Here is a 288,358-nt window from a genome sequence, read left to right as displayed (position 1 = left end):
GGCCACCAAATTTGCCTTTTTTTGAAATTTGGTGGCCCGACTTTCATTTTTGGTGGCCCCGGGCCGCCGGGCCACCGTTGGTGTCGAGCCCTGTATATACACACGTCATCAGAGAACAGAGGACTTCGGCAAGATGGTGGAGACTTGTGGTAGAGATTGATGATGTTCGCACCGGCCAGCAGACCAAAACTCTTTTCTACATGTTATCATGACTTAGCATAACCCTCAAATGTCCATCAGAGTAATACAAGAAAGTGTAGATGAGACAATATCATAGTTTTCTGTCAAGGGTTTAGCAATACCGCCATTCTCTCCTCGCGAAATCGTCATTGCCTAGTCCGTACAACTCTAGAACAATCAGGTGTTAAGGTCATAAGGATATGATTTCTTCTACTTGATAACATGTCACATATTAAGGAAAGTGAGTCACGCCTTGTGCGTGAGTAAATGCGAGATCGGGCCATGACATTATTTTCCCTTCTAATTTGCATGATCGACATTAATATGAGACTATGATTTCTGAACTCTCGAACTTTCTTTACCGTGTACAAATCTAGTGAGACTTTCCTCTTCTGTTTGTATGATTTTACAGTTATAATTGTTACCATGGTTACGTCGACCTGAACAATGAGTGTATTTTCACTCGAATATCACGAGGCATCTTTTCCAAGCTGAAGCGACCTACATTCTAGCAGCGAGCACTCACCTAAAATACTAGTCTTAGTTCAGCATGTTAAATGAAATGCTTTACCTGTTGAACCTACAGCCGGCCTGCAGGTTTTGGTTGACTATGGAACAAAGGCGGAGGTTTATAGAGTTCAACTGACCATAAATAAAGTTTAATAAAGTAGTCATGCTTCACGTCAGTCGTCAAAACGAAATGATTTCATCTCGAATGTTCTCGATATCTATTACCAAGGCATTGTGTAGGCTCAGAGAGATTGAGGAATAATGTGCCTGTCTGCAACAATTGCTATACCGATGCAGGTAAACATGATGGATTTGTGGGTGTTTTTTTTCCCTCTCTGTCACTCGCTCTGTCCCTACTCATTTCTACAGGTGTTCTATTTCACGCACATGTTGTACGTTGTGTTCTGGACGCTACTCCTCATGCACGGACCGCGCTTCTATTACTGGTTCGTCGTACCGGGCGTCGTGTTCATCGTGGAGAAACTCAGCCAGACCAAGTGCGTGAAGCAGGCGAGATACGGCAATACATACGTCCAGGAAGTCAACCTTCTCCCGTCAGGTGTACGTTTCCATGGTTACAGTCTGGACGCAGGATGATGGGAGATGGAGCGAAAGTGGGGGAAGAGATGTGCAGAGTAGGGAATGGAAGTGGTTTGCTGGTGGGGAATGAGCAGGGAAGAGGGAAGGGTGATGGATGGGAAAGGGACAGTGAAAGAGAATGGACAATGAAAATGAACAAAGAAACAAGCAAAAACTAAAAGGATGGAATGCCAATAAAATGAGGAGAGGCAGAAAGAGTTTCTGTATAAAAAAACAGAACAGAAAGGAATATATGAACAAATAGTAACTCAAAAAGGGAAACTAAACGATTACTTCTTGACGGGGAGTGCGTGAGGAAGAGTTCAGAGAGGAGACAGAAGATGAGAAAATCTTTACGTGTAGGTTTACAACATAAATAGGTAGATAGATAGATTGGTAGATAGATAGATGGATAGATAGATAGATAGATGGATGGATAGATAGATAGATAGATAGGTAGGTAGATAGATAGATAGATAGGTAGATAGATAGATTGATAGATAGATAGGTAGATAGATAGATAGATAGATGGATAGATAGATAGATGGATGGATAGATAGATAGATAGATAGATAGGTAGATAGATAGGTAGATAGATAGATAGATAGATAGATAGATAAGAGTGGGAGGGAAAGAGAGGATGAGATGAATTGGGGGAGGAGGCAAAATGACAAATTTGCGTTGTCCCAAAGTGTTACATAATAATTCATCAAATTTTCATCCAATATGGATGTTCAGAAATGCCTCGAAACAGCAAAATCAAAGTTCCTCTCCAGCATATACGTTATTCACTCCCAGTAGTACTTTCATTGGGCAGAAATATCCGCACGTAAGTTGTTAAAGGGGAATGATAGCCAAATACATACATGGACTGAGTGAGTGCAGCATTATCAATGGAACACATTAGTGAAGTTTGACGAAAATTGAAAATGTAAAAGGTATGAATTGTTCAAGTTTTGTTGCCATCATTGCTGGATAAGGAAGAAAACAACAGCTTGTGACGTCACTGCGGGACAATGTTGTAAAAAAAATATAAAAACGAATCGGTGTAGTCTTCCTAGGCAGCGATGGCGGCACCAAAACTTTATAAATTCATAACTTTTGAACGGATTGTCCGATTTTCCTTAAAGTCTACTGATATGTTTTACTTATAGTGCTACATCTAACTGACCCAATTCACATGTACATTTGAGTATCATTCCCCTGCAACAAATTGTCCAGTTTTCCTCAAACTTCACTGATTTGTTCAACTAATATTGCTGCATTCGCTAAATCCACTTATGATGCGAGTATCATTCCCCTTCAACAACAGACTTATTTTTTACTCGGTCTGAAGAACACGATTCATAACTTTCCGTATATGCTTCCTTCCTTCAGAAGGTCACATCTTGTGTTCGTGTCTTTTGACAAATTCTTTGCTGATCGTACTCTTCTACTGCCGTCCATCTGTGATACATGTACTTTACTATTTAATAATGGGGCGAGTACTTTCCTCGGGACCGTGGTCAATACTTGCACGAACTCCTAAACCATTAAGGGTCATCTCTGGATGACGAGGCACGCTTTTGGAATATGAGATGGCATCTTTTCGTTCTTCCTCCTCCTACTCTCTCGGTCGAACCACAGGTGACACACCTTGTTCTCACAAGACCGAATCGATTCCACTACAAGGCGGGTGACTACATCTTCATCCAGATTCCGCAGATCGCTACATACGAGTGGCATCCATTCACGATAAGCAGCGCGCCGGAGCAGCAAGGTAGGAAGGAACATCCACTCTCCATGTATACATGGGATGGGGTCAGGCACTGCCGAGGGGCACGGGTGTAAAATGTCAAAGGTCGTAGTGTCAGTTATCCCTTTGGGGGAGAGGGTTAGACGCAAAAGCAAAGTAAAACAAAACAGATGAAGAATTGGCTATAAGTCACTTACATGATAAACTGTGCTAGATAATTCCAAAATATCTGGAATAAAGTAAGAAGACAATGATTTTTGCCAACACACCGCAGGCTGTCCAATTGCTGTATCGTTATGTAAGACATTTTCACCATTTATTTATTAACCTTTTTTGCTCCATCTCGTAGGTGTTATTTCTTTCCAATAGCAATACTACCAAGATCCTAACACGAAGGACCAATCAATATGCCTCCAGCAGAAGTTTTCCCCATTTCAAAGTCTCCATAAAGTCGACCACAAACAAACAAATATGTCACTAATAATGTCAAACAACCGAACCATTCTAACATCTTCATCACACGATATGAAAGCAAGTATTCAATTCAATTTTCATTTCCGATTCAATACATAATATACAAAAATACATGTGGATATGAGCAAATTGTACAAGAGTGAGTTTAAAAACAATGGAAACGACAACAAAACAAGGCGAGATTATGATAAAGACAAAAGAATAGAAAACCACATCGGGAAAACAGATATCACAGGTACATAAAGAACAGAAACTCATTAACATTGTGTGTTTGGTTGATCGGAAAATGGTATGCGCGTAGAAATCCAGAATAGGCTTGTTATGTTGCACATACCCCGCGTTATAATCATTTAAAAATTACTTTAAAAAAAAGGAACGGAGAAACAAAAAATCAAGTTAATCATAACCAAAAAAAGAGAAAGCATTAAACAACATAATACAAATAGAAGAAAGACCAATACATCCATACATATAATCCAATCAATACTTACTAATCAATAATTTCTTGTACTGCCTTTTGAACATATTATTAAACTGTGTATTGAATTTGCTCAATTCTAACGTATTCCATAAAACGGGACCAGTATGACGCAACGAATATTTAGATTTGTCGGTTAAAAAACGCCATCGATGAAAATGATTTGACGATCTTGTATAATAATTAGGTACATCAGAGTTCACAGAAAACAAATTTTGTAAATAAGGTGAAAGAGTTTTAGCATGGAAACGTTGCATAAAAGAACATATTTGCATTTTATTCACATCTTGCAATTTAAGAGTGTGTAATGCCCTTTAATCATTAATCTTTAATGTGGGAGGGAATCGAGAATGATTACCAAAACTACATCGGGAATACGGGTTATCGTTTACTCATTTCGCCCTCTCCTTTGGGAAAACTTACCTTAGAGCAACGGGAGAATCCCCCTTCTCAGATTCGACAAATAATAGCCATACAATAGACGGTTTTACTGTTTAGGAACAACACCTGTCTGCATTCAGTAGAAGAGTATTTGTATGGGATTCTTGCACTTTAATCTATAGTTGAGAAACTTGATAGAAATCAGGCTTTGTTGTGGAGAAAACCATGCGCTTCCTCCTTCTCTTCATACCATTTTTAATTTACCTGATTGGGAAATTCTAACTTGTTCTTGAAAAAAAAAAGCAGAACTGGCAGACCACATACTCCGAATGTTGTCACAACTAACTCATTTCTTTATATGGAAGGAGGGCAGTGGAGTGATGTTGTACCAAACAATGAAATAGTTAGTTAAAATTTACATCGTGTATTGAGTATACAATACTGGAATATACTACACCTCGTAACAAAATAAAACCAGCGGAACTTTCTACTTTCTCATCATGAATGATACATGATATATTCCCCTTAACAAAATGTGTAAATCATCAAATATCACTTATTTACTTCAGCTATCTGTTTATATTGTATAATATACTCATTAGCATGTCATGCCAAATATATATACTTTAAACTTCATAAGTTTGTGCATGCTTATGGTTCATACTGAAACATCAAATTACTCTATGGCATGTAAAGCGTGGTAGATAATGCTTTGAAAACACCATCCCTCATTTTGGCACATGGGTGGTAAGAGACGCAAAGAAACGTTAGTCTTACTTAAGATTGTCCGTCACATTGCTCGTTGGTTATCATGCCAAGAGTAAAAAATAAAGAATGAAAAATAAAAGAATTGAAAAAAAGGTTACGCAAAATACTACTGACCCCGATTGCTCCCTAGGTATTTGCTCATAATAAATGGCAGCATAGTAAGTCCATGCGAGGCAGGATGCCAGTATGCTAACCTCGGCTCTGTACAAACATGACAAATGCGCCGAACCTTGGCGCGGGAGATAAATTCCGTTGGTATGCGTTTCAAACGTCATTATCATTCAGACGGCATGAAGTAACAAAGTCAAGGGTGTCGTGGATAACGTTCCCGCCATCGAAGCCAAGCAGGAGAGAATTATGCGAGAGGTAAAAGTCGCTAAGTACACCCTCTTGCTCCTTGCATTTCACAATGAGAATTCGTAGACGTGACCGAGGCGAAATCCGCACTAATCCCGTCGTCATTTTCGTCTCATCACATTCCGCTTTTTTTTTCTTAAAGAAGCATTTCTAGGTATATGATGCTATCACCCTCACTCATCTAACGACGATCCATTATCTTGTGTGTCCTTCCTTCATACTGTTTCTTCTACATAAAGTCACAATGTTCAATCCATCAAGGGAATTTTTTTTTTCAGCTGGCGGACGACGGAAAGATACCACGATACCGGCACATTAAGTTTATGCTACCAGCACGCGGCGTGACATGAATACATTAATGATTATTTTCAATGCTTCTCTGGGCTATGTATGGGATTATAGCAAAAAAAAAAAAATTGTTTCACCCTTTTTGTCGAACCAAGCTCAAGCATCAGAAGAATTCATGGACTTGGGATTAGTTGAGAGTTTAGAGCTAAAGGGTCAAAGAGGGGTTGGTGAGAGCATTGTAAAGGACCATGGTGTATCAATCGACGAGATCTTTTCCCGTTACGCACTCACATGCCTGTTATGTCTGCGTGCAATGATCTGTGGTATTGTCTAGGCTTGAAATCTGCGAGAGTACCCTTAAAGCTTTTGTTTCGTTTTGTTTTGTGCCTTTTTTTGCTTTTGCTAGTTGTTTTTGGTGTTGTTTTTAATCAGCTGTTTGGGAGGCAGAGTCGACTATATTACAGACTCCCCGGTACTTGTAACAGTATGCTGAAAGAGGGAATAATCAGTAATGAGTCGTGAAGTTCCTTCGTTTGGCTTTATCCTTACTCTTGATAGAAATGTGTAGAAGTAAGTGTCTCTATGTGTGTGTGTGTTCTTTTTTCTATTTCGTTTCTGACAATATCAGATTGCTTAGTTTTCCGACTCGTCCTGAAGATCTACACAATAAGACTTTCTGCCTTTTTGCTGATGAGCTCTATTCATTTTTGTTAAAAAGAAAAAGAAATGAAACGGAAATGTACATGTTTCGAATTAAGTTGGCATCGGAGTCATCTTTAACGTCTTTCATTATTGATCATGAACGTATTCATAACTTAACATCCACCTGTCTTCGATTAATGACTTCGTTGGAAACATATTGGGAGAGATTGAGCAGGAATTACATTTTACAACTTGCCAGGACTACTGCCAGGTAAGCTTGCCAAGGAGAAATTAAGAAGGGATTAAGTTTTACAACTTGCCGGCAGGCTTGTCTTCACAAGAACGCCAAATATTTTACGAGCCTCATCTTGCATGTGTCTAGGAGAAAACTTCGAAGGGAACCACCTTTACCATCTCCCGAGGGACAGTGTTTAATTGCACTGACCTTTGTTAACCTTTCTGTTTTAGGAAGGAAATTTTCTACATCACATGAACCGGTTAATAAAATGTAACTTTCAACATGTAAAGAGAAGCTTTGCGCCAAAATCCCGTAATCAGCTCAATGTACGGCAAATTGTTTCCGATTTAGGAAGTACAGTTGCTCCGTTTACCCACGGCGATATCGCGATAGTCCTCGTAAATCCATGAAAAGGTCATTTGTATTTTGTGATATAAATTTCGGCGACAGAGCCGTCGCTAGTTTGCACCCAGATGACGTCTGAGCCTTTTAATGACGCTAATGCAATTGAATGTGTCGATGCATCGATTCGGTCCTTGGTAAGATGTGTCATGTCACGTCACTTTACATGTGGTCGCATGATCGCACTTGGAGAGCCAATAGATATCGAAATTAGAGACCCAAATGACGCGTGGAGGGGGGGGGGGGGAGGGGGAGAAGAGAAGGAGTTTGACCAATCAGAAGAAATTTCCTCGGAAGTAATATCACTGTTTACTACATTACTCGCGATCTGCTGAACCAATGAAGCGAAATCGTCATTCAGTAGATCTCATGTCAAGGGGGTGGAGACATAATTTGAATATTTCATGAGCTACCCTGAAGGAAAGTGTAACCACTCTAGAGAACACGGACTGGATTACAATCGTTGCAATTAAACGCCGCCCTGAGGCCAGAAACACAGTAGCTTACCCTTTGACTTCTTGCGCTGATTTGCACTCACCTCTGATTTCACTGATGCTCTCAGTACAGAGTGTCAAGGAAGCGTGTGCAGAAGAATGGGTAAAGGGAATGGGACTTCTAGAATATAGCGTTTGAAGTGTGGGGGGAAAGTGGTGTGGGAGGGATGGGTGGAAGTCGGGGATGATTTAGGCAGGACAGGGACTTGCTGTGGACGGGCAGAGCGGTAGAGGGGGGGGGGGGTGAGGTGGTGATGGGGATAACGAGAATAGAAAGACGACGTGGTGGAAAGGGTGGGTGGGCAAATGTAACGATGAAAGGGGTAACAGGTGGGTCGTGGAATGTTGGATGAGGGGGGTCATTTCTAGGGAGAGGATCGCTGAGATTTGGAGGAGGCGTCAGGTTGAACTTCAAAGTGAACTTTAACAGATGAAACCAGGCTGTTCTTTTTTTTTGGGGGGGGGGGGGAGGGGGGAGGGGGGAGGGGGAAGGGGGGGGAGGATGGGGTCTAGCTTTCATCGTTAGCTTCATTTTCGAATTAAAAAAGAAAAATCAAATTTAAGCCCAAACGTGCATTGAACGTCTGAAATCAATACTTTACATTTGAGGAGAGTTATGGTACATTTCCACGGTCTTAACTAGAAATGTAATACCGCTGTTTCCCTATAATCTTACACAGGACCATCGAAATCATGACCGAATGTACTACGTATCGAAGTTTTTAAAATGTCGATAGCGTATTAAGGCATTCATTCAATATTGTACTTTATGTTCTCTTACATGAGGTCATTGCCTCCGAATACATTCCAGTTCGTTTAAGTTCTATAGAGGATTTGTCACTCCGCTGTTATGTCGTCACTGACAACACGCATATCATAGTTATAAAGCACTGCTATCAGGGTTAGATGTGAAGCTCGTGACATACTTGCACGGAGACTCACACAACCAAGCACTCATGTTCTCAGTACAATTATTCGCATCAAGCGCACTTCCCTTTAACCCTACTTTCTGTAACAACAACAACAAATAAAAGTGGACATTGATCAAAGTGTGTATGTCTGTCTGTCTCTTTGTGTGTGTGTGTGTGACGGAGACAGAGGGAGAGAGATTAAAAAAGAAACTAACTGAATGCTATCGATTACAAATTGAGTAAACTAGAAAGGGAAATCACGAAAACTGGCCTAGCTAGGCGATGATACAACACATTCGAGCGAAATTATCGATAGATGGATTTTCTGTTGTGTGTCAGTGAGACCACACTTAAGCCCGTCGCACATTATACAACTCACGGCTCTACGACTGACAACTTCGGATCTGAAATAAACAAGCGCATTTATTCTGAGGCTATTGTGATTTTATTTCGGGTCCAAAGTGTGTCGGTCGTATACTAATAGTCGTGAGTCGTATAGTGTTCAGCGGGCTTTAGATATACTGGTTTTCAGACAGTCATGCATGCTTGCATAGACTCTACATACTTCCACAGACGCACACATAAATGCCATTTAAGATCATCGTGCGTAGACTGAAATAACTGAGAGATAGATAGATAGACAGACGATGAAAGGTAGAGGAAGAGAGAAGGAAACGCGAGAGAGGGAAAGGGACGAAAATAAGGAAAAATGGGTGCAAGCTATTTTCAAACATTGCCAGAAATATGAAATGATGTCAAAACGGCACAGTTTTGTAATCCACACGGCGAGGTCCTCGCGGGCATACGAAGCCCGCGCTGCGGGTAATCGAGCGGTGCGAGGGATGCCGAACTTGCGGCCGCTGTTCAAGTCCTTTAATTACTCCGCCCTAATAGCGCGTATCAGGTGGAGATCAATTGGAGCAAATGGGGTGAAAATGGATCTCTCCAGAAGGATTGGTCCTGCCTGCAGCTGTTGAATCTGTAATTCTACGAGGGATGACATTCGTAATGTCACCATCATTTTTACCTCCGTCATCTGTGTGCGCCAAAACAGAAACTTGGCAGAAAAAAAAATGAAGAAGCCTCGACCAGATAGAAGGACAAAAATACGCGTTACCAACGTAAACTCACTTCAATTCGACCTCTGGCAATGTATTATCTTTCCCTCTGCCAAAAGAAAATAGATATGAAATGCAGCTTTAATCAAACCTGTTTGCATAAAAACCGTCCAAAAATATAAGAGTGGGTCTCTTGATGTGAGCCGTCTTTGCCAATGTGCATTTTGAGGCAATGACAAAAAAAAGTGGTAGGTATTGTTAGGGAGAGGAAAAGAAAACGAAAGTGGTGCTTGATGAAACGAATACACAAAAAAGGAGAACCGACTGTTCTCATTAGCGTCTTGATCGATTACCTCGGATTGCCATGTTGATCATACCACCAATTAATCAACCTTCGCAGAGTGCACCGAGTAAGGCCCTCATCAGCTACCCCCGCCAGCATACACAGCTTTCACACCCTCTTTCCCAAACCACCTGCTCTCCCCCTTTCGAATAATGGAATACACACTGTATCCGAGTCTGTTCCACGCGTATAAACGTGAGGGGTGTTTCCCCCCTTCTCAACCAATCTGTAATGATTATCATTCTCTTTTAAAAAGAAAAAGAAAAAAAATGCCTGCATCAGTTGCATGAGGCATTTATTTGAACAGCTTAAAGCTAGTGTCGAAGTGCAGGTCCGCAGAATTCGCTGATCTCTTTCACGACCAGTAGCAAAAACAAGCTGTGCAGTTGCAACTGAATTTCAAGAGAGACGCCCTCGGAGGGTTTAACTGTTAAAAATGACGTCAACCGTAAGTGGTCCCTCGAGAAAGCTGGCGAGACGAGAAACAAAACATGGTCCCCCTTTAATCTAACATTCTTAACGTTTAACAGCTAACTCAGTACAGTCATGTAAAACTTCTTTAATATCGGGATGTCACAACACATTCCGCAAAGACTAATGTTGTCTATCTATCGGACCACTGAACCTCTGTTGCTTAACTCACCTTTTCCACAATATTATAGAAACCTCTATAAATGATTTGAGCTAAGATGAACGATATTTGACGCAATATGGCTCCTAAATGCGTAACTAAACTCTGAGATGGGACATCAGCTGGCAACCTTTAGAGGAGAGTAGTCCACTTTTACAAGCATCTTCCTGTCTCCCACTGTCCACCCCACCCCCTCAATCCGTCGTCAAACAAAGAATATAGTACTCCTGAAATCTTAACTCCAACTAAATTAAAGTATAGGGAATAGTTAGTTTATTTCTTTATACTTGTTATTTTTATCTTTGTTTGGATGCCAATTTAGGTAGAATGTCAGTAAGTAGATTATATTGCGGCAGGATGAGACAATGACTTATGTTTCGTGGTGGAACTCAGCCAAGCCATACTGTACAAACCTATTTCACTTTATTGGCCTGCACTAAATCTTGCTGGTGCGAGTATTACCTCTTGCACGGTACCGAATTATCATTATCTTTTTTTTTTTTTTTTTTTTGCATCTCATAAAGAGTAACAGTAGTAGCCTGATTTCTTCAAGTAAGAACTTTTTGCCGTCATCTTAAACATCGTGCACAAGCTACAACTGCCAAATTGCGGCTCAAATGGCTGAAGATCCGAGTACAGATTTTAAGGTTGAGATGCCCCACAGTAACCAATAATTTTTGTAAAGGGAAGAGCGTTGAAAGTTGACGATCTTCGACGTGTAGTGTATAGCGCACCAACGTGTGAAGCTGGGTTCATATCCGCTCGCATCTTCGTAGCTACGTGCAAGAGCACCCTTGAATGTGTCCATGTGTTTGTACACCTCATAGCATATATTGTTTTGTGATAACCGGCAAATAATATTTGTCTTCCTCCTTTCCTTCCATCCTAGCAACAGAGGAGTGTTAATGAAAAATATTCTTAATCTTCTTTATTTTTCTTTCGCCCTTGACTGACAGTTATACATTACAGTACTGCTCGTAAACACTTCATTGTTAATGATTCCCAGCACGACGCATCATCTTCGCTACCACAGGTCAAGTCTGTCATATTATTATATTCTGTCACACACATACACACAAAAATCTCCCTCTCCTTCTCTATCTTTATTTATCTCTCTCTATCTCCCTCTCTCTATCTTTCTATCTGTCTATCTCTCTACCTATGTATATCATAAAATCGTTCTCTCTCTCTCTCTCTCTATCTCTTTCTCTAACTATCTATATCTATATATCCTTCTCTCTCTCTCTCTCTCTCTCTTTTTGTCCCCTGAGGGTTCATGACGGGGGAAACAAACAACCGTGCAAATTTACCATTCACTGCCTTTAGACGGCGCTCCTGACTCGTCAAACTTATGCTACTGCTGACTTTCCATCTCATAATAGTGACGTATATAATGTGGTGTAATGAGCTCGTTTGGCAGTGTTGGAAAGAGGTGAGAACGTTATGTGTGTTTGATCACTAATGTCAGTTTTGAAACCCGTGGAGTATTTTCTGACAGGCTCCGATCTAATATCATCCGTGTATTTTTCTGACAATCGTACGAAAGTGGAAACTGTGAAAAGCAGGTTCTGTTCTTTTATTTCTACGGTCATCTCATAAAAATTTCTAAGGGATTGACGTTTTACGACGGTTCTATACCTACAACCTACATATTATTATGCTCGTTCACGTCTCAATTCTGGATATGGAGACAAATAAACGAAATTACACAGTCAGAATTCTTATCCAGTGTTTACCTGACAGAGAATGGTGTTATGTTATATGCCTCGTGAGACGAATCCCAGTAATGCCAACAAAAGGACTGATATTTGTTGCGTTTAGTTTAGAGGTGCTTAGGAAACGAGCTCTAGTAGAAGTTGAAACAAAATGCAATATTATGCAGATAGAGCAATGTAAACAGCACGACGTGCACAAAACAGGGTGGAGAGAGAAACCTCTCTGCAGAAAAGCACTAAGCGTGCGCGCATGCACACGCACACACACACACGCGCACACGCACACACACACACACACATACACACGCACACACACACACACACACACACACACATACACAAAGTATGTATTGTATAAGGAGTTCCCCTCTGTTTCATTGTACCTCGCCTTCGTATCTGTGCCATAATCCGACAATGATGGCACAGGAACGGGCCGTTTATTACAGGTCAGAGGTAACCAACCGAGTTCAATACGTAGGTTTCCAAGAAACGGTCGTCAAATTGTCGTAGAAAAGTTCCACAGACTGCCGATTGAAAAAGTCAATCATGTTTGATAACGATGTCAAGTGGTAATAACAGCAAGGGAATAAGAGGCAATTATCAAGGGTCGTGTTGTCTCCTTCACTGTCACTACACCTTTAAAAGATAAAAAATAGAATATATATAATATATATTTCTTTTTTTTTTACCAACCACCAAGAACAATGTCAAAGTGAGAGAGAAGTGAAAAAAAGGAGATACAAAAGTGAATGGTACAATGCCGTAACCTCCCAGTAAGTGAAAGCCACTTATACTTTCGCTTGGATATGTTTGTGCCCTTTCAAAATATATAATACCACGTGGGAGGAGAACAAAACCAATAACAGATGAATCGCAATCATGCAAATAATGCCTTATTTCTAGGGTCGATATTGCAGAGGTCGAATATGCTCCGGTAGAGCGTCACGTTGATACGCTCAAATTGAGGCAGAGACGGGAAGCCTCGGAGGCTCAACAGGGTTCGTGTTCCCCATGATGCGGCCCCGGGTGTATAACCCTCCCTGGTTACAAGCTTCATAAAAACAATGCCGCTTTCATGAGCACTGTCTCGTTTCAAACGGGAAGTATCACATGGAGACACCACACGTACAACTGTAAAGTAAAGAATGAATAGATAAATACATAAAATATTGAACAATACTGAGGAGAAAAGGGGAGTTTCTACACTTGTGCAGAATTATGATTATGAGTATCAGATTCTGCATTTCCCAATTCAATTTGTGGGCAATTCGTAAAAGTCCCCCTAGCGACTGAAGCACTTTCGAGCACGAGGAATACCCCTGAAATGACAGGCAAGTAATACTATTTCACATTGGCTTTTACCGCTTGGAAGGATTTGCTCATTAAGAGACCCCCAAAAGATGAAGTGACTCCAAAGACCCTCTGGTAGCAACTTCCATGGGCCGTTAAATCCAGATAATTTCTTGCTTTTATGGTACAACTTAAAAGTTATCCAAAGTGAATCGCAGAAAAGTCGCACCGTTCTTCATCTTTTTTTTCTGTGAATACGTGAAAATACTCGCACACATCCTGCAAGCACTCATGAAATGTGAGTTACGACTTTTCAGTACACTTTTTCCATACGCATAATACAAACTAAACAATTCACACTTATCTCACTGTGTCCAGCACCGGGCCAGACGTTGAATATCACCACTGTTAGCATCTAAAAACCAACAACAGCAACAACAGCAACAACAACCAAAAATAGTAACAACAACTACAACCATTGAAAACAGCAGCAACAACTACTACTACTATTACATCTGTACAGCATACTTTAATCCTTCTCAATGATTTCCTTTCAAGGCATAATCTCCATGCACATTCGATCCGTGGGTAACTGGACCAACCGTCTCTATGCGTTCTTCGAGGAGAGGCAGAAGCGAAACCGGGAGGAGACCGAGTTACTCCTCGGCAGCGCCTCCGACATCCGCGTCGCAATGGAGACGGAGGAAGCGGAGGAGAGCCAGTACGGCGGCGAGTTCATCCGACTGAAGGAGATGGAGTTCGATGCGGCCGAGGCCGACGTGAAGCCGTCGATGAACCACCGGGGAGCGAACGGGACCATGCCTCACGGGATGCCGCGGGGTTACTCGGTCGACCGGGAGGAAACCGAAGACAACGTGAGAACCCAAGTAGCGGTGTGCTACTCAACCTCATCCCCATTCCCTCCTCTTCAACCCATCACCCCCATTACCCCACCCCCATCAGCCCCCATCACCCCCCCCCCCCCACTGCTGCACTCTTGATTGTGCTAGGACTCACTGATGCGACTTGTTATATGCCTTGTCACACACTCCTAAACAGGGAACGATTAAATAAAGCATTATCATTTTACCCAGATACCACGTGACCAGTTGTAGGAACTATTTCCTCAGTGGTCGTGCGGAATTGCTTCACAACCACACGACAATGAAACTTGCACTCTATCAGCGAATACTTTATTGGCGTGATCATTGCTGGATACTTGACTTTTAATGATTACGTCACCATTGCTATCATGAGGCATCTAAAGGGTGCGCTATGACACATTCAAATACGATGAGATCAAATCTGAGAAATAATTGATTCTTGTGCTCTCTCTATCAAACAAGGAGGCAATACACTACAAGAATGTTTAGAATATTCTAACGCTAGTTGCCCAATTTGTCAGCTGCTTGTTGCAAAATATAAAGTTAAAGTAGTCTACGCCTTGACATATAAATGGAGAAACAAAGAATGCCCAAGTCCATTCGAGGAAGAGTATAGAAATTCCCCTTTGTGATACCCCTCCCCCCCCCCAAAAAAAAGGAAGGAAAGATGGCTCATTTTGTCTTCTTCGAACTTGATTTGATATTAACAGAAATCTTGAGTGCATACACGTACACACTTCGTAGAGAATAGTGATTTCTACTTTCATATTCAGACATTGACAACTAGAGGAAATCAAATCCGGGGACTTTCTGGGTCCGGAGTCAGAGTAAAATGTAATGGGAGCGTGAGTACAACTATCAATTGAAGGCTGTGCAGAAAATGGCAGCTTTCAGTTTAACCGCACAGTTATTTCCTCACGCCCCCTTTGCATACATTATACGCAGCCGAGTCGAAAGATGTCAAAGTAGATCACGTGATTTCTCCACCATTACTGACTGTAGGTAAATGATACTATCAACACCACGAGTACAACAAACGTTACCTGGCATTGCCTGGGCCCTCTTGCATAAAGGCTTAAATCAATCATAAGTTAGAAAATCAAACATAAGTCTCTGAATACTTAATTCTGATTGGCCGATACCTGACTTATGTTTGATTTTCTGACTTATGTTTAATTATTGCATTTTTTCATGCAACAGGGCCCAGGCGTCATACCAGCGGTGGTCATCACCTGCCATATAGATCCCCATGGTTCTTTTCAAATTAATAGATGAAACAATGCGCTTTGTTTGAAGAAAAAGCACATGGCATAATATTACCACAGTAATTGTCAACTCACCCAATAATCCTGCTATTCAAAGCTCCCTTAGAGGCTTAAATGCATGAAGGCTTGAGTGTCTCAGTACAGTTGGCATATCCTCAACGTCCATTGCTCTATTGACGGATACTAAACGAATCGATATCTAGCTGAGAAACAATTACTCTCTTTCTCTTTTGAGTTCAAGTAGTTAAATATCTACTGTTTGCTTTTTGATAGTTGATTCTACCATGCACAATAGCAAATGTTAAACTTAATCCTTAAGTTTTCTTTTCTCTTCTAGTGGCATTCATAACTGGCAAGCATGTATATCTTTAAGCAGACGCATTGAAAAATGTAGATGGTAAAGTCAAAGTTATACTCCATGACAGATTAAAAATCAGTTTGAAAATACACATATAAAATTAGGTTGGCAAAGAGCAATCATATTTTTGCTTTAATTTGAATGTCTTTATAGTCAATCTATGTCATTGATATGATTAGAACGCTGCGAGATGAGAATGGGACGCCAAGGATACCGGAGCTGCTTCATCCAGTAACTGATGATGATCTTAATCTTTCTTAACCCACAGGACCCCGAACACCTTCAGCAGCACCACTTTTCGTGTGCAAATGCAGTGCTGACAAAAAACAAAAACAAAAAAGAGTTGAGAATGCTTCTCTCGTGCTGTGTTTAAAGCTTCTGACATGTCTGAAGGGGGAGGGGGTATAAAAAGGAATTGTATTGATCATCATAGTGTGTTAGCCAAAAGGAGTAGTTAATTTCCCCACAGCGGTAGGTCATTGTTGTTTACTTTGGAACAAAGCATCTTGTTATTTTCAACCTGGAGCTCATGAACCATCACAATGCCAAAAACATTACAACGACGTAGGTACTTCTTGCATTAACTGTACTTGCATTGGCAGCTTTTTAAGCTCATCCGTCGTGATCTCGCAAGAAACAGAATTGGATTGAAATGTAACAAGCAAAGATAGAAAGAAACTAACATATACAAAAATGCGTCATGATTGAATTACAGAAGAGTATTGGGGGTCCGGGGTCACGATCCATCCACCAAAAGGGGGCAAATACTACTTCGGTGAGGTACACGCACCAAACGAACTGTGAAGTTGATCTACAGTGTCTTCCATTAATGGTATAGAAGCATATAATTTAGCCAAAGCTTTCCCTCGTGCTTTGCTTTCTCTCTCTGTACACGTTAATTCTTTTGATATATCTGTAGGTCTATACATTCCCTTTCCATCCCCTTCCTCCCCCTCCATCTCCTGTCAAACTGTTTCTTATCTTTATTATTAGGGGTAAACAGCGCGTTCATACTTGTGTTCCTTGAAGGGCTAGTACGATAGAGATTTTAATCGATGACCTGTGGTACGCATGTGCTAATAATTCAGCAGACGATCAGTTTTGAAAACCATTTTTCCTTAATATCATAATATCCATCTCTTCACTTTTATTCCAGTATGTCACCCAGGTACTGTTTGTTCATATAGCAGCAGACCTTGGTTTTCGAATTCAGATGCAAAGTCAAAGTACGCGAAAAAAAATACATTTTTTGGAAAAACCCCAGAAATACATTAAACAGATGAGCATCTCATTTTAGAAACTGAGGCTCATCCCAGAGACAATCTGAAGTTTTTCTATACAAATGACAAACCCCAATTAGGACGAGAAGAAGTGGATTGTTCGTTCATTTAAGCGGAATGCACTGTCGACCGTAACGCTTGATATATTAAAGCGCTCAAGTCGCCCAAACGAACGCAGATACAACCCGCGCACCATTATACGCCTCACCACCTTCTCTGATTGGATGAAATCAGTGATCGCAGCATGAATACAATTACGAAGTTTGCGATTGTGCGCCGTAAAATCCTGTTTAAAACGAAGATATCTGATACCCACGCGCGCTCAAGTTGATGGAAAATTGCTGCTTTCTGACTCGCAGCTCTCTCGGCGCCGTCATAATCAATTCACCAGACTCACTAGTCTGTGTATACAATATACTCATATAAGGGATAGCGAATCTCTGATTTGTTCCCACCGTGGTGGCGATGTTACGTACGCCAATATGACCACCAGGGATTATTAATCTTTCGATCCATCTTCTGTCCTTGTCTTTTTCACTTGTGTCATTCAGCTTTAATAAGAAACAAAGTGTTTGGGACAGAAAGGGAAAACTCATTCAAATATGGATGCACTTCTAAAAGTGGCTATTCACCGGCGAATGATGATGAAATAGAGCTGCCCTGGGGGCCCGCAGACATCGCTGTCCTGATGACGCGGGTGTGATAAATGATCCAAAATGGCACTTACCCCCCTAGCTCCTCTGTTGTGAAGGTGTTCACATCATGTCAAAGACAGTCGGTAGCCGGAGGAAGAGGCAATGACGTAATTTGGAAACCGTTGTTACGTCATTTTTCCCCCTCATTCACAGATAATGTATAATGGTATCATTCTGTCATTAGTCCTGATATATCCTGTTATTTCCCTACTCTTTCTATTGTCCGTCCCCTTTCGTTCTCTTCTGTCCCATTCAATGCCTGCTTTTTTCATTTTTCCCCCATGTCCTGCATTCTTAACAATGCCATGCCTAATCAAGCTGATGGAGTGAAATGACGTCATACTTTGTATTTTGGGTAAAAGCAACACCGTCTTAGGCATTAGACACATTCAAAAAAAAAGTCATCCTCATAGTTGTTTGCGCCACTTTCAGCTGTGATGTGACACTCGACCGATGTGCAGTAAACAGGTGAAAATTTGTTTTGTTTGTTTGCTTTTCTACCGCGATGAAATCCCCCATTTGTCATTCTAAACGGGTAGTGAGTTCTTTTATATGATGGGGAGAAAATTGGGAGTGAGAAATTTGTAGTGACATACTATAACTAGTAACAAAACACCCCGGTCTTTGATTAGACGCCCATCGATACTCCCTGGCGTGATGTACTAAATGATACTTGTTGATATTCAACGTATAGTTCGTGTTTGTGCGTATAACATAGAAAGCTTTCTTTCTACTTAATATGAGTTTGTTTATAGCTTTATCTGTTGTAAAGTTATAATCATAATTAAATGAATCCAACAGAGGTGTCGGAGATAAGTAAAGGTGTCCTCCTTTATTGTTCTTACTCTCTTTCCTCTCTATCTTTCTCTCTCTCTCCTTTTCATCTATCTATCTATCTATCTATCAGTTTATCTCTATATCTATTTATCTATGTATTCATCTATCTATCTATCTTTCTATTTATCTATTTATCTATTCATCTATCTGTCTATCTATTTATCTGTTTATCTATTTATCTGTCAAGCTATCTATCTATTTATCTTGCTATCTATTCATTTATCTATCTAATTATCTATTTAGCTAAATGTCTATTTGTCTCTCTATCTATTTATCTTTTTATATGTATTTCTATCCATCTATCTTGATCTATTTAATTATATATTTATCTCCCTCTCTCTTATCTAATTATTCATGGTTCTCTTCGTTTTCCCCCATCTCATTCTCTTTTTTATCTCTTCTTGTTTTCGTCTATTTTCAACTCTCCCTCGTTTGGCTCACTAACGTATTTTTCTCTCACAGCTCTCACTAGCCCATAATATTCTCCTCTCTACCTCCCGCCCATTTTCTCTGTCTTATTCACGTTCACTTTCATTTTTGTCTCATAATCAGCTCCCCCCCCCTCCCGTGTGTGGCAATTTTCCCGATCTTCTAATCACTCACAGCGAGGCTACCACAATAACTGTTGTTTCTGCATTATCCATGTGACTTCCTGCGCACTGTTCCCCTTCCCATGGGCGATCCAGCTGCCTTCATGCTTCACACACTGCGGCCTGTCACGGGCGCGTTTAGCTCAAGCAGCTGTACAGACGCACATCATATCTGTGTCATAATATGCAGTGCATACACCTCTTGGTAGCCCGGAGATCTGTCGACTGTGAAATAATCGCAGATATTGCAACCGTGTCTTTTTTTTTTTTTTTCGTTTGATATTTTTTCGTTTGACATCACGTGAAATATTAATACATAACACTTCTCGTCCATGACTGATCAAGTCAGAAATATTTATGTCACACTGTCATCTTTAGCATATATTTACATATACACCGATTTTGATGGGGTAAATATGATGAGCAATATAGAAATTGTTGTACGTTCTCTCCTCTCTCTTCCTTCCTTTTATTTCTCTTTCTCTGTACATTTCTTCTATTCCTCCCCCTTTTTTGTTTCATGCGTAATATGATTCGTTACAGAAGAAAGTGACCGCTACTGGTAATAACACACATACATACACTAACACACTTACACAAAGCCGGAAACTCAGACACAACCATATTATTGGTATTGTCCTAAGCATACTGAATATAGATACTAAACACTTTTTGGGTGGGATGTGTTTGTGTCTGTCTGCCTTTTCCGAATTATAAGGAATGATGAGATAAAAACCCCATCATTACATCAAAATAGCGCAATAAATAATGCTCTCTGTAGGAGTGATATTTATCGTCACCTAGTAAAATGCACTTTCCATGATGTACTTTTTATCTCGAAGGTGTTCATTGACGGACCCTACGGGACGGCCACGAGGGGAATCTTCCAGGCCGAGCACGCCGTGCTGGTCGGCGCTGGTATTGGTGTCACTCCGTTCGCTTCGATCCTCCAGTCAGTAATGCACCGCTACCGGATGAGCAGGCAAACCTGTCCCGCATGTCAACACACGTGGCTTGCCACGCCCCCTACCGACATGATGAGACTGAAAAAGGTACGTCACGCTTTTTTTCAGCGAGCGGGCGCGACAAATGGACGGTGAGAGCTCTTGTATGCACACTGAATCCCCGCCGCGCCCCGCCAATTTGCTTTTTGCCACCCGCCATCCACACTCCTTTTATCCTTTCCGACATTATCAAAGTTGATTTCATTATCATTCTGTTGGGCATTTTTTTTTCTTCCCGTCGCACTTTAATGAATCAAATTGTGCAAGATGAAATGATTTATCGTTTGACATTTACTGCGGCATTAACCAATTTTCAACAGCACCGTCATTACTGGCACTACGCAATTAATTGATTTTTTTTCCACACCCGAAGTATCGAAGGACACGTTGGAGTTATTAGATTTGGCATTTGTGAAAGTACGGGAGTTGGAACCATTAATTTGTAACGAACCATGAGTGACAGATTTTATATTGTCTCTCCAGCTCTTTTGAAAAGATAAGAACTCAGATCGGTGACGATGTTATACTATTTTTTTTTTTCATATACGTTTCAGAGTGGTTATAGCTAATATTATTACACACGTTATTACTATCGCCTTTTTATTTTGTCATTATTTGAGTGATTTGTTTTTCTATTACTTTACCATGAACAAGTAATCTTTATATTTATTGAAATTCATTATCATTTTCAGACTGGTTATTTGTTTAAATTTGATTAAAAAAGAAAAGGTCTTCCGTGAGCAAGGTATTTTCATGACGCAATAGATATACAGTGCTTTACGACTTAATACCGGTAAATCTCTCTAACGCACAATGCCAGGTTTATAAAAAAACAAACAACAACAACACTTTTCTTTTATTGTGAGCGCGAGATATTGGACATTGATAATCCGACATTATCTTAAAATGGTTTAAGAAAAGATGAGGAGCATTCATTTATTCGTCATCATTATTTGTTTGGCTTCTCATGAAGTTCTTTTACTCCCAAATTGGAAGAGGTGCCCAAAGTGACTTATGATTTTTTTTTTTGCACCCAGACGGCGCGCACATAAATCACACGTTACCCACCACTTTCATCTTCTTTCTTATATCCTTTCAACATCCCCATTTTCTTTCCAGTCATAGCCATAACTGTTCTCAAGTGATGAGAACTTGTTTGTTTATTTTGCCCCAATCTTTATAAATACTTAAAAAAAGACGCAAGGTTCTTTTGCACCTGTACCAATTTTATCTATTACTATTTCAATAGCATGTATTTGGTCTAAGCGCCGTAAGACCCAATTTGTCTCCCCAAAGATGCCTTCATCTGTAATATTAGAAGGTTGTTTTCAGACCTTCTCGCGTTACAAGCTTAACAAGAGTTGAAGAATTACTCGCTTGATATTGAAATGACCAAAGAAAAAGTAACAAAGATCGCAGCTTGAAAGAGCTCTGTATCCGCGAGATTGTTAGTTTTTTCATGTCCTGCCGATCATTATCTCAAAACTCTCTCCCTATTTTATTCATCACAATTTGCACTCTTATGTTACAAGGTGTTATATACACATAGTTAGCACAAGAATGGTCTCCCGAATAACTATCGAGCAGATTAACTACTTGGGATTAAGACAAGGACGTTTCATTCTCCTTTTCATCTTATAGTTTTAATATCCATCTACTGACCTTTACGATGAAGAACGCTTTCATCACGTTGATTGTCACATTGCGATACTTAGTATGACATGTCACGTTGTGTGCCATGAGTCATTCTTACATAAGGTCCCGTGAACCCTACTTCTTTTTGAGTCCCCGGCAATGCTTCCCAAACAAAACAAAAAAAGGTCACAGTATTCGGGACTGTTTGGGGGAAAGTTGACATGACACAGCGACACTGCCCAATCCAGATAAACGAATGGGATTCTTGAAATCAAAGAAACACCGTCATTTGGGGTCATCCCACTAGACCGACACCCACGAGTCATAGCGCCCACGAGTTCGACATTCAGCTCACAAGTCATATAAGGCCCACGAGACCGACACATTGCTACCTAGTGTTGAACTCATGGGCTTTATTTGCCTAGTGTCGAACTCATGGGCTGTATGACTCGTAAGCTGTGTGACTCATGGACCTGTTTCGTGGGCCATATTAGCTTAGTGTCGAACAAATGGGCTGTATGACTCATGGGCTTTATAACTCAAGGGCTGGATGTAATTTCGTCTAATACCCACAGAGTACTAGACAAAATGAGAAAAAAGAAATCCAAGGTGTCAAAATTGCAATTAGACCATCTGGTCATAAGACAATATGATAATTAGCCAAACTGGACATTAGACCAAGTGCAAAGTAGATCAAACGGGCATTAGACGAAATTGATAGCAGACCAAATGAGTTTAGCCGTAGTGGGGTGGTAGACGAACTTGGAAGTAGACCATCTGATATTAGACCAAGTGGCAATAAACCCTACAAACTGTATTTGGTATTGTGTCCATACAAAACTGTCGAAGAAGCTTTGTCTTAGCAGCAGCATAACCAATATCGGAAAGGAGTAAAGCAATCTATATGATACAATAATTTATAATACTATATATGGGTGATTTTTTTTTCTTATTTACTCTGCTACTTTGAGAGAAGAAGAAGAAGTGGGGTCACACCTCACCCCCTGGGGCTGGCACACTCTTTGGTCACTTTGAGTCAACCTCTATATTCATTATTCAGTCCTCCACCTTTATTGACATTTTCAGCAAGAAACTCGAAACCGATTTATTTCAGGAGCAGTGCTGAAGATAATGTATTGTTGATTATTTGTATTCGTAGTTAATTCACATGTTTGTTTTCTTTTGTTAATTGTAAAGCGCATCAAAACATGTTTGTCTTAAACGCTATATAAATTTTTCATATTGTAATCATTTTGACTCAGAAGAACAATAATATTGAGACAGGTCAAAAAAGTTTAATCATCAAGTTTTTGTTGGGTAAACAATATCGATTTGAATAAGATAAATAGTTTATGGCATAGGCATAATATGCATTTATTCCTTTCCTGTGAATAATGTTATATAATGTGGATCGTACTATGACGGTGTGATGAACCCTGCCTTTATAGCTGATAAAATAAACTAAGACAGCGTGGTTATAATACAAATGTGTTTAAACGATTCAATATTAGTTAGTTTCTATATACTCAGTGACAGATTACGAATTTCGTCCATGGCGTTGTAAATGGCTCCAATCTTAACACAGATTGGACCGCAATTCGATTTCGATTTTCTTTGCGATGAATTATTTTCACTGGACGGCTGAGATTGTAAGGAAAGATCGTATCGGAATTGATCGATATTGAGTGTACCATGGCCTCATACCTTTCAGGCAATGTTACCCACTTTGTCAATCCATCATCATCAAGGTCATTTCAATCTCATCATTATTAGGCATCTGACTGGCGTTATGCTGGACCATTTTAGAGTTGTGAAGTCTGAGAAATAAATTTGATATTCTTCTCCTTCATCCTACTACCAGGGGCCCGTTTCACAAAACTTGTTATCAGTGACAACCGCCACATTTCTATGACAAATTTGCTCTCAGCCAATCGGATGCAAGGATTTTAGTAGCTTGTCACATCTATGACAACTTGTCACTGATGACAAGTTTTATGAAACGTGCTAGACGTCATGAAGAAACACACGTGACTAATCATGCCAATGTCGAGTCTATTAAGAGTCTAATTAGGATCTTTGTAACTCCGGGTTTGTCTTTTTTTGTAACCAGCAGTCACTGTCTTCCTTTATTTTCCTTCAGTTTATTTTTGCTGAACATGAATTGAGTCATACGAAGAGGATTACAGACAGTTATAAGTCTTTTCAATGCGAGGTCATTATTGGCGAGTTCGTGAAAGTGCCCTCGATCAGAGGCGGTATTATTTTGCCATACATAAGGCACAATGCCTCCAATCTGCAAATTGAGTTACCGGTGATAACAATAGGGTCTGATTATCCCCGGCCAGCGTCGGCCTAAAACTGATTTATGGGATACAGATAAATCGCTCGATGATCTCTCTGGCTTTAATGGAGAGCCAAAAAAGAATCTGACGATTGATAGCTCTCAATATGAGGTCAGCATTTTAGAAAAATGAGAATGATTGACAAGTTTCCCTCTAATCCACAACTTATTGAGTGAGGGATCAGGTGAAAATTGATGTACGGTCATGCTGCAAATGCTGCACTAGTTGATAATCGACATTGTGGATCATTGTCAGTGGTTGTGTTAACGATAATGGAAGTAATAATAGCTGTATTTATGACGCTCTACCTGTGAGTTTTATCAGCTTCATCATGTTTTATCGTTAAAAATAATCATCATTATCTAACACCTATTGAGCAAAATATTTCATTACATAATCTTCCATTTGCTCCTGGTCATATAATGCGGATCGTTATACCTGTCTTATGGACACTGCGTCGAAGCAGAGCGCATAGTTGGCTGCTAAATTGCGAATTTGTTCACGACAGGATTTCCAATATCTCATCATGTGTAGAGTGTCCTTGTTTATAATTCATCACTTTTTGGATGAGAAGTAAAGGGTTTTCAATCGTCGAATGATTGATCGCGATTTGAGCATCGTTAACAAGAGTGGATACTTCCCATTTCAGGTCAAACTAAAGTAAAACATAATACGAAAATGTACATTTATCAATTCATATTGCTTAGCAACTTGAAAGTGCAGGTTAAAAAAAAATGCAAGTCATAAAATGTTATATAAGATATTCCCCCAATAATTACATAATGAGAAAACATGCACACTTTGCAATGGTGACAAATGTAATTATAGCGATGGATAAGAGGTATCAAAAGCGGAGCTTGTAAGATCTGTATCACCAGAAAACAACAGCAACGACAATTATACCAACATATTTTACGCAATATTGATGTATAGCATTTGATAGTTGATATATATGTTGCTGGTGATATAAGAGCATACTGTAAACAATATATTTGCTTTAACGTACGGAGAATATACAAACTGAAGATAAAACATCGATGTTACGACACAGACACTATCATATTCATCTCGTATTCCCAGGTGGACTTCATCTGGATAAACCGGAACCAGAATGCGTTCGAGTGGTTCGTCAGCCTTCTCACCCAGCTGGAGATGGAGCAAGCCCAGGAACCGTTCGACCGGTTCCTGGAACTCCACATGTACATGACCTCGGCCATGGCCAAGAACGACATGAAGGGGATCGGGCTGCAGATGGCCCTGGATATCATGCACAAAAAGGGCCACCGGGACCTCATCACGGGGCTCAAGACCAGGACGCAGCCGGGCAGACCGGAGTGGAACAAGGTGATGAGACTCTGTAGATGGAGCGGAGAATGAGAATGACTGTCACAGTATTTCCTATCTATCTATGTATGTATCCATCTATCTATCTATCTATCTATCTATCTATCTATCTATCTGTCTGTCTTTATGTTTTATTTGATTATTTATCTATCTATTTATCTTCCTTTCTTTCCATCAATCTATCCATCCATCTATCTACCCATCTATATACGTATCTATCTATTATTTATTTATCTATCTATCTATCTATCTATCCATCTATCCATCTATCTATTTATCTATCTTTATATCTATCTATCTACTATCTATCTATCTATCTGTCTATCTATTTATTTATCTCTCTCTCTCTCTCTCTCTCTCTCTCTCTCTCTCTATATATATATATATATATATATATATATATATATCCATCTATCTATCCATCTATCTATCTTTCTATCTATCTATCTATCTATCCATCTATATATGATGAAGATGAAGAATATTATGGCGGTAATAACAATGTTTGGGGAAGTCAATGAAACCGATGATGAGAATTACTCTATCAATTTTCACATGATTAATATTTGTATGCATATATTTCAATTGATACCATGTATGCCTATCTGTAATTCTGTGCTTCAGAATAAAATGACGTTACTCTTGACTTCAAATAATTATGCATTGGTTGATATGAATGGAAATGGGTATTAACGATGGACAGATATATATATATATATAGAGAGAGAGATATGTTGATTGTAGGGCCTATGAGTATATAGCGATAAATGACGATAATGTAACGGTAGTCATGAAGATAATTATTAATGATAAGTTGGGTGTGAACGATGATGAATTTTATGATTTGAAGATGTTGGTATTGATGATTTGATTTGATTTGATTTGATTTATTTATTCTCCGTATGGCATCATTTACATTTTTTTTCAACATAATCAAACATAATATATACAAATATGATGGAGATGATGAAGAAAATGTATGTGTAGGCAGACTTTAGGAAGAGGAAACGAAGAAAATCGTAGTGATAATGATAATGTTATTAGTGATGATAAAATAGGTGCTGAGACAAATAAGATGCATCGATTGTACTGGCAATAGATACGCCGGTCAAGGATATCAGTTCATGAGTGGTCGTTTTATGAGCACAGCTTAGATAACAGCTTGTATCACGGTACATCTTTACATACGATTTTCAAGGGTCATATTTGACTTGTTGCTGTGAAGAAATGCACAATTGAAGTAATCATTTTTTTCTTTTCCGATTCAATCCAATTTTGATAGATCTTCACACAAATCTCCCGTGAGAAGAAAGGAAAAGTACAAGTCTTTTTCTGCGGATCGCCGAGCCTGGGTAAAGTCATCAAGAAGTCGTGCGAAAAGTTCAACTTTGGATTCCATAAGGAAAACTTTTAAGCTGATCGAGACCCGCATAACCCCCGCCCTGGGAAATTTGGACCAGAATCGGTTCAGACATTCAACGTAGAGAAATCCATTACTTCGGATTGATTTTCACTGAAGGACAGATGTAGGGACAAAGAGCAGATGAGTAGTACTTTTTTGTTTAAGACGTTGAGGGCGTAGTGCCAAGAGAGAAAGAAATAGATTGTAAGAGAGAGGGGGAGATAGAAAAAAAAAAAGAATGAGGCCAATAACATCGAAGAGATAGAGAGAGGCATATTGACAGATGTATAGATAGAAAGAAAGAGAGATAGATGGATAGAGAGAGAGAGAGAGAGAGTCCGATATTTTTTTTTTATAATGCTATCAGTTTCTCTTGCAAGCTGGCGGAGAAGCACCTCTGACGTACCATTGTTTATTATGGTGCGAAAACAATGACGTTGACGCAAGCACAGCTTTGGAATTGAAGCAGTCATAGTTGAGAAGGTGTCTGATTTGCATAATATCAGAGCATGTCAGAAAAAGGGCAGTGTCGTCCGAACAAATGAATTTGAAAATGAACATGAAAATTAATGTTATTTTTCGTGAGTAAAAAAAAAGAGAGGAAAAAAGCAGACGCCAGAAATGAATATTCCATCGTTTCATGCGTTGTTGGGCTGGATATGAACTTTATTATTTCCTTTGAAAGGAGAAGGGAATTATATAAAAGATGTATTGTTATTGAACAAATCAGATTTATATACCAAGGTCTGTATCTGATACATATAACGATAATTGACCCGTGTGTTCTCTAAAATGACACACTCATGCACACAAACTAAATATATTATTCTAGCCTCAAAGTGTTATCAATTATCTCTCAACTTAGCCTTCATCAGACCACGACGTACACGCGAGACCAAATGTAATATAGTCAGATGTTGGATCTAAAAAAGTATGTTAAATATGTATCAGAAATGACATATATTGAGAAAAAGCTTTATGAGAACCGTGGTATATATATACTTTGAATTATTCATTTCGGATATTGCGTCGTTGGGTTTACTAACGTTAAACATTTTCATGTCTGTACAAAGCTACTTTTGCTATTCTGCCGGCTTTTTTTTTTTAGTTTTTTTTTTCTTTTTTGTGTGTGTCAGTGAATGAGTCTATTATACGTGTATCTGAGTGACATATTATATAGAATCTATGATCATCATGTGCCACTTTGTACATTAAAATCGTCGCTTATCGCGACTGACAATGCGTTATTGAATCTTATTTCATGAAACGAGATTTTTGTTTGTCATTTTCCTTTTGCGAACAAAACTGTATCAAATTGTTCCATTGTTATTTGCCTGTCTGAAAAACACCCGTGTTTGACTCTCCTATAATACATTATGCAAGTGTCGCGTACGCTGTACATTCAAAATGTCATGTATCCTAAGCTTCCGTATCATCATCATGTCAACATTACAGAAGATGTAGCCTGGTCGACATCGTGTGCTTGGCTTTGTTTTTTTAGTTATGTATATTTTGTTACAGGACAAGATACTTTGTAACAGGGCAAATTAACTATCTGAATCGTGTCGAATCACTTGTTCGAGACGTTTGGGAAATGATGGAAAGATTTCACCGCCGAGTTTCAATTCAATCTTGTAATCTCTCGTCTGGTATTCATGCAGTTGTAGGTGCTATTATTGCCTTCTTAATTCACAAAGGTGATTCGCTCTTCATACAATGTACTTGCATAGCCTGTTCTCTCTCTCACTCGCTCTCCTTTTCTACCTACCCGTTCTCTACACATCCGTCTAGCTGTCTGTATCTCTCTTATATCTCTAATTCATCATAGGGTTTTTTTTTTCTCTTTTTTTTCTTTGGACGTTCGTATATCTCTTCCTCCCACCCTCTCAACTATCTCGCTTTTATTTTCATGTTATATATATATATATATATATATCATATATTTTATTGAAATTTTCTCAGTTCTCGAAGAATATAATCCTGCCTGTGTTCTTTAGACCTAGGTTTCTTTCTTTCTTTCTTTCATTTGAAAATATCATAGCAACAAAATGCTCCAGTGCGATATGTCGACTTTACGAACTTACACATGTACAATCGAGTGATTGAATGTTGCGTTGTGTGAAAGGACAAAAGAAACCAAACGACCACAACAATATTGCCACCGTACTACACATGGCAACCGCCGATAAGTCTACTGCTGCTGCGACTGTGACTACCACTACTTCGTTGAATGACTACTGCTACTACTAATACTACTATTACAATTACTACTACTATTACTACTACTACTACTACTACTACTACTACTACTACTACTACTACTACTATTACTACTACGTGTGTACTACTACAGTGTACTACTACTATACTGCTTCTACTACTATTACTACTACTACTACTACTACTGCTACTACTATTACTGTTACTATTACTACTACTACTATTACTACTACTACTACTACTACTACTACTACTACTACTACTACTACTACTATTACTACTACTACTACTACTACTACTACTACTACTACTGCTTCTACAATACCGCTACTTTTTTTTTTACTACTATCGGGACAATTTCTACGAATTGATCTCTGCATCTAAATTTTCATAAGCTTACCAAGAAAAAAAGAAAAGGTTTTTACTGTAGTTTTTGAGACAGTAATAATAGGCCACTAATGATAGGAATAAACATTGTAACAAGAAGCGACATGAAATCACGGAAATGAATTTTGGGGACTTGACGGTTTCAAACAGTACTATGTAGTACATCTAGCAAAAGTACTTCTTGAATTATTATTATTCAACTCCCTCTTATAACACCGCTGATGACATTGGATTACCGATACATCTCAGATTGCGAGAAGAATTAACATCTGTGATTTGTCAGTGCTTGTGGTTTTTCCTGCTCATAGTTTTCAATAAGTTACTAGATTTGTTACTTATATCATCGTTATTTTGCTATTCTTCCTGTCCCCCCCCCCCTCCCCATTCGCCTTCTTTCTTTTCAATCATTACACCAGTACTTTTTTTTTTTCATGTCGGACAATGTGAAAACCTTGGAACGTCCAATTTTCGCAAGGATATTAATTTTACCCTGGATATCAACAATAATTTCTTGGGGTAGTAGATTTACCCAAGTAATCTTTTTGAATAGTATTGACGTAATTCACGTACCCTAGATATTAATGTTTATAATTATCAAATTTTTTTTTGAAGGTGTACAGTAAATTGTGGGCTGATTGTAGTTCAGAATTGAAACTGCTTCACAAGTCATGAAAAAGTATTATAAGAAAAACACTGAGGGCGCCATCATACGGCACTAATGTAGTGCTTATAATTATAGCGATGAGAGAAATGTACCAGTTTCATGACAGATAAATCCTTTCTCCTTCAATCTAGCACCGCTACGAGTAGATCGTGACTAACACCTAGCGATGTCATACACTGTAACAACATTGTCAGTGATAATATTTGCTCTGCAGTTTCACTTGGCAACCCTTTATCTGAATGTACAGATACGCGCTAATCTTTGACAGAGTAAGGAGAGGGTTGAAATTTATGCTTATGATCACGCCAAAATCGCTTCCGCAGACTTATACGTTTGTTTCAGCACATTCATATCAAGCCGTTTTACAATTAGTCTACTGCGCGACGCCTGATAATAAGAGAAATTTCTTTTTAAACACAAAGTTCTTGGTGGGTCATGCTTTTAGTTTTTTCTGGGTTTTTTTCTTCAGAAAAATAACAGTTTATTTTTCAGGCGTCATAATGAAATTATAAATGAGATTCATGTTTTGTGGTTGTTGTTTTTTTTCGTGGAGATTAGAGATACCGAAAGATTTGCAAAATTATGCTTTTGATTAGAGTCAGAACTATTCATGGACAGGGGAAGGGGGTGTTTCACAATTTTAAGATCAACTTAAAGTTATGGTATGCTGTGTGTCATTTCAATAATATTCTATTTTTCATATAAATTTATATAAGAATTAAAATCTTGGAGACTTTAACATGCAGGATCGAAACCAAATATAATTAGGGACAAAGGATTTTTTGGGGGTAAATTTTTATGATAATATAAAGTGGATTCTGAAACATTAGTTATAATTGAAAAGAGAATCCAACGACATACCATAATTTCAAGTCAATAGTAGCTTTTAAGTTCGATTTATAGCGTTCATGAAGCGCCCCCAGGAGTCTACCTTCCATCCCGCATTTCCTCTAAAGTAAAAAAATATTGATAAAGAATGGTGCCTCGCTTTGCAATACATTTTACAGTATGGCGGCGGTATATCTAGATCAGTATCTTGTAGAATCATACATAGTGTACACCGATTGCGTTGAAAGCAATCAGTATATATGGATATAACACTTTTGGTGTTCAATCTGCCTGATTAGCCCATATGTACGTGAGATGTAAACCGGCAATATATTTGCTTTAGAATATTTTAGCGTTACGTTTACAAGTTTTCATATTAGATTGATTAATTGGAATGTGAAGTCGTACATGATTACTTTGAGTTGCTAACTTTAAACATGGCAAGTGTATGTGTGTGTTTGTGTGTGGAATAGCCGCAAAGTTTTGATTCTTTAATCAGGTCGATATAATCCATCGGAGACCATGATGTACATATCTTTAATCTTCCTTCACGTTCAGCTTTAGTAGAAAGATTGAATGTACAAAATGATACAAACAAATAAAAGTGTACATACTGCATGTATATACTACTTCACGACTTTGGGGCAAGTTCTATATGCATTCCGTGAAGGTAGAAGGAATTGATTTTTTTTTTCTGATTTAAATAATTAAGCAAACTATCCTCTTCATTATGCAAATTTTTCCGTCGCGTTTTTGTGATTTATTTTGTGTGCATCAGAGTATTTATCCCATCAAAATAGAGTATACAAGTGTGTAAAACGAGGTAATACTACAAATACTATGCTTCATAATATATATATATATATATATATATATATATATATATATATATATATATATATATATATACATATATATATGTATAGTCATGAAGATGATGTAAGAACTGTAACGAATGAGTATATTTATGGAATCATAGTAGCGTAAGTACGCAAGCTAACAACATATCGTCTATCAGCCTAAAGAAAAATAAAACTTTTACCAAGTTTGTCAACATCTTTGTATGATACTATTTCGAGTAATAAATACTTTCTATACGACGCAACACAAAATCTGTGTTCACTGGTTTTTATTGCAACCTGATTTATATTCTATGATATACAATTCCTCGTCGAAGCAATCAAGGTTCTATTAAACTTTTTTCTTCTTTTTTTTTCTCAATGCGCTCATTCAAACATCCTACATTTGTTGGATATCAGGACAATATTGGCAATAGCACCTGATGCACGTGATCATGTTTAAATTCAAGATTGCCAGATAAATGCTGACAAACACAGGCACAAAACACACGCACAAAACACACGCACACATATACATACATACATACATACATACATGCATTTTGTACATGTGTAATCATTACATTGTATATATATATATGTATATATTATATATATATATATATACATATATATATAGTATGATAGATGTTATTACGTAAGGTACATATTACAATGTAATGTTTGTGTTACGTCTTATGACTCATAGAATTGAATTGACATTCATTTCCACTTAAACTTGTAAACATGACAAAGTGAACACATTTGAATTTGGAACATGATGGTTGGTAATGATCTACAAAATGATAGCGTCGGTTGGCTGAATTGTCTTGTTTTTTGTCGTTGCGAGCAGATTACTTCATTCACCGCATTTTCAATTTCTGTATTTGCTGTCATATTCTATAATTCAACAACTTCATCAGATAAATAAGTTGGGTAGCACAGCACTGCGCAAGAGGCATTATGTCCAAGGAATACAAGTCGACAAACAACCACCTAATGTCTCGTGTTTGTTCACGGAGGTTAAGTCCCTCTTAACACTATGCTGTTCCGAACAATAGCACTTGTTTCTAATCGTGCATTTAATGTAGTGAGGAAGGACACCAGTTATTGTCGAAACGGTGCGGGGATTTTCTGGCCATGATGGAAGATAAGCCCCAAGGTTTTTTGGCAGGGTACACTAATGTGTCTTTTAAGTCATGAGACCTTCTTCCTCCCACATTGACAGGTATGGATACTGTCTTAGTATGTCTCCGTGATGCTATGAAGGTTACAAGTGAAAGTTGTTTTGAGCGTTTATGATGCAATTTCACCTCTCATGGCGTGCATTCACTTTTCGAGATAGAGAGCAGCTCCTAAAGTGGACTAATAAACCCTCATCTTTACGATCTCATTATTCCATCAATACTGAAAGCGCCCATCCCAATGATGTATTTACCATGAGCATTTGAGCATATGTATATATATATATATATATATATATATATATATATATATATATATACATATAACAATTTGGATTTGTTTCTATAAAAAGTATTTGAATTTATTCTTTACTTGGACCAAACTTGATAACGCTAAAATGGCTGCAGCAATCACAGTAAGTTGATTTTTGAATATAATCAAACACTAACGAACGTCGTGTATTTGTCTGACTCAGAACTGTTAAACGCGCTTTAGTCTGAACTGTAGTTGGGAAACACTTTTTATTTTCAAATTTTGTAGGAATGAGAGAATGGCGTTCACCACAAGATTGGCCCACACACACGCCTCCTCTTTGTTGCAACTGATTGACATATTTCCCTTCATCGACGAAAATAAGCATCGATTTCTCAGTGTTTTGGTAGTAGCCATGATAAAATCATAGGCATACATACTTGGGTTGGACTCGAACTATCGATCACCTGGTAACTTAGGCAGGCGACCCACACACTATAGATTACACCCGAAATTTCACCCGACAACCAATGTTGGTTCTCATCCTTTATAGCAGAGGGTACTTGCGTATTTATTCAAATGAATGATTGTCAATCAGTTGCAATAAAGAAACAACTCGATGCAAGAATCCATTTATTTGAATCAACCTTTCCTGTACTCTTTTTTGTTTATTTCTGCTTTATTTCTTCTTCACCCTCAATATGCTCCAGTGATATTCACACCAAATGAACGAGAAGTGTTGGAATAAAATATTGAGTGTTTCTTTCTGGTTTGCACCGCCGGGCGTCACTATGAAATGTATCTATAGATATAGTAAATGACAATACTGTACCTAGAAATAAATTTTTATATGGATTTTCAGGTCAATATCCTGGTGAATCAGAAATGATTCAAAGTGTCTAGTGAGTCAATGAGCTGCATCATCAACGAAGATCCTTTGGAGCGTGCAAACAATGAGAAAGTCGGAGTGGACAATGTTGATTTTCGGACGGGGCTGGACAATGGTCATGTCAAGGACACGTTCGTATTGCTTTCGTCCTTTCATGGGACAACAATTCATGGAAACGCTTTTAATTTGAAAAAAAAAAGAAAAGCTGGTTGAAGTATTATGGTAGATAGTCAGTGCATGGAAAGAGTCAATAGCCAGTAAGAAAAGGACGAAAGTTCGACGTACGCACATGTTCTGCCCAGATGAACAAGATAGATGATGGGAACACCTCTTGTGATGAAAAACTGAATTGATTTATTTCTCTTCGTGTCAAGAGTTTCCCAGGCACTACAAGCAAAATCCGTAGAAATAGAATAAAATAAAAATAGAATTAAATAAAGTATACATATACCTATATAATTGCGAAACTAGACAATGCTAACGTATGAGTCGATGTGGAAAATGTTTTCAGGTTGATTCATTCTGTGCGTGCGATGGAGGAGCTTGTTTATATCCTTACCTTGGAGGTAAAATGTTGGTACATTCGAGTCCACTTGTAAACTAGCCTATTGTTTTTATATCAAGGTTCAAGTAATCGTCTTCATTATGGTAGAGAGGAACGTCCTGTGTAGCTTGATCAAAGAACCATCCAGACCTGTGCCTACTCCCGGCTTAATTGAAAGTCAAACTTTACCTTAAATATAAGCTATTCTTATTTGATTGCCGGAACTCGTAGGCCTACTTATCAGGAAGTCATGACTCTAGCAATATATAGTTTTCAATATAGTCTTGATGAGATTTTAGGTTGAAATAATGCATATAAATACCGAGATGCATTATGTGTTAAGACAGTTACTACCCCCACCCCCTTCCGAGTTTACTGTATCAGCGAGGGCCCAGAAATGTCAATGTACAGATAATGATTGTATTACATTGATTGGTATGTCCACTAAATGTCCAGCACAATTACATCGATTGATGAGGGCTATTAACAATTATAGATGTTCCCTCATTAACTTTCCGGTGATACTAATCCCCATGTTACAGCTTTGCTTGTATCTATTAATGTGTTTACCTGTTTCTTGTTTCCTTCCCAGAACAGTTTCAGGGGAAAGATAATGCTCAAAAATTCTCCACTATTAGTTCATGGCGTCTACGCTGTCAAAGTATAAAATGTGGTTAAAAAAGTTCCATGAAATCATCTGCTTACCCCATCCTCACAAGTTGGTGAAACGGCAACCTGATACTGTACATTTGGAAGAGAAGGGAAGAAGGATGCGGTGTACTGTGGGTACTGCCTTCTTCCTCTTTTACTGTACCAGTTATAGGTCAGCACACAAACACTTAATAATAGTAGTCCGTGTATGCTATCTTCCACGAGGACTGTTCTAGTCTGCATGGTAGTCAATGTAATGGTAAAGGGTCGGAGTCCCTTGCCAAGTCCACTTCATTGATGCTTTGCAAAGGTGTATAAATGGTTTCTCTGCTCCTTCAAAGCTTTATTGTGTCCAGAGTCGTCAGATTTTTTTTTTTTCAGATTTAAGACTTGAGGTTTGCACTCACCTGAATGTGTTTGTCTTTGTTTTTAAAGTGATGACACAATTGTACTAGAGAAGAAGTTTTTGGAACTTTGGATGGACTGGAGATTGATATGAATTTCATCCTGACACTGCCGATATGGAAACCAGCGAATGGGGATGGTCAGGGCATGTTTATTTGTTGACGGTGATTATTATGGCGTCCTTCTCTCTTTGGTCGCCAACTAATTGAATTGATTACTGGGGGGAGGGGGGGGGGGGATAATAACTGGCCTTGGTAATCCAAGTCCCAAGGGATGGTTTAAATGTTTCTGTTGAGTTGTTGTTGTTGTTGTTGTTGCTGCTGCTGCTGTTTATTTTTGTTTGTTTGTCTGCCAGGGACGGATGATCGATTAACCAATTATGGCCCCTAACGACGCAAAGATAATCTTGTCCATACAGAATTCTATTAAGATCTGTCTGAGAAGTTATCGCTGATGGCGTTGATTTAGAATTTAAAAATGCTGAAACTCCTCCCGCCACAGACGCATTTATTCACACACACACACACACACACACACACACACACACACACACACATCTGTATGATATAGGCGTGTATAATATATATATATATATACATGTATATATATATATATATATATGTATATATATATATATATATATATATATATACATGATATATATATATATATATATATATATATATGATACTCATATATACATATGTATTTATATATAAGCATAGTGTTACATACGAAGGAGTAGTGGTCAATGATTGCTTAGATTTCAGACAAGTTTTCAGACATACTTTTTGTAATTCAATGTATGATTGTAAAATGCAAATACTATATATATATATATATATATATATATATGATCATATATTTATATATTGTTACATTTTACATATTATTGTTTACATATTGTTACATGTTACACATGTTCATAAATCTCGTAAAGCTCTTACATGCGTGATGCAAAGAAATCTATGTACTTTTTGTAATGGTTTGTGCGTTATGTCTTTTTCGTTAGTATTTATATTGTTCTTTTTATCAAAGTTACAACCGTTAAGGCCGCTTTTTCAAAGACGTTTACATTCTACATGGTTGCCATTTTCTTTGTTAGCGACTCACGCACACGCACAAAAGCACAAAATCCTTTATACCACACGCTCCGAGAAATATCAGGTCAAAAGATACGCTTATAAATTCCCTTACCCACAATCAATCATTCTCTGGCGTAACCCAATTAGATTTACAGTCCAGCGCTTTCTTCAATTTGCAATAACAAGAAACCTCGTCAAGTTTTGATTAGGGTTGATTGTGTTTAATGCCAGGTCAGGAAATAAAGGTACATGACACCGAGGACTATACCCACCCACGTTCGTCATCGTTAATGGGTAAACTAGACTATTGTATACAGGATTGTTTTATTACTTCATTATATGTCACATATTCAAGCCTGCAGTGTATATTGATATTAGAACATTCTGGTTATTTTTCTGGTTACAATGCAGTCTTGTTGCATGATACGAGGTGGTAAGGGAAATTTCATTAAAATAGGAAAAGGGACACACGTTTTTGCACAATTGAATATAAACAAAATGCATGCAACGAATGATTGAATAAAACTAAAACCTTTTTTTTTTCAAAATGAGTAAATGGACAGAAGAATTATGCTAATACCTATACACTAATTGTTTGTTTCATGTCTTCCAAATGGAGATCATCAATTTAGTGGAATACAGTACTTTGAAATAGAAAAACGATCACTGAACTTTTGAAAATGCAATGTCATGTATTTATTCCACGTTGAATAAATAAGCTTTAAAAATCTGAAATAGATATAGATTGATAGAGAAATCAATAACTGAATGAAGTTAACATCATATTGCAAGAGGAAACGATTAAAACCGAGCAGTAGAAAGATGAAGTAACATTCATATTTGTGCTTCAAAGCGAGTTATTTGAACAACATTTGCCATGTATTTTACATTGGAGCAGTGTTGCTGTCATCTCTTAAGGATGAAAATCAATTAACAAAATCCTGGTTTGTTAAGTATTCTTAACCGAGACGGAAACCTGAATAGCTTAATGATCATGGCAGTGACGACAGACAGCGACGATAGACTTTTTTTAATGACAGGAATTGCTTGTTTGAGGCTAGACGCAGCTAAATGTAGCCTGTGCAAATGTAACAACCAATTATGTCATTCTCACCAGTCTGGATTGTGTAAACGGTGATACCACATCACTAATAATAGTCCTGCGAAGCACGGATAGATTATCGAAAAACAGAGTTATGGCACGCTGCCAACACTTGCACGTAATAAGGGAGCATAGCAGTACAATGAAGTTCTACTCCTTTATAGATCACTGTTGATATATATCATGGATATCTCATATTATAACGATTAAAGGCGAAACAAAATTTTGGTATTTTAGCGCAATAAAACATACTTTGTCGACCAATACTACACTTGAGTCTGAGTATGGATCAACGCTATATTCAAGGTTGCATTCTAGTAAATATTCTGTAAGATATTGATGATTGCCAACCGAAATGTCTGTTTTGGTCATAAAAGCCTATCAGCATGGTCGTGAAGAATGTGGAGTGTCTGGTTTCAAGTAGCATGAATCCAAACAAACGTTAGAAAAACCTAAAAAAAGGCTTATGTTTAATGGCGAGATGTGTAGAGAGCTTGTTCACACTAGTTAGACTCATAAGACAACGTGAGACACGATTGCACGTGCACGTTATGAAGAGATTTGTGAGCTTAAATGAAAAAAGAGTAAAATTAAAAATGCAATATTCGTACACCAGGTAAAGAAAAAAAACCCATTAGGTATGTTAATTTCCTGCAGATGGAAGCACAAAAAAGAAAAGAATAAAAAACAAAAGAAAGACAGCGAAAAATTCTGAGAAGTTCTGTATGTCTCATTTTCTTTTTCAGTTCTCGAATCGAGATGATCCCCCCCCCCCCATCCAAAAAAGAAAGTTTTTAAATTTTCATGGATTTTTACTCGCTATAAAAGTCATTCTGTGTGCAAGTTTGAGTGTGTTTTTATGTGTGTGAGTGTGTGTGTATGTGTGTATGTGTGTGTGTGCGTGTGTGTGTACAGCGTGCTTGGTAATAGTGTGTTCATAACATCATGTTTCATTCAGTCCAAGGTTAACTCCAGTATAGAGCATAAATTATTCACACACATATCATTCTCTCGTCCTTCGTCACCGTCGTAATACCGATATGGACAACATCACTGAACCACATACTTATATATACAAACAAGCAAGACAGATTATGAGACAGAGAAGTTCCAGTGTTTTGTTGTTTATTGATAGTCATCAGTGGAAGACTTTCAACTGAAAATGTGGTCGTACATTTTCTACGAAGCACGATAGAAAACACATTATAAACATAATTTGATCAGCGTGAATGAAAAAATAAATGTGATTTCTGCATGTGTAAATTTGTAAATCCGAATTTTGCAATGTACAGACATTACTTGCTGCTGTTTGACATGCCATGCACCATACTAAAAATTATGAATGTGATTGTTTTGAATAGCATTCGATTTAATGAAGCAAATTATTTTTGAAAAAAAATAGTTGAAAATGGAGAATTTTCCGACAGACAATCACTCTGACCGAAATTTTAAGAATCTGTTTTGATATGGAATATTTGTGAACTAAAGCATCTTAAGTTTTCACTCGACACATTTGAACAAATACCTTGAAAGGCAACGATTTGGTTTGCATGCACACCTTGGTGTACATCTAGATTCCATGTAGGCCTATAGAATCTATACAGCCCTTTAACTTCTATATTTCTCTCGTCTCTTTCTATCATTCTCTCACTCACTCACTCAGTCACATACTCTCACTTCTCTCATCCTTCTATACTGTATTCATACGGTGAAGATGAATGATAATGAACAATTCATAAAGAATAAAAGATAATTTCAGTTAATCAGATAATTTTGAATAAAATCAATAAAAGCAGTTCATAAAAATCGAAATAAAACATTCATGGAACGTTGGAAGGAATATCGACATGACATAGGAACAGAAGGCAGTAATTCAATAAAAAACCAAAAAAAAAATGACATAAACTATTTAGCAAAAGCGACGAGCAGACCTATGATGAAAAAAATAAATCATGTCACCGAATAAAGAGAACATTGAATTTGAAGGATTAACCTGACATACCAATTAAGTATGTGCGTTGGAGCAATGTATAAAACATAGTCATAATAAAATAAATGAATAAATGAATAAATAAATGAATAAATAAATAAATAAATAAATAAATAAAAGAACTTAATAAAAATGAAAACCAAACGAAATGTTTGGCATGTGAATTTTAGAAAGCAATGGTTTCCATTACGTCAACCATAATTTTTTAAAAGGTACGGTGAATACCATAGTACCTTTGAATCAATTTTTTGGCAAAATGATTATATAAACTGTCAAAAGAGAGTTGTGTTACCTGGATAATTTTCCAGCCGTCTAAAACGATTTATGTCTTTAAATATAAGACTATTACAAGTCATATATTATCGTTAAGGATTGTAATCGATGGAAGTATAATTTCATTTTAAGGGCATCAGAGCTGAAGAAGCAAATGGTGCCCGTCGTCACATTTTAATATCTTTACCATATACGCTTTGCGTTAAAAAAAAAAGAAAAAGAAAAAAAGAACGAAAGAGAGTTTGCATTCAAACTGCATGATTGAAAAGTTTAAAATACTTTACACACTTTACCGGGACAAACACATCTGCGCACTATACAAAGCACTCATTTGCATGTTCCATTTAGTTCAAGCATTTACGTCGGCTTTCACGACGTGTGTCGGTTTGATTAACAGAATAATTATTATTGCAGCAATCCGCGTGGCTTTGAAATATACATATATTTACAAAAGTCTCGTTAAGTTCATGATATTCTCAATCGTTAGTCCTGTGCGGTGAACAAGAGCGTCTCTTTTAGACAGCGGGACAAGTAAGTCTCCTTTGATGGAATCTAGGGATAGCGCCGACGTGTAACAAATTCAGAGTCCAATCGGGAAGGGCTGCTACGTGTTCTTCTTTTGTCGCTTGCCTGGAGTTGCTGTTGATGGTTGCCAGCGCGGACACAGCTCTCCTGAAATACCGACCTCTCCTGCTCGCCTTCAGCTTCTTCTGCTCGATCTGGACGTCGCGCACGAACTCAAGGATGCCCTCTTTCAGCTTGCCGTTGTCGGTGGCGGCGGATACCTCTCGGAAAGTCCAGCCGGCGTCCCTGGCCAAGCAGTAACCCTCCTTGAAGCTCACGCAGCGCCCTCGCTCCATCTCTCGCTTGTTGCCTAGCAACATGACGGGTAGGTGGGACTTGCCGTGGAGCTCGAGCTGGTCGGCGAGGAGGCGGGCCTTCTCGAAGCTGGAGCGATCGGTGATCGAGTAGACGTAGAGAATGGCGTCAGCCTCGACCAGGTAGTCTTCCAAAGAAGACTGGTTGGCCGTGTCGTAGAGCTCGACCTTGGTCAGTCTGCCGTCTATCGTTTCCAACTTTTCATAACAGCTCTCTGTAACAGAAAGAAAACGAAAAGGAAATTCGATTGAAGTGACTGGTGATTGCACGACGTATAAATGGTTATTATTTGCACCTGGTGGCTGGTATACTTATACACTCTATTAACAGATATGCACACCAATAATATAACTATGGTGGCTACATTAACTTATATAATGTAATTCCGACAAGACCGAGACAAATATATATCAATCTATTCTGATGCAGCTTAGAAACTTGCACTTTGCACTTTGCAATGATTACTCGTACAAATTTATATTTCAGTCGTCTAATAATAATTTCAAACGTTTACGTAAAGCTATAAGCCTAAACATCCCTTAAAAGTCTGTATTTACCAGAGCATATGAGTCATTTTAACCTTGAAAGTCAAAGTAAGCAGATGTGCGGCTGCAAAATTACTTAAGAAGGCGAAGTTGGAGAGTCCTTTCAGGTTTGTATAATCATGTAGGTTTCAGCGACAATTATTCACATTTTTGGAGATAGTTTAACAGGTCTCGTTGCTACCACAGATCACAAATTACAGAAATTACTCACCTAGCGTGGGGTCGTATTCATGCAGGTAACGCCCACACAGGAATCGCACAGAAATTGCTGAAACGAGAAAATAAAGAAGGGAGAAAACATTAATAGAAACATGAAAACATTGCAGCGTGGGGAAAAAATACGCAATGGGTAACGAAAATGTGCGTGTGTATATGGTTGGGTTTGTATGTGTTTGTGACTGTCTGCGTGTGTTTGTCATACGACTGTATGTGTGTACTTGTTTGTGAAATTTTGTTTGGTCTTTTTTACTCTTAAGGCTGAATTGTTTAAAAGAACAATTTACCACAACGCAAATTCAATTAGGTCCTTGCTTGCATTATTCGTTAAGGAATGTTAATACATAATCCCATAAATGACTCATAACAGCTGCCCTGGAGAACCTGCATACCATCGCCTCGGTATTTGACAAATAAAAAGGGAGAACTTTTCAATGGAGTAGAAAAGGAGAAATTGGTTCGGACAAGTGCCAGGAGCGGCGCACATTCCTTCTCTTTAGACCATCCCTCGACACAATTCATACACACACGAGTGGTTTTTAACACCGATTCACGAAAGCCTGCTCCTCCCACACCTTGGGTACAATGAGGCTCAGATCCAGAGGGTCACAGTACGCTAATCATCTCAGCAAATATCACTGGTCACTGGTTTTCATCGGGCTCTCTTCTCGTGATTTTATCTCAGGGTAACAGTCGGATTACACCGTCTTTGTACTCAAATGTAAAAAAGTAAAAAACTAAATTATTAGGGAGGATTAGCAATGATTAAACCCCAAGTAAGCCTTACATTATGCCTCAGTAGCTGAATGGTTATCGGGACCTTCTACAGGGCTTTTGGAAGGGTCCCGGGCTTCATGTTGTTTCCCTTTGATCAAGAAAAAGTCTTTAGTGATCTCGCTTTTGTTTTCCCTAATCCTAATCGCATTGTGCAAGATGAGAAATGTAGCGGTGTAAAACCACTTCGTACGTCATCAGTTCATAATCTAAATAAGATTTGCTTCAACCTGGTACAGGCTTGCGTCGAAATCACCAAAAGTCCGATTTTGTCTGCTGTTTTACCGACCCAGTCTCACTATTAGTCCTTATCACATTCCCTATTATATGAACTTGCCTCCGAAGCCAAACATAAAATAAGATGTAATATCTTGTGTCACCAACGGTATTTTGAACTGATTTAGAATGTTTCTACTGACATCCATTAATCATGGTGGAACAGATATTGCTGTCGGCGTCTCTTCATGTCAAACTTTATTACAGTTAACCTATTGTGGCGAGCATGTCAAATTTAGTGTGTAAGTAAAACGGTTTCACAAGTCATGACAGTGTAGGATAATTGTTCAAAGTAATCATCTTTATACCCTGTTCGAACATTATGCTTTTCTTCTTTTATCGGGCAAGTCAAAGAAATGATTTTGCCTAAAGATATACGATGGAACCCTATTCGTTCACCTTGCTAGAACATCTATTCCCTCGTTCACTCGAGACAAACAGAGAAGGTCTCTCGAAGAGCCTTTTGATGACCTCAAGGCATTTAATTCAATCATTAAGGCAGTCTCCGTTAATTAGATCAACCCTCGTCGTTGTTCTAGTGGTCTTTTTGTTTCTTATCGAGACTGAGGTCACAATGTGGGTGAATTGAGTCATTAGTCATTATCAATCACGTGCGTGAGGAAAGTGTGACACTGGTCCTGGAACATGTTTGACTGATGACTAAAATTAGCGCCAGCGCAAAGTGAAAGGCTCTTGACACTATAGCTCTCTCTCTGTGTATATGTCTTCATTTTCGTTTGTCTTCGAGTTTGAGTCAGACAAGACAAGTGTAATGCGGATCATCCCTGACTAGATAAACATAGTGATGGGAAGATGGTGGAGGCACAATTGGTCTAAAAATAGCCATGGAAACGCCAAAATGTCAATACATCCTCCTCCGTTAGACTGTCAACATGGAGGTTACTGGGTGAAGAGCGCTATTCCAACTCTACTCAGGAATGTCCTCCATTGAGTCAGATTTCAAGTGTTGTCATGGTATTGAGACAGGGGAGTTGTGACACTCTTCTTCTTCAATATGAATTGCTTTGTCTACCATACATTGTTGCGAGCTCTACCATTGTTTAAAAAGTGATACTCCGCTGATGATAAACCATGTTTCCCATTTCTCATCATGAACCTTATCTCCATTCGCATCTCTCTAACACACACACACACACACACACACACACACACACACATACATAACATAACATACACAAGTACACGCGCACACACGCTCTCTCTCTATTTTCTTATCCTGGTATCATACAGTGAGGCGAACTATGGTATAGAACAAAATCGTTTAGTTTTTCATACGTACTGAAAACCTGTACTCTAACAAACTATTTCTTCAATAACCCCGGTAGTCTCAGGGAAATTATTTAGAAACAAGCTTCAAGAAATAAGATGTGACCGACAAAAAATAACACAGTTAAGGTCAATCGATAATTGTTTCTGACAAGTTTAGATTTAATCCCACACGTGACTTCTATTCTACACAGAAGAGACAGCGCCGCCGAAGCTAATGAGTCACGACAAAGTAAGTGGTTTAATTATTACCAGGTAAACAAATCGATTAGGAGTTTGCCTGGACGGGGGACGCCGGAGCACCTGGGCCTCGCAAGCTCCAAAATTGGGGGAAAGGTTACCTATATGAAGTATACCCTCCTCATCCTTACCCTCATCAACTAACTCCCATCATTGACATCTTAACCCCTTGTTGTCCAATTAATAAAACTTTATCCGTTCCTTCTGTGCCAGGTCATCTCAATAGCAATTATATTTTGTATGGTGTGTGGTTTGTAACTTGTATTTACGGCTTCTCGCTGCCCGTAAATGTGTATATCTTTTAAAATAATTTGTTGATTTGTACCAAGCAGAAACAATAAATGAAATGATAAATGAAATATAATACAAATTGCTGCTGACCATTACATTACATCTGTAAGAAATTATGAGGTGCAAACTAACTACATATCGCATTTTTTGCTTATTACAGTAGGAACATTTTAATTTCCTGAAAACGGATAGACACTTTGCCATCTCACGCATTTTTTGTTTTGTTTTGTTTTTGTTTTGATCTCGTTTCGGGTTTTTCTAGTGAGCGTAAGATCATGAAGAAGTGAAAGTGTTCAATCTCAAAGAGAATATACCAATAGAATGGAAAGCTATCAGAAGCTTATAGGAGGAGCACTGTAAAGCTGACATTATTCGATCTCTGCTAAAACATTTGAGTACCGAGGACAATATCATGCAACCTGATAAATAGAGATACTATCTTGCCCAGATCGAAACTCACCGGATTTCCCCACGCCATCCTGTCCGAGGAGCACGAGTCTGAAGTTGTGCTTGTCGGTTTTATCGGTCCTCAGTATCGGTGAGTGATCGGGTTTCACCGCGGAGAAAGTCACTGCCCTCTCCCGGTCCTTGGTCTTCTGCACAGAGCGCAGAGTGCTGGACGGACGGAATGGAGGGAAAATAGGGAGGTTAACCCTCGAACAACTGTCATGTCAACATCACACTGAGGGTTGCATACAACATAGTTCTGACAGTGCAGTGCTGACAGATTTTGCTGTGATATACAAATATTTTTTTTCTATAATTGGCGACAATACGATGGAAAATTGGAATAATTAGTTCCGCGGGAATGACATTTGCTTCATGAAACTGAATGTTCATCGACAGAACAAATTACGGATTCGAGAGAGAGAGAGAGATAGTTTGGACGATAGTACCAACATGAACAGAATATACGCATGGAATATGCATTGATAGTACCAACACGAACAGATAAGCATGGAATGTGCATTGACATTAGTACCAACATGAACAGATAAGCATGGTGGAATATGCATAGATTTCAATATCGAAGGAAATATTTTATCTTCGTATGAATCTAATTAATTCAACACTTGACATCCAATACATCTTGGACAATGACCATTGCAATAATATTCTGACAATGAAATCAGCTGCAGGCATTGAGAAATAAAAAAGAGATTAAGATCAGATCCCAAAGCACTTAGGAGCTCCTTTAAAGGAGATGTCAAACTGCTTCTAAGACAAAGTAAAGACGCGAGTTCGAGTATTCTTACCTTTTGATGTGTGGAGAAATCGTCATGTTGAAAGATACAAGGAGTTTTCTTTCCCAAACTGGAAAAGTCGTCAAAATATAAATGAAGGATGCACAAAGTTGCGGAGTATTCCTCTCGGTGAAAGGAAGCGAATACTAACGTGTAATCCCGCGCGACTTGGCGTCCAGTTTTACCAGCGTGTATTAACGTTTACTGTGTGCGTGGTAGACGCGTTATCAACTGAATGCTTGTTGACCAGTCGTCTGCATTTTATACGTCCTGGGACAATGGTAGTTGCGGGGGCTGCGATATAGGGTCGTGATGGGGCTTCTTTGTCCAGTGAGAGATCGGTCTGTTCTTCTCGGGGGTAGAAAAAATAAAAACAACAACAACATCAATGAGTTTCGTCCTGGGAGTTGATCCACCTCGGTTACCTAGAAATCTCTGAAAACGCTAAAAAGTGTCTTTATCTCCATGTGTTGTTGTCACCTTTACAAGCTTTTACACACCGGGTTCGGTTGAACGGTAGTGCCCTCCAGGGTCAGAAAGGAGAGAAAGAGTGAGAGACAGAGAAAGAGATATAGAGAAAGAGAAACAGAGGGAGAGAGAGAGATGAAGAGACACGGAAAGAGATATACAGACAAAAAAAGAATGTCAGCTTGTTTTGAGAGTGTTTGCAATATAACATTTCAACCGTTGTTTTCACGCACGTAAGATTTCGAGTTTGTTTATCTCGCGTCGGGTCAGAATAAAATGTCATTAAGGAGACTGTCCTTCGTATAAGTCACACTGGTGGGCTGGCAGGTGTAATGTGGTAATGTACAGGTGAAAAACAAATAACAGCAGAGAACAGGTGGGAGGTAGCCATCAGCCATCCGCCAAAACAAACAAACAAACAAACATACATACAAACAAACACACACGCCCTTCTCCCCATCCGTTTCTGGAAAAGGTCAGAAATTACAAACAACAGAAGGTAAGGCAAACATAATCATTTATTACAATGGATTAGATCACTAGCAATATCATTCGAAACTAATCTTTAATTTCAGCAGTATGTGGTATACTTAATATACTGTTTCCATTTTGAAAGATATTGTAAGTATATGCTGTAATTGTCATCAGTGTATTGACGTTTTCTGTGATATTACTGAAAAAAAATGACTGAAAAAATTAATGAAAAGAACTTTGATTTATGTGTGAAATTATGTTGAAGAAAATAAAATCAAACGAACAAACAAACGAATGGGTGAAATTTATTTTTCCAGTGATTGATTTTGTGCACCTACCTGCAGACAAAAAGACATAATTTGCCATGAGCAGCAACGGCATCCTTCGTGTCCTTTCCACCCGACTGATTTTCATCCGTGCTTTATGTACTTGATTATTTCACTAGTCATTCGATTGGTCTGAAATGTACAATATACCACGATCAAGATGCAATTATAACTGATTCGAGTGGAAATAGCTCGTCGTTTGAGAAGGAAAATTTACAAATGACAAAGAATGCTGACGAACTAATTAGCAGGCTAAGACGTGATAAATACAACGACATCGCCGCCTTATCATTATTTGCATAACTGGTGTATCTATCTGTACATATACATATATATATATATATATATATATATATATATATATATATATATATATAAGTCTGGATCCAGCCTTAGGGAGACATTGTGTAGATGAGCAACGTCAACAGTAAGACATGCGATTAAATTGACAAAGTATAGTTGAAAACGTTAAAGAGACACAAATTGTCTCCCTAAGGTCGTGTGTAAGTAATTATGAGCATATAATGTCTCCCTAACGCTGGGTCGTACTTACATACAGTATGCATACATATGTGTATATTATGTTGAAGCTTAACATCGATAACACTCAATAATCATTCATGATTTCACAACATAATCATTCTTTATAAAGGCAACAAATAGGCCACTTAGCATGGATAGCGCTCTTTACAATGCACTGCGATCTTCTTAGTTACAGACATTGAAGAGATTTGCAGTTCTATAAACTCCCCTTTGTTTCAGTTTGATTTATTGGTTCAAAGACGTCGAGGTTGCAGATCGTCTCGAAATCAGACTTTTCTCATTTTGTTGTGATTATCTTTGTTATTCTTAGATCTTTTCCTTATTTTGACTATTATTATCATGTAACGTTCATTCTGCATACATGTAATTTCAAATTTTATTACTATACATGGATCAGTAGATGTAATAAGACACGAATGTGTGTGGAGAAATATTCCGTAAAATGAAAATGAAATGAAATTACTGTCTTGTTTTCCGAATCCATAGTTGTGTCAATGTTACATTACGATAAATTGGCAGGAAAATGATCTGTGATTACTGTAGGTCGAAAAGCACTATGATGTGTAAAAAAATGAACATTGGAGAAGTGTAGGAATAATTATCAGTTTTCCAACTAGCAATGTCCCGCTATTCCTTCTTCTATGTTTTCATTGAAGAATAGTTACACATAGATACATCGACAGGAAAATGAACTGTGATTACTGTAGGTCGAAAAGCATAATGATGTATCAACGACAAATGAACATCGGAGAAGAGAAGGAATAATTGTCAGTTTTCCAACTACTATAGCAATGTCCACTGTTCCTCCTTCTATGTTTTCCTAGAAGAATAGTTTCTTCTTCGTCTTGGTTTTTGCCTTCTTTTCTTGTTGTCTCGTATTCGTTTACCACTATTACAAGAAAACATGTTTTTGTGAGAGAGTTCTTTTGTGACCTCATAAAGTCTCTTTTGTCCCTTCTTGTTCACAGGTATAGGGAGATGCTCCCTCCCATGTAATGAGAGTTGTTTGCCGTGAATTTAGGCATACCGTTAACTTTCCCTCTTCCCTTTCATGTGACAGAGAAAAAAAAACAAGAGAGATAAACACATTCGTGACGTCATAACTGGAGCAAGAGAGCATTGCATTTTACTTATTGTCACTTGCGTAATGTGGAAGGAACACCAGTGAAAATGAAGCCCACAAGTGGTATATGTTCTGACAAAGCGCGGGACTACACCTATAACGTGCTTGCGAAAAGTCAAACGATGGGACCTATATTACATCGTACATTGCATGTGTTGTTCATCTGTGATTGCTCGCAAGTTAAGAAGATTTCACGCACCGGCAGACTTCAAGCCGTTACAATCGCATTGTTCCAGGAATCTGAATGAAGATAACATACCAAGTCTCTCAGATAGGTACTTACCACTCTCTCCTTTACACAAAGAACAAGCGATGGGACTGGGAGAAGGAAAACATTTCAAACAATAGAGAGGCATAGCAGTGCTTCATTAGCCTTCAGCGATCTTTGAAGCTAATGACAAGGACATTATCTGCGGGTTGAAAACATTCTGGATTTTTTTTTTCATCAGTTTACCCCTCGAAAGCACGATGCTTTGTTGAGAAGAAAACGCAGACTCTTAGGTATTATGATATTCCTTCATTGGCGAAAGTAATTATGTTTAATAAACACTAGCCACTACATATCAGGTGTTATTTCTTTCTTTAAAAAAAAGCAACCACAACTTCACTTTCCTTGACATAATACTCGGGGAATATAGACAATTCTACTCAAATACAATTATAGGAGAACAAATAAACCACATGCTGCGGGAAATTAATAAAAGTGTTAAACATACTTTCGCCAATGAAGGAATATCATAATACTTAAGAGTCTGCGTTTTCTTCTCAACAAAGCATCGTGCTTTCGAGGGGTAAACTGATGGGGAAAAAATGAGTGTAAGTTATTTCACAAGGATATTTGTTCAGATATGTGTTTATATGCTCATTTCCTCAAAACTAGCGCTATAGGGGATGGGCACATTAGACAGACAAGTCTCTTCTTACATATAATCATAGACTCATAATAATTATGCATTTATTGAATCAAAAGTTATCTGAGGTTTTCACTTTTCCAGTGAGGATCGAACTTCAAGCTATTCTTCTCTTGCATGCACTACAGGGCATGGAATCCATCCTCAATACTAGTTTTTGCTACGTCGGAAAGTTGCAGGCAAGTCTTCCAGTATATCGGGTAAGATACCACTATTGTCATAAGGGTCACCTTTAACATTCTATGTAGTATTGGTAGTAAACCGGTCTATTGTCGGAGGTGATTTTGTTGGTATAAATCCGACACGCTGTGAAACGGGTTAAAGCCAGCAATGACGTCATAGAAAAGCACATAAGTCTAGTCCTATAATTAAGCTAATCCGATTTTTCACAATTGCAGGTGTTGTGGATAATGTTTTCATTACAATGAAAATTCTTCTGTGAATGTACAGAAGCATTTGAACAGAGTGGTACGATCGGGAACGGCTCTACTTATTGTTATGCCTCCTAATTTCCTAATTCTGAAGGGGAAAAAAAGGGAAAAGAAGCAAAAGTAAAAGGACCCATATATACACTAAATGGAGGACAAGTAAGCAATAAAGAGTGTATGGTTTATGGGATAATTCGGCAATATCAGTAAGCGATCATTCAAAATGGACACCGCGTGACAGTTGTGAGGTCCATTTCTATTGTTGTAATGTGTATTCATTTATGTGGGCGGTGAAAATTTCGACGAAAGTTGTTGTATTGTATTCCGTACCAAATTCAAGCTATTCGCTGTTGTTGATGTTGTTTTATTACTTCATAAAAAAAAAAATCCGCAACTATAGGTTTCCGAGTAGTTAAACAAGTTGTTGTTGCGAACCACCACACAAACGCCCAAAGATATATTCTTACATTTGTTGTTTGTTTGTTTGTTTGTTTGTTTGTTTGTTTTGATCACATTAACATATCAGTAACTAGATTTCCGAGTAATATATGGTACGAATCCTTTATGCAAACTACCACACAAACGCCCATATATCTCTTCGTACACTGATAAGGTTTGACCGTCGACCTGAAAGTTAAGGAGAGAGAGGGAGGGAGGAGAGAAAGAAACAGAGCTAAGAATAACTCACCGGAAGAGACTCCGGACGTATAGGTAAGGAACTGTATTCCGCTACCCTCATCCCCCCCCCCCCCATATTATCATTAAACAACGATCTTCATCAAACTCCTTCAAAGTGCATCCATAACAACTAAAACACTTCCATACAGACAAACAATCATATTACTGAAAACAGGAAGTATGGGTAACGGTCCAAATAGATTGGTGTCTCAACCTCCCTCCCCTCCCCACCCCCGAAAATCACAATAAAATTGAGAGCTGTCTTCAATGGAACTGATGAAATCCATGCTATGTCATGACGTAAATCAATGTTTCGAATTCTAATTGTATATGTTCGTTCCACCAATCATATGCCGTTCATTCTATTTCAAAATGGATAGGAGACCAGAGTCCCGGATTTTAAACAAGTTCACGTCCAATCAAACAAATGCAAGATATTTTTCGTGATAAGTTGGACACAAATCGGACCTCAATTAAATCAAGTAGGAAGTAGATAAAGCAAATTAAAGGAGACCTCCGGATGATTTTCAGACTTTAACATATATTTATTTATGGACAATTACAAATTGATTATACTTGGTACAGAGTTTCAGAATTGATAGTGATTGGGATAAAGAATAAGAATGTTTTCAAAATTCATAACAAATCTCAATGAACAAGGATGATGACATGACAGCCTCACTACAAGAATGCATTAGTAGGAGCGCAAGGAAGCAGAACAAAAGAAGGAAGCATGCATACATTTTACACAGGTGAACTTGTTTAGCACATGGAATTGTAATGGTATTCCACTGCTACATTTCTAAAATATGTGAGGCTCCTAGTATGTCATCAACATTGTTCAGCGTAATTTGTTTCAGATGTTTAGAATATTGATTTCTCTGCTCAAGAACAACAATAAATTCCACAAATCTATACATGGAACTGTGGATTTATGTACTCCATGATGTGAAATTATGAAAATTGTCTGGAATGCCCCTTTAAATTCTGACAGGTCATCGAGCATTGCATCCTTTATTATGGATTCTATAGAATTTGGTCTCACGAAAAAAAATACGTCCCTGACATGAATTTCAAAAATCGTTTGTTTTGTGCCCAGAAATCGAAACGGTGATCGATAGCTTAGTACAGGAGAGGGGATATCCTTTAACATAAAGGAAGTGAAATTATAGGTAATGTGGAGCTGATGTGACCGAGTGGATATGACCACGGATTGTCACTCACGGGTCCTGTGGTTGCAGCTGATGTGCCTTTATTACTATCACCTTCATCATTATCTCGTCAAGACAATCACAAAAACCACGAAGTGATTATTTCTATCTTTATCAATGGTATTATCGAATTTTCAACATTTTTCTATCCCATCATCAATATCGCAATCATTTTGGTCAAGTGATTCTTTATACTACTCAGCAAGATTCTTCGAAGTCAAAGAAATCGTATGGAATACAAAACGATAAAGAGATAGAGAGGGGGTGGAAAACTACTTTTCCTGTTGGTTTTTTTTTTTTTCATTGAAACATAGGCCTACCACAAGGGAAATGACGCTTCAGAAATAAGAGTTTTACCTAAATAAATTCCTGTGGTTTAGACAAAACAAGTCATTCCTTAACTTAAAAATAACGAAGCAAAATGAATCGCGGGTATATAGCACGAGTCCTGGTTTCTCTTGACCACAAAAATGTCGGTGTATCTCCGCGTACTCTTCCGCGTCAACGAACTTCGGTCAGGCGGTGAAGTCACTAAAACAGGCCAAAAATGCAGAAAACAGAAAACTGTGAAGAATGGAGTTGTTTTGGGTGTAATCGCTGAGATGAGCATTGAAGCGTCCTAGGATTTACCCATAGAGCCTGCTAACGAGTGGTACGAAGGGAATACGGGGCTATGACCTGGGAAGCACAATGACACTCCATCTTGTACAACTCTTCATCCTTCAATCACAATAATCCGTTTATTAAAGTAATCCTTTAAACAGCCAAGCAACTGAAGAAAGGAAGAAAAAAGAAAGAAATGTTGAAGTAGTGTGAAGAGTTTAAAAGAATGCTGTAATTCCTTTGTTCATATGTAAGTAATCTTTTGAGAAACCAAGTGGTCAGTTTGGGCCAGCTGCAAACTGCTTACAGATTAATGACCTTTCGAGCGGTATAAAAGAATATCTAGCAAATCCTCTGTGTTTTTGTGTTCTTCCTAAACAAAGAAATGATGACAATTCACCGTTTGCTGTCTTTTTTTTTGTTATCATTATTGCTGCTGTTGTTTTTATTTTCTGTCTTTTGTAATACTCAATTACTTGGATTTTGAGGACTCTGCTTCAGTCCGGTTACAGATGCAACATATTAACACTGCGCTACCTCTGCAGATCTAAAATGTTTCAATCTTACACACCACAATGACACATTTTTAAAAGTCCGTTAATAATAGGCCATGCAGGTGCCTTTTTCATTTCTTTATGTCATGAATGACCATTCTCGACCCGTATACATATATCTCTTTGTCCCCATCCTCCATTAATATTGCTTAAGGATAGTTATTGCCATTAAGACATGTAAGTACATGTAGTTCTTAGTATATGTTCTGAGAGCCACAGGTTTTAAGACTGAATTCTAAGAATGCCCTGCTCTGCCCTGGTAGCTAAGAATTAAGCACTTAGCACACCCACCTACGGTTTGAATAAAATAGCGGAGAATGTCGCTATGACTGAACATGCATAATAACTGAGATTGGACTATCAAAGTGAGCTTTTTCATGATTGTTTGCCTAAGTCCCGCTAAGAGGGAAGGTAATCACCAAATTGTGATGCTCAGCACGAAGATGAAGAAAGAGGCAAGAAAGGTGCGTTGACCATTAATATAATGGGAACAGTACTATTCCGGACCCCCCCCCCCCCACACACACACACACATGTATTAACAGAGACACAAAGACAGAGATTTTGCAGTAGCTCCTTTAATAACGAAGAATAGCTAAAACGTCCAACAGTGAAATCACCGTGGTAACAGCTCGGCCGGGCAACCAATCAGCTCTAAGGGCTTTGATTGTCGCCATGGTTACGATGCAGTTACCTGAGTCAAGATATACAGAAGACTTGTGTGTGATTTGATTACCTTCCAAAAGGTTTGTAGCTTGTGTTTGAGTATTAGTGATGCTCGAAGTTGGCCGTGGACTCACCCTATGTAGCAACAGTTAAGATAATGCTCATGACCATTAGAAGGAATTCAGTTTGTAAAAATAAACACTCAATTAAGCATCGTAATCAGCATTGCTTGATCAAGTCTTAAGCTATTATTTTAAGTGTTTAAATGCGAATAATATCATTTCAACATGCACATATGGATGAAAAGGGGTACAATGTGAATGAACGTGAGTGTTGTGTGTTGGTATGTGGGCGCCTGCTTGTGTGTGTGTGTGTGTATATATGTATATGTCTGTGTGTGTGTTTACATACACGCACAACTATGTACAAGTTATATGATGAATCAACTTTTTTTCACATTTATTTTGTCTATGTCTACATGTTGATAGGTTCTGTAATTTGTCACTGTATTGTCACTATGCGTGTATCGTATTACCAGATAATGACTTATTATCATTCTATGCATTAAGCGAATGAAACTTGAAAATGTCTTCATTCAAAATCTATGAAGAGAGAGTGAAATAAAATGTCTGCGTAAAATAAACGAAGAGATCAGGAAAGAAAAGGGTTGATTGACCGGTCGGGCTGAAGCGCACACTTCACAGAAATCCCCATCGCGTTGGTACTCTTACATAACAGATCACAGGTACTCTAGAAGTCTGGTTGAAAAAGGGTGATAAAGGGAGAAAGTGATCCAGAATATAATGACCTAACGGTCATCATTAGACTCGCGGACGTTTGACTTTTGATCCCACTCTCCAGCGGTCACTCAAGCAATGCAACAACCGAGTGGGCGAGCTGACAGGCGTGAGATTGGGCAATGCCCTTTGGACGATATGAAACTAATGACACGTATTAGCAAACACAGCCATGTGATTCCTGCGTTCAAGCAGGTTAATCCGCATGACCAGTAACACACATTATAATACCCACAAACCTCAAGATGCAGATATCTGTTGCGGGAGCGCTGAAATATTTACGCCTTATAATTCCCGTCACGATTCTTGTAACAACAGAACCAACTTGTTTCAAGATTGAGATAACATTTCTCTGCCTACCACGTTTACATTTTAGCGTGAGCGATCATTGAGACAAAGGTTTTAATCTACCAAAGAATTTCAAGGAGATAGGAATGTGTTTGCTGCATCGTCAGCTTTAATCAAGCTGAAGGAAAACATTTTACCGTTATTTCGCAAATTCTAGCCCCCCTTCCCCCGTCCTTGCCAAATTACCATCAACCTACTATATCAGTCTCCAATACATCACGTCCATCTCGTCGCTTGCAGAAGACATGAAAAAATTGAACAGAAGACACAATCATTCATTTTGGGGCAGAGATTATTATGAACGCCCACAAATCATACCGATAATATCACAATTGCCTTAAAGGGACAAATATTGGTTGAGGGAAAGATTCAGCCTTAAACTTTTTTTTTGCGAGATACTTAGAAACAATTTCATGAAATGTTGAGGAGCATGATATTCTGAGAGGAATTCAAAGTTTATTTGATGAAAATCACATTTGAAATGGCTGAGATATAAAAAAACAAAACAAGGTAAAACAAAGCAATCCTAATAAAAGGTGGGTCCCACCTTTTATTAGGACGGCTTTATTTGGATATCTCGGCCCCAACAAAACCAATTTTCATAAAATAAACTTTGAATTTCTTTAAGAATTATATGTTCTTTCATGTTTCATAATAGGTATCTCATTATGTCAAAAAATCATCATAAAAAACGTTGGAAAGCTGAAGTCCAATCTCAACCAAAACTGTACCATCCCGTTAAGCTATACTTGAACGATGGATTAGTAGGCTATTTACCAATTTCAAGCTTTAATTAGAGTTGGGGGTCGATGCACCATGTTGCTGCTCCTTCAATACATGCAGCATCCCCACAATCCCGCAAATAATCCAGCAAAGTTACTCGACACTTCATTCAAAGTGTCGTGTGTTTCGCAAACACCATTCCAGGACACTCATAAGGATACCTTTCCAGATACCTTTCAATTTTAATATTCATTCATTCATTCATTCATTTTTCATTTCCAACAGAAACATATAAATATATTACAGAAATTAAATACAAGTACAAGATTTCATCATAATGCAAAATAAAGGATAAGTTTACAGAAAAATTGTAAGTATATGAAAATGTTGGAAATGGGGAGGAATGCTAAAAAGCTGGGCTTGTAGGGTGCATTTCCCTCACACGTAATACAAGAAATTATATGATCAATTGACTGATATACATTGAAAATGGATGAAACAAAGAAACTAAGATGTTTAATGCATGATCCCAATTCATACCATTGTCATAGCTGTGTCCCCATTTTTAGTCTATCATTAACTAACAATCACCTGACCAAAAAAAAAGAAAAAGAAAAAAAATGTTTGGCGACTCACAATCTTTTTAACTTTTCACTAGTTGTCGGTTGTCGAGATCCTTCCCTGATGATGAGTTTTTGTTTGTTTGTTTGTTTTTACAGCCATTTTTATAGGGGAATATTGACAGTTGTCTTTGCAAATTATGTGCACAGGAAATGAAAAGCAAAGCTGTATATGCAGCATAGCATGGTCAAAAGCGCCATTTGTTGAGAACTGGATTGCTTCGTTGGTAAGGTGATTTCCTTTTCTTTTCATCAACTATCATGACACGAACATGACGATTCATTTAGAATGTTAATGTTCTCTCTAAAAAAAAATCGAGTGAAAATATTCACTCTTAAAAGAGTGAATACAAAAAAAGAGTGAATTTAGAGTGAAATTGGAGTGAATTTTGAGTGAAAATGTTCATTTTCACTCATTTTGGAGTGACCTCAGGGATCACTCGAAGATTTTGGAGTGATCCCTGAGGTCACTCTAAAACGAGTGAATTTTCACTCAAAATTCACTCCAATTTCACTCTAAATTCACTCTTTTTTGTATTCACCCTTTTAGGAGTGAATATTTTCACTCGATTTTTTTAGAGAGTTGATAATGATAATAATAATGATAACAATAATAATAATAATAATAATAATAACAATAATGTAAACATAACATGTTTGTAAATCATTTACATTGTAAATTTTACCTACAACAACAACAACAACACCAACACCAACAGAACCCACACGAAGAAATTATACATTGATAGAAACGTGGTGGATCAGAGCTTGTCAATTTCGGAATCGATAGGTTTCAAATATTTAAAGGCTTTCTCCCTGGGCTTTCTCTTAATTCTGACTCATCGTGGTGAACCCGTATTATCATGTGCAACGTTTCAGTCATTTCGGAAGATAATCTTTGGGACACATCCGCTGTACAAGGTGCACAAGAACAGATTACTAATATATAGGCAGGAAGTATTAGCGCTGCGAACTTCGAGCCCATCAAATCTTGTTGGAATGTGGGGGGATAACTGCACCTGCGATCGATCAAACCGACCGTCGGAACATCCGATGCTATTTCGTCATACAAAGGAATTATACCGGTAATTACCCGCTAATTCTTTCCGCGTCAGATTACCAAAGGAAGCAATCAAAGATATGCTGATATCCCGGTACAGCAACAACGTTATTACGAAGGAAATCCAAAATCCGAAAAGTAACAAACAAACGACAATCCCAATACCACTCTGGAGATTTCAAATGGAAAGTAAGCAGCAGCAACAACAACAAAAATGCGGCCTGGAATGTTTATGACTCATTCCCAACCTGTCCTCAACATGATATAAAGAGAAGCAATACACAAAACAAAAAGTTTGCAAAGAGAAGCAACGAAAATGCCTCTAAATCTAACTTTCTCTTTGTTCGGTCAAACGTGTCTTTGAACGAGTCGTTTATGGACTTATGACTCATGTTTCAACATTGAACACCAGCGAAAAGATCCCAAAAGAGTAACCTTTGACAAAGGATGCATCCAAAAACACGCAAGGTTGCGCCACGCCAAAATGTAAGGTAAAAAGGATTGCCATGCCCTCTACTTTTAATCTCCTATTTGTTTTCCGTTATACAACTTGATCTGCCCTTGCATGGCTTACATAGCTCAGGTGTTGTAATAAAAGTCAAACAAAGAGTTGAATAAATATTTCCTGTAACTAGATTAAATGATAGGGACAAAAACAACAACAACAACAGCAACAACAAAACAAGTGTGATAATAGACAAGACAGGCTACATTTATATAGCGTAAAAACCTTGAACAAAAGTAACAATGATAAAGATTTGTATAGTAACCGGGATGAGAAATACCCACACTGACCAAGTAAAGAGCACTTTAGGGATTCCTCACCTTGGCAAATTTGAGTCATAAGACGCAGATATGTTATAGATATTGATTTCAGAAGCTAAAATATCCTCCCACGTCATTTCTCACTGAGACAAATCTTTGTTACCTTGTGACTGATATAACAAGAATGTTTGGGTTTTAGAAATAGTCTGTAGTTTATTCTGTTTCCGTAACTACCAGACTACACAGCTTCACACATTTAGAATGAAATCACGATGTTATAGATAAAGGTCTTTTCTCTTCTACCTCGGAAATGTGATAGAAGTGATTAAAAATGGTATACATGAACTTAGCTTTCATACATTTCTCTTTGTTTAACAGGAATCACGAGGGAAATGCTATAGTACATTTTTCATGCATTCTGTTACGTAAAACTGGTTACCAGTGTTGCGGTCTTTCCTCAGTCTTCCCTTTGTCTCGATCAATGCGAAACGAGCAAAAATCGAGCGTTCTACAAACGAAAGTTTCACACCCTTTGTAGTTTTTGGTTTTGTTTTTGTTTTTGTTTTTGTTTTTGTTTTTGTTTTATGGGTTGAAAAGCATTAAAAGCTCTACATACCATTACTAAAAGGAAAAAAATGGGTGTGGCCTGTTCGGCCGACGTTAGAAAGAAAACTGCTGGGACGATGCCGCTTGAGACGAGGGAAGAATAAAGTTTTCATGTTACGTTAAGTCTGATATCATTGATGGTGGTGATTTGTTTTATCAAGGAGGTTCGAGAAATGGAGTCACAACAGTCTTATTCGCTTTGATCCCATGCTCGAAGCCGCCACTCAAAAACATTTGAAGTGTGTGTCAAACTGGATCTGCCCCTTATCAGATAGGAAGCAAATGAATTCACGTCAACTCTCATTGCATAATGACCAGCCACTGTCTAAGGAAGATAAGATATGTCTTTATGATGGTAATTACTTTTCGCTATCCCTACTTAGAAACGATGGGCGGTAGCCAATGGTAAAGGCACGGGAGTGCGAAAATAGAAATTGCTCAAATATTGCTGAAATAGATATCAAAATTACTCGACTGTACGTGTCTGTACGCTAATCTGACATATTAATTTAGAAAGAACTATACTTGAAGTTGATACCATATTAGTTTCATTTTGCGGAAATAATCAGAAAAGTGATAAAACCGGCTTTCCATGAGGGTAAAATTTCAAACACTTTCACAAAATACAGCTCAGATTTACACTTTTGCACATATTTTCGAACGGAATTGACTTTTGTTTTATATGCTTTATCATTAGGTGAAATTTCATTGCACTTGATATATAAATGAGCAGCATATACCCGATATTACGTTAGCGTTAAAAATGAATCTTCAGATTGCTCAGAAAAATGGCGGCTTCAAACATCGAACATCAAAGGCACAAATGCACCTGTGGAATTCTTTTGTCCATCCATAGAAAACTGACAGCTGATTGAATAATTATAGTGAGTTGTAACTCCATCTATCAAACCTCCTTTGTTTTATTTTCAGAATGTGTGACATGTTGTTATGCCACCAGTATTTCCTTCCCTTTGGTAATAATATTGTGTATTTCATAATATAACATGAGTAAGCCTTGATCCGTTTGCCATGCTGACATGATATCATTGTTTATCACATAAGTCATGTTATATCATAGTGTTCTGCAGAATTTCAGATCTTGACGTGGAATCCCCCTTGGGGTGAGAACATTGCTTTACTCTTCGAATGGTGATATATATTCTTAGAAATAAGAATTATACTCATGTTATTTTTAGCACATAAGCCGTTTACAGCGACAGTTGAGAGTATTCTGTGGTTTCTTCTTTTGCGAACGAAATGTTGGAGGCATCCACTTGCTTTAAAAAATAACTCGGACATCATGTGAATTTCACACTGTGATCCTAACTTGAGTATTGTGAAATGCCAACCTTTCTGTTTGTTGCGTAAAACCTCAAGGGCGCACTAGTTTTCTACGACCTCTATTTTTTTTTTCTTTTTGACTGTTCGATACCGCCTGTTATACTTGGTTCTTAACATTGCAACGATAACTTTATGTATGTCTTTGGTATTGGGAATCATTCTGTTCTTTAATTCGGGATGTAGAATTCAATGTGAAAGGAGTAGGGCTACCCGTAGAGAATGGTTTAAAAACAATGCTCCGTGACTAAGAGGACATCGTACAATATCGTCGGTATTACATCCTATTAGCCGCAGCAGACGACATTTTAAAGCCGGCAGACAGATTATCTTGTACCTTGTGCCGTCTTAGACTGGTGGCCAAAAGCTGAAGGAGAGTGTAACCTGCCATAACGCGCGCCACCCGGCAAACAAATCAGTCAGGAATTGTTTCTCAGTCACTTAGAAAGAGAGGACAAAGCGAAGCTGTGCAAGTGCCGCCGCGCCGGGATCGGTAAGCCGATACCCGCCGAGCCCCAACTTTAGCCGACGACGCCACCCGCGTTAGCCGAGTTGAAGGCGACCACGTTCTATATAGGACGACTTTCCTCAACCAGTCGCCAGTATCTGCTTCATTAAGTAATACATGGATCACGGACTCTTGTACAGGAAGGAATATTTTGATCTGCTTTTCGGCTTTTTCATTATTGAACATGGGATAAGCGGAAAAGAGCATTGCTACCTCTTTGAATGTCACATTGAACACGCTTTATTTTAGGAAGTGGATACAACAAAGTGTCTTCGCCGTTGCTATGATCAACTTACGCGCAAGACATGAGGTCCTACATCTCTTCCTCTCTCTCTCTCTCTCTCTCTCTCTCTCCACACACACACACACACACACACACACACACACACACACACAGACATCTCAGTATATATATATATATAAACATGTTGCGAATTCACGTATTGGCTCCAATGTAACGAAGAATAAACCGGTAATGCAATATTTCGCCAATATAGTTGCTCAATAAACTCTATATTGGCGAAATATTGCATTACCGGTTTATTCTTCGTTATATATATATATATATATATATTGTAACAAAATTTGGTTGAATCGATTGTTATTAATTGCTTCCAACTACAACTTGTTAAAATCGATTGTAATTAATTGTTTCCAATTACAACTTGTTAAAATCGATTGTACGTTTAACAGTAAAAGAGGGCGTCCTATTTATTTCAACAGTAGTGCCGTATACGGTACTCTCAATAGTCGTTGTTATGGGATAATTAATTATCATGATTTAAACATTGATGTTAAATAATTAGTTATATTGTTGGAAATTTATGAGTTGGCACCATCGTAGTATTTACATGTTTGTTTTAGCCGTCGGTACATACCGTTAGATGGAACGATGAACCCCAAATATGTTTAGAATCAATAATTATGTCGAATTTACTAACCATGACATGATAATAGGTTATTTGATCGATATCCGGAGGATTCGCTATGCACTATAAGGCCGTGCGGGATTGCATCCTCTATCCTTCTTCTTAAGGAAAGGAAGCATATAAACTGGCCGCTGTCCGACTACGTCGCCAGCAAGTAGCCCGTAGCACTAACAGTACAGTAAGTGTTTGCATGAGTTCATTTGCTTTTGTTTCATTGCTGCTTGGAAGCACCAAGTAAACTGTTTATACATTCATTCAACATTTGACTCTTTAGACTCTTTCTTTGAGTTTGACTTATAAAGCAAGTAGTACTTGGTGGTGGCACAAGCAGTGGAGTTCTACCAGCAAGCAGCATTGGATTTCGGGTAGTGGTAATGTGACTTGTCGCATAGTCCGTACCCAATCCAAGCTCCAGTCGTCGCCGTTGGATTTCGGGTATAATGGTAATGTGACTTGTCGCATAATCCGTACCCAATCCAAGTTCCAGTCGTCGCTATTGGATTTCGGGAATAGTGGTAATGTGACTTGTCGCATATGCCCGTGCCCAATCCAAGGTCCAGTCATCACATTACCTTGTGCCACCACATAGTTGTGAAATGTGTTCCACGAGTTGGTAGCAAAACATGGTAGCAAAACATGGCAGCAGAACTTGGTAGCAAACCTTGGTAGTAGTACTTGGTAGTAAATGTTGGTAACAAAAATAGGCGTACCAATTTAACATCCTCAACAAGAGACGCTTGGGAGTGAGATACGTTAAGTGATGATGAACTTGTATGTATGCCGCTTGTGTTGGTGAGCTGCTTCTGACCCAACATATTACATGGTAGACACAGACTAGTAGTTTTAGTAATTCAAAAAGGATCGTTGTAAACTGCAACAAAACGAACCCCGCCTACTCGGCCATCCTGACACGGCTCGCGGAGACATTTGTACAAACAGTCAAATACACTCTCTTAATTCACGACGAGAAGGCGAGTTCGTCACAATATATATATATATATATATATTGTAACGAAATTCGGTGGAACCGATTCGATTTAACCGTTTCGATTATAATTTGTTATGATCGATTGTGCCTATAGCATAGAAAGGGGGCACGATTGGAACGATTGGCAAATGCTGTAATGTGGTAGTGCATTATTATGAGTTTTAATATTTATTATTAGATATGTGGTTACTTGTTTGTCATGGGCAAGTTTGGATTATTTCAATACCAACTCAGGTTTAGACCGATGATACATGCCGAATTAAAGTAACCATGTACAAGAGATACTGCTAAAATGTATAATCGTTGTACGAATTTAATAACCACGCCAACATTGTAAATAATTTGAATAACTACTGCGGGTATTATTCGCGTTACTCACGGCCGTGCGGGATTGCCTCCTTACTCCGCGATAGGAGGAGAGGCATATAAAGTGGCCGTTGTGTGACATAGTCCGCAACAAGTAGCCCGTACATGATAAACTCAAATGTGTTGTTCATGTTCACTTCTATGTGTATTAAACTGTACATATGTTCCTGAACTGATGACTCTACTGTGTCTTCTAGAGAGTTCTATCACCAAGCAGCGGTGTGCAGAGTGGTGGTACATGTTCCTGAGTTGGAGCACCGTTCCTGAGAAGACCAACTAGCAAGCCGTTGGATTTCGGGTATATTGGTAATGTGACTTGTCGCATAGTCCGTGCCCAATCCAAGTTCCAGTCGTCGTCATTGGATTTCGGGTATAATGGTAATGTGACTTGTCGCATAGTCCGTGCCCAATCCAAGTTCCAGTCGTCGCCTGAGGAAGTTGGTAACGGTGCGATACAGCACTTTTACCCCGTGCCATCAACGATACCTGTGCCACCATATGGTTGTGAAAGGTGTTCCACGTCAGCGTGACTGATTTGGTAGCATAAGTTGGTAACAAAACTTGGTAGCAACACTTGGTAGCAGAACTTGGTAGCAAGAGTTGGTAGCAAAAGTTGGTAACAAAATAAGTGTACCAATTTAACATTCTCTACAAGTGACGCTTGGGAGTGACATATTTTAAGTGATGCTGAACTTGGTATGTGTGCCGCTTGTGTTAGTGAGCTGCTTCTGACACAACATAATACATGGTAGTGTGTACAGACTAGTAGTTTTAATGATTTAAAGGGATCGTTGTAAACTGCAACAAAACGAACCCCGCCTACTCGGCCATCCTGACACGGCTCGCGGAGGCATTTGTACAGACAGTCAAATACACTCTCTTACTTCGCGACGAGAAGGCGAGTTCGTCACACATGGTGTCAGGAGTGGGATCCCTATTTGTAACTTTTGTATGAATAAATGTAGTTAACTGTGTTTTCACTATGGCACGCGAAACGCCATTGTTGGAGTTGTCACTTTTGCTGGAGAGCAAGATTAGCGAAATCGACGACTTGATTGCTCAGGTGTCAGAGTCAGTGCACAAACAAACTGGAGTAGCACCAACTTCGGTTTCGAACTCACGCTGCTCATCGATGACACTTGGAGGGCGCCTTAACCAGTCGTCACGACCAAGCTCGCCAGTGGCCGTGACACCTCAGCTGTTTGGAGATGCGAATAGAGAGGTGGAGTTGTCAGCTCCGCCATCGGCAAAGCTACTACCTCAGCAGCATCAAACTCCAATGCAGCAGTTGCATTCATCTCGTGCAAGTGACCAGCCTGTTACATTTGGAGGACAACCAGATGTAATGCCACACCAGTTTGGCCCGAACCAGCGACGTCGAACAGAGCTCTGGGACCAGAGACGTCATTATGATGTTCAGGGCAACGGAACCAGCAAACCGGCTGTCATACCAGACAGATATGATGGCAAAGGACCTGTGCTGGATTATCTTTGCCATTTCGAAGCTTGCGCTGGAGTTAACCGCTGGACGGAAGTGGAAGCTCTTCAATATTTGGCTGCCAGCTTGAAAGGAGCTGCTGTCAAAGTACTAGCACAGCAGACGGGACGTCAGTTGACGTACCAAGAACTTGTGAACCGCCTGAAGCACCGCTTTGGACCTGTTTCGCATTCAGAAGTATTCCTGGCTGAACTGCGTACCAGGCGACGCAGACCGGAAGAAAGTTTGCAGGAGCTAGGACAGAGCATTCGCGAGCTTACCGCCATGGCATATCCTGAATTCGAGGAAGCGGGCCAAGATAAATTGGCTCGAGGTCACTTTCTCGATGCTATAGTTGACCGGGATATCCGAATCGGCCTTTTCCGGGCTCAGCCTCGTACGCTCGATGAGGCAATCCAAGCTGCTCTCAACACAGAAGCCTTCCTGCGGATGGAGAGCGACCGTCGACAGTATAACCGTGTCTTGCTGTCACAGAAGGAAGATAACGTAGTGGCTGTGAAGGAAGAAGGCACTGCTGACAAATCCATGGGGGTGTGTGAAAATAACACCACTCTCATGATCGAAGCAGTCAGCGATCTCATCATGAAGAGGGAGAAGGAACAACCAGCGCCAGTGCCGAGAAACGACTTGGCATCAAAGACTGAGACACTTCCTAAAAGCGAACAGAAGGAGGACATTCAGCCTTCTGACAACAAGGAGGACACATCCAAGGAGGGTACGAATCCTCCAGACGACGGGTGCACACCAGCCAGAGAGACGCCCGAACCAGAGACATTTCAACCGCCACTACCTAGTTCCGCAGCTTCGCTTCTGTCATCCACGTTCCAGAAAGGACTGTACGTGAATTTGAACGTGAATGGGCAGGAGGTGATGTTTCTGGTAGACAGTGGTGCATCGCAGTCATATGTCTCAGAAGAAATGTACCTGCGAATGAGACCCGAGCGAAAGCCACCACTTGAACCAGTGACAAGCATCGTTCGTCAAGCAGATGGATCTCGGCTGAAAACAAAGGGACATGCAACCATGGAACTTCAGCTTGGCTCCTGCTTGTGCCATGTCGACTTGGTAGTAGCTGACATAAGAGCTGAGGGCATCCTTGGTCTGGATCTCTTGATTGGTCTGGAAATCACGCTAGATTTCGAGAACATGCAGCTGCATACGCCATGGGTATCTCTCCCATGTATAAACAATGAGAGACAGAAATGTGCAGCAACGACAGCACCGACGTTGGTAAAAGGGACAGCGCCAGCCAACCTTACCAGCCTTGCTGAGGACGACACGGAGACCACGCCTCTCGACGAAGGCATATCTCAGAATCGTGTGCCGCCACATCTGGTGGACTTCTGCCAATGCAGTTTCACAGAAACTCCCCCAGAAAGCAATTCATCGGCATACCAGCTTCTGAGAGACGACTCAGAGGTGTTCTCTACAGGCCGAGCAGGGACACGTGTCAGCGTCAGCACGACAGCACCAGTGGTTACGGGAAAGCTACCTAGTGGACATCGCCGGTGTGACGACTCTTCCTCACCTGCACGCTATTCTCGGTCACCGGGAAGACCACCTGATTATCTACCCCGATCGAGGAGCCGCTCTCCGTTGAGGCACGTCCGTTCTTCTCGTCGTACATCGGATTCATTCTGGCACACCATGCCAGGGTAAAATGTGACATTTCTCGTGTCGACATGTCTGCTGCAAGGGAGCAGCCCGGTCAGGAAATCAAATGAAGAGACTGTTGAACTCTTAAAAGATGAGTTTCTGACGAACAATTAGTCTATATTATGACAGTTTTGGGCAGCTTTGAACTAAAGACTGTAGCTGTCTCATTACGTTATTATGGACTGTACGTAGAGTTTTGCAAAGGAGCAAAACGTTCAATAATGTTTGTAGTAGTATATTTTGTTGTCATTTTTTGCTCTCTATGTGTTCGGCTCCAGGGACGAAGCCTGCATGGGGAGGGAAGCCATGTAACGAAATTCGGTGGAACCGATTCGATTTAACCGTTTCGATTATAATTTGTTATGATCGATTGTGCCTATAGCATAGAAAGGGGGCACGATTGGAACGATTGGCAAATGCTGTAATGTGGTAGTGCATTATTATGAGTTTTAATATTTATTATTAGATATGTGGTTACTTGTTTGTCATGGGCAAGTTTGGATTATTTCAATACCAACTCAGGTTTAGACCGATGATACATGCCGAATTAAAGTAACCATGTACAAGAGATACTGCTAAAATGTATAATCGTTGTACGAATTTAATAACCACGCCAACATTGTAAATAATTTGAATAACTACTGCGGGTATTATTCGCGTTACTCACGGCCGTGCGGGATTGCCTCCTTACTCCGCGATAGGAGGAGAGGCATATAAAGTGGCCGTTGTGTGACATAGTCCGCAACAAGTAGCCCGTACATGATAAACTCAAATGTGTTGTTCATGTTCACTTCTATGTGTATTAAACTGTACATATGTTCCTGAACTGATGACTCTACTGTGTCTTCTAGAGAGTTCTATCACCAAGCAGCGGTGTGCAGAGTGGTGGTACATGTTCCTGAGTTGGAGCACCGTTCCTGAGAAGACCAACTAGCAAGCCGTTGGATTTCGGGTATATTGGTAATGTGACTTGTCGCATAGTCCGTGCCCAATCCAAGTTCCAGTCGTCGTCATTGGATTTCGGGTATAATGGTAATGTGACTTGTCGCATAGTCCGTGCCCAATCCAAGTTCCAGTCGTCGCCTGAGGAAGTTGGTAACGGTGCGATACAGCACTTTTACCCCGTGCCATCAACGATACCTGTGCCACCATATGGTTGTGAAAGGTGTTCCACGTCAGCGTGACTGATTTGGTAGCATAAGTTGGTAACAAAACTTGGTAGCAACACTTGGTAGCAGAACTTGGTAGCAAGAGTTGGTAGCAAAAGTTGGTAACAAAATAAGTGTACCAATTTAACATTCTCTACAAGTGACGCTTGGGAGTGACATATTTTAAGTGATGCTGAACTTGGTATGTGTGCCGCTTGTGTTAGTGAGCTGCTTCTGACACAACATAATACATGGTAGTGTGTACAGACTAGTAGTTTTAATGATTTAAAGGGATCGTTGTAAACTGCAACAAAACGAACCCCGCCTACTCGGCCATCCTGACACGGCTCGCGGAGGCATTTGTACAGACAGTCAAATACACTCTCTTACTTCGCGACGAGAAGGCGAGTTCGTCACAATATATATATATATATATATATATGTATATATATATATATATATATATACATATATAATGTATATATACAATATGTATATTATATACATATATAATGTATATATACAATATGTATATTATATACATATATAATTATATGTTTTTATATTTGCATGGAGAGATAGATAGAAAAGGGAACAGATAGACAGAACGTCTTCAATCTTGAAAGACTTTTTCTCTCGTAGGAATCTCTGATGCATATGGATCTCATTGACGATCTCAAATCGTGCTTCCCTTCAGTGTTTTAAATCATCTTACAAAAAAAAGTCTTCTCGCAATGTACCACTCGAATAGCTATCCAGCCCACTACTTAACTTTCACGTCGCAAATCATAGCCATAATTCGCCCTTATGCCGTATAAAAATTCTTCATTTTTATAGGTTCAGATTACGGGTTATTAGGTAAAGTCAATGTTTTTATATACATGATTATAATAGCTCCAACCTACGAGAAATAAAGTTGTTACTATCTGTTCTCGTCCCTCAACTTCTCAGGTATCTTCTCTTCTGGTGTCTCCTATTCCTCCTCCCCCCCCCCCTTCGTCTGCCTAGTTACATTCCCTTTATGCTATCCTTCTTACCAATAATTGATCATCTTTTTAATAATGTGAATTTCCTCAAAGTACAAAACATAATATCGCTGAAAAAAAATTCAAAGTTATCAAAATATGCTGTGAAATATAGAATAAACAAATAAAAAAGGGAAATGCAATTATGTTTGAGCAAACGGATAACACTGGGTTATATCATATTCAATCTATGATGGAACCAAAGATTTAGGTCCATAAAAATAGGAGTGTGGATATGACGGAACCAGCTGAAAGCAGTGTTTGTAATATAAGTAATATCATTTATTGATGATGACATAATGTATGTAAACATATCCACACACACACACACACACACACGCACACACACACACACACGCACGTATATATGTGTATATTCATGTACGTATGTATGTATAGATAGATATGCATATATTTATCATATTTATATATGTGTGTGGTGTTCGTGCGTTTTTGTGTTTGTGTGTGCGTGTAAAACAATGTACACATTAATACAGACGAATTCATGATTTTGTGTGTTAGTTACAGCTATAGGGCTATGCCATACACTGATTGCTTTATACATATCTCCGTTGTTCAACCAAATTCTTCTCACCCAACTGAAAGTTTTGCTTCCAAAACGTTGAATGCTTACCCCGTCAACACCCTAGAGAATGACTTTATTTGTTTTTTCGACAACCAGGTCCAAAAGCTGACAGCACTTGACAGAAGTAAATTACACTTAAGATCAGGACTTTAACACTGAGTTGTCCCATCGCCCCTAGCCACCGGAAGGATCACGTCCTCGTAAACATCTTCTTCTTCTTCTTCTTCCTGCTACTGAAAACATGACTCCACAGCTGGGAAATTCGGTTGCAGGCGCAAGGTGGCTAGCAATGCATTAAGAATGCCCCCCCCCCCCCTCCGAACGAGAGTTGAAACGTCAAACGACGTAAGAGATAAAAATTGTGTCATATCTGCGTGATCTTATCCGGTGATATTGTACATTGAAGTCATACGATCGCATTTCCCCCCTGACAAGTTAGATAGAATATTGAGTGTGTGTGTTTAATTTTCAAAGATTGCGCATCATTTCATTCTAATGATGTACTCTGCTGCAAAACAACCTTTGTGTCATCCTTGAACAAAATCAGCCCTCTGAGTTTGCAAACATACTTTTGAAGTGTTAATGCAAATGTTATAATGTCATGTTTGTAGAAGAGCTAGTTGAAAATTTATTTGAAATCTCTTTCCATCGCCTTTGTTACCCAAAGTTTAAAAGTAGATGCAAGCATTTAGCATCATTCTGGGATAAGCAGGGTTGATAATATCTCTTAATATAACTTAACACTAATTACAACGGTATGAGAAGATTCAAGAAAAAAAATATTAGAGAATTAGCAGAAGAATTATAATAGCATCGAATAGTTTTATTTTAACATCCTATACGTAATCGTCAAGTCTGAACAAATTGGATAACTTGTAGTTTTCGTTCTTAGATAAAAAGAAAAAAAAATCGTTGAATAAGTACTAATGCATAAGCTTAGACTGACTAAGCTTACTCTGACTACCCCCAAGTTGAAACAAAGAAATTCCACGGGCCATCTCGACTAAAAGGCGTAGAAACAAGAAGAGAAAGAATAGAACCCCCGCGTGCCTAAAAGACCCCTGCAGGTATATGCCTTTGGCGTTCACGTGGAAACATGCACTCAATCAACAAAGGAGTATATCCTTGAAAAGAAGGGATTCCGTTCCGTTGCGCTAGAAGAGTGGAACGGGGCAGAAACAAACATATTTCAACTCTTCATTTTTTGTAAAGTTAACAACCGTTTCGCCATTTATCCCAATACCCTCGCACTCGTCACGTTAGTGTGGGGATATTCATTGTGACGCCTGCAGGTGGATTTGTCTTGACTTGACAGCCTTCCTGTTATGCAGGATCATCTCACCATCTCAAATGTTTGCCATACGTGAGGATGGCATGGGTTGTTTGTTACGCGTCTCCTGTTCTTCTTTTCTTTCATCCTTATTTTTCGCGCGCATAATTGGGCTTCGCTCTCATGTTAGGCATGTGTAACGAGGGTGTCGCCTGCTAGCATGGCTCCGCACTTCACTATCGTCTGGTGGGTTTGCATGCAAGAAGCCTTACATTGGCGGTGATGGGGTTCGGACTAGCCCCCGTTGTCGCCTGCTTTTGACTCCCTCCCACTTATACACCTGCATGTGTTTGTTTGTGTGTGTGTGTGTGTGTGTGTGTGTGTGTGTGTGTGACAGAGAGAAAGAGAGAGAGAGAGAGAGAGAGAGAGAGAGAGAGAACTAAAAAAGGAAGTCGTAGCAGCATGTTTAAATGAATGATTTTGGCCACGTATCACTTCCCGCTAATTGCTAACGGGCTTGTTACAGTCTAGTGCTTGATGGTTCATTAATCAAGATAAGAAAAGGGCGCCACCAAGAAACTTTTTGTCCACTGGCACCAGATGACGCCGCAAGTGTGTGTGTGTGTTTTTCTATAATGTTTGTGCCTGTGTATGTGTATATCCGTGGGCGGGAAAGGGAGGGGAAAAAAAGTTGTTTTCGAATCAAATAAGTCAAGAAAGTTTAAAACTTCTGTGGAATCGTCGCTTTACATGTTGAACCCTTTGTGGTTTAATTAGCATTTAACAAGTATTTTTAGTTTTCCAGCTTTATATGCTTCTGTCTGTCTTCGTAAGGAATCATCGTCTCTATTCCTCGAAACAGCTTGCTGTGGTGTTACATTGGTGCCAGAATCCACCCATTTCGTGCTAATTATGTACTTAATCTGTGCCGAAATGCAAAACAAACACGTGTTTGTTTGGTTTTTTTTTCAGATTACTATGTTAATTTTGTTTGTCACCAAGTGAGATAATAATTCAAAAGTGTAGTCATTTTGTTAAATCTAATGTAGACGAGAAGACTAAGTACGATTTTACCTTCATCGAGGTTACATCAATGTCGAAATTCCTGATAGTCTCCTTGAAAAACAGTTTGAATAAGAACTAAGAAGGATATCGGCAAATAACTTTTTGTAGATTTAAAACCAAGATAAACATATCAGTGAAAGTCCTCTTGGATTGGGCATTAATATTTGATTACATAAGCAAAAAAAAAAAATACTGAATTTCAAAATCTTTAGCACCATGAAACATCTAAAGGAAATCTGTGAAATGATTGTGCTATCTATCATTTGTTTTGCAACCTTCGGAATACCGAGCCTTATTTCTTTTTTTCGGACTAACAAATATTCGGCATAACGAACTGTCACCCAGCTAGACAAACGTATATCTGTAAATGTGATTTTTTCAGTTACAGTTCGTTATCTGTTCACTGGTTGGAAAGATGACTTGTTTGTTCTCCATGGTTCATTCTTATAATGTTTTTTAAAAAGACGTTTGGGTGAACTGGGTTTTAGTGATTGCAGGATTGATTTTTTTTTTAATACCAAGGGTTTTTCTTGTGCCGTGACTTCGGGTCATCCCTACCTTTATTCGCAGCGTTCAGCAGCCAGTCCCTTCAGAATTATCAGTCTTAAACGCATACGTTGTTTGCAGTTAGTATTCTATACCATCTTATGTACTCCCAATATCGAACTGAAGGGATCATTATAGTGGTATATCATTGCATTCAAACAATTTAATTGGATTTTCAGCGCCATTGGTTTGTTTCCGAAGCAAAGTTCGTCTCTCAGAGCGCTGTTTTTTTTCAATAATTTCTCAAACAGAAACCCATGAACAATGTAAAAACAAAAAGGTACATTATATTCGGTAGCAAAGTTTCAATCCCATTTCATTTTCCAGACAGGTTTCTCTTTTTTTTTTTCTCTCTCTCTACTTTGACATTAAATCTTATGCCGAGACTTTTCTATTTAATGCACACTTTTTTTAAAAAAATAAGGCAAACCGAAAGGCTTTTATATCAAGTTTTCAAATTCAAGTTTGTAAAACATTTATTTTCCATATTTTTCATGTTGTACATCACATACACCACATACATAAGATTGTACAAGGAAGGCCGAACCTATTTGTATCCAATTGTCTCCATAAAACTCTAGTATGCTTTATCATTACAACCCAGCTCAAATACAACGCAGTGGAATCAACAGCAATGAATAATTGAACATGCACTAAACGACATTAAAGTTTGTTTCATATATACCGAAAGAGTGACGGAGGGATTATTCCACTTTATTGCCTAAACTTGTAAATGTACGAAGGGCTCAGCTCACTACAAACGAACACCAGAGTGGCAAATAAAACAACAAATACAACGGCAATCTAGCTCTTTATAGATGCATTGGATTTTTGAAAGTTTTTGAGTGAAGTGAAGAAAGAAGCCTTTAATTTGAGATGGGCAATGCATTCTTTGCCAGGAATGTAGGAACCTATGTCATTGTATGACGCAACTGTTCTGGTTGGCGTCGCTGTTATGTCTTCTCTTTCAGTTTTTATAAAGTCAAAACGAATAAAGTCCCATGCAGTAATTAGAAATATTCTAATCTTCATCATCCCCCTCAAGATAGTTATTAGAACCCAGAATCCTCACTGAGTTATGATACCTCAGAAGTTCCGTCACGTGATGTACAGTGCCATTTTGATGCTGAGTGTGTATGGACTCCCATTATGCCCGTGGGATTTTTCTTTTTCGAACACGAGTCGCTATGTCGGCTGCCACTTGGTGCTAAACTATTCTTTAATCATATTCTCCCTTCGTTTTTTCTTCGATGTATTTTGAGTGCATTGATAAGGCCTTGAATTAAAACAGAAATTCTAAAGGAATCATATTAATTAAGATTCGAGCGTATCAAGAAAATGGCTAAAAAAAGATATTCTGTGACTTCAAATTGCTTCTGATGAAGGACGTCCCATGACAATACACTTCCAGAAGGACTTCCAGAAGGAATCATTACCTTCCATCAAAATGCAATGAGTCGGAAAAAAAAAATAAAGAACGAAGGATATGAAACGAACCATTTAGCATCATCAATAATAGAATGAGTCTGATCCGGATTGCTTTAATTTACCTTAATTCTGATATTTTAGTGTTCCCTATTTACGTGTGCCGTCTGAACCTTTGTTATATTTTTCTCTCTTTCAAACCATCTTGTGGAAAGTCCGAAGATTGTCATTTAAACTCATCAGTGAGTGACCATGTGCGCCCAAAGCTCGTGTCTATCATAATAGTCTCTTATCTACAATGAGTCACAAACACAATAACAATTTAAGATATTCTATTTCAACAAATATTATGTACTAAGTGACATGATATAATGATATACATAATTGTGTGTGTGAGTATATGTGTGTGTGTGTGTGTGTGAAGAGAAGAAATTAATTGGAAAGTGAACAGTGCTTGAACTTCATAGAATTTACCTGATTTCATGCAAACATGCATGTATTTCTAATGATACTAATGTGTGTATATTTTCTTTGCTCATTATAACCAAGCTCTCAATAAGACATCACCCTTAACTCTTTCTTTTTCACAAAACTTTATTGCGTAATTGTTATCTTGCGATCTTAAATGTCTTCACCGTATGTGCAGAGATTCATCTGCCTCCTTTCAGTTAGTATTTCTTTTAATGGCTTAAAAGATTTATTATCACAATGTCATGAAAATCGTTGATCCTTTTGATATCACTTTTTTTTTCGTCTTGACTTATTTTAAGCAAATGACTTAATAAAGGAATAACGAAAGCCCATATGCTCTTAAATCATTCTTTTCAGACATCTGAAACATCTCTCCGAGGGTTTTTGTTTGTTTGCTTGCTTGCTTGGCTGGCTGGACTGTTTTTAATGTGTTGTTTATTTGCTTGCTTGTTTTTGCTTGTTTTTGTTTGTGCCATGGTTATTGGTTGTGCCATGATTTGATTGTGCCATGTTTTTGCCATGATAAACATTTATACGACTTACTAATCCTTGCCATGTCCATCAATTCTAATCTCGAATTATCGTTATGATATATGTCCGAAGGTTTTATGTTCTTGGGTTATTGTTTATCTTCGGAGTGATGGAACACAGAAGGTTAAGACTGCTTTAATGGCATGAAGTAGAAAAGAGAGAAAAGAAAGAGTAAAGATCAGTACCATGTAATCCCTACGAAGAAAGAAATTGACTTTCGGTATATCGTATTAGGAGATTTTCGATACCCAGGGTACCAAATGTGAATGTTGACCGCAACCTATTGTAGTCTGAAACATTGTTTGAAATCATTCTGGGTTGTTCAAATATTTGGTTTGGACACGTGAGATAGATATCACGTGTTCTGACCGCCTTCTTTATGGTCATGTCACAATTGTGGTCTCCTCTTCATCATTAATTATACAACCTAACCCAACGCCGTGGACCCAATAGTAATACTGAACGAGCACTGAACGAAATAAATGAATGGTTTGTTTAATACACCGAAAGTTAGGGACGTACCATAGCGGGTTTTCCACTCTATTGTCTACACTTGTAAATTATGCATAAAGGGTTCGTCTCCTTTCTAACGAACACCAGAGTGGCGAATAAAGCAGCAACGGCAACGGCAATCTCTTTATAAATACATTGGATTTTTGAACGTTTTTTTTTATCAAAGTGAAGAAAGAAGCCCTTAATTGGAGATGAGCAATGCATCCTTTGCCAGGAATACGTGTGTTATTGTATGGCGCAACTGTTCTGGTTGGCGTCGTTGTTATGTCTTCTCTTTCAGTTTTTTATGAACTTAGAATGAATAAAAGTCCCGTTCAGTAATTAGAAATATTTCAATCCTCACCACCCTCCTCAAGGTTGCTATAAGAACCCAGAATCCTCACTGCGTTATGATACCTCAGAAGTTCTGTCACGTGAGACACAGCGCCGCCGTTCTGACGCTGAGTGTGTATGGGCTCCCATTGTGCACGCGGGATTTTTCTTTTTCGAACACGAGTCGTCATGTCGGCTACCATTTGGTGCTTACCTACTATTCTTGAATCATATTCTCTATCTTTTTCTCTTCGATGTCATTTAAATGTATTGCTAAGGCCTTCAAGTGAAACAGAAACTCCAAAGGAATTATAACAAATAAGACTTGAGCGTAGCAAGAAAATGTTCATAGCGGCATCTCATGACTTCGAACTGCTCTCTGATTAAGAATGTCCCATGACAATGCATTCATTGACTTCCAGGAGGAATCATTACATTCCACCAAAATACAATGAGTAGGGGGAAAAAATAGAAAGAACGAAGGATATGAAACGAATCATTCAGCATTATCTAAAAGAAGGAGCCTGATGCTGATTGTTTTCTATCTACCATCTGATATTCAGTGTTCAACATTCACGTGTTTTTGTTTGTTTTGTGCTGCCTGAAGCTTGTTATATTTTTCTCTCTTTCAAACCATTTTATGGAAAGTACGAAGGTTGTCACTTAAACTCATCGGTGAGCGACCATGTGCGCTCAAAACTGCGGTCTTCATGTCAAATCTCTGTTATACGTGATATTTTTGTCATAATGATTCATAAACGTAATTACACTTTATGGTGTTCCATTTTAAGAAATATTATGTACCAAGACAAAATATGATACATATGAGTGTGTGTGTGTGTGTGTGTGTGTGTGTGTGTGTGTGTGTGTGTGTATGTGTGTGTGGAGATAAGAAATAAATTGAAAAGTGAACAATACTTAAACTTTAGAGAACTTTACTAACTTCGTTTAATCTTGAATGTATTTCTGCTAATTCTCATCTATGCATATTTTTTGCTCATAAAAACCAAACTCTTAATGGAATATAACTCCTGATATGACTCTTTCTTTGTCATACAACTTTATTGCGCAGTTGTTATCTTGTAAGCTTAGAATATCTTATATTGTTTTTACACAGTTTTAATGATTTATATCACGATGTCATGAAAATCGTAGATCCTTTAGATATAACTTGTTTTCGTCGTGATTTTTTAGGAAATGATTTTATATCAGGAATAACGAAAGCGCATAATTATGCTACTGGATCATTCTTTTTGAGACATCTGAAAATCTCTCCTGGGGTTTCTGTTCTATTGCTTGCTTGCTTGTCTGGCTGGATTGTTTTTAATGTGTGGTTTATTTGCTTGCTTGTTTTTGGTTGTGAATGTTTTTGACACGATAAACATCTACGACTTACTAAACCTTGTCAGGTCCATTAATTCTAATCTCGATTTATCGTTATATCTGTCCGAGGGTTTTATGTTCTTGGGTTATTGTTTATCTTCGGGTGATGGAACACAGAAGGTTAAGACTGCGTTGATGGCATGAAATAGAAAAGAGAAAAAAAAGAAGAAAGAGTATACATCCTTGCCATGTAATCCCTACGAAGAAAGAAATTGACTATATAGGTATATAGTATTATGAGATCTTCGACACCCAGGGTGCTAAACGTGACTGTTGACCCCAGCCTATTGTAGTCTGAAACATTGTTTGAAATCATTCTGGGTTTACAAGTGTTTGGCATGGACACGTGAGATAGATATCACGTGTTCTGACCACCTTCATAATAATCATGTCACCATTGTGGTCACCTCTTCATCATTAATTATACAACCTAACTCAACACCGTGGATCCAATAGTAATACTGAACATGCACTAAACGAAATAAATGAATGGTTTGTTTAATACACCGAAAGTTAGGGACGTATATAGGGTGTTTTCCACTTTATTGTCTAAACTTGTAAATGCATGAAGCTCTCAGCTCCTTTCAAACGAACACCAGAGTGGCGAATAAAACAGCAACAACAGCGGCAATCTCTTTATAGATTCATCGGATTTTTGAACATTTTTTTTTATTAAAGTGAAGAAAGAAGCCCTTAATTGGAGATGGACAATGCATCCTTTGCCAAGAATACGTATGTCACTGTGTGACGCAACTGTTCTGGTTGGCGTCGCTGTTGTGTCTTCTCTTTCAGTTTTTTATAAACTCAAAATGAATAAAAGTCCCGTTCAGTAATTAGAAATATTTCAATCCTCACCATCCCCCTCAAGATTACTATAAGAACCCAGAATCCTCACTGCGTTATGATACCTCAGAAGTTCTGTCACGTGAGACACAGCGCCGTTCTGACGCCGATTGTGTATGGGCTCCCCAAAGAGGTTCTATTCCATATACAAGTGTAGAACCTCTTTGAGGCTCCATTGTGCACGCGGGATTTTTCTTTTTCGAACACCAGTATTTGCTACCATATTCTCTATTTCTCTCTTCGATGTCATTTAATGTATTGATAAGGCCTTCAAGTGAAAAAGAAACTCCAAAGGAATCATAACAAAATCATAGCAAAAAAAAATGGTCATAAACCCCATACAGGCATTTCATAACTTCAAATAAGGTTATTGCTTTCTGATTAAGAATGTCCCATGACAATGTATTCATTGCATTAAGAAGGAATCATTACATTCCACAAAATCCAAAGAGTCGGAAAAAAAGAAAGAACGCAGGATACGAAACAAACCATTCAGCATAATCCATTATCATTATTTTTTGATAGCTGTATCGATTTATATCACGATGTTATGAAAATCTTAGATCCTTTTGATATTTCTCGTCATGAATTTTTAGCAGATGATTTGATATAAGGAATAACGAAAGCCCATATGCTCTTAAATCATTCTTTTTCAGACATCTGAACATCTGTCCAAGGGTTTTTGTTTGTTTGCTTTTGCTTGATTCTGGTTGTGTATGCTTTTGCCATATAAAATATGATGATAAACATCTACGACTTACTAATCCTTGTCATGTCCATCAATTCTAATCTCGATTTATCGTTATATCTGTCCGAAGGTTTTATGTTCTTGGGTTGTTGTTTATCCTCAGAGTGAAGGAAAACAGAAGGTTAAGACTGCGTTGATGGCATGAAGTAGAAAAGAGAGAAAAGAAAGAGTACTCACCCTTGCCTTGTAATCCTTACGAAGAAAGAAATTGACTTCGGTATACTAGTATAGTATTATGAGATCTTCGATACCCAGTGTGCTAAACGTGACTGTTGACCCCAACCTATTGTAGTCTGCAGTTTGAAACATTGTTTGAAATCATTCTGGTTTTTTCAAATGTTTGGCATGGACACGTGAGATAAATATCACGTGTTCTGACCGCCTTCCTAATGATCATGTTACGATTGTGATCATGTACATTAAATTCTCATCTTAGACTGTAAGAAGTGATGTTTAAAACTACTATGTTCTTCTCTTCCGTGGCGGAGAAGTTTTCACTGTATGCATACTGAAACACTTGGTACAAATCGCAGCCAAATTTTCAAGGAAAAAATATCATGCGATCTTAAGATTTTGCTGATCTCTTTTATTTTGTGACGATTTCATTCCTCCAAGTCTCCATAATATATGATTCATGCAGTATTGTGTCAAATTACAACGTTGTTTTTCATGGTCACGTGATTTCCGAGTCTAGCTGAGCAATGTGTGTAGCATGTGAGCCAGCATCGTGCATATACCGTTGCAGTTGTATGGTTTAGAGAAAATTGAGTAGTATATTGTATCACTGTTCCACAAGCATTTAAAAATTCAAGTTAAAAACAGTTTCTGTCGTAAATGCAAAAACAACAACAACAACAACAACAACAACAACAAAATGCCTTTATATTGTTTGCGTTGTGGCCTTTACCACTATACTCAATTTTCTCACTAATTGGTATTCAGCATTCACTCTATATTCTTTCTCTGTGCCATGCACTTTGCGCATATTTTCTTGTTATGAGAATTTAATCTCAAAATGAACCAAGTGACGGAAGATATTTCAACCAAAGGAAGGCGGGGTTGAATTTTCAGTTATTAGGCCTACAGTTCGTTATTCCATGTATTCCGGAGAGCCGTTATTCCGAAGGCTAGTCAAGCCGAAAATGAAAAAAAAAAAAAGGTTTGTTATTCCCAAAGGTTCGTAAACGAGATATGGTTCATAATTCCGAGCGTTCATCAGTATATACGTACACCTTCTTTTCATTTTCGGAATAACGAACCTTAGGAATAACGCCACAAAGTGTTCGTGTATAGATACAATAAATGAACCCTGTCTAATTTTCGGAGGGCGAATTTAACATCTCACTGAGCGACGAATGTTTGCAAACGTAGCCAGTTCTAGCAAATTTTGAGTTTCGTCAGGGCTCGTAAATATGAATGCTTGAATGCTGCAATCAAGTTCGTAAACAGTTGAAATCGAATTCGGAAACACTTTTTATTGTTGCAAAGGGAGATGGCAATGCAAGACTATCGTAAATTTCATATAATTTTGAAACAACATGCAAAAACGATATCATCATGACAGTTAATTCGTTAGTCCTTATCATATAGTAAACAATGCTCTCACACGCAATTTCATAATGATAGATAAGTAACATTTATTTACGTACACACAATGCATGTCCACATTATTATAGGTCGTCTTTGAAACATAAAAATGTCCGAAGCGTTTTGTATCATGATAGGACAATATCAACCCCGTCTAGCCGTCTAGCCTAGGTTTCGGCAATGAGATGAAGGACATTTTAGGATCACGGACACGTTTCAAAATTCTTCCACGAACTATTGTTGCAGAGAGAGTTGCGAAAAATTCAATCAGAATTAGTGCCAAAATATGCTGTGACAGTACAATTCTCATGTGATCATCGGAAAAAAGGTCTGATGAAAGCTGGAGTTCAAGGTCACAGTATAAATTCGCTTCTCCCCCAACAGCTCAGGAAATAACATGAATGGTTATTGACGTATTTGTGTGAAAGGTCAGAAATCACGGTCAAAACATGATTTTAACAGTTATATGAGAACTTCAACGGCACTCGATTAAAAACCAGAAATCAGTCGAAAAGTTGTTGTACAGGAATAATGCTGCCACTTGGTTAAGGGTTCAAAGGTTATAGCGAAATATCTAACAATGGAGAGGTTGTAAATATCATACACATTCATACACAGCCATCTTCTCAGATGAAAAAATGGAAAAAAAATCCGAGTCGTTATGTTTCATTGATTATCGATATTGTATTGAATTCATATTTTACCTCCTCATCAACCGATATTACGTGCACTAACAAAAACTAGATTGTGTATGTGTGTGTGTGTGTGTGTGTGTGTGCGCGTGTGTGTGTGTATGCAGGTGTGTTGTGTGTGTGTGTGTGTGTGTGTGCAGGTGCGTTGTGTGTGTGTGTGTGTGTGTGTGTGTGTGTGTGCGTGTGTGTAGATGTGTGCGGTTGTGAAACTCTTTTCCCTCAGCAAACTGATTCTTAGGATAGTTTCCTCTCTTTTCAGTACCCCAACACCTCCAAATATACATCCTTCTTTTCTATTTCCCCCCTTCGAGGTAGAGAAACACTGTCATACAATACCATATTCTTCTCTTCCAACTTACATTGAACAGTTAGAGAACAGAATTTGCTCAGCATACATGCAAAGAAAACAAGACAGACCACAAAAAGCAATTGTAACAACAACAACAAAAGATACTGATTGTGACAAACGAGGACAAAGATTTAATCTCGGTGGGAGAGTCTCAACGCCGTGGCAATGAGGTTAATGAATGTAGAGCACCTCATCTCAAAATTAGAAATCGAACAATGTCTCTTGACTGAGATTAAAGAAGATAGTACCCCTTGCTCTGGCAAATAAGTCGCGGAAGATGGATATATTTTTGTTTCGAAAGGCTGTTACACCACACAAACAGGGCTTTCAATATAGTTTATTATAGACACGTTCTTCATATTCACTACGAGTGTACACCTGATCCCCGAGGGCGTTTCACAAGCGAAATGTTTTCAATCGGAAATTAGTGCGACTTGAAGCGAGGCCGTAATGCGAGTACATTATTACATATTACAATGTAAGAATCCGATCTTGAATCAACGCTCGAAAAAAAAAAGATCTAAAACATAATGTAAGTTGTTTGTGTCGAATGCGGTCGCACAGGTAGTATGTGAATGCCATCGCCACTAATGTCTCTTATTTTGACGTGGAACATACACGCGCTTCTCAGAGACAATAGAGATTTTATTTACCAGGAGGAAATAGGATTGCCTGTCATTAAAATTGTTTCTTTGGAAACTTTGAGGAATCTTAGAATAGGAACATCCATTAGAGGAGTGATTTCATGGAGATTGACTTTTCTGGTGGAATTATCCAAGGGTGGGCACAAAGATAAAGTATAATCTCTTTTCTTTTCAAAACCCCTTCATAGTCTTTCTCAAAATCTATACGGGCAACTGCCTTTAAAAGGCCTTAATGATTATCGCCATTTTCAATATTGACGGAGTAATTCATTATATATATATATATATATATATATATATATATATATATATATATTGTTGTTGTTGTTGTTGTTGCTATTCTCTCAGTATCAACACATCAGAAAGGGCGGCGAGACGCTCGAAAATTTGTGTGCAGAAATAAACCGTTGGTGAATGCAGCATGAACTTTGTTCCAGATTTGTTACTTATCTTTTTATCTTGCCAACACGTGGACAACCTAATCAACATATATATATATATATATATATATATATATATATATATATATATATTATCTTTGTTTCATCAGAAGAGGTGCCGGCACCGATCTCTACATCTTATAGTTTACACTTATAATTTCGAACCCTGCTTAAAGTTTCCGTTAAATCAACAGCGAATTGCAATATTCATTGATAAAGTTGAGGCAATTTCATGTTCAGTCGGAAAAATAGTCGGGCTTTATAGAATAAGAGTGTCTTCTTCATGGATAACAAAATTTTACTTCAGAAAATAATGATGCAAACAAACTCATCAAAATCAAACTAGAAATATTTCTTGCTCTTTACAATCGGTCTTGGAGGTTTTTTTTTTAATGTTTTCAAAGATCACTTGGAACGACCTACTTGTTAAATTCCTGTTCTGATATAAAACGTGATGTACTATCAGTGTATAGTATAGTCACATGCTAGACAATGCTTGCGTTCATTAGTCCGAGTAAGCGAAAGTGAGTGTCGAAATGAACGCTTTTACACGGAAGCGCGGATAGTTGCAACAAAGTCCGACACCACGCGGGTTGAGAATTTCATGCGCTGTGCTCTTCATTAAAAGTCACAAGATAAAAATAATCTTAATGCAAAAATTCAGCAGTTCAACATAGTTCCATGATATTTGCTCCTGCGATAATTGCTCCCACGAAATATCTGCAAGCTCAGCCAAACATAAATTCTATACCCACAAACATAACCCTATAACCCTAAGCCCAAGTCCTCGTAGAAAATAAGATTGGACCAAGGAATAGAATATGTTCTTACTGCTCTACTCAAGGAGTGAATTTCAGTTCTTTATTCCAAGGCATCTTGGGATTGCTGAATGACTCAAGGCGAACGATATAAAAGTATCGTAATATTTTCAGAAGAACATGCACTGTGTAAGTTTGCACAGAACAAACATTTAGCTTTTTATTACAGCACATGCATTGCCGAGTGTGATGGAAGACAAGATTAATATTCACAGAAATTGTTCAATCTTATCAGAAGAGATGTCTCTTTGTGGTATGATAATTATCAAAAGAATGCATTTTTCAAAGCAATTTATCAAGTATAAAAATGACATCAAGAGTACGTGGAAGGTGATAAATGAAGCGCTGAATACTAAAAAGAACATTGAACCCCCTAGGCATATTATCTATAATGATAAGTATATTGAAGATCAAGCTGATGTGGCAGAAGTATTCAATGAATACTTTGTAAGCATAGGACCTAATCTTGCCAGCAGTATTCCACACTCAAACACTGATTTTTATTACTTTTTAAAAGACCAGAATCAGCAGTCTCTTTTTTTTTGAACCAGTCATTGAAGAAGAAATCAAAGATATCGTGCACAATTTGAACAATAAGAAAAGCTCTGGATGTGACGGAATCACCAATTTTCTCCTTAAAAACATCATTAATGAAGTAGTTACACCATTAACACACATTTTTAATTTATCGTTATCTACTGGCATAGTTCCACAAAAAATGAAAATAGCTAAAGTTGTACCAATTTTTAAAAAAGGACAAAAAGAATCTGTGATAAATTATCGCCCTATTTCTTTGTTAACTTCATTTTCAAAACTTCTTGAAAGGTTGGTATATACGCGCACACACAAATTTCTCGAAAAGTGTGAAGTTTTTTGTAACTCCCAGTTTGGTTTTAGGAAAAACCACAGTACGACCCATGCCTTACTCACTTTTATCCATAAAGTTGCTCATGCTATAGATGATGTCTCCCACACTATTGGAGTTTTTCTTGATTTTTCAAAGGCCTTCGACACAATTGACCATGATATTTTGATTTACAAGCTACGGCATTATGGTATACGTGGGAAGGCTTTGGACTGGTTTCGAGATTATTCATCAAACAGAAAACAATTTGTGAGTATAAATGGTCGTGATTCTCAGTTAAAGTTAATTTCATGTGGTGTTCCACAGGGCTCCTTGCTAGGCCCACTATTGTTCATTTTGTACATTAACGATCTTCCTAGTTCCTCGCCAATTCTTTCCTTTATATGTTTTGCTGACGACTCCAATCTGTTTTTTACACACAGAGATCCTTATACTCTTGTTAACACAATGAATAAAGAACTTAAATCTGTGCAATCTTGGATATACGCCAATAAATTGTCACTTAATATCGATAAAACTCACTGTATGCTTTTTAGCAACAGTCTTAAAACCCTTCCTTGTAACATTAAGTTAAATGAAACTGAATTAAATCAAGTTAGTAGTATAAAATTTCTAGGGCTTTTTATTATCAGTGATTTGTCTTGGAAATCCCACGTCAGTTATTTAAGTAATATTCTTTCCAAAAATACGGGTGTTCTTAATAAACTGAAGAATGTTTTTCCAAGTCAAGTCCTGCTTAATCTTTATTCTACTTTGATTACTCCGCACCTTTATTGTTTGGGGGAATGCACCTAGAAATCTTCTTGACATACTGTTCCGTGTTCAAAAACGCGCCATCAGAAATATCAACCATGTTGGATATTTGTCCCACACGAATGATTTATTTTTCGAAAATAAGATACTAAAAACATCAGATTTATTTAGTTACAACGTCGGCATATTTATGTATAAATTTTCTGCCAAGGAGTTACCGGATGTTTTCACTCGCATGTTCAGGAAAAACTATTTGATTCATAATTATCCTGCCCGCCAAAGTGACGCATTTCACCTTCCACGTACTCGAACAATTTTCGCTAAAAAACGATAATGTATACGGGCCCTAGATATTGGAATGACCTCTCCCCCGAAATAACAAGCTGTTTGTCTTTATATTCCTTTAAACGCAAATTAAAAGAGTTTTTATTGAGTGCATATCTTGCAGAAACTGAATAATTGTAATGTCTTATGTAATATTGTGGTATGTTATTGTCCGATCTAACATTCTTGTCAACACGCTGCAGACTCCATTTTGGGTCTTGCTGTCAGGCTCTCCGAATTCATCATTATCAATTCCACACTCTACTTCGCTTCCCTCTCTTCCTCTTTCCCTCTTTCTCTCTCTAACTTTCTATACAGAGCTTGACGGCGGACACCAAATGGCTTGATAGCTGTACATGTTACTTCTTGTGTCTTACTGATCATACCCTGGCGATAGCTTTAATGCAGCAACAGTTTATAGTGTATATACCAAAGTAGGCTTTATGATTATGCAAATCATGTTGTACTCCTGAAACCAATGATAGCTCGGTCACAGTAATAGTTCACATTTTAGTTTTTTTTTTCTTATTTGGCACCCTTACATCATCTGGTCTTATCTACTATCCGTTCTCCGTTTCTTTTTCACAAACACTGATTACTCGGGGCTTACAGCCAAACAAGCTTGCTTTCATGTAGGTCCCGCCATACTTTTCTTTGATCAACCCATCTCGATTTCGAATTTGACCAGTTATTACATATAATTACTGTGTTATCACCATGTATATTGTTGTGTTTTGCACATTGTTTACAAGGTGAAAGAACTTGTTTGATTTCTGTTATAATGCCCATAAATGAGAAGTATGGAAATAAAATGAATTGAATTGAATTGAATTGAATGTAGATATCTTGCGGTGCAGTATAGCATACAATACTTAAAGCGCATGTTTATTGCAAACAATATTCTTTTTTTCTCTTTTTTTTATTAGGATAATCCTGTATAGCAACTGTAATGGCAACAGGGTGTTTTTGTATGTACAACTGTATGTCATATCTCTTTCCAGATATTTTCCATAGCGTCGTTGAAAAATATCCCTGATTATGTATAAAGTGGTATTTTTCTTTGAAGTGTTATACGCTCACATCACTCAAAGTGAAATATGTTTGGGTTTATTGTCTTGATTTGTTTGTTCATCTTAGAATGGATATTTGAAATTGACATCACAAGACGAGAGGCAGACTTTTTCACGAATTTCCATGTTCTTGGCCCTAATAATTATTTCCAAATCCCACTTCTAGTACCAATCGTTTGAAACCGCTGGTTAGAATCTATAGGACTACACAACATTTTGCAACACAAGATGGCGCTCTATCCGAATTAGCTATACGCGTAGTTTCAACAGTGTAGATCTCTTTCTCTCTCTCTGTGTGTGTAGAAAGTATACCTTCGCACAAAAAAATCCTTCAGACCTTCATAATAATTGAGTCCACTTAGTAAGAATCAATTAGAATTAAGTAAGTAAGGCATCTACTAACTTTAAAACCCCATTTTCTGTGTGCAGCATACATAATCTTCGGTCTTCATAATGAGTAACTATGCACAATCCATGTCAGAAAACACTGCCCAAAACTTATAACAATACGTAATAATAAATTTCAGCTCCATAGAACATCATTATTATTTTTGGGCAGGTTTGTCACGACAGTAGGTTGTAATGTCATTTCAAGTATTGAAAGTATACATTGTAGGAGACTTCACAATTAATGCCTGTGTATGTTATTAAATGACTCTAACAATGTTTCCGTCTTTCGGATTATCATAATATTTGCTAAAGGTGTACTCCGTACCCCTCTGGGAACGAAATATGTGCCAAGGGTATAATTATGTTATTTTGATTGCCTATTCCTATTTTTCGTGTTGCTCACAAAGCATGATTGTGTGTGTTTTAATGTATATCGTGCAGACCTCAAGGGCGAACATTCGTAAACAAGCTGGTTGATAGCTGAAGGTAAGAGTGATTTGCTGCCAAGAATGGAAGGTTACAATAAGAAGCATGTATCAATGAAAATGTCCAATCATGTGATTGTGTGATCTCTTCGATCCGTGTTTTTAAAAGCCATAAATTAGATTTATGGACACATGCAAGTTCTGCTCAGTCTAGGAAAAGGCGCATTCCGATGTATTTTGTTAATCATTTTATTTTGTATTTTATCAAATGATTGACAAATGATGTCACTGCATAGCAGAATCTTGGTTTGGAAGTTCCCTTTTTTAAAGGGGGGGGGGGAGGGGTGCATCCAAGTAATCTGAATAAAGATGTTGGAAAATTATTATAGAATAAAATATATGGCACGTATTTAATGTTCTTTTCGGGCCACACAATAGTTGAGGGCAACATGAATCGACACAAGCCAACATGCCTTTGCATTTAAATGTATAGTTAAACATTATTTGAATTGAATTGTAAAAAGAAGACCAGGCACTTTAACGAGTGGAAGACCGTGGTATCCCTGAATGAATGAAGTATAATGATGAGCAAAGGCAGGACGCAAATTTAAATGTGTTTGTTTCTCTCAAGTCAATAGCCTCTCCATGCATGTGTCATGGACACGGGACTATCCTCGAAGGCCCAGCGACTTACCCTTCTTTACAAGAGGGTTTAAGCAACCCTGGACGCTACGTACTTGAATGGCCACAGTGAAAAGAGGAGTTCTTCACTCTTTATAGAGACTCTGGACTGCTTTCTTGGCTGGAGATTTCGTGACAATCGTACCTTCTGGGTCAAATAATTACAAAACTCAAATCATCAGTGGAAAGAAGTAGAGCGGTGCGATACAGTAATAAAGACTTGTTCCAAATAATTACGCGTATATAAACAAAACAAACATCTACTGGAGACGTCCTCTCGCCACTGCACCAAAATGTCATTGGTCATGAGAAGTCTACATCGCATGGGCGGGGCTGTGGCGTGAGCAGGGAAAACTTGATGAGTGTTCTTAGGAGAGATAAGGCAAGGGGGAAGATAGCGATTGATGGAGAAAGCCGAGTTAGTATATAGATGAAAGTAGCAGCGACAGAGATTGATATTGATGCAGAATGACGAGGGATGTAAAAGAGCGGTTCAGGTGATCGAGGGTAGATAACGGGAGAGAAGTATAGTGGTTTTTCGGTATGAGGATGAAAGTAGTGATGTTGAATAATGGGGATTGGATACACGGGGAATGGAGCGCGCATAAGATGAAAGCTGGAGGAAGTTGATGATGGAGTGTGAAGCTGGTAGAGGATCACTGGTAGAAAATAAAGGATGACCGATGAGGAGTGGGAAGGAGTTAAAATGATTATGTTCAAGGGTAGAGATGTGCTTGTGGCAGTCACCACTGTGATTAGGCAAGGGGAGAGGGCTAAGTGACTGAGAAGAGAGCCTGGAGAGGGTGGGGGGGGGGGAGGGAGGAGGAGGAGGGGTAATAGGAAATGGGTAAGAAAGGGGTAAGGAGGAGATGGAGACATGATGGGAACAGAACTGGTAGAGAATATGGGATGATTAAGAGGTGGTAGAATAGAAAGACCGGAAAGGCGAAGAGGGGTTAGGTTTAGAGGTACAATGTGGTAGAAAAATCACGGATAAAATAAGGAAGGCAATGATCGACAGAGCATGATTTAACTGTCTGACTGTGAGGACAGGATGAGTGGAATGTATGAAGAGATGGAATTGTGGGAGTGGAAAGAAGGAAAGTTTATGGAGAGTGAAAGTATGAAAGTGGCAATAGTGGAAAGTAACTTGAATGATGAAGGGTGGAGGACAGTATAAACAGAAAGTGATGAAGAGCTGACGCTGAAGAGATGCTGTGGTATAGAGAGTAAGGAATTCAAGATGCAAATTTTGAGAATGACTGCAGTGATGAAGACTGAAATATGAGGAATAAGTGCTTGGAACTGAAGAAGAGATGAAAGTGATGGAAGGATAGAGAATTGAGGGCAGTATCCCCAGAGAATAAGGGATGAAAGGTGAAGAGTGGAAGACAGCAGATAGGACAGAAGAAGTGGACTTGGTAAGGACTTTGTCTATAGGCGATATTCACAAAAACAAAACAAAACAACAACAACACGCAGCCTTGAAGAGGTAAGGACAACAATAACAACAGCAGCGGCAGCAGCAGTATAACGACAACAACAGTAGCAGCAACAAAGAGCAACAACTAGCTTGTGTCTTTACAGAATGGGGGTGTGCTTTTTGGGCGAAGTTTGCACATAATAGACATATTCGTGACATTTTGTATATGTAAAGATATTCATATATATACATACATAATATATATGAAATATTTTCATAATCTACGACCCAAAGGATGCAATAATGATAATATTCACACCATAATCCTTACCAAAATGACTTTCTCTATTTCTTTATGCCAACAGGCAAAAGATCTACACTAACATTGATAAATGTGTGTATGTGTGTGTACATGAGTTTGTGTGTGTGTCGGTGTGCGTGTGTGTGTGTGTTCCTGTGTTTCGCACACAAACAATGGCAGGGTCATTAATAAGCATTGTTAGGAGAGCAGTGCTGGCACTGAAAGGGCTACCCTGGATAAGTTCTTCTTTTTCTTCCTATTATTGTTGTTATTATTATTATTATTATTAGTATTATTATTATCATCATCATCATCATTACTATCATCATCATTATAACTATTAATATTATCATCACTATTATTATTATCATCATAATTTCCAAGAGTTTTGGAGATGCGTAGCGATGCATGTGTTCAACAATAATTAACTATGGCAACTAATACATCATGGGGTCTTCCGGAATGTACTAATAGGTGGCAGTTTCGATTATCATAGAAAGTTATAGAACTTTCCACATTCGGAGTGTCATTGTAAGTTATTCGACATGTGTATTACAAGATAATCGTGGGACCGGAAATTAAATAACTCTTTCTACGTCGTAATTACACATTTTACGTACTCCCCCCCCCCCCCGCCCCCTGACTTTTTCACGAAGTTCATGTCTCTCTTTTTTTTTCATACTTTCACCTGATATAAGATTTGATAGGTAATAAATTTGAGCTTAAGGCAGCACAAAGAACAAAAATGCAGACATTATCATCGCAAGGGCATTATTTTCATTACATAGAATCTTTTCCCTTTTAGTAATACTAGAGTACCGGTATCAAAGTTCATCCCATTTTCTTTCTGGAAGAACATGGATCGCAACACCGGTATACTAGTAGTTGGAATGAGTAAATAAGTAAAAATGTGATTAGACCTGTGTATGAGTTTACTTGCAACATGTAGTACACAAGATTTGAAGTGAAATGTACACATGACATATCTGCAAGAATCTTGAAACGTGAAATTAGGTGGTTTCATCTGAAGAAGGTCCTGAAACACGATTTCTTACCGCAATCATACTAGTAGCCGTGGACGGATATAGCGCCAGCTTTGAACGGCTTTTTGGACGAAACAACCGTGGCGGCCTCTTTTATTTGATATTTTTCACCGCATCCATGGCGTGTGGTATGATCGCATCTCATCCACGCTCTCTCAATGCCGCGGGCCAATCTGGTGCCCCGTGGAGCTGATACCGTGGCCAGTCCGAGCCCCGCCCGAATTGGTACGCGAGCGCTAGATTTGTAAACCCGACTGATAGTACGGCAGCTACATGTACGTAGTTCTAGCTGACTGGCGAAGCAGGTAAGCTTTGCAAAAGAACGATCTGTTGGGTGAAATCGTTTGTGCTACTGAACGCCACATTCTATCTTCAGAGCCCGCTGTTCTAAGAGGAAAAGCTTTGGAAGACAGTTGAGGTGACATAAGGTAAGAAATATCAAAATGTGCTTGTAGAAGTTCAGAAATTGAGAGTGAAATGCTACAACAACCAAACGTTCGTATCGAGTTGTTTGTCACGATCCAACGCTCCTTCGCTGGGTACGCCGAGGCCGTATCAAGGTTTTGATTGTGATGTTCTTACCGACACGATAGGACAGCTCCGCCCCTGTCTGGATGATGGAAGCTCGGTCTTTGAGCACTTGTTGGGCGCTGATCGGGGAAATGGGATGATGCTTGTTATAGTATGTACAGATTTGTAGGTACGGTACAAGTTGTAATCTACAGAAAAACAGGCTTTGAATACTCGCTCTGTAATTTATGTGGGATATTTTGAATGATTTAATTTGCTATTAATTGCTGAGTGAGACCAAAGGCTATACATATTGAGCTAAAGCCCAAGCTCACACTCAAAAGACACACAAAGCCAAAGGGCAAAGGTAAAGACAACTAAAAGTTTATGTTTGTACAGTAATGACTTGCTGGGTGTAATTTCATCTTCTGTTTTCTGAAAGATCAGTCTGTATCTTGTTGTCAGGGATATGTTCTGCAGAGACTACATCTTGCTTCATGGAATCCCCTCCCGGCCCTGTTTATGGAGGAGAGCATATCGTCGGTTGAGAATGATACTTAGGCAGGGATGCCAAGTTTAAAAAAAATTTATGAGTGAGATTTTCATGACTCGGCATCTCGGCATGCTAATGTGCGCGCAAGCGAGGGTGTGGGAGGGTTTTTTCCCCCCCTGTGGCCTCCCACGGTAGGGAGCTTTTTCAATTTTTTTTTTTTGGTGCGATCAGTAAGGGACTATTTTCTACTTATTTTGAAAGACAAAAGGGAAATATACCTTCATTTGCAACTACAGTATCACTTTAATCTTTTGAGCTATGCTCATTATTATAGGCCCGAGTTGCAGACTTCGCCCGATGCTTGAGAAAGATGGGTGTCATGCGTGAGATCGTGAGATGGCCCCTAAATGCTTTAGTCTCACGCAGAATGCGTGAGACTTGGTAACTCTGATAAGGGCGTTAAGTGACCACAAAACCCATAGGCCCGAATTCACGAAGGTGGTCTAAATTTAAACCATGGTTTATGTATATTTCTTCTGCGTATTTATGATTGACGGATTGCGTACGCTAACAGCCATCCAGTAAAAAAACGTGCATTGATGCGCGCAAGTATTGGTACGCCTATTTAACGCTTATTTTAGACCATGGTCTAAATTTGTACCATGGTTTAAATCTAAACCACCTTCGTGAATTCGGGCCATAGTGTTTGAGAAGACTTAAAGCCCTTCTCATTCTCAAAAGATGTTATAAGTAAAAAGTTTATTGTATAAAGAATTCCTCCGGACAGACAGATTTCTCTGCTATTAAAGAACTTGCCATATCATACATTTCGACAGAAATTCAGAATCTAGGTCCAGATGACTTCTGCAGCCATGGTATATGCAATGACATACTCTATATGCCATATATTTTGTGAGTCTAAATTTTCGCGATCGGGAATTCCCGACGATTTCGCGAGTGGTTAAATTCGCGATCGTGGAGTCGTGTACTGAGCGGAGAAATTGCGCGTATGCCACATCTACATCGGGATCAGAGTCAATATTTTTGCGTGTCTTTAATTTTGTGAATAGCACCAGACTCGCGAAATTCGCGAAATTTGCAAAAATATGTGTGAAAACCTCGCAAAATAATCTGCATATATACAGTAAATTATACATGTATTGTGGATAGGGGGGGGGGGGAAGGGGGAAACAGGAAATATTACAAGGGCAGGCTTGAGTAATCTGTACCGGTACATAGCCTAGGCTCTCCAACCCCAGTGGAGATGCCCACTGTTGAAGACTGACCCCACAGTGTATCTTGAATTTGAAGTTAGAATGGCCAAGATCAAGGTACAAGCCCATCCCAAGATCCCCCCATTCATTTTTTCGCCCAGTCAAAGTTTCTTGGCTTGGAACTGAAGACCAGAAAGTCATTTGGAGCGATGCTAGTTTGAAAACATCATTGAGATTTGTCATGTGCTGTTTAAAGAATACCTACAATGTATGGACATCACATCAATCTGAGAATGTACTGTTGTAATTGAAAGAAGTCAGATATTTCAAAATTTTGCAAGAGTTTCAATACATGTTGCTTTGTTACTGTACTAGTGCGTTCCTACATTGTGACTTACAAATTAATGTACTATGTCAGGATTGGCTCGATGTGCTTCTACGACAGAGCCAAATGCTGTATTATAGATGGCATTTTATCAATCAGAGTACAGTACATGTACATTGACTGTATCCAGATACCAATGAATGCATGCAATCTTGATAGATTAAAAAACTTGACTGGTCTAACACTGAAAATGTGGCATATTTCGGAAGAACATGACTCATAAAGTAGTAAAGAACAGCAAAATGAGATGCAGAAAGGAAAGACAGTAAAAAAAAAAGAGAAAGATTTATACAGCTTTGTGCTTTAAGATGCTCAAATTATGAAATAAAGGATTTGTTCTGTGATAGCTTGTGTACTACAGTATGAATTCTGTCCAGTATTATAGAATCGGGAATATAGTTTAAAGCCAAACATATGTTACTACTTGTCTCTCAACCCCCCCCCCAAAAAAAAAAGAACAAGAAGAAAAAAAATCAATACAAAACATAGTTACGGTATCTAAATAAACCAGTCTAATATTTGATGATATATGAATGATTTATGAATATGTGATAAATTTGAAGCATTTTTTCCCCCTGCAATAATGATATCTTGGTACATGTATAAATCAATTATCATTTGCTTTCCTTTGAATTAATATGAATTTTTATAAATGTCCCATACGTAACGCTGTGTTTCACATTTATGCAAATGAAGCCCTTGAAATTTGCATAAATTTACGTGATATAATTTTTTCTTCCATGGAAATCAAAACTTCAACTCATAAGCTTCAAAATGATACCAAACATGTCAATATTGAGCAAAGATGAAATTTTGTCTTCTGAGGGGACCTTATCTTGGACTTGCCCGTATACACAACTGTACATGATACAGTCTGTTCCTACTTAAGGTGCCAAATATTTATTATGCCCTCACATTCAGGTATGGCCAATATTGTGCCAAACTACAGACAGAGAGAAAGGGGGTGACGGAGCAAAATAGATGCACATAAAAAGAATGCCTGTCATAAGCATTTATTATGGCACTGAAGATAATTTAATCATATCCAAGATAATGTATTCAATGGATGAATAATGTGTTTTAGTGCTGTTCTCATTGCAAAAATTTTGAAATTTGGGTCGGGATCAGGGTCGCATCTTTTTTAATGAACAGCGTCCTCACTGTAAAAAGAAATCGAAACTTTTTGAGACGTGCTCATTATTTCGGAAGATTTGCCCTGTGCATGTTATGAATGGTATGCTTTGATACTACCAGGGAGGTGAGAGGAAAAGGAGTGGGCACTGGATTAGTGTCTTTTGAACCATCCTCGGAGCCGCACTCCCCAAGAGACCACTCCACTAACTAGATTACTGCCGCTTGGCCGCACAGTGCACATGCGCAATCCTTGTCAACAGGCTGGTGGGTCTCACCCCTCCCTGGCCAGAACCTGGATTACTCCACGTGGTACTGGATGGGTGGTGTATACTGGTGCATAACTGGTGCATTACCCATTGCTGTGCCTGCAAACAACACTGGTGCATTGTGATGTGCAGTGAACTGGTTGCATGGTCACATTTTGAATTTTGCAGCTAGTATTCAAGGTATTATAATTTATGTGCATTTACATGTCCATGTACTATAAGATTTCTTGGGAACAAATGTACTTTGCATGCTATTATGGTGAAATAACTTTTACATGAAATGGAAACAAATTAACACAGACTTAAAAACATTTAATAATAATGATTAGCAGCACCAATAATAATATACTGATTGAAAGAATGTGAAGGAAACATGAACAGCTGAGTAGTGGAACACAGGCCCTAATAATGTCTGATGATAATAATAATTTTAATACCAAGCTAGCACAGAAAATACTAACCACAACAGCAACAACCATCATAAAAATACCCATTCAGCTTTCAAATAAGAATAAAACAAAAACAGAGAGACAGACAAAAAAAAAAGCGCCATGGTGAATATCTTATCAGGCATACAGTGATACAGGACATGTGAGATAGTTCAGCTCTCACTGAACTCTCACATGTTTTCACCATACACCAGGCAAGGAGGCAAGTTATTTCACCAAGATTAGGTCCTATAGTAGTCTCCATCATGACCACTCTGTTGTAGATTCGAGCCCTCCTGCCTCAATATATCCCCAGCATACAACAAAAAAAACATTCAAATAGTGTTTTCATCCCCTGGAGAACTAAAATTGCTCACAAAAATATGTTAGTGGGACCAGAAAAAACATGTCTTGGCGGATGTACGCAAGTTTCCCCAAAAATATGACAAGAGAACCAACACGAGCGAACAATGAAGTGATACATCAGACTAAAGAAAAACCCCAACATCTGCTGATCTACAGGTGAATTTCGTCAGCACTAGTCAGGATTTACACTTGACATTGCGTCGTAATTTGATTAAAACAAGAACAAAACAATGGCTATTGTTAAACAGTTACATTGTCAAAACTCAACTTCTTCTTGGCCGATTTTCAAAATTTTTGTATCTATCGAGAGCTGAATTCTTAGACTAGCAGGTCCCAAGAGCATATGCCGTGTGAGCCTGCATAAAGAATGTAAAACCCTCATACACGTCCTTGTGAACACACACAAGTCAACTGGCCTGTCCATACTCCTAACGATAGAGGGCCAAATCACCGCGGCCCCGAGGATCGAACATCAAACAGCAGTGATAACGATCAGACTGACCTCGTTACGTAAGAGGTCGTTTACTTGTTCGTTGGGGCACTGATCCCTTGTAATCCTGTGTTGAGTGATAGGGAAAACCCTCAGGGCAGAGTGCCCACTCCTTTTTGTCTCACCTCCCTGATACTACATTGTAGTCTACAATGTACGTCTCAAGGCCAGTTCAATATACCAGGGCATACCACAGCATGATAAAAATAGTAAGGAGCGACACACGTGGTGCATTGTGGGATGTAAAATCTCACAATTTTTTTTTTTGTGGTTATCAATATCACTGCACAACTTTGTATCTTTTTGCAAAATAATTACAAATATGGGCAATTTAGATCGTAACCCAAACCTTGCATAAAACACATTACTTTGTACGTGGTATTCCCGTTCTCATTGTAAGCATTTTGAAATTCTGGATGTGATCCTGATCGCGACCTGAAAAAAATGTGTTATTTTGAGTGCAATGAGAATGCTACGATAAAGGCATTTTGCAGTCCTTTTGGTGGGCAGAGCCTCTTGAATCAACTTTGAATGTGATGTTGATGATTGTACCTGTAGGGAAATAATAACATCCAAGGATATTCTATTTTGACAGAAAAAAAAATCATTTACCTTTCTATGACATGAAAACAAGTAGAGCTGTGTAAGTGATCTCAAATAAAAGATCATTCTTTTGACACACTTATCTTAAATAGCAAAAAAGAAAAGTGTTTTCCAAGCAGCAAAATCCATCTCTTTCCAATGATATTCTGCCTATCACTCTATATAAACATGTCTCTCTTAATCTTTGTACTTTTATGATTTGCATACTCAGCTATTCATGTTTCTGTTGGTCTCTATCTATCTATCTGGGTCATTCCATGGGGTTGGGTCTTCTCTAGGTTTTCATGTTGTGTAGGGAATAAAAGTTATATTCTGAAAAATTTATCAAATAAATGTCTGTGGTTTGCAGTTTTTCTTGGAGAGAAATGTGTGAAGAATTATTTGATGAAAAAAAAAACAAGCCTGTGTACAAATGTATTTTGTCTATGACTGTTTCACTGATGATGTCCCATGGTTTTTTGTGGTTTATGTTGTGACATAAATATATGCCATTTTCATGGCAATGTAAAACAGGAATATACAACCTTTCAGCATTATGCCTATCATAATTAAGAGAGGCAAGGTGACTTCTACAAAGACTATAAGGCACATAAACATTTGTAACAAAATAAGAACACCAGAGCATCTTCAAGCAACCTCATACCTATGTTACAAACGATGTCCATGGCAATTTTTGTTGTAACATAGGTATAGCATGGTTTTACATACACTTCCAATCATAATATGATTAGAAACTTTATTTCTATAATGAGATTTATATTTCAGGAGTATTCTTATCTAAAAATTAGCATCAAAATCCTCCAAATAAACGAGAAAGTACGGAACATATCACTGTACTTCAGTGCGATGTCCGGCCTCTTAGTGTAACGTAGGTAAGGAAAGACGCGTCTCGCGATAAAAAGAAGAGCTACTAACTTCAGCAATCGTATTCATGTCACTGGCAGTCCTCCCCCAATGGCAGAAAAACTACTCACAGCCAATATACACCTACCTGGACAGCGCAAGATCTGTTTTTCTGCCGTTGTCCATGTAACGTAGGTACAGGAGTTTTAATGTTTCTGATGTCAATTGGTAAGCTTTTACGCTATTTTATGAAAATAATAACATTTGTCATATTCTGTAACTCTATTAGAGAAAAAAAACGACATCTAAACCTCTGAACTGGCCAAAAATACGGTGGACAATGATACTGTAGTCCCACATACTGAGATATTTGTTACAGGTTCATGTTCATAATTTTGATTGACAAATTTTCCGTCCATGCCGGTCTCTGCAAAAGGAGCATATATTCCTCTCTTAGAAAACCATACAAAAGGGTATCAGTGTATCTTCACTGCAATATAAAATTGTTTTACCTCCCGATTATTGTGAATTTTTGGACCCTTTTGTCATTAGGTATCTACCAAGGTAGACGTGCTAGAGTTAGTATTAATCACTATATACTAGTTGGAAAACGTAGATGTCCAGACTGCATCTGAACTAGAGAAATAGAGTTTGCCTTATTTTGCTGGTGATATTGAGGGAACTAGGAGCTGTGAAATTCTTTCTCTTTAACAGATTTACTTCGAAAATGTCAATGTTTTCCTTCCAAGATTTCACTGACCTGTTAGATGCTCTGATGAACTTGTTAACATGTCACAAGGATTCACCATTTCCATTCCATGTTCACCCACTGTGAAGTCTCAAAGCTAAAATGCCAGTGTCCTTTTCAGTTTGGGTGGGTAGTGGGTAGGAAAGGCTTCAATAAAATTATGAACCCCAATCAAAATTGGACTATTATTGCTCTACACTATCATTCAAAAAGAGGGCGACAATTTCGATGGGGGATGAATACAAAATAGGGCCTAGTATTATTTTGGGAGTCTATTAAGGACCATAACCGTAACCGTAACCCTGACCCTAGCCCTAACCTTAGCTAGGACACTGGGGGCAGCGACCTGCCCTTCCTAGCTTACATCTGAAAACAAGTTTTTAGAGTATGAAAATGATATTTTCCTATGTTTTACATGCTATATTATTATCATTAATATTTACATCATTTTTTAAGCATAACCCATTTTTTTTCTTCAATTTTGGTGGGAGGTACACATGGAACTCTAGCTGATGGGTATGCCAAGCAAGGTAGAAATGTAAGCAAAATTGTTAAAATTATTTAATTCTATTCATAAACACACAGATACATCAACAGGAATATATAGTCAACCCCGACAAAAATTTTCTTTTAATTTTTTTATTCTATTTCTCTTTACACCTTTTGTTCAGTTTGTTGATGAATCTGCCATGGCTCCTCCTCTGCCACCGCTACGTGTTAAACTACATGAAAGAGTGAAAAGGACACATCCACAGCACTCCCCAAACAGAGAGGAAGCCGACAAAGCAACACCCAAGAAGAGCATAATTATGTAACAAACTAGACAAGAAGAAAACTGCACAGAGGGAAAATGGACAGAAGAAAAATAAAAATCGAGGGCTAAATGGACATTGGACAAAAGAGCAGAAATTAATTTCAAACAAAGAACATGGAGAAGACAAGAAGACTTGTCTGATTTCTCTTTATTAGTTTTCTTAATTAGTCGACAACTAGTTGATGATGTTGTTAGTGTATATTAGGTCAAATTGTGTAAAGCTTCACTTTCTTCTTCTTCTTCTGATTAAGTCTGCCTTCTTTCATACCAGAGTTACAAAGAATTGAAGTCTGTGTAACATAGGTATTGTTCCACAGGTGTGCAGTAGATATAATTCCAAAGAACTGTTACAATAGTGTTATTTGTGGGAACATACATAAAGTCTATATGTGTAGGTTTTAACATCTCACACCACAATAAAGGAAATCAGTTGATATGTCGTAGTGTACCTATGTTACAAAGACATACTGTCCGTGTAACATAGGTAGTACACCGTGGGCGAGGTTGTTGTCTGAAAACCCCTGATTATAACAATAAAATCATGTTTTCACTTGAATACCCATGCAAATCACTTGCTTCAATTGTGGTGCTTTTAAGAATATTGTCATTGTGTCACTCTTGAAGAAAAAGTTAAACCTTTGATTGAAATTGTTAATGGTTTGTAGAAAAAAACATGTTAATAAAAGTGGCTTGCAGTTGACATCAGAACATACAATCTTACTAATAATGATCTCATGCGCCTGTTAAATAACATGTTGATGTGCTATGGATGAAAAAAACATGGATGTGTTCATTGTTATCATTTCAGAACACAAAATTATGAAGGATGTCAACAAATGAAGTCCGTGTAACATAGGTATTTTGCCATACCTGTTTACCCATGCTGACTGAAAGTGTGCGAAGTAATAAACAGATTTCTAGTGGAATAAGTTGAAGAATGGGAGTAACAAATCAGGGGGAAAAAGGAAATTTCAATTTACCCAACTTGAATTTTCAACTTGTATGTCACAATTTCAGTCCCAACCCCATGGAATTACCCATCTCCTCTCAGACCTGTCTTTCTGTGGAGATCTGATCTGCCTATCTATCCACAGTAGATACACGAAATAAAGATGTGGATCTCTCTTTCAATCTATCCAACTATCAATCTTTCTTTCCTTCTGTCTAGCTGTCTTTCAAGTATATCAGCTGTCTAGTGTCTACTCCAAAGACTAGGAAGAACCCATTTCTCTCCTCGCAGATGGTGCTATTTCTGAAATCCACCTGTTAGATAAACAGAGTTAAGTGTTCAAACAATTGATTTCTGGCTCTTAAAAAAGAGTCTGCGCCTGATGGTTTCTGGCAGGCCGTCACTATCAATATACAACATAAAAGTGTTTGTTGCGTCTGAAAAACAGAATGCTCAGTGTGATTTGTTTGTTAGATTGAGCCCCAAGTTAAAGGAACTACACAGTTGTATCAACGATATTGAATAGTAAATGCTTCCAAAATAATCATATATATGAATTTGGATGTGAAGGAACATCAAAACTTTTCTGCTCTTAAAAAGCACCTAGATTATAAAGTTGAAGGTCTCATGTCAAGCAGTAATTTTTAACCCATTGAAGACTAGTTTTGAGTATACTCGGGCAGGTGTCTGTGGGAAATGCATGTTGTAGCAAAATCAGCCTGTCCTCAACAGGTTAAACTTCAGCCAGCAGTCTGATTATCTTTTAACTGCATTAGACATTCATCCTTGTAGAGGAATGGAATGGTTAATAAGGCATCTTTCATCTTTTTGACACTGTAACTTAGTTCAAAGGGGTATGAATTAGCCCTTTAAAGTGATATCTCGGTATAAATACAAAGTGATGAGAAGGAATGACAAGTACACCTAACAGCTCTACAACCGTGACTGACATCCAGCAAAATAACATCGTTAAATTCTTTGTGTTTGTTTTATTTACACAAAAAGGGGAGAAAAATATATGGACACTGCATGCAGTCTCTTAAAAAGAAAAAATGCTCGCAGTTGTCAAGTTCGAACAGTGAATGCAAGTGAGCCCTCTGTGGCATGTGATGAGTGTCGGCAGGTGTGGCAGTGTTCCCTCTAGCATTGTCTGTTGTGACCCTGGCGATATGGTCTCATTGGGGCACGGCATGGAGTCATTTTTTTCTGCATTTTGTTCCCCCTTGGTATGAGAATGAATGCTTCCCAATCACACATAACTGTATACATCTTTGTAGGAAGATCCTTGATCACTGCTGTGAGGAGGAAGATTATATCATGCCTCACAGTCTGCTGGCATTCACAGGCAGTCGGGAGCAGATTGTACATGTACATATGTAGCTTGCCTGGTTTGTCCAGGCACCTCCCTGGTTTGTCTGTGCTCAAACTCTAATGGGCACAAACAAAGTAGGCCTACAGTATTCAAAGCACATATTTATATTCAACACTGGTGCAGTTTTGTAAAGGGTCTTGCAATCTACTGGAACAACTGCATGTAAACCAAAGAAAATACAGCGGTTTATGTATACCTGAAAGAGAGAGAGAAAAAAAAAAAGAAAGGAAAACAAGAGTCTTGAATTCGTGATCTACAAAGTGTAGGTTCTGTGTGGCAGATAGCATGCTACATTGTGTTTGAAATCATTTGTTTAAAGGTGCTGTTTACCATTGGGAGCAGTGATTTAAAAAATGTTTGAGTGATCACATTTGATGCATATGTGTAGGTCAGTTGTATCACAAAACATCCTACCATATGAAAATTTTTCAATAAAGCCTAGAATAAAAGGAGATATCACTATTTTTCTCAATAAACCACCTCTGTAGACCGTTTATTCTAGAAACAATTTCATTTTACCTATTGTTCACATTTTCTATATTTAAATACTTAACATTGATCATACTGATTAAAATTTTTACATTGGTTGTTTCTATCCTTAACTATTCAACATTTTAGAACTATTTTGAAGCACTAAAGCTGGGGGTTTGTTTCAGCTGCAAATTGTAAATAATGCCTTTAATAGGAGGAAGTAGAACTCTAGCCTTTATACAGTACATCAGACTTGGGAGCTAATAGTTTGAAATGTATTGTATCACATGATTTACAGTCTGCTAATCTTTGTGCGTCAAGTTGAGAGGAAGGTAGCTCAAGTTAAGGTTTTGCTGTTGTGATGCTCAGTTTTTCATGGTCAGCCATGTGTGTTTATTGACTTCTTTTATGTGCACAACAAAACTTCTTCAGTCTGTACAGATGTAATGAACCATATATTGCTCTATTGCACTCTACAGTGTATTCACAAAGCATGACCAGAAACTTTAGAATGGCAACTACGTACTCAGTATGTGCAGTTTCAGACTTCAGTGTACATTTATACCCATAGTGATGTTTAATGCACCTGTTCAATGCACTTGCCTACAACATATAGGCCTATGAAATGGAACAGGGTTAGAAAAACCTTGTGTGATATGTAGTCTGAGCATCAAGAGAGCTCGAGCAGGCCCAAAGTAGACCACTGAATCTCCAGCATTCCTCTGAATATCAATCCACAAATTACGATAGACTGAGTTATAAATCCATGCCTTTCATAGAAGAAGAAATGCAGCGCTGCTTCACTTTTATTTTGATGTTGCTCCCTGGTTTATTAGTTTCGGTCAGTGAATCGTAAAGAGTTTGCAGTTGGCTTTCTGGATTAGGGAAGCATGAGATGAAAATAGAAGAGATTACAAATAAGTGTAGGAAACAGAAATTTAGACTAGTTGGCAAAAGAAGTGCACATTGTTTAGTATTATCTGTAGGTTGTAAGGAAGACCACACAAATTATGCTCAGGATCAATGGCAGACCGGACTTCCAACTGAGAAAGTTTGCAGTGAGACACTGAGGGGAAGGAGCGAAGTGATGTGGGGGGGGGGGGGGGGGAGGGGATGGTGCAGAAGGAGCTATCCTAATTTTCTTTGTGGGGAGCTTTAAAGAGGAAATCCACCCCAAAATGAATAAACTTCAAAAGAAGGAGAAAAATATTCCTAAAGAGCGATACAAAATTGGCAAAAATTGGATAAGAAAGGAAGATACCGGTACAACATTTTGAAATTTCACATTTCTTTCGGAAAACACTTCTTGACCAGTTGTTATGAATATTCAAATCAGCAAGTTGACGATGTCATGCTCTTCCAATGTTTTATTCATTTCATTTACAGAAATTACAAAAATCTATTATTGCCTTGAAACCACCAAATCGATATAAAAAGAACAGATGTTAACTCTGATATGCATGTACACTTGTATCTTGGTATGGGATCATGCCTTTAAAATGGCTAATTTTTTTTTGTTTTTCTGAATTTCATGTACAACATACATGAAAAATTGAGAGAGTAAAGTGTATGACATCATCAACTTGGGTATTTGAATATTCATAAGGACTGGTCAAGAAATGTTTTCCCCAAAAATGTGAAATTTCTTAATGTCATATCTACCTTATTTCTTATCTGATTTTTGTCATTTTTGTATCATTTGTAGTGAACATAATTTTTCTCTTTCTTTGAAGTTTATTTATTTTGGGGGTGGATTTCATCTTTAACAATTTAACATTGGATATGAAATTGTGCAATCTGGTGCATACATATGTATGTACATGAGTAGTCACTTGTTTTAGTAGTGAAGGCTAGAGACCTCTCAGTGTCGAGGTCAAGACCACTGGGCAGTCACTACTGGACTTTAGGGGACAGAGACAACTGTAGCAGACACTAGCCCCCTGTTCCACTTCAGATGCAAGCCAGTTTATACCAAAACTTGATAAAGAAACGGCGTATAGAGAATCATCGTATAGCCGATAGACCGTTCAGACGCTAATCTCGACCATCCTGGAAAACGTCGTGTAGATGTGCAGCTTCCCACTGCGCATGCTGTTATGGTCATGAGTGACAGATATGGGGTCACCTTTCATGTGCGCTTCCATTAAGCCCTGCCCTGTTATATCGTTCTACGTTCGCCACACGTTCAGTCGCATAATGGACATGATGGAATGCTGATTCATTATCGAATCGTAGTTCGAAACGATACTCTGACCGTTGTTTTGCTATTCGTCGTTTCGTTATACGTCATTTCGTTAGTCAGCGTTCAGACGTATGAATTCGTCGTATAGCTACTGTATACGCTATAATTTTCGCGTACATAAATTTTCGCGAATTGCCGATGTCATACATTTTCGTGAGTGGTTAAATTCGCGATTGGGGGACCAGAGAAAATATGAAGTGGCAAAGAAAGTGTGAATTTTCAACTTACTAGCATATAAGAATGATACTAGTTATACACTGCATGAAAAAGACTTGCCAAACTCTGCGAACTAGTAAGTTAGAATTCAACATTTTTGAAGTGGTTAATAAGTCCATCGCGCTAGATTTCTGACGAGTGGTCCCCTTGCGATAATGGATTGGCTCTCTACAGTATTCGTAAGTAGACGTGGACGTGCCTAAACAAGCTTAGCCAGTATGGTCTGTTCGGTAAGCCGTGACATGGTATTCTAGTACTGAAATGTTCGTATCATCAAGGCAAGGGATTCATTTTGGAAGGTAATATTTTCGCGTGTTGTTAATTTCGCGAATAGCTCCCGACTCACGAAATTCGCGAAAATAAAACCCCCGTGAAATATATAGCGTATACAGTATATATACATGTACTTACCATTTTAGTATAAAATTTTTGCATCTGAACACCCTGTAGAAGATATATCTGGTCTCACCCAGGTAAAATATCACTCACCAGGCAGCCTGGAAAAAGGGCACAAAGAAGAGGAAACAGCCAAAAATGGATGATAAACATGACATAAATGTTGATATTTACGGGAAGATTCTTAAAGGCATTATTTAGCATTTGCAGATGAAATAAAAACCCAGCATTAATGCTTCAAAATAGGTCTAAAATGTGAGAGGGATAGAAACAACCAATGTAAAAATTAGAATTAGTATAATCAATGTTAAGTATCGTTAAATACACAAAATGTAAACAATGGTTATGATAAAAATGTTTCCAGACTAAACTGTCTACAGCCCAGTTATGGTTTATTGAGAAAAAGAGTGATTTTTATCTCGTTGTATTTTAGGTTCTATTGCAAAATTCTGATATTTTGTGATACACATGACCTATATGCATCAAAAGTGATATCTTGAACATTTTTTAAATCACTGCTCCCAAGGTCAACAGGACCTTTAAAAAGAATGAGAATCAGAAAGGGAGAAGAGTTTGTTTGTTCAATTTCTTTGTGTTTGCTTCTTGGTTTCTATTATTTAAACTGTTGGGTTATAAAAAAAAATAAGAAGAAGGGAGAAACAAGTGTGTCAACTCACTGTTGAGTTCTTGAGAGGTAAATCAGAAGTGATTGCAATGGGAGAAGTGTACGAATGCTTTTCCTACGTGATCAAATCATGATGTAACCCTATCACATTGCAGTCAAGTTTCAACACAGAGCTTGCAAAATCTGTCCCAGAGTGGAAAGGTGGGAGTATGTTGATATGTTTTATTCTTAACATGTGTGATATAACTTTCTTTCAAAGCTTTCACTACTTCTTTTTTTTTCTCTAGCTCCTGTAAGTTTGATAAAATGTTATGGCTTCTGCTTTCAAATCAAGCAACTACCCAACTATGTCAGGGAAAAACATCTGTTCTTTGATTGAGAGCTATATGTGGATTGTTATGTGAAAAGTTTTGGCTTACCACATAGCTGTCACATTACAAACCATGAATATATTGGTGGTATTGAGTCTGTGAGTCGTAAAATCTGGAACTTTAGATGATTGAAAGTACTTGCATCTGTTGAAGATTTCCATCCCCGGAGAGTCTGTGCAAATGAGGTCTACGATGTATATCTCTAATTCAAGTCTAATGTGGAATCAGTGGCAAAGTGCATTTAACTTGCTATGAGCGCAAACTTGATATGATAATCATATTTGAACAGAAATGGAGGTTATGGTGACTTTTCAGAAAGCCATGACCAGGCACAATGAGGGACCTTGTTTGCCAAGGCCGTCCATATTCTTCGTTTATCTCTCTGCTGGCCCCAGGAGTGCTGTCGTTTCAGACTACATGGGGTCTTGTGTTCCTATTTTCAGAACTTTTTTTTCCTTCACCACCTCCCATACCAAGACACACACCACAAATGCACGCACATACGCACACACGCATGCACATGTGCACTCTTTATAATCTTAAAAACGTGTAGTGTAATGAAGGAGAAAAGAAAAACTGAAGAACAGAATTGAGATGAGAGGACAGACAGAAGGATGGTGAGTGAGAGAATGAGAGCTCTGGAGGAAAGCTGCTAGAAATTTGAAAAAAAGAGACATACAATGTACATGTACCAGGGAGAAAAGTGAGAAAACTAATGGGGAATGGAGGAATCGGGATGGAAGATGATGAAAAGAAAGATTAGGGATATAATGAAGAGAGAGAGAGGGAGGGAGAGAAGGAAAGGGATAGATAGAGGGAAAGAGGGAGAAGGGAAAGAAGAGGGGAAAAGGTAAGGAAGGTAAGGAAGAGAAGTAACAGCAACAAAAAATGTTAGATAATTGCATGAAAACTCTAGGATGTGGGGCAGAATGATGGTTGCATGATGCAATTGTCAATTGACTTGATGGTGGAGTGTCTTTGAAAGAGAGTCCGATCCAAGAGGGAAAAAAGGAGAAATAAAAAGAGAGAAAGAAAATGAGCGTCAATGAAGTCAAATACCAAGAGAGTGGTGGAGCGGTAGAGCGTGTACCCTTCTATCTCCAGGGATAAAGTTTGAATTGTATGCAAATCGACGTGATTGACTTTTTGTTGGTGTGTGTCTGTATACATGTACGTGTGTGTGTGTGTGTGTGTGTGTGTGTGTGTGTGTGTGTGCATGTTTATTTGTGAATGTGCATGCATACATGTATGTTTGTATGCATGTTATTGAAAATAGCTACAATTACAATTCCCAGTGCTCATTTATAAAAAAAGAAAAAAAGAAAAAAGAAAAAGAGAGAGATGAAATTAAGAAAGAAAGCAACGGTTGTGAAACCGTGTGATTTGATGGTGAAATGTCACAAGGAGTCTTTGGTGGAATAGAGTCACGTCATAATCCAAGTTGTCATGTCAGGTTTTATTCTGTGGATGATGAAAAGTTCCGCCTGTTGAAGAGAGATCTGTGCATTTTATTGATATTAGAGAAGCCGAGTGCATTGTTTGATCCCAGAGGTATATAACCTGTTATTGTGCCCAGATATATACATGTAATCAATGTTTTTGCTTTAATGTGACACTCGAGTTTGAAAATATATGTATAGATTATTGTAGCAGAATCATGTGTGGCTGTAAATGATGACTTATGAAACATAATTGTGATTTCCTGCATTTTTTGAAGTCCTACAGTAGTACAAGTGGCTTCTTTTCATTTGACTTGCACTTTTGTGTGTGAGTGTATGCTTGAGGTTCCAGGTGGAAGAATCTTCGAAAAGATGCTTAGGGTTGGAGCTTTAAGGGAACTTCAAACACCTTGAGGCTCCGTGGGTTGGAGTCTCTGGATGAACATAAAAATGAAGAAATTTATTTGGTTTTGTTCAGCAAAGGAAAGTGCATATGGAATCTGGGTCAATAGCAGACTTTGGAAGATTTCCTTTGTAAGGAAGTGATTCAATATTCAGGAAATACCACTTTTCAATGGTTTGAAATCATCGATTTGTGTTCTGAGGCAGAGTTTTAATGTAGGAAAAATATCCCATTTCCATGCAAGGGGAATAATTGTTTGAACAACTAAGATGGTGCCAGGGTCAGTAGTATGCTTCAGTTGTCAAAAGTCACAAATTTTAAAAAAAAATAGTACTTAAGATTTTTTTTTTGTTTATCATGCTCATAGAAAGGTAAAAACCAATAATATATTCAATTATTTCTGTATATTAGAAAAGCAAAATAGACATGCATCTTGTAGTTCCACATGCATAAAAATGGTACAAGTACTCCTTGAAAGCTTTTTAATTGGCGAGCAATACAAGGGGACTAGTAAAGTTACCTGTTCAAGATATGCCCCAACAATACGTTAACAAATTGAAAATCACTTTTTCCCTTCAAGCCAACTTACAAAAAAGACCTGCTTGTAGGTTGTCCAATGTTGCCATCTGATGTATCATATGATAATCAACATCAAGTATTCTGAATGGAATGTAAATCTTATTTTAGGATTAAACCATGAGTCATCTGTTTGAGCTTTGTCAGATTCCCACTCAAGGCCATTGCGCTTTAAATACATGTATGAAGTTTTCGAAGAGGTAACTTGCAGCAGAGAGAAAATAGTCCATTATTGGTACTGCAAAATTCTGGCAGCACGGAATAATGTTCAGTGGGTCAAAGAAATTGGGTCATTTGGAACTTGTTGGACGGCCTCCTTTTAGAGCAACAATCCCATGCCCTCACAATGGGCGAGGACAAGTTATTATTATGTGGTCCTTCTTGGTAGAAAAGAGATTTCTTTTTCCCTTCTGGTCATTCCTTTTTCTTTTTTCCCCCTGTCCTTATTGTTTAGTACGATTTCTTCCTTTGCCCATAAAATACTGTATCCGTCTATCATGTCAAATTTGCCCAAACTTTCACAGTGTATGTCTTCTTCGTCTGAAATTATAATAATAACAAGAATGTCTTCTTTATCCAGGGTAGCCTCTTTAATGTTGTCACTGCTGCACCATAGGGCCCTGCCCTTTATTACTACTCTTGTGCACACTGCAAGTTAGGTACCTGTACCCATTGATACACCTGGGTCGAGAGGGACATAATGGGTAAAAACGTCTCGTCCAAAGATGTGAGCACTGGGCGTGAATCGAACTCGGGTCCTCCGATTGGGATTCAGGAGTCTTAGTATATCCACAACATGTTCAAGTGGACAGTGAGTGTGTACAATGTAGTTGCAAATAATGTGACTGATTTGTGAAAAACGCAGAAAATCTGGAAGAAATCCGCAACTTTCTAATTTCAGGTCCAATTTCGATGAAACCTTGACGGTTTTGTTCATCTGATAAATACCCTTGTTTATAATGAAGCCAATCTGAACACGATGTGGAAGAGCACCTTCATAAACCAAGATTTTATGTTTGGAATGGAAGTGGGGCTGTGCAAGCTTTGGAATCATTCAGTCATGAATTTATAAACTAAGTAATGATAGTCATCAAAAGATTATAATGTAAGAAAAATTGATTAACTAGATCTTTAGATTGGGTTAATGGGGTTCCAAAAAGTCATTCATCTTCGAAGGTCTTGGCAAAAAAATAGGTCTAGACCTATTAAAAGATTTAGCAGTGTAGTAGAACCATGCGTCTCAACCAGTGGGCCACGCCCGCTGGTGGGATGCTATGTCTTCAAAAAGAAAAAAAAAAATGTATTCAATCTAACTGGATCTAAAAAAAAAGAATAAAAAAAATGTAGGAGCGAAAGTGGGCCTCGGGTTCAAAAAGATTGAGAAGCATGGGCGTGGAAAATGAAAGAATCATGCAAGTTTTGGGGGTTTCCTCTCTAGATAAGACTCCTTGTATAGAAGATGAGACATGTTTAGAATGGGCCTTGAGATAATCAGATTGGAGCAGGCGATATTTACCGAGTGGTATGATTAGCATGCGGAAACAACCACAAGCTTCGTGTAATCACACTCAACTCATTGTGGGCAGCTCAGTTTCTTCTTCCCTACAGGAAGTTTTCTGGGGACTCTTGTTTGCTGGACAACCCTTGCTTGGGTCAGGGTCCTGCAGCCAGGGGAGAAGTGGGACCTTGATATAGCGTTCAGGTGTTTCCTTGAACTCCCATTCCTTGGCTACTTCAAGGTCTTCTTTTGTTTTTGTTTTTTTCTCTCTTTCAAGCTCTGACCAGTCCAGTCTTACTGGTCAAGTGCAGCACATCTATCATACTGACCACACCTGACTTCACTGGCCGTGGTACCAGTGTTCCTCTGTGATCTTGTTTAGTTATTTCCATGCTCACAGAAATCTTTGGGCACTTTCAGACACATGGGCCCAAATTCACGAAGGTGGTACAATCTTTGTCCATGGGTTAAGCCATGGACAAAGATTGTACCACCTTCGTGAATTCATAAACCATGGACAAAGATTGTACCACCTTCGTGAATTCGGGCCCATGTTATTGTTCATCATACCACACACATACAAGCTGTACTGTAGGATGTATTGATATGAGACCTCGCAAACACAATGTCCTTTAGCTTAATGGTAGCAATCAGACTTTGCCCTTCATCATGTACGTGTATTATGGGAAGCTCATGAATATGTTCAAGATATTGGACGAAACAATGCTCAAACCATTGTTCACACAATCACATACACCTACAACCTTTATTCATACAATATAGGCCTACATTTGATTTTTAACGTGATGTTGGGCGTAAAGTATACAGAACTTATTTGCTCCTGTGTGTCCTCTCGAGTCTTGCTGAAAATATTATCTTTTGTACTGGTTACTATTCACATGCTAAGGGCAAGAGCATTATGAGGATATACATGTATAATGTAGTGTTTGGGTGTCACGACTTCTCTAAATCTGATTTGAAAGAGCTTTACTGCTGCTATTGATGGCTTCCATGCGTGGCCACTCAGATATCAGGTATTGTTTCAAGTGTGAGAGTAACAGTGAATCATGATGTTTCTCCAAAACTTGTTTTCAAGTCACATTCAGCCAAATGTTGCTCTAGTCTGTTCTGTTTGCACTTGCAATCATGTTTTATTGACTTTTAAACCATATTGAGGAGACAAACACCAGCCTAAATTTACTTCCACCATAGTGCGTGCATTGTTTATCAATTTATGAAAATATCATGCAAAAATATCCTAATTCTTGATTGCCAAGCAAAGGGGTGCCTGACACATATGTTGTGTGATGGTGTTGTTAGTTGGTGTTGGGGAGACCCGGATCAATTCAGTTTTGTCTGTATAGGCCTACTCACAGAATGTTAACAAAGCATGTTCTGAAACACAATAACAAACAAGTTCTGCGCGAGTCTTAAACATCTCTCAGAGAAGATGGTTTCGACTTGAAAAGTGCATGGCACAGTGCTATTTTGAAAGACATACGTCCAAGAGGATATTATTGTATTATAATGTAAATAGCACCAGTCTGCAAGAATCTTCAGTCTATTGAAGGAGGCAGACTTAATCAGAAGAAGAAGAAGAAGAGAGCTATTTTTTCTATGCTTGAAGGACTACAGCTGTATTCAGGAATTCATGAGAATGTATAGAAAAACAAAAATGTAATGCAAGGGTGAAAAATCCCTGAAGCATAACATATTACAAAGAAATGTAATCATGGAATTTATGGATCATGTATTTATAGATTTTCAAGGGTGTACTTGTAAGCCCTGGATTTTTTTTTTTTTTTTTTTTTGTGATTATGCTTTTCACAAGATAGGATAACTCATGTTCTCTTTTCTAAAGTTTTTTCACTGTTTGTTTATTTGTATTGACTTGTTTTTCTTGTTTTTCTTTTCTTTTTTTGCCAGGGTGTTTTTTTTTTTTTCATGGTCCATACAAAGCGTTCATTCTTCTCTGTAAATTTGCTTCTAAATGCTTCTCAATCACATTTCATGGCAAATAACTATCAAAATCTTGTGGGACTGGCAGTACAAAGTCTTCCTATGAAGATTTCCCATGGCCATTGAGTGAGTCATTGGCAAGTATGATGAGGAATTTTCAAACAGAAGAAGGGCTTACAGTGAGTCATATCAAGTATCTAGAAGAATCTAGATACACACGTGTGCTTTATGAAAGGGGTTTGACTCAGAACAGCCTTGGATATCTGGTCATTGTATAACAAGTTGTTACCCAAGAAGAGCAGTGTTTAGCTATAAAAAATGTAAAAGCAAAACAGAAATAGAGAGGGGAAAAATACTTTGACAAGAGCAGCTCAGTGAAGCGTGATGAAATGTGATACTGTAAAACATGATCTATTCGCGGCATGAATTTTTCGCGAATTGGAGCAGACGGCCTTTTTTTCGGCATGAAATTTTCGCGAACTGCTACTGGCATTCAATGCATATAGTGTAGACAAGAACTTTCGCGTGCATTTTAATTTCGCGAATCTTGGCGCTCGCCAAATGTGCGAAATTAAAATGCACGCGAAAATTCCTCGTTTTACAGTATAGTGGACAAGTCAACAAAGTGAATGATGAACCAGTCGTGTTTTCCATGCATTAATATATGATCTTGTGAGTATACTATCTACTTAAGTACAGACCAGTACATGATCATGATGCTGCTTGCCTCTACAAACTCTGTCATTACAAATTACTTTTCATGTGAACATTGTTTTTTTTAGCAGTCAGGTACCAAAACAAATAGTAGTAGCAGTCATTGTCTGGTGTGTATGTTTTTTTTTTGTGTGTGTGCGTGTCTGTGTTGTATGCATTCATCCTGTACATGGGGGCTTATAGCTAGCCAACCACTCTGCGGTTGAGTTATGGCCTGATCAATAGGCTCTGAATGCGTATTGCACCCAATTGACATCCAAGCGGGACTTAAAGGTGAATAGTTAGCATTCTTTGGACCCGGGGTCTGTAAGTTTTGGCATTCTTCCATTATTAGCTCACCGCTGGCCTGCAAAGTGGGCAGGCCCTAAAACTTCTCTCATACCACAAGGAAGTGGATACACCGTCCATAAGGAGTTTAGATCCAAATTGTCATTTATGGCTGTGAGGTCGTCTTTGCTGTGATTGGGAAGTGTGCTGAATCTCAAATTTGGTGATTTTTTTTTGTCTGTTGTTCACAGGATTTTCTGGCCAGAGTCTGTTCTCAGCAAGCGCCAGATTCGTACATTGGATGTGATTGATATCAGACCTATTCAACCCAACCCTTTTTATTTGGTAAGTGACGGCATGATTTCTCATTACACATAAATCGAAGACAACAGTTCTTTCGTGTTTGCTATCCAGCGGTACATGTCACTCTTTGACAGAAATGTAAATTTTTAGAGTAAACATTGTATGTACTAGATCACCCAACCTCTTGCCTTTTAACCTTCAGCAAAAAAACCAAGAAAACAAAACACAAATGAAACAAAACATAACAAAAAGTCACAGTACAATAACATGCCATTTCTTCTTCATTTGAATTGAGGATGAAATCAAATCTGAAACCTGTTCTCAAGGAAAGTATGAAATCCCCAATGACTTTGCAGAGAACATTTGCTGAAGATGTTTCCAGACATGATGAATTAATTGTCTTCAGACATGGTGGAGAATTAATTGTCACATAATCAAATAATTGTATTCAAGAATCGTGGCGATTCTCATGCAACTTTAACATTGTACATTGTAAGGACAATGGTCTTCAAATTCTCATGCTAGTTTCTGTGCCAGGGTATGCATCATTACCTTTGCTTTGTCTGAATAAGTCCAGAGTTTCTGTAAACAGGTGCTGAATAATGAGACTGCTTTGAGTTATTATTTAACGAAAAAAAAAAAACACCTTCTGCATGTACAGTAGCTTTCTGTAATAACTGATGTTTTTAAAATACACACAGCACACGTATCAGAATTGCATACAATATGCTGCAAGCCGCATGGTGGTTTTATCATGGCAGGCATTCTGTACTTCATATCAAGTGCCCTTTCAGTGTCAGCATTTTTCATTTGAACTTAGTTTCCATATGCCTGCAGAAACTGTCAATTTTTCATCTAAAATAGACATGTGTACGTACACATTCACATTTCTTTAATATGTGTACATACATAAGAAATGTGTGAAATAATGCCATAAACAGAATTTCAGTTGGGTAACAATGAAAATGTGATATTATCCAAAAATGTAGGCCAAAAATATTGCAGTCAGAACATACACGATCATGGTTGCTTCATGATGTACTGTAATCGATTATCAATGATCAACAAATGAGGTCGTAGCAGTGTCCATCAATCTTCTGCATGGGAGTAAATCGCATATAAATATATACAGGTAGTTGGTTTCAGGCCTTGTGCTTGTCAATTTTGGTTTCACAGAAGCCTTATTTCAGCACACGCCCATATCATATAATTTTGCTATTAGAACATGGGACGTGATCGTATTTAATTAATTTATACCACTGCAATGTTCTTAAATTCTAACATTTTTTTAACTGTTGTGCTGCTCTTGGGAGTGGAATGTGAATAATGGGTGATCATATTCTTTACATGTGTGGCCAGCATTAGAGAAATAATTGTTACACTGTTACGATATTATGAAATTATACATGTATTTCATAATATCTGGGCTAGGATTTAATGGCTTTTTATAATCTAGAAGAATTCCCATAGAGTATGTACAGTTCACAGGTAGATCTAGAAAAGAATGTACATTGTAAGCTCAGAGCCAAGTTGTTTCGTTGTTATGATGAATTTTTGATTTAAAAAAAATATGCAAGGTTTGTTTTGATGTCACACATGGGATATGACCTTGTTCACATCATACAGTTGATATGCAAGAAATGCATTGAGTGGCTACACTGTCAATTGTAAATACATCTTTACAGAGGGCTATTGTCACAACACAATGAGGGACGCTCAGAGATGGTATGTTTTTACAACACTTGTCTTCACTGCAGTGCTATGTGTTTTTGTCTGTACACTGTCGCAAGGCTCTAGAATGGATAGGTGTTGTGATGACTGGTGTATTGAAATTGATTGTTATATATGCACAAATTGGTAGCATTCTGTGAAATTGGTGTGAAAACAGTGTTCAGCAAATTGGCAATTCTGCGATGAATTCAGATTTCCTTTTGTAGCTTATATTCCATGAGAAATGATCCGCACCTGCCGTAAAATTACATTTTTACATTTTTTAGATGACAAGGAAATATCTGATTTATACTGTAGGTACCAGCGTTTTTGTTTGTTTGTTCGTTTGTTTGTTTGCTTCCTTAAATTTGGACTGCATTTTCTTTGCCTCAGTCTATTCAAGCTATGGCTCAATGATTGTCACACTAAATTTTCACAACTACGTTTCCTTTGTGGAACGAAAAAAAAAATACAGTATCCCAAATCACCAATCAGATATTTTCTCACTTCTCTTTCGTTGGTTTCTCTATTTCTCCCTTCTCTTTTATTGGTCATTCTGTGTAGTTGCGACATTCCATAGCATGCAATGATTCTGATAAATGAAGCATAACATCAATGTGAAATGACTTATGAAATCTTTATATTCCAGCACTCAAACAACTGCTTCATTTTACCAGTGTTCGAACCTGTTGGTACCCGTGTCTGCCGGGAGGAAAGAATAAACAGCCCTTCTTATTTTACTCAAGAATTGCGTACCTTACCAGGCTTTTCATAGCAGAATTTTTCTTTTCTGGTGTTTTCATATAGCAAAAGTAAAGTGTATCCACTGAAAACTAATTTCTTGTACAGGGAGCTGTGTTTGCACCAAGAATAACTCAGCAAGTGGTACCACATGAATTGTTTCCAATCTGACTGCACGGATGAACGCCTACTACAAAACTGTTGCTCTGCAAGAGAATGTGAAGGAAACTTTTAACTTGCATTGTTGCTCTTTCTAGAAAGTATAGTCTTGCTTCCAGACAGTTCATGCTCACATTTACATATGTATGATCCAAATCATACCGCAAAGCCACATTCAATTTGATGGTTAATCCTTCTTTTCATTCCCTTACCCCCTTGAATATGTATCATATCACCCATGGTGTAAATATTTGTATGCAAAATTGTATTGAAATCATGGCCACGTGACGTGAGAGGTGTAAAATACCATCCCTCTCTCAGCTCTAAACATAGTTTATATGTGCACCATAAATAGCTGTGAGGTTTAAAGTTCCAGAAGAACAGCTACTGTAAAAGTGGAAATTTTCGCACATTTCGCGCAACCAGAAACTAGCGCGAAAATAAAAGCACGCGAATATTTTTGCTTGCCATACGTTCCTGTGCGTGATGTCTTGATTCCGCGGAATTAAAAACACGCGAAACTCTTCTAACCCGGCCAAGCGCGAAAAATAAGTCGCGCGAAAATATCCACTTTTACAGTACTCATATAAAATGCAGGAAGAATGGGATTTCAAGGGTAGCATTTGTGCATACATTAGGAACTTCAGATTGCCACACTGTAAACACTTGAATTTTAGCTCATGAAGACTAATCTGTATCATCCATGTTGACCCCATTCAGATATTATGATATAGCAGTACTTTACTCTTCATTAGCACTAGTTTTTGTCTTGCCTGCACAGCAGAAGCAAGACATCTAGACCGCGTTTATAGTGCATGGCTGGGCCGAGTCTAGGCCGAGCATGGCCTCAATTGCGGTACACGGCCCCGCAGTTCTGTGCGTTTACAGTGGAAGGCTCGGCCCACGCTTTTAATTCAAACCTTTCAGTATTTTGTCGTAGTGGCGCTCTGCTTCTAAACAAATGATTATTTGGGAGCGCACCGGTTGCGATTTGGTACCGCATTTGGCCCAGTTCGCGTTTACAGTGAGAAAAGGCCAGGCCAAGCCTGGGCTTATACCTTCAGAGCTTGGCCAAATGCGCGGCCGTTTTTGGTACCGCATTTGCCTTTTGAGCGTTTACAGTGAAAGGAAGGCCGTGCTCAGCCTGGCCTTTTCACTCACTGTAAATGAGGTCCTGGATGCCACTTTTCCATTGTTATCATCATTTTTTCATTAACTTTTTTTTATTGGGGGGGGGGGGGGAGGCACAGACACCAAGTACAAAAGATATAGAGGATACAAGAATTTGTTTAAAAATAAAAGTCGAATCATTCTTTCACAATTTTGATTGAGATTTCATTGAGATTTATTGAAAAGAATTTCTTGATTGTAATCTTCTAAATTTTCACTACATTCAGACAGTGCTTCAGAGATGCTGACAATCACTATAAAATTCAGAGATGTCATGAACTCACAGTGTAACCTTATCGGCCTCCCAGATTTCTTTCTTTCTTTTCTTTCTTTACTTTTTTATTTTTAAAGACAAAGTGGCCCTGTTGTGTCTTTGAACTATACATTTAACTGGTTTATCAGGAGAATCTGCAAACCGTAGTAGAATGTCGGTATTATTATGTACAGTGCCTGATGCAGAACAAACAAGCTAGTGTTGTGTGCAGGGCCAAGTATGTGATGTTGACTTTTCATGGTTAATCATTAATCTTGATGAAGCAGCGGGACAAATTATAGTGTTTTTCCTTCTTAAGGGGTCAAAACCTCTTCCTTATGACTCAAGTTCATTAGAAAATGGTTAGATCATTGTTGTATCCAGTCAGATCTGTATTTATGGGCCATAGTCCAATAACGGCCAGGGCCCACGTGATTGGGACTTAGAGCTACTCATGACTCTGTTGATAATACTTTTCTACTCAAGATCCAGGTTATGACACGTAGGCTGTGAGCATTAACTTGAGTGGGAGGAAAAACACTGTGTTGTGGGAGGCAATAATCTCTGTATTTGATATGTGAACTTCGATTACGTTCTTTTTAAAGAATGTATCAGTGATGTCTCAACAGTGCAGTGTATAAAATTATGACTTCTAAAAGGAACTTTTTTGTGTGTGCATAGTTAACCTAGGTTGTGGGCATACAGTTGTTTTCTTTTCTTTTCTTTTTTTTTGGGGGGGGGGTATTTTATACAAATTAAAATGAGCTTACAATCAGTGTTTTGGTCATATGTCAATGGAAAAGTCTATAAAGAAAATTTAAGTGCAATTCATTCATGGTAGTTCAAAGGACAATTTCTGATAAATAAGCCATTAACTGTAATGTAGCGAGGGATGCAAAAATAATCTCCCCTTGCTGGTTTGTAGTTTCCAAAATCATTAACCCTACCAAGATTTCCAGTGAATAATCTCTATTTAGTACAAACTGTATTTGCCATTTGGTGTCACAAATTTCTAACTTTTCTAGAGCTGTATGCCTTTTTAATAATATCCAATCTAAGCCCAACTTATCCATGGGCATGCAACAATAAATGCACAAAAATCTTTGAATAATTTTCCTGGAAATTCATATTACATGTACCTTCCTTTAGGGCTTTATTCTCTACATTTTAACCAGCAAAGGCTGAACATCTCAACTGAATGTGACATCACTGTTATACCAAAAATCTTTGTCATTTATTTTCCAGACAATGTATCCGTTGAAATTCATATATTTAATGTTTCTTTTGTGAACTCACCATCACATTTTGTACAGTAGATATACACGCGTATTCTTTTTTGTTAATGATTATCAATCAAGTGAATTGAATAGAATGGAAAAACTTATTCATGATTATAAAGTTACATGGGCCCTGAAGGAAAGGATTTGTTATCAGTGTTTGTGAAGGTACTATAATGTTGTTGAGTGAAACATTACCAAGAGAAGGGCAAAAACTGGTATAGACCTTTTTATTGACAGCCACCAAGAATCTGACTTTGACTTGAAACCTGAAATTTGATTGTCAATTGCTTTTAAATACTCATTCAAAAGCAAAAACAAAAAAAAGTGTCATTTTGTGCACTCATTCTGTCATTATTATGATACAAAAATAATAGAGTTTTGATTCTGCTTAATGACTGAGCAATATAAAACTTTAAATCCAGTCAAAATGTTTTCTTTTTCCTTTCGTATTGTAATGATTTTTGCTTTGTTTTGTTTAATTTTTTTCTTCTATGATAACAAGTTTAATACTTTGAACCCTGCAGTCAGAACTGCTGTAGGTCGTTTGTCAATCCAAAGTTGCAGCCTTCTATATGATCTATAAATCATATTGCCCAGACGGGATTGGCAATGACAAAAAACACCCCTCATCCTGTTGATAATGGCCTCTGAATCTATTCTGCGTTGGAGACTTGTGACATATGGGTAGGTTCATTATATCGACCTAAAAGAAAGAAAGGGAGAAATAATGATATAAATGATGCAGATTACTATTCCCATCTGTCTCATTGTAGATTGAAGATTTATTTTATCTGTTGATACTGCAATCCTTTGAAAAACTCTTTTTATCAGTAAAATGTATGTGCTTGATATGCTTAGACATCCATTGCTTGGGTTACCATGCACACTGTTTTAATACCCAAACCTGTTTGAGGCAATTTGAAATAGGTTCATTTTACGTAGTATATTTGTGCTGCAATGTACAAATGTACTTAAAGGACAAGTTCACTTTCAAGTAGTTGTGATCAATAATAGAACAAATCGGGGAAAGCTTGAGGGAAATCAGTCAATCCGTTCAAAAGTTATGAATTCTTGAAATTTCAGTGCCACTAGTGCTGGGAATGAGAAGATACAGCTTGTGAAGTCATTGATGTTGAGAACAATTTATAGAAAAATAAAGAAAATTCAGTGTATCTTCACTTTTCTTGCCTTTATAATGAAAGCGCACCTAACTCGCCTCTTTCAGGAGGCAATATTTACATTTAAATACAACTTCACCTGTTTGTTTGTGTGATTTTAGTCCTCTTTATTAAAACCATTGTATGAAATTACATTTCTAAGATACTAGTTAGCATCATGTCTACCAGCTGTATACAATGTAATATAGCTGCTTTTTTTTTGTGATGGGCAAGCAAAACATGAAATTTACCTGTAGAGAAAAATAAATACAGATGGCTTGGACATTAAAAACCATGTCAATAGGAGTTATTCGATACCTTTTTGTGCTCATTTTTTTTTACATGTATGTGTGTGTGTGTGTGTGTGTGTGTGTGTGTGTGTGTGAAGAAAAGAGAAAAATGGTGCCATATATTTTCTAACTAGTCTCATATTGCAGACAACATCTCACCTGTCCACTAAATTTCCTTGTTTCTACACATCTTTTCTTGATGACAGATGTCCTTGCAATTGCTGTTGAGTCACAGGTGAAATTCAGGTAGTGAATAACAACATACCTTTCCCATCCCCAGTGGGAGAAGTATTAAAAGCATCAAATTCACTATTGAAAACATGTCACAGGGATAGTTTCCAGGTCAACAGTTATGCTGTATGATGAGCAAGACTGTTTGTTCTGTAAATGTCAAATGCTGCATTGAACATAAAGATTGAACATTGGAGTTGAGGTAGACATAGGAAAAACACTGTTAAAGTGCACTTGTTTTTGTTGGACTCCTCATCCATGCATTGATCGGAAAGGGAAAAAAAAGTTGTAATGAATTGTTAACTGTTGTGCTAGTCTGGAAGGAAATGAATTATGAATGCAATCATATCCTCATATATGTATTAACAGTTACTTCATATCACCATATTGGGAATTAAATTACAAGAAAAGGTATTTCTAAAAGCTTTTACACTTTAAGAGAAATGCAAAGAAAATGCATGGGAAATTTTCCTCCTATTCTCAGTTTATACTCAGCAATCAAAGTACAGGTACACTCTGAAATTGAATAAGAAATGTTTGAATTCGTAGTAATATCTCACATAATAAGTACATGTGTAGCTTTGACATTTTATGATTGACAAGTGCAGTAATTGAACAAATTCTTGTATTGAGATGTTCCACCCCATTCCCTTTGTATCTTAATTGCCATCAAGAGCGTAATTACCCATCCAGAGGCATGTTAGATGGTGTTGGAATTATTATTTTTTTCTCTCAACAAAAACAATACAAGAGCTGATAGATGTGTGTCTAATTGTCTGTATTCCCCTAAGGGTAAATACGCGAGATTCAAGGTAGCTCTAACCGCAATCTCAAGTTAATCTTAAAGGAACTTGTCACTCAACAAATGTCAACTGTAAAAAATCAATTTTATATTGATTGCTGCTGGTATTTTCTTGTGTCGTACATGACCACCGACATTTCTAACAGTTAGTGAAGTGTAGGGGGATTGATATCAAGTAAAGCATCATGTAATCTGGCAAAAAGTATGTAGCTGATTTGATGTTACACTATGTCATGACCTCGTGTTGTCAAAATATGTGTCAGTTATTAGTAACAGAAGGCTCTAGTATCATTTTTGGTGGGGGGTGGGGAGGGGAAGGGATGGATTATAAGGGATTCATCCTATCACAGCTCCAGCTACCTAGACCCAGGTACCAGCTTGTGTGATCCCGGTCTATGCAGTGAAATACAGGCAGCCGATTTCTTCCTTTGGTAAGGCCCTTTTGTTATGCACATTGATGCCTGAAACTGCGGCATCATTTGAATTGAAGGCTCGCCCTTTCATGTGTACTGGAGTGTGCATTCGGCGCAAACAACAGCTCGCCCTCCCAATATATACCTGACATACCTGAGTAAGCAAATAACGACGAGCTCGGAGCCTGCTCCCCACGCTCGCAATGGTTGCTCCCAATTCAGTGGAGTTTGTTTAGCAGGCTAACTGTTGCCCCTCCGTCCGCCATGATGCCCTTTTTCAATCAAGGGGGCTTCAAAATGCTGTAATGCAACAATAGTGGAATGTGGCGTCTGCGACTCTAGACGAGAGGGACCAACAGTTAGCATTTTGCACTCCCACGGGCTGCCCTACGCAGTGCACAAGTGGACATTACTCAACAATTAATCATATGCATGGTGTATGCAGGAGCCCTGACTCACTGCTCACCGTGAACTGTATATCAGTTCTGTGGCATTCAAAAATAGCCATTCGTTGCTACTCTCTCGTGCATATTCAGTGGAATTTAAGCTGCTGGTGAGATTGGTGCTTCACGTCAGCTGTGATCAGAGCTTCGGTGTTTATAAAAGCCCAAGTGCGCGGTGGTGTATCGGGTAAGTTGACCCAATAACTTGTAGCATGGATCTGTTTCCTTCCCTGGCCCCCATGGGCACAATGCTCTTTTGGCTAAGCCCTGTTCATGCATTTTTCCTGACAATAGGCTTCTCCTTTTGAGCTGACAGGGGATCGGCTTTCTCTAGATCACAGCCAGTAATGGTGAGATCCCTGCATTCAGCAGCTTGTTTGAATGGATGAACTCTGTGAGCTGCCATTCGTAGCAAGCAGCCACTGAATGCCTGATCACTCACCACACGCATGAACACGATGCCAACTGTCAAATAAACAACATGAGTGACCATTGCACGTTTGAAGCACTGTGTTCATTTGTAGTAACATTTTATCATCTTGAATGATTATCTTACTGCCATTATTAGTTGGAGCAACACTTAAGATACAAGATGTGGCATTCTGTTTATATTTTAGTATGAAAGTAAAATGAAGGACTGGCGTATATGCCATTGAGTACAAAAATATAATGATTAGAGGGCCCATTCACATAATGCATATAGTGCTGTTTACTCACCAGAGCTGGCATAGAAATTGTTCATTGTCATTATTGTTTGAACTGACTACGTAATGTTGTGAACAGTTGATGGATATGTGAGGCATTGAATATGATATGATAAGCAGAATATCTTCCAATACGATATAGTTTGAGTGCAGTTTTGTGCCAAGGTCCATTTCTACTAAATGCACAAGTATCAAGATGAGACAAGTGCAGATATATATTGAGCACTCAGTTGTTCATAGTATATTACTGTACATATGTGCATATTTGCCAGAGATCAGTGTTATACACAAAAAGGTGACCATCTACCGTGTGATATACACTGTGATGCCTATATAGTGAGTCTTCAATACTCAATGATAGTGGGAAGAATAATATTGACAATTGAATGGCAGGGATAGGACTGCAATTAAACAAACTTATTGGCTTTTTGGGTGTTTCTTGTCATCAAATGACATTTGAAACATTACTCATCATGAGTTGCTGTGTTGAGGGAACACACTCTCACACACACTATGCACAGATGTTTAACATAACTTGTTTACAAAGACAGATTAAGTACAGTCAACAACATTCTTACAGTATGGATCACCCAATTCAAAACATGCATACCTGCGTATTTGTTTTGAATGCTTCTCCTTTTAGAAGAGGTAAAGATATCTCAAATATACAGTAGCTGTGTATGTTCGTTTGTACTATATTTTTGTTCATTTGTATTCTCTTTGTTTTCTGCGGCAGGAAAGTTGTTTAAACATAATCTAGTTCACATATTGTTGAAAGATGTGTATCAGCCTCTAATCCTTTCTTGCTCCAAGGTGCTTTGTGTATGCACTGGAAAAAGAGAAAGAAAAATATTTTGTTGCATACGTATGTTTGAGTTTTGCACAACCAGTGGAATCACAAGATTCACCCAAACAGAGCATACTTTCTGCATGATGGAGCTACATTGTTGTACACTAGCTCCATGCTCCTTGTGACATTCAGACAGAGTTTTGGTTGATTTTTGATGGGCTGAAAAAGAGTGGACAATTGTTTTTACAACCCCATGTCTAGTTTTATTAGCAATGCAGTAGCATAGAAGTATTTTATGAGTTGCTTTCAATATTTTGCTATCTCTTATGTTTGTAATTTGTGAATGAAAAAAAAGGACATTCCTCACACTGGTTTGATGTTGACTTTTCACTTATTAAAATCTGTCTTTGCTTACAGGTTATTTTGAGAGTGAACATTGAGATATTATGCACAAATTTCTCTATTGAAATCTTACATATTCAACCAGCCAAAATCTTGAATTTGATATCATTTAACATAAAAAGCTTTGCAACACATTGGAGATTATGGGGTCAAAGAAATCTGTTAGATCAATATTTTGTTTGCAATGAATTTTAGATATTTGATTTGTAATTCATTGATTTGCAAGGACTTCAACATATTCGTTTTCCTCAGAGTGCAAATTGAAGTCCATACAATCGAAAATGTACATGTAGTCTTTGCAAGGGCTGGTTTTCCATAACAATCTTGAGTTTTAGTTCCATGTTGGGGAACTTTTTTAAAAATCATTTACAATACTTGAAGGATTTCAACTTGTAGATTACTTCACAAAAATAAGGCCTGATTAATTACCTAGTTGTCCAAACTACACATAAAAGTAACATATTCATGATGTGAGCAAAGATATTCAGTGTGATGAAATTTATTTCTTAACTTGAATAGTATAGTGTGGCATTATTCAGCACATGTCTTGATGTACACATACATTTGTACAACTGTTGACCTCTCCTTCTCTTTGATAAGAATAGTACAGAAATTGCAAGTTATAATTTTAAAGGTCCTTTTACCTTTGGGAACAGTGATTTAAAATTTCTTCAACTTAAGGTATGACATTTAATGCATATGTGTAGGTCTGTTGTACCACAAAACATCATATCATATAAATTTTCGTGATAAAGCCTAAAATATGAGGAGATCATCTGTATTTTTCTCAATAAACCGTAACTGTAGATGGTTTAGTCTGGAAACATTTTTATTATTATTCACATTTTGTATATTTAACAATACATTGACACTTAACATTGATTTTACTGATTCAAATTTTTACAGTGGTTGTTTCAACCCCTAACTCACATTTTCGAACTATTTTAAAGCACTAATGCTGGGTTTTTGTTTCATCTGCAAATTGTAAATTATGCCTTTAACTCTCAAGGACAATATTTAGAGCAAATGAAGACCTTCCTCCATGGGCTTATGATGTGCATTTATTTATCTCTGTCTCCGAGGAGTATTTGCAGTACATTTTACATCAAGTCTTGCCTATCCATGCAGGTTCAGATTTTTTGAAGAGCTGTGCATCATTCTCTTCATACGCAACAATAAATGCACAAACACTAGTGGCAAGAGATGGAATACTCAAAGATGAAGGGTTGTTGACATACGCTTTTAGCTACCGTGGAAATGACAGTGGTTGTATGGTGCAATTGTAGGGCTCCTGCTTTCTGCAAGTCTGTGTCATTACAGACCTGCATGGCTTTCCTTCAGATTCCCAGTTTGCCAAATTGAGGGAGAGAGAGGTCTGAGATGGAGTCGAATGGAAACGGTTCCCATGACAACGGAATATGCTGTGGGCGTAGTGTAAACATGGCTACAATAAGTAGCTGAATGAAGCTGTGGTCAAGCGTGAGCAGAGGTCAGGGCTTGAGTTTGATATTTAGCTTGCCCATCGACAGAAAAGAGGGAAAAGGTACCATTCCGAATTGGACATTTTGACCAAGTGGAAATGCATATTCAAAGATGAATGAAACAATACAATGTTAACAGTTTGTTTATTCTTTTATGAAAGGAAAACTTATCAGTGTCATTAAAATACATTACCAGATACAGGTACTGTTTTTTTTTAGAATAGTCACTAGGCAAAGATGTTCTATCATGAATACATGTCTCAAAAGAGTTTTGTATTTAACTATAGGTGCATGTAAGTGTCAATACTTGTACTCTTAAGGAACACTGTGTTAAGGGCATGGTAAGTGAAAGATATATGATGCAATATTTGGTACCCTGGGGTACAAAATGAAAATTCGCCATTTTGTTGAATTAATTATTTTTTTTTCAGCGCTGTACCCTGGCTTACCAAAAAATGTGTCAAAATATTTTTTAGTATTATTATGCACAAAAATGTTTTCTTATTTGTGATTATGCAACAATTAATGCATGCAAGTGTACTTCGAAAAACACCTATGGTGCCAGTTCATTGCGACGACTTTGCCATATCCGAATTCGGGATCGGCGTATCTGAATTCGGATACGCATTATAAATAATGGGCATGAGATGGCGCTATACAATGCGGTACCCTGGGTTACAACGGTACCCCGGTGTACGGCATGCCGAATCATATCTCAAGGCAGCTGCAGTCATTAGGAAATGGCCTACTAACTTTTCGGGCTTTCTTTAAGTGAGTCTCATATCTTTCTTTCTTTTTTTCTGACAGAAATAGCCATGCAGAGTTCAGTTTAAGTTCAAGTTAAGTGGGGCACAATGTCAGCTAAACCCCCCTGTGTAACAGGACAGACACCCCCTCCTCCCCCCCCCCCCCCCCTCCCAATAGTAGAGCAAGAAAAAGCATAGTATTGACAGGATTACGGCTATTCTTTCACAAATATCAGCCCAGACATGTCACGGGTGAGCTACTGTTCGCGGATGTCATTACGGTAAACAGAGTAAACATGCGTGATGGATGGTATCTGTTATCGGGGAGAAGTATTCGACATTTTTGTGCCATTGTTTGTTGTATGGAATACCATGGTGCCATGGTATTCCTTTTTTTTTTCTTGTCATAATTTTTTTGTCGTTGCCCATGGGGCAGTGTCAGAGAAACACTATCCACAATGGTGCCAGAGTGCAAGAGAAAAGGAGAGAATTCTGACAATCACAAACATTAGCTTGATAAGCCAAGTAGGGCTACAGAACATTATAGCCCTACTTGAAAACTGGGGTTTTACAGCTCTGTCAGGTCTCTCTGTTTTCATAAATCTTTATATCTTTATCATCAGGATTAAAGACAAAAGGAAATGATTTCCGATTGTTTTGTGTCTTTTAACATTTTCATGTGTGTTGTCAGAATCATGGTTGAGCATAGCACTGCAGCATTGTATGCAAAAAAAAATCCTGAGACAGGCTATGTTACTTGTAACAGAAGATCACTTTGCAGATTGTCTGAGGTGTGTTGCAAATGATAAAATACCTACTGTAATGTCATATGTATTCTGGAAAGGTAAACCAGCTAAATGACAATTCTTTGATAAAAAGGTCCCCCCTCCCTCCAGAAACAACCCCTCTCTCCCTGTCCCCCTCCCCCCCCCCAAAAAAACAAAACAAAACAAAACAAAACAAACACACACACACACACACACCACTCTTGCTATATAGACCTCATTGCTGGAAGGGTGCCTTCCAGAAAATCCGAATTTGTGAGGCTAGAATCTTTACATGTATGTGTATATTGGCATCAATAATTGGGATGTGCTGTATCTATGATACAAGCACTGGACACATCTACATGTGAAGCAAAAATGTCATACCTCAAATGAGCAAAATTGTATACTGGGAGAGATTTGCGGTGTGTAGAGCATTAGGGAGTGTTTTAATCCCCCCTCCCAGTGTAAACTTTCTGCATTGTATACTGTTGTCGATAATAATTATTGTCAAAATGATGATCATTTATCATAACTTTCTTGAAGGCAGGTCATACTCAGTCTTTTTTCATAGTTGTAAAGTGAAATTCAAGTCAGACAATACACCCTTTTTCTCACAGTTTCTAGTGTATACTCAAGTATTCTGATTCCCTCCATGTACAAGTGATCGTGTGAAAGCAGAGTGCAACAAACGCGACACAACACCACCATTGCTTCATTCATCACAGCCCTGGTCCAGTCGTTCTTGATTAATCACCGATCTCAAAATGTAGTACCATCAAAGAGTTCAGGCTTTGTTGTCACGCCTTCCTGCTTTAAAGTTCATGACATCCAGCGAGGCACGCAAACAGCTCTTTGATAGGCAAGATGGTATGAGAATCATCTCACACGTTTCATATGAAATATTATATGCAAATCTGAGAGAAAACTATGCAGCCAGAGTGCAAGCGAAACTCGTTCAAGCAATTCCTGGGCATCTTTGTTCACCATATGATCAAAGGGTTCACGTAAAGTTGTCAGCAATTAATTGGAGTTGTCAAGTTCATGACCTGAGAATCTGTTATCCCCCCCATACACACAAACACAGACACAGACACACACAAACACTCATGTACACCCTAATGAATGAGAGGCACAAACCGCAACATATTTGTGTAAATTTGGGAGTCATTACACAGGTGTGAATTGGACTATGCAGAGCATTTCCTTTCCAGGGTATCCATGAACTTTGCAGCAAGTTCAAAATTTCAGTTATTCTATGAATACAAATGTGTGGCTGGAATATGCTATCTTTGTTCCTGTGTGCTTTTAAAGCTTTGTCTTGTTAATTACCAGTGAGTTCTTTCTTCTTTATCTTCCTTTCCTTCTCTCCGTTCCTTCATTCTGTTTTTCATCCTCATTGTCATCTATATCATTAGAGTGTCTAAACTGCTATTTCCGTTGTTGCTAATGATTGTGATGATAATGATAATGATGATGATTTTAAATGAAAATTATAAGAGCATTATGACAAGAGAAGTACATAGTCCTAACAGTATTATGATAATGATAGTTACGGCTGTTATCATAGCCTTGGAATGTTTGTTCTTAAGTAGAACAAAATTTCAGGGTGGATCATAAGGAGCAGCCATCACATGATTCACTTTCCTACTCATCAGCATTCAACACGAATACCTCCAGAGTTTGACAGCGGTCTTTTCTCAGTGCGTTGTTTACCAGCCAGTCATTGTGTATCAATTACACATATGTGTCACATTTTTAACCGCCCTTCTCTGATGCTCGGCGTGGGCGGGCTGTATCAAGCATCCAAGCAGAGTTTGCTAATTAATTAGGATGAGTCTGTGTGACTCGGGAGGACAAACACGGGTCCAGCAATCTCGGTACACAAGGGAGTGGTGGAGATGAGAATGTGATTCAAGGGACAGATAACAAGGTGGGTTGTTCCAAAGCACAGGCGAGATTTGATGAACACCTTGCAAGCAGAATAAGTAGAACATGAGTGATGCAACTCTTTGGTGTTCTGTAAAAATTTGTTTGCCTTTTTGCGCTGCCAGGATCATGCTTGATTTGCTTAGCACACTTGTACATGATATAAGAAATGATTATATAAGTTTGTACATTTGCCCTAATTCAAATCTTTTTGTACTATCAAAATATATTTCAGTATTTTCCGTTGGGCTGCTGAATGGCATGATTATCCAGGGGACAGTGTAATGGAATGGTTTTACCCACCCACTCTCATGAATGTCAAAGAACGTCTTTGTATTCCTTATTTTTTTTATGTAAACATTTATTTCAACCTGAGTTACATAGTTTAAATCAACTATCATATAGAGCTGACACTAATATGGGAATGATTGGAATGGAAATGGATTTTGTGTGTTGGTGACATCATGTCTTGATGCCTTGAAGTATTAATTCATATCACTATGCCAGATTTTAAGCAAATGCCTACATTGAAACAGGGAACCCTGTGATTTTTTGTTTTGTTTTTGTTTTAAAGACAATAGACCTATTTGATTTTAAAACACTGTAACTGATGTTGACATACTCTCTAAAAAAGAAAGAGTGAATTTTCACTCGATTTTCACTCCCCTTGGTAGTGACGTCAAGGATCACTAGAAGTGGAGTGAATTTCGAGTGAACAAAAATTTCACTCCAAAAGAGAGTGAAAAAAGACGGAAATGTTTTTGGTGGGATGTTCACTCCTTTCTCACTCTAAATTCACTCCTGACGTATTTCACTCTTTTGTTGGTCGTTTTTCACTCCTTTCTCACTCTCAATTCACTCCTATTGTATTCACTCTTCTTTAACTCCAGAGGTTTTTCACTCCTTTTTCACTCTTTTTTCAATCCTTTTTCAATCTTTTTTCAATCCCAAACGGAATTACACTCTACATGAGCACACATCTCTATCACCATTGATCACAGCACTCAGTGCACTAGTTATTCAACCCTGGAAGAAAAAGTGACAATATGGTGATGAATTTGGGAATAATCTAGGTGGTCTGGAGTCATTTTTGGAATAATGAATACCAATCAAACTAATACAAACAAAAACAGCAAGCAACGTTCATAATATAGATATTTGTTAATATTAGTGCATGTATATAGAAGCCAACGATCCACCACTGGTAGCCCAGTGCATTGCCAACTTTGTGTTCCAGTTTTGAAAGTAATTCCTACCCGAGCTGGATCAATACATGAAACTGAATAAATATAAGCTAGTAATCCAAATGGCTGTTGTTTCATTCTTTCTTATTAATTTATTCTTTCTTTAAGTAGCATATAGGGGGATATACGAAGATAATGTACTAAATGCTACGCATGTTATGTTTTTTTTTTTTTTTAATGAGCTGATTCTCTATATTAAATAAATGTGTGATGTCCACTGGATCACCTGAAATAAAAAAAAAAAGAAGGAATATACCTCTTGAAATATCTAAACTTCAACTGCAGAGCAGCACAGCATTACAAACAGTGTTCATGTGCTGAGTATCTGGTTTTCCATGAATTATGTGGCCAATAATAATTATACATATTTTTATCATTTAAGAACAACTGTCACCATAATCATCACAAGGTCCCTGTAGCTTGTATGCTATTCTAGCTGTCATTCCCAAAGCTCTACAAATGGAGAGTTTGTTTGCAAAAACTGCTAAGTCCATATGTGCCAAATGGAGATATTTGCGATTAAAGGTCAAGAAAAATAAAGAGAATAATAAGAAAATGTTTGCTTCTTTTGATCATAACTTCAAATATGTACCTTTATATGTAGTGACCAATATATAATTCAAAAGGTATTATTTTGTACTTTATGACAGAGAGCGTACTTCAAAATCTTCAAAAATGGACATATCGGTTTTTGCGAACAAACTCTTCAAATATTAACATCACACATTTCCCCGAAAATATGCCAAATTCATAAAGTTTGTGCAAAAGTGAAAATTTTTTCAAGTACCCTTCCTGAACATGTTTAATTTTCGACTACAAGTGAATATAATTATTGCATGTTCAATGATAAGCTACAAAAGACTTGCAAAGTATAGTCACCATTATCTATATTATAATACAAAAACAATTACACATGTAGTAGGAATTGTGATTGCTTCGAAAAATTGACAAAAATACAGAAATTTTCAATACTGCATGGTTAATCAAGTTTGGATCCTCTGTCATGTAACACAGTGATGCTCTAAAAATACATTGTACAAATACCTAAACATACTCGATCAGAGAAGCATGGTCTTGACTTCAAGTAGGCTTTAGGTGGGGTATTTATGTAGATGATAGAGCCAGAGGGGGGCCTCCCTGGAACCCCCCAGACCTCGGCCATCAACCGTGCGATCATTACAAAATCCACACACAAATTGCCTGTGACATAATCTATAAAACGGTAATGTTGATTTTCAACAACAACAAAAAAGTCACTTTGCTAAATTATGCTAATTTGAGCATGAAATCAGACCATTTGCCATAAATAAAGTTCCAAAAAAGGCACATTTTTTGTTTTTTGTGTGAATATTCTTTCTAGTGTCCATAGCAAATGAAAGAGAAAAAACTGTGCCATCAAAAAATTCTGAAGTATCTATTTTTTTCTATTTACTCATGTATTTCTTTGTTTCTTACTTTTTGTTTTTCATTGCCTTTTCAATGAAATTTGTCAGCAACACGTCCAGCATGAAAATATTTATGTTATTGATTACAATCAATAACCCCCCAAAATAATCATGCCTTCATGAAATTTGGCATGGAATGTCAAAGGGAAGGAGGGCTTGAGGCCCCCCCCCCCCCTCAACCGGGCCTACTATTTATGGAAAAAGAATTGCAATCAATACAGTTGACACAACATGTATCATATCACTGATCTTCTGCACCTAAATAAGGCATCATTGTACAATATTGAACACTTGTAATCCTTCCGAGTTTTGCCAGATGTAGCAACAACTAATGCATGCAAACTGAATTTCTTATAGAGTGATTTCATGTGACGTCATGTTGGCCACCATAATGGTGGCTTCCACAGCAAAGGCGATCAATATTCATTCATGCATGCCTCTCTAACAAAGGTGTTCTTTTGCCTTTAAAGGTTTCCCTGAAGTAAACATGGCTGCAGCTTTTGTATGCAGTCTTGATTTCTAGTCGGTTTAGGCAATTGACTTCATTAGGCTGCGTTCACATAGAAGTATACGGTATTCGCTATTCGCTATTCGGGCACCCAGTACACCATCACCCGCACCGTCAACTCGCCATCCCATGCAGTGAGGATTTCTTCCTCCTACATCCCAGCAAATCTTATTAACAATTTCTAAACTGCATCAGAATGTCAGTCTACATGCTTATTTTTGCTAAAGGGCAAATCCAGACCAAAATTGTCATTATTTCATAAACGAGAGACGGTATACGCTGCAAGAAAATCGAACAAGCTCATTTCCCACTTTGCTATACTATTCTATGCTATTCTGTACATTCAAATAGTGCCCTCTTTTGTGAACCGGTGTTAGGAAATCCTATCATTCGATTCAAGCTGTTCGCGTGCCCTCGAAAACGAGCCCCAAATACCTAAATAGTATACTTCTATGTGAACGCAGCCTTATGGTGGGCAATTGTGACATCACTGCTAACACTCTATATCAAAATATGATTGTCAGTTGCAGGTTATCTTAATAATTTGTTACGAGATCAAGGGAAGAATTATCCATAAGTTTGACTTGGCACATTAGTGAACTAATCTATTTAACTCCATCTACTCTAATGCCGCGGATTTATCAATGATGGGCTGCAAATGTTTCGTGGAAAAAGAAGTTGAGCCAATTGAGCTTCTACCCACAAGTTTTTCAAAGTACAGTACATCAATTACATAAAGGTGAAAATGTACAAAATAACTCTGGGTCCCGTAACCCTACGGATCAATGATTCCCATCAATTTTGTTTTATTTTTTTAAACGATATTTCCCCCTACTCCAAAGAAGATGGATGCAATAAATTTGAGCATATGCATATTGTACTGCATCAATGCTAATCAAAGGGGTGACAAAGGTATGTGGTAACTTAATCACAACATGGAGACATGATCTTCATCCCAAGAGCATGGATGACCATTGGAAGATTCTACTATTTAGCTGCTATTTGTAGCATTCCCCCCCCCCCCCCAAAAAAAAAAAAAAAAAAAAAAAAATGAGGGAAAGAAAAAAAGTTACATACGAGTGTCTGTCAACAGTTTTCTCTCTTGAATATTAGACCATAAAAAGGTTTTATTAAAGCAAGTCAGAATTGCCTGGAGAGAAGGGGGTGCTTAATCATGAGCACAGCCAGATTCGTATCATGCGGAATGCCAAGCTGTGTGTGGCCAAACATTCTTTGATATGCTTGGAACACCTCACAGATGAATGTATTGATTAACATGTGGCCATGAAGAGATTTTTTTTACTATATAAGTCAAAACTATTTTCAGTTACTAGTATATACAACAATCAACAGTTTAAAACATTAACAATCACACATTCTATGCAACAAACTCTTTTCATCGGCGAGCCCTGTTCTACTTTTAATGTTGAAGTGCTGCAGTACATCCTGCATGGTAACAGCTTCATGCTAAACTACCGCTGAGCCTGATGAGGCTGACTCTTCAACAAGAATGTAAGTTCCAACGTCAGAGGAGCATATGCTGTATCTCAAAAGAGGAAAAAGCAAGGGTATTTAGACCTATACACCAATGGTAGCTGTCTCTTCTCATTGGGCTTCTAATCTAACGTTGGAATGGTGCTCGGTCAGGGGCTTGGTGGGAGCTGCAACTACTCTCTCTCTCTCTCTCTCTGCCTGAGGTGATGTGTGGTGTCATAGCTCCTCAAGGTCTTCAAACGATACTCAATGAATCCATGATCCTTGCCATACAGGTATACTCCTGAAATATAAAAATGCATTGTAAGTCAAAGCTTTTTCTTGAGTCTCAACATATTTGACTTTGGCACAGAGTTGACTATAACTGATGAAGATCTGATAGCAGTAGAAATACATGTAGTGGCATTCTTATGGAAGAAAACGAGAATAGGTTTATTATAAATGAACGGCGCAACTGGCATGTTGGAACTTAAGTTACATTACGTTACGTTGAAGTTAACGTTCATCGAACCTAAGTCATGGAATCAGGCCAATCTGCACACAACTTTATTAGACATCTATGAGAAGGTACATCACAATCCCCACATTGCCTGTATATTTGCACAATGAGTTAATTAAGAAATAGATGCAAATTCCCTGTAGAGGCCATTTTTTTTTTTTTTTTTTTTTTTTTTGGGGGGGGGGGGGTCATGCCCATAATCTGAAAAACTTTGGGTCCTTGCCCCCTAACTAAACAAGGATGATCAACTCCTCGTTTGGTTGCTTAATTCTGTCCACTAGCTCTTGAGAAAAGTTGAAAATGTTGAAGTTTTTGCAAGCTACATGAATAAGATACCATGTATGTCACTTAATCTTTCTGTTAAAGAGGGCTAAAAAAAGTTGTAGATCACATAAACTTATGAGTATAAACTTACATGTCCTTTTGCACCTTGTGTGGTGTCTCACAAAGTGGGGTACTGCATCGCAACTGCCTTGGCTACAACATCCTTTGCTCACTACTTGGTATCTGAATTAAAAAAGAAAGCAAGAAAAATGTTAATCATATTCTACGACGCAAACATCAAACATTTGGCCCTCATTTTAATCTTTTAAGGGCTGAAGTATTTTTATGTTTTTTTTTCTTGTCATTAATTTCTATTGCTATTCAGTACCACTGTTTCAAGTACATTTATTGCTACTTGAGCCAGATATCAGTTAATACATATGAAAATTTCATGCAGATAGGTTAAGTGTGAATGTGCACAGTTAGTAGAAAAATTTATACAAGATGTGATTATCCATTGAACTTCATGGCACATCAACTCCCACTTTTTTATTAATCATTGTGATGATTAAATCATAAGTATTAGGACTATTATCAAATCAATATACATGTGGCCCGATGGGGCTACCACAAAAATAAGTCAGCGTGGAGTCTTGTACGTACACTCTGTTTACATGTTTCATACAAGTATACCAGTCTTTATTTTTAAATCTATAACCATCACTTCATTAACAATGTCATACTTACCGGTTCCTTCTACTTTCTTTCCTTTTTTTTTGGGGGGGGGGGGCAAATTTTAGTCTGCTTTTTTCTATACTTGAGAAGACCAAAAAAAAAAAAAAAGCAAAACAAATGAACAGGCAAATTACATGGTTATATATTGAATGGAAATGTACATTGTAGTACAAGACATGACAATGGGAAACTGGTATTCCAGACCAATTTTCAAATTATAATAATAATATATGAATGATAATAATATTCTAAATAATTGAACTTACGCTGTACCGTTTTCTGCGTCCATTTTCAACAACAAATATGCTGCAATGATCTTGATGTGCAGATGTCTCCTCGGAACAGTCAGAACTCCTTCCCTCAGCTTTTGAAGTATCTCTTCCCCCTTGAAGTGATGTGTGTGTTGAATTCCTGGGCAAATAAGTAAAATTTAATGGTTTTATGAATAATACAAATGGCATGAGGATAGTAGGTTCCTCCAGTTTACATTATAAACTTGAAGAGCAAAATCATTTAACATACATATTTGAGATAAGCAACAGCTCTACTTACACAACTCAAGACTGACCATAACATGGTTTTCACTTCTGTTGATATGGCAAGTACACGGTACACATTTTTCTTAAATACAGTGTACTAACCTGTCAAGACATTCATTGTCAGAGGGAAGGACAGCTCCAAAACTGCTCCATGAAGTATCTTGAAAATCATTTCTTCAAACAAAATAAAACCAACCAAGCATTCAGTCTCTTAATGTAGCCTCTTATTTACTAAGACTCTAGAATGTAAAATAAATATAAATCAATTTCAAACTAGTCTCCCTTCATTAATCATTGTGGAAAACAACAGAATAGCTTACAGCAGGGTTAATGCAATGGAAGTCCATATCTCAGAGGCTCCTTCGCTGATGTTGGCCCGGTGTTTCCAGCATTTGTCAACCCTGAATTCAATGGCTAGTCGTTGTATGACCACATCTGGTACTTTGCAATCTAGAGATCTGCACCCTCTTCGTGTGACAGAGACTGTACAGGTATCAATATCTGTCTTTGTTCTCCAAATGATGACCCCTACACCGAGTTCCTTTAAATCACCATCACTCCCGAAGAGCTGTCATGTCTACGTCTGGAGCTGGAGGAAAGTATGAAAACACAAGGTTCAGAAATGGATTTAGAACTCATTTCCACAAGACAATATGCAGTTGTTTTGTCCACACAAATACTACGTGAGCACCAATACAAAAACTAGTAGGCCTAATTACTTTTTTAGATACTGTACATCAGCATATTTAATGTTAGAATTAAAGACCCAAAGATGATCTCTGCCAAATTTCAATACCTAAGGTCACCTGTAACTTTCATAAAAAACAATGTTGAAAATAGTACCAGTCATCGTCTGCTACAAGGGGGATCGATCTCCATGATGTGTGAGCACGCTGATCTTCAGCTAGAAGTGTGATGTCACAGTGGACCAACACTTAACACGAACAGTACATGCATCATACTTCTTACCTAACGTTAGTACAGTAGTAGATGATCACGACACATGACGTGGGAGCTAGTGTACGTGGTATTCTCCCAGCTGTTTGGATGCTCAAATGTAGCCGCAAATAAAAGTCCTTTTTACTACATACAGTGTATAATGAACAATCTCAATAATCATAAATCACCAAATTTCACCATTCTTTATTACCGTACTGATCGAGATCACCATCTCATCTGGCAACACAGACCCGTGTCAGTGATTCGGCTGTCAACTCAACAATAGCAATGTAGAGTACGTGTCTGGCGTTAGGCGCTTCTAATGTATCGCTTTAATTAGCACAGCTTAGTAACAGTTAGGACCCTATAGTATACCGGTAAGTTCGATCTCTACACTGGACCACAGTAATCTCTGTGTAATGATATGCTTACGAATGTCAATTCAATGACTAACGACCAACGTTTCATTCATCACTCATTTTTTTTTGTTGTTGAATAGTTCAAGCCCTAGATCTCAATGTGTACAATTAAAGTGTTGTCTAAAGACTCAACGTATTATTAGATCCCAACACCTAGCGTGTACCATCAGCTGAGTTTCGGCCTCGGATTCTAGCTGTTCGTAAGGTGTTCTATGGTATGACCAGCCCCATATAGCTAACTGTGTACAAACCATTGTACATTTGTTCGAAGGAGCGCCAGTACGGGCCCGGGGTTATTCGTATAGAACCCTAAAGGTAACTTACATAAAATGGTCGTTTACGGAGAGGTATAATTAGATCGATCTATGGTTTGCTTACCTTCAAAAATGTGAATATTATCTCCGCCCCACTCAATTTGAAGACAGACATTTTCTCCCGTCCATCACGACATCCAGGCTCAGATTCTCACGATTGCACTTACACGCACGTAAATCTGTGATCCTATGCATAATACACGCACAGCTAGCACACAGCACGCAATTGCACACAGTGTCACAGTCCACGCACAGGCGACGCGTCGCTCTTCAGGTAAACCTGCCCGCGCCCAAGCCAGGGGAAATTGCGGCTGGTGATTGGCTTAGAGTAAACACATGACAGGGGAATTCTCAATTTCTATTGGCCTAGCCAAATGCGTTTAATTATGTATTCACTCGGAATTCACTCGGCTTAATTTTCACTCGGAATTCACTCGGCGAATGGGTTTCACACAAATTTCACTCGTTACAAGAGTGAAATTCACTCGACAACGAGTGAAAGTCACTCTTAATTGAGTGAAATTTTATTCACTCCTTCCGAGGAGTGAATTATTCACTCGAAATTTTTTAGAGAGTAACTAGGGGCTTCCAAAATCAGATGAAAAGATGATTCAGTGGGTTATGCAATGAGTCAGGTGTATTGCTATGTCAGTGCATCGTTAGGTGTACTGAACCCCCCCCCCCCTCTTTACGGCTAAAATAGACATCAACATGAAAAAAAAAAAAAGCAGCACCCAAACTAAACAGGTCTTAACATTCTGTAGTGATTTTTTTTCTTTTTTTGTAGGAATTGTAGAAGTTGTTGAAGTTGCTATATGAAAATGAACCAAGCACAATTATATTTTGGATTGAGCTGTCAAAAATTCCAAGACTTGTGCACTCAATGAATTTACTGCAGGAACAAAAAGGCAAGCAGAACTGAGTGCCATAATGCTGCAGAACTTCTGCAATTGCTCTTGATCATGTGCCAAGGCAGATGAGAAGAATTTTATTTCGTATGATTTCTGCAAGGCGTGTCCTGATTTCAGTCAACCCATGTTTCATGCTCTCCTGTTGTTCCTTGGACGGCCTTTGTCAATGAATACCTCACACAGTGAAGGAGAGCTAATAAAAGAGATACTGAAGCTTTTCCAAGCGAGGCACTGTCCAAGAAGTATGAATAAGTGAGCGATCAGTTTAAAGGGCCTAAACTGCATGTCAGCTTGAGTGAAGAGTGGTACCAGTGTTCTGCACTCTGACTTGAATAAATATGTTTCGATATTTTGTCATGTTTTGGACATGTACAATTTGTGTTTCACGAAAACAGTTGATACAAATGCCACAGATCAGCCAAACTTTGGCTTACTTTGACACAGTCCATTATAAATTGAGGATGCCTCTTTAAGTTCTTGGCTCTCGTAGATCCTCAAAGGAAGTAGTTGTGGTGGTGGTTGAGGGGGGGGGGATCTCCTTTCGGAGAAGGTCTATCAGGTATTTGTGAATGTAATAATTACATGATAACATTCCATTATTTGTCACATTGTAGCACCTTTTTTTTTTAATGCCATGTGTCATACTCCAAGTTTGAAGGCAGTAACTGCATGAAAACATTCCATTTTTTGTCACATTGAAGTGATTTCTTTTATTAATCATGTCATACCCCAAGAGGGCTTGATGCTATACTGCCCTGGAGCGTTCAAAGAAAACTGGGTACATATTAGAGATAGGAAGTTTTGTTTGTGTTGAGAAGCAAACTTTTTGTGTCACACCCCAAAGAGCATAATTACGTGTTTGCATGCCTGTGGTAAAATTCATTCTCAACAAGAATGGGCTGAAAATTCAGCAAGAACTAATTCTGCACTGTGAAACTTGTACAGAACAGTCAGAGAGTGAGCAGCAATTTGCTCCACATATTACAAGCATTTACTGTGTGTACTCTGTCTCTGCATATTTTGTGAGTGTTTTGTTTTCACAAATTTGGTGAGTCAGTTGCTATTCACAAATTTAAAAACATTCAGAAATGTTAGCTCTGATCCTGACATGAATTTGACGTGCACACATGCACTTCTTCATTTCTTAATTTGCATTGAACAAAATTCAACCTTTATTGTTTGCAAGTCCCAATTCACACACACACACACACAAAAGAAAATAAAAAAATAGACTTGCTAAATATCCCATGACAAATACAGTATGATTAGCAGCATAATGCAACATAGCTTGTGCTCTGCTTATGAGCCCGAACCTTTCTTGCCTGTTGTTGATATATTCATAATCACTCTTGTTCAACTCTCGTTATCTTGACTATAGCTGCTGTCTGTCTGTCTATCTGTCTGTCTGTCCATCTTTTTGTCTTTCTCTCTATTTGCACTATAGACTAAACTACTTTCTGTCTGTCCATTCGTTTTCTTTTTGCTTGTTTCTCTTTTCACTTTAGACAGGACATCTTTAGGACCTGTTTGTGTGGGGCTTTTTTTCCCCTCATATCCTTTCCACTTGTTTATACAGTAGTCTCTATAGAGGTGAAGGATATACACTCTGTACATGTATGTATGCAATGAAGTTGAAAATTGTACTGTTCATTTTTTTTTTCTTCAGATTCAGTCGCTATATTATAGGAGAAGCAAAATAAACTGAGGAATTTAGGAAATGCAGAACTTTTTGGTGTCAAATTCAGGTTAGAGACATTGAGCCATGCTGTTTTTGATGTCCGAGATGGAATCTGAAATTGAAAAAAAAAAGGAAGTTTAGAACTTCAGTAGAGCATTGAATTCTATAGCCATTCATATCAAAGAATGAAATTATTCCCTTGACCTCACCTGTTATTCTTGTTGTGGTATTTTGATGGCCTACCGACCCTGCACTAAATTCAGAGCTCCCCGTGTCATACCGCCAACGTCAATTGGGCAGACTTCCGCTTGTGGTGAGGGTAGGGATTCAGGAGGAAGGGAGAATGTGGACCCCTTTTTTGATTGGTCTGAAGTGGTACTTGGTACTTGTGTTGCATTCAGCTGAGATTTGCCCCATTTGGAATCATCTATTTTAGCAGGCATATGAATAGTACGAGCAGACAATTAAATCACTTGTTAGCGCTCTACCCCACGTGATGTCACGTTGTACATATTGTATGTGAAGGACCCCCCGATTGCTTCCTGCATTATCTACCCGGATGAGTCCATTGCTTCACTGTTCACACTTCAGGGGGTTACATGGAATCTGGGGGAATTGGTGATATCAAACTTTAAAGGTAAAATGGATTGCCTGAAAGTCAAAACTTATTGTCCTTCTAATACCTTAAATGCACTATGGGGTTTATGAGAGAATAACAGAAAAAAAAATATGTCAATTGCAGTAAGCCTCTCCAGTCAGTGAATGAGATAACTGCATTTCAAGGTATGCAACAATCAGAAATGATAGTATATGCAGGTGAGGATGTTTTTTTTTTTGTTTTTTTACTCCTCTTTATCAGTCACTGCAAGCCTGCTCCGTGAAAATTACAATAGAATGTTGCTCCTTTTGTATCCGTACATACACATTTTGTATCGAAGATTATTTGAAAGACAAATGCGACATAGGTCCTACATGGTTCTGTTCAAATTTTGAGAAGTGACACTCATTGTTCTGATGCCAACTGCATCATGTACTTGGACAAAAGCCAGACTGATGTGAGGATAAACTACACACTGTACAAATAAGGGATCCTTGCTTTAATAGTGGAGCTCGAATGGAATACGCGTACTTCAAACTGCACCATTATCATTTATGAGAAATTGGGTTAATCTTTGAAGAATTTCCTCTTTTGATGTGTATTCCATAGATGCAACATTGTTGTTGGAAGGGAAAAAAAGAGACCCATATATGATAATATCCTGCTTTTATGTCATACAGAGTATGTAGGGCTTACATTCAGAGTTTAACCACAGCAATAGTATTTTTTAAAGTACACCTCCAGGGAAGGGAGGACTTTGCTTAACATCAGTTTTTGCTTTAAAAAAAAAAATGTGCTAATGAAATATTTGTAGCACACCTATGATTTCTGTGAAGAGGAAGAACCAAGAAATGATTAATGGTGTATGTGAAGTGCTTAATATTGTTTCTGCAATACTGGGACCATTGAACCAATACCGTTTTAAGGGAGCTTTCACTGCAGAATGATGAGTTTAGTGGTTGTGCTTGTAATGTATGCAGTGTAAATGTGCTGTCTTAGACCCCGTTTTCAGTGCGAGGCTCGGCCGCGGCCGAGCCCACCTTAATTTCAGTGTAAACGCGCAAAAGGCCAAATGCGGGGCAAAAATATGGCCGCGCATTTGGCCACGCTCTGGAGGTGGTCTCAGCCGCGGCCGAGCCGCGGCCGAGCCCAGCCTTTTCTCAGTGTAAACTGGGCCAAATGCGCGGCCAATTTTAGTCTGGCTTCCAAACCCTCTGCCCGTACTATTTCGTTATTCAGGATATTAACCCCCTCAACGTCGAAAACTAGTATAGTTTAAGATGGTTTTGTCCTGCAAAGGATTTTTCCTTCGGCAAAGGCCTTTGCCCAAATGGCGACTTCGTCGCCACGGAATCCAGTTGGCAAAGGGTCTGAAAACCAGACTATACCAAATTGCGTTTGTTTACAAGCAGAGCGCCACTAAGACAAAATATTGAAAGGTTTGAAGTAAAAGCGCGGCCGAGCCTGACAGTGTAAACGGACAAAATTGTGGGGTTCCGCCCCACAATTGAGGCTGGGCTCGGCCGCGGCTCGGCCCAGCCCCACACTGTAAACGGGGTCTTATATCTCTTAGCACTTTCAGAAAGACACTGGTGGTAAAACATGGTGGGAAAAAAGAATATAGGGCCCTTCTGCTTACTTGTCCGGCCATGCAGACTTTCATTTTATATGAATAGATATTAATTATGGTGGACCATGCAAACTGATGATTTTATTGATGACTAAGCCATGGCGTTTCTGACAAACAGACACCAAATGCAATGTGAAGGACTGCTACAGTAGCACTGTGTAACCTTATGATTTGACACAGCGATGCACAAAGATCCATTCTTAATTAAGGTTTGAAGTCTAGAAGATTTCCTTCAACTTCTAATTGTCGCCCTCATTACTTTGGTTCCGCTTTTTGGAAATGTGGAAAACATATTACTCATAGAAATGTTTGAATGGGCATGTCAGCATACAAGTCACTTACAGCTGTACCATCAGCAGCAACGCAGGGAATTTCAAGTAGCATGATGCTACAGATACTGTTCTTAAAAAAAAAAATGAAATCATGGGCAGCACGCACACATGCACAAAAGGTATAGACTAGCTATTATCATTTTAATCATGCCCAGAGGCAAGAAGACATGGATGTGTTACAATCATGGGATATTACCCTACGACAGCTGATATCATCACGTCACAACGTCTACAACTGTATGTTTGCAGCATGAAAGAAAATAATAAAGGGACATTTATGTGTAGTTAAAGTGAGGAATGATCCCTAACTTGCACGCAAACGATGTTTGCTCTGACACAAAGAACAAAATGTGACAAGGAATATGATATGGTATAAGATCTGACTGTCATGCTCCTAGACTACAATACTGTAAAAAGTCGAGTTTGTTTTGCCTGACATTCAGTTCAGGTTCTTTTTTTTTTTCAATTCAATTCAAATTTCATTTTCATTCGTCAACAAAGCATGTATACTGTTTACTCTTTTTTTTTAACAAGTGCATAATGTAGATGATATATTGTGAGATGAACAGAGTATACAGTAATAGCAAAAAGAATTGCTATTATGAACAAACAAACATTGCAATTATTCATGTAAGTGGATGATGAGCAAAAAACAACATTGTTTGTCAGCTAGATGGCTGGATACTGTAGCCCTTATTCAGTTGCACTAGCTGCTTTTTAAAATGGAGATTCAGTTGTATGCAAGGATGGGCTAAGATGAGGAAGTAGTTAACAAATGTCAGCATTTTATAGAGAGAGATATGTTATTATAAATATTATAATCATTTTTTATTTTTAGTAGTATTAAGATTATTGATGTTCATATTTTTATTATCATTCCTGTCATTCTTCTTCTTATTGTTATCTTTAACAGTGTTATTATTATTATTAGTTTTGTCATTATTATTAGTATTCATTAGTATAGTAAAAATACCCTAGACATTGGAGGTCATCATGTTACAGCATCAATAATATCAATGCAGTTCAAATCTCATTTGTTGTTACCACTGAAATTTGATTTCATGAAGTGCTTTGTATGTGACACATCATTTAAAGGACAAGTTCACCCTCATAAACATAAGGATTGAGAAAATGTAGCAATATTAGTAGAACACATCATTGAAAGTTTGAGGAAAATCAGGCAATCCGTTCAAAAGTTATGAATTTTTGAAGTTTTTGTGTAGTAACCGCTGGATGAGAAGACTACTGCAGTGTATGAATAACTTAGATGTCACATGCGTACAACAATATAAGGAAAATATAAAGAGAATTTCACAAAATTCCATCTTTTGAAAAAAGTACACATTCCCCTTACTCGTTACCGACAAATGTTATGGGTAATATTATTCCCCCTGCCTTTAGAAAGAGGCAAGTCAAGTGCTCTTTTATTATGCGAAAAAAGTGAAAATATGTTGAATTTTCTTATACATTTTCTTTATACTGTTGTACGCATATGACTCACAAGCTGTAGTAGTCTCCTCATCCAGCGGTTCCAACACAAAAGTTTTGAAAATTATAACTTTTGCATCGATTGTCCAATTTTCCTCTAACTTTCACTGATGTGTTCTACTAATATTGTTGCATTCTCTCAATCCTTATGTTTATGAGGGTGAACTTGTCCTTTAAGACTTTAATTCAACTTGATAGAAGTAATACTTTTCTTCTCTCCCCACCCCCCACCCCATTTAAATCAGGCATTGTAAAGGTGTCAATGGGCAGTATGGACTGCATTTGAGAAATAGGTTTAAGACATGTACATTTATAGTCATTGTGAATTTCAAATTCTATGACGTGTGCCTCCAAGTGATGCCTTCTTGTATTATCATCCAGATCTAAAAATTTATCTTCTTCATACTTATCCTCATTCCATGTTTATCCAACACAATTCATTCTTTATTGTGTAAAGGGCTTGGAATGCTCTAACACCATAGAGAACCTACTTCCGCTTTTTGATGCATTTGTAGCTACCAGGGAAACAGCAAGAAGCCATGAAAGCTATATACCTATATGGCTGTTGCAATGGTAGGTGCAGTTTTAGAACATACTAACTTAAATTGAGTCTTTTGCAAGGGAACAGGTCCTAGTTGTACCCCTCTTTCATACTGGGCAGATTTCAGCAGGTACGCCGGCTGACATTCTTTAGTCCATAAAGTTCTTTGGTTTGACTCCACTTGAAGTACCCAAGAAACGCTCGTGAAAATTTGAGCAGCAATTACCCACCTCGTCGCCAGGGGGAACTCGCGATTGGTAAGCACAGATTTATCAGCAGACTTCGGTCAGAATGCTCACTTGCCAAATCATTTAAAACACCAACAAAATTTGTGCATACTGCCAAAGTGTTGGGATGGGGCTACGGCCACAATCAACCTGTGCTGTCAAGGGACATAATGCTTAGAGTGAACTGACATTGGTTGGTCACGTATTCATCTCTCTGTGGAATCAGTGGGATTTGAATGGGTAGCCGACGAGTAAAGTCAGTCTGGAAAGAGTATTAGGCTCTCAAGAACACCCAATTTCACAATCTAGTTCAATATTGTTTCTTGGGAAGGTGTGAAGACGAACCTGTCCTTTCTTTGAAAAGCTCAAGCTTGTGATGGTTGGGGGGGGGGGGGGAGATCCAGAGGCTCCAGGGTATTGTGCAGGCAGCTTTTTACAGGTACTGGTATTGATGTGAAATAGGTGCAGATGTAAAGAAATTGACTTTGTAAATTCCAGATTTGATTGCTGTTTTTACACCACCTACCTTTTCATCGGCCACTCCTGGGTAAAGTCAGACTGTTTGGGTTGTGAAGTGCACTGCTGCGAAAAGAAACAGTAAAGCTTTATGCGATCGTAGTAATGACTTCTCAGATTTCTTGGGTAATGCTTGATTGCACATCGAATGTGAACATTATCCCAGTGAGTATGAGATTTGTGCAGCCAGTCATGTGAGAAAGCAATGCTACAAGCTAATGGGAACAGAAGATTTTTTTTTTTCAAAACCTTTATTTATCTAGTTTACAAAACTTCCAGCAAGCGTTGTACCTCCTGCATACAATGTTTTTGTTTTTGTTTTTTTGTGTTTTGATGAAGCAATGTTTACATATACAGTTGTACAATGTATGTTACTTTCCATTCCGATGGTGATCCTTAAAGGGATAGCACAGTTTCGGTAAAGATGGGGCATCAAGTTTCCAACGTTTTTATAATGCCTTTTTTTTTTTAGATAGTGAGAAACCTCGTATGAAATATGAAAGAGCTTATAACTGTAAAAAGTATTCAATGTTTATTAATTGGCTGGCTGTGGAAAAAGACAAACAATCTAAAAGGTATTAATAAAGGGTTGGTCCCATCTTTATTAGGATGACTTTGTTTTACTTTTTTATAATTTCTCAGTCATTTCAAAACTGATTTTCATCGAATAAAAGTTTGATTCCTCTTAGAATTGTATTCTGTCAAATTCTTTAAATTAGTTGTTTCGAACTATCTTGTAAGTTCAAATCCGAATCCCCATCTCTCAACTGAAACTGTACCATCCCAAGAACTTAAAGGACAAGTTCACCTTCATAAACATAAGGATTGAGAGAATGCAACAATATTAGTAGAACACATCAGTGAAAGTTTGAGGAAAATTGGACAATCGATGCAAAAGTTATGAATTTTTAAAATTTTTGTGTTGGAACCGCTGGATGAGGAGACTACTACAGCTTGTGAGTCATATGCGTACAACAGTATAAAGAAAATGTATAAGAAAATTCAACATATTTTCACTTTTTTCGCATAATAAAAGAGCTCTTGACTTGCCTCTTTCTAAAGGCAGGGGGAATAATATTGCCCATAACATTTGTCGGTAACGAGTCAGGGGAATGTGTACTTTTTTCAAAAGATGGAATTTTGTGAAATTCTCTTTATATTTTCCTTATATTGTTGTACGCAAGTTATTCATACACTGCAGTAGTCTTCTCATCCAGCGGTTGCTGCACAAAAAATTTAAAAATTCATAACTTTTGAACGGATTGTCTGATTTTCCTCAAACTTTCAATGATGTGTTCTACTAATATTGCTACATTCTCTCAATCCTTATGTTTATAAAGGTGAACTTGTCCTTTAAATCCTCTGAAGTTAGCTACATGTACATGTAACTCTGAAGTTTAATAAGGATCACCATCTGAACGTAAGTCATCTTTTTGATTCTCTGCTCGTTGCTGTAAATGTGTCTAAAAAAAAGAAAACCATACAAGACATTTGTAACACTTTTTGAAATGGGCAGCTTTCTTTTAATAGTGTGTTTGAGAATTTGTGACAACAGAATGGGGGGGGGGGGGGGGGTTGAGTCTTACCGTTAGTGGACTTTAGCCCTTTCTAAAAACTTGGATCTTCCACATGGTTGATGGAGCTTGTAAAGACATTAAAGTTTTCTCTGAGTGCAAAGCTGAAGATGGAAGTAAAACATTAACTCCATTTCCAGTTCTTCTTTCTACAAATAGTGTGTTCTTTTATTGTCAGTGTCATCTTTATTGTTATCATCCTTGCTATACATATCATTATTTAAGGTAGGGTATGAAGTTTGTTTTTTTTTCCGGGGGGGGGGGGGGGGGGGCTGACATATGCACTCACTACACTTTCGAGTTGAGTACTATACTTGTTTCTTTTTTCTTTTTTTCAGAGGTGATAGCTAAAATCTGGCCACATGCCAGTAGACCTAAGTCATAACAGAAGTCACTGAACTCACACTCCCGAAGTAGTGAGATGAAAGTATCTTTAAAAAAAAAAAGAAAAAAAAAGGAATAAGAAAGAAGTCAAGTGAAACAGATCTGCAATCTCCACTAGTCGGTCTGTCTTGCAGAATCAGAAAAGTTTTGAATACAGCTAGCTGACCTGTTTTGGTCACATTCCAGTGAAGGATCATGTGCAAAAATCTCTTCAGTCCTTTTGCTTTGGGACACGTTGCTGTATGGGTGTGTTGAGACTCTCTGGCTAGTAGGCCCCTACATATCATGTGTTGCTTCCTGGTCTTGTTTACAATGTGTACAATTAAGGTGATAGTATCAGTCCTCAAAGGCAGTGTCGCCCCGTATTGTAATCTCGAAGAAATTTTGTTTTGAGAGTTGCGTGTACCATTTTGTGTCACGTACCGGTCCTCTAGCCAACTATGGAAGTCAATCATTAACCCAACCAAGGTTTGAAAATGTGTTGCCCTGTTACAAGCGATAGTCGCTAGAGTATACACCGTAGATGTGGAGGTGAGGTTGTGAGAATAAGCCGCAAATGACTCAGTCAGACGGGTATCTTATCAGTGTCTAGTCATTAACACGGCCCCATCTGTGTGTTGTCATTATTGCCTCGGTCACATGATCAATGGTATTGCGTGGAACCAAAGCAAAACAAAAAATCTTTACAGGGACCACCGTGATTGGAAAATATTGCTGACACTGTAAGGAGGTACATGTGGATTGCTGATTGCTGATAATAATGATCAATAGTTGAAATCTGCGTCTGCATAGTGAAATCACATTATGATTAATAATAATAATTAGACACATTGTGAATATGATAATTACACAATGTACCAATACCATGTGATAAAGTTTTGTTGTTGTATTACATTTATAAATCAGTGGTTGTTATCCATGGTATAATTTATTGCATGTATTTTATATTGTTTTTTATCATGAAATTTTACAAAAGTGTGACTTTAAGTAAATTTCATGAATTGTTGAATTTTCAATGGTAGACCACTTTGAAGGAATAAGACATATTAAAGTATCATGATTCTTCAAGAAAAAAGTTAGCCATCTCCCCCTTGGCATGTACAGTGCTGAATTGACTATCAATATCATCCCAACTACAAAGACATCATGTAACTTGTGCGGATGAGTGGCATATGATAGATGTTGAGAATTTCTGGTCCAAGGAAGATTTTTGTAAAAGCGGGGAAATGGTTGGCCATGACTCATGTGTGGCTTCCAAAGTTTTGATTTATATCAGGCTGAGTATGGCACAGAATGGTCCTTAGTATGAGCAAGGAGCTTCAGCTCCTTGGTATGAGTTCCTGAAAATGACATCTCCATAGGCCTTGTACCAAAGTCTGCCACACAGTGGTAGACAAGGCCAGTTTTATTGATTTACCTCGCAATGTCAAGTAGCTTGTCTGCTCTGAACTGACCATTAAAGAGTGCTTAATAACCTCGGCCTGACCTGGAATCTGTCCTTTCCATTGATTAGGGGATTACAAGTGTGTGATGTATTAAAGGATACCTGTACCAGGGTCGATCCCCTTCTGCACAGAGTGGGGAATAGCTTGCACTACAAACCTCCACTAGCTCTTGCTCATTAGTCCAGTACACATTGGGAGATAAGTCACCCATGTGACTTTGGAATGTGAAAACATAAGGGGAGATTAAGTGTCTCCTGAGATTATCTGCTCCATGTACTTCACCATTGTGTCAGCTCCATTCATGGGAATTGTGGTTTCAAGCCCTGCATGGATCGTTAATAAACGGGTAGATTTACCTGGCCAGATCTAGCTGGGTTTAGGATTTGGGGTTTGGTAATTGTTATTTAAAGAGGCCTGCAGAGTTGACGCTGGGCCACAGGAGAAACATTGTGGATGCTACAGGATGCCTGCCATGAGACAAGTGTTACCCTAGTGTTCCAGAGACACTGATCAAAATAATAATAACTGAATGTCAAACATTTTAGAACATTACCTATTGAGCTCTAAAATGATGTTAATGTGGATGGAACAAACAGTCAAGCATACAGAGTTTTGAAACACATGCTATCACTGTCCCCACATCCTTGACCAGATCACCATGCTCATTGTAAACTTCACTGTTTATTCCAACACTGCTGTTTATGGCCTAGACAAAATTGAGAATTGTAAATCAGATCAGTTACATATTTCACTTTAGATTTCAGCAGCATTCTTTTAATGGTTTCATTTTCACAGAATGTCACAAGGTCCAGTGGCATGTAGGGTAATGCTGCTCAGATTCTCAAGTGGAAACATACATATAGTCAGCATGCATGTGAGAATTTTATTTGATGCTGAAGATCAGTAGCAAAGCTGTACAAAAAGCGGAACATAGATCTCAAACCCCCATCTGCCCCCAATGGTTACACAGGCATGCATGTTTATACAAACAAACACACACATTTTTTTTTCAATTACCAGTGTGATTATATAGTGCTATTCCTTCCTTTCTTCATTGTATCTCATTTGTTTACATTCCCTCTTTGTTTTGTTATCACTTTTCTACCAGAAGATTTGTAACAGTAGTGTAAACATTGCTTTCCTCTCTCCCTCACTTGTCTGTTGGTCTGTGATCTGTCTGTCTGTCTGTCTGTCTCTCCCTCTCAGACATTTATTTCCTCTCTGTTTTTTCAAACAGTGATCACCTACAAAGTCTACATCTGGGGTAGGAACATAATTTCTTGATATACAGTTGTAACATAATCCAAAGTAATCGCTCCTTTGGGGAAAAAATGCGAGTGTTCAAATTGTTTTCCACAAGACTTGTTACCATCTGGGGACAGATTAAATGCTATCATATATTAACAAATATACAGGCTAGCTACCTGGAGAATAGCGCCACACATCAACTACATGATATAATTATCCTCAGAGTTATGATGGCCCCCTTTCTTGTTGACAACTTGAAAATGGGAGGGGGAGGGAGAGGGGAAGGGGGAGGGAGGGGTGAATTCATTTTAATACACAGCAGGAGAACATTATGTCTTTAGTGATAATACCCAACATGTGGACCTGTACAAGTAGGAGCTTGTAAACATTGTTCAGATACTGAGCAGTTCAAGAGATTGTAAGGAAGTGACTCCGAAATCTGTATTCAATAACAGCATCCAAGGGGATTGCACGCATAATTACAAATATTTAGAACATTTTAGTATATGATGAGAGGTGCAGATGACAGAGTTGTCACATTTGTTGTTGATGTGCTAAAGCAGGAGGTTTTTACAAGGAGCGGGTTTGCTCACCAGTGGTACTGGCAATATCTGCTCCTCGGCGATAAAGACACGTGATATCGTCGGCACGCGTTTCCCCATTGCGCGCCGCGGATTAGTTGTGCCAGCATCCCTGGATGTTTGCTGTTTTGTGTACTCCCATCAGGGCCCCAGGAGCTCGATAGGCTAATCACGTCGTTCACAAAACAGTCAGCAGCTCCCTTTATAGGCCTATAGATGGGCAAGTCCAAGATAATGCGCGCGTTACGTATGGGACATTCAGAGACTTTTATGACCTGAAAAATAGTGTTAATGGCCTTTGATCATATTGAACTTCATCATGGTGATTGATATCTACGGAAAGTATAAACATGTAAAAAATTGAGAAAAATTACCTTGACAATTACATTCTAGAAGAGAAAATATGTGCCGTTACGTATGGGACCAGAAAACTTTTGTTTTTTTGAACATTTTTTTCAACCTCAAAACTCTCTGAAAGTATTTCATTCTATAACTTGTAACTCACTGTGATGAAAGTCACAACACTCAAGATTATCACAGGTAAGTTTCATGTCATTAGGCAAAAAGCTCTAATTACAGGTTCTAATTAAAGACAGACGTGACGTGTTACGTATGGGACAGTTACGTATGGGACAGTTTGTCCCCCATTCATTTAGTGTGTGAAGAACCATGTTTATGGGTATTTTGCATAATTATTGTAGTAAAATCAGTTGAAACTACTCAAATACTGATCCAGATTGTCAAGGAAACATTATTATCCGAATATTCACCATCATAATCATATTCAATCATATTTTTAAATTTTTATGACCAACCTGAGTATGCATGCCCTTTGTCCCCCATTCGTTTATTGTGTGGAGAACCAAGTTTATATGGGTATTTTGCAAAATAATTTTGCAAAATACCCATAAACAAATTTTTGCATAATTATTGAGGTAGAATCAGTTGAAATTACTCAAATGCTGTTCCAGATTGACAAGGGAACAATATTCCCCGTATATTTACCATCATAATCATATCTAATCATATTCTATATTTTTTATGACCAACCTGAGTAAGTATGCCCTATTTTTTTATGATAGTTACTACTGAAAAATTGAATAGTTTAAAGTGTTTACTTCCATTGATGAAGGGCAGATTGCCATTTAGTTTCAACAAAAAATGACTTGACACAAGAAATATTAATTCTAATAAATAAGCAATACCTGCTGCGTGGAACCCCAGTGATCGAGTAGATATATGATGTCTGTCTAGCAGTCAGGTCATTGACTCGTGTCCCACCTCGGTATGTATAGCCATGAATTTTGTCGTGGCTACTATTGAAACTGAATAAGGACAATTTGTGTATCACTTGCAATAAAAAGGAATCATTTTACTTTTATATATATTTTTTGTCTTTATCACAACCATTTCAAATTGGATCTCCATCACATAAACTTTGAATTCCTCTAGTCTTAGGATTGTATGCTCTTTAGTAATTCATATAATTGGTTTCCAATCATCTCATTAAATGTTGAAAACTGAATCCCCATTTCTACAAAAACTATACCATCCCTTTAATGCTGATTTTTCATTGTGTATTTTGCCATTTTCCCCTTCCCCTTTCTGAAAATTGTTCAGTCAAGTACATGCATTGTTTCAAGTGTCTAAAACTCAAAAAGTAGCTACAATGTTGGGATGCTTTCTTCAGGATGATTGACCATTTGTGTACTGAGAGACCTTCCCAGCTAGCTACATGCATTCACATGCAAATACATGAGAATGTCCCATACGTAACGCATTTGTCCCATATGTAACATTATTTTAATGCCTAATAGAATATATTTCTTTTACTGTTTTTTCTTTTTTCTATGGTATTTAGTTTCTCTAAACAATAAATTAGAACTTTCCAAAAGGGCATTAAAATATCCATAGCAATTTCAGAAAAAACCTAAAAAAATGACCTCAATTTGTTACGTATGGGACATCTCATGATAAGACACGAGCTAATTTGCATAATCATTTGCATAATCCCTAAATTTTTATACCAAGTTAAACTATTTGATGAACTTCTTATGTCCACATATTAATCAAATATCATTTGCTTTCCTTTGAATTAATATGAATTTTTATAAATGTCCCATACGTAACGCTGTGTTTCACATTTATGCAAATGAAGCCCTTGAAATTTGCATAAACTTACATAATATCATTTTTTCCTCCATGGAAATCAAAACTTCAACTCATAAGCTTCAAAATGATACCAAACACATCAATATTGAGCAAAGATGAAATTTTGCCTTCTGAGGGGACCTTATCTTGGACTTGCCCAGATAGAAGAGAAAAGGAAGAAATACTGTCTTCCTCATCACTTTATGGACTCTGAACTTCTAGTGAAAGAAAGCTATCTGACATTTACTTCTTTTTTTAGAACAGGGCCCCGTTGCAAGAAAGTTGCAATCAATTGCAAATAATTGCTAATTTTGAAACAACCATTCTGATTGGCTCAGGGTCTGCCCTATTAAGAAGACATGCATGCAACAATGATTTTGATTGGCCAGTGACAATCAGTTGCAAGTTGCATTTAAACGCAAAGTTTCTAGCAACGGGGCCCTGCTCACCCACGGAAAGAAAGATGAAAAAATAAGTATTTGCTCAGCATCTCAATAGTTTGAAGGCTTTACTCCCCCCATGTACTCTACATCTTGGGGTGTATGGAATAGATATGGGCGTCTTTGCTCGAAGACACCAGTCGCAATTTTAGAAGTACAGATCATATTGCTGTATTAATTTTGTGCTTGCTTCAATAGTGACACCATTCCAAATTAAACAAAACTTTAAATCATATTTGGAGAAATTTCAAGGACACACTTCCCTTTCTTGACAGCATTCGATGGGAGGCATCATTCGGTGTTCTCTTTCTAGAGGAACTAAAAAAATCGTAGCATTCACAATATATCATGTTGCCTGCTCTTCATTAACTTGTCATTCATTTTGATCAGTTAGGATTCGATCATGAAATGTTTGTATTTGTTGTTCGAGCTGCTTTTTTTGTGCATGTATGTCTCTACAAGTGTACTTTGTGCATTCTTCTTGCATAATTTTGTCTTCCTCTATCAGATCCTGTAGAACAAGCATGAGAACAGTTTACTCTGGATGTTACCAGTGACACTGGTGTTTGCAACCTGTTTTGGACATTATTGTCTTTTTCTTTTTTTGTTTGTTTAAATCTCTCCTTATTCACACCAGGTATTTTTATACCAGTCTGTTCCACACATGTACGCACATAATGCCTGTGTGTGAATGGGCCTTTAAAGTTGTTTGTCTCAGCCTTTCACATTCTATAAAAACTGGGTCTGTATGTTTTGCATTTGAGAAAACATATTTCATGTTTTGCTGCTTGCTTGCTTGCTTGCTTGCTGCTGCTGCTGTTTTTGCTGCTCCCCTACAATCTGGCAGCATCAGTCCAGGTCAGCCGTCAGCGTCCCCCTCCCATGGGATGCAGCTGGCACCTGTTGCCTGTCAAACATCCACCACTCTAGCTCGCTGCTACCACGCTGCTACCACGGAGCGTGGCTGTATATCATGGTGGTGGTTGGGTAGGGGATGCCCAGTGTGGGTTTAGCCTGGTTGCCAGGCCGCAAGTGGCATGACTGTCTTTATATAGATCTACTATCAAAAGTGGAGAATTTGCACTGTTGAAATTTTCATGCATTTCGGGCAACAAGAAACTACTATGAAAATAAAAAGCACATGAATATTTTTGCTTGTATGTTCCAGTAGTAGTTGTCCTGATTCCGGGGAATTAAAAACACACGAAACTTATCTTACCCGGCTGAGCACAAAAAAATCACTCATGCCAAAATGCCTACTTTTACAGTATTTCATACTGTTCATATTTTTACAACTTCTTTGTGCATGTACATAATGTGTGTCTTATTTTGAGCAAATATCAATTACCTATTGTGATGTATAACCAAGGAAATGCATTTTTTTTTCACTAAGAGTTTTCAATGGGAAAAGCAGAGCTTTGATTTACTGTCTCTAGACTCTGAACAGAATTTGTCTATATTTGCCCAGATATTTATGGCTGGTGGAATGAAAATACATCATGGAAATAAGGCTAAATTCTGGCAACATTTGATTGAAATGAATGGCAAGAGAGTCAATGCTATGCCCATTGTCATACTCAGAGTGAAATAGGGTTATACTGACGTATGAAATGCTGGAATTCATGAAATAGATCCAAAAAAAAAAAATCAGCTCGAAGAATACGTTTCAAAGGTAGTTTTTAAATAAATCTAGCCCTTTGATTTGCTCTTCAGTGGAGAAAATAATCATCCATACAATATTAGTGCTATCAAATGCTATCTAGGTATCCTACATAGGGCCTACAGAACATGTAGATGTGCTACAATGTGTAGGAAGTTGGGTATTAAAAGACATTGATTATAGCACCTGTCAAAATCACAGACAATACGCTATAAAACCATCTGTAATATTTGATTTTTTTTTTTTTTTTTGAAGGGGATCCGTACTCACTGGTGAAAGTAGTTACTCATAGGATACCAGCAATAGATGAACTTTCTCTTGTGTCCCTTCCCCATTAATGCTCGCATTTGCATACCATTTATGATACGTAGGTACGTCTCAATAATGGCAACAGGTATTTGCAGCAGTAGTGAGCATGTAATCCCACTCCCTGTGTGCTCTGATGTAATAATGTAGATCACTGTGTTGTCCGATGAGACGCTCATTTTTCCCACTATTTCTGGATGAAGCATCTCTCTCACATGATACTGATCGTGTGCTTGTGTGAAAGATGGCATCCAAAATCTTTCCTCTTTCGGTGTATGAACTGTGAACAGATGCGTTGCTTATAGTCATATTAATGTGCGTGACAGTCACACTGTATATGATTAATGTTCGCATAGTCTTTATACTCCTGGCTTCTTTCTCTCCTGCCCCCACACACATACACTCATCTTTCAAATGTGATTCCCCGCCCCACGTATTTTGTGCAATATCGTTCAAAGAAAGCGCAAATTGTGTTCCCCTTTGCTTCGGGGGATACCGACAGAGGGTCAATAAATGTTAATTGGCCATCATACATGCATTATGGAGAGGCAGTGTAAAACAAAGCGGGAATAACAAAGGTAAAAAAAAGAAGATATCATAAAATGGATTCCCTGGACGGCTGGGTCAACCACTAGGGTCATCTGGGGACATGACTATGATGTTATTCTGAGTTATTTATAGCGCTCAGCTGTTCAGTCGCTGGAGGTTGTTTTGTCATCACTCTCAAGCCTATATCAGATCTCCCCGACTTGTCGTGGGTAGACACACACACACACATGCCAGGGACTAGGTGATTTAGGAGTGGGAACGGAACGTCTGCCAGACGACCAGCCTAAGGCCTGTAACATCGTATACTTGGCCGTGTGATTGAATTACCACCAATTAAGACTAGGATTGTGAGCTGTCAGTCATAGCGGACACATGGAGATATGGAGTCTGAATTTGAAGATGGGGGGGGGGGGAAGATGTCGAGGGTGTGGACAAAGAAAATGGTGGATTGTTTGTTTTCGTTTTTTATTCAATGCGAATGTGGTAATAGCAGTAATAACGACGTGATAGTATGCTGCCAGCTTCATGTGTTGGATCTTTGTCAGCAACCATCACGTGCATACAATAGAAAGTTAGTCACAATCTATGGTATGGATGCCACACATTGGTATGGTGTTATTTTGGCACAGTTTATGAGTTGAGTGATATTTGCTAATGTATGATATGTCAAATATTACGCATGTTCATGGCAATGGAAGTGTGTTCGGCATATCGGCAGTAACTTTACAGTGTACAAAACGTACCTGCTTAAAACGTTTATTGATGTGGGGGATTGAGTTGAATTGGTGATAAGACGTGGGGTGTACCAATATCTGCTTGAATTATTTCTGAATCAATGAGTGTGTCATGTTTGTTTGTCTTTCTGTGCTTCATTTCAGAAGGAGAACGCTGATCATTCTCATCAGGAGTTGGTGCGACTCCGCATCAATGGGTTTCCAGACCTGAGAGGGCGTGCTTCACAGAAACAGCGTTATTGATCGGACATTGTTTTGAAGGAGAGAAAGGAGGGGGAAGAAAATATTAAAAGAGAGGAAAGAAAACAAAGAGGGAAGAGTGTGTGTGAAGGAGGGGAGCAAAAGAGGTGAGGAGCAAGTATGGACACCGGCTACTCTGTCACTCCGCCCACAAATGGGTAAGTTTGTACAATCCTCTTGTAGCTTGAGCATATCCGGGGCTACTCATGGTTTTCAAATGTATTCCATCAGGTAGCAAATAAAGATTACTTTAGTCAATTGGACCAACTGTGAGTCCCCAGGTCTTTAACAAGCTCCCTAGCTTACAGGGTTTGTGCATTGTTATTTGATATGGTAAATGTGCAATCCTTGCCACAACTGCCTCAATGCTTAATGATCGGTAGCTTTCAAATCATGTCAGTGATTGATTCCCATTGTAGATCAATGTGAATGTAATGTGCATTACCCTGGGATTCAAACGAATGGGAGATACAATGTACTTTAACTCCTGTGTTTAGAATAGATTTATCCAGCATGCTGCCATCTATGGAGACACTCCCTCCTTTTTAAAGGGCATGGACTATCTGAAATCATCAGATGAAAGTTTTGCTCAAGGGCATTTTTGAAATAATTATGTTGTTGCAGTAAGTGGTGGAAAAATGAACAAGAAAGAGTTCTCTTATGTGAGACAAATTTTTTATTATGAAGTACATTTTATTAATAGTATACCTTATGTGTTATGATATTCTTCCATATCTTTGTGGTTGTGCGTAATTGATTGTTCCTGATTCTTTATACTCACCTGCTAAAACATCTTGAAATTTATACTGGTCTTTGTGTAATCCCCTGTAAAGGACACACTTCAGGTATTGGTAATTGAATTAACATAAATGCTCACTGCCAGTGACTATCACAGTGAGGTTATTGCTTTACTAATGTTTTTTGTTTGTGTTGACATGTGCCCTTAATCGGTATGAAAGCTATTACCGGTAATACGTAAAGGAGTGGCTGCCATACGTATGACAGCAGGCTTTGCACAACATGCATTAACGTGATATTACTCCACATTCATCACAGACAAAGTAAAATGCCTGGGGTGATACATCGCACCACCCCCCCCACCCCACCCCCACCCCCCCCACCCCCCATGACAAAGCCCCATAGTTTCTGTGATAGGAGATATTGGGTAAAATTTCAATAACACTGTTGAGTTCCCATTCATTGGTGTTATGTGGCTAGACAGGGAGTGTAGTCCCACTGGTAGAACTGTGTCAGCAATGAAAAGAAAATCATGAGTGTATTACATTTGTTATGATGATATACTTTGCCCCCTGGACCTTTGCATGCTCCAAGCAATTTTAAACTGCGTAATGGTGTTTGTGCATTGTTTGTTTAGATACATAGCAATGATTCAGTTCCCTGGCTTTTGTGTTTATTTTCTTTGAAATGAATACTCAATATATTTCCTTGTCTGGAGAGAGAGAAAAAAACTATTTGTAAATGCAGTTGTCGGGTAATGGATGGTGTCGATGTAGTGAATACTGCAATGTTTATTTTGATATGACACAAACACTTTTTAGCCACTATGATCAGTGTAAGACAGTCTAAGTGCTTTTTGCAAAGAAACTACCACAACTTATGCATGTAGGCCTAAAGGGTACTGTGAAACTTGCTCTTGGAAATTGAACAACCTACTTTTTAGTGAGTTGACCCAGCTCATCCAATTGGCTCATTCAATATTTGTGTTCAGCATACAACATACAGTGCAGAGGGTAAAAAAAAGAAAAAAAAATGCTATATGATTCTACCAGCCTCATCCCTCTACAGTATGATAAAGGGAAGTCACAAAAAGTAAGAACTCTCCGATAAGAGGAATAACAAACTACCACAAATGTTACTTTTGTTAAGTCAGTGTTTTGTTTTGTCAGTGTTTTACATGTCCAACTCTAAAGTAGGCTCTAAAAGAAAAAGATGACTTTTATAGAAGCTGTCATGTGGAAGTGCAAGTCAAACAGAAAGCCAGTCTGTCACCCAGTGAAAATGAAAGCATTTCGACACCTAGTTGGAGGGGTATCATATGTATCCATGACAGATCCATGGAGTAATTGCATTGTTTAATGGGAATGCCTGAGTGTTGAGATACCAATCTTAGAGAATTCCAGATTCTTCATCCGGGTTTAGTCCAAGATGCTGGCATTGCAGTCATTCCTGGCATTTTCTTGACATCTTTAGGGAACTCCCCTCTCACATTTCCTTGGACAAAAGTTATGTTCACACGCAGTTGCCAAACTTGAAGTTTGGGTCGAAAACTTAACTGCCGATGATTTTATTAGCTCCACTCGTGAATTCACTGCACGGGGTCACATGGCACATAAACTTGAAGTAACAACCTAGGAGCGAATCCCACTCGATGATAACACCGGAAGAGCAGGTAGTCTTTGCTCGATGACCTCAGTATGCCTATACAGATTAGCACAGCAGGAGGTTGACCAGGATGTGAACGAGAAGCGTGGGTCTTGCTAACTCACAAGCTTGTTGATGATTGTGTCCACACGGAGAAAAACTACGAGTAGGGACCCCCCATGGCTCATGGAGAGAGTGTAAACCATAAGATGTCTCTTGGTTCTAATCATTGACTAAACTTTGAGATTGCTAACTTTCAAGTGTGTCCACATGGTGCTTAACTACAAGCTAATCATTGAGACTTAAGTTTTCAACCTAAATTTAAAGTTTAGTAACACTACAGCGTGTGAACCTAACTATAGTCTGCTACCTCCAGTCCTCGTTTTGTTGAAATTGGAGTGTCCCTGTCAAAATGGTAACATGAGAAAAAAAAAATAGTGTGTTTATCTGTTGTTAATGGGGGGGGGGGGGGAACGGGCAGAGGAGACCTCATTAACATTCACAAAATGAGATCAGTTTTAAAGTTAACTAGTGCCCATGAAAAGGGCAGGCTAGTGAGATGCCCTGCAGTAGTAACAGACCCTGTCTGGATGTCCTCCGGACAATGTTCTATGTTGGCTTGCGAATCTAACAACATGCAAAAAATGTCGCCATTCTCTGCACATGGTAATAGTGCATTTACGATTTGCGTCGGTGTAAATTCGTGAAAACAGCATCTGTCTGTTATATCCACATTCACGGAAATATCTGTATGTGAATATAACAGCTTACAGTATGCAGCTCTTGCTGCTGTACATAAAGTTTGAAAGTGAAGTGTCGTGGGGGAAATGAAGTTCCTTTCATATAGGAAGAGGAATCATGGAAGCATGTCAGTGATATCAGGGCATAAAAAGTCAAGGGACAAGGACATTGTGTTGGGGAAACAAAGCTGTGCTTCTAAATTTATTATTGGTGTGAGATATTAGTCTCACAGAAAATGCCCTTATTTAGTGGGTGTGAATTGGGTCAGAAAAGTGAGTAAGAGAGAAGGAGGGAGAGTTATCTGGTTAATGCAGTCCCAGTAATAACTCAAACATTGAGGAATGCAAGAGCAGCTCATAGCTGACCTTCCCACTCAACTCGTACTTGCCAGTTTCGCATCCTCACATATTTCTCTCCAAGAAGTCAAAATTTGGAAATCTGCGCCCCAAGCTCCCAATACAGTATCTCTGCAAAGTGTCATCAACAATTTGATATTCCAAATGGGAATATCTACAAGGTTTGAATGATGCCAATGCTGGCATTTTGCCAATTTACATCATGGAGATGGAATTATGTTATGGAATACATTCAGAGATATTTTTCATTTCCTTAGCAAGAATTATCTGCTCAAATACTGTCAGATATAGTTTCTTGTGACATAGTGTAGTAAAAATATGAGTTTGCAGTTGCAAAATCCACTGCTAGTACAGTATTTGATATTACTCAATAAAAAAGCATCCGCATATTGTTAACAGATTATATAAGGCCCCATGCTGTATTCTTTACTAATCAGTACAAGTATGGCACTACAATTGTACATTAGTATATTCTGAATCAAATTATATCAATCCAGAGTATCAACATGATTTTGTATACTGCTCTTAAAAATGCTAATAGCAAACATAGAGAACTACACTGCTGTAAATGTAATTGTCTTGCGAAGTGACAAAGTTTCCCAGAAGCAGTATCTAGACACAATAATTTGGGACTGTGGACTGTAGTGATGTTTAATTAATAAGGTTAAGTGCATGAAAGAGTGAAGCAGTGAATAAGATTTTTAAAAAAATTCCCCAAAGCAAAAAGCACAATGAGGGACTGGAGTAGTGATTGGGATTATTCACATATTTTTGTCAACACATTTGCCTCCATATTTTGCAAGCATCTGTAATTTTTCACCTCTCATCTGTCATCATCAAGACAACTTATCAAATAATGTTTTATTTTTGTTCTTATTCCCTATTGCAGGTATTATGACAGCGCCAGCAAAAAGAAGGTGAGTGTTTTCTCTTTGTCATTTGCCGATACTGGAATTATATGCATTGTATTTCAGCTGTAGCTGATAGGTTCTTGTTTTGTTTGTGTGTTTGTTTTGTTTTTGTTTTTGTTTTTGCCTATCAGGGTTATCCTTTAAGATTGCCGACCATGTTTTCTCTCAACCCTAAGCTCCTGATAACTAGGTGGGACAGTGCAAAGTCTTTTGGGAATCTTGGAGTCTGACTGGGAGTGGGTTAAGGTGATGTCGTGTATGTGCACATGATTCATATTTCAAACAAGCATTGAAACCAAAGGTCCCTTAGATTTTGAACTAACAGTGGTTGATCAGTTTACATTGAAGTTTATGGTCAAATACAATACTGTTCTTTATAGAACCAGATATATCTGTGACTTCAAAAAAAATATAAATACAAATTATATTCTGATGACAACCAGTTCATCATTAATTTAGAGTGAATCTTTTACCAGTGACAATGCTATAATTCATATCTGATTTGCAGCTGGAGGGTTATGTCAGTCAGAGAAATGATACTCCATGTAGCAACCCATGTTGTTGCATGAATTTGAATTGGATATAAATGGTCACCTGACATATATCGATCATGTGATGTGTGTCAAAATGATTAGCACCTGTGGTGAATGTTTCATTTCCTATTGAGCCCAGTGACGATTTGCTCAGAAACTGGATAAATTCTTTTTCAAGGTTTAAAGTTCAAATTTATTTTCATTTCCATCAAATAAACAGACAAAAATTATATAGGGCCTACAGTGTATAAGCAGAACATATTTGTAATCTTTGCAAAAATGTAGATCAACAAATCAACAACATGTAATAATGAGTCTTAAACAAAATGATGAAAACATGTATATTTTTTAGATGCACAGTACAAATTAGATAAGGATTGGAATGGAAATGGAGGGTCCCACTAAAGAGCCAAGCTTGTACGATATGGGACCCTCAGAAAATACATGTTAAAGAGAACAGATAATGAATAAATGAAACTACAAACAGATATAAAACAAAAAGGTCCAGTGTCAACTGACATGAGATTAAATTAGGAAGGAAAAAAAAAGAGAGAAAAGAAATGAAACTACAACATGTGCCATTGTGGACACAAGCCACCACAGATTAACAGATGACAGAAATGATCAAAGGCATTTCAACCATGGTTTGATTGATAAGGTTCCCTACCTTTAATACAGGCATACTGTAAAGATATCTATAAATAAAGAATTTCTCATGTGATTTTGACTGTCTGTATATTCCTTGAATACTCACGCACCTGCTGCCCTCTAGTGAGAGTCTCACAGTCAAATAATATTGGCAGTAATATTTTCCCTCTTTCTTTTTTCCTTGGGGGGGGGGGGGGGGGTGGGCTTCATGCTTTGTACATGTATTTGGGTGAAGGACTGCACATTGTTATCTCTGTAATTATGTGAAGACCGATAAGCACTTGTCATTAGATGGAGCACACCTGAAAATCAGCTCACATACATGAAATGACATTGATACGGCAATACATAACATACAAGGCTTTTTGTTTACCCATTGCTGCGTATGGAAAAGGTCTGCCTTGAGGAGAGAGAGAAAAAAAGTGAACAATATACACAGAAAAAAAAATAGAATGACGTGCCATACTTGAGTGACTTTGGTGAGTGTCTGACAAAACGTTGTTGATGTTTCAATGGGTGATAGGTTGTGTGGGCGTGGACTCGTGAATCACTCTACCTTAGCTCTTGTCTTTGACATTCCAACCCACACTGGTACTGTGTCCACTCGTAACACTACCACATTGAAAGAAGGGGCATATTTGTTATCATTTACTGAAATTGTGCAACACTGGTCATTGTGACTAATACCAGAAAGATTTGATAGCGAGAATATATTATGCAAGAATGTGTAGGATAATGCTAGAAAGAATACAGTACCAATGTGTAATAGTGACCAAATTACTCTAGGCCCACTCACTGTGTTTATTCATCATTGCTATGTGTGGGCATGGAGCTACCATGGTGTGGGTGATACAGTGTATTGTACTATATCATTATTTTGTTTTCTTTTGTGGAAATGAATGTTTGTGGAAAATTTTGTGGAATCTTTTAGTAGAAATGATATAGGTCTACATGTACAAAGTTACTTCACTTATACGATGTTCCAACAAATTGAAGCTGTACAACGACTGATGAAACCAATCTATCCCATCTTCACAATAAGGTTCAGTTTGGATGCAGTTTATGTTTGTGATGTTTTATTTATTATTATTATTATTGTCTTTTTTTGGGGGGGGTCTCCTTGAATGTGAAGAGATGATCAAAGGCAAGATATACAGTGTCAAGATTTTGCTCAGTCAATGTTAGGAAGGAAATGTGATTTGCAGCATGTACAATGTACATGTCTTATTAGACTTGTATTCTGCTAGTTAGAAACTTTCAAAGACTTTCTTTGAAAGTATTTTTTTTTTAGTGAGATTTTTTCTTTTCTTTTTTTGTCGTTGAAATGATTATTTGGACTAGACAACGTATGTGTCTAGAAGAGGAATTCTTGTTTTATACTCTAAAGACTTAAAAATGTAACAAATTTCCCTGTTGTTCCACAGATTATTTGGTTATCCACATAATTGATTAGTAGATATCACATCTCACGCTATTTCTCTTTTTTTTTCTGTTTGTATAATTCTTTCTTCCATTATAGTCCCGTGGAGGTGGGCTTGGAGATCCAGAATTCGCAGATTCTCCTGGAGACACACTAAACGATTCCAGGGGCCTGTCCCTTGACGATTCCAGGGGCATGTCCTTTGATGATTCGAGAGGCTACAACTCGTCTCGCGCCTTCAGTGACTCCAGAGGCTTAGGAATGGATGACTCCATAGGCTCCCGGGGTATGGGGGACTCCTACGACATGGGAAACTCCAGGACCGGGGGCCTGGGCAACGCCCACATGGATCCAAGAGCCGAAATCAGGGCCACGCCCTCCGAGGTTGTCATGGCAGCACCCAGGAGTGAGGTCATGGCAGACCCTCCGCGGCAGGAGCCACCAAAGCCTGAACCCAGGAGGTTGGATGCCAGAGGAGCAGGTGTAGGAGCAGGTGTAGGAGGAGGAGGAGGAGGAGGAGGGGTCAACAGAGGACCAGAGGTCAGATGGGAGAAAGACACAGTCACTGTAAAGAGGGTAAGTCCTGACACAATCTCTGGTGCCACACCTGACACCACCGTACCCCGTACCCCGAGTCTCTGCCCTCAGTTCTATCTGTCTTCAAATGCATCCATCAACACTTTTTCTTCATCATGATGTGCAACATCAATCCAATGTGGAAACAAGCAGGGCAACATATTGTGTATGTTTTGATGTATCATTTGGTAGAATTTTTAAAGACCCGGTACATAGCATTGGGATACCCATGCAATGGGAAACTGATCCAACTCGCATAATTATATAAAGGAATTCCTGTAAAGAATTGCAACTTTATATGTAGCACACACAACTGTAGAATCTCAACTGGAGTTGAACATTTCTGATGAACATACACGCTTTCGTGCACGTATTCGCTGATGGGCAATTCAATTCTTGCAAGCCTGCACTGGTCATAGTTATGGAATGTATTCTGATGGGCAGCGAATGGAGATCAATGCAGTTTAGCCTACCTTGTGTCCCCATGGGTCTTTGAAGTGATCCAAGACATCTCGCAGAATTTTAGATCTGGAAATATCTTGATGTATTGCATTTTAACGTATCCTGAAAAAAATAATGTATAATTTGTAGTGTCGTAAGACTTTAGGGTAAACAACAAATTCTACCTGCGAAGCGAGCTGTATTAGATGGTGTGTTGTCTGGCAATTTGCTGTATTTGAAACATAGAGTGAGTATTTTTGGTGCCCTATGGTAGAGGATGTGCTACCGACGTGTGGAAAGATTTCACTCCTAAAGAGATGAGGACAGCGTACATAGCATTGTTGACATTGGAAGACCTTTGAAATCAGTGGGACGGGAGTGCCGAGTTGGGAAATGATGCAGACGCACACGTACCCCAGGTAATTATCAGCTCCCTCCATATGTGAGCCTGACAAGGGGTCAAATTCCACCGTAATCTGCAGAGAATTCCTGATTACGATTGCTGGATGTTCTTGTCGAGCACGGTGCCAGCCAACCAAATATTGATCAACCTCAGGCTGGGAGGTTTGTGTATGTTTGGAATAGATCCAGGAACTGTTACTTCAGTTTTCTTGGAGGAATGGGTTTCCTTTCTTTTTTTTTTAAATATTTCCTTCTCTCTTCATCATAAAAAAGTGAAACAGAGTCAATAGGAGAAAAGGTCTGAGACTAAAGATAAAGTATACGTATGTCTAAAGCTTATTGATTCAAAACCTAGATGGCAAAAGCCATCTTTAGGTGGAATTTTGTAGAATTAAGATTTTTGCCAAGGGAGGCTTCTTAAAAAATGAATTCTTCATGACATCAATTCTTCCTTTGCATTCCCTACCACACTTCATCATCAAAGAATAGATGTGTAATTCAGCCATGAAATATTCTGTAGAGGGTTCACATGGCAGTTTGGGAGTGAGGTGTGAATCACGATCCAAACATTGATGTATGGATGTCAATCCAAATCTCACTAATTTGTTGTGTGAACGCATGCAAGCTGACAAATCGCAATTTGGATTGCGATTCAGATTGCGATCCAATTCAAACTCAGGCATTCCACTCGAATGGGTTAATGAGATTTTTTTTCATTGTTGTGTGAATGGCAGCCCCCCCCCCCCCAAAAAAAAAAAAAAAAAAAAAAATGATGTTTCATTTGCTATTGTTAAGTAGAATTTTTGCCTCGTTTGAATGGTGATCTGATAAGTGAGATTTGGATTTGGATTTGGACTGCTATCCAGATCTGACTCCTTCTGCAGTAAGAATGTGCCTAACAGTAATGACTTTAGCTCAACTCACTTGGCTTCACCATATGACATTGGTAATATACTGTGCCTACATGTGTCTCCACATTCTAACCTTGCTTCACATTTCATGCTTGCACTTTGTTTGAATTCTGGGTGCTTCTGTACACAATAGCCCCCCCCCCCCCCCAACAGATGGCTTTTGAGTATGCCTAGTATCACTTTGTTCTCTAGAATTTAGTGTGAAAAAAAAGTTTTCCAAGTTGTGTAGGAGTATGAAACTAGCGTGACAATCACATGTGGATATGTACATCAGCTGATCAGCAGTATGAGTCAACATAGTTTGCTCTGTTGCATTCAAATAGGCAAAGTTCATTCAGAGGAATGTGGCTGGAAGGAACACTGCCAGAAATATTTTCCAGAATCATTTAGGTCCTCCACTAACCGGCCAGGTGATGGTAGATTGAATACAGACATACTGCCGTTTGAAGCTCACTGAGAAAGGGCAACAGAATTATAGGAAGAGATGTCAATGTCAGTTGAGAAGACGAGGGCAGATGTACGCTGAGGAGCTGTCCCCCAAGTTGTGGCAGCCTTGTACAGAGTAACCCTTAGTCTTACACTTAACAGACTCCTTGGTACTCTTGGATGCTTCCTGGTTACAGGCCCTGCCTGCTGTTGATTCTGCATTGCACCTTACTGTGCAGAGCGTTATGGGAAGTCGCGTAGATAACAGCATCTTAGTTCAAAGGTTCTTGCGCGGAGCTCTCAATCTTGTGAAGGATGCGAGAGCGGATGGAAGCTGAGACTACCAGACACCCCTGTCAGTGCGGTGAATTCTCACACTCCACCCAAGGCAGAAGAGGCAGAGTTTCTCTCCCTGGGTTGCCACATTATGTGCTTAGAGTGCTTTCAACTGACTGCTTCATCCCACCATTTTAAGAGGCATAATTTCCCTGGCGTAGGGATCGTAATGCCGCCCTCCATAAATAGCACGACGGAAGAGACACAGTGATGTGGACGGTGCCAGGCTGTGAAACTGAGACTAAGTCTTTCCCTAACAACATCCTCCCCACTAGCCCTCACCCCTGCTGTTAGGGTCATATCACATTGACCTTCGGCCCTCGCCCTGCCGGAGGTCAGCCAGTGGCTCCACTATAAACTTGAAAGTGCTCACCATGACAGCACCTGATCGATGTACAGTCATCCCAAAGTGGCATCAGGCATTCTAACCCTGCCCCTATTCTCCTCCTCCTACATATACATTGTATACCCATGATGGAGACCTACAGTCCTTGCATGGACCTTGGAAGGAGGGAAGGATGGCCTAGCATCCAGGCTCAAGATGCTTATGTTTTCAGTTGTCACTAGTCAGGTGTTGTCTGTTTGGGAATTATAATCTTTTGGCTACCATTTTTTCCTGATTGTACTCGACATAGAAAGTCTTTAGTCAAGACCACTGTGTATCAAGAGGACATGGAGATATGTGAACATTCTTTCCCTAGATGTAGATGAGTGCATGCATTGATTTTGATAGGGTACTGGTTTGGGGGGGGGGGCATTATAGCAAGACAGCCTTGATGTAAGACTAACCATACTGAATGCCAAGTTGAAAACAGAGCCCAGGATTAAGAAAGTGAAGAGCAGGAACAACTGGAAGGACCAGAGTTATTATTTTTTTGATTGATTAACTAGTGACAATCAGTGCAGTGACAGAAATGTCTGAATCCAAGCATTACCGAATGCAGTCACTTTTAGACCAACAAAATATTAGTTTGGGTCACTTTTTGATTTATACATTGTAGATTAGGAGTCATATGGTCTATGTGGTCAAAGTAAGGCACCAAACATGTAGTAAAAAGCCATATTTCCTGATTTGATTTGATTTGATTTGATTTGATTTATTTATTCTCTGTATGCCATTTTGTCAAATACATCAACTTTCTGCAATTTCATTAACAAAGTACAGAATACCGGTAGTATACTTTCAACAATTTTCATCATTTTCATCAATTATACAATACATTTGTAGTATAATTACATGAGTAACATGTTAATAATTTGCATACAGTATTTGTTTATTTGATTATTTGTTTTCACAAAATGAATGATAAGTGGCATAAGAAGTATGAAATCGGACATTAATTTTTGTGTTACAAGATTTGGATGATGATTTTCCAGTAAAAAATTATTTGTTATTGTTACTGTTGATGCAAATTTTTTGTTAAAGTATCTATGCACTATTAATTGGTATCAAAGGCAATTTTGGGGGTCTTTTGTTGCCAATAGTAAAATCATTGGTATATGTAATACATTTCTAATCACTATGGCAACAGGGCTCAACAGCAATGTGTATGTCCATGGTATGCAAGTTAATATTTGATTCAAGTGTGCTTTGTTTTGACTTACCGGTAAACATGAATTGACCAATTGAGGACAGTTTGATTTTGCTGTAACACACATTTCCCATAGATGTGCTTGCCCGAGTATACCCGGGACTCGTCCTCAACGGGTTAAGGTATCAGTGCTTCTTCTGAATGTTGTAGTACTTAGCTTTGTATACCGGTATTTTTATTGAGGCAAGGAAGAAGACTAGCATTGATGTATCTGTCGGGAATTGTGATGCATCGTGTGCTGGCTTCAGTGGGCCTGCACCCCAATATCGATATATTCAAGAGGTAATGAAGGATCTTTTGAATGAATGCATCAATATGTATTGTACCTGTCTGGGGCAAAAGACTTCAAGTTTGCATTCTGTCCAAGAGACGAAAGTTATATTCCCCTCTGCAGAGGGATGGTATGCCTTCAACCAGTGCACAATGTCAAGAGATCCTTTTGAGAACTGAACCTAGAATCTGTTGTGTCTGGATCCAAACAGAGCATCCACTGAGCCACCCTCTTTAATGCATTGAATTCAAGTAGATTTACCTTCATCTCAATGTCAGTGATGCTTTATTGTATGGAGAAAGCAGATTACAAACGCCAGATATCGGGGATGAATACTAAATTTCGCCTCTTTATTTAATTTTTCACGTTATTCAACAGGCTCCCAGACTTGGCTTTGGTATTGCTGTGAGTGGCGGTCGTGACAACGCACACTACACCAGCGGAGAAACATTCATCGTGGTGTCGGACGTGGCACCCAATGGGCCAGCAGATGGACTGCTGAAGTAAGTCTTGTGTACAGGTTTTATTCCTCTCTCAACACTGTGTGTAGGTCAAGTATCTAGAGGTCAAACTGTAGTATGAGGTATGTACTTAATTGGCGAGACAGATTTAAAGGGAAATATTCCCCACACATCATATATGGATTCCATGAATGCAGAAATATCATCAGTAGAATAGATTAGTGAAGTTTGGGCAAAATCAAACAGTCTGTTCGGAGGTTAACAATTTTATGAAATTTTGGGTTGAATCCATGTGCCATCGTTGCTTGATCAGAAGGTGACAACGATTTATGATGTTACAGCAGTGGAACAAGATCAGATCATAAATCAATAAAGAACTCCACATATTTTCAGTTATCTATTGTAAAGAAAGAGCACTTTAGTTTAGTACCTAGCTCCTTTAGAAGCAAGGGGGGATGTTATTACCCTCGATGAATGTCAGTATGAAATTGAGTGAATGTGTAGTTTTCATTAAAAATGAAAATATTGTGTCATCTGTGAAGAGTTGTTAAAGATTGTGGAGTCCTTAATACAAAAGTTACATCATGTGGTGTGTGCTCCCCCCTGTCCACCATGCAGAACTGACGATCGCATCTTGTCAGTGAACGGAGTCAATATGGAGAATGTCTACCACTCCGATGCAGTACATGCCCTAAGGACGAGCTCTGACGTCTGCAAAATCGTGAGTATTGGTGCAAGGGATATCAGTTTTGCTTAATTAAGAGCCTTAACCATTTCCTCTTTTTGTTTTCCATTTGACCCGAGGATTTTGATTAAAATTCATCCATTGTAAACAGTTGTGGTTTCGAGGACACTTTGAATTTGGCAAGTCCGTGCTGGTGATTTTCCGCCAAACTCAGAGCAATTACCCCTTTGTGGAGAGTACATTCAATACTACGTGGACCAGTGTCAAAACACACACGTTGAAGTTGTTAAATGTAAATATTCAGACTCATTTTACTTGATTTCTGTGCATCACTGTCACATAGAAAGCTCTGCAATTTCAATTATTCAGAAGATTGCTTCTTCCTTCAGCATTCCACTATGAAAGCATTGAAATAATCAGGGCCCATTTTTTTTTTTTTTTTTTTTTTTTTGGGGGGGGGGTATTTTAGTGATTACATGTGAGTCAGCTTGCGGATAGAAGTCAGTCAAACACTGAAGCATTGGAGTTTGTTGCCTGCTGAAACTCAGTTTTATTTTTCGATTTAATACCTGTAGTGTGATGCATAAATGTGATGATTTTACAGGGATTCAATTAACCAAAAATGTAGTATAATGGAAGAGAGTTGAAAACTGAGTAAGTCATGTTTTGTCTGAAAGAAGAAGAGTGAGCTACTATCAAAGTATTCATGTCTTTTCGAGGCAACTACTACCTGATGGACGCATCTGAGATAGAGTGCAGAGTGCCGTGTCAAATATCTGTCTCTGTCATTAGTGTTTGCATGTTGGCTATTTCATGCCCAATATCCCGTGCAGTGCAATCCATAGAGTTCAGAGATCTTTCTCTATAATGGCAGAGTAGTGTCAAGGAAATTATGTCAGATATGATGATTTCAGAGGGGTTCAGGGTGATGCATTAATCCGTTGAGGACGGACTGATTTTGCTACAACACGCATTTCCCATAGACAGCTACCCTAGTGTACTTTGGTCTCATCCTCAACGGGTTAAATAGTATTTTTTTTACTCCGTTTACCAAACCAAATGACCGATCTATTTCCTATTTCCAAACTACAGACGTACAAAAGGAAGACAGTGGTCCCGCCCCGAATGGGAGACACCCAGGTGGATATGGGGCCCCCGCAGTCCAGCAAGCAGTTTCTCCGCCTCAACAAGAACCCCAACGAGAGCTACGGGATGAAGCTGGGCTTTAGTCTCTATGTGGAGAGCCTCAATGAGTACGGTGCTGCAGCGGCCCGGGGACTACGCAAGGGGGACAAGATTCTCGCTGTGAGTGATAGGGGAGAAGATGTGAAGATGTGATAGTGAACAGAAGTCTGTTCAATCACATTGTTTAATTTTCCATGGTAGTGTACAGGGTGATGAAAAAGTTAGGTAAGACACCTGAAGTGAAAACTGTGCATCCTTTCTACAATTTTTATTACTACATGATAAGACTATAACAATTCAGGTACTAAAAAGTGGTATTCCTCATAATGAGAAGTCAAACCACGTAATGGTAATTTGAATTAAAAGACAACATCCCCTTCTTCCAACACACACACGAAAGAAGTAAGGTAATACCAGTAAAGCTCTTAAGGAAAAGTCCAGCGTTTGAAGAACAGATGTGACCTTTCCATGCCAAAATGTTTGAACCAAAAGAGCTAGACAAATGTTTGCTGGGGAGGAGACTAAAAAGTATTACTTCTTGTTCTTCTTCTTCTCCTGCTGCTCTTCTTTTCTTCTTCCTTCTCTTCCTCCCTTTCATTGTCCCTTTCTTCTTCTTCCTCCTCCTCCTCCTCCTCCTCCACCACCTTCTTCTCCTCTTCTTCCTCCTCCTCCTCTTCCTCCTCCACCTCCTCCTCCTCCTCCTCCCCCTCCCTTTCTTCTTCCTCCTCCTCCTGCTTTCTGCCACAGATAAACAGCATTCCAGTGGAGAAGCTGAGTCTGGACGATGCTACTCGGATGATCGGGCGTTCACACGACGCCCTGGACCTGGACATCTCACGCTCTTCCGGCTCCTTGGAGAGAATTACCCCAACAAATGCCGCTCCAGACATGAGCGCCCCTGTACATGGGAATTCCTTCGGCCAGGATGCACCACCCAGACCGCCCCCACCAGACGAGGATGACGATTTTTGTAAGATTTACCTCTTACCTCTTGTAGATGGAGTCAAATGCAGGGATGGAAAACTGTGGACCTTTCTCCTCTCTTGCTACGTTGTGTTTTCACACTCTAAAGCTGTTTCCACATTATCTACAGGAGTATGTTGAGAATTGTAGGGCATCTGCGAAAAATATATATGTAAAATGTATTGATTGCAAAACATACTGTTTTAGGACTGAAGTGGCATGTAAATTGTTAGCCAAATAGTGAACTGGTTGGCTATCAACAAGCAACAATTACCAGGCATAAGATTGAATGTACTTCTGTATCTCATACAATTTTTGCCATTCATTTCTAGAGCATTCATTCCTGTGTTGAGAATATGTGTACGTAATTGACAAAGATAAGTCTTCCATATATATGGATGATATATCTGGAAATTATTTCCTCACCAACAACTAAAAGGATCTTCCTGCTTAGTATTTGTTTTTGCTAGTTTGTCGTGCTCACTTTCTCAGAAGCCTATTTTGAAAACATGTCATAGCATTTTTTTTTTCCTTTTTTGTGGGTCATTTTATCGTATCTGGGCAATTATCCCCAGAGGGCAATTACCCCCTGGCTAAATACTGGTTAATGGTAAGGTTAGAGTAAAGATTAGGGTAAGGGTTAGGTTTAGGGTTAGGAGTTTGGGTTAGGGTTAGGAATAGGTTCAGGATTAGGATTAGGATTATGGCCAAGGGGAAGGGTCCGGGTAATTGCCGAGGGGGTCATTGCCCTAGACCCCATTTTATGGCCAGTGTCTGTTTATTGGTCTCTGACCCTTCAATCAATGGCTGTAGATAGGAAGATAACAGGACAGGCAGAACAATAGCTCACTAAAGGAATTCATCAACATTTTCAGGAAATGAGAAATTCTTGATCGAACACTCTCAAAAGTGTTACGCTCTTCTGCAATGTTCCTCAAAAGAGTTATGCTCTTCAGCAATGTTCCTCAATGAAGAATTATGCTCTTTTGCAATGTTCCTCAAAAGAGTTATGCTCTTCAGCAATGTTCTTGATTATGAGCTGATGAACATTACTCCTCAAATGCTTCATTGATGGGTCATAAGACTCTTTCTCTCGCACGTTTTGTTCCACCTGTATTAAACTGTGTGGCTGTGTTTGTTTGTCTCCTTCAGACCCCGCCCCTCCCCGACCACCCAGCCCTGGACAGGATGACTTTAGAGATGGGTAAGGACTGAAAGCAAGCTAGGGAGACTTTCAAAGTCCTAATGTTTTATATCCCGTAACAATGTGTAGTGTTTCTTGATTAATTGTGTTTTTGGTTTGCTTACGTGTTGTTGGTTTTTTTTTAACCTAATATTTGCATTAGGGTAGATACCAAGAAAAGCATGTAAAAACCACACTGAATGGAGCCATGCCAAAAACAAAACAAAACAAAAAACAACACACAGCTAACTTGTTGATGCAGTGCAGTCATGGCAATGTAGCATATTGAAATAATATTTGAGATAACCATTCTGTGTGTAGAAAACAAGGAGTCGGTACATTTCCTGAGAGATTCTAAAATCCCAGTAGGCCTCCTGTTTAACCCGCCAGATTCCTGTAAGCAGCTAGTTTAAGAGCTTTATAATGTGTGGAGAATTGCATGGTGATAGTAAATCTGTGGTAATCATTCTATTTGAAGCAGATATTTGGGTGCAAATTTGACATCAAGAGATGATTTTGGGATTCTAAAAAAGCAGTGATGCACAATCTTTGTTTTCTGTTAATCCGTGCATGGTTATAAAGAATACATTGGTAGCACATTGTGGTGATCTGTATAAAACAAACAAACAAACAAATTGTGACTCATTTTGTCTCGCAGTGCCCCAGTGGACCCCGAAGGAGACCCACACATTGTCGCCTTCAACAAGGGGGGCAGCGTCGGGATCAAGCTGATCGGAGGGAATGAGGTTGGGATCTACGTGGCTGGTATCAAGCCAGGGAGCCCCGCAGAGCGATCCGGCGTCGCCATCGCCGATAGGATTACATGTGTGAGTGGATAATGTGATGACCACAATGCCCTGTATTCCGAATCACGGCTATCTTTAGGAGGGGGGGGGGGGGGGTGTTTAAGTGCTGATTATAGATTCACTTTCAGTTTTTATGTCTATTTATTGTTGCTGTTTTTGCATGGCTGAATGTGTGTGATTGATATCATGAACCATAAATATCAACAGTTACCCGGGAATAACCACGAAAGGTTCAATATCAAGTTGATGTTTTCAGCATTTGTTGAACCTGTTGAGGACGAGTCCTGAGTATACTAGGGCAAGTGTCTGTGGGAAATGCATGTTGTAGTGAAATTAGTCCGTCCTCAATGGGTTAATATACTTGCCCTTATGTTGGATGTACCATACAGGGGTAGAGGTTAGCAAATTGTGAAAACACAAAAATTGTGTGTCAGTCTCTTTTCAGTCCCATGTTTTATTCATTCCTTCTATTTGTATATTTTGTCTTGTTTTGCTATCTTACCAAATTGTGATGATAATGGGTTTCTCTTTGTATTGTTCTTTTTCTTCACATTGCTTTCCATACTCCAGGTGAATGATGAGATCCCCCTGCAGGGCTTGACCAAAGAAGAGGTGGCTCTCCTCCTCCTCACCCTCCCAGACTACATCAAGCTGGAGGTCAGACACAGCCGGGCAGGTCAGTGGTTTGTGAGAGTATTGGTGGAGTATGGCAAGCCAGATGTGATCATCTTCTTTGTGAACCATCATCCCTAAATACTCATTCACTTCTCATTTGTCTTGTCCAGAGGGACAGCACAAGGCAGTGATGTTATACACTGTAGCACTGCCTGAATGTTTTTGTTGGTCTCATGCTTATGTGATCTTAATATTAAAGAAGATATTCCTGTCATAGAAATGAGCTTTCCTGTGAAGTTGATTGTTTGTAATCAATGATGTCAGTGTACCAAAAGGGACAGATTAATTTCCTTTTTTCAGATTTTCATAAAAATCAGTGAAGCCACCAGACAATGCTTAAAAGAGGCTGATGTTACAGGGGAGGTTGTAGCCGTGACTGATTCACTTTGTTTAGTATCATGTGATGTGTGTGAATGGTGTATCTTCATTTGTGTACTTTTCTTATTTTTCCATATTGCAGCATTCAGAACTGTGATGGAGACTGGTAGAGGAGACAAGTTCTACATCAAGTAATTTTATTCATTTCCATCTTTTACTTTGTGTGTGAATAGGAAAATGATTCCTAGTATGATTGTTGATGACATGACACAAAAAAGCTGGTAACAGTTCAGTAAATAGATATTGTGTATTAAGTTTTTCTGGCTTTGATAAATAGTCGGTAGCAAGTGGAGTCAAAGAGGTGCAGTATTACAGATGACATCACTGTGTACCAATCATTGATGAAATCAAATTAATGGAAGATTTCATTCCAAGAAAAAGCAGAAAAGTAATTACTGAAGACAGTTGCTGAAAGCAAATTGGCAGCTGTTATAACTTTTTCATTTATTCTTTCAGAGTTTGGTCACATTACAGCCACCATGGCCTGATAAGTTTCCCAAGTAGTGCTGCTTCCTACAGCAGTGACACTTCATTATGTCCGCAATATAAAGTGTAGGTTGTTCCTCTTGGCGTAATCAGCCAATTTGATGAGTGACTACAAAGAAGTATAGTTATGAAAACAGACCAGAAAAGAAAGCTCTAACAATTCTCATCAGGAGCAGTTACTGACTGTAAAACAGGATATATTCGCAGCATGAAATTTTCGCGAATTGCCACTGGCGTTCAATGCATATAGTGTAGACAAGAAATTTCGCATGCATTTTAATTTCGTGAATCTTGGCGCTCGCAAAATTTGCGAAATTAAAATGCACGCGAACATTCATTGTTTTACAGTATTTGATATCTGGATATTTGACTTGTGTCAGAAAGTCAGATCAAAACAAACCATCAAAAAGCATATTTCTGAACGTTTTGGTATATTTCTTTCTTGATTTTGCGCAGGGCTCATTTCAGCTACAACCCCGCAGTAGGAGAGGAGCTGCGATTCAACCGTGGGACGGTATTCCGGACAGTGGACACATTCCCAGAGGGCGCCATGGGCTACTGGTATGCCATCAAGCTGGACAGGAACAACGTAGCCACTGAGAGGGGACTTATCCCCAACAACAGCAGGTGAGAGTGGACACAGCCAACTCAAGTCTTTTCAAGATGATTCAGAGCCGGCCAAGTCTGAAGTACTATAAAAGCTGTTGTTTTCACAAATGTGTAATTCTTTCTAATTTTGAGAATTACTGTTGGGCAACGAATGTAACGACATGCGAAAATATTGCCATCTGATGCACTAGCGAAGTGAACAAACGTGCATTAGTGCACTTATGATAGCCTAGGTGTCAAAATGCGAAAATAACATCTCACGAAAATGTTTGTGACCTTCTCATTCACAAAAATATCTGTATGTGAAAATATAGCAGCTTTTACAGCATATCTAATTTGTGCGAGCGTAATAGTATACTGATTCATCATATGAGTTAAAGGCAGCAGTGTGTTATCACAAGTCACACCCATGGATAGAAGACCTAGGAATCATATACTATAGGCTTCTCAAATGATCGCTCAACCTCCCTCTTTTCCCAACAATGAAAATGCCATTGTGATCAGCGAGCAAATTGGAACACATTTGTGCTAGTTACATGTGCTTGTGGATGTGAAAACAACCAAGAAGATTATTTCTAACCATTGCATTTGATTTTCATGCTGTCACTGTACATTAGACAGAAGAGGCAATTAAAAGACATTCATAGATTGCTCACTAAAAAATGTGCACATTTAGCATATGCTGCTAAAGTTGAAAATGTTGTACAGTATTTCATGACATGACTTCCTGTTATACACTCAGACTTCAGAGATTATGCCTAAAGTAAATAGTTCATTGTCATGCAATGCTGTCTGTTCATAGAGCTACACAGAGCAACATGGCTCAGCAGTCGGTTGAAACGGTGCGCCTCCACAACCAGAGCGGCAGCCGCGGTGAATTCTTCAAGAGGAGGGGCATTAGGGCGAGTGGCAGGCGGGGCAAGAATGCCGCTGTCAGGATCGAGATTGAGGACGAGTACGACGAGATCGTCTTCGGTGAGTCGCGTCGGCCAGTCCTCTTATATCTCTCTTTCTCGTATCTAATTTCGTTATTTTCTGTAATAGTGATTGTGGGGTCAGTCACTCTTTTCTCGTTGCTTTCTTTAACAGTGATTGTGAGGTCATTCACTCTTTTCTCGTTATTTTCTGTAATAGTGATTGTGAAATTATTGTGAGGTCATGCTTCTCTGTGTACTCAGCTCGACTTTCACAAGAACATCTGTAGGATGATAGGCAAGAAACTCCAATCATGTGCTTCAGATTTATAGGCGAACCAATGTTTGTGGTCATAATGGTTGGTTGTTCCTGTTTGTAGGGCCCTCTTGTAGAGCAGTGGCAATACTGAAGAGGCTACCCTGGGTAAATAAGACCTTATTATTGTTATATTATGTGTAATTTTGGTTGTTGTTGTTCTTTTTCTTCTTGCTGTTCTTGAAGCTCTCAAACACAAAAGAGTAGGAATGGTAATATTCAGGATGTGGAATCAAGATTTTCTCACTCTACCATTTAACTTCTTTTTCTCCGTCTCGTTCTGTAGGAGGGCCCACCATCAAGTTCCCTGCATATGAGAGAGTGACGCTTGGAACAGGTAAGAACAAACTTTATCAAAAGTGATTTATATATCTATTAAGCTATGGCTTTTCCCTCAATTTTTATATAGATATCAAAGCTATGCATAATCTTTTAACACTCCGCAGATATTGAACCATTATACATGATAAGTAATAAGATTGATTTAAATTGAACATAAATACATACTTTATGGCATCATAAAGTTAATCAAATTGTTATACTGAGGAGCAGTGATGAATCTCCATGTAATGAAATGCTTTTGTGACTTCGAAAAGTATATCTTTGTTTGATTTGGTTATCTCATTTTTTCATCGTTTAATCTTACACCCTGATCGATAGATGAGCGTAACAAGATGATTGTAATATCCAACATGAGTTCAATGGTTAGCCATGTGAATGACTAAGTTAAAAGCGGTAAAAGCTTTTCTGTGATAAAAGGCCTGAATATATCAGAGTATCACTTGATAAAGGTTCTGATTCATCAGATGAACTGATGAAGCCTCCAAGATCGGGCATTAAACCGTTCTCGGAATTAAACAGTAAATCCAGATGCGATGATTTAATTTTGTGTCCAAACAGAATATCACTTATGACATGGTGCTGTCATTTTTCTTTCACTCTATGGTCTTAAGGCGATCCGCTAGGCATGGAAGTGTGATTCTTGCTTCCTCGTGTTGTCAAGTTGTTTCTAAGCTTCTTTTCCTTCTCCTCTTGTCACATGACCAGTGGGCTTCGTGCGACCTGTGGTGATCTTTGGGCCGATGGCAGACATTGCTAGGGACAAGCTATTGGAGGTACTACCCGACAAATTTGAGAGTCCACGTAAGTTCACATTTCAACTTTCAGAAGCCAAAATGCTCTTGTGCATCATCAATCAAAGACATTCCGTATCCCATTTGTCATTCTGTTTGCTGGTCATATTATACGATGAGGGTTTGGTTTGGGAAGCAGGCTTTGTTTCAGTGATAACTAATAAAGAGTGAAGTTTGTTGGGTTTTGAAAAGGAAAAGCACAGAGACCATTTTAACCTGTTGAAGACTTGTCCCGAATATACTCTGGCAGATGTTTATAGGAAATGTTTGTTATAGCAATATCAGCCTGTCCTCAATGGGCTAAAGGGTGTAGAGCCATGCATCTTTATATACAATGTTTCTGATTCCATTGTGGCAGGATGTATGGGGATATTAAAGTGAGCAATTCATTGTTGTCATATGTGTGTATGTTGTGGATCTCTGTGTTTAATGAGAGGTACATGTACAATGTATGTTAGATATTCTGTGCAGAGATTTATGTTTAAATTCATGTGTCCCATTTGCAATTCTGAAAAATTAAATTCCTTTTGTAAGCTGGTTTGCTTTAGAAGTAGGTAATTCAGACCTTTTCTCAGAATAATAATTCTGGCACCATCATTATGGTGGAAGGGGAAACACTACTGTAGATTTCCAGTGAATTTATTCAGATGCCCAAATATTCCAACAAGTATTGTCATTACAAAAGGAGAGTATATTTTTCAGTGACATAGTATTCATTTTTTTTCATTTCTTTTTTTTTAACATTCTCAGGTGTATTTCCATAAGATTTTATGCATGATGTTGAGAGACAGTATTCTTCATTGATGTAAAATTTCTGACTCTGTGAAAGGGACATACGGCAGAAGGGGGAAATTATTTTGCTGGTCTATTTCTCACAGTGACGGAGCACACATTTGACAGAACACCAGGGGAGCAGCTAAAGATCAACCCACAGGGATCGGTCAAGCTTGGGTCCATCAAAGATATCATGGACAAGGTAAGGTGGCGAACCTTGCCTGCATATAGTTTGCACAACTGGGCTTGAGATGCTTCTAAACTAATATTATACATTTCATAATCATACCATAATGTGCTTTAAGTACCATTTTGAATTCAAGTGCTGCTTTTTCCAGTGTCAGAGAGTGGGATAAAGCCAAGATATTGATGGTTTTTTTGTGTCTTTCCAGTAATCCAGGGATGGTATGGCATCATGGCACATTGTACAACAAAGTTTTCAAGGTGTATAACAAACCTCTATTTTTTTTATGTACGAATCCAGGAAATTTTGGTGTTGATGTGTGTGTAGCATATGCAGCATAGTCTTTATGCAATTGCCATGAAGTGCCACTAGAAGCATTGTATTTGTTTTGTACATTGTTAATTAATCATATCCTACATCACGAGTCATGTGAATGTTTGTGAACTCACTAAATTCTGTGAATAGCATTGATTGTTAATTCATCATATCCTACATCACAAGTCATGTGAATGTTTGTGAACTAACTAAATTCTGTGAATAGCATTGATTGTTAATTCATCATATCCTATCCTACATCACAAGTCATGTGAATGTTTGTGAACTCACTAAATTCTGTGAATAGCATTGATTGTTGTCAGTTTCTTTCTCGATTGTATAAAAGATAGATTTTCTTCTTTTTTTTTGTTGCTGTTGAAGAATATAAATTGATGATGACAGAAGTTAAACATGCCTTTTCTCTATCTTGCCCCCCCCCCATATTTTGCTGCTTCTTCCTATGACACAGAACAAGCACTGTTTGCTGGATGTGACCCCCCATGCTGTGGAGCAGCTAAACCTGATGCAGTACTACCCCATCGTCATCTTCTTGAACGCCGACTCGCGCTCCCTCATCAAGGAGATCCGCGGCCAGTACATGAGCCCGGAGCAGAACAAGGGCTCAAAGAAGCTCTACAAGACCAGCGTCACGCTGAAGAAGGCCTTTGCTCACATCTTCACAGGTCAGTTGTCTCTCCGACGTGCTCCAAATCCTGACCCTGCTTGCTATTATCTCTCTCTATATGTGACCCGCTACAACAAAAGGATCCTAAAGTCACTGACGGCTGAGCTGAGAAAATTGAGTTTGAAGTCACATCATCAAAATTGGTCAAAACAATCAGATTTTTGTTTTTGACATAATTCTGTACTCTAATGTTTTGTCTATCATCTGCCGAAATTTTGAAGCTAAATGTTCAAAGGAAAGGCAAGAAATCAGCGTTTTTCTGGGCCATGATTTTTCGACTTTCAACGTAACAGAAATGTGTCCAAAGATTTAGATATAGTGCCGCAGCTAGCGACTCCGCCCCTAGCAATAAGGGAGTGATCTTATTGGTCAGTGCGTTGCATCCTGATTACTGATTGGTCGTGCGTGGACTGCTGGCGCTAAGCTTGAATGAACATTGCGAAGGTTGCTAGGAGCATGCCTTCTGTTGTCAAGCGGTAAAAACTGTCTTGCCTCCCCTTGATCGTGATAGTGTCGAAAGGATAACTTTGAACGCGTTTTTTCTCGAAACTCTGATTTCATCAACCACTTGACATGCGCTAATATGATCATCGATATCTCCGCAACCGAGCACTTTTATAAGTTGTGCTATATATGAAATTAAAGTAGAAGAGTAAGGGAATAATGCCATGCAATTTTCAGAAAATTGTCCTCCCCCGATTTTCGGATCCTTTTGTTGTAGTGGGTCACATTCAGTATATATCTCCCTCCCCCTCTCCCTCTCCCTCCCCTCTCTCCCTTTCTCTCATCTCTGGAGCAGTGACACTTGTTGCAGTAAATGGCCACGTCATAATCCAAATAACGTATTCTCTGTCTCTCTCTCTCTCTCTCACTGTATCTTCCCTGTGCAGCCATGATCCCGCTGACGACGGACGACCAGTGGTTCCAAAATGTGAAGGATGCCATCAGGCTGCAGCAGAGGAGAGAGATCTGGATGGCAGAGGCCAAGGTATAGAGTCAAGTGAATCTTAGTCTTGCTCCCCCAATTCCATGTCCCCTTCAAGTCTGGCAATGTTACCATTGCAGCAAAGGAAATGAGTGTCATGGAAATCATTTAACCACATTGACATTTAACCACATTGAATGGGAATGAAGCCCAAAATGTGCTATGTGGAAAGAGTGAATGCAGCGATATTAGTTGAACACATGAGTAAAAGCTTGACGAAGATCTGACAATCTGTTGAAGAAAATTATGAATTTTCTAGTGATGTCACTATCGCTGCATGAGAATACTACAACATTTGTTTATTCATCACTTATGGAAAACGATAAAAAGACATTCTAAAGAAAATTCAACATATTTCCCCCCTTTCTCCCTCTCATTTCTCACCACCATTTACCCCCTTCTCTCACTTCCTTCTCACTCTTGTTCTCTGTGTGTGTGTGTGTGTCTGTCTGTCTGTCTCTATTTGAACCTGTCTCTCATCCTCTTTCCATCTCATCTGAACCAATCCTAGTTTGAAGATGAGCAGCTGGATGAAAGCAGCCTACCGGTGGTAGGACCAATCATCCTCCCTGAGGGGTACGACACAGATGCCGAGAGCATCATGCCAGAGTCGCGGGCCGACAGCACCATTGACTCGGATCAGGAGACCCAGCAGATGTCACCTACACCCACCACATCCAGCGCCCCAGAGTCCTCCTTCAGCTTCCCGCCAGAGCAGGAGGTCAAGGATGTGAGTTTGGTCTCTCGGTACTCGCAGGGACGCCTGTCCATGTTTGGTTTATTTAAAGACACGGTAGCATGGGGGATACCATGGAGTGGGCGAGGCTGGCCCGCTTTGGATATATTTGAGAATCCCTGTAACAAATTGTGCACAGCTTTATCACTAACCTCTGTGTAAGTACACTCACAGGCAAAGAATATTGACTGGAGTTAGCCAATACTGATGAGCTTAGGTTTCAATACGGTGAGTTAGCTCAGTGGTTAGTGCATCTGCCTCATGATCCAAAGGACCCCGGTTCGATTCTCTGATCCCACTGAGCAATGTTCTGTGTACAATTGTAATCATACCACCCCTCTGGTTAGAGGCAATATGCTCTGTCCCTTGGATAGGACATAAAATGGGAGGGTCCGTGTGTGAGGGAGTCACAACTCATACACGTAAAAGATCCCACTTCATTTCTTCATCACATAGAGCAGGGTGTTTAACCAGGTGAAGTGGTCCCACCTAACATTCAACTGGACCCCATGAATGACCAGCTATTGCAGCTGTGTATGGGTTATCCAGCCATCTTCTCAGATGGAAATGAAACAAACAAAACAAAAATGAAGCAAACAATGCCCATATCGTTGCTTGCCTGCACAATGGCCGCTATTCGCAAATTTGGTATACACTAACTTTTAATCCGTGTTGCGCGATAGCGGCCTTTGTGCGCGCTACCGACAATATTTACTGACACATGGTTGACTGGTGCTATTCTCGGTTTTCAAATGGCCCTGGTGGGCAGCGAATTCAATCAAACTACCCAATGTTTCCACATACCACTGGGACTTTCAGTTGAATAAAATATTTATCAGTTGACTTAGATTAAGAGAAAAGAATAAGTCAAACAAAACAGTGAAAGTTAATCAGGTCAATTACTGAAGAGAGTTACGGAATTTCACAATGTTAATTCAAAGCAGTGGTATGGGCCAGGAATGTTATTCAAATGAGATAGAGGAATGGTGTGTATGTCTTCAAACTCTCACATCAGTGTGTATGTATAGATGATATAAGAATCAAAACTTGCATCAGTGGTCAAACAACTGTGTTCAGTCAGGGAAAGAGATAAACAAACAAGAAAATGATATTTCAAGGTTATACGTGCATGGATTATTGACAGGTTATTCAGAATGCATATGTGACCCTGCATCACAAAACGAACAGAAAGTCGTCAGACATGAAATTTTAGTTCAGATCATATTCTGAAAGAGCGGACTAAGCTTTAAAATGATGTATAATTCAAATCAAATGGACTCTCCTAACCTATCTAAATATTGGAAAGCAAGCACACGCTCAGGAAAAGTGCGAACTGAGAAAAGAGACTCTGAACTACAGTGTCTATTGAAGCGCTAGAAATCTGTACCAAGCCGTGCTGGCTGTGCGATGAATGGGACAAAAAACAGGATGTAAACCACTTGAGTAACGACAATGAAGGGATTATCAGATTAAACTGAAATTGAGCATGCCTTTAATCACATTCTGTCCATAATCAGTGCCAACTTTCAAAGCAGTAGCGTCTTCCCGTCAAAAGTTATTAGAGTTGAAAGTGAAGAGTGTGTACAAGGTTTTTATAAGAAATGAAAAGGGACTCTAAAGACACACGTAATCACACTATTCTACCAAAAAGTGTTCGAGATAAACTGCTAAAAACACACTTTCCTTCACCGTTTTATGATCCCAAATTTTTGCATAATGTATAAGAAGACGTGCTCTTTCAGAAAATATGAAATTGTCAAGATCGGCTTGGTCGACCCATTTCACCTATTTTCAGTCCTCACACAAAATCAGTGTGTGTAACTTTTTGTTCATTTTGTGATGCACGGTCACATATAATGCTTCATGAATCTTAATCACCTGTAAATTCCTTTTCTCCTGTGCAGCCTCTTCCTAGGACAGATCCTCCTCCGAAGCGATACTCTTCCGATGAAGAAGAACCGCCCTCCAGTTTTGACCGCAGGCGCAAGTCCAGATCGCGCAGCAAAAAGAGCAAGGAGAGCATCTGGTCCTCGCTCCGCCGCAGCATGTCGCGCTCCAGGTCGCGGTCGCGGGATCGCAGGAAGGAGGCCAAGGAGTTGGAGGAGGAGGAGCAGGAGGAGGAGAGGCGAGACCAGGAGCGACGGGAGAGAGAAGAACGGGAGGAGAGGGAAGAGCGAGAGAGGGAGAGGGAGCGGGAGATGGAGAGGGAGAGGGAAGAGAGAGAACGAGAGATGGAACGTGCAAGGAGAGAGGAGGAAGAGAGAAACAGGCAGAATACCCTGGAGAGGGAACGGATGGAGGCGTCGTACGAACCGGAAGAGCGTCCCTCAAGGAAGGATCGGGATCGTCGTCGGGATGATGCCAAAGCCATTGCGGAGGAGGCCCTCAATGCCAGGAGCAGGTCAAAGGGCACGGAGGATCTTACGAACCTGAGCAATCTCGCGGACGAGTTGAACAACTTTGAATTAGGAATGGACATGAACGGACACGCTGAGCCAGAGCCCATCACGGCCCAGGCAGAAATCACTGTTCAATCTGCACCACCGCCCAGACCCTCACCTCCGGCCACCCCAGAGGAGCCTGCCAACACCAAACCCATCCAGCCAGTCGTCTCCTTAGTGCAGCACTCTGCTCCCATCGAGACGAATCTGGATGATGTGACTCCATCTTACCCTGCCTATGAGTCGATTCCACCAAAGGTAGTCCCCAAGGTAGCCCCCAAGGTAGCCCCCAAGGTAGCCCCCAAGGTAGCCCCCAAAAAGTCTGTCATGGAGACGACATTTGGACCCGAGGATGATGATAATCCGGTTCAAGAAAGTGGTAAGTCCAGCTTTCATTCATTGCATTGAATTTTGTAGTAAGATTGCAGTGGCTTAAATAGCAGTATGGACCCTAGAAGCTGGTCAGAGTGTCATAAAGAGTTTCAGAAGCGCTAATCCTCGAAACTACTTTTCTAAAGGAGAGGTTAACATTGCCTTGAAGCTTTGCAACAATCAATAATAATCTGGTATTGTTTTGTACATGTATATGTCTATAAGTCTATCAACCCTTGTAAGTATTGAAAAGATGTGTCAAATTTGCAAATTTTGGCTTTTGTATTCACTCTTTTAAGGGCGTCGTCCTATGGAAACATCACTGGACACAGCACAACCAAGTTGGGAGATACCTGACTTCAAGCCGGTGACGAAAGCACCTCCACCACGGCCACCCCAACCTGAAGAGGATGTTCCTCTATCAAAGCCAGACTACCCTCCTCCCAAGCCTGACTTCCCTCCTCCCAAGCCTGACTACGCACCACCGAAGCCCGTTGAGCCTCTTTACACGCAGGTACAGAAGAAGCCCAGTCCCCGGGGGAGTCCTCTGACATGGGACCAGCCAGTCAAGACGGAGAGCCCCAAACCAGCGAGGCGCTACGATACGTCGACGCCAGAGACGGGCAGCCCTCGATGGCAGCGGAAGGCAGAGCCCGAGACGCAGACAATAAAGGTCACGTCGGCATTCGTTAACCCCGAGGTCAAGAAGGTTGACCTGGGAGGCGACAAGTCCGAGGACGAGTTGTCGACGGATGCCTACCGCAAGCAGCTGGCTAACGTGGCGAAGCACTATGCCCGCAGCGAGAGTCCGCGGGGCTGGCAGGCAGGAGCAACCCGGAACAAGCCTGAGTTGAGACATGTCCAGGCACCAAAGGCAACGGGACAGACGGGAAATGCATACTTGGACAGTAAGAAGGCGAGAGAGAACTTCTTCAAGGGCGAGACAGCGGCGCCGATGGCAAGTAGCTCGCCCTACGACAGGAACTCCTACCAGGCCCATCGAGACAGGGCCAAGAAGCGCTCGCAATCCCCTGGGAGGCTGTACCAGGAGAAGGCTGGCATCTACCCACCTCAGAATAGCTTTGCACCGAAGCCTACTCCATTCAAAGCAATCCCCATTGAGTGAGTATTCCATTTAATACCCTCCTTCCTTTCATGCACAGTTTAGGCTTTCAGAGTATACTGGCCAATTTTGTATTACCTTGGAAGAAGGAGAGTTTTCTTCCCATCCAGGAATTTCTTAGACTTATCAATCTGGCAGCTTCCAAAATGCCATGTACATGCCAAATAGATCTGTCAACCGTTTGCATCACACGTACAAGTATTGACCAATCTGTAGAAACGTCCCAAAGGAATGGGTATTCTGCAACTGATTTTCCACCAGAAAGAGGTGAAGAGTAGAAAAATGTGTTTGGTTGTGGCTGATTGAAAATGTTTTGACAGATTGGGATCAGCAGGCAGCTATGTTTCCAGGATTTTTTGTGTGAGATTCTGTTCATACATGCCAACCTTTACATGTATAATCTTTGAGGAAAAGGATCATCGCATATTAAGTGCATGAAAACTGTCCATGAAGTCTAGGAAACAGTGCACTGCATTCTTGGTAATAACCAAAAACTCCATGTTCTCTTTAGTCACATAACATATTCACATTCAGAGCAGATACAATGTCTGTATTAAAAAGCACGCTCATGTTGTAGGTATGTGAACACATTTGATTTTCTTTATCAAGATTATATTGTTAGTTGTCAGATCGGAATGTTGGCGATTTCAATATGAGTCAAAATTTGGGGGTTCTTTTGTAACCTTGCCAGTTGTGTTTCAAGTTCCAAAGCCACTTAAGACAATGTCATACTTGGAAAGAAGGCTGCACGGTTATTTGAACAATTAATTGAGTCTTGCACAATCAACGAAACCCTCAAGATAATACATAAAATGTGTAACAGGATTACTCACGTACATTTGCCTTGAAACATTGCTACAAAAGGTGAGTAGAGCTGTTGATAGATGGTAAGAAAAAAAGAAAATTTTTGCACAGCTTTGTCAATTTCCAGATTTTCCCTTGAATCTTTCAGCGAGGCCGCCCTGAATGCCGATGAGGGGCAGGAGGTGGTGGACACAGTCAGGGGAACATTTGACTACAACGGCGGCGTGCTCGACTCTCCATCAACAGGGGTCAGCATCCACATCCCGAAGGGAGCGATCCCCGAGGGCATTCAGCAGGAGCTCTACTTCAAGGTCTGCCGAGACAACAGCATGCTGCCCCCACTGGACAAGAACAAGGGTAATAATGCAAGATTCTAATTTCTTAATGTCCCCCATGTATGGATGTGGCACCCTCGAATATGGTTTCTTCTATGGAAGACCATTGATCACCAATTATCATTCTCCCTAGCTACATACAACTTTGAAAGTAGAGTGATATAAACTTTCTAAAACGATTCATTTTACAACAATTTAGAAACTTTCATCGGTAAAGTAGGGCAAAGAACATCACCGTCTTTCTTCATGAAGAAAATATAATGTGGTAGTTTTTCATGTTACGTTGGAGGATGGCCAACCAACTGATTTGTTGCAGAAATTTGTAGTTAAATAAGCACAGCAGAAATAAGTTGATGAGTGTTGATACATTTTGTCAATAGCTACAGCCATATCCATACATTGTATATGCATGATGTTTATAATGCGAACCATCACCATGTAGTGTGACAGCCACAGACAGAAGTGCCAAGAGAATTGCAAAAGGTTGTGATTTTGTTAAAGAAGCAGAGATTTTAGGTGTGTTCACAATTGAAATTACAGTATATTACTTACGTCCTGTTCAAATTTTCAGTCTTGGAATGTTTTCTAGTTTAATTTTGTTAAGTATGAAACTGATCTTTTTGAATTGCAATGGATACAGTATATCATACACTTCTGACTGGATCTAAACTTCAACATCAATTTTGTTGACATTGTATCCATATGGTGGTCAGCCTTGTTAATTCCATTCTCTGGCACGGGTTTGAAAGTGAGCATAACAATTCATATGTGTGCACCATTTGATGGCATACAGTTTTAATGATTAAACAGTGTCAATATCTAGAAATGTACGTTTGGCAACTTGTATTGGCTACCAGTCACATATACACGAGTGAGTGTTTAAACCATCTTACCCCTAATCTGTGTAGGTGAGACACTGCTGAGCCCTCTGGTGATGTGCGGGCCCCACGGCCTCAAGTTCCTGAAGCCAGTGGAGTTGAAGCTTCCCCACACGGCATCCAACACTCAGGACGGCTGGTCCTTTAACCTCAAATCCAGCGATGCTGCCCAAGGTATTACAAAAGATAGAGAAGATTGGCGTACCCTTCCCCTAATATTGATTCCATAACATGGAAGGGAAGAATATCAGTTATATTCACACTGACAAGAAACCATTTGCTAGTGAAAAGACAATTCTGGACCTGAAAAAACTTCATTTGAAGAAAAAAAGAAAAAGAAAAAAAGTACAAGCAAAACAATGAAAAGTTTGCAGACCTCCCAACCATTCTGAATTTGGAGGAAATAATCTGAATTTTGACCATTCCCAGCTCTCGTTTCAATAGGAGTTCCCTATTTTTCTTGACAATTTTACTACACACTCCGATGGGAACTGCTCTTTCTTTCCTACTTTTGAGCCAAATCATCCCTATTTTTTTCAGTCAGAAAGGTTGGGAGGTCTGATTTTGTCAAAATCAGATTAGAAATAGGAAGTTATGACATTTCAAAGATTTGCTAATATTAGCAGAATCAGGGGCAGATCCAGGAATTCCGTAAAGGGGTGACGCCTTTACAAAACTAAAGGGGGGGGGGTACATGCCCCCATTTTTTTCTTTTTTATTGTCTCGCCCACCGGAGGTGAAGGCGAGACTAAGGGATCCAAATGGCGTCCGTCCGTCGTCCGTGACAAATGTTAAAGTTTACCTGCAAGACTCTCTTATGATGCATAACTTGGCAACTGTTACAGCAATGGCAGCCACACTTGGGTGATAGAAGCACTAGGGGTATCTTCATGTTATGGTGTTGTCGGAGGTCATGTGATGATGTCAAAGGTCATTTGAGGTCATATATTAAAGAGTATGTGCAAGACTCTCTTTTTTATGTTAAAGTTTACCTGCAAGACTCTCTTTTGACAAATAACTTCACATAAGTTGCTTGGATTACAACCTAACTTGGGTCATAGATGCACTGGGGGTACCTTCATGTAATGGTGCCATTGGAGGTCACAGGATAAGGTCAAAGGTCATTTGAGGTCATACGTTAAAGTTTACTTGCAAGACTCTTATCACACGTAACTCGACACATGTTGCTACAATGGCAATCAAACTTCGGTGATGGATGCACTGGGGGTACCTTCATGTTATGGTGCCGCAAGAGGTCACATGATAAGGTCAAAGGTCATTTGAGGTCATACGTTAAAGTTTACTTGCAAGACTCTCTTATCACACGTAACTCGACACATGTTGCTACAATGGCAATCAAACTTGGGTGATGGATGCACTGGGGGTACCTTCATGTTATGGTGCCGTAAGAGGTCACATGATAAGGTCAAAGGTCATTTAAGGTCATACATTAAAGTTTACTTGCAAGACTCTCTTATCACACGTAACTCGACACATGTTGCTACAATGGCAATCAAACTTGGGTGATGGTAGATGTCTCTTGGGAAGTTGAAGGTAACCACAAAGGTTACAGACGGGGGTCAACGAACTTTTCAGGCCCAATGTTAAGTTTTTAGGGCGCATTTCATTTATGGCTCATAACTTTTGATCCCTTTGTCCGTTTGTTACCAAACTTGGATGGAAGATGTCCCTTGGGGAGGTGCAGGTCGTCACAAGGTCAAAGGTCACAGACAGGGGTCAACAAACTTTTAGGGCCCAATGTTATGTTTTTAGGGCGCGTTTTGATTGTGGCTCATAACTTTTGATCCCTATGTCCGTTTGTGACCAAACTTGGACGGTAGATGTACTATGTCCCTTGGGAATTTAAAGGTCATCACAAGGTCAAAGGTCCCAGAAAGGGGTCAACAAATTTTTAGGGCCCAATGTTAAGTTTTTATGGCGCATTTTGATTATGGTTCATTACTTTTGATCCCTTTGTCCGTTTGTGACCAAACTTGGATGGTAAATGTCCCTGAGGGTGTTGAAGGTCACCACAAGGTCAAAGGTCATAAGCAGGTCAATTAACTTCTGGGAGTTATAAAAAATATTAATTCCTTGTACGCGAATGGGCGAGACACAATTTGGCGATTGCCTTGTTTCTTTTGTTTTCATAAAGAGGGGGTGCGCGCCCAGTGCGCCCCCTTCAGGATCCGCCACTGAGAATAGTTCTCAAACGTTTAATATGAATGTGTAACTACACTGTAAGTGAGCTGATCTTGTCATCACCTCACAATTTTCCATTGTACACTAAATAACAAACAAACATACAAACAAAAAATTCTCATTCATTCATTCACCAGGGGAACCAGCCAAATGGAAGAACGTCAACATCCCCGGACTGGAAGGCACCAAGGCTAAGCCCATCACTAAGACCGTCTCTGTCATGGTAGACCACTTTTAGACCAAAGTATGCCGCCGCCGGATCCTAGTCAGCCAGACCACACTACACTCTGTGCATATTAAAGACAAAGAAGAACAAAATAAAAATCCAATCCGATCTGACCACTAAGTATGCTCTTTGAAACTCTGCGTGTCATAGTAACCAATGACCCTGTTGTCCCGTGTATATTTTCCCCTCTCGCTATAATTATATATACGTATATAGATATGTAAATCTTACTTTGAGAAACAGGCCTTCCATCCAGTAATTTTCTCAAAGAAGGAAAAAAAATGAAGTACTTGACTGGATGGATAATGAATTCATCATCTTGACGCTACCAGTAAATCGTTACCAAAGTTTTCGTATGAATGCATACTGAGAGTGTTGCAAGATAGGATGGTACAGGTGTACAGAGTACAATGTGGTGTGTGTCTCTTTTGTAGTAGGGCTGGTTGGAACTGTGTTCAGTCTTTGGAATTGAGCAGGAGTTTTAGCGCATCTCTGTCATATGCAGGATAAAGTACTAACACTGTATTCCCAGAATTGGTATTCTATATCTCTATTCATTCCATCGTACGTCGTCGCCCAGTTGGCTAAAGAGTAAAGTACTTTAAATTGAGTTTTAGATTGGCATGGCCCACAGAGGCTCTGAGCGTGAGCTATTCTTTGTTTCAAAATATGATTCTTGTTGTCATTTACGTAAACTAGCCTTACTACTATTTTTAGCTTGAAAAGATAAACAATACTCTAACCATGTGAATTGGCCAAATTTGTACATACCCATATTGATTGTACTGCTGTAGTTCCGTTCTTCCAGACCGTTGGTTAAAGTAGAAGTGTTGTCTTCATTAGATTAGGAAGAAGTGTATTCTTCCAAGTTATGTGTGGATTCCTTCTGTCATATTTCACACTATATATGACATTTGATACTTCATGTGTGCCCAGATGTAATAGCCTTATGCAATTGTTAATGGTTAAATACCTGCATTAGGGATTTGATTATCATCGCAAAAAGATAGATGTCATCGTATTTTTGTATTTTGATCACAAGAAAATGATTAGCAGTGCCTTTTTATAATTTTTATTTTGCGGGGAAAATTATTACATTATCATATAAGAATTAAGGAATCAGAAGACTGTATATAATACATCACTAAACTCCATTTGTAGTTAAACTGGAGTGCGTGTAAGAGACATAGCAGTAACATTCGCATGAGGAGTTGCATGGAAGGGTAGGGAGAGAGTTCCAGTGGGAGAGAGAGTGAGGCAGATCTGAGGCATGGAAGGTATTTTTGTAAATATTGATGTAAGATTTCAAATCAGGAAGAAATTGTGTACACTTTTGCTAATCTTTTAGCCCAAATCAAGTATTATTATTATCGTTGTCATTTGTAGCTTGGTAAATTAATATGATGTCGCTCTCTTTGTATTGATTGAGATTTTTTTTTTTTTATTCATTCCTTTTTCACAAACATTGAACAACACAAAGGAGATGTGAATCCTACCTCGTAATGAATGGTCGCCCAATCAATCACATGATTTATGAGCACCTCTGTATTTCTAAATGGAACGTGATCGCATAGTCAGCCAGCTTTGATTCCAACTTTCACAACAAAGCAGAAAAATCAAGCTCGTGTATAGCGTATGCCTCAAGTGGTCAGAGTGCGCAGATAAAAAAAAAGAAAACAGAATTGCAAATCTGTTTCTCTATTGATTCTTTTATCTTGTTTATTAGCAGATATCATTGTCTTTTTTCATCGTATTTGCCTCGCAACGTAGCATAACACAAGATGTATGTGTTGTCTTATAACAAGCCAAATTTCAAGCGTGCCTGTTTGTCGTGTATATCTTCACAATTTCTTTTTAACAGTTAAGAATTGAAGTGTCACTTTTTTCTTCTACTTGTCTTTAATATTTTTCTTTGAACTTTATCAACAAATGTCAGCAACTTTCTAATCATAAACTCAATCTATGTGATTCTTAGAGCACTGTGGAAGATAAATCATGTCAAATATGTTTTAATTACAGAAAAATGCTTTAAGTTCATCATAACATGCTCTTGTTTTGTTTTGTAGTCATTCTAGATGCAGCTGTATGAATTCTTCATATCGTATTTTTCTGCAGTTCAGAAGATGTAAGCTGAGTACATCTAGAATCACGTCTGATGAGAAAGCTTGGATGGATTCTTATCTGACGATGCAGCCACAAAAGTGTTGCAATGAGTCAGGCTTACTATCAGACATATCACGAGAGTCACGTTTTGTCTTAGCTTTCGTATCATCAATATTTTCTTCAATTTGCAGTTTTCTATTTTATACTGCACTTGTATTCGTGAGAGACAAAGTTTGTGTATTCATTTTGTCACATTTTAATGATATGCGTGCATTCATGTATTAATTAGATTTGTATTCAAAAAGATGAAAATAGAGCATTTGTACTATTCCTGTGTAATCATTCATTCTGTTTTTGCTGCTTTATATCAGAAAGTGAAGTATAGACAATAATGCATATAAAAATTTGTACTAGCATTATCAGTCTACGGGTGTTGGGCTATTGATCATGTAATTTAAGGGATTTTCTGTCATCTTGTCATGAAATAAATTTCCTACCAATTGAAGTCTTGCCTGTTTCTTGGTGCCCTCTGTCTTTAATACATTGAAGCGCATTCAATTTAAAGGGACTGCACAGTACTGGTTGAGATGAGGATTCAGCTTGTAACATTTTGTGAGATCTATTTAGAAACCACTCTACGAAATGTTAAAGAGCATACAAATCTAAGGGGAATCAAAAGTTTCTTTGATGAAAATTGGTTTTGAACTGACAGAGATATCTAAAAACAAGGTAAAACAAAGAGATCCTAATAAAAGTCGTGGCCTGTCAATTTTATTAGGATCGCTTTTTTGGATATCTCGGGCATTTCAAGGTCAATTATTTTCATCAAATAAACATTGAATCCGTCTTGAAATTACATGCTCTTTCACATTTCAGAAGAGGTTTCTCTAATACCAAAAAATGTTATAAACCTGAATCCTCAACTTAACAGTACTGTACAGTCCCTTTAAATACCTCATGTATAGTTAGACACATTCTGAGCTCAACATTAGTGGTTGCCCATGGCCACTAGAATTGATGTCGGGCCACCAAATTTCCAAACAGGCTATCTTTTGGTGGCCTTTTCGGGCAAGTAACATTCAAAATGGTTTGTAACAACATATATGTTTCCTTTTATTTTGGGCCAATGATATTTTTGTTTGGGCCATCAAAATCTGAAACTTAATGGTATCTGTTAATGTGGCTCAAATGGGCCTCCAGAGAAAAAAAGTTAGTGTTGAGCTCGGCACATTTCATTACCTTGAGAGCATTTGATTTGAGGTGAAAGCAGTGAATATCATGTGGTCTGAGTGAAAGCAGTAAAAATCATGATATGTATGTGAAAATGCATGTGGTAAGTTGGTGTGAGCAGACTTAACATCACACAGTACCTTATGACATACTGAATTCTATGATTCCAGTGAAAAAAAACAAACAAACATTCATTTTGTTTTCTTTTTTTTTAACCAGTAAAATCGCCTATTGAAGTCAAATCGAAAGGGACCGCAGAATATCCTTTATTAACTTGCGTAAATTTGATTCACCAGTACACAATTTTTAATACACGTTTTCGGCCATGTGGGAAAATTTTTTTCCTTCAAATCATCCAATTTTCTGACTTTTGGGGTTGATGCAAGCAAGGTTGATTGTACGAGATGGAATGAATCAAATTTCTTACTGCCACTGACCTTTCAATACCACATTTACACTGTACCAGAGAGTTGGAGAGACTTAGTGAAAATGGAGCAGTCTATTAAATGCTACGTGAGCATGCCCTACACCACCACATTTTATGCCACCTACATGTATCATTCCCTATACCTCCCACCCCCCTCCCAATCCCCAAACCCATGCATACATGACCTCTTTTCACCTCTCATAAGAGCACAGCACAAAAAGTGAGTGGCCACTAGGCCTACAAATGTGTACCGGTATGTGTGACTGATTCATAGAAACCTTATGTGGATCCTTGGAGCAACAACTTCAAATCCTTTAACCTCCATAATAGGACAACTTACCACAGTCAGCAATCGTCAATAGTAGGGGTTAGTTGCAAGTACCCCCCCCCCCTAGAATCAGTTTCAGTTTCTTTCACACTCCCACAAAACAGACCAAAACAATACAATGCATGTAGTTACGCTACGAAAAAAACAAGGTTCTAATACAAAGGCAGTACCAGTACCCTATGTCATTATTTGCATGTCATGGTGATTTTGCAGAAAGTGAAACATGATATTCGTTCAGAATAGTAAAGTTGGATATCATGAACATCGTACTTGTACTATGGCTTGGTACCTTGAACTGTCAAAGGCAAACTTTTGTATACCTGTATTTGCATCAATTGTGAGGACTTTGTACACGTACAAGTCAAATAGCACATAGTCGTGGTGATCCATCATTTTCCTTGGGGTACCCCACATCCCCCCCCCTCCCCCACAAAAAAAAGAGTCATTGATTGGAGCAACAGGTTCTCAGATTGGCCACAGTGGCAGCTCCACACAGTGCAGCTTGGTGTTTACCTCATCCCCACGGAGTCTGGTAGAAACTTTTTCATGAAATGCATTGGGCTCTTTTGCAGGAGCCCCACACTGTCTGTTAGTGACACTATACACATACCACATGGCCCTTTCAAGAGTAGTTCTATGGCCTGTAAATGTGTAAATGTGCTCAACTTACAGAGGCACACACATTGTTTGATCAGCGCACATTTAGTGTTGACTTTGTGAGCAAACATTGTTATTTGAACCTGCAGGAATTTGGCCTCTACTTCATATGGCGTAGACCCTATGTAAACCATGTAACTTTATACGGATGCTTGAATATGGCCTCAGTTCGTACAACTAGTCTCAAACAAAATGACTGCACACCTTTATGACCAGCTTCTTTTAATAATATAGTGACCATATCTATGAACAAAATAAAATAAGCCTTTGATACACATTACACACACACACACACGCACACACACACACACACACACAATCAGACATATTAAATATCAAAGAAGCTTTCCACATGCATTATAAGGTCTTTGAAAAGGGTTCCTCACACCAAATGGTACAAAAAGCTTGACCTCAAGTGCAGTATTTACATCTTGAGCTACTGCTGTATGTATTCATTTCCACAACCGACCTTTACCCCGACAGTCATTTCAGATGCATATTGACGTAAGCCACGGTATTTATTGCACCTATTCTACGACTGGTAGCGTACGCAGTTAGTATGAGTCCAATAAAATCCACTGTGTAATCCTGGGTTGGTTTATGTCTGAAAGCTTTTACACTCGCTCATGCATATTACTGAGACACAAAGACAGACAGACACACACACATTGTACGCATACACTCACACCTGCAGTACATTCACGCACTTTCCGTTTCGAATTGTTTGTGGCACAGAAAAGATTACACATGGAAGTACACACAAGTTGTTTGCTGTGCTTTTTGATTGATAAAATCATGACAAAAGAGCTATGTTCACATATATACATGGGCAAATATTCATAATAAAAGAGTGTATGAAATGATATTCCAGTCTATAATATTTGAATGCATGATGTTATACTTACATAAAATAAACAACGAACATTGCTTATGCTTTCCCATAGTCATTACAAATTCAGGCAATGGTAATAAGACTTTCTCCCTTGACCACAGAATTTTTACTGATCACAAAAATCATGAGCACATGGCTGTAAGTCAAAATATTGCAGCACAGTGTGTCAAGGGCCATCACAAGATTTCCAATGGGGGTATAGAAGAGATGGTCAATTGAAAACCAATAATCACACATGATAAGTCCCTCTGTAGTGCAACAATATTCACAACCATCTATGATAGTTAATAAACTGAGTATCAAACTTGATATTTTCACATTCTAACACACAAACAAGCTCCCTCCCCTGTGATATATATCAAAAATTAAAAAAACAACAATTATTTCTCTCACAAAATGTATCAACTTAATCATACAAATCAAAGAAAATACAACAATATGTTGGCACTAGCAAGCTATTGCTGTTGTGACTGATAGAGCATTACTGTAGTAGCATTTGGAAAGGTTGGTGACTGATTGTCTGATAAATGAAAGACAATGTGTAATTATGCACATTTTGCCAAATTTGTGCAAATAATGACGATGCTCCCTACTGGCTGCCTACCAAATCTGTGAAGAAATAATACATTCCTGTGAATCACTGACAGAATGGGCAATTCAAAGCTTGTCAAAATCTACAAAACACAAAATTGTTCATAATTCCACAAGAGGGTGCTGCTACCATGGCATCAGCTAAAGAACGAGAGAATTACTCACTATGAAAAGGGAAAGCACTCTCGTTAACTATGATGTGTCTCCACATTTCATTTGTCCATTTGCACAACTAGTGCCAAAACAAAAGAAAAATGGCGCAAAAAAGGCTACACTGCTTCATGATCACTGATACCTTCATCATCTCAAGGCTCTCTACAAACAAATCTTTCTTCCCTAGCATTACCACTTTGCATGCTTGTTTGATCAATAATTCATCTAACACCAGAGGGGAAATGATAGGATTGAAAGTGAGTATTGTACCTCTTCCGGCAAATTTCATTCATTTAGTGCTAACTTCTTTCAAAGCCGCTAAACACCATCTAGATAATTCAAATGTGTCAGGTTCAGTGCATGTTACATAATAGATCTATTCATCCTTTTGGAATAGTTTCATCCCTCATTGAAATACAAATATTATGTTTAAATGTTTGACATACAACTATAACTGAGACCAATCAGACTGGCCTGATGATGAAGAACACTCGGGGGAAAAACATCTGACTTCCCACACACCTGGATATTTGTCGAGTTACAGGAAGCAGACCCACAAAAAAGCACTTGAACTGTGTAGTAAAATATTCTTTGTACAGAGATAGTAGAATGATGATAAAATACAGATTTTGTGTCCTATGTACAGGCTATATTACATAATCTTGCAAAAAAGAGAAACAAAATTTTACATTAAAGTGAGAAAAGAGCAGGGCACAAAGAGTGACAAATAATTCAGACAGATATAAGACTTTCCAGCTTCTAGGAAGTATTTTCCCTCTTTTTTCCCTCTCTCCCTCTCTCTTAACCCATTGAGGACGAGTCCCGAGGGTACTCGGGCTAGTGTCTATGGGAAATGCATGTTGTAGCAAAAGCAGCCCGTCCTCAACAGGTTAATAGTTACATATAATGTATCTCCACAAATGAATGTTAGAAGCTCATCACACATAGAGGATGAAAATTATATTCTCAGGATGAAAATTATATTCTTCACGCATCAGATGCATTACATTTAAAACACAGAACATACAATTTTGCTGTTCTTTCCACTCGCATCCATGGCACTTATCAGAATGATGCTAGAAGGAGACATGTCATAGAGGGCGCTTTTCAAAAACGAATCAGTATGACGAGTCTCTCTGAAACATTAATCAACACTGTCACACATTGCAGGGGAATCTCTTTATGCTGATATAACACATTCTTGTTTCTAAAATATATTTTCTTGCCTCACAGTTCAATGTTTAAATTCCTTGCTTTTTTAAAACTATTATTTACAATACTTTGAATTAAACAAAGTAATTTCACAAGTCCCACGAGTTTGTGATAATTAGAGTCCAATGCATTCATATGAATGGTGTGAAACTATTGTCGCTTTCATGGGCAGTGTGCGTTCATTGATGATGTGAATCTACAGTGATGTGCACACCAGCATGTGTATACAGCACACTATCATTGAGCCATCAAATGTTCAAACTTGCAAGAGAATCAAGATCAATGAAGTCAGTAAGAGCATGTTAAGCTTACAGCGAGTTCCTACTTACATTTCTGATAGGATTCTTTGTATAAAAGTCTGTTCTGTCACTGTGAAACATCGCATTAGAGACAAAAGGTCTGACCATTACAACCATCAGTTTGTTTCACTTCAAATGAAATGCCTCCTGCACTGGTGTTCACTGGACTTGAGTTGAAAGAATGCAGAGAAATCTATTACACACATCAGTGACTACTCACGACCAAAAGCCATCATCATGCCCATTGTTGCATTTTATAAATTTCTTTTTTTTTTTTCATTTCAATGCTTTAAAGAACAAAGGGTGAAAATAATTCAGGAAACGAAGCTAAATTGTGACCTTTTATTTTGACATACAGTTATGGGTATATTTAGGCACTAGATCAGTTTTTGTTCTTTCTGCCAGCTGGATTCAGTGTTTAGGCACATATCACAGAACATGTTTTTATTTCATACCCTAGCTGACTCATAATTAATATGTTGAGCTATTGTACTTGCCTGTACCACTTCTCCTCATGTGGCAAAGACACTTTAAGTTGTGTGCTCATACTTACATGACTCTCTGTTATTACTGCAAACATCAAACATTTCTTCATCCTTGACCTTGAAGCAAATGTTGGGGTTTAATAGGCAGAAACAGGCATAGGACAGGTCAGATGTGATTATCGGTGGTCTTATTAATTGTGATGATTAATTGTGATCGTCAACTGTTCCACTAAATAAGGATTGAGATGCATTTCCATTTTCATATCAGTTTCTGTTAGGTCTTGTGACTTTTGTTTCAGTGAAAACAAGACAAAACAAAACAAAAGAACAACAGCGACAAACAAACACCAAAGAAAGACAGAAGAAAACTGGACAGGTTCGACATCACCATAGTCATATGAGGCTCTGCCCTAAAATGCTATGAACTAACAAACAACTCACTTCCATCCATCTTCTGTGTCTTCATTTCTTTCCATAATCTTCTCCTCCACTAACCCGATGGCTGATGATGGACTGCTTTATAGACTGCTTCATTTGTAGCATTGAGCCCCCTGACCTTTGGTACAGAAATCATTTCATGGAGGAGATTTCATATCTTGATTCACCTCATGACCATGTTTGATTGCATCTCAATTCATGATTCTGAAGAAATCTCACAAAATCTGAACAGCAAATATTGGCCTCTGACTCTTGCCCTCTTAAGACTGTCAAGGCCAAATGAATTTCCAAATCGACACAATCATACTTTTTGCATGCTCTGACTTCAAGTTGATTGCTTTTGTCTGTTCATTTCAAGTTGTCATAAAACCCGGCAAGCTGGACTTATTGACGACTTTTGACCTGTGCACGTGCTGAAATGAAACATCAGTTTTATCCATACATCATGTGGAATTTTAGTATGAACAGCGCAACGACTATACAAACTTGTTGATGTGGGTATCAGCCACATCACACAAGGGGGAAAATCAGTCTGGGCTTCCATGCTGTCAATTCTACTGATCAATGGCAATGTAACACAGGAAAATAAAACAGCATCAAATAAAATTCTGTATTGTCAAAATATAAAGTATCAAATAAGTAATGTCAAAATTTTACATCAAAAAATGTACACCAACGACAGATCAAAGTATAAAACAGATTGTTGGAACGCTAGTCTTTTTCTTTGTCCCTTACAAAATTCATAGCTATGCACTAGAAAATTATTTCATAACAATGTCAAAGTGACCCTGCAAGATATTTGGCAACAGCAAGGGGCAACGCATTTGCACCCTCCTGTGGTTGATAAGAAAGTGTATCTGACTTCATCTGATGGCCTCTGCTGTCCCCGAAGATCTTCCAGCAATTGACATGATAGACGTTAGCGTTGGCTGGACTGAATTCCCAATCAGTGTCACTGCGTTCCTCCTCAGTCTGGCTACAAACGCACCGGGGAATCCCCACAACGTCCTGTATCTCCTCCTCACTTCTCATTCCAGATAAACAAATCACATGTCTACTTATTCTCATGATTGGCAGCAATGAAAAACTGTACATGACACACCCTCACTCTCAAACTGGCAAATCAGTCAGAGCTGAGGAACACAAGGATGCTCACACCCATAACCTTTATGTGGTGTTAACATCCTTCTGCTACTTACGTAGATCTACAAAACTTACTCAACATATAGACAATATAAAGATAAGTCATATATTTCTATGTACAAGGAGCAGCAGTCTGTCACGATGGATTGCTTGTCGACACCGTGATGACGGTTGATGTATCATCAGTGGAGATTTTATGAATCTTGGGCATATCTGAAACTGACAAAGAAGCAAAGAAGAAAAGCAGAGAGAAAAAAACAATTACTCCAAAGTGTCTCATCAGTTGAATTGCGAATGTAGTGTTTTATCACTGGGAGTATTTTTTTTTTTCCAATGAAGAAGTATGCAAATGGCAGAAGCTGCTAAAAAGTACACATAACTCTTATGATTACAAGCTTTTCAGGACCATATGTGTTCCATTCACTGGCTTTGTACCAAATTGGCACTTCCTTAAGGATGGGCAACCTACAGTGTGTAAATCCTATGCCTGTATGGTGTCTGAACAGCTACTAACATGAGGTTACTCACATAGCAACCTCCATTACATAATAATTCCTCCACCTCATAAACTCTCCCTCTGAACACTTATCAAACATTTTCAGTATCAAAGGAACCACTAATTTGAAGGAAATTTCTGAATGTGGTTAATATCTCCATCAGCATGCCACACCACACATCAATGAAATATGATTTCATTGCAAAACTTAAATCACCATAGCACAGCTTATCCTATCACACACTGCCATATGTCTAGGCACACACAGACAGACACACACACTGGGTAACTAACAAAAGAAGCAGGTGATTGTATGTGACAGACTTCAACTGTGTGGCCTAGTCTCTGTGCTGAATCAATACAAAGACTGCATTACCTCGGAAAGCTTTTCATTATATGCTGCACTGTGCAATGTACTGTTGGTACCTAGAAAGCCATTCAACCCTAATGCACCGTCCAGGACACTTACCTTAAAACCCTACCACGCTTCAATAGCCAACTGACACCCTGGATGGATTGCCTTATTCCCTAATTGACACAGTTGTCTGGGAATTAATTGCCAATGAATGGAGACCGCATACCCCCCCCCCCCCCCCCCAAATCCCTATTGTGTTGCCATGGTCTTCTTGTTGGACTGAGTCACATTGTTACACCTGAGCTGGCTGCCTAACTTCCAGTTACATTGTAGGTTAAATTTGGATAGATTAGTAATGCTGCATAAACAGCTTGGCAAGATTAAGTGGCCAGGCAGAGACAAGGTTAGTGCAAAGGCTGACAAAATAGGGAACACATTCATCTCTATTCATCAACAATTGGCTTTTAGGCATCTGTGCAAATTGGCATAAAAGCACTCTCAGAGACAGGCCAATTATCGCACAAGACTTATTAACCAATTTAACCCAAGTCCTCCATTCAACCACAGGAAAATGATGTGCTATGCAGTAACTGTATGGGAAATCACTATATCTCTGAGGTCTGAAGTAAGGGGGGTTTAACCTGTTGAGACGTGTCTCTAGTATACTCGGGCAGGTGTATACGGGAAATGCGTGTTGTAGCAAAATCAGCCTGTCCTCAATGGGTTAAGAGGAAAACTGATTTAAAATCTCATTTTCTCTGACAGATGCACATCAATATAGATACATGTATATATATATTTTTTCTTTTAGATTCTACTGGAAAGTTTGATCGACAATATTTTATGATGCTGAGTGTGATAAAATAACAAGCTTATGAAAGAGGTTCCCCTGCTGCCAGATCTTGTCAGCGACAAATTTGGACTCACCTCTCATGAACATGCCTGCCGCCCTCTGCTGTAATGTGACGGGGCAGTCCTTGTGCGCCAGGAGCAGTTCCTTCAGCTGTGCCACTTCATTGCGCAACTTTGTCACCTCATTCTAGGGTGCAAGACGAAAGGGGAATTAATTGAAGTCTACACATACCAACTATGAAACGCTTATCATCTTCACAATATCATCTCGCATGCACTGTATTACAATGACTTACTGTAAAAGTTGAAATTTTCGCGCATTTCACGCAACCCGAAACTAGCCCCAAAATAAAAGCACATGAATATTTTTGCTTGCTGTATGTTCCAGTAATGTACGAGCTGAAATTTTCGTGAATTTTGTGAATTGCCTTTGAACTGCGAAAATAACAACACGCGAAAATAACAATGCAGGGAAATGAAAAATCAAGCCATGCCATGTGCTGCATGGATCGCGCAAAAATTATAGTGCCGTACAATACACTACTAGTACTCGTAGCTTGCTATGTACGTAGGTCTAGCACACAGCTATCATGAGCTGAGCCATATGGCCATGATGTAGCCAGCATTATTAAGTACAGTATGTATCCCGTCCTGCGATGCCCCTAGGTAGCCTTCAACTTGTCGACTGCTCATGCACGTCGCACAGTACAGCTAGCTGTAGCTGTTTATTTAAAAGTGCATTCAGTCTACTCTTGCAGCTGCATTCTTGGTGTTCGCCTGTCAATGTCCGGCATGAATTTCTAAAGTCCATGTAAAGTAGTAGTATTTCTTTTTGATATTTGTTTTACTTTCAAATTGAGAAAGCACTTGTACTTACACTTGTATGGCACTTTTAGTTATTAAAGACAACTATAGTTTTTTCGTGAGTGTTCACGTAAAGTTAGACCCTCGCATCCGCGACATTAACACGCGAAAATGTCCTCCAAGTAGCAATTCGCGAATATATCTGTACACGAAAATTTCAGCTCGTACAGTAGTTGATGTCTCGATTCCGCAGAATTAAAAACACATGAAACTTTCCTTACCCCGCAGAGCGCGAAAAAATAGTCGCGCGAAAATATCCTCTTCTTTTTTTTGGCGGGGGTTGGGAGGGGGGTTCAGAAATTCAGAACTACCAGTCCATTACAAGCTTTATTTAGAGTGGAAGGGAATATGAGTAGAAATCTGCTTCCAAATCAAGCTGTCTGAGAGAGACGACTAGACTCACATTCAGACCGACATTTGTTGTGGTCAGTTCCTCTGCCCTCTTCTCCAGGTTGGTGATCCACTGCTTCCGTTTGGTCCGGCATCTCATGGCCGCCGCTCTATTCCTCTCCAGGAACTTCTGTCGCTTGGTCTCGGGATCATCCTCCGTGGACCGTTGCCTTTTTCTGTCCAATCAAAGATGCATGTTGAAATTCATTCTCTGCACTTTTTTGCATGTTTGTTTGTTGGTACATTTGTTTTGTCTCTGTCTTTCTGCTGGAATGGTCTACCCTGTCACTCCTTATGTCAACATTGCATTTTACTTCATGGGATGGTCAAATACCAGTCAGCATTTTTTGATAAACATGTGAGAGAGGAAGATGCCTTTAATGTTCAACTAACAGTCACAACACTGAATGATGTGACCATACAAGACTACAATCTTTTGAGAACACATACAATAGTTACGGTTGAATATCAATATTCTATGTCAGGTTCTCAAAAACACTCACACACACAGATGACAGGTAATTGTTAACGCTTACTGAAATCATCACTCGTTCAATTCTATTTTTTTTATCAGAAGTTGAAGAATTTGCATTCTCTAAGTACCCCAATTAACCCACAGTATATCTGATAATCACTTTTGCTGTCAGTATTAATATACATAATAATTTGAGCTCAGGGTTCAAAATGTTGATTCAGAGACATTTTCTGTTCCTTGACTTCATCTCAGGATTTACAACTTTCAAAAGAAAATGTACAGCTCTACATGTTTCCCTGTAAAGGGCCATTTACCAAGAAAGCAGTTGTACTTACAAGCGTATAAAAACTAGATATGATCTTGAATGAGTCAGGTACAATACTCACTTCAGCACAAGTCATATTTTTTAAGGACAGCAAGCTAATTCAGGCTAATACACTTTGATCACTTTTAGAAAATTAGGTTTACAGATGGTGAAATGATAGAATGAGCCTGAGGGAGGCACCCGTGAACTTACATCCCGGATGAGGTTTGACTGTCCAGCGATGCTGGACTGACCACCTTCACCTCCTGTTGTCTGGTGACCACGTCTACAGCCTGAGCCATGACATTCATGTTACCTTGGGATTGGTTGGATAACAGGGTTGTCTTCAGTTTCTAGACAAAAAACAAACAAACAAACAAAATATATAATTTAATGATCATTTACATGAGGCTGTTTGGGTATTAACAGTCCAAAAACAAAGAGAGAAACGAGTAGTTTGTGCTATTGAGCTTGTCTTGAGTCCTGCACTGGAGTGTCTCCGATATCACTACATCAACATCCTGCCATTTCCCATGTATTTCCCATGTACCACTCGGGATGATTCACGAAGATTATTAGCCTGTTGCAGCAACACGCCAAAGAGTTTTGTATAACATCCCAATACAAACTGTTGCATTCTTTAAGTGCCATGCCCAAAGTCGTCATGTCGGAATTAAGAAACCTGTGCACGGGTTAACTGTGTTTACAAACTTACTAAAAACCTGTAAAAAGTATTCACCCTTGGATTCTCTGCTCCTTTCCTGTGGTCAAACAATCAAAGTGTGGCTATAAGAAAGCTTGAGAAACAGAGAAAATACCTTAACCCTAAATGGGCTGGGGGTGGAATCTGCCCCCCCCCCCCTCGACGTTTCGCGCTATAATTCTGTAATGCGAGAAGGTCTCGTCGCGAGGCTTCTTGACTTTGTTTGTTCAAGTCTCGCGCAACTTTTGAGACCAAATTTGCAACGTCTGCGCATACTTTTGCGAAGCCACGCCAATTTTTGTAACAGAATGTCGCCCCAAAATGGGCACAATTTTTTGATTTTGTGTACATTTCCTATGGAAAACAGCGCTCTGTCATGAAATACATAAAAACCTGATTATTTTTACAATGGAAATTTGTATCCTCACATTCACATACAATATAAATTTTTTCAATGCAACACGCTATTAATCAATCAATCAAGAATTTTGCATGGTCTGACACAGAAGTAATCAACTTGTCAGGAAATCCACTCCCAGCTATTCTTACTACACAGCACAATTATGCGCTAGATCCTGCTGACTGACAGGACCAGACGTGCAGATATGAAACAGGAAATATATTTCCGTCTACATCAGTTACCCAGAGCATGTTCTGCTGCATTTACAGATCTGTCTAGCCAACTGCTGCCTCTTTCCAAGTGGCACAGTGTCAAATGCTGAAGAGTTTGCATGTGCTTTCGTAGACTTCCCCATGCTCAGAGGGAAGGTTGAAGAGAAACAACCATACTCAGGCAGAGGACTGCACTGCCTACATACTATCATTGTGATGGTCTTCAGATTCATTTTTCAGTTATCCTTGATGATACAAGGAGGTAAGATATTATTCATATATATATATTTTTTTAGTGCATATCACTCCATAGGTCGTGTTGCAAGCATTTATCTTCACAAATTTTTCCCATATTTACGAAGGGTCACAAGGATACGATATGCAGACTCATTTTCCTGGTGTCACAATATTGAACTGTGTACAATTTATCTACAACACACCACTAGTGATGTCTACAGTCCTACTGTAGTAAGTTAAAAGCTACAACTTAAACACTTCTGTTTTTTTTAATGCTCCCCCTTTTTTGACAGGATAGTTGCCACTTTTGTTTTTGTCTTTGTGATCTTTCAGGATTTAAGACACAAAAGATGAAATAATCATGCAAGCTACATAGCTGGTTCTTTCTTATACCCTTCTTGTACCTATGCTCCTTATTTTAATCTAATGCTTGATTTTTAAGAGGGACCTATGCTCGACAAGCTAGCTTCGAAGTAGGTTCCTGTATTTCTTTAGCATTCATTCTCGGAGTCCAACTATCATAGATCGACCACTATGTTCTAAATGTTTGCAATACTCTCTTATGCCTCCGAGCTGGATATCATGCATTATTTCATTTTGTAATCTTATGTCTCCTAGCTGGATATCATGTATCACTTCATATTGTTATATTTGATGATCGAGAAATATGGAAATAAATTGAAATTGAAATAATATATTTGATCTTACCATTTTTACAGCATTATTTGGTGCTGGCTTCCCTTGGGTAATGACTCGCACTGATTCCTCTTTCATGGGATTGGCTGAGATGGCCACAGGGATAGGCTCATTGGGGTTTGTGACTGACGGGGGGACGAATGGAATGGTCTGGCCGCTGGAAAGTTTGATGACGAGGGGTCCGGTCAGTGGGATTCCACTCATTGCCAACTGATCACTGCATGAGGGACAAGTTACAGGAAAAGGATATCACACTTTGTGTTCACACTTCTCTCTTGAGTCTGAGAAATATCTCAGCGCTGCAATAAGGAGTTTTCTCCTCCCAATTTTAATATGTACGAACTATGCCACGAGGTATTTCCCCTGTCATCACCAACTTGTTGCATTAAAGGGACGCAGTCCTCACGAAATTAAAAAAATTATGTTGTTGTTGGTACCTCCAATGAACTACTTTCACTAAAAACAAACTTTCAAATCACCAAATAAGCTCATAAGCTCCGTCTCGGCGGAGAGTCATACGTCATCGATGCACAACTCTTTCCAGCGGTGTTCTGCTCGTCATGCGTACGCTCCCTAGTTATTTATAAATACATGTTTACTATTTATTTTTGTATTAATGGTATATATAAATAAGCTTGAAATATTTTGTTTGAAATAATAAAACCACGTATTGTCACATTTTATGAAAAAATCAGATATGATCATTTTGAACACTTAAATTGGTTTTCTGAGGCACGGCTGTTAACTTGAGAGTAGGGCATCAATGACAGTGCACCTTTTGGCAGGCTCTTACACGATCGCTTGCAGGAATTATTTCTTTTTTAATCGCGTACGGAGACAATTTTTGATGTCCATGCGTATAAATTGGTGAAAGGTTATATTTTTTACTCTTCTTAATTATCATTACAGTGAAAATCTCAGGACTGCTTCCCTTTAAGGGACAAGATCAACAGCAGAGCTCTGGATTCTCTGAGAATCAGTGACAAGTGTGAATACAGGCATTGTGTTACCAAGGTGTGTTGCATGTATGCACATCATCAGTTTTCTCAGTTGTAATGCTGAAGAGACTCTGTCCATGTGCTGTTCGCATTAATTATCACACTTTTGTCTTTGCAAGCAAACAGCAAGAGACAGCTAGCACACTATTCATAGACACATTCTGCATCAAAGCTTCTAGCTATTGTTTAATCAAAAACATATAACACTACCTGTAAAGGTAAAATGCTTTCAGTAATAAAGTTAATAAATGCAGACTTCACACATATGTATACCCAGTTGGCACAAGCTACAGTTGTGTAGCATGTCAGACCTGGGTTCCTGTTAAGTTTGTTAGCAGATCAAGAGCAATTTTGGAGACTGACGAACATTAGCTACTGACAACTGAAAATTTTGAAGGTGCTTTATGCAGGAAGTTGAAAAAAAAAGAAGAGAGATGTGAACTACACGAACAAGACATCCCAAATTATGAAATTCTGCACACTATTGCATGTAGGAAGACAAAGTTATCTAGAATTGGAACACATGACCTCAACTTTGATTATAGAGAAATACTGTATGCTTTATTTCTCTTTAGTAACGGTCCTACTCAAAAGTTTGGTAAAGCTAGGCTTGTCTCTCTATGAAGGTCATACAAACACCCAATTTCTGCTTTAACAGAGAAAATTGTGTGTCATACACTCATGAATTCAAGGTGTAATGTCATGACACAAAGGACCTGAATACAGTATCCGACTAAATCATTATGGCACTAGATTTATGCTGTGCATAAGAGGGACTTGTTTGTAATATGCTATGACATATGCAGTAAATAAAATTGACATTGACAGGATATAAAATACTAAAATTTGTTTGAATTTAATTCTTAGAACATACATAAAGCTAGTTTAAGCAAAAGCTGTATGATTCCTTCAATGGCAGAGCAAATTTTCATACATTTCATGTGAAGAACTAAATATGCTGTGTATATTATGGCATGATTCTTTTTTCAATTCATACAACTGATACTTACTGATGCATGAAACTCACACAAACACAAAAATAATAATACAAATAAACAACAACAACAACAACTCAGATATCTTGAAAGATATACCCTACACAGAATGCTTTCATCTCATTAAATTGGTTAAGTGTCCTACCCGAGGTTCTGCAACTGGACAGTCTGATTGACTGAGCTGACCGTGGACTGAGGGGGCTGGGTGACCACGACGACCGTCGTCGGCCCGCCCGGTTTCTGGAGGACCTCCTCCTGGGTGTCACTGTCACTGTCTGTGATGTCAGCCACAGTTCTTGTCCTCGTCTCAATGATGACTTCTTCGTTCTCCTTGGGCTTGATTTCCTCCAAAAGGATGGCATCCTGGGAGGCCTGGCTCTCTCCAAGAGACACATCGCTGGTGGAGACGGTTGCCATGGCATCGAGAGAGGGATTGAGGCTGTCCCCGCCATTGCTGATTGTGTCGCAGTGGGAGCTCTGCACATCAGAAACTGAGTCTACTGCACTGTCAAGCTGCAAAACATGTAAAATTAACAAAAGTTTCATGCATAATCAATTCTCAGCTTTGATGTTATATTGATAAAACTTGAAAGACTTACACCTGTATTAGAAAGAAACATATTAATGCATACAATAATCCTATGATATCATATAAAATTTTTGAATTGTATGATCATGAGTAATGCAATTATTTCTGCAACTCTCCCCAAAGAAAAGTTATTCAGAAATTCAAGATTTACAAAGGGGCAATTAAAATACATTACAAAAATTTATTCAAGCGTATGGCACAATGTACCTGGTTGATACTGTTTGCTGGCTATTGCTAGTCACCTAGGGCGACCCATGTGGGGTCGGCATCATTCGCCCGTTTTCTCGTGTGGGTGGGTCGTAAACATCTTCACTGGGATAAAACCCTGCTCTTTGGGATGAATGAATGAAGTGGGTTCTTTCACGTGCATGAGACGTGGCTAACTCACACGTGGGGCGGGACGTCCACGTAATGTTCCATCTGATGGACAGAGTATTTTTGCAAGAGAGCATGGTAAGCCTATACACAACATTGCTTAGCAAAACTCAGTGAGACCCTGTGCCCTTGGATCTGTAGACAGACGAGTTAAAGACTGAGCAAAATCACCACCCTTTACAGTGAGGATTAAAAAATGTAAATGGTTAATGCCCAATGGTGCTTCCACTCCTGCTAACGGACATTAACCGGGGACCTAAAGACATGAGAGCTTGCAATCTTATCTACTGAGCTGAAACAGCTCGAAAATATCAGTAGCCTCCATCAACTCAAAGAATGGGATAGAAGTGGTGACGTACATGTACCCCCTTGTCTGACGCAGCCTTTCTGAACTCCACATCAAAGGGGTTAGGTGGTAGTTCGTTGAAGAGCACATCATCCCCTGCAAGGTGCTTCAGGAATCTGGTGGGTGTCGGCGTCTGGTCAGCTGAGGATAAAAAAAAAAAAAAAAAAATGGTCATGAGTGATACAAGTGTACACAACTGATAGAGATGTTGCATATAATGTATATTGCAAATACCACTGGAACCACAAACCTCACAGCTCATAAAAATACCATATATATTCAAATCACTCTATGACATGTTGAAATGAGTGGTGATTGTAAGGGGGGAGGGGAGAGGGGTGATAGTGGTGGAATCTCTCAAAACTGTTTATATTAGCTTTATAAATGTTGTACATATGTAAGTTAGCACCAGAGATTTTCCCCAGTGACTGCTAGAGTGCGGAGTCTTCATACTATTGTTTTGTGAGCGCAAGGGGAGCATTGGATGACAACGAGGCGGTAGGCTCACCCCTCGTGCTAACACGCTAGCAAACGAGCAACCGAGGAGCAGCCAAAATCAAGTGTGTACTCGCGTAAAAGTTCAGAAGTTCGCGTAATACGCGCTGTAGAAATGTATACTTGGTACGCAAAGTCTGCCATTACTAAGTGGTATATGGCGGTCTCCATGAAATCACTGACTCCATTGTAGAGTCCGCCCTCTAGTGGTGGGGAGGAGAAAATCTCTTTGGTTAGCACAGATGAGTGGAATTCCATAATTCATGTTACATGAAACTATTTCATAGTGACTAAATTGCACTTGAAAGGGAATTATTTTTGTTAAGATGTCATCTGGATCATATTAATGAGTGCCTTGACATCAATTCATTATGAACACAATAGATCAAAAAGTGTAGACTGCTGGCAATCTACATACTTTTCTTCAGTCGCAGATTTTCTTTTTTTATTTTACGTTTATTTATTTGTTAACTATCAATATTCATGTGTTCAATACTTAAAATTTTGTGCATCTGTCTCATCACAGAGCATTTAAAGATTCATGTAGAACCATAGGCAAGAGCAGTCCATTACTAATCATAACTGATTCCTCAAAAATGAATATTAGAGCAGTGAAATTCATCAGTCTGTGCAAGAATTACATTTCTCTCATATCAATTGATTGATGTGTTTAACAATTTCTTTTCCCCTGCTACAACTTCACAGGATTGTTTTCATAGCATGGGTTTTGGCTTTGACAGCAATACACATACATGTACATACAAAATAGCAAAACACAAAAACAAAGTACTGACACTAGTTCCCTCTGATAGATGATAGATGCTGGAACCTACAATGTAGTAAGACATGACTGATAGTTGGGAAAGTACACTTATGTGTATGTACACACGTATTATTATTTTGTACCATGGTGAGCCACCAACTGACCTAGCTATGGTACAAGAATGACAAGACTTTACTCACCTATGACAGGTGTATCGAGAGATTTGAGGTTGATAAAGCCCAGGTTGATGTCATGCTTCTTGCGATGGACCTCCAAATGATCCTCATTGACAAATTTCTGTCAAAGGAAAAGACACTAAACCTGATTATCTACAATACATCTACCCCAAAGAGACAAAAAAGACTCAATTTTTACAGCAACACTACTTCGCACACATGCAGATAATCAAATTAAGCTTTATACATTGTACATAATATTTCGAAGGTGCTGAGGCATTTTCAGTAAACCTTTGATATACTTTCTCTTTATCTATTTTATATCTAAATATAATGTCAAATGTTTTCATATTTCTTGTCTTGTTTTTTTTTCTCCTAGGCTGGTGGCCTCCTTTGAAAGGAAAAAAAAAAACAAAACAAAGAAAATGTCTCAGATGCATCAAGACTACACTGTACTTTTCAGGTTGTTGCAAGCAGGCAGGCCAATATCAATATATCAAATGTATCAACATTTAACTTCACAGTGTTTTAAAAATCTATTTTAGAACATCCAAACATACAGTTTGTATGACTCAAAATCTCACCCCAGTAGATGCATGGATTTCACAACACTAACTACCATACAATTGTATATTTCTTCTGTTTGCTTTATTGGATTGTAACATATACTGTAACAGGGCAAAAGAACTTTTCTTTTGATTGATACAACACAACACAACAAAACAAAACAAAAAACCTCAGTTCAGTAAACCTGTAAATGTCATTCTAAATAAGCCAGTTTGACAATGGAACAAAAATTGTGTGTAAGTCGATATGAAATAGTAAAGCAGGACATGTTGAGTACATACATGTATCTCACCGAACAAAGGCATAGCTTGTGTAGACAGCACATAACTTTCTTCTTTTTCTTTTTCTTTTTTCATACAAACATATTCTTTTATTAGCATAGTGTATCAAACATGCATCTGGTAAGTTTTGTACATGTACAAAATGTGTAAAGGCTTTTCGCTTGTCACTTAGAGACACATGAAGTCATATTCCAGCATGTATAATTAATGTTTTGTATGTTTGTTTGTTGTTGTTTTTTCTTGTCAACCTTTACCTGATTACAGCCAGGAACTTTGCAGGCAAATGGTTTATCATCAGTCATTCTGTAGCTGAGATCAAGCACACAATCAGAGTGGTACAAACCAGGACTCCTGAAGTGGGGGGAGAAGAATTTTTGAGAACATCCACTTAATTTGACTTTGATTTAGAGCTATAAATACACTTTAGTTAGTATGCCTTGTTCAAGTAAAAGTTATCAAATTTGACAGAAAGCAACTTGAGAGGAAAACAATACTTACACATCATCTCTTCGGTTAATTCATTGAATGGCAAAGCATGCGCTGCTTCTGTATACTAATGATCTGCTCTTTAGAACACTCATAACACACACTGTACAATTAGTGATGAGCAGTGAGGAAATAAACAAAGCTCTTAAAGGGATTGTACAGTTTGGGTTAAAATGGGGCGCAGGTTTTCCAGCTTTGTGTGTGTGTGTGTGTGCCTTTCTGAAATAATGAGAAACCTTTATATGAAATATTCATGAAAAAATGTCGCCTTACAATTGTACATTTGTAGAAGGATTCACAGTTCATTTGATAAGAATTGGTCTTGCAATGGCTGAGATATCCCAAAAAAGCTATCCTACACGAAATGCAAAAGGTCAGAACTTTTGTTAGGATCGCTTTGTTGAACCTTGTTTTTGGATATTTCAGTCAATTTCAGACTGATTTACAATACATCATATGTGACGGTGCATCACAAAACAAACAAAAAGTCGCACCCCTTGATTTCGCGTGAGGACTCAAAAAAGGTGAAACGGGTTAACCAAGTCAATATTTAGTTTTTCATATTTTCTTAAAGAGCCACCCTTCTTGTACATTATTCTTAAGTTAGGGATCATAAAATGAATGGGAAAGTGCATTTCAGTAGTTTATCTACAACCTTTTTTTGGAGAGAAGTGAGATTACTTCTTAGAGGCCCCTTTCATTTCTTGATAGCCCTTTGCATAATCTTCACTTTCAAGTCTGACAACTATTGAGGGGATAATGCTACTGCTTTGAATGTTGGCGTTAATCATGGACAGACTGTTTTAATAGAGCATGCTCAATTTCAATTTAATCTGATAATCCCTTCATTGTTGTTGCTCTAGTGGTTAACATCATATTTTTTGTCCCATTCATCACACAGTTAGCATGGTTTGGTAAAGACTAAACACTTGAATAGACATATAGACCCTGTACTTCAGAGCCTCTTTTCTCAGTTCACACTTTTCCAGTGTGTGCTTTCTTTCCACAATTTACTGTAGGTTAGGAGAGTCCATTTGAATTGAGTTATACATCATTTTAAAGCTTATACTCTTCTCTTTCAGATACTGTCCTCAACTAAAAATCCATGTCTGGCGACTTTTTGTTTGTTTTGTGGTGCAGGGTCACATATAAACTTTTTATTCCCCTTAGAATTCAATGCTCTTTAACATTTCATACAATGGTTTCTAAATACCTTGCACAAGGCTGAATCCTCACCTCAGCTAAACATCCCTTTAAAGACGCCATGCCTAACAAGTGCTTGTAAATATCGTGATCATCATGCTTCTGAATATCGATTATTATACACTCAATTTAATTTTCAAAATATGCTAGTTAAGTGGCACTCAAAATACAGTGTACTTGTACATTTGTACCTTTGTCTGGGAGCACATTTTATTGAGCCCATAGTGTTACCACAAAATTTTCCTTTATTGGTTAGGCACCTACTGTAATATACACTAACATGCATATTTACAACTTACACTGTAGGACCTTCAGGGCTATCATGACAAGGAATCACAATACAATCACATACACTGTAGTCATAGATGATTGGTCTTTGATGAAAACACATTAGAATCATATCTCTGATGATCAAAATTTTTGTATAATGGTAGGTCCCATATTCATAGAAAGAGTCTCAAAACAACACACTGTACTATGAGTCCATATAAAGTAAAATTGCATTGCACAGTACTATCAAATTTGAAGTCATTCCATCATTTCCATGTGTATTGTGTACATGCATCAATGTGAAATGCAAAGGCAATAACTTTCTGCAGTAAAAGCAGGCACCCCATGGCCACCATAATATACATTGTACATTGAATGGTGCACTGCAAATGCTGGCCTGGTGACCTACAGACAGTGTATGCACGTGCACTGTACTTGTAAAGTTGTACATCTACATACAGTACATTGTAATAACACAGGTGTCTACACAAAATCAGAAGAAATATTTGATTGGAGAAAATAGATGTTTAAAATGTGGGATATATTTCTGGGAACATGTATCAAATATACAATACTTGTAAGTTTATGTTTCAATTGATAACCAACAACTACAATCACACATGCAGTCTAGATTTGCACTATTTGTACTCTGTTTACACCCAACAAGATGAAATATTTGGCATCAATACTTATCTGTATCTATAGGCAACAATAAACATTTTGAGCATACACATACTTTGTACATGTACTATCAGCATCGCTATCAGCAAGCCCTACTATATGAGACTAGGATGAGTACGCTCATCATCATGATAATATTAGAAACCGGTATGGGCAGTACTATAGGCCCTACAGTCGAGACTAACGGTAGTGGTACAGCTGTAGTAGACCAATCCGAGTATAAATACTACAAAAGTACAATGATCATGCTTGTAGAATTTAAACATACAGCCATATTGGGGTTCTATATCCTTCAACAATGACACATGTCTAGAAACATTCTAACAATAGAATAGAAGGCCCTAGAAATATCACGTTAGATATAATCTACATTAGAACTGTAAAATTTGCAGGCAGATTTTATACATTGTACACAATAGGTATTTGTAACGTTACATCACTACATAAAAAGCGCCTCCACCTTCCAAAGCAAGCCCTCAGGCCCTTACCTACATGTACCATGAACCCCTTGAATTGTAACATTTAGCAAAGGCATGCCACATTTAATACAGGTGGAGCTGACATTACACTAGTTACGTTCAGACGGGAGCCCTTAACCTCGAGGTTAGGAAACTTTGAGGTTAGAGCTTGTAGTTAGGGACCGTGAAGACGCACTCGTAGTTAGCAAACCTCAAGTCAAGGTTTGCTCAAAGTTTCGAGCCACGAGAAATCTTATGGTTAGCGCTCTAACCACGAGCCGCGGGGGGTCCCCACTCGTAGTTAAGCACCGTGTGGCACAAAACACAACGAACTCGAAGTTAAGAGTGACCTTGCCGTAAACTCCGGCCCCCACAATTTCCCTCTGCTTCCGGGTCAACCTCCCAAACGTACACCACAAATATAACAAACACTACATGTGAAAAACCTATGACGCACGACGACGCAACAACATCATCTTTTCTTCCCATGCGATTGATCACTGAAACTGAGCACGTCGAACTCGCTACTGTATTCTATATTCTTCTCCGACGCTAAAAAAAAAAAAAAGGTTTTCGACGAATATCTTCATAAAGGCATAAAGTCATCAGTGCAGTGCTATCTCTGCATACCATGACAGAGAAAAAGAGTACCTGTAAGCGAGTCTGACAGGGTTCGACTAAAGAATAAATAGACGCCTTGTTAGCAGTGTGGGCTGAAACTTCCGGTTTTGTGGTTTTAACATCGAGTGGGGCCCACTCGTAGTTACGAGGGGCAGAAGCTTAACCTCGACTCTCGAGGTTTCGTAACCTCGAGGTTAAGATTCGTCGTGTGGACACACGTCGTAGTTAGGGGGCAAGAGCTAAACCTCGAGGTTTCCTAACCTCGAGGTTAGGGCCTGCCGTCTGAACGTAACTACTGTTCATTGCACGACTTAAGTAAGCACAAAGCAATTTCTCTGTTGATATGTCCATTGACGATTGTAGAATCCCTATCTTACCATGGCATGCTTACATTACGTAACACTATGTTACGTCACGAACGTGGAGTTAGGTCCTATCTTCACCGAGTTCACGATCTTAACCGGCGTAATAGATCTAGTATCTATCAATTTTGCATTACCGGTACAATGATACATGTCTGCGTTTCTCTGAACAGACAGTTCAAAATATTCTAATCTAATCACTATCATTGAATACTAGTAAACTACTGTCACAGTCTAGTGACAGCAAGCGTTCAGGTAGCCTAACCTGTTGCCACTTTCATGTTGCTTTGAACAACGACACTTCTGTACTGACAACTGTACTTCACCATGTTACAGACAGCTAGCCAGCCAGCTCTATAGTCTGAAACGCTACAGTTTTTACACAGAGCTCAGAGGGGCACCATGTACAATAGAGTTGTACGTACATTATCGCGACATCTCCCTGCATTTGCCCAGCATTCCGCTTCCTGTCACATACCATAACGGAAAGATCCGAGAAATCCCTTCTATTTGGCGGCTTGACAGATACACATCGACTTAGAAAGACTTGTACTGGAATGTTAGTATGTTGTTCATCCGACTTACCCGCTACTGATGAATTACTAGCGAGAATGGCTCACGTTGGTTGAAAATGACGAGATGTTTTATTCTCGTAATATGACGTACTCCTCTAGTCCTACTATATTCTGGTACCTAAGGATATCCCGTGACGATGTGTGTGGAAAACGGATGCCTGCGCCTTGTGTGCATGCAGTACCAGTAGCAGCGCAGTGGAGGAGTGTACGTGTATACGGTGTGTGTGTGTGTGTGTGTGTGTGTGTGTGTGTGTGTCGTGCGCGTATGCGTGTGTGTGTGTGTGCGTGTGTGTTAAAGGCTTGTAGGTCCGGTCGATCGGTCTGCGACAGGTACATGTACGATTCTGTTACTGCACATGCGCAGACTAAGCAAACACTGGCAGCAGCATTTGCGAATAGTCACGAGACAGCGCATCACATTCCCAAGAATAAGAACAAAATTATAACGAGTAAAGAGAAATAAGCAATGTTACGTTCTCGCATTTGCGTACACACCGACCGTGTCGCACAACAGTTCATCGGAAGATTGACCTCGTCCTGCCATGCATGCAACCCAGAGACTCCAACTCTCCCGTTTTCGACGGGAGATCTCCCGCCGAAAACCCATTTTTGCAAAATCTCCCGTTCTCCCGTTTGAGATTTAATTTCTCCCGCCCTGGCTCTTTGTCTCCCGTTGGAAAGGATTTCTTACATATTCTATCGTATGTTGAAAAAATAAGCCTTACATAGCACCAGAGAGCACCTAAAACCCTGGGAATTTCGCACTTCGCACACATCAACTTTGAGTCTCCCGTTTGCTAGGGGTTTCAGGCGGGAGAATCTCCAGATCAGAAGATACTTTAGGTTGGAGTCTCTGGCAACCTGCGCCCCACCGTACCAACCACCTCGTAACTGGACAACACTCTCACTCGATCCTTCATCTTCCACAAGCCGACGCAAACGCGCCCAAATGACGTCATTGAAACTTCCCCTTTTTCCTCTCTCCCGCTCTCTCCTTCTCCCTACTAGTACAGCTGTATATCCCCTCAGTGATCCCTCCCTCGCACACCCTCTCCTTCATTTCAGCAGGGAGGTGATCCCTGATCTCAGGGATGTGATGGGCCCTCATCTTTACTCTTGCCCTCTCCTCTAGCTAACCAGTCGTGGTTCCGACCAAATGCTTCGGCTTCTGTTCAATCTTTGTACAATTACTGGGAGCTTTAGCTGAAATTAGGGCTTCCGAGGTGGCATTAGATTCATCATACTTGAAATAATCGAGTACAGATACTCCTCGCAATGACCTTGTCACGTGTAAAACGATGACTTACCTGAAACCTTTGTTGTTCTGTTTGAATATGTATTCTATGCATGTAAATACATGATATCTTTTCATTTTTGAAGCGCCATGAGCACTGAAAAGTGGACCTGTGCGTTATACAAGTAGCCACTACTGTTATTATTATCCTTATTTTACACATTGTGTGTGTGTGTGTGTGTGTGTGCTTGTATGTGTGCGCATGTATATGATTCGTATATAAATTCTTTATGAATTACGCTGAACTATCAAAGCCCATCTTCATAGTACGTATAAGGTTATTAGTCTTCCTCTTGAGCTTTTACACTTTCTCTTCCCCCTCTTTTGGACGTGCTTTCTGTATAGCGTTGTATGATTGTCAATTCGCCAATTTACTTTTGTTTTGTAAGCCTTTCATTGCATGTTGTTTTATGAAAGTGTGAAATTAGGACCTTCGAACTTTAACTTGGTCTGCGATGAATATGCAGTGAATATGCCGTCACGGGTATGGCGCATTATTTTTTTCTCTCTCTCTCTCTCTCAATCGACATTTTATCTCAAGTTCGCCATCACTCTCAACATAGCATGAATGTTCCGGGTCATAATTATGACGTTATGCGAACCAAATAGCAAACAGGGTTTTAGTAATGAAGGACATAAAGATTATTGTAATCTTTACCTCCTGCATTCGTTTCAGGTTAAACATTAGTTTGAAAGTTATCAATTTGCGGTTTATTTCCCTCAACTAATACATGTAGAAATGGATGAAGTGCACATTGTTAACATTAACATAATCCGGAGAAAATAAAGAAACGAAAAAAATTAGCATCTACGTTACAATTCATGTCAGTGATGTGCAATTCGTCCACCGAATGATTGATTGCTTTACATGGTCGTTTGTTGCTTTTTTTTGTTTCAAATTAATCAACTTACATACCAGAAATAGCACGATGTCGTATGAGCTCTGAGCATGCAGTCACAAAACGCAGTCATTAATTTTCAGAAGTATGGACTTGCACGTTTCGTGTTTTTTTGCTTTGTTTTGTTGTTGTTGTTGTTGTTGTTGAATCGTGTTTGTTATTAAACTTGTAAATAAGATCAACATTTCTTTGACTATCCGTCTGCTTTCAGGCTGCTAGAAATAAACGAATATTAAGAAGGAAGGAATAATAAACGGACAAAGAAGTTCGGTTAGAGAAATTCATACGTTAAGGGGACAAATTAAATACGAGGACAATAAAGACCTGTAAATCATCTGAAATTGTACAGTGGTCTGGAAGCGATGTCGACATTCTTATCGAGATATATTTTCACGTCTAATAGAAATAACGGAGTATCAATATTGAACATTGAATGTCAGGTGTTTATTTCTTACTTTGATCATCAAAGTAACAACGCGTGCTGAAAAGCTGTAATGGACAAAGGTTAGTTAGTTGTTTAAGTCCATTTTAAGCGTTCTCTCTGCAGGAAGATGGAGCAGACTCGAATCAGGTGTACCTCACAATATTGAGGGTCCTTGAATAGTTTTATTCAGCTATAGCCAGAATGGCTTAGACTGTGACATAATACTGTCGTCATAATGATTTGTTCCATATTTCGACACTTAAACACACTTTTACAGAGTAAAGTTGCAACGCTGTCTTTAGAAAAATAGAAAATTAACTCCTTCTCTCATATCTTCATGCTCTAGTAGACTAGTACAGTTAGTGATCATTTTCCAGGTTCGTATAATTCCGAAAATGAATTACGGTTCAAGTTATCCGAAAGGTTCGTTCACAATATACATGATGTCATTATTGTTCATAAACATGAAACATTCATGATTATATTCTTAAACAATGAACTGTAAATGTTTAGGAATCATTCGACTGATCATTATCGCTTCGCTTTGAATTCAGCTCCTGATTGTAAGTCAGAATAATAAATGTTTTCATGGAAGAAATTAGTGGACTTAAAGGCCTTGTTTACCATTAATTTTGCAGATGAAACAAAAACCCAGGTTTATCATGTTTATTGCGTCAAAATAGTTCTAAAATGTGAGTTAGGGATAGAAACAACCACAGTGTAAAAAGTTAATCTGTATAATCAATGTTAAGTATTGTTAAATATACAAAATGTGAACAACAGTTATAATAAAATTGTATCCAGCCTAAACCGTCTACAGCATTGTTAAGTGAGAAAACTAGTGATTTCTCCTTATATTTTAGGGTTAGTTGCAAAATTTCTAAATGATAGGATGTTTAGTGATACAACTGACATACACATTTGCATCAAATGTGATAACTCGAATATTATTGGAAACATGATTTTTGTTTAATAAAAAAAAAGGTAAACAGTATACCTTTCAAGTAAAACAGAGTAATATTTTCAATATTGAAGATCTAAGCAATCTAATGAGTTTCATTTACCCCTTCTGAGAACATTATTGGCTCAGAATACAGTTATATACACAGGCCCTAGATTCTGGAATTCATTAAGTTGCATAATAAAAAATTCTCCATCTTTGTATTCTTTTAGGCGGAAGTTGAAATCCTTTCTGTTAAACCCTCTCTGATGTTTCGTTTTCATTAACCAAGTCCCACCAACCACAGGGTTCATCATCCAACCATCAATCAATTAATCTCGGAATTCATTGTAATGAAATAGCCATCATAATCTCTGCACGGCAGTGTCAGCCACCAGCTGTTTGAAGCACCTCTTCAATTCCCTCTTTCGTTTCCTTAGCAGCGTGTAGGCATTCTCTTTCTTCCTTCCTTCCATTTTTCCATCTATTTTGTCTAGTCATGTCATGTTGCTGTTTGTCTCCTATTTTGTTCCGTCTTGTCTTAAATCATACTTGTGCAAAGCATATGCAAATAAGTATTTCATGAGATTTTTCTTTGAGTGGTTCACAATCTACAAACTTGCTTTTTAGTGTACCTCTCACTTCTTCTGTATTTTCTCAACTGAAACATAACCTTGTATTATTTTTGCAAGTATACATGCATGTATATGTAACTTTATTATTGTATCATTTAATATCATTTGCAAGTTGTTTATGTATACGTTTGTGATATAATTCCTAATCTATCACTGTGTTATGTTCTGTTGGAAAAAAAAGAGAAGAATGAAAACTAAATGAATTGAAATTGAATTGAATTGATCTCTGTCTATACAGTGAACCATTGGAACTATAATAATTTAGAAGCAGGAGACATTAAATAAAATGTTTTGAACTTGTTAACTGACGATTTTGTGCAAGCTATGATAAGCTCCGAGAACCGTAGTGGTATCGCATATTTCTTAGGACTGAAGGGAGGCAAAACATACACACACACACACACACACACACACACAAACACACACACACACACACACACACAACAAACACACACACACACACACACACACACACAACAAACACACACACACACACACGGACAAAAAAAAACGGAAACAAAGCAACAACCTCTGTGTATCTAGGCCTATACTTGTCTGACCTGAAATTATCATAGTTAGAATATTTAAATGTTTTTTGAATGAATTATATCCGTTATCTTTTGAGGATACGCTTTTACATTAATTTTCATAAAATAAAAGACAGTGTGGGGAATAACGCTCAGGTTATCCAAAGCTAGTACACGTGATTAAACTTCCATCTAAAAAGAAAAAAGAAAAGAAAAATATACAATAATATTGGAGCACTTTGACTAAACAGAAGCTACATAACTGCAACAGTAACAACGCTAAATTAATAATTTTGGTTCATTCTATAACTCGCACAAAGTGCAATAAAAATTGCGCAGAGGGGGATCTAATAGGTATAGGGATCACCGATAAGATGATAACTACACTCATATTTCGGTCACCCGAGTTGCTTTTGTTTCGCTGCCTTGCGCAGCAATCACCCAACCCCTCCGGATTTCAGTTTGTTTCTTTTAATAGGACACATTCTTTTTTTTAACATCTTCAACCAAGGATAAGCATATCATGACTCATTTTCTGTAGTACTGTTGTATGATGCGGAAATAAATCTAAACAAAAACGCGCATGCGCAGAAAAACTGGGGGTAAAAGAGGGGAAGTCCCTTTTCCTCGAACATGCCTGCCAATGCTAATGTCATGCAGGGTTCGCACAGGGATTCTGCTTTAGTATTACATGCACACCATGCAGGGTAAACATTAAAACACCGAAAAGATGGGAGACTGACGACCAAAGCCGCAGTTTCATGACACTATACATCTATTTTGATTTTAGTAAGAGATGATAATAATAGAATGTATGTCTTAGATTCTACCTCAACTATATTTGAGCCTCAGGCCTACAACATTCGAAACGAGTTATATAAGTATTTTCAACTGTGAACAAAATACCCAAGAACGAAGAAGGAACCAAAAGAATGAGAATTCAATCTATGCAAATGGGAAGCGCAACATTTTTTTTTCTTTTTTTTTCTTTTTTTTTTTTGGGGGGGGGGGGTTGGGGGGCAACACTTTAAGACCAAATGTGAAACGAGTAATGCATTTCCATTCATAATCCGACTGTTAATACTACAAAATAGATGAAGGAACATCCTCTGGACAAACATATATAAAACATGCCATTAGACAAACCAGAGACAATTATCGCTGAGCCATTCTTTTCTTCTCCTTCTATGTATACCTTTGTTGAGCTTTGCAATCGTTTGTCATTGCTTGCATGGATGTCTGATGTGCCCTTTTGCCTTTTTGACGATAACAATGAAAATAATACAACGTATTTACATAGCGCCATGCATCCCTGTATGTAGAGACTTAATTCCAAGGCACCTTGTGAAACAGGAGGGGAAGGAGAAAATGATATTCTATAACAGACTGATTTTTGACACATTTGTTTCAGCTATATGCACTATATGCTTTCGTGAAAAAGAGTTTGTTGATTATTCGGTGATGATTTTTAGAAGTGCATTTCTTGTAACTTGGAATTAATCATGACTATATCGACATGGCGACCCATGCCCAGTAATTCCTTTGTAAAGTTTTTATCAACTTGTCATCATCACATATTATTATGCTTGATTACTGATAAAACTGATGTATCTTACTATAACATTATTAGGCCTACGCAATTGTTTTCAAAGATATCATAATACATTAGCTTCTGAGAAAGTTGATATGCTATGATCCCGGTCTTATTTGCCTTTATGGTGGACGATGGAAACCTGTAAGAATGACGTGTTATATAGGCTCTGATTATTGCTTTCAGTGGCGGATCCAGAGGAGCTCACAATTGACGCACCCCCTCTTTATTTTTCGTTACAAACAAAAGAAATAAAAGGAAAAAAAGAAATGAAACCCGGAAGTGGCACCAGAAATAATAGTTGCGCCCCCCTTTACAGAATTCCTGGATCCGCCCCTGCCTTTCTATGACTGAGTCAAAAGTGCACGAAATTCACACACATAATTATACCTGTGGACAATTCAGAAAGAATGTGGCAAACAGAGAGTTATTAACCAACTTATTTTCTCCGTTATCATTGTCGTGTTACCAATTAGGCCTATAACCCTAATGTTATTTCATTCTTTGATACAAAAAAAAAAAACTAATTTAGGCCGTACAGAATTTAAAGCGCTGCCACTCATTACTATACACCTTGAGTGGACGCATCGTAGATGTAAGTAATGCAGAACAATTAAAGGGATGGTAAAGTTCTGTTTGAGATTAGGATTCAGGTTTATTTTTTTAAAAGATAAATTAGAAACAAATACGCGAAACATTAAACATAATACGATTCTAAAAGGAATCAAAAGTTCATTTGATAAAATCGGTTTTGAAATAGCTGACTTATTATCCAAAACCGAAGTAAAACAATTAAGTGGTCCTTATAAAGAGCTCAGCATGATGGAGGTGAGGGGAAAAATCTCACTGGGATCAGTAAAAATATCCGACCAAAACACTTCATGAAATGCACCCTGGGGCCTGTCTTATAAAGACTTGTGATAGAAATCAATCACAAGTTTATGAGACTTCGAATCAATCACAAGTCCCCAAATCGATCGCAACTTGCATTGCAGCGCACAAGAAACTTGTGATTGATTTCTATCACAAGTCTTTACAAGACAGGCCCCATCAGGGTGCATTTCATGAAGTGTTTTGGTCGGATATTTTTCTGACAAACTGTTAAATGAAATATCTGACAAGTCAATTATATCCGACATGTTTTGAGAAATTCTTTAGTCTGATTGGCTGATTTCTCTGAACTTGTCGGATATAATTGACTTGTCGGTCATTTTATCCGACAAGTTCCTTCATGAAATGCCCCCCTGACTGGCTAAGAGCAAATTTTGTCCGACAACTTTGCCGGACAAAAATTGAATGTTTCATGAAATGCCCTCTCCCCCCTCTGATTGCAGAGATTGTTAGGTCTATTTTACACTCGTAACAGTATGTAGGCCTATCGTATACTCGTGAACGTGTATATGAGATTACTGATTGCCAAATTGAAAAAAAAAAAGAGCATTCTAGAAGCTAGCCATCCCATCCCAATGTACCAAAAATTGGCATTCTTTTCGCGTACTACTGTACTATAATAGGGAGCTTTAGATTTTCGACGCGCGGACGTTCAAAGGAAAAAAACATGTTCTGAGCTTGCGCAGTAGCGCGCGTAAAGTCAATCTATTTTTAGCTTGCGTCGCCTGAGTTGTTTACTACGCGTACTGGGCTATTTTCACGTCCGCACAGTTTCACTGATCATATGGGGGCACGATTTTATTTTTTATACGTTGCGTCCACAGAGTTCTGTGGTTGCGTCCCAGCGTAATCTAAAGCTACTTTTCCACACGACGCAGGGAGAGGAGAACGTCCAGCGCAAGCGTCGGCTCAAACGTCCGCGCGTCAAAATCTAAAGCTCCCTAATGGTCGCGCGAGCGCGTCTTTGCCAGGCGCCAATGCAGGTAGTGCACCGTGCGTGCTAGCAGAATATGCGCGCAACTTTAACACCGATGTGCGCAATTCTGTCGAACAACGAAACAGCTAACAAGCGGCATGGTAGCAGCATATATATGCATTCAAAGCGCATGCAGGCGATTGATTTGCTTAGGTGTGATGATCGAGAGCTGCGCTGATGTTTGTTTCAATACAGTATCAAACGTTTTAACGTCAGAACTGCTTTCAAAATGATGGCTGTGGGGAAAGTCGCCGGCAAGGCCGGCAAGTCTGTCGGCAAGAAAGCTGGTAAAAAGGCGGCCAAGAAAGCTGGCAAAAAGGCGGTGAAGAAAACGGCGAAGAAGCAGGCGAAAAAGGTAGCAAAGAAGCAAGTAAAGAAACAGGCCAAAAAGACAGCAAAGAAGCAGGCCAAGAAACAAGTTAAGAAGAAAGCTAAGAAACAAGCGAAGAAAAAAGTTAAAGCTAAAGCAAAAAAGAAGGCCAAGAAGAAGGCAAAGAAGGAAGTGAAGAAGAAAGCCAAGAAGAAAGTAAAAAAGAAAATAAAGAACAAAGTCAAGGAGGAAATGGAGGACATGATGGAAGATCTGAAAGATGATGCTATGGATCAGATTCAAACTGCTGCCGAAGACTGGGTTCATGGCCAGCTTGAAAAGAGACTGGGGCCTGACAACGAGGTGGTGGTAAGTAGCGTTAACGTTAGACCTAAGATTTAACGCCCTGTCATGTAGTTGATAGACCTAACGTTAGTGTCTGTAGAAACCAAGGTCTAGATCTAAATGTAAATAGATTTTAATCTAACAGTACAAACACTGTTTAGAAGTAGAAAAAGCCAAAGGATTAAATATAAATTCAAAACTCGTCTTTTAATATTACATGAGAAAAAGTACCAACGCACCCTTTCGGCAAAAACGGGGGGGGGGGGGGGGGGGGGGGGGTGCTTGGAGGAAGGGTGGGGTTTCAGTCAACGTGACGCGACCCAACGCTCCCAACGCACCCTTTCGGCAAAACCGGGGGGGGGGGGGGGGGGCTTTGGACGAAGGGTGGTGTTCCCATTTAAATAACGCGACGCGCCACCACCAAACCCACCCTTTCGGCACAAGCCCGTGCTTTTTCCGTTTAATATGGGACCAAAATTGTGGAATCAGAACTTACTTAATTAAGGGAACTGTCATCTGTCATCTAACTTGTAATGTTACAGAGTCATTCAAATCCAAATCTATCTGTTCCTTTCAATTGCTGTAGGGAGTGTTGTAGCCTAGGCCCTAACGGGTCTAGGCCTTGCCTAAACGTTACTGTAGCAATTAGCATACACCCTAGGGTGCCTATACCACATGTCTACTATAGTTAGGCCTAACTACTTCTTCTTCTTCTGATTAAGTCTGCCTCCTTCAATAGACTGAAGATTCTTGCAGACTGGTGCTATTTACATTATAATACAATTTATTTACAGATATTTACAAGCACATAGAAAATATGACGAAAATAACGAATAGCCACTGTGATCAACCGTTAGACGGTTTCGAAATGATCCCACAGATGGCGCTGAAACAATTTCTGACGACAGGGAATTCCAGTTCCTTACAGTTCTTGGGAACTTAACGTTACTTTAGGCCCTATGGCTATGTCATTATAAATGTTGGATCAATATTGATTATTGTATTTTTAATTGGTAGGCCTAGGTTCTAACGTTATAACGTTAGACCTCCAATGTTCTATTCGGTTGTTAGGCCTAACAGTAACATGTTAGAATCTATTACTGTATATGAATGATATCTCTTCATTTTTGAAGCGCCATGAACACTGAAAAATGGACCTGTGCGCTCTTAGTTTTAATAATGGTAATAGAACTACTAACGTTAGATCTAGCCACTTATCATTATTAAGCACACACTTGACTGTAACGTACTTTGTAACACTAACAAAAAAGTCTAGACCGGGTCTAGACCTAACGTTAGATCTAAAAGTTAGAAATGTAAACTTAAAGCCCTAAAGGGGTGGTAATCTGGTAGGCCCTATTGTTAGATAGGCTAGTAACGTTAGAACTTTTATGAACACCGCTAACAAGACCTACTCTATCTCTTTGAAAAAAAAAAGAAAAAAATATAGGCCTAATGTTAGGTTCCTAGACCTAGGCACCTACTAAGTAACCGTTTAGAATGTGCCGCTAAATTCAAACACTAGTTTCTAGAGAAGCAGCTGTTTGGGGACTAGTGTCGTAGCCATGTTCTTGTTATTGTTGCTGTTACTACAAGTGTTAGAGTAACTGAGTTAGGTTCCTACCTAGGTCTACTAACAATAACATGTTAGAGTGGTAGAATTAGATACTACTAACATCAAGAATCTGAAAATATCTTTTACAGGGTAGCCTAACCCCGGGGCGCTCCATTGTTAGCCCGAGCAGACGCCGTGTTGTGTTTTTACAGCGACTAGGCTGTGTACCGGTATAGATTCTAACGGTGAGGCCTGACGTTTAAATAACCAAAGGGCAATAGGGTGCCTAACGTTACTAATATTCAACAAACTTTGGCCTTGGGTAGACTGTCATTCTTCTAGAAGTACCTCTAGAGATAGCTAAAGCTACAGTACAGTAAAATGCGTTACGTTTGCAAATAGCGGCAAACATTCACCGCTAAGTGAGATACCTCCTTTACTTTTACAGATTTGACAAAGGAGTCTACGATAGGTCAAGTCCATACTATTCATTAAAGGAAATTCCAATATTATGCTCGAGATTACAGCTTACTTCCCGAATATGCAAATTATAATCATGCTGAAAAGGGCCATGATTCTGACTATTCTTACTTCAAGACTCTGTTTATAGACAAAAGAAATGTTATTCGTACATTAATTGTCCGATATAGGATGGCGGATCAAGTGATGAGTCAGACGGGGAGAGCGAGGACAGAGATCCAGCTAGTAAAGGAAAAGACAAAAGAAGAAGAAAGAAATCTATCAATGTCTTTGAGGACGACGAGCGCCCGCCATCGAGCCGGTTCGTGGAACGACCTGGCCTCATCAAAATCATCGTCTGCCTCATCTGGAAGATTCTCACGTGTTGCTGCTGGTTGTTCTGTAAATGTCTGAGGAAGGTTTTTAGAGATAGGACTCCGGCAGAGGCTAAGGTTAGCATCCATATCACTTTATCAACCTTTCTCTTACTTTCTTTTCTTTTTCTTTTTCTTCTTCTCTTTCTTCTTCGTCCATATCGTTCTTGTTGCTGCAGTTATGTTAGTAGATATATACGACATAGTTTTTGTATGCTTTTTAACATTGTTGTATCTTACATTTTGCCAAGTGATACCGGTAGATTTTTTTTTTTTTTCAGACAAAACTTACTTTTTCCTTATTGTATCATGCGATCACTATTCGTCGTTTTTTTTTCCTCCATGATTTTTGTACCAATGTTGTTTTCTTGTTTTCCATCTACTTCCCTTTTATCATCCGTATTTTAGGAGTTTTTCACCCTCTCATTTTCCCCATTTTTGTTTTTCATATGCTTGATATATTTTTCTTGTGGCCCTTGTATTAATACTTCGCATAGTTCCTTTGCTTTTGTTAGCTTTATGCTTACTTCTCTACTTCTCATCTTATATCATTTCTCATACCTCATCCCTATCCCGCGTCTTCTCTGCTCTTCCCTTTCATCCTGAATAAACATTTAGTGTTGTTGGAAGTGGATGTGTGTTCCCGGGTCGTACTCGAACACCTTGGCCAAAAACTTGTGTGGCTTCCTCACCGGCTGCCTGCTGGCTTTCGTCTTCTTCGTCATCTTCATCTTCGTCATCGGCTACGGCTGGAAGCGAGCCGTAACCACCACGTCCGTCGTCGGCTTCATCTTCTGCTTCGGGCTGGCCTTCTCCAGGCGCCTCCGGTGCATCGTCATGCTGATGCTGCCCCAGTTCTTTACAGGTTCGTTTCTTTCTCCTATCACGTAGGCTACACGTGTGCCTGCGATGTCACACCTTGCGATTGAAGAATTTCCTCCCCCACATCCCAGGGGGATGTTACATATTTAGCTACATGTATGCGGTTTTTTGTTTAAGTGAGTGTGTGATGATGTGTTTCATGGTATTTCTAACTGGAAAACGAAACCGCCTCCGTAAAGATATGACATCTGCTCATAAGGCCTTATAGACCGAGCTCTTGTGTAGAGATTCCTTTTAGGAACCCCTTCCTCTCCACCACACTTATACTTGCCAAATAACTCTGTTTGCACTCAGGCGTACTCAATCTTTTGTGTCTTTCCATTTTTTGCTCGTCACATGAATTTAACAGTGGATCACATCCTCTTCATTGAATTTCTTTAATTTTAAAAACTATTTATCAAGGACGACTGCGAAAGCTGACGTTGCAATTGCGGCATCGGTGAGAAAAAAAAATTCCATCTAATTAGCGTTATGCACGAACCAAAGGGAAAGTTGTATGACGATGACGTCGTCACATCTAATGATGACCGATATTACTGTTTTGCTAATGACTTCTAGGGATAGAATGTCCACTGTGTTCATGAAAATTAATAATCATTCAGGTCTCTTAAATTTTCTATCGTTTGAATTTCTCGCTTCTCGTTAGAATAAGCTTAAGCAGTGACTTGAATCATCCTTTCAGTATATTTGTCTCGTTAACAGGGCAGGGAAGAAACATTTTAATGGCCTATGGATACATCCTTCTTCTCGGGGGACCGCTGGCCAACATGACGTACAACATGGACGCGGCCAGTCGCAGCCAGGCTTGTGGCACTGCGCTTGCCATGAACCAGTCTTCGACCATCTTTGAAATCATCACAGCGCCCCTCTCCGGTGAGATGGAAAAAAAAAATCAAATAAACAACTAAGCAAACAAACAGTTTTATGTTTGATTATTTAATAAGTTTGTAGAGCTATTTGCCTCCAGATTTATATTACGGTGCAGTTTAAGTTCACTTCGGACGCTATTCAGAATTGTCCTCGTTTCAACGATGGTAGACACACAAAAGGAACCATTCCTTTCTATGTCAACTGTTATTGCTGTGATTATTATCTTTATCGATCATTGTGATTAATCTGTGTTTTCATCCTTATTACAGTTAAGTAGCAATAATAATAGTATCAGCATTTTTATTATCATTGCTATTATCATTTCATGAAGCAGATTTTGATACCTGTAATACTTGCTCTAATTACATTTTCGATTAGCCACAGTATTCTGTAAGAATTTTCTGTGAAACTTCGTATGATACTTTGCCAGTGTTTTAGCTGCTACAGATTGATAGTATCAATGCTGTCATGTTGTAAGTACACTTATTACTAGTATTCTTCTTCATTGTAACCATTGCCATTTCTACAACCACCCTTACATCGTGATCACGTCGTTTACCTATCTACTATTCTCTGCAGGAATCATCAAAGATATCGAGGACATGATCGATACCGTGAAGAATATCGTAGCCCGAGCACACGATGCCTTCATGGCCCTTGTGAAAGCTGTCAAAGCTATAGGTCAGATTACATAGATTGACAAATTATATGACTGAAAGACTGTTGCTAAACTGTATTCGCCAAATGATCCGTTGTTGACATGATGTTCATCTATGAAGGGAATAGATCTTTCACGTTTGAATTACATTATATATTTGTGTAATTCATGTAGGTCTGCATCAGCTACTGTGTACAAAAAAAAAACAACATCAGAATTCATACTTCTCAATTGGAAACTCTAATTAGGATGGACGATTTATCCGTTTGTTTGTTTTTGTTTTAGGCAATTTTTTTCATCTGTCATCGGACAGGCGTGCTTCTATCCTCAGCAAAAGCCCCCAAATAGCACAAATTCATTGTAGAATCAGTATGTTACGTAATCTGATACGTATAGAGTTAAGGTATCTTTTCTGCTCAATGTTCTCGAGAAGATCAGGAAAACATACTTTCCACACATCGGTCATCATGACAGGTGATGCGATCCAGGCCTTCTTTGACTGGCTGGACGGCATGGTGGACAGATGCAATGAGACGATGGGGAAGCCCGTTGACACGTGCTACGACAAGTTCTACGAGGGGGAGCAAAAATGTCGCAAAAAGAGGTTGGGATTCCTCTGCAACATTGTCAATCTGGCGAGCAGACTGTGTGAGGTTGCCGGGAGTAAGTCTTCCAGCATTAACCCCATTTGAACTAACATCTCATAGTGTCCTTGACATCATAATTGTGCAATCGGGTCACATATTATGGTAATGGCATACTTTCAATTTTGTAACTGTGGCTGCAGGGCGCAAGAAGGATTGTCGGCGTATATTGCCTGATCTCAACGTTGGGTCATGCTGAGAAGGACAATATTTTGTAAAGTTACCTGAAGAAGAAGAAAAGAAATACAAGAAGGGAAGAAGAAGAATAGAAAAAGAATTTTCGTCATTGACCATCCTCATTGTGTTCAGTGATACTATCTAAAAAGGCAGAGGCGGTCGATATAGGAGCTGATACGGACCTTCTTACCTTGAGACGAAATGTCTCGAAGAAATAGAGATTGCGCAGTATGTACTGGCTCCTTGGTTGATGGTTTGGGATGATATGGAAAATATGGGGGGGGGGGGGTATATATGTTGCTGTCCTCCCGAAGAATAATGATACTTTTGATACTAACAACAATGATTCTAATATTAATGATAAATTATACAAATGAATAGATACATTTGCACATCCATAAATGGGTGCATACGGATTAAACTCGGCGTTTTATTCATTACAATTCCTGTTATTTGCTGCAATCGCATCGACTGAATAAGCTGGACCTATCTAGACTTGTAATTGCGTGTCATATTCATTTCATAATGATACTACAATTGATCACGAATTATGAATGGAAATGAAAAATGCATATTATGAAGTATTGCGCAGGAGCATAATTGGGCTGTCATCACCACTATCTCGGTCTTTGTTGCAGTGGGAAAACTTCTCTGTTTCGCACCGGCGGCAGTCACCTTTATTGTGTCACAAGCAACCAGGGGTAAGCTGTTGAGTGTCCTTTGCATAAAGGCATACAAGTGCCATCTAGCGGTCTTCTAAACCGCCTGGTCATTTTTCTGTATATGAATGTAACATCACTTGCTTTTGAGTTTTCCTACCAATATTCCTTTTGAAGAATGCCCAACAGACAATTCTTTGTCGGGTTGTACAGGGCATTTTGGGATTTTTTTTTCCTTTCGGTGTCTTTTATTGTTTTTTTTTTCCTGGTTTATTTCCTTTAAAAAAAAAAAAAAGTCAAAAAAAATGCCATGAACTTGCTCCAAGAGCAGGTCATATGGCACATATTCTCCGTAGAGGGAGTTGGTCATATCACACTGAAAATTCGTGACAACTCAAGGGATCGTCGAAGAATGTAGTACAAGCGAGTATTTATGCACACAGTAGCTCTGTGGATTAACCCATTGCCTCCGGGAAGTTGATGACTACTGTACAAAATCTACTCAATTTGAATATGTCGTCAGAAACGAGTTACTGTAATAATGACGTAAGATTTATATACCCCCCCGCTTGAACAAATGTATGAGGGTGAATGGCGTCGCAGTTGTCTCTGGTTGTATAGGGGATAGTGCGTGAAAATTGTATGACACGAAGCTTGTAATTTAGAGAATTTCAATGATATATCCGACATTGTTTTCGATGCATGACATAGGTTTCTCAGTCGCCGTTGACGAGCTCGAGAAGCAGTTCTACGTCGATTTCGAGTTCACCCACGATTTCACGCTGAATCGCAATTTCTCCAAGACGCCGGAGGATATCAAGGACGCCATCATCAAAGAGATAGGGGAGAGGACGTCAACGTTTCGCGCCGTCCTCTCCTGGATTAGCTATACGCTCTCTTTTACTGTGGTCTTCCTGTTTTACAAGTAAGCCGGAAGTTAAAACTCAGCTTTGCTTACTGTTAAATTTCACATGACGACCAAGTTGACCTGAATGAATGAATGAAGGTTGCTGAAATAAGAGAAATGGAAGATTTAACCATTTTATGTCTTAGCGTACGTAGTTGTATGTCCGAGAAAATTTCTTCCATCAAAATGAAGCAATACAAATGACAAAAGATACGACGAATTTCATGTGTTTCCCTGTTCCGCTGCAAGTAGTTAAAAGCAATGGTAAAATAACTTCGATGCGAAGATCGTAGAGCAAGTACAAATTATTGTTAACCCCGTCGTCTCTGGTTGGAGTCTCCTGCGACGGCTATTAAGTCAGATAATTTTTAATGGAATTAAAAGAAAAAGTGTTGGTTTATTTCCGAAATTTGTTCCTTACAGAGCGATGTCTTACCGCACCAAATACTTGGTCAAAGACAAGTTTGACAATGTCTACATCACAGACCAGTTCGTCCGACTTGAAGAGAAAAGAAGAGCGAAAAATAAGTTCACAGTGCTACCGCTGAGCGATCGGGAAGCAAGGTCCTACGTCAAACCATGTAAATGCAGTTTCCATTGCCAGATTTATGTGTATCTCTCCTTTGATGGATGGCAGTCTTCATGCACATCGATTTGTATATTGTTGATGTTTTCAAGACAGAGAAGCCAAAACTGCAACAATTTCGGTGAATTTTGACAAAGATTGAAAAGTTTACAAACTGGATCGTCTATTATAGCTCACGTGGTGCTCAAAATTGTCTTTGGTCAGTTTACAAATTCGCTTAAACAAACACAATCATTTCTAAATTCCTTTGTTCAGAAAAAAAAAAAGGCCTGACGGATATATACATTATTCCTTAAAGGGGCTGTACAGTACTGGATGAGGTGGGATTCATGTTTTTTACATTCCAAAGTGAGATAACGAGAAACCTCTTATGAAATATGAAAAAGCATGTAATTCTAAGAAGGATTCAACGTTTATTTGATGAAAATTGGTTTTCAAATGGCTGAGATATCCAAAAAAGTGATGACAATAAAATACTACAGGCCACGCCTTTTATTAGGATCTCTTTGTTTCACCTTGTTTTTGGATATCTCAGCCATTTCAAAACCGATTTTCATCAGATAAACTTTTGATACCCCTTAGAATGGCATGCTATTTGACACCTCTTAGAGTGTTAAAAAGCTAAATGTTAAAAGCTAAATCCTCACCTCGACCAGAACTGTACACACCCTTCAAGTCTTGTTAGATTAAAGAAAAATGAGTATGAAGCCGATATAGCAAAATACCATGACGCAGTTACTTGGGCGAAGCGATTGCGCTCAGGAGACATTGGACGAATTATCGACTTTTAAACAGGTCTTTTTTCTTAATTAAATGTCATTCAAAAATTTCAATTCACTTTAATTTCATGTTACTGCCTTCATAAAGGTCTTCTCCGTAGTCAAAGTTCTCGTTTGAAGGATGTTAAAATAAACTGTAATTCAACAAAACGTTTTAATCGTTATTTTCGCACAGTTTCTCTTCGGCTGGCGAAGAAGGAACATCGAAAGATGGTCCTCGGTCTCTTGATGTGGTTCTACCAAGCTGGGTACGCCTCGCTGGTCATCTTCGGCGACGTGTGCGCCTTTTCGTTTCTCTACGTCGTCCGGAAGAAAGTGGAGCTCACTGTCAAACAAGAAGGTGGGCCGTGAGGAGATGAGAGATGTTTCGTTTTTTTTTTTTAAGTGTTTGAGTACAAAATACTTATTTCTTTACGACTGTGTTACTCATACTGTAAAAGCTGTTTATCTACGTACATGTATTCATGGAAAGAGGAAAGTAGCGCTACATGCTAAACAAGAGATTTGAAAGAAGGATATGATATTCTTGTAAAATACTAGTGGGTTTTTTTTAATCCAGTATGATTTTCATCTGCTGTCTCGTTGATAGTCTTTGTCTATACCTAAATTGTCTGTCTTTTCTCTAATTCACCTGTCATACCTGTCCACCTATCCATCACTTTTTATGGTCTATCCGCAGTTCCTGGTAGTATCCACCTAAAGGTGCAAGGGGAGGGTCTCTTAGCCGACGTCTACCGCGTCTTGACCGCCACTCTTGACCCAGCTTCTCACGCAAACATCACCATAGATACCACAAAGTGTCTACCAAACCCAAATGCTCCCGATGTATTCACCTACTATCAAATAGGTGAGGATGTATGATTTAATTCTTGCTCGGAATGTTCTACGGTTACATCTGCGCCTAGAATGCCTTTACAACGACTTGCAGTCGCTATCTCAAGGTTTTGTCCTTCTATTTTCTTACCTCCGCCTTTTTCCATATTTTTTTTTTTCTGCTTGTCGGAAGAACTGAGTCCTCTGAATTGAAAATCATTCGTATCAATGGCTTCTTTACGAAAATCAGACGCTGTATTCATGAATCAATAAACAACAAAAAATGGTTAGAATGTACTTTTTGTAGAACTTGTTGTTGATGATTGTGTCAGCACAACGACCGCTGCGGACTATGCAAAGTAGCTGGGTGAGCCGCTGTCATGACACTCCATTGGTGCGTTCCTTGCACTAAAAATAGACATGAGTAACATGGTGACCGAGTTCCCGAGACCACACCCCCCTATTCTATCAACAAAACATCACCTGTTCCTAGGTTATCATTCATACGCAAAACTGATCATGCCTTCATGAGGGGGATCAAAGGTCACGCGTATGGTGGCATGTGTTAGGGATCACGGTTTTGCTACCTGGTAAATCAACAAAGATGAAAAGATGAAAACATCAGGTAAATATTGATAGTAATAATACCTGTATATGTATTAACATGAAAAACAAAAATCGAACAACAACAATAAAGAAAACAAAATGAATACTATACCATGGGAGAATATATCCCAACGAACAAGTGATCTTTCATGGAGACGACTAACCAAATAGCATCACCATCCCCCAAACCTGTGAAATCGTAAATGAATCGAGAAAACGACGATAGATAAATACATTTGTCTGATGGCATATTTTCGGCACTTGACGATAGTTGTGTTTTTATTATTTGAAATTTTTTGTAGCGTAGTGACTTTTAAGATTGCACTCTCTGTTTACCAATATTATGTTTATATGTTTATGATATATATCTGCACATATCAAAGAGACAAAGAGAACGAAAAAGAGAGTGGGGAGGGGGAGAGAAAGTGTAAAAGACAACTGGAGGCTACCCTTTCATGCAACCTCGAAACATTGTCTTCGCCCTCAATTCATGAAAATGCATTTCAAAGATATTGCGAATTTGCGCTTTGTGTAATGATGATATTCACTTTGTGTCGATCAAATCATATGGCCAAAGGTGCTGTGTTTGGACTTTGTCTACTGCTCGTGCTGACCGAGTCCTACGGACGGCGGCTGCGCCGGGTGGTGGCGGCCTTCTACTACCCCTCCAGAGAGAGGCAGCGCGTGGTCTGGCTCTACACGCACATTATGCGGCGGCGAGGGAGTTTCCTGGATGCGCTGCGGATGCGATTCAACAAGGAAGGCCCCGCGAAACACCAGGAGGATATTGGCATAAGAGGCAGGCTGGCGGCAAGGTGTGGTATCCATTGTCATCACGGAGAGAATGATGAGAATAACAACGAAAACATGATGAATGATTGCGATGGTGATAATAACATAAAAAGTGGTAATGATTGTAACAATATTGATACTGGAAATTAATAATAATATCAGTACAACCTGTACGTGTTTAGATGTTTATCAATTGGGAATTTATAGGGCGCACATTTCTTCAGGTAATGCTGATTCTGGAGACAAACATCACAATAAGATCACATCTCAGAACTTTGCAGTTACATCTAGGACAAAATCTGCCGACAAAGAAAAGGAATGTACCACATCATCAAAAAGAGCATCAATAGGAAAAATACCATTTGTGTTCGAGGGATTGATCGTAAATTAAATTCACATCCTCTCTCACACACATTTTGCACGGCCACCATCATTAATACCGCAAAAAATATGGTACGAATATATATTTGCATTTTCATATGGATTTATACCACTACACATACCACTTCATCTGTCAATTATTACATCTAACGATTTGTGTGTGTGTGTGTGTGTGTCGTGTGTATTCTTGCATACGTTTGTACGCTGTCGAAGCTGGATCAGTGTCGTACATTTGTAAACTTGACAGATAAAAGATAGTCATGCTTGCTTGTGATCGGATTGTTTTCTTTCTAGACAAGGTGAATACGGTCAAACAGTACGAGCTTGTACAAAGCTCTTTTCAATATATTATGTGGAAAACCTGCTCTTTAGACTCTGAACTCTGGGATGGCCTTCTAGAACACGCATAAAGGCCATAATTCGATAAGGACGCGTGAACGTAGTGTAAATTATTGACTATGCACATTTCCTCGCGAAAGGCGTGTGACGTATCACACATGTTAACGCATAGACATCCAATAGATAACTCGCGGTATCACGCGCATGTGCAAGAAGTATATCATCGCCTCATGCCTTCATTTTTCCCACTACAGTTGTATACATTTTTAAAGCCATTAGATTTGTTTTAGTTGATTACCTAAATTTATAATCATGGACTCGATTTAAACTACACCTGCAAATTCGGGTCATAGGATGTATAATGACTACATTGTATACGCTACATCTGCCACTTTGAACACAGAATGAGAGATCGATAGCGGCATGGTCAACTTAGAGGGGTGTAATTGCGTGTGGGAGGATTTGTGGAGGAATGTTAGGCGAATGTGTGATGATATGGAGCTTGCTGCTTTGTGATGATTTCTGTTGATGTGTCTTTACTTTTATGCGCCTGTGTAATTATGTTAACATGATAAAAACAAATTTGAACTTATGTAATTAACTAATTGGGTGGCATTCACTGGCAGTTTAATCACAAAAAGCAGTTTCATTCACACTGAGAAATGCCGCATATTGAAGTTTATTTCTTATGATTCTAAAATGTTTAATGGCACCTCACTAATAGCAAAAGAAGACTTCGTCAAGGGCTCGTCACCCTGCAGTTCAGGTAATGATCGAAGACTTCAAAAGAAAGTGGAAACAGGTCGAGATCGTCTTGTTTTAGATATTCCAGCCATTATCTAAGTGAATGGTGAATATTTTTGGTCAAAATCTTTACATCCATGATTCAAGTACTTTATTTTCATATAACAAAAAACGATACATAATACAAAGTATACAAGTATGAAGTACAGAAGTTCAAGTAATGAAATGAAATTGAAACGATTTTTAATTGAACCGACCAGTTAAAAATTGAGTACATTGACTTTTTTTTAAATCCGTTGATTCTTCATCTTCATCTGCTTCACAACAGTTCGGGAATATGTCGCTTCCTCCTCGGTTGCTGTGGTTACCGCAGGAAGTTTTGTCTTGAATGTGGGCTCCCGGGGGCGCCGAGTGATTACGATCATTTCAGAGACTGTGGTTCGCCAGACTGCGAAGGTAAAGGCTAGAAAAAATAGAAAGACTCGACATTTTAGTGTTGCCCAGTCACACCAATCCACGTCACATAAATAAAATATTGAAGCAAAATGGAAAACATCGTTAGCCTATGAAGTCCTGGAGTCCTTTCCTGCAGCATTATTGTCATCTTGTTCATACAAAAATATATTTTCCAAAACTGATCCAAAAAAAAAACAACTACAGGAACAGAACTGATTAAATCAATCAAATCTGCATAAATCCAGACAGAACTATTAACAAAATTTTGCCTGTGTAACAGAACATTTACTTAACCCTCTCAAAGCGTGCAAAGAATAAAACTGTCATCAGAAAAACATTTGAAATCCCAATTTTACTGTAAAATTTGTTCAGATAAATATATATCAGGTTGTTTCTTTTTCCTTTCTTTTTTAACATTCTTGTTTAAAGCAGGATCTGCAGTTATCGCGTTTGAAGTTTAGGACTCATGTAGAGTGACAGTAATTATCAGATTATGATATTCTCTGTATTCTGTCTTGCAGCCGTATACTGTTTGGAGTGCATTGACGAGATCAATAACATGTGCTCTCTGTGCATGGGCCAGGTGGAATACAAGGAGTGCTCAGATTTGAGTGAAGAAAAGTAAGCCAGCTCTCTTATGATTTCAAAGTGTACCAATACAGCACACACACACACACACACATACACACGTCCAAATATAATAAGCACACTAGCAGGTATACGCAGATTTGAGCACCAAATTCGAGTACAAACTGTACCATCGTCAACTTTAGGTGTCTACCATGGAATTCAAAATAATCACATTTAAATCATAATTTGCCCTAATTAGGGCCTACCTAAATGCTGTGTTATTATGTCCATAGTATAACGCCCAAAAGAAAGAATAGCAGTGGTTCTACAAAGAAAAGTGAAGATGCTTGTCGGACATTCCAGGAGCTTTAATGATAGTCTTAAGCCCAAGTTGATATGATTTTACAGCGAGAAAGTTTGGATTCTTGCGGTTGGGTTGATCAAAGAAAGTCCGTAGGTCAAACGTTTGTAATCAAACGATGCAATGTGGATTCCAAAACGCAACGTTATTCTTTTTTAGTCAAACACCAAATGCACGTACTACAGTACTGGTGTTCATGTGAAAGTGCTAAAATCATATCCAAATACTATCGATATAGCTAAACATAATGATAATATAATAATATAAGAATCTGGAAGTAAATCTCCACAAATCGCAGCAACATCCAAATTTTATCCATTCTCTGTTAATGACTTACAGGCGATTCTTACAGGCGGTTTTTGCTTTGATGGGATACAAACTGATTGTAGTTTGAAAGTTTTCACAATCTCATTTAGTAAACGTTTATGTTATGAATTATATCACTCTTGGTCACCAATTTTTTTACTTTTTTTAGTTTGTGTAGAAAAAGCAAAAGGATAGATAAATCGCAAGTGGGCGTTTAAATCGAAAGTGACGTTAAAAAAAGGAAGAAAAAATAAAAGTCGACGAGTCATTTCACTCTCCAAACAGGGACTCTAGCGATGAAGACTATCAATACAATGAAAGCTACGTCGTTGATGACGGCTTCCATGATTACGACGAGGACGTCGCCTTACTGCAGCAAGATTATGAATACGAAGACGTAGGGTACGAAGACATCGGGTACGAAGGCGTAGAGTGCGTTGACGAGAGTACTTGGTGGCAATTTGAGGATGGTGCTGGCATCGGAGGTGAATTCGAACCTGTGGATTACGAGTATGATCAGTTTGCACCATACGAGTACTAAACGCCCACATCGCCACAAACTTGCTACGCCACCGAGATGGGTGTAGCACTTTAACTATGTTGGAAATGAAAACAGCTGAGGTACGTCAATCAATTGCTTCCAGTAAATGGACTACTTGGAAAAAAATTTCCTTGAAGATGCAGCATCTTACAGGGTAGTGCAACGTATTTATAGAAATCCAGGGGAAGAAACACCCTGGTCCTTCTCACATTCATGTTTGTAGTTTCTTTATAGCTGTTTTGTTTTGTTTTGTTCTTTTTTTAAAATATTTTTTGCAGAAGTGCGTTACCAAACATATATGAGTATTGTTTAATATGAATGAATACAGTAAATTATGGTATTTTGTTCTGTCTATTATAGAAAAGGAAACACGAATGAACCAACAGATGTAGTCTTACTCTGTAACATGCAGCAGGGTAGCCCTGTCAACTGACAGTGACAGATACGCGCGAAGTGGTATCACTGTTTTACAGAGGTGTCAAAAATTTCTCGTTGGGAAGTTGCTCCAAAGATGGGAAGCTACCGCCAATTATTTTCTCGTATTGCTTTCTACTAATGCGTTGCAACTACAGTAAGTAAATTTTATTGAATCTAGTGGAAGTCAGACCGCGCCGTCCGTCCAAGATTCAAATTGTTCAAGTGATCATGTGTAATAGGAGATAAATGGAATACTAGTACTAAAATGACACTAGACTTGTAAACAGAAGGTCCTGGTTTCGAATGATTACCTGGGAATGGGAATGCTGGGTAAATGACAGGGTCCTCCGGAGGAGTAGTGCTAATACTGCAGAGGTTATACCCTAGCCCTAGATACAGAAGAGTTTATAATAATTAACATGGCGATCTGTCATCGTGCATTGAAAATCACCATGAGGTAGCCATTAGCTAGATGATAAGAGATAGATTTTTCGAAAACCTTTCTCAGTGTTCCGGCATTTCTAAGGAGCGACAAATTTCAAAGTGTTTCGACACTGTATGTCATGTAGTGTCACCATTTGTGCGTCCAGCCGTCGGCGGAAGGCCACTGGGATACATGGACGCGTTCACCAACAACCCTGAACAACCACCCTGGAAACCACTTTTGTCCTTTCGTCCTACAGCGTTTCAATTCTCCTGCAAAGTCTTGTTCCCGTAATTTTGTCCTCTTTCTTAGGTGTGGGTGTGGGAATTTAGGTGTGGGTACATATCATTTAGATTAATATGATTTTAAAGGCCTACGGTAGAAAATGTATTTTCTTGATGCCTGAAAGACTTTGTATGACACTATAAACTTTCCACCTGCTTTCTCTTACGTATTATGGAAGAATATGAGAAAACTGTTTGAAAAGGTGTCTCCTGCTACATAGCAGACTAGCAATGCGACCTCGGCCATGATCTCGACAGCCAATCGTGTTTGCATGCTATTGATGGAATTGACCGTTATAGTAGCTGCCCCATGAAAATTGTATACAAGTCACATGGTAGATTGTCAAAGCCTGCGAGGAAAAAATGTTAGCAACCGTATAGAAATGTTAGACATTCTTTATGTATTCATTACAAATAGGAAATGTTAGCACTCAACATGCCAATCTTCTGCAGTGCTAGACATTCAGTGAGGCCAATAATCTCTTGCGTGCTTCAAAAACGCACGAGAGGACTAGCAAAATTTTCTTTGGTAACAGATTCAAAAGAGGCACAAGATTTCTCTTTCGTGATGCAACCGCAAAGACGTTCACTCTTTTCATCATCAGATTAGTAGCTCAATTGCATGTTGTAAAGGTTGGTCTTCTTAACTTTCACATGCTGGATCTTTGACCAGTAAATCTGGTTCCTCATGGCATCTACCTGTGAAAATTTTTCTTCACCGAGAGTTGTTTAATGACTTAGAAGGCACATACAAGATATACACTGATATTACGAACCTAAGAATTTGAGACATTAAAACTTTGCAAAATTTCCTCACTTTTAAAAAGCGTTAACATCTACCTTAGATAAGCCTCATTGAACATGGGGAAAGAGGTCTAAAGATATGTAAATCAAGTCAAATATTGAGTTTTTATAGCAAAATTGTTATTCCAAAACGAGAGAAATTAGTTGCATTTTTGTAAGTAGCTCTGCAACCCAGTCACAAATTTTCAAAATTCGTCCTATCTCGATACCAGTCACTCAACGGTCTATGTAAATTTCCAAACCTGTAAACAACTTGTAAACTTCTGAAATCTGTAAATCCAACTACTATTTTTAGGTGTCATTCCAAATCAATTGTGTATAATCTAGATTTTTGAACGGTGATCTCTTAAAGCCAATATGTTACAATACTCCCAAATCATGGGAAAGGGAGCAAGAAATACACGACATGTTCTCAAATTTCCATGAAAATATGATTTCCTTAATTAGGGTGACTTTCCCTGTCATTATTAAGTAAAGTTATCTAACTTCTAATCTCGTTTCATATCAATAACTCCTAATCATTTATTCTCTACTTTGTCTCACTAACAACGATGCGTGGCCGAGTCAAAAATACGAGATCAAATCGATCGCATGATCCTGAAGATAATAAGCTGTAACACTTATAATATCTACTTTATTTGATAGTACATGTACATAAAGATTTCATTGTCCTCCTCCAACTCGGCCATGAAGATGTTTGCGTAAGCGGGAGCCATTTTTATACCCATTGCAGTACCTTTACTTTGAAGAAAATATTCACCATCAAACTTGAAATAGTTATGTTTGAGGATGAATTCTGCCAATGTCGCTAAGTCGTCAATTTCAGCATGAGAATATTCCGAATGACGGCGCAAGAAGGATTGCAAAGCCTGAACACCTTCCTCATGAGGTATGTTGGTATATAAGCTTTTCACATCCATAGTCACAAGAGTGCATCCCTTCGTAATTTCAGTAGAGTTTATCTTGTTCAAGAAGTCTGTGGTGTCTTTAACATAACTTCTGATATTAGGTAAGCATGTCTGAAGTTTTTTGTCGACATACTCTGACATACACTCCGTAAGGCATTTTACACTTGAAATAATGGGTCTGCCACGAGGAATAATGTGGTGCTCTTTTGCTTTTGATACCACTTCTTGCGCGTCATTCTCATTACAGTCAGTCACACTAGCTACCAATTTAGGAAGTTTGTGAATTTTAGGAAGCATGTAAAATTCACTTACCTCGGGTACTGCTGGCATAAGGCTATGGCTATCACTTACACTACTCAGATTATCTACACAGTCCAGTGCTTGTTTGACGTAGTCCGTTGTAGGATCCGAATCAAGTTGTGTGTAGTAGTCCTCATCGGATAGTTGTCGGGTAGCCTCGGTGATGTAGTCCTCCTTGTCCTGGATAACATAGGCACCTCCTTTATCTGCCGGTTTGATTTTGTTGTTCTGCAGACTCTTTATAGCTTGGCGTTGGCTGGGATCCGGTTGGACAGTGTGGTGGTCGTCGATGTCACGCAAGAAGTTGTCGAGATGATGTTCCACACTAGACGTGTACCTGTCGATAAAGGGATTCCTCCCTCCAGGTGGCGTCCATCGGGGCTTGGATGTAGATTGGTTTGTCCGTTTTTTGGTGCGTTCCTGCTGGCGTTGGTCAGACACATGCTAGTCACCACGATTAACCGTGCGTGTTGGTTGCTAGCTCAAACTCTAAGCTGACAACCAGGCGCGCTTCTTTGTTATTATCATTATTTTTCTGTGCTGAGCTTCAAATACAAATATCACTGTTACCCTGAGGAAGATAAATAAATGAAGTTGGAATCTAATGCATTATGTCAACTTGTTTATCTTCATCGTCTTCATGCTCTTATTCCAACACGCGGATAATAATACCATTATACATATATCTATACATACATACAATGTAATGATACTTGTAGTCCGCGTGTTGGTACCAGTATAGAAAAGATGAAGAAATAGAGTGGTAATGCATTTTGACAGTCCAACAGTGCTATTTATAGACCAAATTTTCGACGATAATCGTCTTCCTCAGGGTCGACAATGACAATGAATTGTCAATCGGCTCCAAACGATGGATCGCAGTTCTGCCCACTTCCTGTCTTCAGCTGATTTGTAACCCCTGCCAAAGATGCAGACTTTTAAGTCTTTCATCGAATGACGGGGGTCACTGAAGTGGTTCGCCACTGGAGTATCTTTACGCTTCTTCAGGATTGAGCTCTTGTGATTATTAAACCTCATACGGAACTTCGTGCTTGTCTCACCTATATATTATGACACCCCTGGGCATTAAGTGCACATGATACAGTAAAGCACATTGCTATATCTGGCAACCTGATATAGGCCTACTAAACGTTGATTGGTTAAAAGTAAGATCACGCATGTGCAGCGGAAAACGACGTAATATCAAACTGAGCTACCACAATTTCTTGTGTAGCGTCCATGCACGGCAAAATCACCAAAACTGCAGCAAATAGTTATCAAAATATTCCAGTAAATTATCATTCTTGTAAGATGTTTCTATGTCTAATCAAGCTATAAAGGGATTCTAACTATGTGAGTTAACAGCCTTCGTAATTATCAGTACCACATATACAAAGTCGTATAGGAAAGATGTAGTGTGTCCAATAAATAAGCCATGTGTTTGGGCCCACAGTGTGCTTAACGAAGGGGGAGGGGGGGGGGGGGGTTAAAAGAGGTCAGAAAAAATGAGAGCCAAATTCGCCATGAAATATAAGGAGTGTCGAGAATGCCATTAATAGTTCCAACAAGGTTTTATTTACACAATTTTCGACCCGCCTCGGACCTTCGTCAGTGTATGCAATGATAAGTCTTTGCAGACAAAATATACCGGGTACATTCATTAATCATAACAACATACAGTGCAACAAGGCTCTGCGCGCATGGCGTTGCCCTGCAGGGTTGTCATAGAGAGGGTATTTTGATACGTGTTATACAACTTTAGCAACACTTGTAGAAGATGTTCAAATGATTACAGATTTAGAGGAAAATGTAAACTATAAACATATGATTGAATAAATTTTGAAGATTTTTGAAAATATGATGTTCAAGTTTATATGGAAAAAGTGGAAAAAAATAAAGCGAAGCACTATTACAGAGGATTTTGGTAAAGGTGGAATAAAGATGATGGATATATTAAAAAAACACATTTGTTAAGTTTTCGGTTGAAATGGCTGGGTCGTTTTCTCAATGACTCAAGAGATAATGATTATGGGAAATAATGTGCTCCTATTGGTTTAATTTACTAGGGGTATTATTTTGCTGCTTAATTGTAACTATAACACGAGTATTATTGATGATATTGGTAAAAAATTCTGAAGTTTTATAAAGAAATTTTACAGGCATGGTAACAAATTCATACGATATTGTACCGCAGTGAAATACATGTATATCAACTGTGGAAACAGTGGGTCAACTGATGTTTTAAACCAGATTGTTTGGCATAACAAACTCATATTGTTTGACAAGCATTCGCTGTTCTCTAAAGATTGATATGAAAGTTACATACTTTATTTCGGAGATTTAGTAACAATAAATGGTTTCCAGTCTTTGGAAAACATTATGTTAGAAATTGAATTTCAAAAGAAAATGTACGACAATTTTTGACTATGCAACATTAAAAAAAGCAATACCATTAGTATGGATTAACATGATAAATTAGGAAATGTTAGATAGTTATATCAGAAAAGAATATGTATTGTGTATTCCAAATTTGTGTGTTTCAAAAAAAAAAGTAATTTTCTTTATGGATCTAAGCAGCAAGGCATTGCGTAATTTCATACCTTCAAAAATTTGTTAACCAATACATACATGTTCCCTATATTGGGAGAACGGGTTTCATTTCCAAGCTGACTAGTCCAGTGTATTCAGATATAATTTAGAATACATAAAAGAAAACAAATTACGAGAATTTGATTTAAGATTGATGTATAATTTATCGCCAGTGAGAAGTAATCTATTCAAATGGAGTTGAAGTTATGATTTGTGCTCGAACTGCAACGTAAAAGAGGAATTCCTCATGCCTTCATTGAACGCAAACTTAACGATTTTGTTTTTCTATACGTAAGGAGTTTGTTACAAGATGCATACTGTACCTTGCATCAGTAAATATCAATGTTTCACATTTGTTGAAAATACAGTGCAAGAGTCAGCATAGTTTGTTTTTGACAATAGCATTTTGGAGTATTTATAAGTTTATTCTGAAACGGAATGAAACCAGTAATGATAAAAGTAGCTGTTCTTTAGAGCATGTGTTTATGTGAGAAATTGAAACGAGAATAGAAATACAATGTTACATGAAACATAGAACACTAAGGGAAATGAACAATTATTACCAAACGAATTGTTTAACCTCTAATGCACGATAGTGCTTGTATTACTTTCACATGACATCGTTGTGATTATATTCTTTTGATGATATATATATATTGTGTATTTTGAATGGAATCCTGAATAAATCCTCAGACAAGGCAAAAGAAAAAACAGTTCTTGCTGGAATGGCAAACGACATGATAAAAAAAAAAAAATATGAGTGAATAAGATAATTGCCGTATTGATGTAATAAATATCAGAGCATCAGTATAGTGTAATTCATAGCTTGATAATAAAACTAGGCAATTTTGAATAATTTATAAAACCGCATGATATTTTGCGTAAGTTGATGATTGCATTTATTGATACAAGTACAGTAAAATCTTAACAAAACTCTGATGAATAATCAGTTCCCAATATAAATACTAGTACATGTATAGGTATACGTCAATGGCATGGTAACTGGACAACTGTACTATGGTGCCTGTAACTGCTATCGGCAAGGAGCACGGATCAACTACACAGTATTCATATTAAAATAGTTTATTTACAGATATTTACACAGCACGTAACAAATATGAAAAACAAAGATTACTGTGTTCGACCGTTAGTCGGTTACGGAATGTTCCCACAGATGGCGCTGCAATAGATTCCGAGGACTGTTAATTCTATCTCCTTACTTTTCTTGGAAAGAACGGATGGCGATGCGACTCGGTTCTAGATTATGGTATCTGATATAGGAATGTGGTTGGGTGGCTGCCGTCAACTGAGTAACATGCTTGATATCATAGTCCTGTGCCGAAAGATGAGCAAGAATATTGTGTATTTTATACCTCATGGATGGCCTGTCATTTTCTCTACGCTATTGCAGAGTGGTCCAATCAAGTAGTTGCAGCATTTTAGAGACACTTGAGGTATCATGGTGGCGATTTGGAGAGAATCTCGCAGCTCTTCTATGGACCATTTCCACTTTGTGGATGAGGGGTTCTAGGAAGACGGGTCCCAAACTTAGGAAGCATACTCTACAGTTGTTCAAACCAACGTTTTGTACACTGTAGCTTTGACATCAGAGGATTTTATGAGAAGATTGTATCTCTAGAACTGCAAGGACGTTATTGGCTTTACTGACAGAATAATTGATATGTTGGGTTTACTTCATAATATGAGAAGTGATGCTTACACCCATGTACTGCACGGATTCAACAGATTCAAGAGGGACGTTGTTAGATGATGCAAGTGTTGCACCTTTCTTCTTTTTCTGGAAATGGTCAAAACCTTGCATTTATCTGTGTTCGAAACTATCATCCATTTTTTCGCCCAGTCACCAATTTTGTTTCAATTCAATTCAATTCAATTCAATTCATGCTTTATTTCATTTTTCGAAAAGAACATAAACATTTCACTTTCTTTGGTAACAGAGAATAAGGTTGCATAGTCAAAACAAAGTAAATTGAGAAAAATATAGTGGAGGAACCTTGGGATAAGAAATACGTTGTAATGAAAATTGACTGAAGTGATAAAGACGATATAATACGTAAGACATCGAAAAATGGAGGGACCCACTAAAAAGACAATGCTTGTAGAATGTGGGCCCCTCAAGTACAGAATGTCAATAGAAATTGAACTGATGGGAAGAAAGACTGGGAATAAAGTAAAAAAGAAAAAAGTCTGGAAGCCCACTAGGAAGATAGAGTATCAAACAGACATACATACTCAGGCGAGTAAACATAAAACGAAACTGGGACGACGAAACTAATAAAGGGGGACTCATAGACAAGACAGAACGAGACAAGACTAACATAACAGGAAGACAACACAACGGGCAGAAAGACAAAACAGATCCAGTGATCCTCGACAGAATTCATTGAAAAAAATGATGGGATGCGTGAAAAGGATACGATTATATAGAAAAGTATAGAGAAATAGATGCAGAAATAATATAAATGAAATCAAACCTACTCTGTAGGTGTCTCAGGACAAGAGAGACGAGAAAATACGTGACAGTATATCACTTGTAAGCCAAGTTCTTCGAAAAGGAATTGAAATAAGCCAACAGGCTAATTCAATTCTGTGGGATCATAAAATTGCAATAAAGAAAACTTTAACCTTCTTTTAAATGAATATATAGAGGGGGCATTTTTTATATCATTATTCAGGGAATTCCAGTAAGTTGGGCCAGTGTAAATAAGTGTGTTCTTAGCAAACATCGTTCGTAAAAGAGGTAAATGAAATTCATTGGAGCGTCGAGTGGGATACTCATGGAATGATTGATTTCTTTGAAACATAGAAGCAAAAATGGACGGGAGTGAGTCGTTGCTGTACATATACATAAATTGCCCCAAATTATATAAAAAGAGATCTTTACTTTTTAATAGCTTATTGGAGGAAAATAACAGATTTGAGTGGGAGGGTATGGAAGGATAACAGATGACACGGAGAGTCATCTTGTTTAGGCCCTCTTGAAGATTTTCTGCATGATGTTGATTGTCAAAGGTCATGTAGGTAATTGCAGCATCGGCAAAAATGCAAACCTTTGACGCTAGACCATAATAGGCAGTCATTAATGTAAAACAGAAGGAGGCAAGGCTCAAGAACCTACCCTTGAGGTACTTCGGATTCTATCGCTATTGGAAAAGATTTGATACTATCAAAAACGACCCTCTGACTTCTTCCATGGAGAATGCTTTGAATCCATTTAAGATCCCCCCCCCCCCCGATTCCATTGAAGTCCAAAGCCGCTCACGTCCAAGCTTGTCAAAAGCTTTTGAGAAATCCATAATTATAACATCCGTTTGACGCTCTTCATCCATGCTCCTGTATAGATCACTTGTGAAACCTAATAATTGTTCACATGACATGTTCTTACGAAAGGCATATTGCAGGGGAAAGATAATGTCACTTTCGTCCCCGTGCTTCGTGATTTTGCTAGCCAAGACGTGTTCCATTAGTTTGCATCAGATACATGTCAGCGAAATGGGACGGTAGTTTATAGGGGAAGATATATAACATAATAGACATAATAATAATCATTGGAGTAATATTTCACGATCGTTCACCCAAAAGATCGTCATCAGAACTGTCCCATTTATTCTAATTCATGTAATTTGCTCGTACAGTGAATCACAGTGTATTGAACACATACATAATACTAGCCTTTCCTCAAGACTTTCAATCTAGGAAATCAGTCCAAATATCATAGCCTTTCCGTAACAATATCATTAAAATTTTTTTAAAATACCATAATAGGAAGACACACCAGCTGTGTGAGGCTGTCTGTAACGCGGCTATATGTACATACACGTCCCTTAGTGCTTCTAACAATTACATCAGGAGCTCGCAGAAAATATGTCCAATTGTGAAAAAGTAAAAAAAAATGAATCAAATCTGCGTCTTTGTATTCCCGTGAAAGTAAAAGCTGCGTTGTGCCCATGCCAACCATACGCAAGCTTGGTTTGGTTTTTGGTTTTTGGTTTTTTTATTTTATGTCACCCAAAGTCAGGGTATTGAAGAAAATTTGAACAAACGTAACATAAAATCAGTTAATACATCATAAATTACAATACAAAAAATTGCGTGTTATTTACAAAAAAATATACAAAATATACAGAATGGTGCAGGATCCAGGAGAGAGAAAGAGAGTGAAAAAGATAGAAAGAGAGAAGCAAGACAAACAAAACAGAAAAAGCAGGGCAACAATAACGGAGATAAAAGCAGTTTCAAAAGTGTAAAGCAAAACATTGTAAATACCTGTTAACATTAAAACAAAAACCAATAATAATACAGGTAATAATCTTAATTTATAATGATTAATAATTTAACTATATTAATCAACTCACTACGATTTCTGGAATTGAATGATTGGGACATCTTTGTTCGGTCTTATTCTATAATAGGACATCTTGAATTTATTTCTGGCATTAGTCAATGTATGGCACTCAAATAAATACTAGTAGTGGAATTCATCACTGAGTCTATTACAATTACAGAAATTACAAAATCGATCACTATGGTCGATACCCATATATCTACCAGTCACAATTGGCAGCCTGTGGTTGGCACAACAAAATTTGGAAATAGTTTGTCTAAACACGCTAGGAATTTTTAACAGGTATGAATCTAAACACAAATTCGCTTTGAAGATCCTGTAATTGGTACAACATGTACTGTTTTTTATCTTCGACTGCCAATTCTGTACAAATGCGTCAGGTTGATAAGTTTTATCGAAGACTTAAGCCAAGAAGAACTTACGTTATCAAAGCTATTCCTAACAAAAGACATTACTAACTCATTAAGTGTATCATAAACTTTCAACAACCATGGCGATGAATATATCTTGTAATAATGCAAAGTTGATATAATTTTACATACAATGAATGAATATTTGCTCTCTTTTCCAGTAATAATCTTTAACCAATAATTAAGCATTCTTTCCTTAACAGCACAGGCTATTTCAAGCCTATCTAATTTTCTCAGAGCCATAATATTCATAGTATTTTTGTTAATGTCAATAAATGTTTACAGTATTGAGTATGCAGACTCTCTATAGGTACTTAATTTTCATATCCCCAAACATCACTTCCATAAATAAGAATGGGTACAACAAGCCGGTCAAACAAATCTAATTTGATATCTATTCGAAGCCGCAACTTTCGAGACTTAACCATTAGATTAAATACATTGCTCGTTTCGCTCGATCAACTTGTTTAGCTTGGGCCTTTTTAAAATCATTTTTATAATTAAACACAACTCCAAGGTTAGTATACTCATCTACAACCTCTTAAATATTCTCATTAAACTTAAAGGGCTTAAATTTTCTAACGTTCCCTTTTGAGAAAAGCATTATTACTTTTGTTTTACTGACATTAACTTGTAGTAACCACAATTTGCAGTAATCACAGCATTGAGTGCAGATTGAATATATTCTCACTAGTTGCTAGTATCATCAGCATACATCGATGAGAAGAGTCTTAAAAATACATCTATTCCTTTATCATGTAATACGGTCAACAAATTATTAGGCAAAAATTTAACACCATTATATGCGGAACTTATAAAATCTTGAAATTCATTTATGTACAATTGAAATAGCAAAGGAGATAGATTCTCCCCTTGTCTCACTCCAATATTACAATTAAAAAACTCAGAACGCTCTGAATAGTAGAGAACACATGACTTTAGATTTTTAAAATAAAAAAAAACAACATAAAATTTCGAATAACGTCAAAAACTTTTCCCTGTATATCACATCTAGCAACTTTATTCCATACCAATGTTCTATCGACAGAATCAAAAGCTTTCTTGTAATCTATAAACGCACAATAAACTCTTTTTCTGTGTGATAAATACAAGTCAATAACTTAGTGCAACACAAAATGTGATCAATAGTTGAATGAGTCTCTCTGAATCCTGCCTATTCTTCCCCGATCGCATGGTTATCATCGAGAAATCTGTCAATCTATCATTTGCGACATTAATTATTGAAGTAAATAATTTGCCAATGCAACTGAACAAAGATATTCCACGATAATTATCGGGGTCATTGACGGAACCTTTCTTTTTGTAGATAGGGCTTATCATGGTATCTCTGGTCTTCCATGGGTCCAGTTATATGATAATTTAACAAGCCTTTACAATATGCAAAGAAACAGAATGATACATAGAGATAAAATTGGAAAGAGAATTTAAAAAAAAATACAAAGTTTAAGGTTACAACATACATGACATCACATAATCAAACATTACATATTGATTGATTTGCAGATGTTTCAATCTAGGTAATAAACTTGTATGACAATGGTCTTACAGTTAGAACTAGAGAGTTCTGTTTACCTTAACGTTAGATCTAACTTAGATCTGATACTGGTGGTACAAAAGTAGATCTAGACTTATCATTAAACAAGTTAGATCTAGATTAGAATCCAGCTTTAGCTTAGTCTGGAGGGGTTAGTCCACATTCGAATTCCAACCGTTACCGCTTCATTATTTCTATCGAAAATGTAGCTACATTTAGGAGTTACATTCTGTGTTGAATAAATGGTTGATCTTCAATGTATTTGGGCGGATCCTGTATACGATTTGACAAACTTTTTTTTTTTTCTGCATGACTCAATCTTTGGACATTCAATGAATAATGAAATTCATCCCCTATCCGACCCAGGTTACAAATACTACACAGTCTGTTTTTGCCTTAATTCCGTTATATCTTCCAGAAACTACCGGTAAACGTTGGTTAAGACACCTAAATTTCGCAGGTGAAGTTCCATAAAAGCATGGCAATTTAGTTCAATAAGAATCAAATGATAAGGAACTCTTAAAGATCCTATAGTTGATGCAGTGCGTGCTAGTGTAACTTAGTTCATCCAGTTCTGAGTAAACAAATCACAAAGCCTGAGTTTAATTGCTGGCCTCAACCACCTACATTCGACAGATCTAAATCGTTATTTTCTGAATGTGTAGTAACCATGGAGAGGAATGAACATTATGTTGGTGTAAATGCTTTATAGGATATTGCACATAATCGTAGATTTTTAAACTTCTTTACCATTTATAGTTCGAAACCAAAAATTAACCATTCTTTCCGTTATTGTTTGCGACATTTCAAATCTCCCAAGCTCAACAAGGGCCGTACAGTTCATTGTAGTTTTTCTTAATCTCAGCACCTGTTACCAATTGTTTGTGTGAAAAGCTTCAATTTGTTTTAGATTTTTGTAACAACATACCTCGCTTTCGTAAATAAGAATTGGTAAAAAAAAGTTTATCAAAAAAGTGTAATTGAATATTAGTATCTAAAGACAGCCCTAATTTTCTAGATTCTATCACCAAGTTATACATGGCTCTCTTTGCCTGGTCAATTTGTTTAGCCTGCGCATTTTTGAAATTATTTCTGTAGCTGAACACTACTCCCAAATATGTATACTCATCAACAACGTTTAATAATTATTTCTGTGTTAAACATAAATGGTTTAAATCTCCTGACCTTTCCTCTCGAGAAAATAACCACTTTCGTTTTACTGACATTGACTTACCATAGCTTGCCGTATTCACTGAAGGCATTTAGAGCCAACTATAATTCATTTTTGCTTGTTGCTAGTACCAGCGTATCGTCTGCATACAGAAGCGAATAAAGTTTTGAAAGAACGTCCATGCCATTGTCAAACATGAGCTCATTCATATCTTTTTTTTTGTGTAACAAATGAACACCGTTAAATCTTTCTCTCATGTACAATTCAAAATCGTTCAAATATATAGCAAAGAGAAGAGGAGATCAATTCTCACCTTGTCTGACACCCATACTGCAATTGAAAAAAAAGACCTCTTATTATTATTTATTACGCAAGATTTTTAAGATGGGAGCACATTATATTATGACGCGAGGAGGGGGTTGCTGGCCCCTTTTAGCAATAAATTCTCTAATGAGCCACCCTTCCATTCATAATCCTCCTTTCATAAGTTGCTGCCACCACATACTTTTCAGGGGTATGAACCCTTATCGAATGACATGTTAAAGTCTATACATACAACGCAATGAAACTTCGCGGAAGTCATATACAAGGGGGGGGGGGAACTAAATGTATCACTGACTCTTGTTATTCACAACCTATCGCTGTTATTTTCCAATGACAAATAATGAGTACTGGGTACTCTAACTGCACTTGTAAAATTTGCTGCCAGTAAAAAAAAAAAAAAAAAGAATTATAATAATCTACAGATAGTCAATATACAATTTCAAGTTGCAATCATTTCCATACATGTCCTATCATTGAGATACTCTGGCATGTGTAATTGTCTGACATAATGATGTCGGAAATGTACCATCATGTTATCGAAAATCCACATTGTAATTTATGGTCATTGCCAAAAGAATAAATAGTTTACTAAGTACGTGACACCCCTAACCCTCAATCGTCTATGCCTCATCATGGTTACTGTGCTATTTGTCGTCAATAAGATGTGAAGAAAATATAGAATTTGATGAACCATTTTATGCTTCTTTTGCTCTCTCTATTAATGTGCTAATTAAACATTCTAGACATAGATTTCTCATTGTCCTGTGATCTCCTTGGCATGAGTATGGACCGTAGAAACACAGTCGCCACTGACAGTTGGCCTACCTGCCAATTTGACCTGAACCGTGTTCAATTTAGCATTAAGTTTTGGAATCATAAAGCCAGTATTAAAGCGCATCGAAATTCACTCTCACCTTGCAAATCACATCACATGGGACATCACAAGAAAAATATCATTTCATAACATCATACTGAGATACAGTATTGACATGTCATATCTATCTATCTTCTTGTTTTCTAACACTAGTAACATCTTTTCATATTGAATGAAGAAAAGACTTGAAACATTAAAGACTATAAAGAATATAAAAACACCATTATCAGTTCAAGGTCAATGGTCATCAAGACCGCTAACATCAATAACCATGAACTCCCTTCCAAGGTCATCAAGACCAGAAATTTAGAATATCCTCATCTTATCTACTGTATTAGGTCATCAAGACCTCTGTCATCTAATCTAAATATCCCGTTTAATCATGTTTGATGACAACCCAATGGAAGTCTTAAATACTCATTTTGTTTTACTTTGTTTGTAGTACAGATACAACTTCAAGTGAGGGGGGGGGACAATCTTGAACATGATGGTAGCTGATGAAATGGTAAAACTTTCATCTTCTACTCTTCTTTTATACTACAGCTACGTGACGGGTTTCATTGTTTATATGAGGGGTTATCCAGGGGTTATCCAGGGGCGAACCCTGGGCCCGTTGCATAAAACTCCAACCGGATTTTTTTCCGGTTGAAATCACAAAATTCCGGTTGGAAGCTCCCAAATCCCAACCTGAATTTTTTAAGGTTGCTAAAAAAAAAAGGTTGCTAAAAAAGTTTTATGCAACGGGACCCCTGTCTTCAAGTGAGTAAAGGCACCTAAGCCACGCCCCGTATCTCTTGGCAACTATGATAGTACTAAGTGTTCATTGGTTAAAAGTAAAATCACGCACGTGCAGCTGGAAAGGGCGTGATTTTTAAGCTGCTACGTTCACTCGTGCAGTGTGTGAGCACAGTAAAATCGCTAAAACCGTATATATAGCAATTATTTATAAAAATACTCTGAATATCCATAAATTATCAACTTTATGAAAAGATCTTCACGTCAAATTAAGCCATAACGGGATTTCAAGCATCAAAGTAAGTACAACTTCGCTATCATGTTAAACCTTCGTCATTATCAGTCCCACGTGTACAAAATCGTGTGTTTGAGATTTAGTAACATGTATATTGTGAAATAGCAGGGCATACTGTGTACTATACGAACGGGTTTGGGGAAATAGAATTGATCAACACACACACACACACAAAATAAGAGCCATATTCGCCACAATATATTACTCTGAACACTTTTGCCTTGACGTTGATTTGTATTTAAGTTAATATACCACAAACATTTTCTGTCTATTGAATCAAAATATATCTTTTTGTCATCTACGAAGGCGCAGTACGATCATTTCTTCTTGGAAAGGTACAAATCTATGACACAATGCAGCGCAAATACGTGGTCAATAGTGGGATAATTTTCTCGAAATCCTGCTGGTTCTTAACTAATAAGGAATTAAGATAATGGGTCATTCATTTATTATGGAAGAAACTAGTTTTTCAACACAACTTAATAATGAAATATCGGGATAATCATGAACCTTTCCTTTTATAAATTGGACGAATAAGACCTATATGGACCATTCTGTTGGTATGATTCTTGTATCAAGAATGACATTAAACAATTTAGTTGACACACCGACCAATGAACCACTGCTATTTTTCAAACACTTGTTCACTATCAAATCACTTCCAGAGCTTTTGTTATTTTTTAGTAGTTTGACATGCTTTACTACTTCTTCCCCCAGATATTGGGTTGTTGAAAATTTCTGCGTTTGACGAACTTGAAACATAAACATTGCGATCAATCAGGCTACTGATAATTATATTGTTTTGATTTGGTAGACCAATATTCAAGATTTCAAAGTGCCCCTGAAATGTATCAATACTGATAGTGCAATTATCTATTTTCTTTTTCATTTTTGGTTTAATGTTTTCCAACATTCCTTTGGGTTCCTTGTCTTTAGAGCACGCAGAGATTCGTGGGTCTCCCTGAAATACACATCACGAGTATTCTTATTGGTCTTGTCGTACAGTCGCTTTACTCTCTAAATCTCACAAATACGAGCGCTGGTAGGAAATTTACATTTTTCTTAAATGTTAGGAAATGAAATTTACATTTTTAAGTCTTTTATCCAAACCTTCTCTAAACTCATTAGCTAAGGATCTGTCTATAAATGTATAAGCTTTATAGTTGGGTTTTTTTTTTGTTGTTGTTGAATACAATTTTCGTCTTCTAGCCGAATTCCGTTATCTTCTGAACTGTCAGCATCATTATTCTCTTCCAAACATTCAACATCATTACGTAAGATAACACGTATTGCGAGGTGTTTGTCAAAACTTGTGTCATCAAATGGATCTACCACAAAATCTTTAACAAGTTGAAAAGAATCACATGAAAACCGACAATAATCAATGGTACTTAAGTTTGCAAAAGTAAAGTTGCGTGGAATATCGCTGCCTACACGGCCATTTAAAACAGGCAGATCGAATGCTTTGCATAGATCAATAAGATGCTTTCCGTTAACATTATCACAGTTATCATTATTGCGTCTCACCAAAAGCGAAGAGACAAAATCACTTATTTGTGAGTGAGAAAAAGATTCCGCGTTGTCTACGTGTACGTCATCTTCAACATAATCTGCTAGATTTCCAGTATGAGCATTAAAGTCTGCAATTAAACACAGTGATAAATCAATTTACTCTTAATATTTATGATTTTACACGCTATATATCTTCAAATAAGTCAGGTTCATAATATTTCATAATGTTTATGTGGTATATAAACAGCACCAAGAACGAAATTACATTTAGGTTTAATTTCAACTTTGGTCCACAGGACATATCTAGAGATTATATCACCGAGAACTTGTATATTAAGATTCAACTTCGCTATTATACACTGACCGTGAATTCCGCCTTAACGAAATGAACCGTCATTATTTTCCTTACAAAAGACTTTAAATCCTGTTGGATTAAGTTCTTCATCTACAGTATCCATTTCTGTTTCGCATTTGGTAAGCAGGCAATGTCAACATCCCGGATAATTTCTGACAATATACCCAATTCAAGTTTAGAATGGATGCATTTTGATACGGCGCCCGGAATGCAGACTAAGCGCAGACCTGTTCATGAACATTCATTAGCATAGGGTAACTGTCGAAAGTTCGTCTGTTGTACTATAGTATATACTCAAGAAGAATGCACATAGTTACGGCGCTCTCATGATTGAAGATCACGCAGGGCAGAACTTATGAATATTCATTAATTACTCACAACTCACAGTGGAAGGAAGTATGCAACCTCGTATGAGATACTAGTATTCCAAGATTCAAAAGGACAGCTTAATATTAGATATCGAACCATACAAGTACATTGGAGAAAGCACAGGCCTCAGAACCAAGAGACCGTGATCTTAGAGTAATTTTGATAGAAGTTAGTGAAGTAATGTTTCACGATCTTTCACAAAAAGATTGTCACTAGAACAGTCTCATTTATTGTAATTCGTGTAATAGGCGTGTCTGTGAATCACAGTGTATTGAACACAAACACGAGACTAGTCTTTTCTTCCAGACTTTTGAACTAGGGGAACATTCAAAAATAAAATAGACCTCTCCGTCATTATACTACAGTGTATTATAGAATACCGAAACATCGGCCAAAATAAACGGCTACACCCGTCAGGAGTTAGCCAATTACTGAATTGTAAATGGGCAAAGCAGGTCAGTCCTAATGCCGCTCTCTTCATCAATTACCGAGGAGCGGAAGGTGAAAAAAAAGGTATGAAAGAATCGTTTCAGAATCGGGCACGCTTTTGCAAGACGACTTTCCTCATCTGTTTCTTTCGAAGTATGCGCGCATCTCACAGAACCCTCTCTAAGATTAAAGATCGCGTATCACTATTTGGCAGCGCGGTCTGGAGCATCCGCCTATCCCATATTTAAGTCACTTAGGCTTGGGGGATACCACACGCCTTTGATTGTCGATGTAGCCACAGATGGAATGGAGCTTCCTCTGCAACACACACGCTAAATTTTCCAAAGCCTTTGCCTTAGAACGTCTAGTACCAGTGCGATAGAGGGAAAGTAAAGGAGCAGGAGACGCAAACCCCCTACACACTACCTCTACCGGCCACTCTGATGCAGACCATCCATTAATCTCACAGCAAGCTTGGAGTTCCTCATATTTTCTTGCTTTTCATTCACGAGCATTTTGTATGTTTACCTCAGCACATACTGTGAGTTCCACCGTAGCTATATGAATTTCCTCTGGTATCGGGCCTCAGATCTGTAACAGCAATTTGCTCGGGAAATACCAGCCTAGAGTCCAAATCTGCCGTCACTTTCCAGTCACTTGCTAAAGCCAGCAGTCCCGTATGCTTTCTTGTCGCATTCCTTATTTAATTATTACCGATTCTCCCTGAGGTACAAACTGTATCTTATCGGAGAGGCTTCCAGAGACTGGGTTCTGTCTCCCAGCGCTCACTTCTTCCTGTGGGGACCATCTAGAATTACTCTGAGATAGCGATTATGCCGTTATGTGTAGCGACCTTGCTTTAGACTAAATGTTCTATTGTAGCATAAACGTAATCCTCCAGTTTCTCTCTCTCTCTCTCTCTCTCTCTGAGTTTGTTTATTATACAGCTTAGCTTATGTATTCTTTGTACGGTCACGGCCTTAAGTCAGATTCACATTATATCACACCAATACATGACACCACATTTTCGCTTTTGACAGACCTGCGTCTTCTTTTTCTGCCACTGTCTCAGAGTTTTGGCACCTGTTTGCAGCGTGAAGTTCGGTTCGTCGGATTTTGTGTGAAGTGAAAAGTATCGGCGCATAGTTGTACTTTATTGAGTCGCTTGGTAGGGCAGAAAGACATACCGAGACGGCTCTCCTCCCCTTCAGACAATGTGTAGCTCGACAAGTTAACTATATTATTCTTTTTACTTCGTGGATTCTCACTGTCACTTGCACTAGATCTAGTACCAGCAAGGAATGTTGATTCACCGCTTAATTTCTCCAGCTTTTTTCGCACTGCGTGCGCTTGCACTTTACTGTATCTTGACTGGCTGAAAGTCCACGACCGGTCGTGGAATTTCAACATGGCAAATCTCTTCTACTGGCACTAAGACTTAGTCGTACGACTGGAAACTGGGATGGCTGGTGACGTCACCCTCCCGGTCTCAAGGCCATCTGCGGTCCAAAAACGCATCTATAGAGAGAGAGGTCATTAAAAGCAAGTGAAACAAGTAGTAAAGGATAAAATAGCAAAGACAGGAAAAGGGAGAGGTGTCGTTTCGATTGGTTAGAAGTTTGGAGAGGACCAGCTGGTTTTTCAGATTACGATCTCTCCTGTACGTAGTAATAGGATCCACACAAAAGATCTCCTGTGTAGATTGTCGGAACCTAGGGTGGCACGAACAGCACGAGCGCTGCGCTCCGTCGTCTCGTTGTATACGTCTTGACCAGAGGGGTACAGGAATGGGAAGTGTTGGGCCTCTTGATTAGTGTTTATTGTCGGGTAATCATGCTAGGCTTATCCTTTGCCTCTTTAACAATCTTAGCGGGGTAACCTCGGTCGGTGAAGAAGGCTGCCATATCATCAACTCGTCCTTCGAACAGGGTATCAGTGCTGCAGATCCGTGGAAGTCTCAGAAACTCGGAAAAAGGGATGGCTTTTTTGCAGGATTTAGAATGACAGGAGTCATATCTTAGATAAGAGTGTCAGTAAGTCGGCTTGTAGTGCACATCTGTATCTTGACCACCCTTATTGTGAATACTGACTGAGACGTTCAGAAACGTGACACATTCGACAGATATCTCATGAGTGAAGCGAAGTGATGGATGGTAATCATTGCAGTGCTCTATGAAACGATCTAACTCATCTCGTGAAAAGGTATGGAAACACCAACATAGTCGTCAATAGTCGTCAATTTCAGAGGAACTGGTTTCGAACGTTCATATTTCTTGAGCTTAATATTCTCGACGTGACCAACAAAATGGCATGCGTAAGCAGGACAATGAATTCGAAAAATCCAACCGAGAAGAAATCAAAGCATGACTAAGTATATCTCATCTGCAGATTTAGACAAATATTTCCTTATGAAACTTAAATTACGCAACTGATATCGAACATTCCGCTGAATATGAGTTATATGACTGTATTGTGCATGGCTGAAAGCCTACGACCGGTCGTAGAAATTCAACATGTCAAATCTCTACGACTGGCGCTAAGACCCAGTCGTACGACTAGAAAATGGCAAGACTGTAACGTCATACTTCTATAGTCTTAAGGTCTTAAGACAAGTGAATCGGGGCAAAATCGTGTAGTGTGCGGCGGGCTTAAGATTGATATATTCTTCTCATAAAAATAACTGTCTGTGTTTTCCAACTTGCTCCACAGCCTTTGAAAACATTGAAATAAATGAGAATTTATAATTTCAATGACATCTAGTTCAAGCCTCACGTACGAAAGTGAACTTCACTATAAAAGTGACCCCCTCTCCATTAATGCCAAGTGAAATCAAAATTCACTCATTCTGTGTGTGTGTGTGGGGGGGGGGGGGGGGGAATCAACGGCAGACAAGAAGGTCAACATTCTTCAACTAACTCGGTGGCCTGAACCCAGTTGGTACAGGTCCTCTTGCTTGCCAGACTCCAGCCTAGATGCAGGGAAGATACTAAGATCAGGGCCGGTATTCAAATCCATACTTAAGTCAAATACTTATACTTAAATCAAGTATTTTACTTAAGAAAAGTAATTTTTTTTTTTAAAAATGCGATTCAGTTCCCGCTAAGTATTATACTTGGCTAAGACAGATTTTGTCGCAATTTCATTACTTAAGTATTTTACTTAAGTAATAAAATTGCAGAGTGACGTCATTCATGCTAAGTATTATACTTAAGATAAGAAATGCCCGTAGGTTACTTAAGATAAATTCTGGTAGGTTATTTGCCACTTGGCAATTGGATTTGAGCTGGGGAAGACGTGGCCATGGCAGCTCTTCTCCATCTCCATGAGAACTACCAATTGGGAAGGGAGAGAATACACAGACGACTTCATCCGGTGCAAATCTACAATGACATTGAATTAATAAAGCGCTACAGATTCAACGGGGAGGGTATCCACTACATTACTAATCTTATCCGACACGACATCACACCGAAAGGAAATAATAACCATCCTATAATTTGCATAATACGTGCAGTATCCGGTCAATGTGCGCATGCAAAAATATTTAGAAGTTCATCAATCACATATCCAAAATACTCTGTGAATCTTAAGATTGAGATCTAAACTGTGATTCCTCAATTACACTGTAGAAACTACAAAAATCACATTTGTTTGAAAATGGAATTGAACAAGCTGCATTGATCATTTAGAAAGTATTCCTGAAGCAGATATTCAAAAATGAACGGAAACACCACACATCTTCGGTACTTCATTACCCTTAATATTTGGCCAGTTATTGTGCATAGGCTTACAAACTCAATGTTGAAAAAAAAAAATCAAATGTAGAATGAAAACTTAGCTTTATTTCTTTGCTAAATGAGATCCGAAGAACCCTCAAACTAGTATCACTCAGAACAGGAAACCAGAGTCTAGTTTAATCACAGCATGCAGCTGCACAGGCCCTGGAACAGAAGCAACTGATGATTCATGATGCACAGGCTTTCACCGAACACCCTATAAACCCAACCGGGGCAGCGCTGCCAGTGGCCCGCCTGCAGGACTGACGGAGTGATGGTTGAATTGCGCCTTGAGCCCGAGGTAATGACGATGGGACTAGGCTGCACTGACAAATCCAACATTCGAAAGATAAGCTGATACAAATCCTCCTCGCTTGCTGGAAGTTTTGACGGAGTAGTCTAGACCTAACCTGTCTTTAAAAGTAAAATTTATACTGTATGCAGCCGACTAAAACCGTGATTTGTGAGCAGTTTCACAGACAGCGCAGAGCTTCAGCTCGATCGCGAAAAGGGCTAAAATTACTATGCGCAAGCGCAAGATAATTATGCATAATGCATTAATTTGACCCAATTTGACCTTTTCTTGTTATTCTTACTGCGCCATCTACGATTTGTTCCATATGTTTCTCTCTATATTCACGTAACATATTACTTATATATCACCTCATTTATTCCAATAAATCAAATAAATCAACATACCTGTCTTTGACATCTCTTGTCTTTCCAGGTAAAGGTGTTCTTTCATCGTACTGGAAAGGTTATTCCAATTCTTTTTTACCTCAGGCACCGACCTCCTCACTCTCGATACGGCATTCACCCTGCTGGTGATTGCTTCCCAAGCCCGTTCTTTGTCTTTCTGTGTGACGGTCTGGCCAAATTTAGGCTTTAGGACAAACTCAAACTCCCTATACTCCTCCACCAGCTCACATTTTTCCAATTCACTGAAATTTTTCTTCCTTCTGTCGTCGCCTTCCATCTTCGATCGCTATCTCCGAGTTACGTTAGACAAGGTTTGTGCGAAAAACAATTAACACATAATTTCCCATAGAAAATCGTCCCACAGCGCAGCGGTGATCGTCTGCCCATTTTGGCCAAGACTTCGCACAAAAATTGTGACGTCATAAGTAAAAAACTTATCCTCGGGCAATGTCATCGATCTTCGCTAAGTTTAAGCCAAATCTTTGCTCAGTATTTGAATACGACTTAAGTAAACTACTTAGCCAAGTAAAATCCCAAGCTCAATAATAGACTTAACTTAAGTATGGATTTGAATACCGGCCCAGGTGCACAAGTTGAAGAAAAATGCAAGTTATGCCTATTCGGCAAGTAAACAGCAGGCTCTATATTACTAACACCATGTAACATTCTCTATTCAACAATGTGCCTTTCAACCGTGCTTATTCGGCACAGCAACTGTTATCCTTACGGGTGAATTCCTTTCCCGATGAGTTGACAATACTTGAGTTAGAGTTGAAAAAAAAAAGGGGGGGGGAATGGAAGAAGGGGTGTACATAATATGTACATTCACCGAGCATCAATAACTGCTGAAAAGTGCTAACTTCGAAAGTATTTATAACGAGGAAAGATGCATTATACTGTAATGCATCCAATACATTCCCTTGCATGTAAACACATCCTTATAGCAATCCCTTAACATACTGACTCGTACTAACACACATCCTTTCCATAGTAATCTTGCCAAAGTATTTTAACTTGTACGCAGCACTGAAGTGTATTATGTGGCAACCGAAAAGTGCTGACTTAGACAATGTGACAAATGTATGTTACGTGAGACACTCCTAGATGACACCATACAATGTAAGCCATCTGCTATATCCATGTAATTATTCCCCTTTATTCACTCTAATAATTCTAATAATATTAGCCAAAGGCACTCTATCTTTATAGAAAGTTATCGTTGGTATGCGCCAAAGAGGTTCTATTAGAACCTCTTTGGTATGCGCACATCGACTGCCTAATACAATGTGCCTTTAGTATTCTTGCCAAAATGTCCAAACTTGTACTTCATATACACCAATGAATATAAGTCAAACTTAATTATTCAAGGTATTTTAATTTATCAGAAACAGTAAATTAGGGTAATTTAGAATTATGAGTAACTCTCAGCTTGACTTGCTACAGAAATAGGTACTGTAAACAAGTTTAATTCATGTGATAAGGCTTCGCTACACAGTCGCGACTTTTATAGTCCCACATACTATAATGTATACTATGATGTTATCGATCCCTAATGTGTAAAATGAATGTGTATGACGAACGTACTTTCTAAATAAATCTGTTGTGCTGAGGGATGGCGACATCACACGTGTTGCCACTGGAGACTCCGACGGGGTTGGAAACGCAAACACTTGACACGTTAGCCCTGGCGGCTCTACCACGCTGGTGGACGGGGACGCTGGGCGTGTTGGTGTTGGTGTTGTTGAACCATCGTCATCAATGTCGGATACCTCTTATGAACTGATGCTGCAGTCTTCAGGCTTCTCAAGCTTCTCAGGAATCTTAGGGAACGTGAAGACCAATGGCCCGGAAACCGAAAGATTTCTTGTCTTCGTTCAGGGCTTGCGTGTTGTGACTTTTGATATTTCTGGTGACATTCGGCATGCAACTGTAACTTATCATGAGTGTGTTCCTGTTGATGATCCGATTGAGTTTAGATTTCTTTTGAAATGCTTGTCTACCAGTTTCAGGAAAGTGCGACCAATGTTTGCTAGGACGTTCATGCTGAATGGTGGGGGGGGGGGGGGGGGGGTTAAATCAGATCATCAATCACCGAGCATTAGTAACTGCTGAAAAGTGCTAACTTGAAAAATATAACTACAGCTGTATAGGGAAGATGCATTATGATGCATCCAGTACATGCCATATGATAAGTTCATCACACAAGCTTTTAATTCTATGTATTGGATGGAAAGTCCTCAAAACATTCTGGTGAATTTAGGGAATGCTGAAAAAGAATAAAAACATATACCAGTTATGAGCACTTCGAAAAATGTTAATATTAAAAAGTATGTCTATAAACATTTTATAAACAGGCAATAGTACAGCAAGGCTGGCGATCTTTTCTAACATGTATACCTTTAATTCAAACATGTAATATGATAATAAATCTTTCGAATGCAAGAGTATACTTGTGCTTCAAATTTTGGTCATATTAGTAATTTTCATCAAATATGTCTAAAATAAAGGTGCATAAAAACAAACTTCAAGGGTATTACTATTGGTATATAAACAGCAAAAATATTATGGGATATAATTGTAACAGCAATATCACTTTTGAGTCCTGTAAATACCTGTATTTCTCAGCCGCTCGCTCATACGTATTATTTGTTTTATAATGTCGACGCACATATTGCATGTATGTGCAGTTTTCTTAATTGTAAAATAGCTGGAAAAGATGCACGTAACATGTAACAGAAATATTACTTCTGAGAAAAGAAAAAGTCTATATAATCTACACACAGCTCAACACTGTTTTGAATATACAGTTATTCAAAATATTATTTTGAAAATTCCATTTAAATACATATATTAACAAGATCATATTTTCACTCGTTATCCAAAAGGAAGAAGGGAAAAGAGAAAGACTGCGATCATGATCCCCTTACAGTTCAGCAGAAAGGACACTGATACATGTATTTTGATATGTCTTCTTCAACCTTATCTTTTAGTTCACTGCATTCCAAGTGCAACCATGTGTCACACTGTATTAAAGTCAATAGAAACCCACTGATCTTCTAGGGCTTCTTCTTTCCTGCATGCTGGACATGTACATACTAGTATCCAACATCATCTGATTCGATTCCTTCCTTTTTGTTCCTCTTCTTTTTTCTCTTTTTTCTACGCTATTCTCCTTCGTAGAGTCATCTTCTTTGTTTTCTTCTCTCTTCTTTTACATTTCTTCTTCCAAACTCACTTTTTTTTTGCATTCATTTTTTTCCAACTTCATTTCTTCCTTCTGTTTTATTTCTTCTTTATGGTTCATTTCTTCTATCCTCATCACAATCCCATCTCTGTGCTCTTTCTATTTCCTGTACCCAACTTCACCTCTTCTATCTTCTTCTTTAGATCTTCCCTCTTCTTTCTTCTTTGTCAATGTCTTTGTGCCTTCTTATTTCTTTCCTTTGTTTCTCTCTCTTTATCTTCCTTTCTTTTCTTTAACTCTCTTTTCTGTTTGGATTTCATGTGAGTTGTGGGGCCAGTATGCTCCCTAGGTCCTTTGAAACAGATTGCACGCACTAATTTCTTTTGTAACAAAAATATAGATTGAAGATATAAGTGTATAAGGATGTACATCCACAAACTTCTAGTCCATAAGACATACGCGGAAGGATAAGGGTGTTATATAATAATTGTAAGATTTGTCTAGGCACAAGTTGTCTATTCCAATTGTTTTCTTCATTGAGGAAGAGACACACTCAATACGTTTCCGCCATGATAAGTTTTCGTCTATATTAACTCCTAGAAACAAAATCGAATGTACCTGCTCTATAATGTCTGTGCGTACCATAATATTTCAGTTTATCTCCACATGTCTACGTTTACTTTAAAAAACTATACACATGTACTTTGTTTTGGAAGTGTTGATTGTTAATTTGTTAGCATTACACCATTTCATTACGTCTAAGAAATTATGTTCAACTTCCTTTAAGTAAATATTCTTCATTCCAGATGGAAAATAATGAAATAAACTCGAATCATCCGCAAATAATCGAAAATTGAAATAATCTGTGGATTGTGGCAAATCATTGATATGAATTAAGAACAGAGTGGGTCCCAATACAGATCCTTGTGCTACACCACATGTAATCGGTAGTTGTGCAGACTTTTCATTTCCATAACATACAAACTGAAATCGATTTGATAAATAGCTGCGCATCCACTCTAACGGTAACCCACGTATACCATAGTGTTGTAATAGATAGCAAAATGTCATGATTTATCGTATCGAAAGCTTTTGCAAAGTCTAGAAATAATCCAACAGTAACCTTGCCCTCGTCCAGATGTAGGCTACAATGACAATGTCAATGACTACATCGATTAACATTCATCACTCATTTTTGGAAATCATAACTGGTCTATTTGTTTGAAAAATGCGTTTCTAAAAAATAAAGACTTTATAGTCCGCGAATAGTCCGAGCCCCATCCCAACATGTACAATGACTCAAAGTATTATTAGATCCTAACACCTAACAGTTGAGTTTCGGCCTCGGATTCTAGCTGATTTTAAGGTGTTATGCGACCAGCCCCATAGCTCATAGCTAACTGTGTACAAGGAGCGCCCCGGGCCCGGGGTTATTCGTAAGGTATAGATGGTCGTTTACGGGGAGGTAGACTAGCCCGTAATACTGGAAAAACTCAACAAGTTATAATTAGATCGATCCATGGTTTGTTTACCTTCAAAAATGTGAATAATATCTCCGCCCCACTCAATTTGAAGACAGAAATTTTCTCACGTCCATCACATCCAGGCTCTGATTCTCACGACTGCACACGCACATCAATCCTATGCATAATACACGCACTCAACACTAGCACACAGTAGATCAAGCTAGCACAGGCGACACGTCGCTCTTCAGGTAAACCTGCCCGCGCCCAAGCCATGGGAAATTGCGGCTTGTGATTGGCTTAGAGTAAACACATGACAAGGGAATTCTCAATTTCCATTGGGCTAACCAAATGCGTTTAATTATGTGTTCACTCAGAATTCACTTGGCTTATTTTTCACTCGGAATTCACTCGGCGAATAAGGTTTCTCACAAATTACACTCGTTATTTAAGATTGAAATTCACTCGACAACGAGTGAAAGTCAGTCTTAATTGAGTGAAATTTTATTCATTCCTTCCGAGGAGTGAAATTTTTTAGAGAGTACTGGCTTTCAGAGCATCGTCATACATCGTCTAAAGCTCTTCCTTGAGGACATCGAGCACTCTTAATAGTAGGATGGAATCACCACTAATGATAAAGCTTTACAGAACAACAAAAAAAAAAATCACGTTGATATCATCAGAGTTTAAACATCTTTGCATAGTTACCAGTCACTGAGATAAGTTATATTGTTAGCTGCATTGCAGTTGCGAATCCGATAATGCCTCAAAGCTTCGATTGGGGTCTCCAGTCCTCCTTGCATATCAGATACTCAGTACCACTTCTCCAATGAAGCCGAGTACTAATCTTACTCTTTCCAGTATTCTCATGGTCGGACATCCGGGTATTTTGCGTGTCACGGGCCGGGGTCGACATAGCCTTTAAACAAGGCGACTCGCTCTGCGTGCCCCCGTATAGCGCGTTTACCCCACAAACCTGTTGGCCGGCGAGTGGAGCGAGCCGCCTTTATCCACTCGTTCAGGGATGTGTACACAGATGTGTACACACGGCACCAAGGCAAGCCTACGAGGCTTGCCTTGGTGCCGTGTGTATTTTCTGCGTCAAATTTGTACGCAAATTTGTCAAAGAATATAAAGCAACAACAACGACAAAAGTACACATCCCTGAACGAGTGGATAAAGGCGGCTCGCTCCACTCGCCAGCCAACAGGTTTGTTGGGTAAACGCGCTATACGGGGGCACGCAGAGCGAGTCGCCTTGTTTAAAGGCTAGGGTCGACATGGATAGCGGTTGGAGTGAAAACAAACCATAGTCTTATAGTCGCGTGAGCCTGGAGTGTGGTAACGCTGTACGTGTTTTCTGCCGTGGCGCCCTGTGAGCATAGCGCTAGCGCAAGCTGTACTACTGTGTAGCTGTGCGGGCGGCAGGATTAGGCCCTAGACCTAGTCTACACTAAATTAGGCCCTACCCTAAGTAGGCACACTATAGTACTAGGCCTATAGACCTACCTGGAGTTTCTATGAGATAAGCGTAGATATCGGGGTAAGGCCTACTCAGGCTACTGCACATCTGGCCATTTTGTCGGGTCGTTGATCCAGATTCCTGCCGCGATTTCATACGGGCACAGACAGGTTCAGTCCGCGGCTGCCTTCAACTTGGCAAAATACCGGGACCTATCGACAGGATCCAGATTTTTAGAATATTGCTGGCATCTATAGAGTGGCAAGACATGATGCATACATCTCATGAATGGCACAAATGACAAAATGAAAAACAGTCCCCATGTGCATGTTGTCTGCGTGCTGCCGTAGAGCTGCACATAAATTATACGCTTGTTTTCACTCCAATCAACCGGAAGTGACGTGTAGCCGACCGCAAGAATTCCAAAGCGCGGGGGAGCTGGACCTCCTCATGCAGTATCTGTCTCATTCCTCCCCTCCTTTTATGCGATGTTTTGCTGATTATTTTTATTTCCCCTTTCTCAACACCGTCTTCATGCCTTCCACACCGTTCTGTTTGCCACACGCGGCATTCACATTTTCAGTCACCATCTCCCATGCCCCTTGCTTCATACGATAGGTAAGATTATTGGATAAAGGATTATTGATGATGTCTTCCCTAGCAACAACTTCCCGCTCTTACCTTTCCATCTATTCTAGCAATTGGCATATAAATGTGTGTAAGAGTGAAAGGCTAGTTTATTTTTCTAGTACAATAACTATTATATCAGTACAATAAATGTCATCTAAGCTACTAAAAGACTGATCTTGTGTTTTCTCTTGTTTGTTTGTTTCATTTGGGGGAAAGGCTACTTTGAGGATTATCATACATTGCTGAGTACCAGTTTTGAGACCAGCAATCATAAAACGATGGTCAATTGAACATTTTATCCACGTACTATTTGTTGTTTCGCATGTGAATCACAAATCAGACATTCCCAACATACCAATGTTATTTCAGCCTTAAAGACTTATTCACATTCTGATTATACAAAAACCGAAAAAGTCTATAATCATCCGCGATAGCTTGTCTTATCCAGAATGCTCTAAATTGCTCCAGAAATTAATCATTCCGTAGTGATTTGTCAAGACTATGTCCTTAGTCACCTAACACGTACCGGTACATGCTACTAGTATTTGCCGTTGACTTAAATGCAATTTCACAATTTGTTTACAAAACTTGATGTGAAATACCTCGCAATCACGTCAAACCCCCAGATTTCGTTGCCTACAGAAGGACTGGAATGACAGGGTGGTCAAATAATTCTAACATTATATCAATGGGCAGGTCCAAAGATTGTGATTTTGTTAACAAACTCTACATACCTCTTCTGGCTTGGTTAAATGTGTTATAAGTGAATTTTATGCTTAAATGTACGTAATTATCCACTATATCAATTCCCTGTTGTTGAACTGAAAGGAAGGTAGTTTCCTCTCTATACCTTTGGAAAATGTTTTCTTGTCTAAAAACATGTAATGACCAGTTGTAACAATATTCAGATAATGCATTTAAGTCATCCGGTGATTTAGCTAAAATCAAGGGGTCGTCAGTCACTAGACAACTGGAGAACGTAATAATTTGGGGTGAGATCAGAAAAAAAAAATAATGATCTCGATTAATTGAGAAGAGCTGGGTTTACGGCAGCTGCTTCGCCGGGTAGATAACTGTCACCTTCTTCAGAAAAGCCAAAAGTTGATCGGGCTGCCCCTCCAAATATCGCCAACGGAAGATGAACTCCGCCAGGTACGAGTCGAACACGTCGTTCCTACCTCTGCTACCCGGAAGGGTGCGCTTGACAGCCCTCCATGTAGACTCTATTGTCTGCGTGTGTGCTCCGGTTTCTCTCACGAATTTAATACTGTTATTAACAGTTTTTGTGAATAAAACCCTCGCTTTGTAGCCGATCGTACGACCGCCAATCACTCAAGATTTCTATCTTTGAATATCATGATTTTTGTGGAGTGGCAAAGATTTAAGTGATCATCATTTAAGTTATACATGTGTTGTATTTCATAAGAAAGAGTTTGGAAATAACTTGATACATTTTCGTGATTATAGTAAGTTTGATTATACTTCATTTTATTGATGATTTAGAAAAGGGTAATATATTTCATCTTAAAAATGATATGGACGATACCATGGAAATAAATTTAATTTTCTTTTTAAGAAGTCTGTTTCTGTCAAATCTCAAGAAGTTTTGTCAGACTATCGGCAAGTTAGAAATAAGTTAACTGAAGAAATCAGATTGAGTAAGAAATTGTATTTTGGTAATGTCACTCGAAAGTATAATTGTAAAAATAGTAAAGCATTATGGAAGGAATTGCATAGAATTCAATGTGATAATAGCCGTGTCTATTATCAACCTGGTGAACTTGATTAGGTATTACTAAACAGCCTTTTTTTATTAATGTTGGTGAGATAATATCGCGATCTTTCCAAGACGATGTCTTTAAATGGCACCGCTGCATTCAGTCTTTTAAGTTCGATTATATTGATTCAAATTGAATATTTACATTATAATCGAATTTACCAACAAAAAGTAGTATGGATGTGTTGAAATGGATACAAAACTTTTGCAGATTGCTGCACTAGGGATTTATACGTCTCTTTGCCATTTTGCAGTTTGTGTAAGGAAAGCCTAATAACTGGTCATGTACCTGCAGATTGATAGAAAGCAAGAACTACACCTGTTTACAACGGCAAGGGTTCGAAAAAATGACCCTACCAATTATCAGCCAATCTCTGTTGTTTGCCACATATCTAAACTCTTGGAGAAAGAGGTCCTAAAAAGTTTTTGAAATATCTTCAAAGTAACGATTTAATTAATATTGATCAATTCGCTTTTCTTCCCGAAAATTCAACCCAAACTTGTTGGCATCGTGTTGTGGATGGCTGGTACGAATCGTCTAATAGTGAATGTGTAGTATAGCTTGTTTTCTTGATATACTAAATATTTCGAGAGTATTGATATGAACATTTTCCTGACTAAGCTTAAATGATACGGAGTTCAGGGATATGAATGGTTATGGGTACTTCCAAGGTAAAAGGGGCCATTTGAGAGATGAACATGGGTAAAATTAAACGAATCAAAACTCAAGGGTATATTGATGTCACAGTTGCCCAACACATGCAAGTCATATATTTATGCATAGGAAGATAACTACACCGTCACATTTCTTTTTGAATCATACACTGGCCTCAAGTGAACGTATGTTACGTTGGACTGACATGTGTACATTCATAGTACATGTGTACCCATAAATAATTAGAAGGTCTCATTTCAACTGTAAAGGGGGGGGGGGGTAAGTTAAGCCAGAAATCCAACACAATAGGATGCAAGTGAACCAAACTTACACAAAGCGTTCAAGTAAATCACTGCATTTAGACCATCTGTCAAGACAAAACACTTGAATGTACAAGGTAAAAAAAAAAATTGGAATACACTAAATGCAAAGTCTTAAGAACGTCCTTTTATACAACTAACGGACACACTCAACTTTTGTGTTTTGCTTTGTTTTTGCATGACACAATGTTATCTAGCAATTACATTTCAAAAACCTGATACCACAAAGTATGCAAGAAAGTTCCAAGCAGAACTTTGAACACTAGCTGACAATTGTCAAGGAAATTCAAATGTTTTAATTACATCGATGACGGAAAATGTTAAGAATTGAATCCTCATTCAGAATGCATATTTCACACCTCTAACCATTTCATAGAATGGCAATGTTTGCAATGCAGACACATCACAAGCAACAATACTGGAAACTACACTCAGGCATGACATGAAATCAGTGATGGGGAACCTACTAAAATGGGAAGGTACCCTCTGATAATGGAAATGTTCAAATTCAAATAGATCACGTCATTCATGACAAATTACACTTGGAGAACATTGCTAGATGTATGTCACGGTCAAGCAAGGAGGGGATGTTGGTAGCGACCACAATCTTAGGGTCACAATATTATTCTGACAGTCAAGATTTTAGTAAAGCAGGAAACAAACGTTCATGACACCAAGGTGAGAGGTTCTTTTCTGGTACAATGTACAACTTAGGAATAAATTTAATATTGACTCATAAACAGCTGACCTTAAATAACATCAACATAATATGGGAAAATTAACTAAAGAAGCTTTAAGACCTGTGGTTCTTGCCTTGTAGTACGAGTAGGAGTGGACAAGTGATACGCAAATTCCTAAAAGGAATAAAAAAGAAAAATAAATCCTCAAAGTGTATTTTAACATAGAGACATCTTCAGAAGAGCCAACTGATATGAGTCAACCAACATAGATAATAATGAATGCATGCCTTGAGTACTATGAGCTGGCTGTACCGTGTTCTCACCAGCGGTTTAACATCAGAGACTATCTGGAGTCCAAAAAGGACTTACACAAAACTATACGTTCCTTATTGTTGTGGGAATTTTGTTGATCTGATACAAAGCAAATGAGGCTGACCTACCTCTAGAGGTAACATACTCATGCAACGTGAAATGATACTAAAAACTTTCATCGATTATCAAACACTCACTCATTCTTTTGTGCATGTTTGTGTCTTACTTTTATCTTTTGATATAACTATGTAACTATCTAAACAATGTTCCTACTTTTTAAAGCACATTTGGAAGAAGAAATATAGTTATTACATGCAGTATCTCTCATGTAAAACAAAAATTGATCATTGTTTTAATAGAAATAAAGCCACTAAACCTTTCCATGTATAGCCTATTTATCTTCATTTGGTTACCACTTTCCTGAATAAAGTCTTGAAATGGTAGACATACCCAGTATTATCATCATCATAGCAATAATAATGAATACTTTATAGAGTGCACATCCACCAAAGAAGGTGCTCGGGACATTCCAGTCTTACCAAGGCGTAGTTAGGCAACTAAAACGCATGATTCTGGTTACTCACAAGAAGATTTATACACAGATGCAAGACACAACTTTTACAGTAGTGTATAGCAACATGGCATTAATTGATCTAAGATCACCAGATCCTTAGTTCAACAACACACATGTATCTGATAGCTAACAACATATCTGCAGCCATCAAGAGCGAAGAATGTGAAAAATCTGTTTGGAGTTACATTGTACTAGTAGTACCAGATGATTTGAATGAGCATGCATTTCACACAAAACGCTAAATGATATATAAGACATTAGTTTTATCTAACAATGAGAATCCACATCATGGTGGATATATACTTGGTTATGACCATGCTCACAGACTACAAGCAGCAACAGTGAGAATGCATTATCACAGCGAGTATTTATGGTTGAGATGGTGCTGACATGTGAGCAGAGAAAATGATGCATATTAGTGATAAAACATAAACGAGTTTTGTCCATAGTAGACAAATAAGACCTTTTCTAAGTATTTCTAGCATTTAAAGTGTTCTTCCTCTCTCTTCCTCTTCTGAGCATCCACATGTAATATACCACCCTCTTTCTTTTTCCACGATCCCTCTGTGATAAGTCATTTTTGTAACACTGTTCTTACCTGCCTCTCCAAGATGGCCACAGTATCAAAAAACAACTTTGACTTGCTCTCCAACATCAGTAGGTGAGGGCACCGAGTGTCTTTCAGTGTTTTTCAGTTGGCTTTGCTGGTCACATGACGGGTCAACCATTCTGTCTTCAAAGTCAAACTACCAAGATTGTAGTATTCATTCCTGACTTTCACCATGTGTTCACTACCTATCTAAGCAATTCATGCATCACCAAAGGTGCACCCACTATAGATCTATCAATTCCGTCTTAAACTGCTTTCTCTCTTCCAAGTCTGATTTGAACGTTTGCATTTCGACAGAAGAAATTTCTTTTGCAATGTTATGAGGCTTGCCTCCTCTGCCAACTTCTGTTTTTTGGCTACCATCATTTCCCTTTCTGCATTAGGCTTCCTGATCTCAGCATCAAAGTCTTCATGATAAAAATCACCCTTTCGCTTCTTTGCAGATGATGGCTGGTCAAGGCAAATCCTGGCTAGCCTTGTCAAAGGGGGGGGGGGGGGGGGGGGGGGGAGGGAGATGAAGGAACAGAACATGTTGAAGCCCGCGTATAATGAAGATGAAGATGGTTGAGTTGCTGTGAAAGGAGGAGCTTCAGTTGCTCTGAATTCATGTGCTGAAGTTACAGTTGCAGGAGGCGATGCAGAAGAGGGCCTAGTATCTGTACGTGACGGTGTGGAAAATGAAAGGCTGAGAAAATTACGATAACAGCAACAACACAGCTGTCAATGATTGAAAATAATAAATACTGAAGCAATTCATATACTTATCTGCATAAAGTTTCTAATTTTGTCTTGCATAAGAAACAGTATGTCAAAAATGTCAAAATGTGCGCGTACATCTGACCTGAAATATCCTGGAATGATATTGACTATAGAGTCAGAGAGTGAACTTGATTGATGCTTGATGTACATGTAGTGTGAATTGATTACAATCAAGGGAAGAACATATGAGAGCATACTTCATAAAAGTCTTTGACCCCAACACTTTAAAACAGTCTGCTGATCACACATCATTATGATTGTGTAGAAAGACGAGAAACATTTCATGGATGCAATTAGCAGGGGCGGATCCAGGGAGGACCGCAACCGGCGCACGCCCCCCCCCCCTTTATTTTTTGTTGAAACAAAAGAAATAAAGAGGAAAAAATAGGGGGAGGGGTGCGTGCGCCCCCCTTTAATTTTGTAAACGCGCCCCTCTTTACGGAATTCCTGGATCCGCCCCTGATTAGGGACATCTGACATGTGAATGCTCTGGACATAAGATTGTAACTTGCAAAAAGGGCTTATATAGTTTTGGTTGAGACGAGGCTTTCGAAATTTATCCTTGTTTTCTAAGATAATGACAAACTTTATTAAACAAAGAAAGAGCATAATTATTATAAAAGAAATCAACTCATAAATTTCTAAACTGATTTTTAACAGATGGAATAACTTTGAATTTTTCTTAAAGCCAAAACATAGTTCTGGTACGCCTGCAAAAGTTGTCAAATTTCGCCCCAAATGTGAACGTATGCCTAGGAAATGTGCGGAATAACGCTGTAATAACTAAATATTCGATGGGTAACGACGAAAATGCGAAATATTAACCAAAAAGGTTCAGTCTCAGAACTTACCCGAACGGGGTCAGGCTAAACTCGGACTCGGGGATAATTCGGCTTCGCTTTGACGGCGGGCTGAGTTGTGTAGACCTATTCAGGCTATTGTCTTGTCAAGAGGTGTCTAGGCAGACTTGATTCTAACTTTAGAGTCTAACTCACCGTGTTAAGTGTTTATAGGGTTCGTTTTTCCGAATGTTTGTTTTAAAAAAAAAGAGAAAAAATTAGAAAGGTTAACGATTTGGAAGGTTCACGTAACGTTACATCTAACCAGTTAGAAATTCTCGAGAACTAAGGTTAGGGCCTAACATAGACCTGATGTAAGCTGTGCTAGACCTAGGCCTCCATATGTGTTGTGAATGGGAAAATGTCGTAATTTGGAATCGGCGAATTCTCACTGTTAGAGGCCTGGTTATCCTGACCGTGATTTCTGGCCAATTAAAAAGCGCTCAGAAATGATCTGCACAGGTGATTTTATTGTTCTTGAGGGGTGGCAGTCGTGACAATAAATTGAATAACGCAGCAATAACGCAGGAAAAAATAGGGGGAGGGGTGCGTGCGCCCCCCTTTAATTTTGTAAACTTGAGTTTCGAGGATTTGCAATTTGAGGTACCGGCATACTACTGGGAATAACCCCCGAAGTATCGCGCTATTCATGGAAACAAGGATATACGGAACTTGCAATGAATGTATGTCAGTATAAGCTCACGCCCTACTAGGTCTCCAAAATGGAATGTCGCAGTCATGGAAACAAGATTCAGACACATGTTCACTCATTTTTACACTCTTTATTGCTTAAATGTTACAATAACTCACACATATATATCAATTCATGTTCAGACAACTTTATTGGTCGGCCGATTGATCAGGAATTCAGTGCTTGCTCATTTCAGTGTATAACCGATCAGAGGGCTCTTGTATGACGCTATTTTAGACATCTGAGGTTTCACGTCGGGCTTCGGTCCCACCCCCTAATTTTGCTCCAAATTCATGTGAAAAAAGGTGGGACATTACACGCGTCAGTACGGTAATTACCTCCCAACGGTGGTTCCAAGGGCCATCTTGAGGGCCCTGTACAGTAGTCCTCCCGGAAAGTGCTGCCATCTAACCAAAAGGTTAAGTAGGCAGCAGCAACAGCTCTCCGGAGGATACAGGTGCCCTCCCCCTCGAGAACTGCCAGCATTGCCTCCAGGTCCAGGTCCAACTCCGGCCTCAAAATAAGAGCCTCTGCCTCGATCCAGGAGTTGAGGAATCCATTCTCCGGATCCATAACTGCGTCTGGCAGCTCGGTTATGCCATTCAAGACAAGCTGTAAGAAAAAGGTAGAACAATACATCAAATGGGTACAAACAGAAGGTTAGGGTTTGGCTAAGTTGTCCTGGTCTTGTTCTGTGTCTCTCTCCTGGTCTTGATCCAGGTCTGGGTCCTGGTCTGCGTCATTTTCTTGGTCCTGGTCTTAATCCCGGTCTTGGTCCTGGTCTTACCTTCACCCGGAATGTTGTGCCGCCTCGGAGGACGGCCACTGCACCCCGCAGGGCCTGGGTGAGGAGGTGGCGCCGGTGATGTATTTCCCTGAAGGCGGGCGTCGGGGCAGTGAGAGCAGAGGCCGGGAGGAGGCCACGGACCTTGCTCGCGTCTCAGAGATGGGGCGGCCTGGTGTGCATTAGGGCAGGGTAGTATGCCCTGATCTTCGACAGGCTATTGACCCCAGACACCACCTTGGTCTGAATCATAGGAGAAGGAAAAGAAAAAAATTAATCAAGAATCACATCCAGTCAGATTTTTTCATACACTAATGAAAGTGTTTTCTTACCAATTCTATAAGGGTGCCCTCTGCTGCCGAAGTAAAATTTCCCGTCAGCCCCAGGCCGTCCCCAAGGGGCTGGTATACTTGCGCCTCCCTGGCCAGCTTCCGGCGCATGAGTCCGTTGAGGCTAACCCGTGCACCTGCAATCTTCATGTTGATGCCAACATGGATCTGTGAGTACTCGATCTTAAATAATTATGATAGTAAACAAGATGACCGTAAGATAGGGTTAGGAATTGCAGAGAAAATTGAGAATAAAGAAATCAACTTGTTTTTTCTCATATGTTATTGCATCATAACTTAATAGTCTAATGTTATTATTGTTGTTACCTCCTCCTGTGGCAGGATGTGCAGGAGGATCTCGTAGGACACCACGGGCATCCGCATTCCAAACTCTACGATGGCAAAGCGAAGATAATGATCTTCGCCTGTCCGGGCGAGATCCCACGTGTTCCACTGGCCGAACCGGTGGAGGAATGGCCTGTTGATTGTCAGGTGCTGGTAGCCTCCCCGCTCCATGCAGGCCTCGACTTCCTCTGCCGAAGCTAGATGGCCCGCCCAGGCATTGTCTATTCCAAGAGATTCCATGTCAGTGAATTCTGCCAGGAATCTGTGATTGGAAACAGCCAAAAGAAATGTAGTGATTTCACCAAGGCCAAGCCTTTATGACCAAGACCAGGTCCAAGACAAGTACCAAGACCTGGTCCGAGACCAGGACCAAGACCAAGCCCAGGATTTTTTCCATATTCTATACAATATTTGAAAGTGTCTGGAAGGAAGACTAATCATATTTCAGAACTCAAACTCCCCCAAAATAATTTGACGGGTCACAGGTATAACCTATGTAAATTTCAAAATTTAACTCTAATAACTCTTGCTCCTAGCCCTCTTTAAAATTACCTTACACATATGTCTTTTTGGTCCTGATCAGCCAGGACCAGAACTAGGGTTAGGGCAGAAGATCTATCTTTCACAATATTTGAAAACATCTTGAGGGAAGACTAATCGTATTTCAGAATTTAAACTGCCCAACAATACTTTGGCGGGCCCCAAGTCTAACATATGTGAGTTTCAAAATATAACTCTCATAACTGTTGCTCCTAGCCGTCTTTGAAATTACCTAGTGGTTTGGTTCTGATTAGCCAGGAACAGGTCCAGGACCTAAATATCAATATTTCAAAATATTTCAAAGCGTGTGGAGGGAAGACTAATCATATTTCAGAGTTCAAACTCCCCACAAATATTGTGGCGGGTCCCAAGTCTAACAATAATGCGAGTTTCAAAATATAACCCAAGTAACTCTTCACTCCAGCGTCTTCGAAATTTTGCATTTCACAATATTTGAAAGCGTCTGGAAGGAAGACTAATCATATTTCGGAATTCAAACTCCCCAAAAGTCAAAAATAACGTTGTGCGTCCCAACTTTATAACATGTAAGTTTCAAAATATAACTCTAATCACTCTTGCTCCTAGCCGTGTTTGAAGTTTCAGTACATTACATATATATGTATTTATGTGTATTTGAATAGCCCTAAAAAGGACTGTTTGGGCTAGCTTACAGTTTCATACGACCGCACAACTGCTTCAGTGTGAAGTTGGTGAGCAGGTAGCCCTTGAGCCCACCAATGTGGCCTGCCTGTACAAGTAGGCCCGAAAGCCTATAGGGCTCTGGTAACCCCAGCCTCGACTGGCTTGCACGTTTCGTGGATGCCGAGAGCATGAAAAACTTTTCATTCCTCATTGCCCTGGCCAGGCCGAGGCCCCCCAACCATGACGACGCCATCCATATCAAGAGAGAAATCCATCACTGACAACTTAGTGCTAAGTTTAGGCAAGAAACCAAAAGATCAGGACCAAAAAGACCAAAAGGTCAGAGAGCTAAGTACAGACAGAGACTACTCTCCAGTGGCTGTACTACGTGTGCATTATGTTTGGGTAGACTTTTGTGCTTTTCTAAGCCCGAAAACCCCATAGGCTTAGTGCATGTGTACAAACTCTATGGATTTTTCGGACTTAATGCACATTTGAATGTCTCTGATACACAGTCGTGTATGTCTTTTAGGGGGAGACTGTTTCTTCCCATCTTTTTTTGCCATTCGTCATACAATGCAATCTGATAATTCTATTTGACTCACTTTTGTTTAACTGGTTTTGAACTTCAACTTGATTATGTGTTAAGGCTTGTCTAGCCGCTCTATATACCACCTCATTTGGATGGATTTCGCAGTGACCTGGGATCCACTCGAACCCCAGTTCCTTCATGGCGTAGATTTGTATATAACATCAATATTTCGTACATGATCAGTTCTTCCCGATTGTTCTTTATTGCTTGCATGGCATTAAGAGAATCGGAAAAATCACTGCTCCTGTATGCAAACCTGGCAGTTGGTTTAGCCAGTGTAGAGTGAGCACAATAGCTATTAATTCAGCTCTGTATGAAGAAATATTATCTTGGAGTCTCTTAGATTCAAGGTGATTGTAATATGGGACAAAGAAAGCCGCAGCTACTTTTCCTTTGTCTGGAGACTGGGAACCGTCCGTGTATATGTGGAGATAATTCGCCGATTTTTGATTGATCAGTTCTAAACTTCGCTGTCTTTGATACAAAATATTATCACTCTTCGAAATATAATCAGTTAATTCCGTGGATACTACTGCCGTTACATAGTGCCCACAACGGTATTGGAGTTGTCATAAATAATTGTTCTACATTATAATTCAAGTCTTCAGACAAATTCAATACTCTCTGTGCAAAAGATTCTCTGGTGTTTTTATCTTCGTGAACATTGAATTGCCAACAATCTTTCAACTGTTCTGCGAGAGGATGATTCGGGATAGCAACGACTCGCTTTTTTAATCTTACACTAAACATTTCACGACGTAAATCTAGAGGCATTTCCCCCTAACTCTACCTGTAAGGTTCTGAGAGAGGTTCCATTTTTTTGCCCCAGCACAGACTGACAAAGACTGATACTGAATGGATTCGAAACATTCTTTACGTTTGTTGACGCGGAGTCGTATGCCTCACAAGCATGGTCCATGAGGGAACGTATAATGGCTCTATATAGGGCCTACACCTGTAAAATTTCTTGAACCTTGGTGCAAATATGAGCGTAAGCTATACATTTCAATATGTTGATTTTTTTTTCTTGCATCTCTGAGCTATAACATTTATATGCGGTTTCCAAGTTAGTCTCACCTAAATATTTGTGTTCTTTCTGAGGGATGAGTTTTGTTTCCATCAAGCGTTATCTCAAGGTGCTCTTCTCTAGTTGAGCGAGAAAACAACATTGGAACAGTTTTTCTCATGTGATATTTTTAAACCCCATGATGAAAACCAATAATTCAGCGTATTCAAATATTCTTGGATATATTTGCTGGTTTCTCTCAAATCACTCCCAGGTTTCTAGATTACACAGTCGTCTGCATATAACAAATTGTGTACAGTAGGTGAAGTGGGGATATCATGAAGCATAATGTCAAACAACACTGGACTGAGTGGACTACCCTGTGGAAGACCATGACTCATTTCCTTCGAGGGAGATAACTGATTTCCTACACGTACCTGAAATGTATACGATGTAACAATAAATTACGTAAATAAAGAAGTATGTTACCCCCTCAGTCCAAGTTTACTCAGTTTGAATAAAAGTCCTTTGACCCACAGGGAATCAAAAGCCTTCTCTAGATCTATGAATACTGCTAATTGTCTTTATTCCTGTTTCTAAATTCTTCAGTATATCATTTTCCAGATGAACAATGTTATCTACTACACAGCGTCCTTTTCTGAATCCATTCTGTATTGGAGGCAAAAGAGTATACTTTTCTAAATAAAACTGGAGTCGCTTTTTTACGATACTTTCCATTGTTTTCATAAAACATGATGTTAAAGCAATAGGGCGGTATGAAAGTGTTTTTGTCAGGTCTTTATTTTGTTTCAAAATTGGAATCAGCACTGAATGCTTACACGGTGCTGGAATTTCACCGGTCACCCATATTTTGTTTATTATTGAAAGCATCATGTCTTTGCCTATTTTTGGAAGGTTCTTGTATACCTCGTATTCTATCTGATCTTTCCCAGGTGTTGTAGAAGATTTCATCTGTAGGGCCTTCTCTAATTCCTTCATTTGGAAACTCTCATTGATTGAAAGCATCATATGATCTGCTTCCCTAAAAGGGAGGCTGTTAATTTCTTCATCAATTTCTCTATCCGTTCTATTATGAGTATTATTTCTCCCTATGGAAATAAAACTTTGAAAATTCATCTGCCTTTTCTTCATCTTTGATTATGAATCTGTCATTTGTAATCAAAACAGCTTATCTTATTAGGTATTTTCACTTGTAAACCATTAAGTCTTCTAACAAAACGCCAGATTTGCGAGGTTGGGGTAAATCTATCTAGTTTTGCACAGTAGGCCTGCCAATTATTATTTTTGTTCTGCTTGTCTTATGGTTCTTTGGGCTTCTGCTTTCTTTTGCCTTATTCTTTACTCTGTTTCTTTCTTTAATCTTTATCGAACAATCTTTTGTCCACCAAGGGACAGGATCCCTTTTACATTTCTTATACTGTTATGTGGCGCACACACTCGAGTCGAGTACAACTGTAAGAGACTTCATAAATAATTCATAAATTTCCAATACATCTAATCTATTATATGTTTCTGAGTTAAAAATTTTCGAAAATGTTTTTCACTAGTACACTCAAAATCATTCCAGCTCATTTTCTTAAAGGACCATTTCCTTGTGGGGTTGATAACTTGGATCACGTGTAAATTGTTTGTTGCTGAGATACAAATCTATTCTAATGGGAAAATGGTCACTTCCGAATCTATCAGATAACACTCGCCATTCACATTTATTTGCTAAGAACGGTGAAGTGATAGATAGATCAAGGCAAGATATCTTGCCGGTGTGTGGGTCGATTCTAGTCCCAGATCCATCGTGAAGAATTACCATATCATTCTGCATAAGAAAATTTTCAATTATGCGACCGTTACTATCTGTTCTTGCACTTCCCCATAACTTATTATGAGAATTAAAATCTCCAAGCATTAATAGATATGATAAATCTTTTACACAATTCAATAATTCATTCAGATTTTCTTCTTTTAATTTGTTACATGGACTATAATAATTAATAACCGAGATTATACAGTCATCTAAATAGATATTTATCAACTGCATTTCACAATCTATTTTCAAACTCGGGTAATCATAATTCAGGGAATTATGTACATAAATAGCGCACCCACCTCTAAGACGGGCGTCCCTGATTTTTTAGAAACAAGTATAATTTGGGATATGTGTTATTTGATTTTCTGTATACCACGTTTCCTGTATACATATCACATGAAAAATTTCTTCTCTTTTAGAATCTAAGTACTTTACCAGTTCATCCCCATGCCCGTGCATGCCCTGCGCATTCCATTGTAGTATAAGGAGAGTGGGTACGATAAGGTTCATTAACTTGCTTGTACCTGGTGTGATAGCAGTGAGAACTGGTCAGCGGCGGTAGTAATGAAAGAGAGTATTTCTGCCTCTGACCGGTCTTTAACGAAGATAACCAAGAGCTTGACGAGGAAAAGAATCAGTTGCTCGTTGGTGGCTGTTGTTACGAAGTTTTCTTTCAGCAGGGTTGGGGGTGAAGCCTTTTCTTTCACTTGTTTCGTTGTGCGAGGTTTTTGGTGGAATTGGCTGTTTGGACATAGGTATTTGTGGGAGTTGCCGAGACTTCGCGGGGTTGTGTTCGGCAGCTGATGGGTTGGGTTCTGGATTTCTGTGAATTTGTGCCTGTACAATGGTTTGAGTTTTCCTTTTGTCTGTGTTGATGTCGTTTCCTTGATTTGAAGTTGGGGATGTGTCGTGGTTACGTTGTTTTTCGGTGAATGCTTTTGCTGCTTGTGCGTATGTTAATTTGTTTTCAACTCTTATTCTCTGGATTTCGTTCGCTTTCTTGGCCTTTTCACAGCCTTAATGGTATGCGGCTGAATGTAACCCTCCACAGTTGATACATTTGGGCTGATCCTTTTTGGTACAGGCCTCTAACGTATGTTCTCCCCCGCACCTGACACATCTTTGTTTTGCACGACATGTTGCTGCCGTGTGTCCATGACTTTGGCAATTGTAACACCTCCTCACGGGAGGAATGTATGCTTTGACTTGCATTCTTTGAAAACATAACGAAATTTCCTCTGGGAGAGATTTTGTATCAGAGGAAAGAATTACGCTGCGTGTTGGTGTTTCCTGTTCGTCTCCCATGTCAGTTTCTGAGTTCTTTTTTGCTTTCTTCACAATTCTTTTAGCACTTGTTACTCTTTGACTTTTTAATTCCTTCTCTATTTCCTTTTCTGACATTTCCGTTGGTACTTCTGATATCACACCTCTCTGTAAGTTTAGCTGCTTATCAATTGCTACAGGAATATTTCCTATCATTTGGATTTCTTGAAGTCGTTTTTCTTGTTTGACATTGGCACATTTCACTAGGATTCCAGTCCTTGTAGCTTTGATAAATTCTGGGGGTGATCCACAGCAAGTTTGGACAGACTTTGCGATTGTAAGTGGGCTGACATTTCTAAGGGATTTTTCTTTGCTGATAGGATTGATGAACACTTTCAGACTTGGGGTTCTCGAATCGGTGGGGGTACAAAAAGTACTGACATCTTAGAATTCATTCTCAGATCCGGATGACGAATCTGCCTTAAAAGAAAGGTTTTCCACACTCTGGCTACTACCTTCGCGCGTTTTACGTTTTTTTCGGCCGTCTTCTGGCTGATCCGACGGTCTGAAAGTCCCCCTCCTGATCAGTAAAGGGGGCAGAATCCCCATCAAGTTGGGTATGCGAAGCACTGGCCACCATCATTGGCAGGTGCCAATTTGGCGGGGAAAACGAAATGGTTAATTAGATGGGTGTTAGTTGTGCGAAGAGAAGCCCAAAATGTTTGCTTACCCGAAATGTCCAAATAACACTTATAAGAAAAGTTCAGGGATTCGTCTCCTATATGCCGCGGCAGGTTGAGGTTGTATATCAGATAAATCAAATAAAATGTCCAAATAAGAATTTCCAAAGCTTTGAGAAAATCAGAAATCAGAAAATAAGAGGCATCAGACTCTGTGCCCTAAAAAAACAAACTAGGGCCTATTGCTAACCTGTTAAGAGAATCTGCACCGCCGTCGATTCCAAGGATGGTAGGAGAGTCTTCCCCGATTATTGAAAGCAGCCTTGCATCAATGCCATCCAAGCTTTTATGCGGGGGACCAACACCTCAAATGAAAGAAAAGGAAATGTTGGAATAATAATTTATGTTTGTCACTTATTAATATTGTAAAAGTCTCCAATACAATATGTAGTAAAAACTTACAACAAATTGACTCTTATAAGTACAGTCTTTGTCTTACTTAGCCTGGAACCTATTGTGAAAATGCACGCGCGCGCTCACACACACACTCTCACACACAAATCTCCTTTTTTTTCACTTTGATATAGAGTTCTAACTTGTTGATGAGTAACTTACAAAGTATATGTTAATCTTGATGACTTGCCATTTTCAGTTTTACCATAAGGAATTATTATAGAAACTAGTGATTTCGATCCTATAGATTAGCTTCTAGTTTATATGCTAAAACAATGCAGAAATCTTAGTCCTACATGACATTATGTTAGGAGAACCTCAAATAGACAGAAAAAATCCGTCTATCTGGAAGAATTTTTCTTTTTATCATTACACATCATTTACACATCTGCTTCATGGCCGTAGTGACACAGCTAGCTACGATTCAACCTGGTACAACTTTGTACAAACGATGCAGGCATGGACAGCCTACGTTATTATCACGTCTAACATTTAGAGTTAACGTTAGGTTTCACTCTACACAGCAGACCACTAAGCTAACGTAATCTACACGTACTAAACTAGCACAAAGACAGACAAAAATTGTATCCAAGCATAAGCATTTAACTTAGCTTTATTCGGTAAAGCTGAAGTGTTCACTGCCATTTTCACGACGCGTCAAATGCGGCATCTCAGTCACGTATATAGGGCGCGTATGCACGGTACGTGCGGCGCCATGTTTAGTGTGACGTCATATGAAAGAGACGACTTGAACACGGTACGGAAATCATGAAAGTAAACAAAAGGAGAACAAAGTTAAAATAACAATAAAACGCGATGTAACACGAAAATCGATAAAACGTAACCACCTGTGTAGCCAAGCAATATTTATCGATCAAGATAAGCTAATCACACTTTCAATTATATTTCCATGTCAATGTAAAGTGGCCTTACACAAAGCCATCACTTCATGTAAAATATGATTGCAATTTTCCTTTATTTTTCATCACTTACAAAAGAAAAGACAACTTTGAAATTCCGATTTTTTGGATAACTAAATTTTTGGTATAAAGGAACAAGGATATACCTTCCAGCCACCCATACTTTTTAGTTATCCTAGAGTTCTTCTCTCGAGCGGGTGGACGTCCGACTTAGCTGTACACTAGGGAAGTTTTACCGTGTCCGTGTAATGCAGATGAACACTCTTCAGGGCGGAGGCCCCACTGATGTAGGCCTGCGCTATGTCCTTGCCAGTCATTTTTTGGTAGCCATGATGTTCCCTTGTCAATTGTTATTCGACAGTAACATGCCGTGCAGAACGAAGGCGGGATGCACATTTGGCAAATCAGTTGAAACATCAAGATTGAATTTGTTTTTCATTATTTGTGCATAGCTAGACATCTGGTAGGCATGATTTCTTTGTCTTCTGAAGTTGATCACCATCTCCCCACAAAAGCGACATACAGTAGCCGACGGTTATGTTCATCCATGGCTGGTGGTAGCACACAATTAATTAGATCAAACATAAGTCGAGAAGAAGGTCACAAGAGATAGCTTGCGGTCACTGACAAAAAAAAACAACAACAACTCTAGGATGGTGAGAGATGGATCACACTTGTCCAAGTTCTCAGCATTCTGTAGAAGTATGCATGAAAAACTGAAATATTGCAGCAAAAATGGATTTCATCAGATCAGAAAGGCGCGGAAAAGAAAGAAATTGCAGAAATAATCGTGTGTGGTGAAGTGTGGACATCCGTTTAGCCGGCAGCAGAAAGTACATCGCTAGTGCACATTTTGAAAACACCGGGTTCTGCATAGTGAGAGTGATATGAATGTTATTATTTCTCGTGGTGATTGTGTATATCATACTCTAAATTGATATTGCATCATGAGATAAGTTTGAATACCACTCTGGGATTTGTTAAATGACATAATCTTGACATGTCTCTGAAGAGTAGCGTCATTAGTTACCGTATCCACCGTCTGGTTCAAACGCTTGCGCTAATTCATCAGTTGCGTACAGGGCGTCCCCATGCGGCAGCTCAGGAGACAGTGCTTCCACGCGCATATTATGAAACGGCGAGCTATCAAACCTGGATACACGCAGTAGATAAAATGTAGATCTAACCAAAGATCACGATCTTTGATCTAACTCAGTGTCTTCTACAAGCACCATCATTCGTACACACACACAAAGCAATTAATGCATCGGATTTATGAAATGCGCAGCATGCGCTCTCTGCGCTGAATGCATGCACGACGCAATCCGGGAATGCCGCGCAGAACTACGACGAAACTCCGACTAACTAGTAGTCGAAACTCGGTCGTGCAGCGCCAGCTACGTTCGATATTTTCCCCCTATTTCTTCATCACTGTAGTTTACATTTCAAGAAGTAGACAAGAAATAAATGAAACATATTAGTGAAATGTCGACTTACCTGTCTTGAGAATGTGTTATCTTCTCTTCTGACAGATTTCTTTCCATGTCCTTTGACATGTTACTCCACTTCTTTCTTATTTGATCCATTGTCCTATGGACAGCCGGATTTTCAGAATTTATTTTTGCCATTATTCCGACCAACACTTTCTGCTTGTCCGCTGCCGTTACTGTCGATCCGAGTCTTGGTTTGAGGATATATTCGTTTTTCTCATATTCGTCTATCATTATTACCCTTTCTCTGTCTGAGAAATTGCAGCTTTTCTTTTTCTTACCCTCCATGGCCAGAATGCGGTGGATGGAAGGGTCACTCAGTGATGATTCCATATTTTCGTGCATTAAAAAGAAATATTGTCCTTTTAACACGCAAATCTCTATAGACACTTCCTCGCACAAAAGAGAAACATTTGGCTGCGTTGGGAGCTGCGCAATATGTCGTGACGTCACAGAAAGTAGGCACTTTTGCTTATCTGTACCTTTCGTAAGCCCATCAAAAATCGGGTATGGAATACGGCTAAATATTTTTACACCCCCGCCAAACTTAGTGTGAAGGGGGTGTACAGGGTGTATAAAAAAACGTTACACTTTTGAAAAAATTGTCTAAATTACATTTCTAAATATTTTGAAAATTTTGTAACATTTATGGATGCCCAATAGTCTCATCTATCAAGTGCAATCAACAAAACAAACGTTTAGTCACGCTTGGCTGAACACTGACGCTCTTTGTCCAGAGTGTGAAAAATGACTTGCGCCAAATTGAAAGAAGATGGAAAATTCAGTCAGCGGGCCAAAAATTTGGTGTGTATGATGGTCTTTAAGTGTAGTTATGCAAAATGTCCCTTGTGTTTGTATCAGACAATGCGTTGCCATGTAAACCACACTTTTTACCCAAACCTTGTGGAACCAACTGTTACCATAGCACTCAAGCAACTGTGGTCACATTTTGTTTGTATGATAATTCGACAAGTGCACAAACTTGGTATTAACGTCATTGCCCTCATGACATCACATACTATGAAGCAACACGAGGGGCGGGGGTGTTAATCACCTTCAGTGATATTTTTTTTTTCTTAGCGTAAGCAAAGCGCTAAGATAATCGGTTTACTGTAAGCAAAAGTGCTAAGATAACTTGCTTAAATTAAGCAAATCCCCTTAACTGTTCAAGGAATATTGCTTAAGGCGTTGGCTTACGTAAGTACATTTGCTAAGACAATTTGCTTATTTTAAGCAAATTTCCCTCAAATTTTATGGAATACCGGCCCAGGTCCTTTCATCTGACACATTGCTGACCTACATGTAAGATAAAACTTGTCCCTCTTATCCTCTATGATCTTTTCATATTTCTTTGAAGTGTACTCTTTGCCATTATTTCTTGTAGTTTTTAACTGTCACATTTATTTTCCTCATTTCATGTGGAGTCACTCTTGTAACAGGTTCATTAAGCTCTTGTAACTCCTGATTGTATCCATCTACACATGCATTCTCTGGGTACAGAACATAACAATATCCACATCCTTAAGTGGTCCTTATGATGTTCACTCACTAATTGGGTGTTGTTACAGAATTCACTTTATTTAAAAGCACATTATTTATAAAACACATATATGTGCTAAGGAAGACAAATGGTATTTTCTATTATAATCAGAATTGGTAATAGATAACGGATACAATTCGTAGACAGCTACATTCTCCTGTAAGCCATGTTTGCTACAATATGACAGATAGAACATGTCATCCAGATTACAGCTGCAAACATGCTGCTAGGAAGGTCCTGGTACGATTGGAAGGCAGGAGGATGTTGCTACATGCTCTGCTTGTGTGTAGACCATAAAATTATTTTCCTTCTAATTTGCTAAGATATGACTGAAATAACGCAATTTCATCAATATTATTCGTGCATATTCTAAAAAGATTGATTCAGCAATATCTTGTCGGCTGTTCCTATGAGATCATAGGCTATACCAGTGCAGTGCCGACACTCTGCTGTGAAATTCCTGAGGGTGCTATTTCGTTGTTCATTACTGGTATCGCTGGGATGGAATCAATCTTCTTGATGCCACCTGCATGGAAAGAAAACCAAAATATACATGGTACATATATATTTCATTGTTTTCATCATATCTTTTACAGATTAAATCCGACATTACTTTGATCAAGATTGACCTCTTTATCCAGCAATTCTCTGAGAGCCCTAAATTCCAACAAATGTGATTCTTTTTGCCCATCGACAGAGAATGGACAGATTGGTAATCTGCATAGATGCGAAAGCAGTCAAACTGTACATGTATGCTCTTTCCATGATCAACTGCATGTACCTTCAAACAATGCAAAAGACATCGACTGGACATGACGTATAGCTCATAGAGCATGCGTGACTCGTGGGTGTCGTCTCGTGACGTGCAACCAGTTTACCAAGTGGTAACAAACAAAA

General features: G+C 38.7%; 5 protein-coding genes across 8 annotated transcripts in view; 3 read left to right on the top strand and 2 right to left on the bottom strand.

Moving 5' to 3' along the window:
- Positions 1 to 27,700, top strand: part of LOC139739103 (NADPH oxidase 5-like) — a 150,455-nt gene extending 122,755 nt beyond the window's left edge. The window contains exons 8-14 of the mRNA XM_071649722.1: positions 1,060 to 1,251; positions 2,896 to 3,028; positions 14,033 to 14,349; positions 16,250 to 16,294; positions 20,226 to 20,435; positions 25,445 to 25,708; positions 26,991 to 27,700. Coding sequence (XP_071505823.1) covers positions 1,060 to 1,251; positions 2,896 to 3,028; positions 14,033 to 14,349; positions 16,250 to 16,294; positions 20,226 to 20,435; positions 25,445 to 25,708; positions 26,991 to 27,122 — 1,293 coding nt within the window. The 3' untranslated portion in view covers positions 27,123 to 27,700. The remainder of the gene's footprint in view (positions 1 to 1,059; positions 1,252 to 2,895; positions 3,029 to 14,032; positions 14,350 to 16,249; positions 16,295 to 20,225; positions 20,436 to 25,444; positions 25,709 to 26,990) is intronic.
- A 13,239-nt stretch (positions 27,701 to 40,939) lies between these two features.
- Positions 40,940 to 46,214, bottom strand: LOC139739085 (ras-related and estrogen-regulated growth inhibitor-like). The gene is made up of 4 exons (XM_071649701.1): positions 46,189 to 46,214; positions 45,393 to 45,547; positions 42,060 to 42,116; positions 40,940 to 41,517 (listed from the first exon to the last, which is right to left on the bottom strand). The coding sequence occupies exons 1-4, from the start codon at positions 46,212 to 46,214 to the stop codon at positions 40,940 to 40,942; spliced, it is 816 nt and encodes a 271-aa protein (XP_071505802.1).
- Positions 46,215 to 90,223: 44,009 nt separating this feature from the next.
- LOC139739102 (uncharacterized) lies at positions 90,224 to 162,914 on the top strand. The gene is made up of 4 exons (XM_071649721.1): positions 90,224 to 90,462; positions 155,132 to 155,385; positions 159,596 to 159,623; positions 162,318 to 162,914. The coding sequence occupies exons 2-4, from the start codon at positions 155,348 to 155,350 to the stop codon at positions 162,912 to 162,914; spliced, it is 663 nt and encodes a 220-aa protein (XP_071505822.1). The 5' UTR covers positions 90,224 to 90,462; positions 155,132 to 155,347.
- Positions 162,915 to 166,832: 3,918 nt separating this feature from the next.
- On the top strand, positions 166,833 to 191,635 carry LOC139739101 (tight junction protein 1-like). Its single transcript, XM_071649720.1, has 22 exons — positions 166,833 to 166,869; positions 167,514 to 167,676; positions 168,253 to 168,355; positions 169,412 to 169,624; positions 170,252 to 170,474; positions 171,620 to 171,671; positions 172,309 to 172,477; positions 173,027 to 173,132; positions 173,592 to 173,640; positions 174,452 to 174,622; positions 175,407 to 175,579; positions 176,121 to 176,171; positions 176,882 to 176,977; positions 177,846 to 177,943; positions 178,710 to 178,923; positions 179,816 to 179,913; positions 180,422 to 180,640; positions 182,551 to 183,466; positions 183,759 to 184,581; positions 185,535 to 185,743; positions 186,630 to 186,773; positions 188,939 to 191,635. The coding sequence occupies exons 1-22, from the start codon at positions 166,833 to 166,835 to the stop codon at positions 189,037 to 189,039; spliced, it is 4,428 nt and encodes a 1,475-aa protein (XP_071505821.1). The 3' UTR covers positions 189,040 to 191,635.
- A 2,629-nt stretch (positions 191,636 to 194,264) lies between these two features.
- LOC139739076 (cyclic AMP-dependent transcription factor ATF-7-like) lies at positions 194,265 to 215,340 on the bottom strand. 4 transcript variants are annotated; one of them, XM_071649690.1, is made up of 10 exons: positions 215,061 to 215,136; positions 210,809 to 210,905; positions 209,731 to 209,827; positions 208,286 to 208,413; positions 207,108 to 207,475; positions 204,982 to 205,186; positions 202,935 to 203,074; positions 201,956 to 202,118; positions 200,764 to 200,875; positions 194,265 to 199,198 (listed from the first exon to the last, which is right to left on the bottom strand). In XM_071649690.1, exons 1-10 carry the CDS (start codon positions 215,114 to 215,116, stop codon positions 199,122 to 199,124), a joined length of 1,443 nt encoding a protein of 480 aa, XP_071505791.1. In that variant the 5' UTR covers positions 215,117 to 215,136; the 3' UTR covers positions 194,265 to 199,121. The 4 variants fall into 4 exon arrangements, with proteins under 4 accessions (XP_071505791.1, XP_071505792.1, XP_071505790.1 ...); XM_071649691.1 differs by lacking the exon at positions 215,061 to 215,136 and adding an exon at positions 215,221 to 215,340 and having other exon boundaries at positions 194,266 to 199,204; XM_071649689.1 differs by having other exon boundaries at positions 194,266 to 199,204.
- Between the last annotated feature and the right edge of the window lie 73,018 nt (positions 215,341 to 288,358).

Source organism: Diadema antillarum, unplaced genomic scaffold (genome assembly GCF_040938485.1).
Source record: "Diadema antillarum isolate AM-2024a unplaced genomic scaffold, OU_Dant_1.0 seq00000782_RagTag, whole genome shotgun sequence".
NCBI classification, from domain to species: Eukaryota; Metazoa; Echinodermata; class Echinoidea; order Diadematoida; family Diadematidae; genus Diadema; species Diadema antillarum.
The sequence above is the reverse complement of the archived record's forward strand: the minus strand, read 5'-3'. Positions and strand labels throughout refer to the sequence as shown.

What these genes read in the sequence shown, in the direction of transcription:
- LOC139739085 (XM_071649701.1), bottom strand. Translation starts at nt 46,214, where the DNA reads ATGACGATTTCTCCACACATCAAAAG. An exon ending in ATTTCTCCACACATCAAAAG is followed by an intron (nt 45,548 to 46,188) that starts GTAAGAATACTC and finishes CCGTCCGTCCAG; the next exon opens with CACTCTGCGCTCTGTGCAGA. An exon ending in GGATGGCGTGGGGAAATCCG is followed by an intron (nt 42,117 to 45,392) that starts GTGAGTTTCGAT and finishes TTCTCGTTTCAG; the next exon opens with CAATTTCTGTGCGATTCCTG.
- LOC139739102 (XM_071649721.1), top strand. Translation starts at nt 155,348, where the DNA reads ATGGACACCGGCTACTCTGTCACTCCGCCCACAAATGG. An exon ending in GTCACTCCGCCCACAAATGG is followed by an intron (nt 155,386 to 159,595) that starts GTAAGTTTGTAC and finishes TCCCTATTGCAG; the next exon opens with GTATTATGACAGCGCCAGCA. An exon ending in ACAGCGCCAGCAAAAAGAAG is followed by an intron (nt 159,624 to 162,317) that starts GTGAGTGTTTTC and finishes CTTCCATTATAG; the next exon opens with TCCCGTGGAGGTGGGCTTGG.
- LOC139739101 (XM_071649720.1), top strand. Translation starts at nt 166,833, where the DNA reads ATGGCAACAGGGCTCAACAGCAATGTGTATGTCCATG. An exon ending in CGACAAATTTGAGAGTCCAC is followed by an intron (nt 176,978 to 177,845) that starts GTAAGTTCACAT and finishes TATTTCTCACAG; the next exon opens with TGACGGAGCACACATTTGAC. An exon ending in TCAAAGATATCATGGACAAG is followed by an intron (nt 177,944 to 178,709) that starts GTAAGGTGGCGA and finishes CCTATGACACAG; the next exon opens with AACAAGCACTGTTTGCTGGA.
- LOC139739076 (XM_071649689.1), bottom strand. Translation starts at nt 215,116, where the DNA reads ATGGTATGTGACAGGAAGCGGAATGCTGGGCAAATGCAGGGAGATGTC. An exon ending in CAGGGAGATGTCGCGATAAT is followed by an intron (nt 210,906 to 215,060) that starts GTACGTACAACT and finishes CCCCCACTTCAG; the next exon opens with GAGTCCTGGTTTGTACCACT. An exon ending in AGTCAAACCTCATCCGGGAT is followed by an intron (nt 202,119 to 202,934) that starts GTAAGTTCACGG and finishes TTGATTGGACAG; the next exon opens with AAAAAGGCAACGGTCCACGG.